The sequence below is a fragment of the Melitaea cinxia genome, chromosome 1 (assembly GCF_905220565.1).
Source record: "Melitaea cinxia chromosome 1, ilMelCinx1.1, whole genome shotgun sequence".
NCBI lineage: Eukaryota > Metazoa > Arthropoda > Insecta > Lepidoptera > Nymphalidae > Melitaea > Melitaea cinxia.
The window spans coordinates 16,089,634-16,359,828 of NC_059394.1; the positions used below are offsets into that span (position 1 = coordinate 16,089,634).

The 270,195-nt window shown below is 34.0% G+C and overlaps 7 protein-coding genes across 10 annotated transcripts; 2 read left to right on the plus strand and 5 right to left on the minus strand.

The window, feature by feature from the left end:
* Window positions 1-684: 684 nt before the first annotated feature.
* LOC123654360 (kinesin-like protein KIF13B) lies at window positions 685-175,512 on the minus strand. The gene is made up of 39 exons (XM_045590272.1): window positions 175,290-175,512; window positions 171,227-171,314; window positions 90,406-90,569; window positions 50,910-51,037; window positions 50,410-50,559; window positions 36,352-36,599; window positions 35,758-35,905; window positions 35,170-35,349; window positions 33,111-33,210; window positions 32,193-32,341; window positions 31,298-31,535; window positions 30,635-30,793; window positions 30,081-30,191; window positions 27,244-27,467; window positions 26,461-26,619; window positions 25,119-25,280; window positions 24,900-25,016; window positions 24,259-24,496; window positions 23,216-23,412; window positions 22,017-22,177; window positions 21,580-21,694; window positions 21,391-21,492; window positions 20,929-21,034; window positions 20,130-20,321; window positions 19,902-20,046; window positions 18,950-19,098; window positions 18,488-18,742; window positions 17,677-17,765; window positions 16,178-16,219; window positions 14,699-14,876; window positions 12,413-12,478; window positions 11,724-11,851; window positions 10,609-10,732; window positions 9,675-10,118; window positions 9,178-9,311; window positions 8,852-8,999; window positions 8,106-8,264; window positions 7,192-7,344; window positions 685-2,628 (listed from the first exon to the last, which is right to left on the minus strand). Exons 1-39 carry the CDS (start codon window positions 175,342-175,344, stop codon window positions 2,546-2,548), a joined length of 5,988 nt encoding a protein of 1,995 aa, XP_045446228.1. The 5' UTR covers window positions 175,345-175,512; the 3' UTR covers window positions 685-2,545.
* A 1,230-nt stretch (window positions 175,513-176,742) lies between these two features.
* LOC123657768 (proteasome inhibitor PI31 subunit) lies at window positions 176,743-180,826 on the plus strand. 2 transcript variants are annotated; one of them, XM_045593282.1, is made up of 7 exons: window positions 176,748-176,862; window positions 177,029-177,206; window positions 177,380-177,529; window positions 179,079-179,265; window positions 179,862-179,952; window positions 180,206-180,352; window positions 180,638-180,826. In XM_045593282.1, the coding sequence occupies exons 2-7, from the start codon at window positions 177,063-177,065 to the stop codon at window positions 180,771-180,773; spliced, it is 855 nt and encodes a 284-aa protein (XP_045449238.1). In that variant the 5' UTR covers window positions 176,748-176,862; window positions 177,029-177,062; the 3' UTR covers window positions 180,774-180,826. The 2 variants fall into 2 exon arrangements, with proteins under 2 accessions (XP_045449246.1, XP_045449238.1); XM_045593290.1 differs by lacking the exon at window positions 180,206-180,352 and having other exon boundaries at window positions 176,743-176,862.
* A 5,065-nt stretch (window positions 180,827-185,891) lies between these two features.
* Window positions 185,892-224,463, plus strand: LOC123657784 (protein tyrosine phosphatase type IVA 3). 3 transcript variants are annotated; one of them, XM_045593299.1, is made up of 6 exons: window positions 185,892-186,020; window positions 206,941-207,129; window positions 207,872-208,336; window positions 211,597-211,763; window positions 221,057-221,188; window positions 223,474-224,463. In XM_045593299.1, the coding sequence occupies exons 3-6, from the start codon at window positions 208,229-208,231 to the stop codon at window positions 223,580-223,582; spliced, it is 516 nt and encodes a 171-aa protein (XP_045449255.1). In that variant the 5' UTR covers window positions 185,892-186,020; window positions 206,941-207,129; window positions 207,872-208,228; the 3' UTR covers window positions 223,583-224,463. The 3 variants fall into 3 exon arrangements, with proteins under 3 accessions (XP_045449255.1, XP_045449259.1, XP_045449264.1); XM_045593303.1 differs by lacking the exon at window positions 185,892-186,020 and adding an exon at window positions 199,637-199,896; XM_045593308.1 differs by lacking the exon at window positions 185,892-186,020 and adding an exon at window positions 206,453-206,530.
* A 1,506-nt stretch (window positions 224,464-225,969) lies between these two features.
* Window positions 225,970-232,214, minus strand: LOC123657805 (deoxyribodipyrimidine photo-lyase). The gene is made up of 8 exons (XM_045593319.1): window positions 231,605-232,214; window positions 231,270-231,472; window positions 230,643-230,801; window positions 230,246-230,444; window positions 229,515-229,707; window positions 228,431-228,672; window positions 227,275-227,412; window positions 225,970-226,344 (listed from the first exon to the last, which is right to left on the minus strand). The coding sequence occupies exons 1-8, from the start codon at window positions 232,077-232,079 to the stop codon at window positions 226,280-226,282; spliced, it is 1,674 nt and encodes a 557-aa protein (XP_045449275.1). The 5' UTR covers window positions 232,080-232,214; the 3' UTR covers window positions 225,970-226,279.
* A 4,050-nt stretch (window positions 232,215-236,264) lies between these two features.
* On the minus strand, window positions 236,265-247,277 carry LOC123654369 (ankyrin repeat and MYND domain-containing protein 1-like). Its single transcript, XM_045590284.1, has 16 exons — window positions 247,137-247,277; window positions 246,536-246,709; window positions 245,308-245,521; window positions 244,909-245,105; window positions 244,420-244,601; window positions 244,170-244,290; window positions 243,466-243,649; window positions 242,785-243,295; window positions 242,543-242,711; window positions 241,977-242,198; window positions 241,626-241,865; window positions 241,175-241,316; window positions 240,854-240,862; window positions 240,510-240,702; window positions 238,838-239,201; window positions 236,265-236,333 (listed from the first exon to the last, which is right to left on the minus strand). The coding sequence occupies exons 1-16, from the start codon at window positions 247,275-247,277 to the stop codon at window positions 236,265-236,267; spliced, it is 3,132 nt and encodes a 1,043-aa protein (XP_045446240.1).
* Window positions 247,278-247,556: 279 nt separating this feature from the next.
* Window positions 247,557-254,820, minus strand: LOC123670223 (phospholipid scramblase 2-like). The gene is made up of 7 exons (XM_045603735.1): window positions 254,696-254,820; window positions 254,203-254,259; window positions 253,660-253,806; window positions 253,036-253,253; window positions 250,057-250,224; window positions 248,758-248,907; window positions 247,557-247,719 (listed from the first exon to the last, which is right to left on the minus strand). The coding sequence occupies exons 1-7, from the start codon at window positions 254,748-254,750 to the stop codon at window positions 247,663-247,665; spliced, it is 852 nt and encodes a 283-aa protein (XP_045459691.1). The 5' UTR covers window positions 254,751-254,820; the 3' UTR covers window positions 247,557-247,662.
* A 1,601-nt stretch (window positions 254,821-256,421) lies between these two features.
* Window positions 256,422-262,932, minus strand: LOC123670234 (putative uncharacterized protein DDB_G0282499). The gene is made up of 5 exons (XM_045603745.1): window positions 262,747-262,932; window positions 259,785-259,978; window positions 257,100-258,950; window positions 256,887-257,017; window positions 256,422-256,808 (listed from the first exon to the last, which is right to left on the minus strand). The coding sequence occupies exons 2-5, from the start codon at window positions 259,966-259,968 to the stop codon at window positions 256,584-256,586; spliced, it is 2,391 nt and encodes a 796-aa protein (XP_045459701.1). The 5' UTR covers window positions 259,969-259,978; window positions 262,747-262,932; the 3' UTR covers window positions 256,422-256,583.
* Between the last annotated feature and the right edge of the window lie 7,263 nt (window positions 262,933-270,195).

Sequence of the window (270,195 nt, forward strand, 5' to 3'; positions counted from 1 at the left end):
TACGAACTTACGAAACTGTACTATTTACCGAAAGATATTTAAAAATGCATAATTTACTGAAAAGTCTCGTCTATAAAATCTAACTTAAACCCTACTTCCGGTTGACAGATAATGCACGAATGGAATGTATTAAGTACGACAGTCTAAAAAGCATTCGATATCGAACGGGAGACAAAAGATGATGTCAGTCGAGGCTTACGCTACGAGTTGGCGTTTAATTCACCGAGTGCATAGTTAAAAACGGCTGAATATATTTTTTGATAAATTTTATATTTAATATTCACTTACAGTTAAATATTTTATTATACAACACTGTGTACAGGAATGGAGGCAAGTGACGGGCTATGACGTAGCGAAAGTGAATACTTACAAACTCTAGTAAATAACGAGGCGCCTTTAACTTCTATTTGTGTACTCGTTAAGTGTACTTAAACATTACTTCACTAAGAGGATGGAATATACATTAGGTGAGCTACAGACTATGCCGGTTCGACGCGAATCGAAACGGTTGAATGTGGACATACCCTAACACGATAGGTTACACGCGAACTACACCGCTAATTGCATATCACGATATAGTTCACCGACGGGGCGATAGCTACCACTCTTCAATCATAATATTAACGGAGAGAACATATACAGTTAACCGATTATTGTTCGAATGTGGATGGAGATAATAATTTGAGGACAATATATTTTTTTTTATTATGATATTTGATCAATATACATCAGGCCAAAAATTCACTACAAATACTTATTTTTTTTTTTTTATATTACATCTCAAAATTTACCTACACAACCTAATCGATATAAGACAGCGGCGCAAGAGCCGAGCGAGGCGAACTAAAGTTCGTTAATAGTATTTTTAGCGTAATATTAGATAAACGAGATGTGGTAAATAGCAAACTATTATACAAAACTTTTATGAAAAATAGCCTTGTCGTATAGACGCTACGGTAAGTCGCTCGTCGCTTGCGCCGAAAAGGTGTAAAAGATGTCAGTGTTATTGGCCATCTTTTGTCCGTCGCATGGCTTTCTGTGTACTAAGTACAAGTCTTATTAAGGACGAAGATGTAGCATTGGACGATTTCGTAAATACGTTTCAAAATAATAAGGGCCAAATTATATCTCTGTGACAATGATTATAAAAAAATAAGTCATTTACTGACTCTAGTACCAGTGGCAAGAAACTATCACAACGCACTGGCAACTGTGCCGATAACACAAGGGCGCTCAGCGGTAGAGTGCTCCAATCCTCAGAAACGTAGTAAATAAACGAAATTACGTTTTTTTATATGTGTATGTCAGTTATCGAAAATTGAGACTTTACAGTACATGAAAATTACATTTTAATATTCTCTGAAACACTCGTAAGAGCACAAGCATGTAAGAGAGAAGATTTTCATTTTTTGTTGATTCAATGTTACATCACGTTGCATTTTTAATTACACTGATGCATTAAAGTGCAGTATGTAAACACTTATTTTAGTGCTAGATATTTTTTTTTATATCGAGCTAACGAAAAAACTCTGGGTTTCCAAGGAACTATAAAAAATTACTGAATATGTAATTTGAATGAGATATTGACATTTCTGTGGATTGGACTAATTTACCTCTGAACGTTTCGCACGACCCTGAGCAATTTTGAGGCAAATGTAAATGCATATAAAATATAAGTAAAAACTTCCTACACTTGTAAAACTGCGTCTCAATCGACCGCTCTCTATAAATCATATACACGCCGGGGATATAAAATGCTTATAGGAACTCAATTTGCTAAAAATCGATGTTTATCGCAACATCGCACTAAGTGTCATTGCAATTCGCCAAATATAACCTTTAACCTGATGTTAATGGCAGTCGAAACTGGTCCTGATATATAAGGAAGATTATATTTATAGTGATATCGTTTGGAAAAAGTTCGTTGCGAACGGATATCATACGTGAAATACACGAAAACGTTATAAGCTTAAATAATATCTACAACAATACATAAATAATCCATCGTAACGTATACACCGCAAACTATACAGTAAAAAATAATTCTATACAAGCAATTAATCGATTATCACCAAGCACAAATAATTCATTGGCTCTAAAACATTAAATTATCGTCATAACACGCAAAGATTCACATATTTACATTTGAACATAACAATAAAATTAAATCACATGATTGAAATAAATCACTCAATCTATTTACAAATTTTGTGGTCAATGGATAAAATAAAAATAAAAACAATGATAATAATAATACGCGTTACAAAAAACGCTGTCATACATCTAAGTCGAAGGGAATCGAATGATTTTCCATCGTCAATTTATTGATCGAGTCAACAAATGCGAGGAGAATTGATTTTCCCACAGTTTTTATAACAAAACGAATTAAATAAATAAACGTATTTTCGCTTAGAAATTAAAGGGGCGAAGAAAATTACTAAAATATAAAGCACCATTTGCGTTACAGGACTGCAACTAAAACAGAACTGGACTGAGATATGAGTGGACGTAATCATAAATTCGATCCGTGAGCGGCGTCAGAACTTTATTTGCCCCTCGTCTTCGTCCCGACCGTGTTTATACTGTCCCCGCGACTCCTCGACCTGTGCAAGTTGTGTAGGCCTTCTCCTGTAATTTAGTAATTCGAAATTATAATTTTATTGAAAACAAAATAATTATAAAATTCGGATATTGCAATAACAACGATATTAAATATGAATACAGAGTTCGAATGATCCGGTAATTGCAACAGCTATTACAAGATGTACAACACTATCACTTAATGAGAAATTAAAGATTCGTGTATGTGACTCGACACTAAAAAAAATATTTTCACGTCTATTGTAAATAATGAATAAGTAATTATGATATGCATAGGAATGCCCGTGTTATGTTAAATATGCACATGCACCAGCTTGTCAAGTGTGTGTGTTCGTGTGGTAACGTGTCGCTGTGTGGTCACGGTCGCGTGCCAGTGTGTGCGCACCCTTGCTGGCGGCGCGGCGCAGCTCGGCGTCGCGGAAGGCGCGCGCGCTGCGGCCGCGCCGGTCCTGCACCAGCTTGTCAAGTGTGTGTGTTCGTGTGGTAACGTGTCACCGTGTGGTCACGGTCGCGTGCCAGTGTGTGCGCACCCTTGCTGGCGGCGCGGCGCAGCTCGGCGTCGCGGAAGGCGCGCGCGCTGCGGCCGCGCCGGTCCTGCACCAGCTTGTCAAGTGTGTGTGTTCGTGTGGTAACGTGTCACCGTGTGGTCACGGTCGCGTGCCAGTGTGTGCGCACCCTTGCTGGCGGCGCGGCGCAGCTCGGCGTCGCGGAAGGCGCGCGCGCTGCGGCCGCGCCGGTCCTGCACCAGCTTGTCAAGTGTGTGTGTTCGTGTGGTAACGTGTCACCGTGTGGTCACGGTCGCGTGCCAGTGTGTGCGCACCCTTGCTGGCGGCGCGGCGCAGCTCGGCGTCGCGGAAGGCGCGCGCGCTGCGGCCGCGCCGGTCCTGCACCAGCTTGTCAAGTGTGTGTGTTCGTGTGGTAACGTGTCACCGTGTGGTCACGGTCGCGTGCCAGTGTGTGCGCACCCTTGCTGGCGGCGCGGCGCAGCTCGGCGTCGCGGAAGGCGCGCGCGCTGCGGCCGCGCCGGTCCTGCACCAGCTTGTCAAGTGTGTGTGTTCGTGTGGTAACGTGTCACCGTGTGGTCACGGTCGCGTGCCAGTGTGTGCGCACCCTTGCTGGCGGCGCGGCGCAGCTCGGCGTCGCGGAAGGCGCGCGCGCTGCGGCCGCGCCGGTCCTGCACCAGCTTGTCAAGTGTGTGTGTTCGTGTGGTAACGTGTCACCGTGTGGTCACGGTCGCGTGCCAGTGTGTGCGCACCCTTGCTGGCGGCGCGGCGCAGCTCGGCGTCGCGGAAGGCGCGCGCGCTGCGGCCGCGCCGGTCCTGCACCAGCTTGTCAAGTGTGTGTGTTCGTGTGGTAACGTGTCACCGTGTGGTCACGGTCGCGTGCCAGTGTGTGCGCACCCTTGCTGGCGGCGCGGCGCAGCTCGGCGTCGCGGAAGGCGCGCGCGCTGCGGCCGCGCCGGTCCTGCACCAGCTTGTCAAGTGTGTGTGTTCGTGTGGTAACGTGTCACCGTGTGGTCACGGTCGCGTGCCAGTGTGTGCGCACCCTTGCTGGCGGCGCGGCGCAGCTCGGCGTCGCGGAAGGCGCGCGCGCTGCGGCCGCGCCGGTCCTGCACCAGCTTGTCAAGTGTGTGTGTTCGTGTGGTAACGTGTCACCGTGTGGTCACGGTCGCGTGCCAGTGTGTGCGCACCCTTGCTGGCGGCGCGGCGCAGCTCGGCGTCGCGGAAGGCGCGCGCGCTGCGGCCGCGCCGGTCCTGCACCAGCTTGTCAAGTGTGTGTGTTCGTGTGGTAACGTGTCACCGTGTGGTCACGGTCGCGTGCCAGTGTGTGCGCACCCTTGCTGGCGGCGCGGCGCAGCTCGGCGTCGCGGAAGGCGCGCGCGCTGCGGCCGCGCCGGTCCTGCACCAGCTTGTCAAGTGTGTGTGTTCGTGTGGTAACGTGTCACCGTGTGGTCACGGTCGCGTGCCAGTGTGTGCGCACCCTTGCTGGCGGCGCGGCGCAGCTCGGCGTCGCGGAAGGCGCGCGCGCTGCGGCCGCGCCGGTCCTGCACCAGCTTGTCAAGTGTGTGTGTTCGTGTGGTAACGTGTCACCGTGTGGTCACGGTCGCGTGCCAGTGTGTGCGCACCCTTGCTGGCGGCGCGGCGCAGCTCGGCGTCGCGGAAGGCGCGCGCGCTGCGGCCGCGCCGGTCCTGCACCAGCTTGTCAAGTGTGTGTGTTCGTGTGGTAACGTGTCACCGTGTGGTCACGGTCGCGTGCCAGTGTGTGCGCACCCTTGCTGGCGGCGCGGCGCAGCTCGGCGTCGCGGAAGGCGCGCGCGCTGCGGCCGCGCCGGTCCTGCACCAGCTTGTCAAGTGTGTGTGTTCGTGTGGTAACGTGTCACCGTGTGGTCACGGTCGCGTGCCAGTGTGTGCGCACCCTTGCTGGCGGCGCGGCGCAGCTCGGCGTCGCGGAAGGCGCGCGCGCTGCGGCCGCGCCGGTCCTGCACCAGCTTGTCAAGTGTGTGTGTTCGTGTGGTAACGTGTCACCGTGTGGTCACGGTCGCGTGCCAGTGTGTGCGCACCCTTGCTGGCGGCGCGGCGCAGCTCGGCGTCGCGGAAGGCGCGCGCGCTGCGGCCGCGCCGGTCCTGCACCAGCTTGTCAAGTGTGTGTGTTCGTGTGGTAACGTGTCACCGTGTGGTCACGGTCGCGTGCCAGTGTGTGCGCACCCTTGCTGGCGGCGCGGCGCAGCTCGGCGTCGCGGAAGGCGCGCGCGCTGCGGCCGCGCCGGTCCTGCACCAGCTTGTCAAGTGTGTGTGTTCGTGTGGTAACGTGTCACCGTGTGGTCACGGTCGCGTGCCAGTGTGTGCGCACCCTTGCTGGCGGCGCGGCGCAGCTCGGCGTCGCGGAAGGCGCGCGCGCTGCGGCCGCGCCGGTCCTGCACCAGCTTGTCAAGTGTGTGTGTTCGTGTGGTAACGTGTCACCGTGTGGTCACGGTCGCGTGCCAGTGTGTGCGCACCCTTGCTGGCGGCGCGGCGCAGCTCGGCGTCGCGGAAGGCGCGCGCGCTGCGGCCGCGCCGGTCCTGCACCAGCTTGTCAAGTGTGTGTGTTCGTGTGGTAACGTGTCACCGTGTGGTCACGGTCGCGTGCCAGTGTGTGCGCACCCTTGCTGGCGGCGCGGCGCAGCTCGGCGTCGCGGAAGGCGCGCGCGCTGCGGCCGCGCCGGTCCTGCACCAGCTTGTCAAGTGTGTGTGTTCGTGTGGTAACGTGTCACCGTGTGGTCACGGTCGCGTGCCAGTGTGTGCGCACCCTTGCTGGCGGCGCGGCGCAGCTCGGCGTCGCGGAAGGCGCGCGCGCTGCGGCCGCGCCGGTCCTGCACCAGCTTGTCAAGTGTGTGTGTTCGTGTGGTAACGTGTCACCGTGTGGTCACGGTCGCGTGCCAGTGTGTGCGCACCCTTGCTGGCGGCGCGGCGCAGCTCGGCGTCGCGGAAGGCGCGCGCGCTGCGGCCGCGCCGGTCCTGCACCAGCTTGTCAAGTGTGTGTGTTCGTGTGGTAACGTGTCACCGTGTGGTCACGGTCGCGTGCCAGTGTGTGCGCACCCTTGCTGGCGGCGCGGCGCAGCTCGGCGTCGCGGAAGGCGCGCGCGCTGCGGCCGCGCCGGTCCTGCACCAGCTTGTCAAGTGTGTGTGTTCGTGTGGTAACGTGTCACCGTGTGGTCACGGTCGCGTGCCAGTGTGTGCGCACCCTTGCTGGCGGCGCGGCGCAGCTCGGCGTCGCGGAAGGCGCGCGCGCTGCGGCCGCGCCGGTCCTGCACCAGCTTGTCAAGTGTGTGTGTTCGTGTGGTAACGTGTCACCGTGTGGTCACGGTCGCGTGCCAGTGTGTGCGCACCCTTGCTGGCGGCGCGGCGCAGCTCGGCGTCGCGGAAGGCGCGCGCGCTGCGGCCGCGCCGGTCCTGCACCAGCTTGTCAAGTGTGTGTGTTCGTGTGGTAACGTGTCACCGTGTGGTCACGGTCGCGTGCCAGTGTGTGCGCACCCTTGCTGGCGGCGCGGCGCAGCTCGGCGTCGCGGAAGGCGCGCGCGCTGCGGCCGCGCCGGTCCTGCACCAGCTTGTCAAGTGTGTGTGTTCGTGTGGTAACGTGTCACCGTGTGGTCACGGTCGCGTGCCAGTGTGTGCGCACCCTTGCTGGCGGCGCGGCGCAGCTCGGCGTCGCGGAAGGCGCGCGCGCTGCGGCCGCGCCGGTCCTGCACCAGCTTGTCAAGTGTGTGTGTTCGTGTGGTAACGTGTCACCGTGTGGTCACGGTCGCGTGCCAGTGTGTGCGCACCCTTGCTGGCGGCGCGGCGCAGCTCGGCGTCGCGGAAGGCGCGCGCGCTGCGGCCGCGCCGGTCCTGCACCAGCTTGTCAAGTGTGTGTGTTCGTGTGGTAACGTGTCACCGTGTGGTCACGGTCGCGTGCCAGTGTGTGCGCACCCTTGCTGGCGGCGCGGCGCAGCTCGGCGTCGCGGAAGGCGCGCGCGCTGCGGCCGCGCCGGTCCTGCACCAGCTTGTCAAGTGTGTGTGTTCGTGTGGTAACGTGTCACCGTGTGGTCACGGTCGCGTGCCAGTGTGTGCGCACCCTTGCTGGCGGCGCGGCGCAGCTCGGCGTCGCGGAAGGCGCGCGCGCTGCGGCCGCGCCGGTCCTGCACCAGCTTGTCGGGCCGCACGAATATGCCGTGCCGCGCGCGGCACGTGAAGTAGCGCGTGCCGCCCACCGCGCCGTCGTTCTTACCTGCGACCAGCAACGTATTGTTTCAGTTAACGAGCAACTTATAGTATTCAGCTTTGATTCGATTCATCCAAACTGTGGTACAATCTTCCTTAGATCTGAGGAATAACATTGGAACGCAACCTTTTTAGTTTCTTTTTTTGCCATATGTGGCGCACGTATCGTCATTCCTCTTACTTATTAATGTATCGTCTTTTGCACTGTTTCCCGCTCATTGTAAAACCACTAAATAAATATTTTTAATATAATTAGTGCTTTTATTACCACATCCACGCAATTTCGCTACATTAATATAAATACTCACATATATTATCAGACCTAGTCGATGCCGTTTACCTATTAATGTACCCGCATACAATATTTAACAACAGGCTTATTTCTAGTGATGTCCGCTCTGGTGTAATGACGCGTGTGCTGTGTTGGCGGCGCCTAAAGACCGACGGTCGTCGGTTCGATTCCCGATTAAAGTGAATATTTATATTTATACAAATATTTATTTCCGGTTTGGTTATTAGTCCTAGTGAGTCTCCCCATCGTGTCTCGGAGAGCACGTTCAGATGTCGGTCCCGGTTGTTATCATGTACACCTACCTGATAGCGATCTTTACTCATAGTAGTGTATATATCAGCCAACCCGCATCAGAGCAGCGTGGTGGATTTAGCTCTGATCGTTCTCCTACATGGGGAAAGAGGCCTATTCCCAGCAGTGTGTTTGTACTAAGGACACCGTCGTCCGTAAAGCGGTCTGTACAAGAGGCCAGTCACCGGTGGGCGCGTCCAGCTCGACGCCGACCCACAGGCCGGGCGCGAAGTGCGTGGGCCCGGCGTACGCCACGACGCCCGTGCTGCTGCTGAGCCGCAGCTGCACGCTCTCGCCCACGCACAGCCACTCGGGCGCCGCGTGCCGGCCCGACTCGCACTCCTCTGCGGACACGGACACGTCCATTTCTATTTAAATAATTTTTGATATTTTCAAACTACAAAACTTAAATAAATCGAGGTCACCAAATTTCGCGATATACTGCTGCATTTACGTCACTGCCGCATTTTATTGTATTAAAGAGAAAGTTTGTAGCAAGATCAATGTCATTTATTAATTGGAAGTCGTAACTTTTTATTAAAAACACAGCAGCGCTCTATACTTATATAACAAAGATTGTCGTTACAAAGCTCAAAACTTTCTTTAGTATTTTTATTCTTTTTATATACAACTAGGTCGGCAAAGAAGCATACGGCTCGCCTGATGGTAAGCGATTACCGTAACCTATAGACGTCTGCGACACTAGAGGCGTCGCTAACGCTTTGCCAACCCTACCCGCGATATTCCCCAGAAACATTGGTTATCTTATTCGCCACTTAAACATAAACCGCTTGCAAACAGTATTATTTAGCTGTGATCTTCTGTTAGGTCGCAGTACTTCTCCAGACGGGCTGTTCCAGATTTTGAACCGGCTACGTCGTAGCTCAGTGTCATCCTACAGCTACGCAAACACAGACGAAGCCTGTCTCACCGTCTCCGAGGCGCTCGGTGGAGGAGGCGGGCGTGTCCCTGAGCGCGGGCGCGTGCGCGTGCGGCTCGTGCGCGGAGCGGGGCCGCGCCGCGGGGAGGGACGCGCGCGCCGCGCTGCGGGCCGCGGTGCCGGCGCGCCGCCTCACGACCTGCACCGGGGGCGTTTATAGCAATGCAAGCATGCAAAGACGAATATTGCAACAACTTTGCGTATTTCACTAAATATTTCGTCTCGTTTACATTATAACTTGTTATGAATTAAGTACATAATTATGTGAACTACATAATAACACTAAAATATTACATTATTATAAAATTTCTAGTCACCTTTCCAGCGGGTAACGAGGTATTGACAATAGAGTCAGGTCCGGGCGAGTCGCTCTCTCCCATCGAAGAGGCTTCTCTGCTTCGCGCTTCGTGACTTGATTGCTCCGAACTAACTGACTCCACTTCCGCCTCACCTGTGAGTTATTATTTAGAAAATATTTAATTTTGAAGTAAAAGACACAATTGCAATAGTTCCAAAACCAGAACAAAATAAAAGTTCAACCATTGAAAACAGCTTCTAAAGGAAGAAACTTTAGTCAGACTTACGCCGAGTTGCACGAAAAGAAATTAAAATTTAAGTCGTGATTAAACTAATTTAATCGCAAGAATTGTATGAAATTCTTGTGATTAAATTAGTTTAATCTCTACTTAAATTTTAATTTTGTTTCGTGCAACTCGGCGTTAGACCTCAGAATTTCTTAAGCAATACGTCACTTGATAATTTAGCTTATTTTTTTTTTTACTTTTCACATTTTAATATAAAGTATTAAACATACCAAAGGAGGTATCGTGTCCCGTTTCACCATTAACTTGCACGGGCTCGACCTTATGTAGCTGACTAGACAACACGGCATTCTCGACTGGCAAGGCTCCCAGCGGATCGACCACCTGACCATCTTTTTCATTAGAGATCTCCTCACATTCTCGTAAAAACGGATTGATCCTATTACGGGATCCAGGTGTTAGAACGGGAGTTTTCGCTTTTTCGAATGAAGCTTCTTCCAGTTCATTCTTCGATTCGACGATTTCGTTCTTCAGTTCTGAAATATCGTTCCTTAGTTCTGTGATTTCGTTTCTGAGACCCGCCATCGATGTTTTTGTCCTGCTGAGGTGTGTGTAGTCCATCGTCTTGTCGAAGTCCGGCGTGTCGTCCACTGACATGCTTCTGATTGAGAGCGTGTCGTCGTTTGTGAGATTTGAAGATGATACTGCTTGTGAACCTATAAAAATTGACAGTTAATAATATATACTACTCAAGCTAAGTAAGTTTAGCTATTAGCTTCTTTTTCATCTCTTACGTTTAAGTAATCAGTACTATTGGTGTGACAATTGAACTTGATGGGGTAAAATAACAATTTAAGTTAAGACTTACTCTTTTTCGAAATGTGAGTAGTAAGCCCATACATCTCAAATCAGAGTACAAAAGAATATTATCAAGTTACTGGTAAAAAAGATCTTTTCAGTTTTTGAAATCTACCGAAGTGGTCCAAATGTGGTGGTTTTCAGAAGAAACAAAGGGATAGCAAAATTATTATTTCAGAAAGGCATGATGACAATTACAATCTCGAAGATCGAACAAATCTTAAATTGGAGGTACTTTTTAAGAAAATCTTATAAATAATAAAAATGACGAATAATTGAGTTAAACGGTTTATAGTTAAGTTTTACGAACGATTAAATAAACGACAGGGATCGTTGATCCATAATTACCGTATCCACTGGACGATATCGAGGGCGAGTTCTTGCTGGCCACGCGCTCGCAGGCCAGCTCGTGCAGCGAGTCGAGCGTCTTGGACGTGGGCAGGAAGCCGCGGCTCGTACGCGATCGCGTGCGCTGGTATATGACAAAATACAATATTTAAGTCGGAGTCACTATACGTAATGCTATATTATACTTTTTAATAAAATCTCCGGTTTTTCACACTTTAAATTCGACCTATTAGGAATCAAAAAGAAAGTAGATTTCTGTAATGGACGAATTTAGCATTCTATAGCCTTCTGTTCTACATTGATGCAATGCATTGAGAAATTTTCTACTTGGAGAAGAGGCTTTGAAGATTTACTGATCAGCCTATTTCACTACGGATTGGTATAGATACTTATAATTCTCAAAATTTGTTTAAATACATGTCACAATATTGTCTTTTATTAACCCGACTTCAAAAAGGAGGTTACTCAATTCAACCGTATATAACATATATATAATTTTTTTATGTATGTTCCGGGATAGCTTCGTCGCTTATGAACCGATTATGATCATTCTTTTTTTGTTGGAAAGGAGACATCCCAAGTGTGGTACCATGATAAGGAAACCAGGATCTGATGATGGGATCCCAGAGAAATCGAGGGAAACCCTCGAAAATCGTAGTGACGATCAGTGTTTTTGTTAAATTTTTTTCGTCTACTTACGTTGTATCACTTGTCGATGTAATTGAAGTCAACATTTTTTTTTTCGTTTGCGAGTAAACACAATTATTTATAATTTAAACGAAAGGTAAACGAAAAATGGCCTAATAACTGATTCAAATTCAGAAAAAGCAAAATGGTATAATTTCACCAATGTCACGTAAATTTACAAAGACTCGAAATCCTACTAATATTATAAATGCAAGTTTGTGGTTGTATGTATGTTTATTACCCTTTCACGCTAAAAGTACTGGACCGATTTTAATGAAACTTGGTACATAGATAGCTGGAGATCTAGATCTTTCCATCCCAACATTCGTACCATTTCCAATGAAAATTGACATGCTGACAATAAATTTTATTTCTGCTTAACTAATATTTTTTTATTAAATGTGATAATGTGACGTTTATAAACTTACATTTGAGCGTGGAGTGGATAGTTCGTCACTCGGAGCTGATTCCGGCTCAGAGTGAGAATCATCATCATTCCTGCGTTCCTCGTGTAACGTCGTCATACGCAAACCCAGTTTACCGCTTGCCGGAGACGCTATAAAAATCGAACTTAATTACTTTCAACATTCAAGTTTTTATCACAGGCAAAACTAACACAAACCCTTCTAAATAAATACAAAGTAATAAGCCTGAAAAGCATTTTACTTACGTAGCTAAAACTTAACAAATATACTTTATACGCCAAAAAACATAACCAAATAAACAGCCTAGCGTAAATTGCACCTTACAACAAAATATGTTCGAAGTGATACAAAATTTTAATGTTTTAACAATTTTGTAATTGCCAATATCATGCTCTTGTAAATGATTTTCATGCCAATATCAAATCAACAAACTCCTAATGAGTCGCAGCAAATAAAAATAAAAAACGACCAATGAAACTGCTTCAAATAAAAAAATCGATGAAACTTCAAATCCTACACTTAATTTGAAACTGACACGTACGATCACGTCAGCAAGTTCTAGTTTTGAGTGACGAACGTGTTAATAGAATAGACAAAATGAGCAGAACGAAAGTGTATGACACGAAACCAAAAAAAAATAATAATTTCGAAACAAGCCTCTAATGATTCTACGACTTAATATCTGCACGTACACTTATTTGGCGTCTGTAGTCGCAGTGAGTTCAGGTTCAAATTCAAGTTAAGGAACGTTGGTCGAGCTGCAATAGAAATATTAATTTTCTTATCAATTTACGAGCCTACATTTACATTCAACACGAAAATCCTTCTGATTTTTTTTTTACTATTTATTCATATGCATCAATTATTAATCAATTTATTCTCGAAATATGTAAATGAGAAGTAATAAAAAAAGGTGGTTAATACATCATTATAATAAACAGTTTGAAAATTCTGACAAAACATCCCTATTTCACGGGGCCTGATTTAAAATAAATATTTTTATATTTATGGTGATAAAAAATTTATTCTTAAAACTGTACAATTTAATTATTATTTTTTATTTTATTTTATTGAATTTTATTTAACTTATATCTGTTATATTTATTATATATCTATTCCATGCGCCGTTATAATTCATATTAGACCTTCAAAGTACTTTATACATCTCGCTATTTTCTACTTAGTACATGCACCAGTACCTAACACAAACACATACTTACAACCAATCATATCTCTTCTATTACTACTGCAGCTATCTACTTACATAGATACAAGACTGTCTCTCAAGTTTTTAATCAAACTCACAACGTTTATTATAAAATATTTATTTAGACGTTTATTTGGCTGTTTTATTTCATTTTTCAAAAATAGTTACATACAATGTTTTTATGATAAAATTTCCTTCGTGTCTTCTAAACTCGAAGCATTTTACCGCAAATCAACGTGAGGGAAGGAGAGGGGGTAATTACAGGTCATGCTCGTTTCATGCAAATGAAAGATACACGCAAACAAACGCAGGGTAACACAACAACAGAATTAAGCCAGCTGAATTCTCTAAGTCCGCTGATAGTCGACAGTATCAGCCTCTATTATCTATGCTTTTCGTTTGAATAAAATTACCAATCGAACCGACAAAATTTAGACAAATTGACATTTGAAAAAAATCTCAATCAATTTTACAGCCAATTAAATATCGACAAACGCGATTGCGTGTGTACGTTTTGAACACAACTATTCAATACCAATCTTACAAAAAATATACGACTAATAATTTTGCCATACAGTTGCCATTCAGAGTTAGTATCATTGATTGTCATCTGTTTACCTGATAGAAACGAGCCTGTAGGTAGCGAGGAATCAAGATACAAAAAAAAACAACGTTAGTTCAAGCTGGGTTTAAAATTTTGCCTCAATTTATTTCGGAAGTATTTTTTGAAAGAAATCAGACTTAAGTTTCTAAATAAACTTTGGTAAGTAATAATTCATTCAAATAAATACTCCACGAACGTTGAAATGATACGTTCTTTGTCGAAACTCTTGAGCAAATATAATCTCAACAAAGAAGTTACAAGAATATATGGAGAAAGAAGAGAATAGAGTGACAGATAGTGTATGGAGCACAGCATTGCCACGAAGCGAGTGGGACAAAATGTAAATCAAAGTGAAACCGGAAGGGTATGTGGTTGTTGTGGACTAACACAGTGACATAAATAAGTGACGGTGTCGTATTTGTTGTATGTCTGATTATAAATATCTCTTCATGTTCACTTTCAAACTGTAACTATGCGATCTAAATTATTTATATTCTATTCCGTAATGTTTTACTAAATATAAGCTAAATATCCTTTTAAAATATATATTCAATCGTGCAATTTTTATCTCGTTTTTAAACAAATACTAATATATCTTAAATCCTAAACTAAGTGGTGCACTAGACGCATCAGAGCTAAATACTTTTAACATACAATATTAATACATATAAACACATAAGTCTCATAGGTATATTAAATATATTCGAGTGCATATGAACATTTAATGTTAAAGTTATAAAACGTGTGCCGGAAAATGATACATAGAATCGTATGAGTGATAGAAAATAGAACGTATAGAAATAGGAGTGTTTCGCTTTATTGTTTGTAGTTTAAGATGTACTGAAAAAGAAAAAATCACATTACACAAAAATTCCGAAATAAATACGAAAAGATTCCAATATTTTGCTCCTTAAAATCACATACTGAGTTTTATTTAGAAAGTCGGTTAAATTATCAGTACCTTATCAGAAGAACTCTATATATTATAACCATACAATATTTATCCAACAATTATCCAAAAAAAACAGACATTTAGAATGAAAGAAACACAGTTAATACAAAACATCACACATACATAATTGTATTATAAGACAAACACATTATATTATATATCGGTCTGGGTTCATGACATGACAAGAACGCGAGACAAGTCGGCACGAGACTCACCGAGACCGAAGGGCTTGGCGGGCGGCGCGCTGTCGGCGTCCGCGTGCGCGGGCGCGGCGTACGAGTGGCGGTGCGCGTGCGCGCGGCGCGGCGCCTCGTCCGCCAGGTCGGCCACGCTGCCCGAGCGCGCGCTGCCCAGCCCCGACAGAGACTCCAACGACGAGTCCAAGCGCATGATCTGGATATTATTTTTGTATTGTGTTTTATAGCTAAACTAACTATTTAGTAAGTTTCACTAGCATAACTTGATTTTATGGAGATTTCGCAATAAAAAGTAGCCTCTGGAGTTTATATGTATTTTTAGTGGTTATAACGTGTAAAACAAACACCATCTATTTATTCATCTACCCTCGAAAACAGTCTCGTTAAATATCCGAAGGGCATTCATTTTGGCAAGGCTTCACGTACACGATATTACGTAATAAAACAACGTTTAAATGAAAGAACTTATTAAATATTTTACACTAACAATTTACTCCCAACACCTCCATTATCGGTGTACAATACAATATTCAACAGTGATTTCCTTTATAAAATTCCCATCGAAATATAGTGCTCTGTTAGCTCAGAGAAATAGGAATTCATTGCAGTGAAATAGTATCGTGAATAGGTAAGAATTGTAAACACCCACATATGATGAATATTCAAATTCAAATTCAAATTGTAAAATAAGTTGTTTTACGTCAAAATAATCCATTTCAAAACTATACACATAAATATATGGCTATTACATATCATTTTTTTTTTTTATGATTCCATACCAATACAATTTTCTTTTACTATACAACAAAAGAATCAATGAAAAAATCAGAAGATTTGTAACGCAACGATGACATAACCAAAGCCACAATACGGTAAAAAAACATGACTAAATTAATCAATTCGACTCCATAGCTTATATTTAAACACAATACCGAAGATATCCTCTAGATCTATTCACTAAATGTATCTAAAAGAAAAGGAACATGAATCATGATATATGTATTATGTAACAGGGGCGGATTTAGGGGAGGACATCCAGGACTACAATCCCGTAGCCTCAACAAAAGAGGAGCCACTTCAACAAACTTTAAAAAAAAAAACAAATTTCGACGGGTAAACAGTGAACCAATTTTTTTTGACATTTTTTCGATTTTTTTTATACATTTTACCTGTAATAGTACTTTGTACATACAATATTATATTGTTCTTAAATATACAAAAAAAAACACGAATCTATTATTAAAAATCTCGAGTGAAATGAGTTGTTTATTATATTTGGAAAATAATTGGGGGGTGGGCTCCACTCCTTTGTTGCCCCAAGGCTTTCAGACCTCTAAATCTAGCCCTGATAATGTATATACAGTGGCTTCCGGCCACTGTATATACATTATCAGGGCTAGATATAGAGAGAAACACCATAGCTAGTACACCGAGTAAACAAAACATGAAATGCAACATAGGATAGCAAGGCAAAGTGCGGGGCCATGCTTGACTCACGTTCGTTCCGTTCTTAGCCGCGGTCTCGAGCGCCTGCGACAGCTGCGCCCGCGTGCGTGGCGACACCACAAACATTAGGTATACGAGCGAGTCATTCATATATACACATTTATTTATTATATTATATATTTATAGTAAAACATTTATTTGATATGTTTTATGTAGTTTTTAGGCGGGTTTGGGAAGTTTCGTGACGAATATGTAGTTTGGTTTTTTTTTTCAAATGGATTTTTAAGTCTAAGTATATAAAATTATTACAAACAATCGTGTTTGTAGGTGTAAGTAATAAGAAGATATTTGTAGTTTGTTAAGTATAACCAAATCGCTCACAGAAAGTTTTAATTGGGTTCAGAAATTTACATTAAGGTTTAATAATAATTAGAACAAAAAATCGTTATAAAGTAACGTTTAATTGCACCGTTTGATTTTAGAATAGATGATATAAGACCCAAATTAACACAACATAATCAGGATTTATTGTTTGAAGAAATGAATATCCAAAAATATTCTGCCAATAAGTTTAAAATTCCGAATCGAACCAATTTATATAAAAAGTTACAACAGATTTAGTTCCGATGGAAAATAATAAGGCTGGCAAATATGCAAATTATTAAATTAATTGATGAACTTACTCGGTAATTTATTGTGATATAAAAAAAAATTAAGTCGAATATTTTCAGTTTTGTAATCAACGGTAAAATAATTAATCTACACACAAAGGAGTATTTTTTTTTAACCGACTTCCAGAAAAGGAGGAGGTTTTCAATTCGACTGTATTTTTTTTTATGTATGTTACATCAGAACTTTTGACTGGGTGGAGCGATTTCGACAAATTTTCTTTTAATCGAAAGGTGGTGTGTGCCAGTTGGTCCCATTTAAATTTATTTGAGATCTAACAACTACTTTTCGAGCTATATCTAATAATGCGTTTTTACTTGACGCTTTTTTTTCGTCAACAATTTTTCTCAACCCATTTATTAATTTTATAATAATTAGTTTTTGTTTTTTTAAGCCGCTTTGTAATAGTAACATTTGCATGAATACATACATATATGAAATTTATTATGTTATGTTATGTACGAGGGTGCGTTTATAAGTTCGCGGAATGATAATATTAGTAGATAGTAGGCAGAGCTTGTTACAATTTTAAGTGTCAAGTGACTCATAATTAGTAGATATATATGTCGCCTACCTCGAAATAAAATAAATAAATAAATAAAAATAAAAATTGCATGTTTTTAGAATAAAAAAGGACATGGGTTCATAAGCCCGTGGATGTATAACACTTGTAAAAAAAAAAAGCATATATGTCAAGTGTTGTTGTAATTAGATCATTAGTCCTTGAATTATCGTTGATTAAGAAACTGAATCGCGAAAAAGGGCAAATATGGAAAAAATCGAATATCGCGCGATAATAAAATTCCCTACCAAGCAAGGAAAGTCTATTCAAACCAAACTGAATTGTCTTTGGTTTACGAGGACTCTTGCCCAGGAAAAACATTGGTTTTAGTTTTCAGTTTGTTTAAGCAGGGCATAGAGTCACATGAAGACGATCCATGGCCGGGTCGCTTCGATAAGTTGGCCAGAACTTATCGCAAAAATAGAAAAATTAGTATATACTGTAAATTAGAATATAACCCATCATTCCGCGAAATATAAAAACGCGCCCTACAAAATAAATCTACGATATGTTAATATGTTAGTCACAACATCGATAACCAGCGGAAGCAATTTTTAGTAATGTAAGCTCGCTCGTATGTATTACATCATCGTGTGAAGCTTCACAACATCGACTCAGCCGGTGTAAATAACGACATAATTATATCTAATAAATATCTGTGACAGAGTGCCGTATCGATAGCTTTATTTATATATTTTTTTCAAAGCAGACGCAACATAATTAGGGTATTTTCTCACCACGCTACGCGATGCAACGCTATCTTGCTCAATTTGTTCGGAATCCGATATATCTGCCTGGCCTTGCAATGTCGATACGAAACGTACAACATATTGCGTTGCGTTGCATAAAGTTTGTAACGCATCGCGTCGTGAGAAAGTTCCCTGAAAATACCATAATTACTAGTGACAAGTTGGGATTCTTTTTTTTTATCGTCTGCGTTTTTTTAAGTGATGATCTATTTTTTAAGCTGTGATATTGTGAGCAACAAAATAGTATTTATTTTTTTTTTTTTTTTTTGTTAATTAAATCCTATTGCTGGTTTTAATAATGAAAACTGGTGAAGAAAATATAATTGATAACATTTTTTTTACTAAGTTAGAATTATAGTTTTTTCATCAGTGGCTAAATACTTGTGAAGTGGTGTGACATCATCAATGAGCGTATCTCCATCGGACCTGAAGATGAGTCATTGTAGAGTGAGCCGTATCTCGTTATGCTAAGGTGCAATGTGGAGCTAACCTGTGAGAAGTTGGGCACGGAGGCGGTTTTCCGCATAGTAATGGGTTGTCCGCGAGCTTGTTCTAGCTCCTTAACTGCAACGCTCTGACGCAGGCGGTCCAGTGTGAGTATGCTCTCTACGGCGCTTACACCCCGCGTGTATTTTTCTACGACAAATTAATTAATTATACGAATTAAGTTAGTAAGATTGTTTTGTTATATATGAAAAGATATGGCGTATGTACTTTGTTGAAAACATTTAGCTCATTTTGGTGATATAACTACAATCAATTTAGTGGACAAACGTAAGTTGCGACCAAAAAATTACAAATTAGCTACTATTAAATGACACAACGTAAACTGATCAGAGCTACCGATATAAGTTTCTCCGTCAGCGGCGCTGGCCTCTTCCCCGGTCGCCGCGATCTGCGCCAAGCTCTCGCGCTCTTCCAGTTCCTCGGAGGCTTTGGGAATGTTTGAGACCACTTCGTACGTCACTCCGGTGGCCGTCAGCTGGTCCACCCTGAGGTATATTGCAGTTATTAATTGTTATCGAAGTAATTAATTCGGGTTATTGAATCTAGGTTAATCAAAAAAAAAAAAAAAAAACGGAAAAGAGGGAAGCACAGTAGAAAATCTGTATTTTAATAAAAGTATATAAGTAATATGTACAAGTAATTAGTTTTAACTTTTTTTACAAGTAATTAACTAACTTTCTGTCTTAAAACTACTACTTATCTATATTCATAACCAAACCACTCTGCTTCTTCGTCTTGGATTTCAGCTTGGAATTTGGGTGTGGACGTGTAAATTTTGGTTTCATTTTCAAAACACGATTCGTTGTGTTTACGAACCGATAAAATTCGAGCGTGTCTTTTTCAAGTCAACGATCCGTAAACTAAACGAATCGTTTTCGAATTAGACAGACTTTTATGCCTATATCAGACGTTACATTCATCTGAGATCTTTCATTTTCAATATAAATTACTTATATGCATTTTTTTTTGGATTTATATATTGTCTTTTTTGATATAATTTATTGTTATAAATATACCATATGATTTTTGAAGTCAAATTTATTTACGCACCCTTGACTTGAGGAGTTAAGATGGTGGATTCGTGACGAGAGCGTTACGAAAAGTGTATAAATAAATGAATAAGTTAGATGAAGCTAAAGAAATTTTACCAGTAGTGTGGTCTAATAAGCACAATCGTTTTTTTTTTCTTCTTCGAATGTTAAATATTTATGAATCAGTGTAAAGAACTGTTGCTTAACCTTAACTGTTGCTTAGATAAATTAAAATGCCTCGAGCAAATGGCGAGTACCTGACGATCCTCTTCCGTATCCGGTCGGTGAGGCTCTGCCGCTTGTAGATGTTGAGCGCGAGGCGCTTGCGCAGGATGAGGTCCATGGGCGCCGGGTGCGACAGGCGCACCGTCGTCTTGAGGATCAGGTACACGCGCTCGTTCGCTGCACATGAATTATTGTCGGTCGACTGATCTCTTGTTCCCTGTTTCCCTCCTAAGTAACAGCACTAGCGCCGCTACACTTACCTTCGGTGGCCCGGTTGAGGTACGGTGAGTCGTGTATGGAGGAGTCCCAGGAGGCGACCGCGGACACGTCCTTGTCGTGGTGATGCAATATCTGTAGTTCGTAGAACTTGTTCCCGTGCTCCTTAGGTAGGATCGAATTCAGGCCGGCGACTGATACCTCCTCGCCAGACGAGTTTGTCGTCAGGTCGTCCGCTGGCAAACATTGTTATTATTAGCTATTGGTTAATCACCTGAATATTATTCAAAATATGATTTATCGAATACAATCTAAGCGTTACTATTTATAGTATCAATAAACCACAGAATAAATGTTATAAGATAGCATAATACGCTGCCGAATGCTAATGTATTGAAAAGCTTGTTGGTGGAATTTGCAGTGATCTTGTTTACTGGTCGAGAGGCTATTTTATTTTATTTATTTTATTTTATTTTGATTTATTTGGAAAACAGACAGAGTACAGAGACTTAGTTTAAAACTAATTACATAAAAAAGAAAATAAAAATACACCATTTAAAAGTTTTCACATACCGTAGAGACACTATAGGTTAGATTTTCTCTTCGGATCTGGGTGTGTTATACATATATTTATTTGTGTACGCATTATATATATACAAAAAAATCTAAGTTTAACAGCCGACTTTCACTTACAACACAGTTATTAATTGCTTCTCTTACGGAAGACAAGCAATGCCTGGGTTATATTAAAAATGTCGTTATTGTACATTATTATATGTATACTTATATATTTGAAGTATTTAGACACGGAAAAACAGGAGATTTATAGCATAAGTTACATACCATTAAGGTCAAGGAACAGCACTGGTATGTGCTGTTCCATACCCGGTGGAGGGTCCCACGCAGCCGGCGCTCCGGGTATGGGGCTTCCGGGACTTGGGACCAGCACCTGTCGTTACCAATGTTTATCATTAACTAGCTGCCCGGACAGACTTCGTTCTGTCAAAAGTTAGTAGTAATTATATATATTTTCTAATTTATTTTTTAGTATTAAAACCTTCCGTAGGCCTTAAGAAACATACAAAAAAATAAATTAGCCGAACTGGTCGAGCCATTCTCGAATTTTACGCTTAACAACATTAATTTTTATTTATATAGATTAAACAAACATGGATACAATGAATTTGTCAGTTTTATTCTTCCCTGTAGTCCAAGCAACGCCAATTGTGAATTATATCTCTTAAAAGCGAAATGAAGTATTTTTGTATATATTAGGTACTCGTAAGGCTATTTTAATATACGCACTGCATTTCTCTCTTCAGTGAGCGACACCCATTGTTCAACAAGGCTCTGTTCCCGCTCCATGTCGCGTTCACTTTTCATTGATGGAGACATGTTGACCAATTTCTATAAAACAAAAATATATTAAAACATATCTATAATAATTACTTTTATGGGTTATACATAAGACGACAATCACAATGTTGAACATACTTGTAACTGAGCGTGCAAATGCTGTCTGCGTCGAGCGAGCGCGTCACTCCAGCGTTCTCGCAGTATCCCCAAATCCTCTTCTTGATAGGAATCCAAAGGCTTCTGTAGTCGTGACCTAAATTGTAACAATAAATATTAAAAAAAAATCACAAAACTTCTAATATGTATAAATAGTCAATTAATAAAAATTAAAATTTATTCATATACTAGTAGTGTTATATGTCTATATAAATAAAAATAATCGCTAAATGGGACCAATTCTAGTCAAAGCTTTACTTTGTAAAAGGTTTTTATGAAGTACCAATGTAAGAAAGTTAGGCAGAAAATTGTGAAATTTCAAAGAGCGTAACGATAACTTGAACATGGGGTGATATTCGACAGTACACGCGGGTCAGCTAGGTGTCCGCAGCGGTAAGGAGAAGCAGCTGGGGCGGCACCTGACGGAGACGGAGCCCAGCTCGACGCTGACGATGTGCTGGCAGATGATGGGCAGCGTGCCCGAGTTGGCGGCGGGGCGCACGCGCACGGCCACGCGGCGCTGCTGGCCCTGGCGCAGCTGGTGCACGCCGCCCGTCACCACGTCGCCGCGCGCCGCCACCTGCGCACGCTCGCCTCAGTACGCGCTCGTGCTGGCCGCGGAGCGTTACCACAACTGAGCGGGTCGTTTCGTATATCGAGACAGTGCAGGCAGTGCAATGCAGGCCTGTTGCTAAGGGACTTTTATTTCGGTCATGTGGGCTAAAGCACACTTATTTTTTTTATATGGAACTAGCGACCCGCCCCGGCTTCGCACGGGTGCAATGCTGATACTAGATATACTACAGAATGTCTTTATTTACAGTATGAAGCTAGCTTATAGGATGGTTATTAATATAATAACAACATTCAAAAATGCGTCGTTAGATTACACGTTGTTACAGAATGCGTTGAAGAAATAAAGGTTCACTGCTCGTTCCCCGTAGATGATAGTGTGATTAATATGTATCCTATATGTTAACCCGACTTCTTAGTAATATTTGTGCCAAATTTGAAGTAAATCCATGCAGTACTTTTTGAGTTTATCCCGGACATACATACAGACATACAGACAAACAGACAAAAATTCTAAAAACTATATTTTTGGCTTCGGTGTCGATTGTAGATCACACCCCAAGTATTCTTTTAAAAAAATATTCAACGTACAGGTTTTGACTTTCGTACCATTTCATTATATGTATAAACTACGTCGGCAAACAAGCATACGGCTCACTAAATGGTAAGCGATTACCGTAGCCTAAAGACGGCTGCGACACCAGAAGCATCGCAAGCGAGTAGCCGACCTTAACCCTGATCCTCTCCAGGAGCTCTAGTCACCCTACTCACTCAGGGACACTACTTGAGTGCAATGTTATTTAACTGCAATCTTCTGTAAGGTTGTGGTATTTTCTAGACAGGCTACTCCAGATTTTAAGCAGGATATACCACGCTGTGCCCTGCTTCAATAAAATAATATTAACACTTTACTGTATATAATTTACACATTAAGCATTTAATCTTGAATTCAAACTATTTCTCATTTTGACCATTCCGTTAAGTTTCCGCAACGACAGCAGCTGTGAGCGAGCGTTTAGAAACGAACGTTCGCAGCTGAATGTACCTCGACAGGCGCGTACTCCCCCTGGTCGTTCAGCTCGTGGATCTCGACCCACAGCTCGATCTTGCGCGTGAGCTCCGCCCAGCGGTCGGCCAGCGAGCGCGCTTTGGCCAGCTGTTGCTGCTCCACCTCCCAGTTGCCGCACGTGCGACTGAAGCCCGCCGACCGGTGTCCCCACACTTCGATCGACAATGCACCCTCTGTAAGAAAATATTGTATTAATCTCTACTAATATTATAAACGTGAATGTAATGTAACGTGAATGTAAGTTTGTTTGTTACGCTTTCACGCGAAAACTACTAAACCGATCATCATGAAACTTTGTACACATATTCTTGGAGGTATTAGAAGTAACATAGGATACTTTTTACTAAAAAAATTCAATGTCAGCGATGCCGCGGTTAAAAACTAGTAAATAATAAACAAACGCTTCACACACAAGGACCCTCAGTAAGATTTTCTATTTGTCCGTCCGTCCGGAAACACACACAAAACACGAGCACAAATGCCCAGGCCACCATAAACATCTATATGCCCAATACAAATGTTAATCATGGGGATTGAGCCCGCGACCGTTAGCGCAACATAATTACAGTGTTATGATCGCTGCGCCGACGGGTTGTCAAATTATATGAAATAAATAGTAAAAGAATGTACACTAGATTAGCACGGCAACTGAGCGGTTTTAGTCTTCATTTAATTTAAATATCTTTGACTTTAAATTTCATGGCAACACTATACTATGTTTATTCAAGAAATTCATCCATAGAAAGATTTTCTTTGGCCTTGTACGTTAAAATGTAAGCTTTTTGAAAATGAATAATTTTAATTCTGAGTGTGAAAGAAGTAATATCTTAGCTATAGCTTTTGATGTTGTTTCTATAAATGTAGAAATAAGCTGTGTTTAAAAAAAAAATATTTGTGATAATGTTTCATAAAAAATAAAGTTGTCTTTACAGAGCAACAACTTTAGTTATTTTATTTGTTTAAATAACCACCATATTTGACAGTGTGTATAATTAAAATAGAACGTGTAGACGAGTGACCGGCGCAGTGCTCCACGAACTCCTCGGTGAGCGGCACGACGTGGTCGCGGCGGTGGTCGAAGCGGAAGGACAGCAGCTGGCGGCGCGGCGCGGCGGGCGCGGGCGCGGGCTCGGCGCTCACGAGCGGCGCCACCACCACGGGCTCGCCGCCGCCCCACAGCGAGTACTGGCAGAACACGAAGTGCGACAGCGACGGCGGCAGCCCGCTCGCCTGCTTGATGGCCACGCGCACCGTCACCTGCGCCGCGGGGGAGGTGCTAATATATACCTACTAATACTTACACTAAATACATATTTATAAATTCATACCTACATACATAATATTAATTATTTGATATTTTCTATATGTGGTAGCTTGTTATTAGCTTCTTCGTTTATTCATATTCTGTATTAGTTATAGTTATAATAAGCTGTAAGCTATCCTAATAAAATAAATATAAATATAATACTGTGCGGGTGCATAGTTCTTCCGATATGTTTTTAATGACATGGAGAACCTTATAATTTTTTTTTAGAACTGCCTACATACAAAAATAGCCGTAAAAAAAGTATAAATCCCTTTAATGAAGTAATGATGTCTATTTAAATTATGTAATTATTACCATTAGCTTAGTATATGTTCGCTTAAATAAAGTACTCACTTGCTGGGACGCTGGATCTACAGGTTCGTCATCGTCTCGCATGTCACCAGAACTATCCGAAGCGGCTTCACATATTCGATCTTGTGGAAACTGTCCAGATACTCGACTTATTTCAACCTAAAAATAAAATATTTTTTTCACCATTTGTCATCAAAAACCACTAAAACAACAAAAATATACTTCTGTCTTTACCAAAAAAGAAATTAAAAATCAATTAACCTGCAACCTCCCAGCAACTTCTCCCTGCTGACTTATAATAGGAGTGTGGTAGTCCAAAGTGACGTCATGAAACAATGCCTCTAAAAATATATTTGCTACACCGATCAAATTATGATTCTCTTGCGACTCGTAGAATGGATCCAGGGCCTTTTCTCCTTGTTCCTAAGAAAAAATTAATATTACAAAAACTGAAACTTCTATAGTAAAATCAAATTAAACCAGGACTTGAAGTTTTACTACTCTAAATAAAACATAATATTTTGTGAATTTTTGTGTAAACCAAAAAAAACCCTCATATAAGTTAATCCACAGAAAAGAGAAATAAAAGTGTAAATAAATAGATGAAAAGAAGTCACAAAAGCGTTGTGAAGTGACAGCGCAAAAGAACACATCTAAGATCTATCGTCGTTGAATTAAAGAACAGGCCTTGGTGAAATCACGTGGAGATAGACGGTCGGTCAGGGCCATCGAGTTGAGCGAAGCTACTTTGCGTGGTTAGCTATATCTTGAAAACGAAACCGACGACCGAATTGAATTGGCACATAGTATTTTGGGGTTTGCTTAGTACCTATCCTCCCTACAACCACGCGAAGTGGCAAGCTCAACTCGATGGACCTGTCGGACCTTTTCCCCATAATTTTCTTTTTTAAATCGAATTCAAACACGGAAACTTGACAGTTTAGGAAGGTTTAGTGTCCAATTCATTATTTGCTATTGCTATTTTAGTAACTTACAAAACCCTTAACCATCTGAACATGTCTATAGCCAAACGTCCAAACTTTAGCCCATAATAAGACAGAGCATAAATGAAAAAGAATCTTGCTAAAATAACGTGGTTAAATGAGGTAGCTAGTATAAAATATGAAGAAATATGAAGAACTTAAACAAAAACGAATTGTTGACTTATGTGTGTCAACTACAATTTAAACGCACCGTTGGTGTTTCAGGGTCGATTGGTACTGGGTCCTGGAAACAAATTGGTATATATGTTCGGTGCTTTAGTTACTGTGTTGTTAAATGCTAAAAAAGCAATATTTTATTTAGTAAATGTGACGGTGCTCCTTGTTAGTTATTGTTAAAAATTACATTTTCAACTAATAATTGTTAATATTGTTAGTAATAAATAATCATTTCCAATTTTTATACCATTCGTGTATTCTGGAGCATATATAAATACTAGACTTTATACACATTTATCATTCGAATTAAACTAGACTTAAAACGCTATTGTTCAAATTTTGAGGGTAGTTGCAATATCCCCAACGATATATAAAATATACGGATATCCTAAACAATTTGCAAGTAATATAATGCCATGCATATTTTTTCTAGGAATGCTTACGTCTTCGATAATATCATCTCGCTGTTGTCGCCTTCTCCACTCGTCGTACATCTCCCGCATATCCACAAGTTTGTTCTCCAGCTTCTCCATGGACCAAACTTGGGCGCCTCGTGACGGACGCTTCACCATTATCGCTGGTTCCGATACGAATGCTCCACGCTGTTATAATGTACAAACACTAGATTAACATTATTTTACTTGTAACATGAAATTTACAACGTTACAGATAGAAAATATATTTCTGTGATTTATTTTAGACTATTTTGGAAAATAGAGTGAATTTCTTCTATGAGCGGCATAGTATTATTTTTATTTGACACAGATGACAATCAATATCACGACGTTGTCACGGCTTGACTGCAATTAATTTGCGAAATATATGTCATTTAACTCGACAATTTATAAAAGCTAGTTTCATTTATGTATCGTAAAACTTCAAAATTTGTACGAAAGTGGGTCGCATTAAAAATGTATATAAGAAAAATAGTGTTACACCGCTCCCGCTATATTTATTATGTACCAAAGAGCCGAAGTTTCAAACTATTTTCGTGGTCGCTTTGTACGTGAAATTGTTAAAAGTGTAGAACTTTAAAACATATCACTAAAAACTTAACTAAACTTTGTTACGCGAACAATTTTTATGAATTGTATTTTACAAGATCAGCGTTATCTAGGTATATTTTTTTTTTAAATGAAAGTAAAATAGATACGAGTACCGCTTTCAGCGTACACGTACCGACCCGACTTTCACTAAGCGCTAGCGTACGAGCGGCGCGGGCGTACCTTCCGGTTGGGGCTGAGGTTCTGCGGCGGGATCTGCAGCGTGACGCTGAAGCGCGTGTTGCGGCGCACCTCCTCGGCCAGGAAGTTGGCCTCCTGCACCAGCGCGTTGGCGCGCAGGATGTCGGCCTTGAGGCGGCCGAGCGAGCGCTTGAACGTGTCGTCGCGCTCCGCCGCCCAGCGCTCCACGCGCGCCGCCGTCGTGGGCGTGCACGCCGGCATCTTGCCTGCGGGCAGTACCGCCGTCACTACCGTCTAACTCTGTCTTGCGACCTACACTAGCTACTGCCTACTAACTCTATCTTACTAACTATCTAAGATCATTTTATCGTAACTTCTAGTGAACGATCCGACAGATAGTTCCGATAAATTTTACGACGACTAAAAGTAAACACTCTTGAATAAACATTCAATTCAATATACATTAATATCTATATATCTATAATATATGTAAACGCGAAAGGTCATTCATCACGAAATCTCCGAAACTATAACACCTACAAACTTGAAATTTGGCAAGTAGGCTCCTTATAGGACGTAGACATCCGCTAAGAAGGGATTTTACGAAACTCAACCCTTAAGGGGGTAAAATGGGGGTTGGAAGTTTGTATGAGAGTCCCACGTTTTTGACGTAAGAGACTTGAAATTTAAAATGTAAGCTCTATAGATAGATGGTGAAAAGGTGTCCAAATAATGTATCTTTAGAAATCAACCCCTTTTTGGGTTAAAACGGGGGATAGTAGGTCGGCTCACTGATCACGAAATCTCCGAAACTATAACAGTTACAAACTTGAAATTTGGCAGAAAGGCTCCTTATAGGGCCTAGACATCCGCTAAGAACGAATTTTACAAAATTCGACCCTTAAGGGGCAAAAAGGGGGTTGGAAGTTTGTACGAAAGTCCCATGTTTTTGAAGTAAGAGACTTGAAATCTAAAGATGAGAGGGTGTTCAAATAATGAATCTTTAGAAATCAACTCCCTTTTGGGGTTAAAACGGGGGATGGTAGGTTTACTCACTCATCACGAAATCTCCGAAACTATAACACCTACAAACTTGAAATTTGGCAGATAGGCTTCTTATAGGGCGTAGACATTCGCTAAGAACGGGTTTTACAAAACTCGACCCCTAAGGGGGTAAAACGGAGTTTGGAAGTTTGAATGAAAGTCCTATGTTTTTGAAGTAAGAGACTTGAAATTTAAAATGTATGCTCTATAGATGGTGAGAAGGTGTCCAAATAATGTATATTTAGAAATCAACTCCCTTTTGGGGTTAAAACGGGGAATGGTAGGTTGACTCTCTAATTACGAAATCTCCGAGACTATAATAGCTACAAACTTGAAATTTTGCAGATAAGTTCCTTATAAGGTGTAAACATCCGCTAAGAACGGATTTTACGAAACTCGACCCTTAAGGGGATAAAACGGGGTTCAAAGTTTGTATGAAAGTCCTATGTTTTTGGAGGAAGAGACTTGAAATTTAAAATGTATGCTCTATAAATGATGAAAAAGTGTTCAAATAATGTATCTTTAGAAATCAAGTCCCTTTTGGGGTAAAAACGGGGGATGGTAGGTTGACTCACTAATCACGAAATCTCCGAAACTATAACAGATACAAACTTGAAATTTTGCAGATATGTTTCTTATAGGGCGTAAACATCCGCTGAGAATAGATTTTACGAAATTCGACCCCTAAAGGGATAAAACGGGGGTTGGAAGTTTATATGAAAGTCCTATGTTTTTGAAGTAAGAGACTTGAAATTTAAAATGTATACTCTACATATAGTGAGAAGGTGTTCAAATAATGCATCTTTAGAAATCAACTACCTTTTAGGGTTATAACGGGGTATGGTAAGTTGACTCACTCATCACGAAATCTCCGAAGCTATAACAGCACAAACTTGAAATTTGGCAAGTATGTTTCTAATAGGGCGTCAACATCCGCTGAGAACGGATTTTACGAAACTCGACCCTTAAGGGGATAAAACGGAGGTTGGAAGTTTGTATGAAAGTCCTATGTCATTAAGGTAAGAGATTTGAAATTTAAAATGTATGCTCTATAGATGGCGAGGAAGTGTCCAAATAATACATCGTAATCTATATATATAAAAGAGAAAGGTCACTGACTCACTCATCACGAGAACTCAAAAACCGCTGGATGGTCCATCCATCCAAGATGGACAAAGATGAAATTTGGCAGGGAGGTAGATTATAGTTAGTAGACGTCCGCTAAGAACGGATTTTGCGATATTCCACCGCTAAAGGGGTTTAATTGGGGTTGACAGTTTGTATGAAACATATACAGCAGCTATAAGTTCGCCTGAAAGAGTATTTATACCGCAGCCTGAAAATAAAACTAAAAATGTGGTGTATAGAGAGGTTTTATAAAAATAACTATTAAATAATACTAAATTGTGCCTTTGAAAAAGTTACTCAGGGTGATAAGCATTTCAAGTGACTGAAATAAGAAAATAATTTGCGTTAAGCATCTTGATAGTAATATCTTCATAACAGGCATATAAATTCATAACGGGCAACAGTTAGTGTATTATAAAACAAAATTCCCAAAAGCGTATGTGATTGATTCCCTTTAAAATCTACTGAACGGATTTTCATGCGGTTTCCAACCAATGGAGAGAGGGCTTCAAGAGGAAGGTTTACGGAACGGCTAAACCGAATTTGATGAGAGTTTCACTGGAAGTTTGCCGGCAAAACTTTGTGACAAACTGATTTCAACGCGGGCGAAGCCGCGGGCACAGCTAGTTATTATATAAAATTGACATAATAACGGAAAGTGTCAAATTTATTTTAAAAAATATAAGCAAAATATGTAAGGTCCTTACCTAATTTGAGTGGATCGTACGAATACGGAGGATATGGAGTGGATGGCGACAATATATTTCTGAGCTGCTGAAATTGTCGTTCGTACTCTTGTCTTTGCTTTTCCAATGCAACTGTAAAAAATAACTGTATTTAATACCAGTTACTAGTTAAAGATGTATAATATTTTTTATTGTTTCAATATGTTAAGAAAATTTCCTGTTAAGATTTCCTGATAATTTATTCCTGTTATAACTATGTGTGGCTATTTATGTATATTTGTAATAAATAATTATTTTGTTGGTAACCTTTTCAACGTTACCAAGAAACCGTTCGTTTAATTTATCAATTGCGACATAAAATTTAAAACAACGCTGATTATTGGGATTTTTAATGTTTAGCGTTTAGAAATATATTTCAAGATGAATATTACGAAGCACGTAACGACGAATGAACTAAACTAGTCCAACCATAAGACGATGCTTGTGGGCGATAGCTATGTAAGTCAGCTCGACTGGAAGCAAGAGAGTATGTGGTGTAGAGAGCGAGCCCGCGCGGCCCCGAGGACGGCCGTTACCCTGCTTGTCCTCCTCGTGCTGGCGCTCGAGGCGCGAGATGGCGGTCTGGATGGGGTCGTTGCTGAGCTCGTTGAGCATGATCTCGTCGCGCGCGAAGTTGTAGTCGATGGGCTGCGCCGGCGTCTGCGGCTCGGATGTCGCCGCTGTGGACATATCGTCTATATTTATAGTTCGTTCTGCTCACGTACCGTTCAATTTGTCGTATGTGGTGTTGGAACTGTTAATAACGGTTTGTTACCAAAACGAATCGTTTATACATACAGTCTATGCCTTTCAATGTTTACTTTCATCATTTGTTTAATTTATCGAACAGCACTAAAGAAGACTCTTGAGTGTCTGGTTCAAAATGTCATTATATATATATATATATATATATATATATATATATATTCATACTCACACCAAATTAAAAAGCCAAGTATAAGAAAGATAAGTATAAATTGCATCTTCAAAATATGGTAACATCAGTACAATTTGAGCCTTCAAAAAGATTTGCTTTCTATCCTCCAAACGTAGCACATAAATAAAATCGATACATTTTAATTACAAATCTTATTTTAAAAAATAAATGAAACGTTTACATATGTTTATTACCAAAATACTACCATTTATACTACTTAATTTAATGGATGCGGTTCCAACAAAAAATCAGTAACACTCACTAATGTCCTTGGGGCAGTTGACGCGGAAGAAATGATGATTGCCCCACAAAATCCTATCCGCGTGTCCCAGTCTGACTCTTGAGACTACAGGGTTTCCATTGACAAAGCAGCGTGCCCCTCCGAGTGGTTCCATGTTTAACCAACCGCCATCCACCACCAGCAGACAGTGCTGGGGTTGGATACCGAGACCCGAGAGCTGGATGTCCGCTTCACTATCAGCCCCGACTAGTGTACGCTCCTGAATGACAATATTCGGAAATAAGAATTTGTCAAACATAAAAAGGCAATCCAAAAAAAAACTCTGAACTTTGTTTTGATGATAATAAGCACACACTAAAAAATTGGTTTAATGTAAAAAAAAAATATTGTGAAAATATTCAATGACTTACGACATCTTCACAACAAGTATAAGGTAACTTCACAAAACAATACAGAATAAGAACTTGGACGGTGTTACGGGCGTACTACGTAAAAAAAAGCTAACTTGAAAGTGACATTAAAAACTTGTAAATAACAATCAGAGCTCAGAAATTTTCATTGCATTGTGCATACATGTCTGCTTCAGCCTGTAATATCCCACTACTGGGCATAGGCCTCTTTCCCCATGTAGGAGAAAGATCAGAGCTTAATCCACCACACTGCTCCAATGCGGGTTGGAGGATATATTCCCTAATATGAGTAACGATCGTTATCAGGTGTACATGTATTGTATATGCCTACGATAGTATAATACTTGTAAGGTCCTGTAGTAGTAGATATCCTGTATCTCTTACCGCGATATAAATTACACGTTGTAAGTTCAAGGTTCAAATGAAGATGAGTTGACGTAAATATACATCAAACAACAAAGACAGACAAAAAAAGTAAATTCATATTATTTTTATAACTATTTTACCTTTAAGTAGTACACTAGCAGCTCGTTGAGCGAAGGGTCCGCGTTAAGATTGACAAGGTAGAACTTGTTCTTCTCGACCTTTATACCACTTGCTTGTACGCTGATACCCATCTTTTCGAGAGCGTGCTGTCTTTCGCTTTGTATTCGACCTGAAATTTAAGTGAAATTATTATTATATTATATTTTTATCACTTTTAAAGTTCACAACCTACACATGTAATCGTATCGTAATTGTAACAGACCTAAATCAGTTCATTGAAAAATAATTGTTGTTGTGTAATGTGAAAAAAAAATGTAAGTTTTGTTTTGTTCGCATATAACGTCGAAACTGCTAATTCATAAATAAATAGTAAAGTAAGAAACTAAATAATTGTGTTTGCAGGCAAACGAAGAAAATCCGACTTCAATTATATCGACAAGTAATACAACGTAGGTAGACGAAAAAATAGTCAAGTAAATACGCATTATCAAAGATTACTCCAAAAGTTGTAATCAGATCTCGATGAAATTTAAATGGGACCACATCGGCTTTCGATTAAATTAAAAGTCATTAAAATCGGTACACTCAGTAAAAAGTTATTCGGATCCCATTATCAGATCCTGGTTTCCTTATCATGGTACCAAACTATGGATATCTCCTTTCCAACAAAAAAAGAATTATCAAAATCGGTTCATAAACGACGGAGTTATCCCCGAACATACATAAAAATATATATATACGGTCTAATCGGGTAACCTCCTCCTTTTTTTGAAGTCGGTTAATAAGTTTGGAATGATTTGAGTTCATACGAGTTAGAAAACTTGACACTTCTCATCTCTTGGTTTGTTATAATATAAAGTTTAATAAAATGTGAAAATTAAGTGTAATGTTATATTATATTTAAAGTTTAATATTTTTTGATAGGTAAATATACTGACCAGTTTCGACAAGTTTTTCCTCCCACGTTCGGGACATTTCTTTCATCAGGTGCTCGCTCTGTGCCAATTGTTCATGGACATCTTCGCCAACTGGAGAACCCTAGATTTAATGAATAAAGTTAGTGATCACACTTAATATATATGATATAAGCTAAACTTTTAATGTTCTGCCTCATCATTACATAGTATAAAACAAAGTCGCTTCCCGCTGTCTGTATGCTGAGATCTTTAAAACTATGCAACGGATTTCGATGCGGTTTTCTTTAGTAAATAGAGTGATTCCAAGGTTTATATGTATAATACATGCATAGTAGAGGAACACTGATAGTTTTTGGAACCGTGCGAAGCCGAGCGGGCCGCTAGTAAATAAGGTCTACCAAACTAAAGCCAACTTAAATTATATCCTACTAGTTTGATGAAGAGGGTAACTGAAAACCCTAATATTATACCTTTTCGGCAAATTAATTCATATTTATTCGTTATAAAAATATTAAGAAAACGTAATTTCAGCGTTATGTTAATTGTTACTTATAAAGGTTAAATGTCTAAGGCGTTGAATCGGTCCAGAGCAATAAAGTACCACTTATGCGGCTGACGACGCAAATACTTTTATCTTATTAGCATTTTCTGAGCTCTTATAGCGCCTTTTACGGATTATCCACCCGCCGCAGCGGGATTGTTGCTTCAAAATATAATATTATCATCATACTTTACATCAATTTAACTGTATAGGCATGGAATATGCTTGAAGTTTTGTATCTCCTCTTTTATGGGGATAAAATTAAACAAAAAAACCTTGGAATAAAATCATAATATCACATATTCCAGAGACTATTTTCGTAAGCGTTTTTTGTAGAAAATCAAGGAATAACATACATTTCAGTAAAATCTAGATAATATTGTTCCCGAACCATCAAGATGTATGGCTTTGTAAAATCGAGGGTGACTTGCATAAATCTGGCTCTATTCACAGACACCCTTGTTGAGGCAATTGACAGAAATAAGGAAATTGATAGCCTGTATACTGATTTCAATTAGTCATTTGACAAATAAGGCATTTCAATAAGGCATTGAAATACTAAAGAATGTTATCATAGGAGATTCAAAGGAGAAACAATACAGTCGAATATGAGTATTATATTGGGGGGAATGTAATACAAAAGATATTCACACAAGTTCAAAATTACGCGACCTTGTATGTTTGCTCATGTGTTTTGCCCAAAGTCACCACGCTGAACAACAGGGTTGGTGACTTTGTCGCACCGAAGACGCTGCTGTCCGTCTTCGGCCTGTGTATTTCAAAATTCAAAGCCAGCAGTTGGATGGTTATCCCGCCATCGGTCGGCTTTTTAAGTTCCAAGGTGGTGGTGGAACTGTATTATCCCTTAGTCGCCTCTTACGACACGCACGGAAAGAGGGGGTGGCTATATTCTTTACTGCCGTAGCCACACAGCAGGTTTTTTTTTGACTCGTAAATAGAGGGTATTCGAAAATAATATTACAAGAATTTGTTCTCTACAAGAGTTTAGTCGGAAGTTTAGCTGAGTACTGTAGTGTGATGCAGAGGCCTCAGTTTGCAGTTCAGCCTTTGAATTTCGAACGCACACAAAAGCGATTTGTCTCGTACTTGGCATTTTGTAATATTTCGAGGAAAACGCTGTTTTACAAAAAAGAGATCACTTATTTTTTAAATGATCTCATTAGAAAAACTCAGAAATTTGCTTGTTTGATCTTTTCTTTTGAAAATTTAAAAAATTCCATAAATTGTCCACAACTGCTTGATAGGTCCCAATACCGTGTGCCAATAATTTATCCTTGAACTTCTATTACTCCGCTGTGACCCTTTCGCAAAACAACTCTGGGTACACACTATGGTACCGACGCTGTCCATACTCCTTAACATTACTAACATCGACGTCTTTGCTGATTCATTTTCCAAGCTCAAGTGGGAATTGTGGAAATCATGGACGAATTGTGTTTAATATCGCTACTTTTTATGTATACTTGTTCTAAAATAATATCTCCTTTTACATATAAATCATAGTAAAAAAGCACTTACGGTTGCATGCTTAAGCATCTCCTTAAGTGCTTCGACCTCCTGCCGCAGTTCTCGAATAATCCTAGCATTTGGATCTTCATTGACAACGGCGTGGTTGACGATACGTTTGGCGCGATCCGCGTATCTTAACGTCGATAAAGTTTCTTCGAAATTATCAGCTGCCGGCGATATTGTAGCTACCTGGATAGGACATAAAGGAACAACTTAAGCAAAATTTCAAGCTTCTTTAAAAGGGGATTAGAGAATAAAAAAAGAAGTATTTTTTATACTATGTGGGCGGCAAAAAAGCATTCGGTCCGTATGGATACCGTAGCCTAGGGACGCTTGCAACACCAGAAGCATTGCAAGCGTTTTGTTAACTCTACCCTCAACTCTCTCTAAGAGCTCTGGCCACCTCACTCACCACAGGAACATAACATTGAAACCAGTATTATTAAGCTGTGGCCTTTTGAAAGAAAATTAAGTACCTCACTTATTAATTCGAGCTGCTTTTAAGAAAGATATTTGAGATACCTATTTAACTGCTGTGAACGCTTATATAGCCTCTCACTAAAACCGTATCGATGTAGCCAAAAAATCGATTGTTACCATAACAGTTTTGCTGTTTCCTCCGAGATTATCCTTCAGCAACCACGTGAGCACTGAATCTCTGTAGGGCACGAATTTGTCTTTGTTGTTTTTGCCCGATGACTGATCTGCCAGCTTCGATATTACCAGACCTAATGTTGTTAAGGATCTGTGAAGAATTCATATAGATAAGCACCAAGAAACGCTTGATTCTAATAAAGTATGGTAACTATACAGGGTTACTTGTAAAACACCAGCATCCTTGCAGGACGAGATAGCTAACATCATCATCATCATAATAATTATAACTAGAATTATCGGGCAGAGAAAGTGTTATTTATTATTATTATTAGCAGTGCAAGCGCGCGCGAGCGTCGCGTCGTCCTTTCGATAACAAATGAATCAATGAAACATAGAGTTACAAATGTCAGGACAGTACCATGTAAAAACTTAAAAAATCATTTTAAATTAATGTATTGAATTATGTCAAAAGTCGTAGAACAAATGTTGTTGTACATAATGTTAGCTATCTTGTCCTGCGAGGATGCTGGTGTTTTACAAGTAACCCTGTATATGGGGCACGACAGGATATAAATTAAACATCATTTTTCTTACTTGTTAATATTTGATCCTTCTTTCAGTCTCTCTCCAACTGCACCTGTCTTCACCGCCCTTTCAGAACCTGCTAAATCGACTAATGATAGCCTTGCTACTTTCTCTCCGGAAACACCAGTAGCGGCATCGCAGAGAGTCTGCGTTAAGACGACACTGAAGACTGCATGTGAACGGGACGATTCGCTGTTCATGTTCGTAGCTGCCACCGTCCGAGATTTGTTACCTTCCGTCATCAGGTTGTCTATGTCCTGTGAAAATAACAACATTTATCATAATTATCCAACTTAAACTGTATTATTCTGCTGTCGTAAGAAACGAGCAATAACATCTTTGAGAAAAATCATTTTTAGTACATGTTTATTATGCGATACTCCAGACTATCTAATAGATTATTTACTAGATTGCTCATAAAAATGACCATACCATAAACTCTATCTAACAATACTAACAATTAAAAAGACAAATACATACATAAGATTCCTCATTAAACAGTAATAAAACATCTAACTATTAGACGTTGATACAAAAACATTAAAAGTTACAAAAAACAGAAGGTTTACTTATTAATAAATCTAACTTTTTATACACGGTCCAGTTTCAATATTCCATCTTTCTCGGAATTTGCATACTAAAGATAGAATTTTGACTTAAACTCCATACAATTGTGTCAAAGGTCCTATCACTAGCAGACAAAACCAGAGATGATATATTGTTGAAAGATGAGAAGGTGTATTGTTGAAAACGGTCGTAAATAAACAGTAAAACACATTGGAAATTTAATACTTTTGAATATATACTATTGAATATAATTAGTCGTCTCCGAAAAGGTTCTGTTATTGTAGTATATACGTATTTATATACGAAATAGTCACTTAAAAAACTCCAGACGTTTGCTCGTCTCTTATGTCTCGTTAACAAAGATAAATTCGTTTTTCGTTCGCGTTAATTTTTAATATTCTGCGAACACTACTCTTTTTATTTCAAGTAAACCCTATTTCCGTTGAAAATAATTAAAAGTAAATGTAAAGTAACTTTTAAGTCTCATTTAGACACGTATCGTTTTTCACTTATTTATAACATCAATTAGCTTAATTTGTGATGGCACTGAACCGAAATAAATTGAAGCGAGGTACTTGTGCCAATTTGTGATGAACACAATTACATAATATACTTCGGGAAGAGTGCTTTTAATTATTTTATAAAAAATATCGGATTATTAAAAATTAGGACACAAAAGCAAGATAACAACTTATATATAATATACATTTTCTCAACACATTTAGTTTACCATATTACATATCACAAAAACATAATAGACAGCGGATTATGTGAGTTCGTATATATGTAGAATAAAATTTCACAAAAAGTGTATGATTGTATTATTCTAAAAAAACACTATTGACATATAAAGGTCAAATAGTGCCAACCCCGTAAAAACCATGAAACGTCCCGTTTTCGTACGCATAAATAAATTATAAAGATATAAAAACTTACTACTAAACCAACTTTAATAACAGTAAATTCATGTCAGTTTTAAGGACGTTTGAATAAATCAAATCGTTTTGTCTTACAAATAAGATAGTTCTTGACATAATTCAAAGTTCTACTGAATTCACTATAAATTCAATCATGCTCTCAGAGTTCGCGGACTTAATGATCTCTAAAGTCCAACCTAGATTTACCTTCAGAGACTAAAACTTAGAAGTTCTCGATGTGAAATTAAATTATATGCACTAGGTGTGAACTTTGACTAAGAGGAAACTGCTGTCGTTAGGTGTTTTGTTTACTGTACTTTGTATAAGCACAAAATGTAAAACGCATATATACACTCGTATAGTGATAAAGCTAAAAAATACAAATAATGTTAATGATAAGGATGATAAATATGCTTAAATACAATGATTTTGACGCCGCGTTGGCGCAACGGTCACAGCCATGGATTGTGCCTGTGCGCTGGCGGTTGCGGGTTCGATCCCCGCACATGACAAACATTTGTATTGGCCATACAGGTGTTTGTCGTGGTCTGGCTGTTTGTGTAGTCCTTGTGGATCTCCCCACCGTGCCTCGGAGAGTACGTTAAGCCATCGCTTCTGGTTGTTATCATGTAGAACTGATAGCAATCGTTACTCATAGTAGGGAATATATCCGCCAACCCGCATTGGAGCAGCGTGGTGGATTAAGCTCTGATCCTCCTCCTGCATTGGGAAAGAGGCCTAAGCCCAGTAGTGGGATATTACCGGCTGAAGCGTAAGAAGTTAAGACAGCCTTCGAATTTACGTATTAGACAGTACTTTCTAATGTAAAAATAATTCTGAACTTTTGATACTCAATATCGTAACGTACCACAGGACAAAGATACATTTATGCACCGAGTTGAAGCAAAGATAAAAGCGATTTCAATAGAACCATAGCAAAACTATATTCAAATATTTATATAACGAATAAATTACTAATAGTGTTTTGATAAAAATCTTTAAAAATTATATTATTAACTGATTTATGTTAGAACTTAACAATAAGTAAAAAAGTTCAAAATCATCAATAAAACTTGAAATCTATTGACCAACCAAAACTATGCACAACAAAAACAGTAATTGAAGGTCTCACAATAAGGAAACGTAATAACTTCTTGTTGTTAACATAATGTAATACAAGATCCTTAAGACCGGCAGTTAAAACTTGTACTAGTTAAATAAGGGAAAAGGGTCAGGGTCGTTAGTACAGACGAGCGGTTCGCAGAGCCATCGCCTGTATAATCAATGTGATTAGATAGAACTTTCGCTGAGTTTGTACTTTAACTCCTATTGTGTTTACTAAGAGGACTTCTAGCGAACTTGAAATAAAAAACTGATTGAAAAGTTCATAAAATTGTTGTTTAAATGACTTAGAACCTTAGATCAACGTATTGAACCGTTGACTAGAGTGTTTTGTTATGCGCCAAAGTTACTCTTTGTGTTTTTATTTTTTAACCGACTTCAAAAAAAGGAGGAGGTTACTCAATTCGACCGTATATATTTTTTTTTTATGTATGTTCGGAGATAACTTCTTCGTTTATGAACCGATTTTGATAATTCTTTTTTTGTTGGAAAGGAGATATTCATAGTTTGGTACCATGATAAGGAAACCAGGATCTGATGATGGGATCCCAGAGAAATCGAGGGAAACTTTCAAAAATCGTAAGGGTGACTAGTAAATTTAATCATGTTTTCATTAAGTACTATAAAGCACTACTATGTAATAAAGGTGTGGAGTCGATCTGATGATGGAGAAGAAAGATAGTCGAGAGAAGTCTTCAACGACTTATAGCAATTACCTGCTGTTTGAACTTAATTCGTTTCTATTAATGAGAACTTTGCACCTATATGAGTTACAAGTGCCATTAAAGTCTGATGATGGAGACGAAAGATAGTCGACGGAACTTTTTAACGATTTATAGCAATTACCTGCTGTTTGAACTGAATTCATTTCTATTGATGAGAACTTTGCATATATATGAGTTATAAGTGCCATTTCAGTCTGATGATGGAGACGAAAGATAGTCGAGGGTACTCTTCAACGACTTATAGCAATTACCTGCTGTTTGAACTTAATTCGTTTCTATTCATGAGAACTTTGCACCTATATGAGTTACAAGTGCCATTAAAGTCTGATGATGGAGACGAAAGATAGTCGACGGAACTCTTTAACGATTTATAGCAATTACCTGCTGTTTGAACTTAATTCGTTTCTATTGATGAGAACTTTGCACCTATATGAGTTACAAGTGCCATTAAAGTCTGATGATGGAGACAAAAGATAGTCGAGGGAACTTTTCAACGATTTATAGCAATTACCTGCTGTGTGATCATCTGTGTCGCAGGATCAGGTTTGATGATGGAGCCCATAAACACTCGAGGGAATTTCTCAACAATTTACAGCAGTTACCTTTTGCTGTTTGACGACCGCTTTGATATAATGGTGCATGTGCCGTGTCGGCGACGCCTAAACACCGACGGTCGCGGGTTCTATTCCCGCTCGGAGTGGATATTTATGTTTATACAAATATTTATTTTCGGTCTAGTTGTTAATCCTTGTGGTTCTCCCAACCTAGCCTCGGAGAACACGCTAGGCTATCAGTCAAGGTTGTTATTACGTACACCTGATAGCGAACTTTACTAATAGTATGTCGATGCGTTAGCGCAGCGGTTACAGCACCGGCTGTTGCGCTGGCGTTAGTGGGTTCAATCCCCGCGCACGACAGATATTTGTATTGGCCATATAGATGTTTGTCATGATCTGGGTGTTTGTGCTTGTGTATTGTGTATGTTTCCGAACCCCCGACATAAGAGAAAAAGCATCCTTGTCTACCCATCACTAAAAATTGTAAAATAAAATAATTTTTAACAAAAAAAAAACCGACTTCAAAAAGGAAACTAAAAAGTGAAAAATAAATTTACTTAGTACAAAGTAATTCGTATTTTGATTTAGTTAATCAGAAATGATTAAATAAATATTTTATAATTTTGAAGTTGGTGCCAAGTAAATACTACAACAACCTGGCTACAATAACAAATACAAACAACACACACACAACAAACAAGTACAAAAAATATTATTAGATATGTCAAAACAATAACAGAATAATAACAGTATTCAACCTAATAGTCAATGAAACAAATTATCAAAGAAAACTGAATACAACTTACGAGTAGATACTAGAGTAGTTATTGTTTTACTTGGCACCGACTTCAAAATTATAAAATATTTATTTAATCATTTCTGATTAACTAAATCAAAATACGAATTACTTTGTACTAAGTAAATTTATTTTTCACTTTTTAGTTTCCTTTTTGAAGTCGGTTTTTTTTTGTTAAAAATTATAAATAACACTTCTTTGAAGCTTTATGAAAATATAATCCTATTCACGTGTTAGCATTCACTTTCAATTTAAAATTTTAAGCCTGGAGTAATAAATACAACTTAAAAGCTAACTACAAAACTTAACTGATATGATCTGACTGATATAAGCTAGGAATAAGCAATAAAATCAAAAATTTACTCCTTTTCTACTTCTGAAAGACTTAAATAAGAATTTATAATCGACAGATTTGTTCTTAAAAAGTTTTATTCCAATAGAAATATACCAAAAAAGTCAGAAAAATCAGAAGAAAAAAGAAATAATACTTTATTTTTTAAAGATGCTATGTTTCTTCTTTACGTTATATTTTTAAGGTACAACTATTAAAATTTATATTTAAAATAATTATATCATTTAATAATAATTAATATAAAAATGTCATTATCCGCCAACCCGCATTGGAGCAGCGTGGTGGATTAAGCTCTTGATCCTTCTCCTGCATAGGGAAAGTGGCCTATGCCCAGCAATGGGATATTAGCTGATACATTACAGCAGCTAAGCATCAAAAAAGTTAAACATCTCCTAAAAACTGTTTCAAAATCGTATTATTATTATTTTTTCAAGTTATTAACTATATGTCGCTCCTTCACATCAATATGTATTTAATGAAATCAAATCGATATGTTTCGCGTTTGCTGTTCTGTCCTGCTTTAGTTACAAAATCAAATTATATAAACAAATAAAATATAACGTAAGCTGTAATAAACGACATTTGTGTTATGCAAAAAGGAATAGATAAACGACCTAATCAAAAAGTTTGCTAAAAATAATTTAAATCAAACTTCTGTTTATTTTATTATTGTAAATATACAAAACATTTTACGTGTAAAAAATATATTTATTGTCATAACATTATTGATATACTTAAAGCAGAGCGTAAAAAGACTTGCGTAATTACAATTTTTTTTTTTTTTGTAAATGTAAAAACAATATTTCGATATTTTTTGTCGAAAAAAAATAATAAAATATTTCGATTAATTTTAAAAAAGAACGTCCCTCAGAACTAAAATAAAATGTATAAAACAATTACAATAGTATATTATTAATTTTGGTCACCCGCTAAGTTGACTCGCTTGCCAATTGTATATCCCGCGTTCGTTACCGTCACAGCTCCGTATTTACGTTTACCTTTAAACGATTTTACCTGTTTTCTGCGAAAGACATAATGGTAGCAATTTGACGTTCGAACCCGTCCCGCTGGAAACGTTTATTCGATTTGTGAGTGATTAAACACCAAACGAGACTTGTAAAAACAAAGCGAATATTTCACGTTTCTACGGAAAACGAATCCTATTTTTTACTATTTCTCATTCGATGCTTCATTTTCTATGTATTTTATTTGCTATCATGTACTAAGCTCATAAAATTGAAGATTTAATCAATGAACTAATGGAAAAAGTGAATGCTATACAAAAAAATATTTTGAATTTTTTACTATATTTAAAACGAAATATTTGCTATGTTTGTTGTTCATAATTTTGAGTACTTGATATTTCACTACTATAGAAGCATAGGAAACCAACCAACTTCAAACAAAACATCGAGTATCACTATAATTTGTATGTAAACATACAAATCATGGTATTTGTGAAACATACAAATCATGGTGTTTGTGAAACATACAAATCATGGTGTTTGTGAAACATACAAATCATGGTGTTTGTGACCAAGTTTAAAACCTTATGTTATCAACTTTATTTGTGGATTGTAAAATTTCGTTAATCTGACAACTCATAAAATATTATTTTTCTAGCAACGAAAACTAAATCCTTGACTGTTATATTATTATTATATTGTACATTGTTTATATTCTTGGGTAAATCGAAGCATACAAGGGCAGTATCAAGTACAGAAGCTAGGACTAAGCTGAGAAAACCCATCTCATTACTTAACGCACTCAGACGTAGTATCGACCAAAGCAATTTAACCGTCGTAAACGCAGACCAACCTGTATTATGCCGTTGAATTAGAATAATTTATCTTCCGACCGTTGGCAGATGTTTGCGATTACATCCAGAGGCTGACAGCTCGACGTGACCTATGGGACACGATGGTTAAACACAAATAGACGATAGCCAGACCAACATAAGTTATCTTTAAGACCAACACAAATATTTGTCGAATCGAAACCGCTTTCATCTTGTTTACGAACGCCTGTTTGATGTACTATATTTTCACTTTTTTTTTTAAACTTTTTAACAGACTTCCTAAAAAGGAGGAGGTTCGCAATTGTTTTTTATATGTATGTTACCTCAAAATTTATGGACTAGGATTTCAATGATTTTTTTTAATCGAAAGCTGATGTTTGGCACGTCATCACATTTAAATTTGATCGAGATTTCATGAGTGCTTTGTGAGTATTTTGATATCGCGTATTTACTTGCCTATTTTTTCAACTACCTAAGTTGTATTACTTGTCGATGTAACTCGACTTTTTTTACGTTTTGCGAGCAAAAACAATTATCCATCGGAAAATCTACAGGAGTAGGAAAGTAATATTTAAAAAAAATAGATTTGATGATGATGTGTTAACATAGTAAACAGTTTATATATATATTCATAATCTCACATCTCCGAAATCGATTGAGATTGCGTTATAGTCGTTAAGAAATATTATGTTTCAATATATAGCACAACAATTTATTAGAACAGAAGCATTTTTTAGAAAGCTTAACAGTGATTAGTCATTCAAAGTATAATTTTTAGTGGTTTTTATAACCGCATTATATCTGTAATACCATTACAATTTGCTATAAAATAGATCAACACAAGAGCGTCAAAATTAAATTTAAAATGTATAAACATACGATTTCCTCATAGTTTTTTTTTTACCTTTACTGCAGGCACGATAGAAGACAAAAACACTTAAAAAACTACCCGGTGCCAAAATTCGAACAAGCGAAATTCGTGAATTCCTTGTTATACCTATTGTGTCTCTTAGACTCAAAAAATTTGTACCTTCATGAATACTATAGCGATTCCAATAAGCAACCCTCTACTAACACGTGGGTACATCGTTTGTAGGGTTTACATTTAATATGCGGCTACACAATCATCGATTCGATCAAATGAGCCTACTTCAAATATCCATCACGGAGACACATCAAACATTCGCTCTATTCCTTCGCTCCCTCGACGTAGATAAAGGTGAACATAAGATAACTACTCGTAGATCTTTCTGAACGTCCATGTGTTAAATTCGAGTTTCTCATAAATCGAATTCCTTATAATAACTTCTTTTTTATTGTTACAGTAAATGATTTTAGCGCCAGTAGTCACGGCTTCAATGTCCGCTCACGTTTAATGTTACAGATCATATAGATGTTTTTCGCAGTCTTGTATATCAACGTGATGTATATTTCCGAAACCCCTAACACAGTATTCGTTCTACTGAAGGCTGTGAGGGAAACAAGTTACTATAATTATGTACATGTTTTTAGTGATATAAAAAGTACAAACTATTTTATTGTTAGAATATTCTCAAACTTTAAGATAAATAAATTATCTTAGGAAAGATGCATGACAAAGTATGATTTATGTGGTGATTCGTTGTTGACAAGATCAAAAGGTGACATGCGACGGTTTTGTAACATAATCTGATGTTTATTATTTATGGATACAAATAAATAAACCCTTTTCCGGAATGAAAACCTAAACGATTTGATTCGATTTTTATAATAGGTCTCGGCTATTTATGCAAAGTTAAGATAAAAAAATATATCGGTATAACCGAAACGTGATAGAAAACAAAGCAACATTGCATTGCAAATTATTGTAGCCACATCGAGCTGTGTTTAATTTTACAACGATGATGCAGCATTCTAATGTAACAATAGCGACCACAATTCAGCATAAAACTTTATAATAGATACACGATAACATGATAAGTCTTCCTTAAAATAAAAATAAAAATAAAAATTGTCTTACGCATTTTATCATTATTAAAATTTCATAGACAAATTCGAAATAGGTATAGTAGACTGAACCTATACTATTTGATTGGTTGTACCACGGTTGGTTTTGGTTTGGGTAAAAATTATAAAAAATATGGGTCAAGTAGAAATGGTATCTACGTTCCCTAGGTAAGGAAATAGAGGGCCTCAATATATATACTAGAGATGCCACGAATAGTAATTTTGCCGAATACCGAATACCGAATGTTAGGCGAGGCTCTTGGCCGAAGCGCCGAACATTCGGCAGCCGAATATTCGGCCACACTTAGTATTTTTCGCGGGCGACAAGACACAACTCGTCACGGTACGAGTTTAAACTTGCATCGCTGAAGTACCTAATACGTTTGGTAGGTGCGGGCGGTTTTGTTTCATATTTTCATTTGTGATTGTGATTAGGCCACGGTCGTGTCACAACCTGCTTTATGTGTTGATCGTTAGTGCATCGTACGTACTGTATACTAAAATAATAACATTTAACGTGATTGATTACCATAAGAAATATCATCGTTTGTTCGAAAAAGGCAAAATGAATCAATTTAATAAGAAATTGCCTATTTGGAACTATTATAAAATTTACAGTGAAGACAATAAACTGGCAGTTTGTTTGTTGTGTTTGTTTCTTACCACTGGTAGATTTTAAATATTAATTTGTTAGTTCTTTTTTGGTTAAATAAATATCTTTGTGAGTAATATTTTGAGTTTTTTCATAATTTATTTGGTAATCCTTACAGTATTTTATCATAAATAAGGAAGTAAATCTGTTTATCATGATTTCACGCCCAAACTGCTGAACCGATTTAAATGAAATTTGGTACACAGATACTTTAGAGCCTTAGAAAGGACATGGGCTATAATTTACGCGAAGTCGCGGAAAAACAGTTAGTAAGCAATAAAAAAATTGCTATTCGGTATTCGGCCAAATGGTTAACCATATTCGGCCGAATACCGAATAGCGAAAAAAAGAGGCCGAATAGCCGAATACCGAATAATTGCCGAATATTCGTGGCATCTCTAATATATACCAATATTTTCTATACTATAATCATATATATGTGTAGTATTTATTATATTAGTACATATGTAAAATGAAATTGTCCTTGAATTTGTGCCTATACTATTTTTTTTTGTTTTTTTTTTAATTATCACTCGATATCTTTCCCTCCATGAACCATCACGTCATCATCGGCGTTCATTGTTAGAATTTATAGCTAAATTATAAATTTCATTCAATATACCATGATGTACAAGAAAGGTAATAACTTAATTTTCAACGAAAACGTGGCATAAAATAATATATTTTAACAGTACATATAAATTTTTATCTATATTTAATTACGTATGTCAATCGACTAAAAAAAAGGGTAGTTTCAATTTCACTTTATTTAGTTTCTTCATGGCCTACGGTTTAAAAAAATTAAGAATAAATAAGTAAATATTCATTGTTACTTTGCTACATATCATTGTTACTACCTTTACACTTCACTTTCGCAATCCACTGATGAACATAGGCCTGTTCCAGTCCACTGCTGAACATAGGCCTGTTCCAGTCCACTGCTCAAAATAGGACAAGTTCGCGCCAAAAATGACGCGAAATCTTGTGTGTTGCCCATAGTCACCACACTGGGCAGGCAGGTTGTTGGCCGCAGGGCTGGCTTTGTCGCACCGAAGACGCTGCTGCCCTTTGGCCTATGTATTTCAAAGCCGGCAGTAGGATGGTTATCCTGCCATCGGTCGGCTTTTTAAGTTCTAAGGTGGTAGTAGAACTGTGTCATCCCTTAGTCGTCTCTTACGACACGAGCGGTTATATTCTTTACTGCCGTAACCACACAGCAGTTACTACTTTCATGATCACCAAAACTTGTGTTCTCTAGTTCGGAATATTATTATTAACGACAAACAGTCAGCATCCCGTTTTACGTCCCAATAATAGTACTATTTAAAAGTAATATTACTAACGTAAAATAATGACAAGATATAAAAGGAGCTGAAGCAAAAATTTTAAACAAGGGTACGTCTTGAGACCATCCAAATGGGAATAGAAGACAAAGGATCTGATATGCCCAATTAAACAAAATGCTAAGGAGTAAATAAAACGGAATACGAGACGGCGCTGTCGCTTAGACGCTGCGCTCAAAATAATGAACATGAAAAACAGACTTGAATCTTATATAATATTTTGTTATCACTAGAAACAAAATCACAAGAAATCATTTAATTGGTCCTCAACGTAACGTTTCTACAATGTTTGCATTGATCGCTAGCCGCTCTGTCGAGGTGTTCCACTTTTCGCTTAAATACATTCCATCCAAACTTGATCCAATTAAACCGAACAATTATTCAAATTTATTCACATTCACGAGACCAAAATATCTAAATTCAGTTTTTTAAACAACCATCGACCATTTCAATTATGTTAGGAATAAAAGACGTTGCACATAGCAACACTATGCAAAGAATGAATCCGCCTAAATATTAGTTTTAAAAAAAACTCGATTTAAACACACACATTTTGAAATATAAGTAAAATAATAATATATATAAATCTTCTGTTTTTATGGTATTATTAGATTTTTTATTGGTTATGTGTCATTTAGGTAATATAAAAATATGCAAATACTATTTTCTCTGTCGATATCCTTACATGTGTTACCGTACTAGTAGAAAGTGTAATTAAACCACGAGAACAAAGCAGCTTATATATGGTGCAGCTTTATTTACAAGGAAAATACACAATTGAAATGAACGATACAAAAATTACTGCTCGGTAAGCTGATTAAATCAATTTGTAATGTAATCCGGGACCGGGCAAATGAGAGTTTATTATCCGATTAAATTTAATTAAAGATAACAAAGAATCGGTATCAAACACCGCAACCGAAGAATCGGTTTTAAGTGGCAGTAGAGGCGAAATTAAACATTTTCAAAGTAAAACAAATGGCCAGAAGCGAATCGAAATAAAAAATAGATAGGTTAAGCCCTCGAGCTTTAACTAAGCGTAATGAAGCTGTCAGAACGACCAATCTGCGAGAAGCCGACGAGCATCCTCTTCCCTCGGAGATATTACTCAAATAAAACGACTCTTGTCTACATAATTAGCTTCATGTTGGACTTAAATCGTCCTAAACAGATCGTTGTCATCTATTCTCTGCTGTTTTCTTTGGTAGAATTGTCTTATTATTTTTTTACTAAATTTCGTATTACATTAATTTTTTTACTGTTCCCTTTTATTCAAACGGGTATGTTAAATTGATCTTTATCCTAATATGATGATTGTAACAACAATATCTTCACAATATAGCCTTATTGACAGCGAACAAATGATAAAACGCACAGCACTGACGTGACGCCAACGCAATAACTTGAGGGCTTTCAAATTATAAGCCAATGTGGGCGTTGCGTGTACGCAATTTCTACGATAATATCTGCATATTTAAATTTATATTTAATGCGTCTAACCCAAGTGGGGTTGTGCGAGACATGTTAGAATTAAATAAAGTCAAATTGTTCGAAGTTATGTTTTGGAATCTTTTCATATTCTATGCACCTTTACTAATGTGTGTATATATATATATCAAGGTTGTTTGGAAGAAATCGCTTAACTAGCGATAAGACCGCCTTTGTGCATATTTTTATTTTGTAAGTTTTTATTTTTTTTTAAGATTCCTATGTACTTTAACTTTTATGCACAATAAAGTATATTTCTACTTCTTCTTCTTCTTCTTCTATATAAAAAGTACTTTTTGTGTTTGTAATAAATTTAATTATTACGCTATACATATTCTTTATTTTGAATAGATATTAATCTTTTTTTTAAACATTCATTTTTGTAACCGAGCAAAAAAATAGTAAACATTTTTTGCACTATTAAATTATATTACTTTCATACAAAAAAATGTAATAGTTCAAATAATAACAATTATTGTAATTCAGATGATACTATTTTCTTCAACCTAAAGAAGAATTTTATAAATAATTAACAGATTGCTAAGAACTTGTTTTATCGGATCCCAAGCCTACCTAATGTACCTAATGTTATGAAGAAACCTTAACTTAGTCACAATATTTAAGGAACACTAAATCCTAGTGTCTTGTTAATACACATTACCTTCCTATTAAATCTTCAGCTTTACACATTACCTTCCTATTAAATCTCCAGCTTTATTAAATGTTACAATAAATAAAATTGAAATAATGTCCCTTGTTGGCTGAGAGAAAAAAAAACGAAGTAAAAAAACTCTCGGTAATCTTTTTAATTTTAAAGTCATATACAAACAACAGAGTTAAATAATTTGTGAAAATTTCAACTGTCTAGCTATCGCGGTTCTTGAGATACAGTCTGGTGACAGACAGACATACGGTAATAGGTCTCGTTTTTACCCTTTTCGTAAGGAACCCTAAAAATAAAAATCGCAACAGTATCGCCACGAAATGATCAGAAAAACACGGGACAGCCAAACTAACAATATTTGTAACTACATTTGTCTCTATTGACAGAGCGGGTCATAGACACAGCCAGAACAACTAGCCTGATACAAGCCAGTATATTTAAGAAGTGATTTACGATAAAAAGTTAACAATACCGGTAACGTTGTGTCTCTAAATAATTTTCCTTTCGGTTAATAAACACAAATGATCGTGACCTTAAACGCTTTCAAGTTTAATTTTCACGACGTAACCGCAGGCGCGGTCTAATGAGTGACAAAGTAGATTTATCAGTGTCCCACAGACTTCGTGACCTCTCCACCAGCAAGATGTTAGATTATCGCGGCCTACGTTATGTCTGCTTGGGATGACTTCAAAGGGACTTCGTTAAGTTACAGCCATTCAGTTGATGGTTATGGTATTTTACTCGAGTAAAGCCTTTTGTTGTTCGTATAAAATGAGTTTTTTGTGTTAAATATATGAACTATTAAATCTATAATAACGATTTTTACATAAGTAATACCTATGTACATACATATATGTTATTTTCTATGCTCATATAATTATAAGGCCTGCAGTACCTACATCAAAATAGCTAACGTATAATAAGCTAATTAATAATAGTGCAAATAGTAGTTACATATGAAATTTATCAATTGAACAACTTTTCATTTAGAAACAAAGATATATGCTCCATAATACGTTTTACACTATACACGAGTAATTTGATGTAATTATTTTACGTGAGATAATCGTAGTTTCCTTTCGTACTTATGAACTACTGACCTGGAATGACGTAACAGCGAGCTGTGATAGTCCATCGACATAGGGTCCCAAGACCGCATGTTCGCGCACGCGTAGAGAACGACGCGTCGTCTCCGGATCCAAGAGATCGTGCACGCGTTCGTTGTAGATCTCCATGTATGAAACCTCCACCTGAGTAAATAGACACGCACTTAGAAAATTATTACAGATATCTATAATATCTACGAACTTTCCTTTTCCTATTCATAAATTTTCAATATTTCTATTTTCCTAATCTTCAAAATAAATAATATAGTGAGTTGAAGTTAGTGAATAAATAATTAAAATTTTAAACATCTTTAATATTATATTGTTAGATACTAATTTAAAAGTGTATAATAAAAGTATGGTACAAAAAAATCTTAGAAAGAAAAAAATTAGAGCCAAATTGTTTCTATACTTTTTTTTTTTAAATATGTTTAAAAAATAATGACTATGTTTTCTCCTAAGCTACTTTTTATTACTACACATGTTTATGACACCTTGTATGTAAGAGCGGGAGGTGATTGCTGGCGTGCAATTCTCTCAAATAACGCATCACAAAGGCGAGGTATGATACCGCCTTCGTCGGGTCCAGGTGCGCCCATCATCGTGTAGGACTTTCCTGAACCTAGAAAATATAACAATATTATAAATAAAAATTCAAAATTAGTAATACATTCTTATTGTTAAAATATTTTTAAACAAGCGCAAATTTTCATAAAACCAACTAGCCCGTTGACGCGGTTTGTAATGGCCTGCTTTCTGTTCCGATGGGTGCGAGTTCGATTTCCGCCTGTGTTTGGGTGTAATATTTGTATTTATTATTTATTTATGTATTATTTCTATGTATATATGTACAAAAAATATTTAGCTATAAGTTGTTTAATTTAGAAACAGACGACCGTATGTGTCTGCGTGTTAAAGATATATATATATAAAGACGCAATCTTAAACAAGCTGAGGTTGATTGATTATTTAACTCATATTCGACTTTTTGTAGACTAGACCTCCTGATATGACTCTCCTGATATGTGCCTCATAATACAACAATACTTAAAATACAACCATAGTTTATCTTAATATTACACAGATAAACGTAACATGTGCTGTCGGAGTTAATATAGACGTCGGTGAACCTCTATCGAACTAGCTCCCTTCCCTCTCTTAAATTTATCGATTATATAAAAAATACTCGTAGATGCAATCAAAATACTTTCGGTACAGACATGAGAATAATATCATTGTCGAAGTGAAGTAATTACAGTGGAAATTTTATTTTATATTTTACGTCTCTGTAGCTTTTAACTGTATAGCAATTTTATAACATATACACGCGGTCGTCTGTTCCTATGATACGAAACTTAATGCTTGTGTTACAGGTAACATCCGACTGTTAGAACTATTTTTATACATAGATAATACATATATACATATATAAATACATAAATATATAAATATATAAATACATAAATATATAAATACAAATATTACGCCCAGAATCAGGCGGGAATCGCACCCGCAACCCGCAGAACAGAAAGGAGAGCCACTACAAACTGCGCCAACGGGCTAGTCAAACTAACAATCGAATAGAACTTTTATCTGTACTGTAGTACTGTGTAATATTAATTTTTCAATTGAATTATTTCACTTTAAAATAGCTAATAATTAATTATTTTAAGTACACCAATAAATTAAACCACATAAAAGTTGTTATCTGATCAGTAATCATTAAGAAAAATGTTATGAGGTTAGCAAACATGAATATCAAAATTGTTTAACTTAAATTTCGTATAAAAAGAGCACGTCTACGTTCAACTTTCTCGTCATCTTTTATACATCAAAGAAATAACAGCCATCCCCGCGTCATCCCGTCGTTCGGATCCACCTATTACCCACCGTATCTCACAAATGTATGCATTCAATATTCCGTTTTTGGAGTACGACGGACTAGTTATTTCGAATTTCAAATTGATAAAAACTTTATACGGCATAAAAGTAAAAATTTGATGGCAGGTACAACGTATAACATTCACAAAAAAAAAGTATAAACTATTTTAATTCTATACTTTTCTAGCATCAAAAATTTTAGCAGATACATTTGATTCAACTGTGATATCTATAGTGATTAAAGATCATCAGTAACGTTTAACGTTCAATTAAAAACAAACTGGCTTAGCACACGTTACGAGTTACTCGCACGCGGCGTAGTTAGTCGAGTATAACAAGCTTAATCTTACGCTAAGGCCCTCGTGAAACTCGAGGCGAGAGTAGCGAGGCGCTTTAAGAAAAGTGCTTAGTATGAAAATGTAGTTTAAGCCGCACCAACCTCCCATACATTTTGCTCTTAAATTAACGTTGATGAGAACGCCTGCTAAAACTTAAAAATATGAGAACGGTGAGCACGAAGTATTAAAATTTAAACTCGTCTAAAAATCATAAAATAGGTATGATTACGGCAAGATCTGACGATTCAGCCGCTACGCTTGTTATGGATAGCTAGTTGATGGTAGCTAAGGAGACGAATCCTACGACGAAATGTACTGTGTGGCTACGGTACTAAAGAATTTAGCCACCCCCTCTCTTCCCGTGGGTGTCGTAAGAGGCGACTAAGGGACATCACAGTTTCACTACCACCTTGGAACTTAAAAAGCCGACCGGTGGCGGGATAACCATCAAACTGCTGGCTTTGAAATACACAGGCCGAAGACGAGCAGCAGCGTCTTCGGTGCGACAAAGCCAGTACTGCGGTCACCAACCCGCCTGCCCAGCGTGGTGACTATGGGCAAAACACATGAGTTCACGTTATTTTTGGCGTAAACTTGTGGAGGCCTGTGTCCAGCAGTGGACTGTATAGGTTGTTATGATGAAGGAGACGAATCCAATTATAAAAGTGAATATGTGTACAATTGAATGAATGTGCAACTTTTTATTTTACAAACATTTTCATCATCATATTCAGCAATATATTCGATAATTTATAAGACGGTCGAAGGGTATAAACAAGATATATTCCATATATTATATTGGTATTAAAATGACCTACTATTCGTTTGCATTTAGACGTAAAAATTTATAGTTATAGTGACAATAAAATACGATATGTGATTGCTTTCATGTTGTCGCGTTGCTGGAAGCGAGGTTTATTCCATAAATCAAGAATAAAAAGCTTTGACATGCTACGACGGCGGTGGAAAACCAGCTATTCGTCTTCTGTGCCCTAGGAAGACGACTTATCACACGCAACAACTACGACGAAAATATTTTACAATAAAAACATGATTTATAACTTTGAACTAACCATGTACTTTTATATAAAACAATAAAAATGTTTAATGATTTTAAGGACTTGTATTTTTAATTAAAAAAGCAACTTTGTATAAATCATTTTTATTTTTTGGACTCCACCTGCATTGTAAAGATACATTTTTGATTTGTATTCGAAATTTCGAACCGAATTTAAACTTTATTTTGAGTGAAGACATTTAAGTAATTTACGACGCTGTAATTTATCTGACGCAGAATCTAGAATATATTTATTAATATGAAAAAAGTTTTTGTTAAAAAAAAAATCAGATAAAATAAATAAAAAAACAGGCAAATGACTGCAGCCTCTTACCACTGTATCTTCCTAAGATATACAAAAAGGCACTAATTTTAAAAATTTAGCATGCTTCGGAGCTGCGGCGAGACACCGGCGCTGGCAACCGGCCAGCTTACCTAGGATTCATCACAGGCGCATTGTTGGAAAATATCGCTATCAGGCTGCCACAATACCCAGGTAGAAACAATAGACCGCTCGCACTGTTTCTACAGTGGTATTGTAGAAAATTTGATATAAATACATTTTTTTAGAAATGTATATTATGTAAAATTGTATTTAATATAATATTAGGGAATAAAAATAAAATATACCGTATTCATTTTATGATACTGATTAGAAAAATTAAATAATTAAGAAATAATGATTTGATATACATTAATTGATCTTTATAAAATATCAATTGAATACATCTTACGAAAAATTTAACGGATTTTGCACCGATAATTCCAAATTGAAAAAAAAAATTAACTTGTTTTTATTTTTTTCTCCCTTATTATTCTACCTACTATATCTTGAATTGTTCAAAATCAAAATCAAAAACAGCTTTATTCAAATAGGCTCCAAGAGCACTTTCGAACCTTCATTTTACAAATTAAAACTTTAAAAATAAATTATTATATTTGTAGAACTAAAGCTAACACCGATTCGGAATGTAAATTCTGCCGAGAAGAATCTGCAAGGAACTCCGCAGTTACTCAGTTACAGTTCATTTTGATTCATCAAACAATTGTCAAAAATCAAAGTAATCCTAAAGCAAGTAATAATTATTATAATCAGGATCACGATTCAACCTGTAATATCCATATATGGCCTATAGAAAAGGCCTATGCCTTTTACATCATGTAGGAGAAGGATTGGATTTTAATCCACCACGCCGGATATATTTTCTATAATATGAGTAACGATCGCTACCACCTGGTAGCGATCGTTGGTCCTCCACCATCCACCTGGTGTATATGATAACAACCGAGATCCACCTGGTGTATATGATAACAACCGAGACCGACATTTTAACGTGCTCTCCAAGGCACAGTGAGGAGACCCACAAGGGCATAAGCATCCGAAACGGAAAGAAATATTTATAATATAAATACAAATATCCACCCCGAGCGAACCCACCGGTGTTTACGCACGTATACATGACACGTGCACCAGTACACCAGAGAGGTTAATCAGGAACTGCACACTATATTACTCAGCTCATTGTATATAATTGTTCGATAGCAAAACACACACATTTCAAAGAGTTAAACATCCATAAACTTTGCAACAAAGTACAAATTCCATATCGCATATTCGGACACTGATCGTCACGGTCTGCCGAGCGTATTATAACCCAATAACAACTTGTCATTTGCATATGACTAAGTATTAATTCACATGGAAATGACAAATTACGTTAACGTAATCGGTCTGTACTGCGTTTGCGAATCGTATTATTGTATGGACGTCCGCAAAGTAAACAAACGTCTGAAAGAAGTTTATTTGATATACTACTACGTACAAACATTATTAATGTAAGAAAAACTAAGCCGTAAAATATCTGTGTTCCTTGGTCGCCAGTTTAGTAGCTTACTTAATAATATCAAAAGATAATTAACTTTTACTGTATATTTTTCATAGACCGTATTATTTATTTTTTAAATATATATGAAAAACCCCAAAGCAATATAGTGTACGAATATACGGAACATTCATAGCGCAAAACAATGTTGACTAAACATCGGAACCGTCAACAGCTATACTGTTCAAGCCTTTTTGTTACAAAAATATCTTTTATACAGAAGTTGAGCACTGCCCCTCGACAATTAACGAATGCAAACACCAGGTAGTTGAAACTGAGTTTACTCTCCAATTTAAAAGAGGTAGCGACAAATACTGCTTTGAAAATGAATCGCAATTTCGAAATTTAATAACAATAATTATATTACTGTAAATTTAATACTAAAAGTACATACAATTCCATAATGTGTGTAATTTACTTTCATTACCTATCAAATGTAAATAAGAAATCATATCTACGATGATAACTTACTAAAGGGCAACGACACTTAAAACTGTTACTCTAATAAAATGTAAATAAATTCGAGTCTAATTTTTAATAAATAAATAAATAAATAAATAAATAAATATCTACACAATACACACACGGTAAGCAACTTAAATGCTTGTGTCATAGGTAACAGCCGACTGGTATTTAGCTACATTTTTTTTCGATAAACATACTTGTAAATAATACATATATAAATAAATATTTATATTACACCCAGACTCGGGGTGGGAATCGAACCCACAACCCTCGGAGCCGAAAGCAGGGTCACTACAACTGCGCCAACGGGCTAGTCGATAGTACACATGAAAAACATTAGCAACTCCCTAACTTAACCTTGGTAAAAAAAAAATATATTAGTAAATCCGTTCAGAAAACTCCGTACGCTATCACCCCATGTATATCGTCACATGCCTCTTGAACCCCGTTCGTAAGTGACATAAGCTGGCACCTGCATTTTAGGTCACCCGGACGCCACCTGCTTTCGAGTCGCTTTGTTCTCGTTTCACGACGGCGGGTGCTTTACTTGTACTCATAATCTATACCAACCTTTACATTTTTAAAATAAACATACTAACTCTACTACGAGGGCGAACTAAAATTTTAAACACTGACCTCGTTTTCGAGTGTTAAATTAACTCTTAAAGTTTTAGTCACATGTGATTGTAATGTGTGAATTATGTTATTTTTTAAAAAATGTATGAAGATATTTGAGAGCGTTTCTTATTTTTCTCATAAATAGAAATATTATTTATTTTTATATAAAATATTTAGCGACACGCACAGAAGACTAAATAAGCAACAAATTCTTAGTGTAGTTATTTTTCTTAGTGCAGTGTATTTAGCTATATTGGTCCCTATTTAGACCCGCCTTTTTTTAATTTTTTGCGATTTCTGTTATGGTTAAACCGTATTTGTGTGAAAAGATTGTATGGGGCTATAGAATTTTTAAGGTGACACTCGGAGATGAATATATTATCTTTCATTTGAAACTAAGATATCCTCGCAGTGTGACTCCTAATTAATTAAAATGGTACCTAAAAAAACACTGATATTTGTGGAAAAATGTGATAGCGTCCTTAATATAAATACGATTTATTGGCAGAATTATTATATCACAATAGCATGTTATAAGCCTACCTTATCCATCGGGGATTTTTTGTAGACCTATAGGTAAAAAAGAAATAAATCCACCATATATGTTTTGTTATACCTCAAAAGTGATTCGGCAGCGTTTTCGATGGAAACTCTCAGGCGGCTTGATTTATCCCGACTTAATATATTCCACAATTGTCGATATATTTCAACCAATGAACAAGAAATTTTCTCTCAAATCAGACCATTTATTTCTGAGCTTTAAATAGTACAGTTTTCTAAATATCCTTTGTCTTCCGCCTTTCTAAAGAATTAACATTGTTCAAAAGGATCAAAAATTTTACTGTTACAAAAAAAAAAAAACTTAAAGAGAGATCTCTTACCTCTAAAATAAATCTTTATAAAGTAACGATGTACGTACAGTTATATGTTATGTAAAAACTTGTACGAATCATAGCTCAGTCTTTAATTTAAAGATGTAGGAATGGAAGAGAAGCTGAAAATAAGTTAAACTTGGCATCTTGCATTCGTTCTAGGGTTTGTTTGTAGTTGAAGTGGAAAAGTTAGCGTGAGCAGATGCTAGAGCATCTGTAAAGTCTCAAGTTTATAAATATCATATTTATATAGTGATGTAGGGCACAGCAAAAACTATCCTGCTCAAAATCTGGAGCAGCCCGACTGGGAAAGTACCTGGACCTTACAGATGATCACAGCCAATTAACACTGCTTTCAAGCAGTGTTGTGTTCCTGTGGTGAAACCAGGAATCCTGGGCTGGAATCCTAGGCTCGGTTGCTTATGATGCTTTTTCCGATCAGATGAGCCGTATATAACAGATGTTTGCATCAGTAAAATATACATATATTTGGAGTATTTATTTTACTAAAACGTACAAACGATCTGTATAGTTCTATAATTTAACTACATTTCTACTTATTGCATCAGCTATCTGCCAGTGAAAGTCCCGTCAAAATCGGTCTAGCCGTTTCAGAGATTAGCCGAAACAAACAGACAGACAAAAATATCAATATGCATTTAGTAAAAAGCCGTTATTTTAATATTACAAACAGACACTCTAACTTTACTTATTTGTATAGATAGTACCAGTCACAGTTAACTTATATAACAAATATCAAAAACTAAGACAGACAGATCCATCAACAGATCTATTTAATGAGACGGATTTGTTGCTTTTAAAGTTAATAATTACAATGAAATAATAATCTCATTCGTAAAATTGTATGAATCAATACGTTATTAGTTGTATATCTGAATAGTTGTATATCTGAATACTCATATATTTCGAAGCACACCTGTGTATAAATACAGATCATATAAACATTATAAACGTTACACATCTTATACATACATATGGTATATATAATCCATTTAGTTATTAGCCACTTCGTAGCCATATATCAATGTGTCAAAGGAACTCATTCAGGGCAATTACTTTAAGCGAATTGTCCGTTAGCCGGTTTCATCTCGTAATTTCACTTGAATTTAGGCAGGATTCATCCCCGGGGAGACATTCCGGCGCTACGGTGTTGGTTGCAAAAATTCTTAAAAATAAATATGTTTTTAACCCAAAATTATATGATTAGGCTACTATCTGAGTAATAAAATAAATTATTTACAAAGAGTTTTTCAATTGAGTTCTTTGTATTTTTTAAATTTTATTATTATGGTACAACTTCAAAACCAAATAGTTTTCTCTAACTTTTGGCGATATGAAGTTACGAAGTTTAATCATAATTAACCTACGACTAGGTTTATATTTGTACATCAATATTTTGCGGATTGAAACTTGGGCAGCGTAAATATTTTAAAAAGTAGCTATTTTAATTGTAACTACATTTAAACAATTTTTAACGCAACTGTCGCAGGACCGATGGCGGTAGGAGCAGACGTGTCCTGGAGTGGAGACCGCGTCTTTGAAAACACAGTGTGGGACGTCGTCCGGCCCGTTGGACCGACGATCTCAGTAAGATTGCCGGTGTAGGCTGGATGAGGATTGTGGAAAACCGGGATGTCTGGTGCGAACTTGGGAAGGCCTATATCCAGCAGTGGACTGCAATAGGCTAAAGTAAGTGAGTGAGATATTACAGGCTGCAACGAAATTAGAAAGTTCATCTAGGTAAAGATTTGTTTCTTAAAGCAAAATTTAAAAGTACATAATCTTAATTTTAAAAACGAATCTGAAATTAAGAGAAAAGAAGAACCAAAGAAAAGAAAAGACCAACTGCATAATAATTAGATTTTTTCAATCATCACTATAATTTATCACAAACAAATATTATAAATGCATAAGATATTTTCTTCAAAACCTCATTGAGACATTGCCGGAATTCTTTAAAAATAAGATTGGGAGCACGTGGTTGGAGTTTGGCCAACATTGGTCCAAGAAATACAACGAGGGTTGCAAGAGTGCGAACGGAGGGTCCAGGAAGTAATAAGAGCGATTTGTCACATTATGCATGGCAGCATTCCAGCTGCGTGACCGTGCACATGCATAGACGTTTGGCGCAACTCTTTTGGACTAAAAACATAACCGACTCAATTGGCCTTAAAGATTGATGTACCTAAATACATACATTGACTATCTCGGTTCATCTATTGCATGTCACAGCGCAAGAAACTCACAATATATCTCTTGTCTAGTGAAGTGAATTTATCAAAGTGGTAAATATAAAGAACATTTAAAACCTCAATTTCTCATTCGTTCTCTTCGGCGTTGCGTCACATTCGCAATAAGACAATGATTTCACAGTTCACGAAAATCATATTTTTGAATTGATCATATTTGTATAACCTTATTACATCGATTTATTAAGGTAGATAGTCAATACATATTCTATTACTCATACATAAAGATGACGCTTTCCAATCTTCATCAGTTATAACACTCGGCATACTCCAGTAGCATATTGGATTAATATAATTTACGTTCTTGTGTTAAATTTATTACGTATTCAACTTAGATTTATTTTTGACATGTGTCGGAATAATTATTTTTTAACGGTGCCACGTTGTTTTCTTAAATGCTGACTACGAAGCAATTATACACAAAAAAATGATCTCTCATTTACCGTTTATTAAAAAGTAAAGTAACTGTTTTTCGTCCTAACGTTACCGTAGCTATAAGGTGATCTATAATCTTATACTATTAAACGAGCAATTCTTGTATATATATATATATAGAATCTGAATCTCGGAAACGGCTCCAACGATTTTCATAAAATTTAGTATTTAGGGGGTTTCGGGGGAGATAAATCTATCTAGCTAGGATTCATTTTCAGGAAATGTCGTTTTATCCCTGTTTTTAGGAATTGAAAAAAATATCGTTAGAATACGAAGGTAAATTTCGCATAAGTCAATATAGTTGCAATAGCTCGGTGGGAAATCTGCCGCTCGGGATCAACCGAGAAGATCATGGTTCAAATCCCCATGTCCGTGATCAATTATTTTTTCTTTTTCTTTTTCTAATTGCGTTCGTTATTTTTTATTTAAATAGACTGTTCTTATTTTTTATTATTATGTCGGTAAAATCGAAAAATATTATTCATATTTTATCAATATGTAATTCGTATTTATACTTTATGATTTCCAAAAAACACGATTTACTAAAAATACCGAGCTTAGCTCGGTCACCCGGGTACTTCTATATGTGTTACTAGAACTAAGTTGCCATTACGTCTGTCAGTTACAATTATATATATTTGAATATATAGTAAGAAAATGCTACATAAGTTATACAAGAAAATGTTATTAAAGTTCGATTTTTAACACAGTCATAACAGTGTTGTGCATTCAACAATAATTTCGTTTAAATTGAAAGCTTACATAAGAATAAAAAGAAATATTCAACTACAAGTATTTTGTAATGAGACAATCGAACAGGCACATAAGCAATGTAATCGTATATCATTACATCGCGAGCCAAGTTGAACGGACACGGAATGGCTCAATAAATGACGCAGGATATCGACATTAGGTCACGCCCACAGGACAATCAGACAGTTATTAGAAGAAAAAAAATATGCAGCAATGTATTGTTTAAAAAGGTGTGCATGTGTATTTATTGCTTTACGATCGTGATCGAAGCCCAAAACAGAATATTACATATTTAGATCATACGGTACGTACCTACTGTATTTTTATGTAACCAAAGCAAAAAAATTTGCTTATTCGCTGTTTGAACATTTGTTCCAAATTAAACTTTAGCAGGCATTTTTTTCGTATTATAATAAATCAAAGTAAAATAAAGTAAAAAACAACAACTCTTTTAAAATCTAAGGAAATCTCACCGAAAAGTAATAAAGACAATTACATTTTTTTTATTTTTCTTAAATACGAAACTCTTTTTATAAAAATTTTATTTGTATTTTAGTACAGCCTGAAAGGATCAAATAAATACCAATCCTATCGACGTACAAAGAAAGGAATTATCTAGAATGTGCTAGGGTACCGTGATAAATAGGCAGCCGGGCTTAGCATTGCCTTATCTAATATGTTTATCGCCTCGATGCTTCACGATGTCGGCTCTTGCTTTACGAACAATTTTACAATTTATCCCCTGACTTGATGTATTTGATGAAGGTATAATCGGGTAAAAACCTTTATCTGAAGTAAGTATTCCACTCTTAATAAAATCACATCATTGAACAGGGTATCGCAAATTCATAATTATCTTAAAAAGGAAATACATAAAGAAAACAACTCTATTTTATGAATAATTATAATTATCAATTTAAGATGTAACAGAAGCGGGCAAACAATCAGGCAGCTCCACCCGACATTGCGTGCTTATTGCAGTCTATTAACAATGTTAAGTTCTTGTTAGGTTCTATAATTTAAAACCAGGAAATACCCCAATCTATTATTTGATGATTGTAAATTTCATATTTAAACTATGCTTATGTCGAAGACAAAGGCAACAATATCAAACAATTTGTTATCAAAACTATCGACTTTGATACATTTAATATTAAAGGCAAACGCGATCTTAATTTTCAGAAATCATCTTTAAGTTCCGAACGATACAGTTCAGTTTCGAGTAGTAATATTGCCGACTCTCAAGACCACAACCCTAGACGGTTGTTCAACCTCGCTTTAGAGGTTTGTTCGAGAAAATAGGTGAAGAGCCTATTCATTCACAGGTTCACAAGGCTGAGGAGTTACTGGGTAACAATGTACGTCGTGTATGTTTGTTATATTTAGGTAAGTGCTGTTAAGCTACATGTATCGAGTGCAACAGATTGTTATGTTTTACTAGCTGTACACGTGTCTTTGTTTGCTATTTATTAAATATTTAATCACATTTTCCTTACGACCATTATATATTTTCGAGTCAAAAACCATCAGCGTCCTAGCACGTAGCACAGTTTCAGTTTCATTAAATTTAGCGTAATGCACACTATACGTTTCGTGTGGATTCGTTTTCTTTTAACGACAATACTTTTCAAATTTGAAGTTAAGTCATACCTATATGTGAGTTACAGTGACATTCGTTAAATTCTACGACCTTCGTCGATAGTCTGTAACAATTTTTTAAGCATACCGGCGTGGCTTTTACTAAATAGATAAAGCGTACTTAAATAGATTGCCCGATTGAGACAGCACTGTCGCTCACTCGGTTTTCTCTATACAAATTTGACCGTCCGCATATTTTTCGTGATCGTTTGCTGATTGTATGTAACGTAATAGACCCGTCGGTGACGCAAAAATTATCGCATTTAAGTATTACATTAAAACTGACACACAACTATTATTATACTTCAATAGTTTCTCGGATTAAGTTTCACAACAAACCCATTGTATTCAAATCACAATATTTATTGTATTGAGTATTTATTGTTTGTAAAAGCAATCACAACATTTAATTTGTTTTCAAATACCAATTCAATAAATTGATGGTGTACTATGAAAATACGTATCGAAATAATGACATTATTTGATATTCGTACGTACTCAAAAACTACCAAACGTATTATAATTTAGGTTCTTTGTTCATTATATGAAAAAAGTAACCGAAAACATATAATTTTAATTCTTTCAGCACTAGAAAGCCAAAGTACCCAAAAGTAACATAGGTGATAAAGCATTGCGATACAATTGCGAATGGAGGCGCTAAATGTCATCATGAATAAAGTCAAGAGCGCTCATTTCAATTCATTAGTTTTCATTTTTTTTTTTTACTCGTAATAAAAGTAGGTATACTTACAAATTGTACTTATAAATTACTACTTGATATGTTCACGTGTAAGTTACAATACCTATAATAATCAATAACCAATTTGGATTACGTGGTAAATTACTGCTTAGTTTGAGGAATAATCAAATTACCATCCTAAGGAAACATTTGCTCAAACTATGAGATTCTTCCCGTAATTGGACCAGTAATTGCTAGGTTTAGAACACAATCGGCGCTTTTATATGACAATCGAATTGTTTGACGGTTTAACTTTAACTATAGCATTAAGAATTCTTAACTATAATGGTACTTACAATAATACTCATGACAGAATAGTACTAAAATGTAAGACTGAAGATTAAGCCCGAGTAGAAAAAAGGTCAGGCTCAACCAGATCATGTATCTAGACCGGATCAGGATAGAATAAGGCATGCCTGATCCGGCAAGCTCTATCAGGACCAGGTCCGGTCCAGACAAGGATAGCCTGATATAAAATATAATCAAGTATGGTAAGGCTACTGGATCAGGACCAGGTCCGGTCCAGACAAGGATAGCCTGATGTAAAATATAATCAAGTATGGTAAGGCATACTGAATCAGGACCAGGTCCGGTCCAGACAAGGATAGTCTGATGTAAAATATAACCAAGTATGGTAAGGCATACTGGATCAGGACCCGGTCCGGTCCAGATCAGGATAGCCTGAAAGAAATTACGCGAACTGAGCCTGAATCGCGCTATTAATGTTTTTAAGCGCACTTAGTATATATACAGTTATTAGGACAGTCTAGCAGGGAGTCCATTTCTACACAGCGGAGCAGTCGTAAGTAGTAGGAAGTAGTTAATTAGTAGTTAAGTTAATAAATAAAATTTAATTAATAATAATAATTAATTAATAACATAAAAATAAATAAAAATAATTAATATTTAAAGTAAAAACATAAATAAATAATACATTGGAAAAAATAAACGAAAATAAATATTATAATAATTATGTTAAGTAGCATATTTATATCAATTCGCTTCTTTTTTTGTTAAACAATTTTTTCAAGAATATACATTCGTGTTTTTTAAAAGGACCGAACCGAACCAGCTGATCAGGATGAGATGAGATTTCCTGATCTGGACCTGATCAGGAAATCTCATCTCATCCTGATCAGGTCCAGACCAATCATCTGCGTTACATGCCTTATCTAGTCCTGATCAGGCATGCCTGGTCCGGTCCTTCTAAGGAAGACGCAAAAATTTCTACTCGGGAATAACGTTAACAAAAATATTACTGTTAAAAGTCGTCACCTTTTACACGATAAATGTTAGTCACTTTGGTACGATGTAATTTTATTGATTAAAATTTCTGAATTTTTATCGTTTTCTTTTAAACGTAATAATTATTAGAACCTTCTACAAAGCATTTATTAATTAAGAAGGTTGATTGAATATTTGTAATCGTTTTTCCTCAAATTATTACTTTTTAGTGTTCTTTTGGCGGGGGACATAAACGAAACTCTATGGCGGTAATTATGAAATACAAATTTATTGTAATGTAAAATTAAATTACAGTTACTATTAGTGACCGTAATACTGTGATAAAAAGTATTCGATCATCAATATAAAACCACAGACTTATAGTTTTCTTGGAATAACTGTTTGTAATAAACACTCAATAACTATAGTTCTGTGGTGTTTATAATCCGAAAGATTGGACACGGGATTAATAATTGAACGAAAAAAAAAAACAAACGAAACAAAACAAACAACTGTTTAATTTAATATATATTCAAGCTTATTAAAATTTCTAAGAAAAATTTTTTAGTTGCTCACCTACTCCAAATATTCCAAAAGAAATATAACAGCTAGAAATTTATCTATGGCATGCATTGCCTTACTATCTAAACAATAATATATACAGCGTGAAACGAAAAAAACTAACGATAAATAATAATAATTAAAACGGCTGGCATTTGAATAAACTCGATAATGAAACGAGAATTCTCTAATATATTAGCGCATTACGCTGAATAACAGCCAGTCGTCAAATCGTCGAACGTAATCGAATGGCGCATTACGACATAACACGTAGTAAACGGTCGGTAATTTTAACTTATAGAATGACATAAATTCCCGTCGTGGTGTGTGACCTGAACGATCGTTCGGCGGCTCAGTGCCGCGAGGCTCCATTTCACGTTACGCGCTGTAACATCCAACTCCGTAACAAATCAGTTGTCTGCGCTGCGGTGTGGGATATGTTACACGTCCACCCCCAGAAGTTGCTCATATTTAAACGAACATTACTCACAATTAATCTGGTTTTAACAATAGTGACTATAATGTTTTATGTTTATTTATTCAACGAATAATGAATAAGTAAGCCTTACGTATAGACAGTTCACAACGTATACCTATCCTACTAATATTATAAACGCGAAAGTTTGTATGTCTGGATGTTTGTTCCTCTTTCGAGCAAAAACTACCGAATGGATTTTAATGAAAGTTTACAATAATATAGTTTATACATTAGAATAACACATAGGATCTAATTTTTAAATATAGTGTGTAAATTGTCCAAAATATAACGATAATTGTCAAGTAAGCCGAAAAAAAATCTGCCATCTGCGAGCTATTCTGGCGTACGCTGCAAAAACTGTAGAATTTAAACGTATATAATGTATAAGAGAAATGTTTAACTTAATTAGTTCTACAAAAAAGTCCGCGACAGCATATATCTTATATGAGTAAGCCATTATCGCCAAAACAGTGAAACATAAATGCAATAAAAATTGATAATATATTTCTAATGCTTATTTGGTAGTAACAAATTGATTTTTATGTCGCAGAACCAATTTTGATGACTTTTGGTATAAAGATCGATATTGAGAAGATAATAAGCTACTCGAAGTACTTCTACTAATCCTGCGCAGACGAGGTTGCGGGTAACAGCTAGTATTCTTATAATTTTACTTACCTAGAAAGTGAATAGACAGGAGTATAAGGGATAATGGGGTTTTGACGTGATATCGTGTATCCCTTTCCTATCCCCTGTACAATGTGTGTCAAAATTCCTCATAAAAGACGTCTTTACTTTTAGTTTAGACTCTTTCCAATATTTTTTGGACTTACTCGTATTTCGATTACGACATTCAGCATACAAAATTATAAAATAATATTAAATATATATCATCAATTGTATTTTCTCGCAAACGAAAAAAAAACTAACTTTAATTACATCGACAAGTAATACAAGGTAGGTAGTCGAAAGAGTAGTCAAATAAATACGCGCTATCAGAGATTACTCAAAAACTAGTCATCAGATCTCGATTAAATTTAAATGGAATCACATGACACGCACCACCTTTCGTTTAAAAAAAAATCATCGAAATCGGTTCACCCAATCAAGTTTTGAGGTGACATACACATAATTGTGTTTGCTCGCAAACGAAAAAAAAACCGACTTCAATTACATCGAAGAGTAATACAACGTAGATGGACGAAAAAATAGTAATACTTTGTTCGTATTCCATATAACGCGACATTATAAAATTGTAGAATTATATAATGTTCTACTGTTATTTCTAACATTTTGTTAGCGATTGTAGGCAGAAATTTCATAAAAGGCCCGTCGTCGATTCGCGCGAAGCGCTGACATCGCTTATTACGGCGGGTTTTTTAGTTGAAGCGGATTTATATTGAATTACGGTTTATGTCTTTTTTATTAAAAATATGTAATGTTCATGTTTTCACACAGCTTCGATGCACGACTGGAGTTTACCCCTTCAGATCAACTGTCTAAATAGGCACAAAAAGGCTTACTAGTCTAAGAAATATATTATTACTATATCAAATTGTAAATAAATGAATGCAATAACGCCATCTATCGGAACCTAATTGCGTTATTAGAAAACGTCTGAACGCCATCTCTAACAAGGTCATTCGTTCAGTAGATTTTACTGTTCAATTTTTTCATTCCGGGGCCTTAAATGAAAATCGATTCTTAAGGAGAAAACTCCAAAAACAGTCAAGTAAATACGCCATATCAGATATAGCTCAAAAAGTTCGAGTCAAATCTCAATTATATTTAAATGGGACCACATGACAAGCACCACCTATCGATTAAAAAAAGAATCATCGATATCGGTCCACCCAGTAAAATAGTAATGAGGTTAATATAACGTTAGTCGACGTAAAATAGCCAAGTAAATACCCAGTATTAGCGATAACTCAAAAATTAAAAGCTCAAATATATTTATAACGAATAAACTGCTACTCTCTACTCTAGTGGAATATTGTAATTTGATCGATAGTGAACGAAGTAATTTCATTACATTTTGATAGATGGCGTTGTGGCAAAGTATCAAACATGACCACAGTCGTCTTAACATCGTCATGTAAATACGTGTCATCAAAGATTACTCAAAAATTGCTCATTATATCTCAATCATATTTAAAACGGACGACATGACAAGTATTAGCTTTTGATTTATACAAAAAAGATCAAAATCAGTGCACCCAGTAAAAAGATATAACGTATAATACAACGTAGGGTGACGAAAAAACCGTCAAGTAAATACGCAATATTAGATATAACTCACAAATTACGAATCAAATCTCAATTAAATTTGAATGGGACCACGTGACGAATAGTAGCTTTTAATTTATATAAAAAACGTCAAAATCGGTGCACCCAGTAAAAAATTATGAGGTATAATACAACGTAAGGTGACGAAAATAATGTCAAGTAAATACGCGTTATCAAAGATTAATCAAAAAGTAGTTATCAGATCTCGATAAAATTTATATGTGACCACATGATAAACATCAGCTTTCGATTAAAGTAAAAATTATCAAAATCGATACACCCAGTAAAAAGTTATTGCGGATTTTCAAGAGTTTCTTTCGATTTCTCTGGGATCCCATCATCAGATCCTGGTTTCCTTATCATGGTACCAAACTAGGGATATCCCCTTTCCAACAAAAAAAGAATTATCAAAATCGGTACACCCAGTAGAAAGTTATGTGGTATAATACAACGTAGGTCGACAAAAAAAGCGTCAAGTAAAAACGCATTATTAGATATAATTCGAAAAGTAGTTGTTAGATCTCAAATAAATTTAAATGGGACCAATCGGCACACACCACCTTTCGATTAAAACAAAATTTGTCGAAATCGGTCTACCTGGTCAAAAGTTCTGATGTAACATACATAAAAAAAAAAAAAAAAAAAATACAGTCGAATTGAGAACCTCCTCCTTTTTTGGAAGTCGGTTAAAAAAAATACAATCGAATTGAGAACCTCCTCCTTTTTTGGAAGTCAGTTAAAAAGTAATTTCCTATACTAATTTAAATCAAATAACTATTTTGTGAATTAATTGACGTTCAAATAAATGTAACCTAAAAAAAATACTTTATAGAATAATAAAATCAACAAGCTAAAGATCAATTATTTCTGTAATAGTTTTAAGCTCATTAAGTCTGCATAGCGTCGCAGATGGGGCGTGAAACAAAGGCCGTTAGCGGGTTAGCGATGCACGGTAGTCGCTTTGTTCCTTGACCTAGAGCCGATCCGAACCCGGACGGACTACGACCGCCGCTGAGCGCTAATTGCTCTTTAATAAACGAAACGGATGGAGCGGTTTTCGCTTTCGTACAAAACCTTCAGAAACAATAAATAGTAATAAGCACGGGTAAAGAGTATAAATAGTAATAAGTCATATGATGTCTTGCATATTGTTTTAATAATAACCGAAAACGAGTTCTCAAAAGAAACGTTTTAGTCACGTTTCTATGATTAATAAATTTATGATAATTATGATGTTTGATAGTAATTTAACGTTCAAAAATAAATTCAAAATGAACGTTACGTTCAAGTGAGCTCTATTTTTATTGAAAGTTAACATTTACGTTAACACAAAAAGTTAGTCTATTAATTAAACTTAATACGGCTACTCGTTTTTTAATAAGCATGAATCAGGTACCTTTACCCTTCGCGGAGGATTAAATTCAAATAAAATATAAAAATTCTACCATAACATTCAATGAATGCTAAATGGTACTACTGCATCCTACTTGACGTAATTTATCGATTTTTGGGTTGATCTGCACTATAATACCGCTTATGGTATATGGTCCCCTCTCGGTCATCATCATCAGCCTAGAAAAATATTATAATCAAAGTATCACTTACAATACATGTATACGATCAATAAATGTGAAATCCAGTCGAATGAACATAAATGGGTCGGACAGAGAACGAACTATGAACAAAATTGTCGTTTGGATCTTTCGAAATCAACAAATTTAAACTCCAATATGTCCAAAGATTTATCAATATTTCGGAGTAAGCCCTGTTTATATTCAAAAGCATTTTGTATAATGTGTTCACTTTGTTTAAGTTCATCACTCATCATCATCATCATCACTACAGCCTATCGCAGTCCACTACTGGACATAGGCCTCCACAAGTTCGCGCCAAAAATGGCGTGAACTCATGCGTATTGCCCATAGTCGACACGCTGGGCAGGCGGGTTGGTGACCGCAGGGCTGGCTTTGTCGCACCGAAGACGCCACTGCCCGTCTTCGGCCTGTGTATTTGAAAGCCAGCAGGTGGATGGTTATCCCGCCATCGGTCGGCTTTTTAAGTTCCAAGGTAGTAGTGGAACTGTATTATTCCTTAGTCGCCTCTTACGACACCCACAGGAAAAGAGGGGGTGGCTACATTCTTTACTGCAGTAGCCACACAGCTGTTTAAGTTCAGTTATCTATAAATGAAATTTTCTCGTAAATATATAATATTGACAATCGGTCGAAACAAATGAAAAATTTGTTATAAATTTATGCATAATAAGTTTTTAAATTGAAACAAACGAACTAGAATCGAAAACATATTTCAATATCCAACAAACATATAAAACACAAACACGTATTGCAATTTAACCTTAAGTGCACGCAAGTCGTTCGACTCGTGTGCGCGATATTGATTCAATGTTTTCATAAATATAATTTACTATGTTGCACATTTTTTATTTTGTTACACTTACATAGCTAAGTAGCAATAGTATATCATAAAATATTAAAGCACGATAAATTCAATTTGAATTCGTTTTGTCAGTGACATAATTAAAATTGCAACATCAAATTAAATTTTACTTACAAGAATTTTTTGACGATTCTTTGGTAATATTTAAAGACACTTCTTTAATGTATTTTACCATTTATTCTTTTTTATTATTTTTGTTTCAGTACAGTTTTGTCAGCTTGTACTTTCTACTAAATAAAAGTAAATCATTTGAAACTATTCAAATTATTAATTTGAATATGACTTATTTAGATTTCCTTCATATTAGTCCTACATCTAAAAAAATCCCTTTTTAGCGAGTCTCTACAAAAAGTAAAAGCACAAATATTTCATGACAAAAGCCAAAGTATTAGAGATATCTGTCATAAAGTGATTGATATCTCGCTGATGTCATTACTCTTCATTTATATATGCCGATAACAATAACGTGACAGGTTTCTTAAACGAAAATTCAAGCGGTTATAAAGTAAGAACAAAGGCTGGAATAGCTCTTGGAATTCTACAATATGCACGATATCTCCTATCTCCGCTATTATTCGGTGGCACAGTTATTTTTCATTATATTCATAGTGTCGCTAAGACAAAGGCCTTTTTTATTTTTCTCACACAGCCTGTATATTTTTTACCCCTTGACACGTCAAGGAAAAACAAAGCCTTGCGATCACACTTATTTTTACTTTGTAGCTTTTTTATAATAGTAATAACTTTTTGTTCATCTAAATATCAGAAATTTTTAAACATTAAATATTACAGTATCACTAAACCAAAATCGTCTTTCGCTAAGAACATTTTCATTAATAAAGACTATTTTAATAAGTATTAATTAGTTATTATAGTATTTTTTTTAATTATTTTTAAAATACTTGTCTCTGAGGGGTTTCTCCCTTAGGGGAGCACACAAAGCCGTCGGTCCTGATTGTTACTATAAGCACCTGATAATATGAACATCTCACTAGGATCATAAATCTACGAACTTGCAGTTGAACAACGTTGCTCTTAATCTTAAGCTGTGTAAGTATGGACGGCTTTGCGCCACAGTAAGAAATTTAGATGCTGTTATAGTTACCGTATTATAAGTTAACAGAAAATAAATGAAACAAGCTTTTATTAACCTTGTTTAACACAAAATATATATCTTTTATAATTACTTTATATAATTAGAAGCATAAAATATGTTTATGTAGTTTAATTATTTTATATCTGTTATCATATTATGTTGTGTGGTTACGCCAGTAAAGAATATAACCACCATGTCCAGCAGTGGACTGCGATATGCTGAAGTGACGATTATATTAAAGAATTGCATCCATAACAATTTTATAACGGCACCGTTAATTGTATTCATTATGCAAAATAGCTGTCAGCCACGTTGAAAATTAAAATGAAAAATTAAACACGAACTCGAGTAAAATGAAAAAATATGTGAAAGCCGTCAAGCCTGTCCACTTTCAGCGTCTGAAGAGACAATTGTCATTTAAACGTCTCGCTATTATAAAGCAATTCATTACACGAAAAATAAATTTTATAAAACAAATAATTTTTTAAGCAAAAATATATTTTTTTATTTTATGTAATAAACATTGCATTGTGTGAAACAAATAGAGAATTGATAGTATACTATTGAAATATTTGAAATTTTTACTTTACACGTAGACTTAACTTACACTTTAATTGTACGAGTACATAAATATTATACGCAATAGTTTCCAACACTTCAAAGCCTCAACAGTGCACTGTATTGAATAAATAATTAATCAATAATATTTATTTCAGTTCATAATTAAATATTTATCACTAATGGAGGGATGAATATATTATGTGGTAGGCAAACGTTCATGGAGGTTTCATCCGTTTGATGCTTTTGAATAATGTCCCTCTATAATTAATTAATTTTATTAGTCGGTACTTTGTTAAAAATAATTTGATAAATTATTATTATTTTTAATTTCCTCTTCTTTATCATAGTATAAAAACCTAAATATTTGCGTTTAAGTATATTTTCTTAAGTTTAGATAATGAGTTCATTCTCAAACATAAACAAATCTCAAAGTAATAAATCAAAAAGTAACCGATAAAACCTAAAAAGGTTTTTAGCTGAGAGGAGCTTCCAGTTTACTTCGTAATAGTGATATATCGAATGGACCATTACCTACATCCCACAGTACAGGAGCAATTGAATCCTACTAATGAAGTTTATAGTGGAGTACACTAATGTAATTTTAAATTCTATATAACCCTAAAAGTACATCGCAATACTGGAACGAGGACGCAATTTGAACAAATTGATATTCAGCTGACGGGCGGAGGGTGAGATCGGAGACAACGAACACGAATATGCACTCAGCGTGGAAAACTGTTACTCTTTACAAACGTCCTTAATATTCAACTGTTCTGGAATATTGTTTGATCTGTCTAGGGGGGGTTGGTGGTTATCGTGCCCGCTTCAAAGACAAACTTTATTAGTACTTAGGTAGCATGAAATAATAACTGATGTACTCAGCGTCATCATTACAGCCTATACAGTCCACTGCTGGACATAGGCCTCCACAAGTTGACGCCAAAAATAACGTGAACTCATGTGTTTTGCCCATAGTCACCACGTTGGGCAGGCGGGTTGGTGACCGCAGTACTGGCTTTGTCGCACCGAAGACGCTGCTGCCCGTCTTCGGCCTGTGTATTTCAAAGCCAGCAGTTGGATGGTTATCCCGCCATCGCTCGGCTTCTTAAGTTCCAAGGTGGTAGCGGAACCTTGTTATCCCTTAGTCGCCTCTTACGACACCCACGGGAAGAGAGGGGGTGGCTAAATTCTTTAGTGCCGTAGCCACACAGTACTCAGCGTAGGTACTTTAAAATATAAAGTATTTATTTATTCGCCATCGAGCGTTTACAAGTTATATTATACAGTTTTCACACACACATCCTAATAAAAACTGAAGTTTACCATGCGCTATTACTTTCTGTTGGCTTTTTATAGATCACCTTCTGTAAATGCTTTTCGTAATAATAATCACACAAAGTTCTTGTACTGAATGTTTTGAGAACATTGTTATAAGCAAACGTTAGACTTTATTCTACACTTGCTACGCTTCTACGGTTTTATCGGGAGCTCCGAATCTAAAAGTTGCCAACGGAACGCTTGAGACTAATGTCGTAGGGACACCTAAATACATTCTTTCCACCAAATGTTATCGTGTTACGCCTTTGTAATTAATAAGTAACAAACAGGCACACATTTTTAAATAGGTATTATTACTATGGAAACTATTACGATAAATAACATTACAATTAGGTAATATGGTCCTCACAAAAAAAACTTATTAGCATTTAAAATTCGCATTTTAGCATCTTAAAATGTGGAACCGTGGTACGTAGCCCTTTGGATGCGATTTATGAATAAAAGCAGTAGCTGGCGATTGCCGTAAGACCTTGCAGCCTTTACGGCAAATCAGATGTAAATTTGTGTTCAACGTGATTAGTTTAAGTGCCTGCTGATAGAGTTTAAGCACAAACAACGTATGTTAAGATTGTAGGCTTCTACGTAGCGAGAAACTACGTACAATATCAATATCGATGTTAAGAACTCTACGATATTAAAATACGTCGTGAAATATGCTATTATTTTAAAATGCGAAAAAAATCATTTCTTTAACGTTAAGCATAACATTCCTGTTAGATATACATTAAAATTTAAAAAAAAATCTTCTATTTTCTCCAACTAATTAACGAAAAATGCAGGACTAATTTAATTTTACCGACCACTATTAACGCAAAGCAAAGGTCACCATGAATTTCCTTGCGTAATTAAACTTGTAAATGAAAGGCAAGCTATTTACGTCTAACCATTAAGCTGCGGATATATCAGCCGACCTAAATAAGAATGTTCTGTAAAGAAATTACAGCGTCTCGTGCATTTTCAAGACACGTAAACTTGATAATTTACGTTGACATGTTCACACGACGAAATGAACTTTAGCGGTTAAAGTTTTATTACTTACAAGATTAATAGTTGTATTTAATTTCAGACAAATTTTACACACACGACTTATAAATATAAACAACTAACTTTCCGCCCGCGTGGACTTATGGCTGAACCTTTTCCTCCCGATAGCTTATGTTACAGTGATAACGTAGCATAAGTGAAAAAAATGATTAAAAGCGATCCAGTAGTTTTTGAATTTATCCACTACAAACAAACAAAAAATCAAATCTTTATATTTATAACTATATATATATATACTAATGTATAGATAGCATAGATAAAAAATATTTTAAAAAAAAAACTTCCTGTAGAATACTGTAATTATAAAGATTTATACACCATTATTAAGCACATTAATTATGGATATTCAAAAATTTTAACGAAAATAATGTCAAAATTACTGTCATTTAACTGTTAGATAAATTAAGTGCAAACTATGAACTATAACTGCATAGTTTATGTTGTTCATATAAAATATTGAAAAACGAAGTCATTGAAATTTTAATCCGCAATAATAAAAGCGGGTATTACAGAAATTCGACCGGCAATACACATAGCTACGTCCTAAATCTTAGTCTCTCAAACTAATGACGTTATCTATAAATCTCGCGTAAGCTTCTATACATATCAACTCTTGTTCAATTAAATCAATAGTTTCGATATTCAGGTACGTCATAACCAAAACTTGGAAGACATAGGTATACAACATTACTGCTACCACGACGACACGGGTTCACGTGCTTTTATTATTTATTATTATTCCCAAGTAGACAAAACTTTCTTGAAACGGGCTTTTCTTAAGGAAAATAGTACATGATGCGTTATCTTTACTTTAGCGTGAAAAATAATTTAAATTAGTATAAATAAAATCATTCATCAAACAGGCAGCGGGTAATATATAGTATATAAGCAAACTTAATACCTACACGTAATTTTACACTCGGATTTTATCTCGGATTTTGCTTACTAGAGACAAAATTTTGACGTAAGCTGAATACAAATTGTGTCAAAAATCTATCGCTAGTAGGCAAAATCACAGATGATCGATTACTGAAACCGGCCGTAGCAGATAGTAACATATGAAGTGATTTATATATTACAAAACTACACGACTCTCGGAACATTATACATAGAGAAAATTTTCAATTTCAAAATTGACCACCATACAAAGTAGGTATACATAGATAAACTTTGTAGAAAGGTGGTTTTGTGCGATATTTCATGCTCCTAGATAGGCCAAAGTTGAGACAGTGGAATACTTTAAATAATTTTCATGATTATGTTCTTAAATAAGGTCTTTTGAGCGGGATTAATTTATTTATAATACTTAAAATTATTTTCTAAAAATAAATATGGAACGGAGCGAACTTTAGATCCAAATTATTTTTCATTAACCGGTTTTATAAGTTGAATGATACAGAATATGGACCATAATATTTATATTTAACCTTGGTTACAGCTTAATAAGCCACGTTACTTAAATGTTTTCATTATATTCGCTACACAGCACGACCGCCGATTCAACCTCTGAATTTAAACTTATTAAGTACAATATAATATGAGAATAATATTTACAATTAATTCCAACCATATCAAAGGCCTCCTTTAGAAATAATTTACTTAGTTATAAATGTCTTAATGAAATCGCATTAGAAACGATTCAACATTAATTAATAAACCTGTGTTACTTTAAATTATTTCGTAGATCTAGTTGTTAATTAGAATGAACAGTTTAAATTTTATTAATTTATCTTCCGTCCGTAGGTATATTGCTTTGATACGATAAATTTATAGAAGCTAATGAAGCGATAGATAGTATATCATTATAGATAGATAATATATCGATTATTAAAAAAAAAAAAAAAACTAGCGACCTCTGTCAGTCCATTTTTTTTACACGATAAGTGATCACAAGCATATATATACTTAAACCTTCTCCAAAGCACGCTGCATCTTATGGTAAAAGTATTATTAAAAAAAAACGGCTTTCCATTTATTAGTATATATAGACATATTATATAGGATTAATACACATGTTTAACATATATACGCGGTTGTTTGTTATTAAGGTAGACAACTGAATGCCTGTTTCAGATAACAGCCAATTATATATACATAAAAATTTATACATGTAATAAATACAGATTCGGAGAAGAAATCAAACACACGACCGTTTCAGCAGAAAGCTAGGTCATTGTAAACTGGGCTAACGGGTCTAGTCTACGTAAGCAACGTGTTTTCACTTGCTAAGCCAATGTTAGTTTAGGATAAGCTAAAACAATTCTTAATTTCCTTAAATCCATTAGAAATGTTAAAACATTAAGGGGCTACACTACCTCAGCTCGAATTCAGATTTCACCCGCACACACATGAGAATTGAGAGCGCATGAATGAATTGAGATTTTCTCCCCACAAACATTATCAATAGTTATTTTTTTAAAAACGCAACATATAAAATGTTCTTCATACTTATTTCAATCACCATGCTTAATCTCAAGTCCATAACTTCTATATTTACTGAGATATTAAGGTTTTAATACAAAAATAGAGGTAACTTTGCGTTTTTTTTTTTTTTTGTATCGAGAAAATTTAATGGAATCGTGTTTTCGAAACATATGAAAGATATTTTATGTCCTGAACTTTACCATACATAAATTTCAAACTTAATTATTCAGTAGTTTGGAAGATATGGACATCCTGCCGAGTGGAAAATAAGCAATTTGAGGTAGCATACACTCTTAACAAGTTAGAGACATAACAATAACATAACATATTTAGTTTGACCTAATTTGGAACTGTAATTTATATTAGGCTTAAGAATTTAATTTCGATTTAGCCTCTAAACGACTTCACGAAAAACAAATTCTAATGTTAATGGGATCTTACGCATAGTCATAAGACGTGTGATCAGTTCTTTCTTTCTTTCTTCGAACGAACTAGCCCATTTTCCAAATATAACATCACAGTCAATTTCAACGATATGAATAAAAGAACGGTTCAATTCATAAATCACAAAAGCTTTGAGTTTTTCGAATCAATTTCCCACGTAGAACCTACCTCGCCTGTGAATAGAGTCTCAGAAAGAAATTTTACAGTTCCGTCTAACTGCGGATGAATCAAGGGCTTTCAAATGAAACATTTTTTTATTGAAATTACTTATTTGGTGAAATTTACTCAACGGAAAACTATACTTCATTTGCTATCGACTATTATTATCTGTTACATTCATCATGTAATTCGTGTATTATTATACAAGTAGAGAAAACTTAGAACCGATTATACAACACATTCTATAGGAACGAACTCATTAAGAAAAGACTATAGGTATATCATAATTCAAGACGTAAAGCGCTAAACGCGTACAATATCGCCGCACTTAACGCCTCACAAATTATTCTCAAAGCATACTCCGCCATAATTTCTCGAGTAAAGCCTTGGAGATCCCAATACCTCCTCGGCTTACATTTAGGGCGCTATTTTTGATACATGAAACGTAAATTCAGTATATTTTCGTGAAGATTGCCTTGCTTCATCGCCGCTTTAATAATCAAAGCATTTTAAAAAACCCGTGGGCAAAGAGAAAAAAACTAACTGTTGCGTTGCGACTCGTTATTCCGCCTGAGTGAGTGAGTGTCGAATGAAGAATGAATGGAGCAGACGAACCGTTGGAAAATCACTTTCGATTTCTCCACTGTATTACGGGCTAAAAACTGCTAACTGAGAGTAAAGTCTGCACAAAAAGTGTCGCTACCTCTTATTAATTCCAAACAGATTCTTAGCTTGTATTTAAAATTATTAACATAATTTAGGGATCTACTATCTTTTGTTTCTTACTTAAGCTATCCTTGATCTACTTAATCCTAGTTAATTTAATCATAAATTTAACAACCTATCATTTTGTCTCACTTATTAAGGCTTAAATTAAATTACCTTATTTAAGTGTAACTGTGTATCATACGTATTATAAGAATTAATATAAATATTATATAATATTATTCACTTTTTTTTATAAGTACACCTATGTCTGTCTATATTCGCTGGTCATAATATCCTCCACAACACGGCTCCCTGGTAGAGATGGCTTTTTAGCGATAAGGCGGCCAATTATACAAAGCTAAGACTATGTTTTGAATCTAAATATATTGTATTTGTATTTGGTGTACAATAAAAAATATTTATTATTATTATTATCTTATAGATGGTAAAAGCCTAACACGGGATTTTAGACACTTTATTCTCTTTTAAATCCTTATGGGTAGTAATTTAAGATGCACATAAGCCCGTCAGTCCCAGTTTTAATTACAAAACCTGATAATTATTGTTATAGTTAAGAGAAGAGATTTTTTCCAGTGACAGGAGATTTACATACTAATATAATCCTTTACAGGTTAGATTATTTGAAATGTATTTTTCTCTAAGGCAAAGACTGGAGCAGCAAGTAATTCAGATAAAAGAATCACCTAATATAGTGACAGACTCATCACGAAATCAAAACTACTGAAGGTTCTAACTCTCTTCGAAGTGAATTTACGAAATCCGGGGAGGACTTAGGAACGTTAAGAGGAAAGGGTACCGGCTCTTTCTCCATACAAACGTAGTCGACTGTTTTCTCCCTGGATAATGGCACTAGATTAAATATTTTTGTGACATAGAACTCTTTGCTGCCATGACCATGCCCCTATGTTTTGATTTTTTTCATATTCTTATTATCATAGGAATTAAGAGCCTTCAAAAACTCGAAATATTGCATAATTTTTTGTACATTTTCAGACACTCATTAAAAAAAATATATGCATATTTTCAAAAAACCGAAAACATAGGGGCATAGCCGAAGGCTTCTTCTTTTTTGTAAAAAAAAAATTAAAAAAAAATTGCCATGTTTTGAGGAGAAAACAGTCGACTACGAAACACTGTTTTGGTCAAAAATTATATACCTAAAACGGTCTGAGCTGCAGTTGTCCCTTTCTTGCTTTTCGGGGGATAGGTCTGGGGGAGGGAAGGGTCAAAGCAATACGTATATACGCCAGCGAAGTGACGCCTCATAGTCGATAATTATATCGATACACTAGTGATGTAATTTTTAGTCGATATTTTCTAAAATTCGTATTGACAAAATTAAATAATTTCTTTTTTCATAACTATAATAAAACCGTATTCGTATACGCGGTTTTTATTGTAACACTGTGCAAACCTGGGCTAACGAAGGGTTTCGCTAACAATTAACAATGATAATTGTGGTAAATAACTGTTGTTTTATTTTTGGTATCAAATTAAAGGGCTCAATACAAGGATTTCAAAAAAGTATATTATGATTATTATTACCGTAATACTAATAAAAAATACAATAAGAAAGTTTAAAAAATTAGGACACTGCTCTTTCCCATGCCTATGCCAAGCAAGCTGCGAGCCGCGCTTCTTCATCGCCTCGTAGGCGAAAAACAACTTCGGGGTTTACTCTTTCAAATATATTTTTTTTATCAATTTCGGAATACTCCGTAAAAAGTTATGCATGGTCAAACATAAATAAATATAGGTACGTGGCGACTTTAGAACCTCCTCTGTTTTTTTTTCATCGGTAAAAAATTGCTTAGTTGTTTTCTTGACATTACTGAGGAGAAGATTATTAAATTTGGTCGAATCTATGTACCTATGCGATTCGTATTTGGACTTCGCAAATAGAATCATATTTCTGAATTGCGTAAAAAACTCAAGTGGCACCACTGGCGTAGCATTCCTTGGAACCCCGGGAACCCTTCGGGCCCTGTATCAAAATTAGTGGGTGGGCAGGCAAATGATGGGTAAAGATTTCTAACAAAAAAAAGCTTGCATTGAATTAAAATAAATATTTATTGATTATAAGTTATTACTTCCTCCTAGAATAGACAATAGTGAGTGTAGTCTGCTGTAGCTGTTCCTGTTCCATCGAAATCCTTAGGTAACTTTTTATCAGTTTTAGTTTTGAAAAACATCAAGTTAATACCTCCGGAAAACTGGATGAAAGGCTATTGAATTTTATCAGTAATAATTCCATGAGTTCTTTAATGGAATGAATGTTTTGAATTTCGGATTTTAAGGTAATTTAAAGAGCTTGTAGTTCCAAGCAGGAGAGTTATTAGCCTTGACCTGCAGCAATAGATGCGGGGGATCGTTCGCTTCAGCCTGTGAGGCCAATACTATTAGTGAATTCCTATGAATCTTCCGCATCTATATGGGGGAGGCCAGGTCTTACAGGTAGTAAATCGCTAGGGCAAAGTTCAAACACAGCAGAATTGGCGAGAGACTATTGGGCTTTCCAAATGGAACCCGTACCTTTTGTTTCTTACAAAAGCTGTCGAAGGTAACTTTTTTTAGTCTACACTTCCATCATTGCGCGAACCTGAAGGCTCTCTGGCACATTATGCGAAAAAGTAAGCGAAAATTCTTTGCACTCTTTTTGCGTCGAATTCAACTCTTGTCGATGAGGGAAAAGCACCATCGAGCATTCCACGGTGCGAGCACGCGATGCGTAATGTGCACTATGAGCAGTGTCGTTTGTCATGTTCTGCATTCTTTCGATGTCAAGAAGTCTAGTGGTGCTAATTGTATCCACCAGTAGTTTGCAACCAATGTGCGAGCTTCGTGCGCATTCCTTCCGCGTACATTCAAAGTGTGGAATGACCTTGCTAAAATTTGGGGGTTTTCAAGCGTCTAGTGTCTACATCTTTTCTCTAAAGGCCATGGGCGACGGTAGCCGTTATAAATCAGATGGCTTCGTCTGCTTGTGTGCCCCATTCTTATATAAAAAAGATTAATTCATTGTTCATAATGATTAACTGAATCCCGAAATAAACGATACAGAATGTTATCAACAATTGGGCGCACGCTTGACTCGGATAAAAGGGGATTGCTTTTCAGACTTCAGTCATTTCTGAAGTGAAAACTCTATAGGTAGTTATGACAGTTTTTTTATTCTTTTTTCCAGAAAGCACAAGATTAAGTGACATTGTGGATAACATTTTACTAATTTTTGCTTACACACCCAATTCCCTACTGCGGGAATACGTATATTCTCAACTTACTTTATTCTTTTTAACCCTGTTGTACCTGCTTATCTAAAACGACGATTTAAATTTCTTAGTGATTCCAATAAACGTAGTCTTCGTTCTGAGGAAAGCTTACTTCTTGAATTTCCCTCTCACTCCTCTTTCTTTTATACTAAATCTTTCGCTGTTCAAGCTTGTCGACTTAGGAATTCTATAGACGTGTAAAATCGGTTTCTATTTTTAACCGACTTCCAAAAAAGGAGGAAGCTCTCAATTTAACTGTATTTTTTATGTATGTTACTTCAGAACTTTTGACTGAGTGGACCGATTTCAACATTTTTTTTTTTAATCGAAAGGTGGTGTGTGTCATTTGGTCTCACTTAAGTTTATTTGAGATATACCGCATAACTTTTTACTGGGTGTACCGATTTTGATGATTTTTAATTTAATCGAAAGCTGATGTTTATCGTGTAGTCCATATTTAAATTTCATCGAGATCTGATAACAACTTTTTGAGTAATCTTTAATAACGCGTATTTACTTGACTATATTTTCGTCTACCTTTGTTGTATTACATGTCGATGTAATTAAAGTCGGCTTTTTTTCCTTTGCGTACAAGTCGAACTCGGTCCACCCAGTCAAAAGTTCTGAAGTAACATACACACAGTACAGTCGAATTAAGAACCTCCTCCTTTTTTGGAAGTCGGCTAAAAATCAATCTGATACGTATTATTATTTTCTGTTGGTGTACAATAAAGTGTATTGTTATGTTATGTCATGTTAATCAACCACTCTTTAAAAAAATTCAACCGATTACGTAATTTGCCTAACTAAAAAAACATAAATAAAATAATAATTGAAAAAGTCGCCTTCATGATTTTTGTAAGTGTACAGTACATAATGTGTGAAATCGGTGTGATTTATTTAGCTATCTTTGTGTAATTATTGAATTTTTATCTTGTTCCAGCCTTTTCAATTGACTTTCTAATAGGTAGTTGTTCTTCACGCAGGCGGCTTTTCTTGTTTTTTTTTTAAATTATAATATTATTTTTAATCATTGTTATATCGCCGCAATTATATGTTAATTAATACATATAACCTATACCTATGTATTAATAACTGCGACAAACATGAGACATTACAAATTATATAGGTACTAAGACAAACATTTTATACTATGTATGTACTACATTACATATATATACTATACTTACACTTATACTATGTACTACATGTATACACTATAATTATGTATGTATTTCATTACCCATTCTTACACACACCTCAACCATGTAATTACATACCTAATTCATAAATAAAGTACCTAAGTATTTCGATAATTACCCACAAAAATATAGACATGTATCAAGTCACAAAGAGTATCCAAGTCAAAATAACAAAACATAATAATAAGTAGTTTAAGAAATCCAATAATAGTAAGCCGAGTCACAGCAATACGATGCAGAACAAATTCAATAAAACAAGCCAAATTCAGAAAAATAGCACTATGCGCTAAATGTACTCATACAAACGAAAGATGCGAATACTAAAATATCGTCAACAATTAATAGCTGAATAGCCGGCGCACGCACACTAACAACACGACAGTCACACATAGAAAAAACGGAACGGAGATGGCGCGGGGCGCGGTAGCGGCATGCAGCGCGACAGAAACATTTTATTCAAATACCTATTTTTGAAAAGTCTCTTCGGTACCCTTTCCTCTTAATATTTAGAATATAAGCTTTAAAAACAATGAAACACATATTTAGGTCTCTGAAAATATATCTACTATGTATGTAAAATTATTACAACAGGTAAATCAACAAAAAGTGTATAAGGAGAGGGTGTAAATACAGGGATGTATAAAACATTAAGTCTACTCTAAGGAACAGAAGATCAAATATAAAGGCAGGTGACGAGGCACGTGTAATCTAGTCTTGCATTAACTTAACATTGGCAAATAACATTACTTTTTATGGACAGAACATTGTGATAAAATATTCAAGCGAATATAATATTTATGATACGATAAAAATGTGTGTTACACAGAAACGTCTTGCCTGTCGCGTTTCTGAAATATGAAGCACTAGGTGATATAGGTACACAGAACGAGCTACGAGTATTATAAAATATGAAAATAGTAATATTTTTCATGAACCTACACACTGTTAGAGAAAATGTAAGTGTAATTTTAATAAAGTATTATTTTGTACAGTTGCTATATAAGAGAGAAAATAAAAGAGCTGAAAATGTTCTCAGTAAGATACCACGGCCTTTCCCTCGTCTGTAAATAATTTCTCACCTCTGGCTGTACAAATTATTTACGAGTTTTAGCAACGGCAAAAGAGAAACGGCAATTTCCCGTCATGTGAGCTTTATGAAACAAAATTTCTTACAATTAACTCGAGTTAATTTTGCGTTGAAAGGGACATACGCTACAGTCTGCGCCTGCGGTGTAACATACAAAATTTGCATAGCCTGTATAGATAGAGTACATACTGTTTTAAGGCGTCTGTAACATTTATCTCAAGCTTATGAAGTACAAAAATAAACTAAAGTAAGTTTTGTATATGATGCAAAATCTGTCCAATTTCGCTAAGCGTTAAAACTATAAGTTGTAAAAAGGAAAACATAAACACTGGAAATTTAAAGGATATTCTTAATAGTTCTTATTTTATATTCTTAGTTTAATACTTTCTTACTCGTATTTTTCTATAACGTTTAATTATGTAAAAAAACGAATTTCTATTTTTAATATAAGACGAAAATTCTAAATGTAAAAATAAACAAAATATACGTTCTATTATTTAAAAAAGTACGCCAACTCATATCTAGCGCTTAACATTAAATATAAATAATATTTTATACGAAGAGATTTTCGTCGGTACTTTATTTAATGTATATATACAACAATATACAAATAATAATTACATGGAGCAAATTTATTTAATAAAAATAAAGAATATTTTATACGAAGAGATTTTCGTCGGTACTTTATTTAATGTATATATACAACAATATACAAATAATAATTACATGGAGCAAATTTATTTAATAAAGTATATTAAGGATCCGTGAGAGACGTTCCAAATAAAATACGGTGAAACGAAGCGAGATGAAACTGTCGAAGAAAACAATTAGATACGTAGGCGGCCGAAGTAATTAAGGCTTCGAATAAGTTGTGTGTTCGATTTGTGACTAAAATACTGCCTGAACAAAGCTTACAAGTATTATATAATAGTTCATTAATACATACTTCGTAATTTATCTAGAATTTGATGATTTTTTGTTTAAGTACAATGAGTGAATTGGTTTTTTTTAGTAAATTTAAGGTATATTATGTAATATATATTAAATTACGTAGATTACGTACGTATTTTCTGAGGTATTATTTTAGCACTTTCCGATGAATGAAAGGTAGTTTGTCTTTTATACTCCTTAGCCAGTTCATGACATATAAAATATTTTAATGATTATTAAGAAATTACGGTGATGTCAAATCTTAAAAGAAATATAAATGAAACAAATCTTGAAAACGCTCTTATATTGAAAAATCATGACGAAAACAAAAAAAAAAACACAACTATTATAATTAAAAAATAATAATATAGATGTACATAATCGTCTCTTTAGGTTTAGAGCATCAACAAACGTTACTTAACATTCATTAAAATAATGACATCATCACAAAAGCACTACAGAAAGAACAAAAACGAATACAAATTTAGATAGTTAAATAAAAATTATATTTCATGAAACACTTGAACCGGTATTGTAGAAGTAATTTCTACAATTATTTGCACTCGTGCAGAAAAATTCAACAGAAACGAAAGAATTATTTTTGAGAAAAAAACGTGTATAAAACCAGCATTTTATAAAATAGGGCTAAATCTAAATTTTAAAACGTAACTTTTACGATTTAAGTAAATGAATAACGCGCATAACTTTCGCTTTATATATATATAATGATTTATTATTTCAGTTGATTGAATTAAAAATTTGTTTCCAAGTATTATTGTAAATATTATGACTTAGTTTTTCATCAACTCTCTACGGACCTATGAACCGATTGTAAAAATGAAAAAATTCAATTATAAACAGCCTAAACCCTTAAGTTTATATCTACATGATTTAATATGATTAATGCTTCGCAAAGATTACATAACATTTAATTTCAAAACTCCTACTCTATCTTGTTCTTCTGAAACCAACCTACGCAGATGATGCCGTGCCCTTTATATTAATCTACGCCTAAATTTTAGAAAGTCAAACGCATTACCAAAACTTATGACGAATATTAAAAAGTCATTGGGATAAGTCGTTATCACGAGACATCTATAAAACGTTAAAGCGCTATAAAAGCGAGATAGGGTTTAACGAACATCACAAGTACGATATAAAGCAGACGCTGAGATCGTACGACTTCGACGCTCTTTCATACCGTTCTCACAGGCGAGTTTAGTGCATAATTGAGACTGCTTCAAAGGAATCACATCACATATATGTCAAGTGAAGGAGCATCGCTTGTTTACGGATGCGTAAATATTCGTTTGATCAATACTTAGTATAACATCGTAAAATATTCGAAATAAATATGTTAAACAGACGAAATCGTTCCATTAAACATATGTCAGAAATTATGCTATGAATATTTTTTAAATGAAAACTATAATAATGAATTAATTACTCACAAATTTTGTGTGAATAAACAGAATGGCGTCTCGGAGAAAGTATAATGAAAACAGCGATGTCGAAACAAACAAATTTAATCAACATAAATTTAAAGTTTTTACTAAAAAAGATATAAATAAGATAAAGCTTATCATTCCGTGCAAGATTACATAGTTGAAAAAGATGTGTGGACTTAGTGACGCTGTATTTCATGTAAGATATTACTAATTTTGTACTAAAACACAGTTTATATATTATTTTCAAAAGAGTTTACTGCGGAGCTGATTCTTCTCTGCAGAATCTACATTCCGGATCGGTGGTAGTTTTACTTCTACAGAAATAAAAAACACTTTAAAATTTTAATTTGTAAAATGACGATTCAAAGGTGCTCTTGGGGCCTATTTGAATAAAGTTATTTTTGATTTTGATTTTAAAACATCTACGTTGAAATCTGAAAGCGCGATTTTTTTCTTGATTATTCAGAATACTCAGCGCAATGATTTTATTTATCGAATGAGGAAACTCAAATAGAGCATTTTGTAGTGGCGTGTACGTGATGAATTCCAGCAGCTTACAGTTTTAGAAATCAATTGTATACCCTTCAACGCCTACCCCTCTTATCATCCCTTCGCACTTTTTATTTACGTGAGGGAATTTTTAATAACGCCCGCTTACTTGACGGGACTTTGACGGTTACACATAAAAAGGCCCGGGTGAGGGCAACGTTTGTGGCTTTGTTTCGTCGAAAACAACGCCAAATAATTTCAAGAACACAAAATACACAAAAACCTTTATAAAATTTCACCGTCAACTCTTTATTCATAAAATTCTTTCGACGAGTTGCGTAAAAAGTTGTGTTAAGAATCACAGAGCAAAACAAAAAGGTGAGAAATATAAAATAAAAAAAACTTTTCTTGGGTGGTATTTTTCAGGGATCTACTTGTATCTATTCAGGTTAACTGGCTTAAGTAAACGAAAGCGCGCGTAAAATGTGAAGGCTCTTATGCAGAATACTAACAGCATATATTTTTTAAATGGGTTACATTTATAACTGTTTTTTTTTTTCATAACGTATCCCTAGTTTCTTCGAAATACCTAAACCCGACCAACAAAAATGGTAATATTTTCTGAACCGGACGATAAACATAATTAAAACAACAGAACGGTGAGCACCCGTGCCGGCAAATAAATCTCTTAACGCAGAAATGTTTGGTCAGTTATAACATAACATAACATAACACAAATTATCCAAACTGCTACTAATTGAGGTGGTAAAAATATTGATATGTTTTGTTAATGAAGTATTTAAAATAATTTTGCTATTACAATTTACATAACATAAATAAACTATTTATGTTAACATATTCATACTTAGAACTTATTATTATTATATCTTTAAAAAGTGTATATATAAAGAGCACCTGGCTTTTACACTAACTATCACAGGTTGGACTCTGCTCATGACACACGTCGATATGGCCCACAGTGTTATTATGTATCAGTATGATACATAATAACACAAACATATAGGTAGCGTAGGGTCATTCAAATTCTCTAAAAAAAATGTCATAGTATTCAAATGTGTCCTTTTTCGGTTTGTGCCTATACCCGAATGGCAAAAAAAGTAACATAGTTTATATAAGTAACAAAATAATTACTTTGGCATAGCACGTGATACCCAAGTATGGTCATAATACCCTCAAATGCGGTTATTGCTCCCTTGAGTAACACGAGTATTAAATAGGTGCAAACTAGACGACGTTTATAGGTTAATGATCGACTTGAATTTATCATACGAAGTGTTCTATGAATACACTTAGCGCTCTCGTACCATTAATCTCATAGAGATTTGGTACATAGCAAACATTCATAACTCTCGCGTTTAACGATGATAGTATATCGACTCGATTAAAACTTAGATAAAGCTACTGGATGTGAATATAATTCACATGAACCTCAGGCTCTAAAGGGCAATAGTAACACAAGTATTACATGACTGTGTTATAAATGTACCATAACATTGTATATCTACACTAATTATATAAAGAAAAGTTTTGATTTTCCTTTTGTTTGTAATGAATTAAATCAAAAACTACTGGGCGAATTTTAAAAAACTGTTACACCAGTGTTACTGAGTGACAGACTATATTTAAACGGGAGAAAATGGAACAGATAATAGTGTAGTGAGTGCGTGCGTGCGTGCGTGCGTGCGTGCGTGCGTGCGTGCGTGCGTGCTTGCGTGCGTGTGTGTGTGTGTGTGTGTGTGTGTTGCTGTAAATAATAAATCCATTAGTTTTTGTTTGATTGAGTGAGTTAACTAAATTAAACAAAAACCTTGATATTTGTATTTACGCGAAGTAAATTAAGCAGCATTAAGCTTAGCAGGTGAACAAAATAAACAACTGTAACGAATAGGCTTGTTGTTTGAATAACAAGTATCGCAAGATAAAACACACAATTTAGAACTCTAGTATAACCTTAATATACACATATGTAAATTGAACAAAAACGCAATACATACAATCTATTTTTACAAGAAAGCAGCTCATGATTCAGTTATACACATCCAATTACAGAAACTGGCAGCATCAACACCTATAAGTTATAGGCTAAACGTGTACTGCTGCATACAGATAATAGAAAATATGTGCATAATTGCATATGTAACTAACGTTTACATTTACATAGATCTATTTGATTATTATCGATTTAAAAAAAATGAGGAGTGTCTCATTCGACCGTATTTTCTTGTATCCTCATAACTAATCGGAAGCTGGTGCTTTTCATGTGTTCCTATTTAAAGATCGAAATTTCACGAATAATTTTTAAGTTACACCAAGTAACCAGACTTCGACTAAGTTCATATTCTCATTTTAATATGTGTGGAAGAAAATTAAAGGCGGTTTTCTTTTTTGTTTGTGAAACAACCTAATTGTTTTATATCTGTCAGCTTCTCTAACCTGATTATTCTACACTAGCTGTACTTTGTCGAATCACAATAAAATATAGCCTATGTCACTCCTGAATAGTGTAGCTTTTCATCGGATCAGTATTTGCGAAGATTATCCCCTACAAACAAACAAAGTTAGAAACTTTACCTCTTTATAAGATTAGTATAGATTTCGCTGCAAGAAACTAAATATACGGGCATTTTATATACCTCAAAGATAGAACTAGGTTTCAACCGTCGACATGCGTCACAATCTCGGCGAGAAAACGATAAAGCGACGTCTCGTTACAGGAATAAAATATAGTCTGATTGAATTGGCTCGATACGTACTCGCTCCGTTCCTTTCGGGGCTGCTTTACAGCAAAATTCGTTCAGCCACGAGGCTATCCATCAGTTTTGTAGAATAAATTCATATCATTCCTTTTTATTTCTATAAACAACTGATTTTTTCTACAGTGAATTGAATAACTTTTCCATTCTATTGTAAAGCGAATTTCGTTTTAATTGGTTTCGTATTTCATTAATTAAGTACAACGGCAAAAGTTAAACAAAAGGATTGAAAATTAACTATTCACAGAAAAAATACAAACACTCGTAATACATTATTACAGTATAAGTCAATTGTGTAACATTCATTTAGTAATCGAAGCCATATAAGAGATTATCTCCTTTAGGTCATGCTTTATTTCTGTTTTAACCACCTAATAGTAAAAATAATGTAACGCAATAGTAGATAAATAATATTCCCATTGTATTCCTATAAACCTTATAATCATACAATGTATGCAAATTAATCTAGCCAAACGTAGTGTATTAAGCTCATTAGAATAACATTTTTATCACAAATGTTATGCAAACAATCTGCTGTCCGTGTGTAAATTGTTAATAAATTCGTTACTATGACTGACTGCAGCCGTATGCTTATCCCAAGAAAAGGATTGCTATGTTCCGCAATGTTAACCATAATTATATTGTCATCGCAATCGACGAGCTCATTCTCTCGAGCAAATTAATATTAGTTGTACTATTTCACCATTTGTGGATAATTCTTTTGACGGATGACATATCGTCATACTACAGATAGAAGTTTTTGATGTATTCATCTATTTCACAATCGAATTTCCCTATATTTAGGAGATACTTCTATTCGCAAATATGAATTTTAAACTTGCAGTTTTTTAATTGAGATGAAAGAGGTCCTAATGCCCATTATACTTCGACTTTAACAGTAGTTAACGTCTAATCGTAACTTATTTGCAGAATAAACTTTATCCACTGGCAAAACCGGCCCCAAAACTAAGTAAACTACTAAAATATCGTTACATAAGAAATATGATAGATATTATTAATATTATAATTACAACAAACCTGTCTGTCCATATGCGAAGATACAGGCGTTGTACCCTTCGAAGGCATTGTCCAGAATGTCTCGACCTAGACATTCGAAGACCGTCTTCTGTGAGGCGAAGTTCGGCAGCGTGGGTTCCAGCGAGTAGAAACAGTGATCGAATGCAAATGTCTTTGGTTGTTTCCTAGAAAACAAACAAAAAGTTTTAAATACTGCGTAGAACACATGGTTTTAAAGTTAATGGCGATTACGCCAGTGACAGCAAATTTGGATCCATATTGTGAAAACTGTTTGCATAGGTCATACAGATCTCTATAGAGATATCTACCGTTGAGCGAGTACAGTTATATAATAATTTACCAAATCATGTTCGAGGTTAGAATAGCATGAATATTTTTAAAACAAAATTAAAAGAACATGTATATACAATGTAATTGTAAATATTTCGATAAGGCGCTCCAGAGGTAAAAATTGTTCCATCCTACATTATATTGATTGTATCTCATTATAAGTGGACGTTATGGTTTTATGAGAAATAAATTCTTTAAACCTAAATAACATATTTTGATTGTGTAAACGTGCGACACATTTGTATTTACTTTGACCAAATTTAAGCGAAAGTCTACAAATGATCGTCATTGACATTAAGATAGTAATTTTGTTAATTAATTAGATAGATCTTATGACAGCCACTTAGCAAAAACCATTTCAAAATTGAATTTTGAGACTACCAAAAATAATTAATTTTAAACTGATGAATGATTCTTTTAAGTTAATAAATTCGTTATGACGATACAGATCAATTAACCTTTCAGACATGCTTAATTAATTTATAACTTAAGAGATAATTAGAAAATATAATTTATTTTGGTATTTTGAAAGCAAATTAAGATTAAACCTGTCAATGTTCATATTAACTTATTCAAAATCTATAATTATTGCACAAGTTAGGCTTCAAGAGAACTTTTGAATCGTCATTTTACAAATTAAAATATTAGTTTAATTTAATTAATCATAGAACTGCAGAGAAGAATCGGCAAGAAACTCCGCAACTCCGCACTCTTTAGTAAATATATATGTATTTTCGTATAAAATAACTAAAATTCTGCATGAAATACAGAATAAATAGTAGAAAAATAGGCATGTTCTAGTTCATGAATTAAATTAATTAACGGAAATAAATGTTATTCTATTTATTGTTCACGTATCGTGGTTCTTATCTCCGAACTTTCGCACGAACGTCCACGTTTCGATTAAATTAAGCTAATGGTTGTTGGATACATGACTGGCGTGTGTAAACGCTTTGAATAAACGTGTAAATTAAAATAAATGAACCCTTGACTACTCTTTATTATCAATTTTATAGCACAATATAATGATTTTACTTTTATATAATTTACTATCATATTTTGTTTGCAAAAATTTTAATGTGAGTTTTTGTTACATACTATTTAGTTTCATTTACTATAATCTTAGACACAAGGTTGTATTAGATATGATATAATAAATCTGTTTTCCCCCACATAGGGCCAAGAAAAATATCCTTAACTGTGCATGTGCAAGAATTAATATTATGACTATTTTCTTTAAAAGTATCTTTTTCATACAATACAAGGTCGGCAAACAAGCGTACGGCTCACCTGATGGTAACCAATTATCGTAGCTTATAGACGTCTGCAACACCAGAAGCATCACAAGCGCGTTACCGACTCTACCAATTCCCCCCCAGGAGTATCTCTGAATCTGACATGACATTAGCGAAGTATTAGTATTATATTACTGTCTAAGATCCGAACTAGACATGATCTTCACCCATCTGCTTAATGGATGAAAATTATTTTATATCTACTTTTTCTAATATAGTAAATATTAGAACAATAATCGCGATAGGGTTGGCTGAAAAATTAGGCTATAGGAAATTCAAAATTGAAAAAAAATATTTTTATGTAAATATTCATATATTCGTATAATTGTAACATACTAAAATAGATATAGAATAATTTTTATCCATTAAGCAGATAGGTTAAGTCAATCTCTAGTTCGGTTCTCCTACTATTATATTTATTTGCACAACAAAAAACTATTAAAATAAAAGAGGATGAAGTTAGGAGAATTTTAACGTATTTGTGTGTAAATTACCAAAAAATTTAGATAATTTTAAACTTAGAAATAAAGGGAAACAATCAATCATATGCTCTTATTCTCGTACAACGTTATTGCGAGACAAATAAAACAACAATTGAAAGACAGGCGACGAAGATAGGATGGTTTGAAATTTATAAACATTATATTTCTATGAAATATTTCGAGCCTTTCTTTGTTGCCACAACGTTGTATTATAAAAATGGAATATTTTCAAAACATTTACATAATGTTAACCTGCCACTTTAATCCTGCAAGTAATTATAGTCATGCAAAGGTGAAAATCAATTGCTGTTGCGAGTGTAAAGCGCATTTCTCACACATTACACAGTCAAAACGAAGTTATTCGAGTACACTAGCAACACCTATATGTTTTTTAGGATTGAATTCACAGCACTCAAAAACAAAAAGGCCTCAGGGTATAAAGATGCAACTGAACCCACACATAGGCGGTGCGAAATTCAGGTACACGCACAAGTGGGTGCCTAGTGTATATGAGGTAGGGCACAACAGTAATGATAGAGCACAATATCATTTGACATTCCCCCTATACGCACTAAGCGATTCGCTAGTACATTCTTAATCCGTACGGCAAAGAATGGAACTCTCTACCAGCGTCTATGTTTCCCGAAAGCTATTACCCGGGGATCTTTAAGTCGCGAGTGAATAGCAGGTTACTGCTAGGTAAGCGTGCTCCATCTTAGACCGCATTTTCACTTATCATCAGGTGAAATAGCGGTCAAACGCCAGCCTATCTATGTATAAATAAATAAATAACCATAACTTTACAGAAGACCACAAAAAGTTATGTTGTGTTCCTGTGTTGTGTTGTGTAAAGTAGCCAGAACTCTTGGGAGTGCGCAACACACTATCGACGCACAATGCGCTTTTGATGCTCTTGTTGTTGAAAGCGTTCATAGGTCATACCTTACTTGTTTGTGTGTGTGTGTGTGTGTGTGTGTATGTGTGTGTGTATGTGTGTGTGTGTATGTGTGTGTGTGTGTGTGTGTGTGTGTGTGTGTGTGTGTGTGTGTGTGTGTGTGTATGTGTGTGTGTGTGTGTTATTATTATAAACTTTATAAGTAATCATATCTTGACGAGCCTTATTTAAATATATTTATAAAAGTAAGAATTACTACCTATTATATGATATTTATTCTTCTTTTTCTTTATGGTTAATGGCTTTCAATATGAAATTTATTTAAGTAAAACCTTACAAATTTCAATAGCGATTGTTTTGACAAAGGTTTTCCGTTTATTCATGATTGTGAAATTGTACGTGTAGGTACCGACGCTACTGCATCATGTGCAACAACGTTGTTCGCGATTAGGCCAAGGTCGCAAGTTACAATACGTTTAATTCATCACAAGGCGATTGATGAATGAAATGAAATACAAACTGTCTCCAAAAATTTATATATATGATTGGTTTGAAATCTCTAATCCCACAATGTTCGATTCTATTATTAAAATATTTTTTTTTAATTTGAAAATTATATTTATAAGTAAAAGGTTAAATTTAAAACGTTAAAATAATACAAGGCACCTGGAAAGAAGACTCGTAGAGGTTGACAGGATCCTTAATTACCGGTGATGCCGCGCGTGTCATAAAGTACGTAGTAAAGCCGTATCATTAACTAGAATCAATTACAGTAACGATACCTCTGTTATGCAAAAGAAAATATCGTATTGAATAACGTAAACACTTACTTGTTATTATGTATCATTGCGATAATGTTTCTAATAATAAAATCTAGTTAATTGCAAGCAAGCGAAGTCGGGAGATTTTACTACATGCCTATATACAGGTAACAATTCAAAACAAACTAATCTACATAAGTAATAATAAGCCCCTAAACGTATTGCTAAGAGCAAAATTCGTGAACAGCTAGACCGATTCGACAATTTTTTCGTGTAAAGCACTCTGATACTTTGTAGAAGTTTCTAACGGAATAGTCTAAAAAAATTACAAAAAATTGAAAGAAAAATTACAGACTATTTCATCTTCATACGTTTGATATTTCACTAAATAGGACGAGTCCGTTACAAATTTTGTTAGTTTAAACACTAATTTAACACACAATTAAACAGTTGTTACAAAATTGTACATATCTACCTAACGTACCGTCAATACGTTACATACATATGTACATATATATGTACAATTTCCTTGCCTTATCGACTGCAAGCGAACGTTTTTGTATGCAAATTGTAATAAATACTTTATTTACATTAGAATAAAACATATTTTATACACTCTGTTAAACAAAAAAAAATATTATGAAATCATACATTTAAAAATATATAACTATTAGATTATTTTTAATGATATTATAATATATAATACGAATCAGTGGCTAAAGCCTTATTCTCAAATGTAATTTCGGAGAAAAACTATAGTTCTAAAATTTTTTTCTTCAGATATTATATTTATTTACTTTTTTATAAATAAATAAATATAATATCGGAAGTAAATAAATATTAACAAATATTTTTCTTTTTAATACATATTAATAATTACTTTTCAAATATTTCAGCACATATATATTTTTATTTTAACCTAATTTATATCAAAACAAATCGGCTTTCAAAACTTTATTCTGGAAAGTTTTAATATGTAAATTAATATGCGAGTAGTGGACGAGATAAAGCCACCAATTATGCTAATGTGAAAATATTTTATGCATATGGAACGTATACTATCAAAGATACTGAAAGAATGTTATGCCTTTGAAAATAACGTGTTATTTTTTTTTTAATTAAGAACACATTTTTTTTTAATTTTCATCTTATTTATTTGTACGAAGTTAATTAAAACTAAAGATGTTATAACGACGGTAGTTATAAATAGCCTCTGATATATGACAACATTTAAAAACCAAAGCAAACGCAGACCAAACCACAAACGTAAGGTAGTTAATTAGTAAAACTGCCATAACATAATTCTGAAATTGCTGTACAAAGTCGGTCAAATCGATCTATCGGTTGTAATGTATATAACATGTAATCACTTACGCTGCAGTTTGGGGAATCTCATACATGACTCAGTGACTGTCCGAAATGTCTAGACTGAGTAATTGATTGAGGGTTGCTGTGTTCATCCTTCTTTCACGGGAAACGGATAAGCGATTATGTCGAATATATAAATAGTTCAGATTAAAACCTTCTCCTTTTACCGCTATCGTGTAAAATACTTTTGCTATACTTTTATTTTTATACACACATCATATAAGAAATCAGAAAAATTCTAATAATACATTAAATAATTTATTTTATTTTGGTTACGCTATAATCTTGAAAATGACTACCGATTCCATTTTTTTTAAGTTACCGATACTTTGTGAAACGTTCTTACAGAATGAAAAATTAAGAAATCTAAAGAGAACATAATTATGACCATTTTAAAAAAAGAGGAACATCTTTCGCCTCTAGTAGTACTAAAATAAAATTAATTATTTATTTAATTCCGATATCATATTAGTCATTACCAATCAACTTCATAATCTTATTCTACCATCCTCAATCTCTTACCATTATGATTTATAGTAATGTAAAAATAATGCCAAAAAAGTTATTTGAGCGATCACCTGCTGTGTTCCGTAAAGGCCAAACAACATTATAACTTGGTAACAGCATATCTCACTTTATCGAGAGAAGTTTATCGAATTCGGATTTTATCGCAAAAGCAGTTTTAAGTTTGTTGCGAACCTTATCAGTATAGCAAAGTACGTAGAGCTTTTTCTTCAAAATTTTATAGCTACATTTAAAAAAATAACACTATCTTTTATAATTATTTTATTAATATAATTTAAGTTACAACATACATGTTATCGCTTTACTACTAAAAGGCTAATGAGGTCGTGTTCGGATCAAAATTAAATTAATATTTAATTATTTACTAGCGACCCACCCCGGCTTCGCACGGTTCCAAAAACTATCAGTGTTCCTCTACTATATTATGCATGTAGTATACACGTATACTTTCATTTGGAACAGTGTTTCCCAAAGTGAGCGATAACGCCCCCTTGTGGTCGCTGCAGTACTAAAGGGGTAAGAGGGGCGATAAGAGACCTAGAAAAAAAATGGTGCCGTTATGTAGAGGCTTGGGTGGCGATTTGTCATCATTACATCATTACAGCCTATACAGTCCACTGCTGGACATAGGCCTCCACAAGTTTACGCCACAAATAACGTGAACTCATGTGTTTTGCCCATAGTCACCACGCTAGGCAGGCGGGTTGGTGACCGCAGTACTGGCTTTGTCGCACCGAAGACGCTGTTGCCCGTCTTCGGCCTGTGTATTTCAAAGCCAGCAGTTGGATGGTTATCCCACCATCGGTCGGCTTCTTAAGTTCCAAAGTGGTTGTGGAACCTTGTTATCCCTTAGTCACCTCTTACGACACCCACGGGAAGAGAGGGGGTGGCTAAATTCTTTAGTGCCGTAGCCACACAGCACATTGGGTGGCGATTTGTCATTCAATCTATAAGGACTGTCGACTACAACTTGTGAACATCAACTAATATTCATTAAAAGATTGCTCAAAGGGGGCACTATAAAATATTTTTTTCTCTTAGTGGGCAGTAAACAAAATAAGTTTGGGAACCCCTGCTTTGAAATCACTCTATTTACTAAAGAAAACCGTATCAAAATCCATTGCATAGTTCTAAATATCTAAGCATACAGACAGCGGGAAGCGACTTTGTTATATACTATGTAATGCTATACTTAGAATATACATAATAATATTTCTTAGATAATCTGTAAATTTTGAGATTGCGCTTAATAATAATACTTGAGTTAATCATGACTCGTTCTATGATCACGTTCATAATCACCAGATTCCCGAAAGCCCCAAAAGCTCATTTCTGTCAACAATCGTCATAATGACGCCCACCATACTTCATATTACTACGTAAGGAAACATGTCTTCGAATTTTTACCCCGAGTAAGAAACGAAAAAAAAAAGTTAGCGGTTTTTTCGGATTCACCGTCTATTATCCATTAACGCATTCCAACTACTGGTCTATTTCTGCTCGTCAAACGTCATTAACCTAAAAACAAGAAAGTTATTGACTATAAAATAGTAAGAGCAAAAGTATAATCAAATAATATTTTTATGACTTACTCGACATTAATTAACTAATGCAAAATTAAATTACCATCGTTAAATTTTAATATTGCCGTGTACAAGCGTAATATCTGCATTAAACTATACCTAGATATATATACCTAGATATATGAAGCAAGGACGACGGAAGTGCTCTATGCAGGTTTTCTTTACCTTGTAAGTACTCTTTAGTGTCTCGACTGTGAAACGAATGGCTGGAAATAAAGTAACAATTTCAAGAATAAAAGCTGCATTCTCATTTTTTCTAATAATATACAAAATTATATTTCTACTAATCCCAGTATATTAAAGTAATCATCTAGTGACAGTTACGTATTTCAAAATGTATTAATTTTTCATTAGTCAAAATATTAGAAATGTTATAATAGTTGTTGATGGTGGCAACGAAAATCACAAATTAAAGATGAGTGTAATTTAGTAGAGAAATTTCCTCATGGGGACTTTAACTGGCAAGTATTATGAGCCTTCAGCACATATCACTCATATATTATATCTTGAAGTTTATATATTTAAATTAAATATAAAATACAGAGCTAACAATTGTTGTTATGTATTGTGCAGCTACCCGCCGATAAGTAATGAAAGTACAGTTAGTCCAGACAAAAGTTTTAACTGTATGCATATATGCATGTTCCACAATAATAGTAGCCTAAACTCGTAAAGCTAATCATATGAAGTGTCGTTATAAAATGATATTTTTAACCAAATTTGCAATACATTAAAAATTTACTTCACATTTTAATACAACAGTTTTGAATAATCAAGGTGTGCCTAAAATTTTAATTGTTCAATACTTTAATTAAAATAAACGTTGGAAAGCCGTTACGCGAATAAATGTTACAAACCGTAAGCAGATTCATACCCGAGACCGTAGTTTAAGCAAGGTCAAACGCCCACCCGCCTTTGTATTTTAATCCCCTGAAATGGAACATTTAATCCTCTAAATGGTTATTCGATTACAATACGACTACTACTACAATTTCCAATTTTAACGAAACTTTGTATTGCGGGAAAATATAACTTAGAGCATTACGAGTGAAATGAATAAGTTTGCGTTTTATCGACGATTCGTCTTCCTTAGAAACTTTAAACTCTATATAAAACATCTCTATGTCTAACATCGTTAAATCTAACGTTGAATGCAATGTTGTTTACGGCTATTGTGAGTGAACACACAATAGTCATAGCTGCGTAGAGGAATACTACGCTGCGACAGGACGCCGGAAGAGTCCGCATGTTCGCCTTTGAATAAATACAAGTTGGCGTTTAGCCAGATACTTATTCATCAAAATTGCAATGCAATGACAACAAAATACCCAGTTTTACAAACGATACACCCTGCGCCAGGATGTTTTATGACGCCAATTTAAAAAAGTCATAAGATATTCGATGAGACAAAACGGAATTTTAATACGAACGATGCAGTCGTACGGCGTCCCCATTTCAGAAATATACATTTTTATAGTACGATAAATGAGTAGTTTCAATTTGAATGAGGATTTAATAAGGCTCGGTAAACCGGAAAATTGCTGTTCCACCAAGTAAACTACAGAATCATTAGGATATACGATACCGCTAAGATCGTCCCCAATTGCTACTACATTTCCATTAGCTCAAAGGCTACGTCATTCAGGCACTGTGAAAAATGAATTACAATTTAAGCTTCCTATTACTTTTACAATTCTGAAAAAAAGCACATTTTCATTTAAAAAAAAAGAAATATATTTATGATATCTACACTTTCCCAATAGGTATAATGAATTTTTATAAATCGCATATACCTATGTATTATGTACCTACATATATAATACATACAGTTTGGTTATAAATACTGTCGCAATTAAATAATAACCAAATTATTACATTTGAATTTGGAATCTGTCATTTTTGTATGTTCGTTCATTGTTACTCATTTTGTGATATTTAAATGGGGTGGGGTGATAAAGAGAACCGAATGGCTGTGATTGCATTACACAAAGTAGGTATCGAGCCAAATACAGTTTTTCAAACTCTCCATACGCTTGGCATTAGTCAAATGTTTGTGTTACGGGCTATTGGTAGGTACAATAAAACCTTCTCTGTTTGAAACAGAAAAAGAACTGGCCGTCCACGTAGTGTTCGTACGAAACGGGCGATAATAGCAGTAAAAGAAAGAATTAGAAGAAATCCTGTCCGAAAGCAAAAGATTTTGTCTCGGGAGATGAAGATATCACTTAGAACCATGTCGCGTATTTTAAAAGATGATTTGGGACTTGCAGCCTATAAGAGACGCACTGGTCGTTTTTTAACTGATAATATAAAAAAAAGAATACGTTGGTAAAATCGAAACAACTACTTAAGCGGTACACAAAGGGAGGCCAAAGAAAAAATTGTTTACGGATGATAAAATTTATACAATTGAGCAGTATTGTGACAAACAGTCACCGTATTTATGGTCAAAGCTCCAAGGGAGCTTCCCAATTAGTCAACAGAGTACAACGTGGGCATTATCCGACTTCAGTGATGGTTTGGTGGGATGTTTGCTATGAATGAGTGATTAAGCCATATTTTTGTGAAAAAGGTATCAAAACATCGAAACAAGTGTATCAAGATACCATTCTTAAGAAGGTAATTCAGCACCTTAACAACACATGTTCAATAACCAAGAATGGTCCTTTGAGCAAAAGGCGCCGGGTCATAAAGCTCGATCCACCCAATCTTGGTTAGAAACCAACGTCCCGAACTTCATCAGAGCTGAAGACTGGCTATCTTCTAGTTCCGATCTTACTGGATTATGATTTATGGTCAGTTTTAGAGAGTATGGCTTGCTCTAAGTGCCATAATAATTTGGTGTCCCTAAAAAAATCCATACGATTGGCAGTGAAGAATTTTCCCATTGGAAAAAGTGCGTGCTTCTATTGATAACTGGCCTCAACTGACAGGACTGTATTGCGGCCAATAGAGATCACTTCGAATAAGTCTTATATACTTTTATCTACACTAATGTTGTAACATTCTACTTATGTTTCCAATACTTGACTTATAATTACTACTGTTATAGCGCAGACAACAAAACACTCAATTTAAGCAATTTCACATGATGGTATAATATCCACATCGATATCGTAAAATCTCATTATAACATCGCGCGCATGCGCGCAGCTGCGCTCTCATTGGTTAGATTTTAATGGCGGCAAAATCACTGTGACAATACACGTACGCGTGAATTTAATTTCATAAATTAAAAGTTAAAAATGGATAGCGACGATGATATTTGTACGCCTCCGGATATTCTAGAATTGGCAACAAAATTAACTCACAATCTTTTGCCAGAAAAATCTAGAAAATTATATGAAAAAGAATATAATAACTTATTCCGACTCCTTCTACGAGCTCTACTGCTTGCCCCGCGACCGCTACAGCTGCTGGATCAATAATTAACATTAACTTTCAAAATTGTACCATCCAAAATTTGAACAATTATTATAAATAAACTATTGTCAGCTTTTACTCTTGTTGTTTGATTAATTGCATTAGTGAAGATAAAGTAGTGTATGCAACTGCATATAACACGGGTATTAAAACACTCGTTACTATTATGAAACTCGCTGCGCTCGTTTCATAAACTCACACTCGTGTTTTAATACCCTTCATTATATGACAGTTGCATAAACTACTATTAATGGTTTTATATTAATGTATAAAACTATTATAATATTAATAATAAATTTTACGTGCAATAGAAAAAATTGTTTTTTCTTTGTAACAATATTCAGGGCAACACTATGTATGTACATATATGCACATAAACTCTCGGTAGATGTTCTTATTTTACTACTACTGCTGGACGTAGGTCTCCCCAAATTTGCGCCAAACTTCCCGGTTTTTCGCAATCCACATTATCCTCCACCGGCAATCTTACGTAGAAATTTAAATGGAACCATATGACATGCGCCACTTTTCAATTAAAAAAAGAATAATCGAAATCGGTACACCCAGTCAAAAGTTCTAAGGTAACATACTTAAAAAAATACAGCCGAATAGATAACCTCCTTCTTTTTTTGAAGTCGGTTAAAAATGTCACTAGTATTTATTCATTGTACAACAATGTGATAAAAACATTTATAGCTCTAACCGACGACGTATGAAACTTCCACAGAAGCGGGATCTGACTAAACTGTAATTTAAAGGCAAAACTTTGACAGACATCGTGTAAATTCTACATAAAGCTCGGTGAGCGGTGGGATGTACGGGCACACACATATATACATACAATATATATGGAAATTTTGTTTTACAGAGTTGAAGGTCAGATCCTTTATTTATATTTGCTTTTATTGGCTCTTTTAAAACGATCACGTTAAAATTAAATAGATAAGAGCTTAACTATCTACTCCGATAAAACATTTTGATGTCTACTGAAAATCATTTACAGAAGTGATTTTTTATCCCAATACGGCACTCACGTTGATATTACATTCCTAGATATTAAATTTTATATTATACTCATAGTTCTATAAATAATGACAATTTTTTTTTATCCTTCTACTACTTTACATAATAGATATTTAAGTATATATCCATATTTCTTGGACCAAGGCTCTTGTTTATATTCTTTTATAACGTAACAAACGCCAATCCTGGTATCAAAGGTTATTCAGGGCCTATTTACCAAAAAAAAAAAAATGCATGATGAAGGTTTAACAAATTCTGTATATCCGCTGAAAGTAATTTTTGAAGCTTGCGTAAGTAACGAAAGGGTTAAAAATGACAATTAAGAAAAAAAAACGTACGGATGGGCGTAGGTTTTGATTCATTGGTTGATTCGCCTGCAATATTCTACTAGTAGGCATAACGTCTTTCTCCACGTAGGAAAATGTATTCATTCAAATAATTTTAATATGTTAATTTCTGTGGCTTTAGCCGGACCCAAACGTAAAATTTACACACATTTCAATTACACAATTTTTTTTTTTTGGATTTCTAGAAATTTCTAGTGAACAATTTTCTGTAAGCAGCATTTATTGTTTAAAATGGCAAATTAAAATAACCTATTTGTATGCAAATTACATTCAGGTACAGATTGATAAAGGTTGGCAGATCAAGGCATGAATTAGATTTAACTGAGCACAAAAGTGAAAAAATATAGGGCGAGTTTATCCGTCGAGAGTCTATTTCACATTATATCATAAATTCAATTTGCATTTTGTAAAGGACCTTTAGAAATATTGTTTGGAAGACGTTTTTTTGGGATTTCATTTTTAGGAGTTATTTTATGTTGTTTAATATAGCACAAATTTTTACGTTTCTACAACTTCTTCTTCTTTCATTATAAAACGAATAAATTATTAGCCGTCTGGTTGAAATAGCGTAATTAAAAAACAGCTTAATAGATTTGGCTATTTTTTTGTGTAATAATCGTAGATGTATCGAGTAATGATCGTAGTTTGCATGAAAGAAAATTGTTGAAAGAATGTACTAGAGAAAATGGAAAAAAAACAATATCTAAATAAAAACACGTATCAACAACAAATTCGAAATAATTATCTTCCAACATAGTCTAACATTACCTGGATTATTTGATATTTTAAAACAAACATACTTATTTTTCTAAATGTACATGATTGCCTTCGCTAGGTAGATTACTATTAGCTAGGTAAAGTGGTTTATAAAGATAAATATTAGTATGCTACAAGACTCATGCGATTTATCGTATTTCATTAAACTCATAGTTACAAATAACTACAAGTAGAATCAACTTAGTTTTATAAACTACCAAATAAATATTTTACGCTAGAACTACTACATCAATAGTAAATAATATAGTCAATTCATAAGGAGTCATAATAACGAAAAGCAATAATCGATCGCCATTCCCAAGTATTAGAGTAGCACAGGAGTAAAGCACTCAATATCCTGCCCCAGCAGATTACCGCGTCTCCGAACGAATATATAGGGTGACATTGAGAGTACTCACACTACTGTAACTTTGTATGTGTAGTTATTATTACGACGGTATAACAATTTACGTGAACACGTTCATTAAAGACAGTATAGATCTAATTCTCTATTGTAAGGAACTCACACCGCGTCCGTTAAAGGTTTTTGTCTTTAAAGTATCTCTTAGATATTTAAAGTTACACAGCTATTTACTCCAATTCAGTATTAATTACTTTTTATTAAGTAATCTAGATAAATACGGAAAATATATGGGACATTAAACGTAGATTACATTTGCACCTTACACGTTCACATATAAGTTCTTACTTATATTGGTTTCATATAATAGCGACAATTATTAGATAATTAGAAAGAGAAAACAGGACTTTATTATAAATGAAAGCTGTTACCAAAAATATTTAGATAATCATTTTCAATTCAACATTTACAAATATTTCATTGCCATTCTTTTTACTGCGACGGAGTTTAAAAAGAACATGTTAAAGATACATACAAACATTTTTAGTTTCAACACACTATGATTGTTCAGAGTACTCCAGAGGAAGCTCTTTTAATGGCTTGAAGTAAGAGTAAGTGTCCTCAGTAAGGACTACGGTGGGAAAATGTATCCTAGCTAGTTTTCAAGTGTCCTATCATAGTTCACGGAGACAATATCAACTTAGGGTACATTCAAGTTAACACTGCTCGTTACGCAAAAAGGGAAAGCGAAAGAAAACATTAATTACAACTGACTTACATTGTAATTTAAGCTAATTATTTAAATGCACATTATAATTATCTAAATGAGCGTCTTTATATAATTAAAGTATTATAATACAAGTGCTAACAAAATAATTTTAAACGTGAAAAGTTTGACGCGAGATTTTCTAAATACAAGAAAGCCTAGAAATTATTATTAGTAAATTATAGACCGAACCCATAGCTGTTGCCTGTTGTATATATTTTATATACATAAAAGTATTATAATAGTAAAAATAAAATGATTTCTTTAAAATATGATTAAAGTTCAGAAACCCAATCACGACATAAACCAGCTGTTCTCACTTTCGCTCATGATGTCCTCGTAGACATTATTATCATTGCGGACGCGACCAGAATAGTAAACAATTGGTGTCAAAGACCTTTACCAAGCGATTAGATAACTGTTATTACTAATTCATTTTTTTATATTAATAAAAAATATACACAATATACAATCGAATAATTTAGTAACATGCGTCCCTTTATAATCCACTATCAGTTGTATATTTTGATTAAGTATTAAATGTCTAAAATAATATGTAGGTAGGTACCTACTATCTGTAACTCTTATGCTATAAATAGTTTGCGTGTAAGAAAATATTGAAGACGTTAAGATAATGACTGCATTATAAAATAGTCACAAATGTCAAACAATCGAATAATTCTGTTAATATAATCATCTGGCGACTGAAGGTCAGTGGTTGATCAAAAAAATTCCCCATTCCATCTCCACAGTTTTTAAAGTTTATAATATTTGTTTTTAAAAGTACGTTGATACATTAAAAAAAATAACACGTTATCATCGTACAGTAAAGTCTTGGAAAAACATATTATGCCTTATTACGAAAAATAATTAAAAAATTAATTAAAAATATTGTCTGAGTTGTGTAAAAATAACTCACTTGCCGTGTTTCTCTACTTTTCCCAACAGCTCCAACTTTTCATACTACACTACTACTGATTTTTCCCTGGCGATGTTACCCTATACTTGATGTCATAATTAATTCTATAAGAAGATAGCGGGGATTCGTATCTATTCACGTTAGAATATCATATTTTAATTTATGATGATTAATTTTCAATTAAATTCAAATCCAGACTTTGTGTTACAATCTTTAATAAATAGGTTTTTTTTTTTTATTCGTTATACATATACTTTTATGATAGGTTGTTACTTTCAACGTATATACCTAAAATTTTATGATATTCTAAATACTTTTAAAAAGCGTTTAAGTTAAGCGTTAAAAGTGACTCAAGGCTAGAGCACCTATTAAAATATTTTTTTCTCACTAAGTTTTATACACTATCCAAAGACATGAAAAAAAGCATACTTTCAGCAATCGTTTATATCACAATAAATAGAAACAAGACACAATTTCTTAATCGGCTAAAAGCACGAAAGTTTTCTTCTTACTGAGTTAATATATAAAGCAATATTATAACTACTATTTTCAAAAATTGCCTTTAAAAATTCCTAACTTGTAATCTCACCAACTAATTAGTAACAAATTAATAGATTGAAAGATTGTATTATTTGTCACGGCTACCATGGCATGACTTATAAAATTTATACCATAATCTTCTTTCATTTAAGCTTATTATTCTTGTTCCCATTTTTTTTTTTCTGTTTGATGGACGGCTTGCATATTTATTTTTAGAATTCTTTTCAAGATCGGACAGTTCATTAGTTTTTACTGAAGCTTTTCTTCGTTAAAATTGTGAAAATGTTTGAGTCACAAGAATAAATTGTTTTAAGAAAAAAATTATGGTTAAAATAAGAAATATGTTATGTTGATAAATTACTTAAATGAAAAAGAACAATGGCAATAAATTTTTGTAAGTGTTCTAAAATAGGTGTACAATATCGCCAGTTTATAAATGATTAGGTGAGGGTTGTTTAGACTTAAAAGCTCAAACTTTAAAGGCCTCATTCATTAATAATGTAGTAGCGCCAAAAATAAAGTTAATAGTTATGTCAAAAACTTTACACATTCATGGATTTATTTATTTTTTACACATTCATTCTATCTTGATACATACAGAAAGGAACTTAATGAAATCAGACCAATTTATTATACCGTCATAAATTGAGTATTCTTGTCACATAAATGGTAGCCAAAATAAAATATAACTACACCTATAAATATAATATGCTGTATGTTCAAATTTAAGAAATAATAATTTTATTAGGTTGAATAGTCAAATTATGATATTCGATACTTATAAGGTAAACATCAGCTCGATATTTTCGATTCGAATAAATAAATTAAAATGTGGGCGAGCAATCGCAAAGGCAAGCGGCCTCAAAGCTTGCCTTCCTCAGCATCGTCCGTCTAAAACTGGACATAATATTCGTCTGTCACCTACGCCATGACGTCATCGAGGAGAAAGGATAAACACAAAACGAAAAAGGAACGAATAGGATACGATGTTATAACGAAGGGAGTCGAGGGGGACACAACCGAGCTAAAGTTAAGGGCACAAGAGGTAAACAAGGCGCTGGAGTCGTGTTTATCTCCGTTGGGGAAAGGCACGGGGCGGTGACGTCACGGGCGCCAGAGTGACTCGGGGCGTATCAACTGTGCTCGTGAAGATACGCTCTCGGTATGACGATAATTACACGTGCTACCTACGTTTATAATAATAATACAATCAAACTTAACGTATTTAAGCATAATCACTTGTTATTACTATTATTTAAAACTCACTTCATGTCGCAAAATAAATTGTAATTGTGATTATACATATTTTTGATATGATCGGCGGAATAACATTTTCTAAGTCATTAATTGCTTGCCGTCTACAGATACAATATTTACTTCTACGATATTTCATAGTTTCGGTCATAAACAGAGCGGTTAGTGGGTTACCTGCTCAATATTTTCAGGTACTCAAACTTATCGTTGCTCTAATGAAATTCCAGTAGCGCGGAGCAGCCGACGAGCGTCGACTTGGAAAATTAATATAAATTTCTCATCAAGCAGTATTTACCGCTAAACTTGGGAGTGCCCTGTCGCCATTAGACTTAACTAAGATAGATTCGGTCATTAGCCGCTACAATTAAGACAAATTCAGAGAACCACAGGCGCTAGTTACACGGACGCGACACTTATAGAACTGGCTGAAAGCATTGGATTGGCATAAAAAAGTTAGCGAGTAACGGCGTCTTGAGAGAATGAATTTTCGCAATTATTCAAGCATATTTTTTCACATGTATTATTTTATTCTTATATTAGGAGAAATAAAAATCATAACAGCTAAAAAAACTAACTACGTTTATTCTTCTTCATTAATCATTGCCTTAAAATCTTATTATTAAATTTATACAACAAAAAAAAAAACTATCGATGAAAATTTCAGACTGTAAAGTTTTAAATCTCTTAAAAACAGTCCATTATCATCAGTCATTAACAGTCTACGAGGGGAGGTCAAAAAGTTCGCGGAATGACAGGGAACGATAATGAAATGTAACATTAAACTATTTTTCTTTTTCAATGTATTCTCCCTTAACCCTAATACATTTATTAGATCTGTCAAATAACTTATTAATACCGTCGAAAAAGAATGTTTTGTCTAGGACGTCAAAATAGGCCGAAATTGCCGGCTTCACTTCATCATCGTCACTAAATTTTTTTCCACGTAGTTCTTTCTTCAATTTTGGAAACAAATAATAGTCGCTTGGGGCCAGGTCTAGGCTGTAGGGTGAGTGGCGCAGTTGTTCAAAACCGCACTGGTGAATGGCAGCCTTCGCAACCTGGCTTGTGTGCATGGGCGCATTGTCGTGCAAAAGGAGCACGCCTTTTGTAAGCTTTCCTGGGCTTTTTTCTTTAATAGCTTCTTTTCTTTTGATCTAGTAAAGAAGCGTAGTATTCTTCCGTTATGGAAATACCACGTTCCTTATAATCAATCAAAAAGATACATTCTGTATCCCAAAAGATCGTAGCCATGATCTTTCCGGCCGATTGAGACACCTTAAACTTCTTAGGAGGGGGTGTGCCTTTTTTATGCCGACTCTTGCTTTGACTCAGGTTCATTACCCAAGTTTCATCGTCAGTTACAAATCGGGCCATAACTTCCTCCCTTTGCTCTCCACAGCGGTCCAAAAACTCGCAACAACTTTCGACGTGCTCGCGTTTTTGATGCGCAGAAAGCATTCTCGGAATCCATCTTGACTTGACATCATAGACTTTAGTCATGTATGTGTGTAGCGTGTTAGCCTCAATCGGGCGTCCAGGTCGGGGCTCGTCTTCGATGAAGTCCCTCCCTTGTTTTATAAGGGTGTGCCATTTATAAATCATGGCTTTCCCAAGAGCGGAGTCCCCATAAACAGCTGACATCTCTTGAAAAACGATTTGAGGTGTCTTTCCTTGTTTGGTGAAAAACTTAATGACGGCACGATATTCAGTTTTCTCCATAGTGGCTAGTTTCTTCCCGATTGACTTGTTTACTCGTTGATAACACAAAAGCTAATGACCCGATTAGGCTGAAACTTAGTGTAGATACTAACAATGAGTCACACAATTAGCGCCTACCTGGATGATAAACTCACCCTCGCTAACCCCGCCATTCTGCGAACTTTTTGACCTCCCCTCATATGACTAGCCCGTTGGCGCAGTTTGTAGTGGCCCTGCTTTTTGGTCCGCGGGTTGTGGGTTCGATTCCTGCCAAAGTCTGGGTGTAATATTTATATTTAAATATTTATATATATTATTTGTATGTATATTAAAAAAAAACTGTTCTAACAGTCGAATGATACCTGTAACCGAAGCATTAAATTACTTATCATAGGAACAGACGACCGTGTGTGTATAAAATATTTATTTATTATTATCTAAACAACTTTCTCTGTAAAATGTAATGGTTCTTTAAACGACAATTTACGATTTTTTCTTTTATTTCGTTTAAAAAAATATATATATTATAGGTACCTAAATTGGAATGAGAAAGCAATATTTTAGTATTCTTTTACATCATTAAATATTCAGTTACCTTTGGTATTATTCTAAAGATATATCGTTGCTGAGACCACTTTATCTCATATGCTTTAAAAACATTATATTCTCTTCGCTGGAAATTCGGCCTTTTAATAAGAAAATGGCTATCTGATCTAACATGGCTGAGCTTGTACTATTGACGAGAAGCACGCAAAGCTCGCACGCACGCACGCGCGCGCTGGAGCACGCACACACGCACGCACGCACGCACGCACGCACGCACGCACGCACGCACGCACGCACGCACGCACGCACGCACGCACGCACGCAGGTCCGCCCGCCCGCCCGAGCACGCACGCACGCACGCACGCACGCACGCACGCACGCACGCAGGTCCGCCCGCCCGCCCGAGCACGCACGCGTATACATCCATATGCATTTCGTAAAAAGCGGGTATTTTAATATTACAAACAGACACTCTAATTTTATTTATTTGTATAGATTAATATACTAATTTGTACAGTATTATACCTACTAAGTTCTTTAAATTAAAACATGGATGTATTTGATAATTTTCTTGTGATTTGTGAAAAAAAATCAGCAATTATAAAGAATGAGTATAAGTATTATTATTTCAAAAGTAGTGAACAAAGAATTTTATAAAAGGTTGAAAAACTTACTATATTTTTTGTAATTTCTAAAAATTAAATATCCTATTGCCATTCATTAAACTAAAAATACTTAACCCTCCGAACAATTCTTTTGAAGTATTTATCCGAATCACCCTTTCAGCGTACCTGTAACAAAAAAAGGGAAATAATTGTTAAAACATGCTCTTAAAGGTCACATTATTCGAATCCTCTTTAAATAGAAAATATTTATTCAGGATTTTACAAATAATAAAATTTAGCTTTCATTCGTAGCTTTAAATTTTATTTACTACAATATTACATACAGTTAGTATTGGTTTGACATTTCTATTACATACATATATAGAAAGGCATGGTAAGAAGTATAAATCTTCAAAATTATCATTTGAATATTCTATAATATATTCCGAATTTCAATAGCAATAGCAATATCATCATCATCATCATCATCATCATCATCATCATCATCATCATCATCATCACTTCAGTCTATCGCAGTCCACTGATGGACATAGGCCTCCACAAGTTCGCGCCAAAAATGGCGTGAACTCATGCGTGTTGCCCATAGTCACCACGCTGAGCAGGCGGGTTGATAACCGCAGGGCTGGCTTTGTCGCATCGAAGACGCTGCTGCCCGTCTTCGACCTGTGTATCTCAGAGCCAGCATTTGGATGGTTATCCTGCCATCGGTAGGCTTTTAAAGTTCCAAGGTGGTAATGGAACTGTGTTATGCCTTAGTCGCCTCTTACGACACCCACGGGAAGATTGGGAGTGGCTATATTCTTTACTGCCGTAACAACACAGCAAGCCTGCCAATAACATTAGTAAAAACAAAAGCCACTTTTATAAATTCATAAGCACATTCCGCTACATATAAATTCTAAGAAAACCCATTTTCTATGGGCTTGAGATACTGCATAGGAAATCAGTAATGAATGCCTACGCCTAGTTCATCCTGCGAAAAACAATATACCATACAAATAAAAATATTTGCCATAAACGAGACAAACTTATCAGTATCGTAAAACTCGTCCTAAAAATTTAAGAACTAAATACAACGCACGTATCAATAATACGCATACAGACAGCTCGTTTATTACATTGAGCGAAATGTATTCAGTCATATTTTATTCGAAGCCCACAACACGTAAGGTATGAAATTGTAAGCGTGAAAATTATGCTATGTAAGAGAAGAAATGGAAAACACGTAAACCATTGTTGAATTGAATTAAATACAGAAAATGTGTTACAACGTATTGTTTTACTTTTTACGATTAAATTAATTGAAATGAATTTAAGCTGCGATTCAATTAAGAGATAAAAGTGATTTCGATTGAAAAGGGATACATCATACAACACTCTTTTACAGATAACCGATTAAAAGAAAAATATATTGCAAAAAAGACTGTAAGGATTTAAATTTGTAGGAAAGTAAGTAATATATTCGAATAATGAAAAGTAAATAAATGAAAAACGTTCTTTAATTAATAAACACATTTAGCAGATGTCGACGCGTGATACTATGTCATCAGCAGCCTTGACAATACGACAGTAACACGATGACGGTGTTATTCGACATATACTTATGTACGTGTAAAGTCTTACGCTGTGAAATAGTTTTTATATAAATGTAAATTTATTTGTTATACATTTCATTTACTCTGAAATCATCTAAATCATATATGTTTTCCGCACGCACATAATACTAATGTTTCTTATTTAGTAACAGTTTACAATTCATACAATCATTTACGGATTTAAATAAAATTATTACATACAACATCAACATTTTATAAACAACGTTTTAATCAAAATTTTAAGGGCACTTGAAGAGCAGAAACCGCGATAATAAGTTTCATCCATTAAGCAGATGGGTGAAATCATGTCTAGTTCGGATCTTAGACTAATAAAACTCCATTAAAGAATGATACAATTATAAATAGCAAATGAATGTATCAACTCCTCAAATCTACTTAATATAGCGTCTTTCTCGGGAATTACGATGTATAATGCATTATTCACTCGGATATGCAACCGAAGTCACTTCCGATGGTCACTCGCTTTAAAAGAGGCAATCGTACACACAAAGTATACTGTTCATTGTTTTATTTCCTTAGAAAAGCTGAGCTGAATTTCAAATTCAAGTTTTAACGTCTAGCCAATACGTATAGAACCAGACTAGACGTCTGAGTCAGCGCTCAAGAGAAATTGAGAACTGACTTTTCTTTCAGTCGGTGCAATATCCCTGCAAGCATTTTTTATTAAGTCGAAAACAATTTAAATCTAAATATAAGTATTATAATAAATTCTGAATTTATATAATAATTAAAACATTTCACACATTTAATTTTACAGATATTCATTCAATGATGAGAGAAGTATTCTCCAACATTTTACTACCGAAAGACGGCCATGACTCATAAATTTGTCTTTTATAGAAGACGAATGGCTGCTTAAGAGCTGCAACTTTATTTACATGCCCATAAAAGCGATTTTTATACCGCAAATACATTATTAAACAAAGTAACTGTAATTTCAACGAACTGGGAGAATGAAGTCCATAATTTTCTCCCTTAATGAAAAATTAATATTTTTTGGTTTTGTAAAAATACGTATTTTTACGGCGTTTCATTTCACACGGCGAATGACGTCGAAAGAAAGACAATATTTTCAGGTAGTTATTTATCCACCAAATCCCATTATTCCCCCAGTAATCCAATCAAACCGGTCTCCGTGGCGACTGCTATGCAAACACTAGTGACGTAAACTCAGGTTAACCTGATATCGATTGTCGGCACAGCGACCTTAAAGACGTCACTGACTCCAACAACATCATCGCTCATAACTGAAATATAATACCAGAAAATAACGTCTTCGAATTTGTCGACGTTTATTTACAAACAAGATAAATTAAAAAATAAAATAATCTATGTCATATTTAACGTAATCTCTATAAGCTTTCTTTCATTTAGATAATCTAAATATTATACAGAATTACAACTTCCAGTAAAAGTAATACACAATATGTAATTCAGATGTTATAAGATATTATTATTAAATCATTAACACATGTTTATGATGTAGGAAATGTGAGATTAATCTTAGAGACAGATTTATATTAACTTAAACATACTTCAAACTGTTTCTACTAGATAATTATGTAGATATTCATTACTAATGATTTTAAAATCTAATATATTTTTTAAGTATTAATTGCAGCTTCTAAGAAAGGATCACTGATTATTTTATGTATATCTTTAGTTTCTCTGAACGTGCGGGTGTTATGTTTCTCAAGACAAAAAAGGTATACGTAACAATATTTCAAACGCCCACAATTTACGGAAAGCTCGAAAGAAAACTCTTAAAAATATTTAAAATTGCGAATTTTAAAAGTGCTTTATTTTAAAGCTTCGCCATCAACGGCCCCCAGTAGGATTTTCTCCTGTGTCGGAAGAGGTCCGGAAGCTCACAATCTAAAAGCACAAATTCCCTGACATCATGACACGACAAACCCGCGATCGAACCCGCGACCACTAGCGTAACATACAGTGCTGTGATCGCTGCGCGAACGCGTCGTCACAACAAAGTGTTTTATTATTTTATTTACAATAAGCCATTGTTTAAAATTGGTTCATGATAATTAACTCGAACACAAGGTCGAACTCCATTTACGATCAAAATAATTTTACGAGGAGTCTATGAGGCCGCACGTTAAATCAATTACAAATGAATCATTCCTTCTTTAAATATCAAGCTTACACTTGAATAATGGCGATTCTAAAAATAGTTCGATTTTCCTTGGCGTGACACTTTCGTAATTTATTTTTAAGCTTGAAAATGTTAAGGTTCGTGTTATTCATTTCGTTTTGATCCAAGAACTTAGAAAACCATATTATTTTATTATTACATAAATTCAATAATTTATTTTTTGCATATGTTAAGTCGAGAATTCTATGTCATATTTATATCTCTTTAGATTTAGATCTTAGAATTTAGGCACCTTTCTTTCCTTTGCCCTCTTACGAGAAAAAATGCACCTTGCAAAAATTTAACACATATGAGCGGTGTTCAAAAAGTAATGAGAATAATATATTTATGGTAGGTATTTTAACAATATATTGAGTGCTTCGTATAGATTAGACTTATGTCAAAATACTCAAAAAAAAATAATTCTATACCAGTTGTCAGTTGTGATACGCATTTGTTTGTGACTTGTACATACATTTCGAAAAAAAAAAAATGGATAAAATGGAAATTCGTGCTTTGGATAAGTAATTTTTGTTTGAAATGTTTTAGTACGGAACAAGTTTTTAACGAATTACGAGAGACATTAGGAGAGATCGCTCCGCCCTATTCTATAATGGCTCGGTTGTGTACCGAGTTTAAACGTGGAAGAACAACGGTTAAAGACAATCCGCGTTCGGGCCGCCCTTCACGTCAGTCACTCAAAGAATGGTCGCTAAAGTTGAAAAAGTTGTTTCTGGAAGATCACCGAGTAACATTGCGTTTTATTACTAAAGAGGTAAGATTTGGTTTCAGTTGGGAGTGCCCATAGCATTTTGCAAGATCACTTCGGAATGAAAAATATATCCCCGCGTTGGGTACCAATAATGCTAAATTGCTAACGGACGCACAAAAACTAACGCGACTCAAGGTTTCAAAGAGCCTATTAAAATTATTTTAACAATATCCTGATCATTTTTGGGCACGATTCATAGCAATGGATAAACCACGATTATGACCCAGAGACAAAACAGCGTTCCATTACATGGAAAAGACCATCATCTCTAACCCCGAAAAAATTCATGAAATGGCTTGGGCCTGTTTTTTTGGAACAGACGGGTGTATAATGGTTTAATACCTTGGTCAAGGTAACACTATAACACGATATGCGTACGCAAAACCAATTAAAAATGACGTCTGGAAATATGTGAAAAATGACGAGGAAAGCTCACGAAAAAAGAACCTTCAGGATCTATCAGGGCAACGCAACGGCACATATGTCTGTAGTTTCCATTGCAGCAATCAAATATGCTGGCTTTGAGATTCTCGAGCTTTCACTATATTCACCGAACTTGGCTTTAGTGATTTTTACTTATTTCAGTGATTGAAAATTCATTTGAGAGGTACAAAATTTGAAGTTGATGAAGATGTGAAAACCAGCGCAAACTATATTTTACGCCCCTAAAATGAAGAATTTTATTCAAAGGGAATTTTAGCTCTAGAAAAAAAATATATTAAATGACCTAATAATTTCTAACCTAACAATTCTCATAACCTTTGGAACATCCCTCGTATCTATTTATTATAACTTTCATAAATTTAAATAATTTAATTTACGTGAGACTAATACAGCAACGTAAATAGTCAATAAAACTTGATCATATGTATTGTATGTTACACCTGACTTGGTGCTGCTGATTATGGTAGATAAAAGATATAAAAATAAATGTTAAAATGTAAATATATTTAATGCAATAAACATATATTGATGGAAATTTTAGAACGCTTTTCGCCTAAGAATAAGAAACTAGTGGTCTAGTGGCCTAGTGCATTGTAGGTGGTCTAGTGGTAGTAGTGAGGGTTTTATGGAACCTCGGTCGAAACGAAGTACCTTTCGCTTTTCGGTAGACGAATTCTAATTTCTAATAAAATATATTTAGTTCTATATAATGAAAAAATCACAAAGCTTAACATAGAATAAATATATAAAATGAAAAAAACAATGATGAATTAAGCACTGAATGATGGAGGATTACTCTGGCCTGCTAGGCTGGCTAGGATTACTCTTTTTTTGTAGACCTGCGTAATTAAGTTAATAACAAATAAAATTTTAGGAACTGTATAAATTTTATTTTATTACCTAAATATAATTTTCTTAATTTGATAACCAAATAAACATTATTTATTAATTATTATAAAAATAAACTAAAGTTAGGATATATTTTAATCATCATTTTAATTCACAGTAATAATAATTGAATTGTGGTAGCTAAAATATGAGACATGTTTAAATAAAGTCTTGTTACGCTTTAATTGATCTAGCTCCAATTCCGATCAGTGCGTGTACCGCGCGATAAGGAACTTCGTGCCAAAAACTCGATCGTATTAGTCCCCTGAGTGAAACGTGTCCTAAAATCGAATCGTGCCCTTAAGTTTCCTGTTCGATCGTACGCACGAATTCGATGGAAAGTTCGAGAAATTGGAATTTATAGCGGTAAAGTTCCTATAAAAACTAAAGTGGTATATTTACTGTAACAAATTCAGTGATCAGTGTCCTCTATACTTTCGACGACAAGTTGTCTACACTGCATTAAGCTATTAGAACAATACTTCTTATAAAAAATAGCACTATTATTTAAGTAACGTATTGTGGAAACTCGAAATTTATTTACCGGAAATTAGTAGAATTGTGACGACGCGAAGCGCAACGGTCACAGCACTGGTTTGTGGCTGTCTCGCTGGAGGTTGTGGGTTCGATCCCCGCACATGACAAACATTTGTATTGGCCATACAGATGTTTGCAGTGGTCTGGGTGTTTGTGTAGTCAATGTGGGTCTCCCCACCGTGCCTCGAAGAGCACGTTAAACCGTCGGTCCCGGTTGTTATCATGTACACCTATTAGCAATCGTTACTCATAGTAGGGAATATATCCGCCTAGCCGCTTTTAAGCAGCGTGGTAAAAACAGTTCGGTTGTTTGCTTTAAGATACAAGGCATATTTATTTACAGGATTTAAATTTTTTTTTATAATATTGTTTTCAAAATACTTTAAATATGCAAACTCTTACTTCATTCTATATAATCGTACCTAACAAAAGTAATAAAGCTACTACAGTTCTATGTCGAATTAAATTATTTCTAATTAATTGCAACGGTAACCTAACGAAGTTCCTTTGCGATTGGCAATAAAGAAAACAAATCTGCGAAAATCAATGCTATATTAAAAGTCTAGAATTAGTATAAAAATGTTTATCTTTAGTTCAGAAACCTTTTATTTAAAACAAAAAAAAAAAAACTAAGAAAATAGTGTTGTTTTGTTAGAGACAGAATAATAATTTATATTGATGTTTTGTTTATGCATCGCGAAAGCTATTCTCAAGTCCCGATGTTCCAAAAGTAGCGAAAACAAAGTATTGGATTAGACTGTCTCTATTACAATAGTTAGTGCCCATTATTGCTGTAGTTTCTCTGCCAATAGAGTGCACGATACAACATCACGATACTGTTTCTTTCCAATTTCATGATTCCGTTCCAACGAGCAACAAACTTACTTAAAGACGTAATTGACATAACGAATTAATAGGTACTTAAGTTACACAAGGAAAAATCTTTATTTTAAACTAATTATTGCATAACATGAAAATTAAAAAAAAAATCACCATAATTTATTTGAAGTAAAATAAGTAAATGTAGCAACTATTAAAGGACGTACGCTAACGACAGTTTCGATATAATCTTTCATATTATTTTTAGTTTCTTTGCATCCATAATTATATTCGAATATATAAAAATACATGCCGTTACGTTTTTTATTATTTTTAATGGAAGGTCGGTGTACTTTGTACAACCTAAAAGCTGACAAATCTAATCTTATAGGTATACTAGCTGACCCCGCAAACGTTGTTTTGCCATATATGTTATTAACCCCCCTTATCCCCCCCCCCTATAACTTAGAAGTATGAAAAATAGATGTTGTTCGATTCTCAGACCTACCCAATATACACACAAAATTTCATCAGAAATGGTCAAGGCGTTTCGGAAGAGTTCAACTACAAACACCGCGACACGAGGACTTTATATAAGTAGATATTTTTTTTTCTCTTGTCACAATTTTAATTACCATGCTCCTCCGAAACCGCTGGACCGATTTTTATGAAATTTTGTGTGCATATCGGGTAGGTCTGAGAATCAGCCAACATTTTTTCATACCCCTAAATTACAGGGGGGGGGGGATTAAGGAGGGTTAATAATATATATGGCAAAGCAACGTTTGCTCGGTCACCTAGTTTACTATAAATTATTATTGTTCACGAGTAACTATAAACAACAATCCATTAAATTCCAGTCATTTTTGACAGTTATTGGGAGATTACCGTACGACCATTGGTCGCTTCTATGTAATATAAGAATATACTTTTTACGAACAATGAACTTACAAAAAATCTCAAATATTCGTAACAGTAGGTATACAAAAAATCGAAATATTATTAAAACTTATACGGAAAAAAACACTATTAAAATTTCAATACTTTTGAAATATTTTTTGAGACAGTACTACTAATATTATTACTGTTTTATTTAGTGTACTAGCTGCGCCCGCGACTTCGTTCGCGTGGAATTTAACAAAAAAGTTATTGTTCAGTTCCCAGAGTTATAAAATAAATAAATTTCTGAAATAAAAGTAACCTAAGGTAATCGTTACTATATGATCGTTACTGTCTGTCTGCCAGTGAAAATTCCGTCAAAATCGGTCCAACCGTTTTAGAGATTAGCCGGAACAAAGATACAGACAGACAAAATTTTTATAATATGTTATTTTGGTATATTTATTGTGTGTACATCCATATGCATTTCGTAAAAAGCGGTTATTTTAATATTATAAACAGACACTCCACTTTTATTTATTTGATAACTGTATTTCTGGTACCCTAGACACGCGTATACATACATAGGTAAATAACCTTAAAATGAATTAGAATTTAGTCATTATGATGTATTAATACTTCGCAGCATTAAATTCTTTTTTGTATACTTCTAAAAATATTTCCAGTAAAAGTAAAATAAGCAGTAATTTTAGAACTCGCCTGTGGGGAGACCGGGGTGTGTCTCCATGTACCTTTCGGAACGTGGGCGTCACGCACTTATAATTTTAATAAAAAGGTCATATCCACATTTATATACGAATTCCATTAGTGGATTAAAATGCTTATCTTCATTATTATAGATTATATTAATGGAATAAAGTAAAAGGGTTCAGTTGTTTCAGTATTAGGAACATAGACATGATTATTGCGGTGGAAAACTATTGTTAGAAAGATTTAAAGGTTAAATAAAGGCTTTAAGATGATATGACTCATAGAAGAGGATCAGTAAGTATAAGCAAAACGTAAGGGTAACGTAACGTGTAAATCGCCTAGTTAGTCCGTATGAATGTAAAAATATAAGTATAAAATAATTCATCCATCAATAGAGATGTAAAAAAAAGTATACAAGTATGTTTAGTTATTCTATAAACCAATATGTAACATGCCTTTCTATTCGCAGTGTACCTTTACGTTCACATAACTAGCGACCGAAACGATGAGTAACTTATGCAAAATATGCATATTATGCATAACTTATTAAACATATCAAATCATATTTCCATATTCAACCAACGAATACATCACCATACAGTTATAACTTATCTTGTTATTATCAGTAGACAAAGGGGATGATTTGAACCCTGCGTTGTTTTTGTTTAACTATATAAATAGCAAACATTAAAATAAATGCACAGCCTTAGGAGTTTGTCTTAAAAATAACTTTTATAGAAAAATAAACAATAGTCCTATCATATATATATTATAATCAAACTAAGAATATAAACATACATAATATAACAACTACAAGAGGGTAATACAGATCAAATTAAAAAAATTATGTATCATTAACTTTTACGATAATAATGAACGTAAAATAGTGATAAACTAACTACATCTCATCGTCATATACTAAATGGCTCATAAAGACACCGGACAATTCACATCACTAGCGTCCGAAACGATGAGTCATTAGACGCCCGCGGATTCGATGCCGGGTCGATGGAATATGACAAGGTATGTTTGTGAAGGCGTGGACTCCCTAATGAAAGTCAAACACGCAATCCCCCGCCCTGAACCACCCGCCGATGTTATTAATATCAATATTCAACGTTCCTGTTTTTAAACTCTTTGTTATTCCTTAGAAAATCTTTTCTAGTAAGAAATAAGGAAATATATGAGAATAATGTTCGCACGTTAGAAAAAAAAAAATTTAAACCTTATTTGACATTTTTTTTTTGTACTAACTAATCGATCTATTATTAGAGACTAGGCCTGACAATAAAATTATAGGTCACAAATTTAAAATATTAATTTATAAGGCAGCGAAACCGAAAGACAAGTCTAATATTTATGCGGTCTTAATATTTTTTAAGCCGTTATTTACTTGGCAGTCTTAAAACTTAAGATGAAAAGTAAATGAACTCCCGTTATAGATAAGGAAAATTAATAGTCCGTAAGCAAACAGTACCTATATAAAATTTAATTTACTTATTCAATTATAGTTAAGCTTATGTACTACGAAATCTCCGCTTCCTCGAAAGTTACACATTTATAATTTAACCGACTTCAAAAAAGGAGGAGGTTACTCAATTGGACCGTATATACCCCGATATATATATTCGGTATAGTTCGGGAAGAGCTTCGTCGTTTATGAACCGATTTTGATAATTCTTTTTTTGTTGGAAATCAGATATCCTTGGTGTGGTACCATGATAAGGAAACCAGGATCTGATGATGGGATCCCAGAGAAATCGATGGAAACTCGAAAATCCGCATAACTTTTTACTGGGTGTACCGATTTTGATAATTTTTAATTTAACCGAAAGCCGATGTTTATCACGTGGTCACATTTAAATTTGATCGAGATCTGATCACAACTTTATTTGGAGTAATCTTTGATAATGCGTATTTACTTGACTAATTTTTCGACTACCTACGTTGTATTACTTGTCGATATAATTGAAGTCGGTTTTTTTTCGTTTGCCTGCAAACCCAATTTTTTTTTTTAATCATTTTTAATCATCGCAAAATATTAACATTTTTTACTAAAAATTATAAAGATAACATGGCATATGAATTCTCATAGTCATTGGTTACTAATACTGTTAGCTTGTAAGTGTAGTCGACGTAAAGTCTCGCTCGTCAGTAGAAACATCACATGATTCACAAAACAAAACGTACCCAAACTCGTAAAACATTCACCGAGACGTTGATATGCATGACTATGTAATAGTAAATAAATGAATACGTATTCTGTCTAACCTAAATAGTCGTCGTTTTTCTCCCTTCGCGAAACCTCGACTCGTTGTGTGGGCTCCTTTAAATAAATAAGTAGCGTGCTGTACCAGCTATGACCTTCGCCATCTGCGTCCGCTCTAAAAATAAACAGTCTGCTTTCACACGCATCTATGCTTGTTTAAAGAAACATCCTTGGATTCATTAGATTATATAAGGTTTTCGACTCCTAACTACGCTTCTTTAAATGGAGGGTTCAAAATTCCTAGCTCTTTTTTTAATTTGACTTTGTTTAAATAGACGAGCTACTTTGATAGACTCGTACCACATGATACCTTTCGTGAGCGCGTTAGCACAGCTATAATTAATAATTATTAATGAACCATGAAAAACATTATACGTGAAAATAAATACGTTTCCATATTATTTAGTTGTACGCGGCAGTTAGTATTAATATTTCACTTTATTGATATTTTTAGGGCTAAGAAAAATAGTATTGGACGGTTATACAGTACGTTGCCAGAGTAGCTCTTATATTGAGACAAAGTAAATATTAATAAGGGGCTAAGAATTTTTTTTTTCGTACGTAATCTATAAACCTACAGAGACCCCATTCGAAGGAACGCAGTTAGGAGTCGAACCCCCCTTATAAAGAATCCTTTGCAGAAAAACGTTTTTCAAAAGAAATTTATATTATAAGATTTGCACACGCGAGTAGTTTTTAGTTTATGTAGTTTATAAATTTACTATCGGTAAATCAACCTTCAAGAAAACTTAATAAAGGTTGCAGTAATAACGCTCACTCTGTTACGAGTAGATTGAACACACAAAAAGCAATTTCTTTAACCCTAACCTAATTCACGAAATGGTCTAAACGTTATATGACCTAGTAAACATTTTTTTTTTCACGTTTAATCGGCGAACGACCGTTTAAACTCGAAAATATAAATATTATTATGTGTCAACTTATTATACAACATAAAAGCTGCTCGCTTCAGCCTGTAATATCCCACTACTGGGCATAGGCCTCTTTCCCCATGTAGGAGAAGGATCAGAGCTTAATCCACCATGCTGCTCCAATGCGGGTTGGCGAATATATTCCCTACCATGAGTAACGATGGCTATCAGGTGTACATGATAACAACCGGGACCGACGGCTTAACGTACTCTCCGAGGCACGGTGGGGAGAACCACAAGGACTGCACAAACACCCAGATCACAGCAAACACCTGTATGGCCCATACAAATGTTTGTCATGTGCGGGGATCGAACCCGCAACCGCCAGCGCGTCAGGTACATGGTTGTAACCGTTGCGCCAACGCGGCGTCACAACTCAATCTCAAAAATATAAATATTAATATGTGTCGACTTATTATACAACATAAAAGCTGAATACTCGCAAATAAAATATTTTCATATAATATGTGTATTATTCAATACGTAGGAGATAGATATTCATTGCGGCCTTTCAGTTGAATCCAGCCTTTATATGGCAAAATGAAAAATTTATTTACACGATTTAGGTATCACTGTGTTATTTTTAAGTAGCCTTATAAAACGTCAACCTTAAAAAAAATCTTAAATAAGATTTCTATATTGTTATATTAAGAGCGAATTTGGAACAACAATAATTCGCAGAAATGGCCATGTAAACGAAAGTAAACCATGAAATAGTAAATGCCTGTTAAGGCACTGTAAATTTGAAGGTCCAGCATTTAATACCCATTTTTTACTTCTCTGTAAGTAAAAAGCAAATTTGTGAAACCATTCATAAGCTGTATGAAGTACAAACGAACGTACGAAGTACGAAGGCCAAGATTGGGCTCTTTTCCTTTCTTAGAAGGGTAAGCAAGTCACAAATTTTATTTTGAGATTGTACGTGAAAACGAAACGAAATGAGATCTTTTTTATTGAATCCTTCGTGAAATGCTACAAAACAAAAACCCAACAATAGGTGTAGGTCGTTTTATCCAAATTGAAATTAGGCCTGTTTCTCGTTCGCTGCGCTGGATAAATAGAAATAGTTACAGAGTTCAATCACGACAAAACCCTTCGAAATCAAAAGCGAATGGATTCTGTGACCAATTCGAAGAAAAACACATCTAACAGTTTGTGTTTCCTTGCTGATTTTGATTACACAAGGTCTTACTTCACCGAAAACAAAAGATCGATTGTGGTAAGAGAAGGTTCGCCTTCAATTAGTGGTTAAAACGTAACAGCCTTCAAAGGGAAAATCAGCACACGTGGCATAGTTCCGTCAGAGAGAACAATAACTTTATTGCCTTTGTAGTTAAACGAGCTATAAATTCGCTAAACATATGCGTCATTGTAGTACTCGTACTACCTCGGAGTCTGTAATGTTTACACATAACGAGGTCAACTAGAAAATTGTTGCTTACAATCAGAAGCGTTCAATGCGAATGCACAATGATACATTAAAATGCTAGATTTGAAAGGCCTAGCTAACTTAATGTACAGAGTGGGCAGAAATTAACACTATTTAGTTACTAGCGCAGGGTAACACGAAAAGGAAGTCAATAGCTACCCTTTATGGTAATGAACAAAACAGTTGACTATAGCGCTTTGCAACAAACTATGTAAATGTAATTTAGAGAAAATTTGCGATAGTTTACATAAATAAATATTCAGCAAACCTACAAGTGGATACAGAGCAAGTAAACAAATATATGTTTATTGAAGGCATATATTAAATAGAATATCAGACATTCAATCGGAAAACAATGTTTAGATATATTTTTTTCAATTACGTTTCGTAAACATAGTGTGAACTGTTAAAATATTTAAACACACAAGATATATTATAAGGACAGAAATACCAGCTGATCCAATTTTGTAATACTACAAAGAAATCCAATACCCTGTAGAGTCTCCGCTAAGTTCTATTGGACATCTAGACAGCGCGCTTATTGGACTCGATATCAAAGTAATATTGACATTTCAGAATTTCTCCAGCAAAGAGATAATATTTAGTCTCGTGTCCATATTTACGCTCGACTAGTCGACTGGTTGATTCGAGCAAACTAAAACTAATACAAGTAATAAAAAAGTATTTCGTTGTATCGATGGCAACTGTAAATAGCTAGTCGATTTTCTCGTTGCTTACTGAGACATTTATTTACTAGCGATTTCGTATCGTTCTTAGTCAGGTGGGAGTTCGTGTGACTGTTTTACGAGTTTCGCTAACTTCCTGGCGTGCACAAGCCTGGTCCGCCCACGTGGACACGTGCTTATTTTGAAGGTACCTTCTGTTTGGATTGGTCTTACTAATCAATAGAAATTACTTTGTCAGCTTTATAACGGGCTTTGGATTCTTAGGCAAAATTAGGAAGTAATTGAAGATGCCTTTAACCTAAAATGAAATTTAGAATAGGTACAGACTGAAACATTCAATGTGTGAGTACATGATTATCTTTTGAGATTAATAATAACGTACGAGCGTGTATAAACAGAATTGTATATTGTTAAGTTGCAAATTGCTTTGTTTAGTCTTGCTTGATAATATGTTGCAAATCGTTTAGAAGTATCTTTATTTAATTGTTTCTTATCTTCTATTAATTTTAAACATAATGTAAGTAGATATTTCATATTATAGGCAAGAAAAATCCATGTTTAGTTATTTCAAACCGAATTTCCCTAGGAACACTGACACATAAATGTTAAAACAGCCTGTTGTCCCGTGATCAGGGAGAAGCATAAAGCATTGTTAGAGATTAAACGTGTAGTTTTCAAAGCATTCCATCACGGCCCACTGCGCTTCCGAGCGAAATGGCCTATTTAACCCACATGCTGCTCACCACGTTAACTTCATTTTAAGGTAATAATTTACTTAGGGCTTTTGATATTATGGTTCTTAATCGAATAGCAAGATAAAGTTATACAATATATATACTAAAGGAAGGTTATGGACAGGATAAAAAAGGGATACAAAAATAAAATATATATGTATATTAAGCTAGGTTTTATTGTTATTTGGACAGAGATAGCCTCAAGTTATAAATCCATTAACGATCAACAAGCAAACTCTTTATACTCGTACACCAGACGTATGTTTAGATTACAAGCCGATAGAATAACAAAACTGGTGTTGTTGCTAGGACAGACAGACGCACTTGACTCCTTTTCTACACACAAGCGAACTCACTATGTATTTTGAAATAATAAATTGACATCTCTAGTAAATAGATGCAGAGGAATCCAATGCGAATGACTAATTGAATACATTATTAATTTATAAGTAACTAACGAAAGTCCTATTTCAAGCAATTGTACAAAGAAATGAAACAATTGTAACAAGAAAGTAATATTCGATGTTGGGGCGGTGCAAAGTATTCTATCGGATCCTTTATCAAAATCTGCTTGAATGATATTTGATTTTTATAAATTAGCACTTATTGATTTATTTGATTAGATTTTAGTAATCGAAGTTTTTTTTTGTTTAAGTTTTTTTGTACGTGTTCCAAATATTTTGTAAATTAACAATCGGACTGGCGTGTCCTAGTAAGACAAGTCCCTAAATTTAATAAAAGAATACAAAAGAAGGTAATAATGTATGAATGTAAGACACATTATAAATACATTTAACTATAATTGAATAGCTAGTTATGTGAAATATAGTTTACGTAATATGCAGCGATAGTATATGTAGAAATCAATAAGTATGTAGACACAACAATTTCAGCTAAACATGACCGAAGTATTGTTGCACGAGAAGGGTGATAACAGGTGCTATAATATTAGTAACATGTATTAACATATGGAACGGCACTCCCTTCCTCGAGTCAATGTTTAACAAAAGGCAAACACAATTCTGCTATAAATTAGAAACTGTGTTTCAAGAAATGAATGTGGTTAAATAAATAGGTAAATAAATATTAAAATAAAGATATATGCTTCCCATACACTACAATACTAGCTAATTCTCGTGAAGCTGTTTTAACCAATATAAAAGCGACTTAATCCAGCCGGATTTTGAAGCGGTTTGAATTATATCCTGCAAACTAATAGTATAAAAAATATTAAAAATAAAGGTATATGAGAGCGTTAATTGCGGTTAATACTGTCTATTTTATTATAAAACTGAAAAGTTTATTTACACGCGCTAATCTCAGGAACTACTGGTAGTGAGTAGGTGAGGCAATAGGCTACTTTTTTCCTCAAATTAATTCATATGAAACCGCCAGCAACAGCTAGTTTCATAAAACTATTATAATAAAAAGAGAATACTAACCTCCTACACTACTGTACTGTACTGTGTACTGTGTGGCTACGGTACCTACTAAAGAATATAGCCACCCCCTCTCTTCCCGTGGGTGTCGTAAGAGGCGACTAAGGGATAACACAGTTCCGCTATCACCTTGGAACTTAAAAAGCCGACCGGTGGCGGGATAACCATCCAACTGCTGGCTTTGAAATACACAGGCCGAAGACGGGCAGCAGCGTCTTCGGTGCGACAAAGCCAGTACTGCGGTCACCAACCCGCCTGCCTAGCGTGGTGACTATGGGCAAAACACATGAGTTCACGTTATTTTTGGCATAAACTTGTAGAGGCCTATGTCCAGCAGTGGACTGTATAGGCTGTAATGATGTAATGATGAATCTCCTACATTGTAATAAACTAAAGCTTTTAACGTTCATACCTTAATGCCCGATCGAATTTGTGTGAGTATTAATTTCGTATGAATGATTAAATCTTTCAGGTGAATGCTCCTCATTTCCATAAAACATTTTCTCTTCAATATCTGTATTTTAACGCATTTAGAGACAAATAGCTCTTTGACAAAAAGCAGTGTTTTTATACATTTAACATTGTCATAATTTCATGGGCGATACAGGGCTCTTTGATAAAAATGATAATTGAAATTCTTTTTACGGATTCAATATTGTCAATGCTGCTAAGATTAGAAATCTGTTAAAATCCGCCAAGTGTAAATTGAATTCACACAAAGGGGTAAAAAAGGGTCTGGGCTATGGGGTACCAGCGTTAAATTCGAATGTGCCTATAGTTTTTTAATACACACTTTTACTTTATCATTTTTCTTTTATATTATATTTTCCCCATTCATATTTCTTTATTAAACAGTATATATTTGTATTTAAAATCAATATAAGAAACTAATTGAATAATAAAATATTTCAATTTAATTAAAAACAATAATATATTTATAGACTCTAAATTTAATTAATATCAACTGTGATAATTCATGCGCTTTTTTATAATTGTATTAACACGTTGAACGCCATGACGGACACCATATGTCCGACAGCATACTTTCGCCTGGGGCCACACCAATAAATCGAGAATCGTCAAAAAATTGTTAAGGTGTTTTTCTGCAAATATTGTCAGCGAAAACCTCAAAAACAATGGGCGACTGACGGAAACAGTTATTTACCCATTATTTTCCAAGATCTCAAGTGGCAGACACCAGCTATAACATTTTTGGAAACAATTTGTTAAAAAGCCTATAAATTCAAAGTGTTTTCGATTTTTTTTTTTTGTGCTATGTGGCCTTATTGCACTGTGAGGCCGCGCGGGTCACTTGCCTTAGTAAAAACAGTCGAAACACTGTCTGTCGGCTCCCTAGAGGCTTCTGAAGTGATTGAGGGCATGCGGACACATGGTGTCCGACACGGCCTCTTGGACCCAATATAATGGCAGTCACATGGTGTCCGTCGCGGCCCACTGGACTAAACATGGTTTTTGGTCTGGCGTTCAACGTGTTAATAAAACTTGGCTCCCTCCCAATATAAAAGAGATATTAATTAATTATTCCAATAAACTAGCGCTTAATAGTCCCAAGAGACTAGTGGCGCATTTGTATCGAGACTAATTAGTGTGTTGATCAACATAACAAATTGACGAAAATATCGTTCAAGCAGGTAATGGGCGTAATATTTTTAATGGTAAATTGAATACATCTCATCTGAAATATCGAACTCATTTAACATTTATTGAAATTTATCGACTAACAATTATTGCAAATAAGATTACGTCATGGTATATTTCTTATCGTTATCGTAATTTGTCTGTTAATATATTATAAAATACTCAACCGGATAATACACATATATGTAAAACTGCAGTTTCTGTTTCGTGTCCTATACCCAAAGGTTGTCTGGAAGAGATTGCTCTTTCAGCGATAAGACCGCCTTTGTACATCTTTCATTTTATGTTATTATTATTATTATTATTATTATTATTTTTGTTGATGTAGAATAAAGAGTATTATTATTATTCTGTACAATATTGTTCCTTTTAAGTAACTTATATAAATTTTTAAACTATTTTAATGGGTGTGTAATCTAGTAAACTTTTTATTTTATCAGAATCTTCACCTCTGACAACAATAATGATACCTATTTATGATAATTGACAACCATTCTCTCTTAGCCACATACAATTATATGAAGTTAATGACAGTACGAAATATTTTTTTATTAAACTAGTAGACAGAACTGGCAGGTATGTATGTATGTCTCCTAAAACACCAAGACTAATAGTTCTGAAAATAACCTGATATGTAGAGAATATAGATAAGCATAAGGAATATAACCCAAGCTCTTCAATTTTCGATATTGTATCTACCATTACTTGCAAACACGACGAAATCCAATTAGTAAACCTTAAGACTCTTACTGATTCAGACTTCTCAGTTAAATTACGCGATTGTAAACAGACGTAACGTCAGTAGTAAGTGGATACATCTCTAACCCTATCCGGAGATTAATCCCCTACAGTTGGTATGCGAGGACAGGGAAAATAATGATATTAAAAGCTTAACTTACTGAATTTAATCCTTCTACTTGAATTATACAGATTCAACCGAACAAAATATTTTAACATATTTTATGAAATATGTTTAGTTTTGTATAAAAATTAAATGACATAAAAGGACTTGCACTAACTCAAATTCCTTTCATTGAGATCTAATTCATCGTTATTGACTTAGATAAGTTGTAAACTTCAAAAAAATATAACTGTAACAGAAATAAAAAAAAAAAATGGTGACAAAAAATAAACTATGTACCGTGTATATACATAACTAGCTGCTGCCCGCGACGTCGTCTGCGTGAACGCTATACAGCACCAAAAATACCTACGATTATACCTTTTAAAATAACATTCATTTACCCGTTTCTTCTTTACATTTCATATCTACAGAAAAATCTCATAGATGGCGCTGCTTTAAAATTGTCTTGTCTACTTATATTCATTTAATTATGTTTATCGGCTTAGTTACTTATATTGCGTGATTTTTAAAGTGTGAAGCTAGCTTATATAGCATGGTTATTAACATAATAACAACAACATTCAAATATGCGTCGTTAGATTACACGTTGTTACAGAATGCGTTGAGGAAATAAAGGTTCACTGCTCGTTCCCGGTAGGTGATAGCATGATAATATGTAGCCTATATGTTGACCCGACTTCTTAATAATATTCGTGCCAAATTTGAAGTAAATCCATGCGGTACTTTTTGAGTTTATCCCGGACATACATACAGACAAACAGACAAAAAGACAAAAATTCTAAAAACTATATTTTTGGCTTCGGTATCGATTGTAGATTACACCCCAAGTATTCTTTTAAAAAAATATTCAATGTACAGTTTTGACTTTCCTACCATATTATGTATAGATGATAATAGTAATTGATACAAATATTTACACTAGTTTATTTACATTAATCAATCAAACCAAATATGTCGTTTCACGAGTGTGTACTGCAATATGAAAACAATAATTTAATTGAAACCTAATAAACGCAAACGTCAATTAATTAATATTGTACAAATAGTAGACATTAAATATTTAAATATAATCTCAAATTCATTAACAAACCAATGTATAATTCTATAGACAGCCGATACCCATTATAGTTAACTAGTCTTTCGCTTTTTTTCGCTTCAATCTGTAACATCTCAGTTCTAAGTTCTAAAGTTAACTAGTCTAAAGTCGAGAAAAGAGGAAAATAAAATTAACAAACAAAGAAAAACAGAATTCTATTACAGTTAGTACAAGCCGTGTGCATCTATGATTAAACAGATACACGTGTACAAAACTAAAAGTAGTTAAAAATTTACTACGAGTTAAGTTTTCTCATTCATCCCAGTTTCAAGCTTCTTAAACTGGACTGAAACGAGTCCCGGCATCCGAGTCGTTTCCAATACTCCTAACGAAGGAAACTTTGACAGTTAGCTAATTAAAACGTCCATAACTCGTGGTAAGGATGTTGTGTAACAAAATTTACATCTATTAATACATCATACGTTGGTAGGCAGTTTTTACAAAGAAATTAATAAACTTGTAAAGATTGATTTCTAACGTATATATGTTAACGTTGTATGCCCGTTGATGCAGTTTGAAGTGGTCCTGCTTTCTGCTCCGCATGGTTCGATCCCCGCCTGAGTCTGGATGTAATATTTGCATTTATTTAGGTATGTATTATTTCTATGTATATATTAAAAAAACATTTAGCTAAGAAATGTGGCTGTTAACTATAACACAAACAGTAAGTTGCTTACCATAGGAATAGACGACCATGTGTTTTATAAATGTATAACATCCATTGCATTGGGTCGTATGAATCGCTATATCAGCTGAATCAATTATACAGAGCCCTTGAGATATAACCATCAATCGCCGCAAGCGGTTCTCGATTTTAAATCAACCGAAATTCAGTAAAGCTAACGTTGTTGATATGAAAGTGAATCGCTGCTAAAACCAAACATTGTGTTACTTGACTGCATTGCAATTAGTTGTTATCAATCCAATTAATATATTAATTTATAAAGTTTTTGTATGTGACTTACAGTGATATCGAGGGGAATACCCCAATTCCAAGTATGATACAGACTCGTCACAGGTGGTCACGTCACAGTACAGTTCATTCAATGACGATACCACATATTTTTATGACACAACAAAAATATGTCGCGCTATGTAATGTATAATTATGTACTAAAGGACAATATGTAAATAAAATAATATAACATAAATCTGTATGAACCTATTAACCATATCCAGTTTCAAATGTTTTAACTGATGAAATTTTATCAACGATAGGCTTTTTTAGCTTTGTATAAATGTCACATTTAATTGAAATATCCAATGTTCACAAAATCTCATTTGATTTCATTCAACTAACGAACCGTCCATGAAAATGTTTGTATTTTTGTTTTAAATTTACTTTTATTTATGGAAAACGAATCAAAAGTACGTATACGATTTTGCAAACCTCAAATTAAAGAACGAGTGAGTTCATTTAGGTCATGGTGAAAAATTGTATGTCGGTTTCGATCAATATTTTATACGCAGAAAAAATCAATAGTTTTTATTGAATACTTCATTCTTTGTTGCTTATCGTCACTTTACAGGTATGCCTGTTAACGCAACCGTATTCAAAATCTTAAATTTAATATCTTTGTAGCGTCATTTTGTAGGATCTCCTTTACAATGTGCTTGAACAATCGTTTGTTCAAGCACCGGGGAGTGTGAGATTTGACACAGTTAATGTTTACAAGAGGACTGTAAAATGTTAGGTTAAAGAAATACAATAAATTTTATAAATTACAGTGGAATTTTGATTTGTTTTTTAAATGTCCAATTAATATAAAATTTAACATCAGATGTGAGACGTGACACTTATATACAAATTTTGTGTGACCAGAGATCGTCAGGCAATGTCGTTTGGTTGTCATTTAATATAAGCATAAGCATACAATATTTTTTATTAGTTTATGGCATAAACACTTTAAATCTAGCAACTCGTTTAAAATAATTATTTAAATGCAGAAATAAAAATTGTAAGTAATTTAGTCAAATGGTACCAAAAGCGAATAAAATTTTCTTCATCTTGAAATTTTCCATCATATATACCTGAAACAAACAAAATGTAAGAATTAAAAAAATATATGTGCTGTTTACAAATAATAACAAACACAAAAATAGAACTACAAATAACGAATTCCTTAATAATAAATATCGTACAGTACATTTAGTGTCGTTGCCATTTATATACATCGTAGTAAAGAACAAACATCATATGAAATATCAAAAATTGTTTTGTGTTCTTATATGACGCCTTGTGCAAATTTAGCGAATACAAAATCAGCAAGCATCCTAGACAATGCTGCTGTTTCATTAAAATACGTTCCACAGTGTTCACGTGATTTACTAGGTAAACACGGGAGGATTTTAACATTGTGGTTCGGTCTCTTCCATAGCTAGAAGATAAAACTAAACAATCAACATTATCAAATTATGTAGGTAAAAGATAATTAACTACAACAGTTATTTTACAAAGATTGTTCATGTTCTATCTCAATAACTGACTGGAAATTATAACCTTTTCTTTAAAGAAAATTGTGCAAAAATTTTTCTTAGAAAATAACGTCAACGTACGGCTTTATTAATACTACTCGTTTTTTTGGTCTCATTTGTATTAAGTTTGGTAAAGTGTCCCGATGTATTGTCAGTTATGTCTAAATTATGTTAAGTTTACGGACTATGTTAATTCTAGCAAATAAAAAATAATAATTGCTTTCTAATGATAGTTTTTTTTTAATCAGTTCAATGAAACAAAAACATATTCGCTCTCTTTACAATATACATGTAAACAAATTTAGCTTAATAACATGCGAATAGTATACATTTTTAATAAAAATATTGTACTCCTTGTAACCACGCACGTAGAAGGCCCGATGTAAGGTCGTTTAGCTATGTATAAAAATGATTTTTCTATCGTTCACATATAATAAATGTTTTTTTTTTCTTTACGTTTAAAACTTCTTGAATAAAGTAGATAATCACTGAACGAGATAAACGTTTTCGACTAAAAACATTATTTCTTTGTGTAATACCGTTACTATCTTTGTATCTCCATGTACCTATATCTGAAGGTTCGAGAAGAAAAGGATTAAATTTTCTGCATCGTCCTCGGGTGAAGAGGATCCGAGTTAAGACTTCAGTGTATCTTTTCTAAAGTTAAACGTAAAATAAAAATATCTTCTATGATTTTGTCTGTGTTTTAACGATAAAAAGAAAAACGGTTATATTTTCATTAAAATAAAACCGTTTTGAAATTTTTAGAAAATAAATTAACCGCATTATATATATTCTATTACTTTTATTTTGATTACATATGGAAGCAAGAATTAAACTTCCACTAAAATATAGCAAACCAAAAAGTTATTTTTGAGCTTAAACGAGTTTTGTGACATATATTTTAGTGTTAAACTTCTCCAACATTTATGACACCATTACTGGTATTACGAAAGATAGTTTAAAATATCTCTTATTCCACTGTTAACATATCAGGTACGGTAACAATAATTGAATTGCAAATGCTATTTCTGTTCGACAGCCTGTCTACGGCTTCCCATTCTGATAGCACACATGGTCACTAATATGCGCTTAATTCAATACGATATCTGCATAAAGACAAGAGCAATTATGTATCGGATATATTAAAATTATATGTACAAATTATCATTTATTATTATAGAACTTTAAAAAAGATTTTAATCTTATTAATACCCTTATAAACAACTAAAAATATTCTTCATATCATCAAACTAGAAAATATAATCATATAAACACGAAGTCAGGCAGAACATTAATCATAATTATGCAGACTCAAACATATTTCACTTTGTGAGTTATGTCCGTTGTACGCGCGGCGTATTCATTGCTATCAACAATGCAAGTCTCGCTACGAAAAACAGCCTTGAAATTAGCAATGTCATGCATTTATGGTGTCGGGGACGTGTGCCGGTTGCTATGACGTGACATGTTGCGATACACTTCCGTAATACCTATATTTGAATAAATCTTAGTGGATATTATTTGAATTAGGGCACAGCAGGGAATCTAGGGAAATACCTCAGGGTTCCAGAAGATCACAGCTAAATAATACTGCTTTCAAGTAATGTTGTGTTCCTGTGGTAAGGAGACCAGGCCTCCTGGACGCGCTTACGATGCTCCGGTGATCAAGGCGTATATAAGCTACGGTAGCCTTTTACTTGGGCTCACCGTTTGGTTACCGACCTATTTGTACAAAAAATACTATACACAATACAATATCACAACAATACTCATGTACTTTATTTACATTATTTATTTTCATACGAATTAAATTAGAACAAAAATCAACGCTGCTACACCCACGCATATCATAATCATTGATACAGCTTGTACCGTATAAGTTCAAAGTTTAAATTTTTAATGTGCTTTAACTCTACTAATTACTAAACAAATTTGGAGATTATGTTTTTTTAAAGAAATCTTTGAACTAGGAAGGAAACAAACTTAGCGTAGTCGAAAATTTTGCAACAAGTCTATCGTTCCATATCTTGTCACTAATTCCTTCCAAATAATCTGTATTGTGGATGTACCTGATATTATTGTAAATGTATTGTGAATTTTGAGGCAATCGTAAGTATTTTTATTATATTACAAACATGTCTCGAAGAAAAGTTCTTTTTTTCGAGCGTGTCTTAAGGTCATTGCATACGTTACGTGTTTTTGTCTAGACGGAACGGGACGTGCAGTTCTGAAAATATCGTTTCATAGAAATTGTAAGCGAAAGAGCATACGTCACGTAAGCACGGACGGGACGGGAACGTAAAGCGCACGGGGAGGAAAAAATATCGTCGGCGACGATGTTTAATGTTTTGCACGTCTTACCTCGCACGTGCCCCGTTCCGTCCGTGATTCCACTGAGTATTCACATTTGCACCATTCAGCTCCAGAGAGCTAAAGTTGGGAAGCACATGCATTTACCTACTTTTGCCGAGTTACTGTCACGACGCGAATGCATTAAAAATCCCCGTCAGTTTTTACTAACTACGTTCTAACGCCGTCCCGTGCACGTTGCAGCGGCCTTTGAAGTACATAAAACGATTTCCATCCTATATCAATCAATATTACTACAAGGTCTTTTTACTTATTAATCATGATATCAAGCAAACTGTTTGATAAATAAATAAAACTTTTATATGCCTCAATAAAATTAGTATACCTACATATATAAAACAGTAAAAAATCAAAAATAACATTAAATTAATGAAAACAAACGTTTAATATCATTTTATTGTTTTAATTTTGCTTTCTAATAGATTTAATTTTACAAATAAAATTTATGAAATCGTAAAACAAAGTTGAATAAATAACGTTTAGAAAATCTCGCTATATAATCGTCATCATCAAAGTTAGTGCTACTTAATAAACTGTTTTTTAACACGTCTCTCTTAAACAAAGGCGTACATAAATCCGCTTATACATAATAAAAACCTATATACTGAAAAATTCTAGCGATATATATATAATCATTAATTTAAATTAAAAAAAGTGCAATAGTTGCACGCTAAAAGCTATTTCCATAATTTAATGCCTATTGTGACTGCAAATGCAGGTACAAAAGCGCTTAGTTGTTTTTTCGCTATTTCGTAAAAAAAATCCTATTTCATTTTAATATATTCTTTTATTAATTCAAGAACATAATTTATTCCAAAACATTACAACGGCACGCAGATGTCTTTGTAATTATGCCAATATCATGTGTTTAATAATAAAATTTGAACCAAGTATATGACAATAAAATCAAAAGACAAAAGCGGATGAAACCACGTAGAACTCTTAGTAAAAAAAGAATCGAGTACCACATATAAGAGTAACAAAATGACAAAAAGTTAGGCACCTAATTAAGTTACATGGTAATCTTAGATTCGATTTAAATTAGTGGTTGTGAAAATAAATAGGTTTTCACACTTTAAGGAGTGTTGGTATTCCCTCAAGAAATGTAGTAACAATCCGTTATAATACAGTGAAGCTATTAGAGGCGTATTGATTAGTTATAAGCTCTACGCTGCTAGTTAACACCATAGGTCTAACAAATAAATGCTATACCTATAAGGACTTTATGTTTATCATAGTTATAATAGATTATTAAGTATTATTATTAGTTTATTAATAGATGCTGTGTGGTTCGGCATTAAAGAATATAGCCACCCCCTCTCTTCCCGTGGGTGTCGTAAGAGGCGACTAAGGGGGACCTTGGAACTTAAAGCCGACCGATGGCGGGATAACCATCCAACTGCTGGCTTTGAAATACACAGGCCGAAGACGGGCAGCAGCGTCTTCGGTGCGACAAAGCCAGCACCGCGGTCACCAACCCACCTGCCCGGCGTGGTGACTATGGGCAAAACAAATGAGTTCACGCCATTCTTGGCGACTAACTAACTCAAACTCGTTAATTTTTTATATGAAACCTTAAACTTATTTACATAAATTGATTTTTCGAAATACTGGTACATATTTTTTGTAATAAACCTACATGATCAAAATTATGACATTAAAAACAACGTAAAAGAAACAACAAACATCAACACAGTACTCTTAATTAACACTGGGAAAAAGAAATATTTGCAAATTCTCATGTTATTTCTCTGCAAAATATTGCTAAACACTGAAACAGTAAGTTAACAAGTAGAGCGTGGAATGGAAAGCCAAAATTTAATGGAGATTTCGCGAGTTAATAATATCTGACCCATGTTTATGCAGCTAAGAGTGTGCTTTGTTTGTTGTGACGTACAATTTACCTTGTTACGGTACTAATTGATGACTCGGTTCCGTTTCATGCGAGCAAACACGCGTTAGCATACGAGCTAGATCGTATCGATTGACGCTATATATTATTTCAAGTTTATTATTGCATTTTATATATTGCGATAAATATGATTGATAAAATTTCGATAAAATATGAATCACTAGCGGACCGAACGAACTTCGTAGCTCCATATATTTGTTCATTGTGAATACATCCATGTTTTCTTTAATTTTCTTTTATATAACTCTTTTGTTTCAATTATAAAATTGGAGTAATTTTTTGGAAGTTATGCAAGTACATGCATACATTAAGGCGATTCATTTTTATTTATAAACAGAATAAAAAATTTGAATTATCTATATATATATACTAGCTGACCTGGCGAACTTCGTATCACCTTATTTTTTTCTGAAATATAATAATAACATAATATATCAAAATAAAATATAGCCTATCTTTTAAGTTGGATCAAACTGCACACGGTGTGCAAATTTGACTAAAATCGTTTAAGTAGTTTAGGAGTCCATTGAGGACAAACATTGTGACACGAGATTTATATATATCTAATATATATATATAAATTAATGTTTGTCTGTATGTCCTTTATAGAATCTTAAACTATGCATTTGATCATGTCATGATCTTCAGCAAAGTGTTGTGCATAAGCCCACAAAGGTTTCTGAGTTGGTACGACCAAAATAAAAAATAAATAAAAATAAAATTTAAAAAAAAAAAGCGTAGCAACGCGCACAGGGTGCAACTAGTTCAGTATAAAAATTACAAACGATATCAAAAATTACTAAAAGTTTCAAATACCTACGTAACTATTGAAAGTAGTAATTATTTATGTAAATAGGTAGTTAGTATAAAGGACCTAAGCCTTCGTTTTAAATACACTCACCTTTCAAACGGCATTTAATAATGAGAGTACTATTCCATGTACTATGGTAATCAAGCCACGTCGACACACTACGGAACAAAAAATACCTACATCCAACCGTGACCTACATTCCGTTTTAAGAAGAAACTAGGTGTACGGTTTGAAGAGTTTTTTTTTCACATGGCTACATGGGCACACAGAACCATTCTGTAAAGACAGGTAATACTCACACAAAGACAAGACTTTCATGTTTGATAAAAGTACCTAGCGACTTAGCGAGACTATTCAACTCTTACAAAATTAGGGAGCGCTTGTGAGTCTCAAAATCAGGTCTAAAATTTTTATTCTCATAAGAATTTACATAATTCTCTTAAATGAGAAATATGTTAGAAAAAAACCTTTTTTAAATATAATTACATTATATATTACAAAATATACAATAAGTTCAACACAATGTACGATATCGTCTCAAAAAAGTAAAAAAGTGAGGGTAGAAAAGTGTTACATTGATGGTAACATGACGTATATTTTTATGTTACTTATTAAATTTTAGAAATTTCTTTTTCTTGTGCTTATCAAAAAAAATATTAATTTACCTTCTTTAAAAATTTAAATGGCAGAGTTTTAATTTCTTATTTTTATACTTAGTAACATTAAACATTATACATTGCTGTGTGGTTACGGTAGTAAGAATGTAGCCACCCCCTCTCTTCTCGTTGGTGTCGTAAGAGGCGACTAAGGGATAACACACTTCTACTACCACCTTAGAACTTAAAAACCCGACTGATAGCAGGATAACCATCCAACTGCTGGCTTTGAAATCCACAGACCGGAGACGGGCAGCAGCGTCTTCGGTGCGACAAAGCCAGCACTGCGGTCACCAACCCACCTGCCCGGCGTGGTGACTGTGGCCAAAACACGAGTTCACGCCATTTTTGACGCGAATTTGTGGAGGCCTATGTCCAGCAGTGGACTGTATTAGGCTGAACTGATGAAACATTTACAAAAACAATTGTAAATTATAATTATAATTTATGTACATAATAAAATACGCATTGAAACAGTACAAAATGAAAAGCGATTATAAATTCAATAATAATTTAATTACGACGGTCAACTAGAATCATAATTATGACGACCACCGGAAAATTCATCCATATCAGCAATTTACATATCAATATGAGGCATGTCGTTATTGATTTGTGCAACCAGTAAATACGCATCACTACATAGTATAAAACAAAGTCGCTTTCTCTGTCCCTGCACATGTATGTAAGCTTAAATCTGTAAAACTACGCAACGGATTTTAATGCGGTTCTTTTTAATAGATAGATTGATTCAAGAGGAAGGTTTATATGTATAATAACATCCATTAAATAGTGGAGAAATACTGTTATTTTTCAGTTTTCTAATGTTATGTCGTAAATAATTTTTATTTTTTCGCTTAAATTGCAAACGCAGGCTGAACCCTACGAGATTTATCAAAATAATGTACTAAGTATTGTACACATTGAAAAGGTCTACAGAAAACTCCGCGATGGTATATACCTATCTCTTATGGATATCCCACATAACACTTTTTAACATTTTTTTGTCATTTACTTTTTACGACAAATAATGGCTAATTTTCGAAGCGATTTTAACCAATACAGTATTAATCCTTATCCAATTGAAATAGAAAAAAAATAAAAATAAAAATTTGCATGTATTAGAGTAAAAAAGGACATGGGTTCATAAGCCCGTGGATGTATAAGACTTGTTAAAAAAAAAAAAAAAATCCTTATCCAATTAAATACCTTAAATATATTTTTTATTTAATATAGGTCTATATGGCCCTTTACAGCATATGATTTAAATGAATATTTTCGAAGATATTACAGATTTAAAAATCGCGGTACGTAGCGTTTGCGGCGGTTCCGGCCGGCTTTTACTCTAAGTTAACGCGTGCCGGCCACGGGCAGTAATTAATAAATCAAAACTACTGGATCGATTTTAATCATTTTTTCAGTGAATGACATAGGCTATAATTATATTTTATACCCGTGCGAAGCCGGAGCGGGTCGCTAGTTGTTATATAAATTTTGCTTACAAATGGTTACAACTGTAATTTTTGAAGCAAAACTTCTTTACGTACGCTTGACTTGGGGAGTAAGTTGGTGAATGCGAGACGAGAATATTACGAAAAGTGTGATCAGGCGAAGCAAATGTAAGTTGAGAGGGAGATATAAGCTAGTGAAGGTAAAAAGTTTTACTTCAGTCGTGTGGTCTGAAGCACACTCGTTTTTATTTTATTTCATTTTTACAGTAAATTTTCTACGAATTAATTTTCAGTGAACATATGCAGAGTTATTCGAAACGGTTTTGTTTGTCTATTTGTATTCGCGCCTTGTGACATTAACCATCATTTTGCGTAGTTTACATTTTTTTCTACTAAACTGTTTCAAAATTCCAACATCATATTTATATTATAAAAAATATTTACTCAAAATATTAAGTATTGTATATCTATGACTTAAATTGAAAATGTATTTTTAAATTAAATGTTATTTTTAAGATTAGAACGAAACTAAGTATAAAACATTTTTCCATTACGATACGAATATTATATTTATGAAAAAAAAATATATATAATTACATGAATTTTTGCTTGTTTAAATTGAACCTTAAGTTTTCGTAATGATGACAAAAAAATCGTTGCAAGTTTACACAGAGTACTTACAGTTTTAATTTCACAAATACCAATATTACTTCAATTCATTACAATAATATGAATGACAAATAAATGAATTTTAGGTACATTAATAAATATTGCCAAAATATTCGACTTTTTGAAAAATAATTAATGATAATGTAATAGGTACTTATTTATTTTTTATTTTCTTCTTTTACTGTCCTCACGTGAAAAAGTCCATTAATAAGATTGTACATTGCATTTTATATGTACGTATATACGTACCTTCTACTAATAACTTTTTGGATTTATACTTATCGTAATCTTTAATATGATACGAATCACAAATTCTTTAATACCATTTAATAAAACACTTTTTTCCGGATTTTATCGCGGTTTATTGTTAACTTTTGATTCCCGACGTTTCGGATACTTTACAGCAACCATGGTCACGGGAGGACTGAGGTGTCAGACGTCCCAACGTTAAAAAGTTATTCGAAACTACCCGACATACATCAATATCTTATATAGTCCTATCTACGCAGAATGTGCTAATTGAGTCTTTAATCTGTGGTGAATTATGCTTGGTTTTTGATTTAATTATATTAATAATGGGGTCCCAAGCAGGTGGTAATTGCCAGCCATCTTCTCTATTGAAATTTGGATGTTTTTTAATTTCAATAGCCTCACGGATCATCCTTGGTTGGAATCGGTGTTCTTTTGCGAGGATCTGTGGTTTATCGAATCTAATATAATGGCTAGCTGTGTCTAGACTGTGTTCACAGATTGCAGACTTAGTATAGCGACGATGTTTTAAGTCAGCTATATGTTCCTTAACGCGAGTTTTGATCGATCGTTCTTTAATACCACCTTAAAACCAAACTCCTCAATTCACGGCTACATATACACACACTACAGTTACACAGTTTTACACAGTCTACGTTTACAGTATATTACTGATTTTAAAACAAAACCGCTTTCAGTAGTTATTCAATTATACGATTGTGCCAAGTCAGTGGAATATCACTTGAATATTATACCCTCGATCTGAAAACTTACACCTAAATCTAGCTGAACAGTTTACAGTGACTTTGCTATCTGCTCCGAGGTTTGTGGGTGCGAATCCCGCCTTGATATAAATATTTATTACAAAAAAGTAATACGTATCTATATCAGTCGATGGTTATCTAAAAGACAGGCATTAAGTTGTCTACCTAGTAGGTGCCAGGTAGACGATAGTTTGTGTGTACAGTAAGTACATAACAATTGTGTTTGCTCGCAAACGAAAAAAAAAAAAACGACTTTAATTACATCGACAAGTAATACGACGTAAGTAGACGAAAAAAATTAACAAACGCACTAGTCGTCACTACGATTTTCGAGAGATCCTATCATCAGATCCTGATTTCCTTATCATGGTACTACACTTGTGATATCTCCTTTCCAACCAATAAAGAATTATCAAAATCGTTTCATAAACGACGGAGTTATCCCCAAACATACATTAAAAAAAACTACGGTCGAATTGAGTAACCCCCTCCTTTTTTGACGTCGGTTAAAAAACGATCACACGTTCCTGTTTGAATCTCCTAAAGCTGTAAGTTTCTAAACAACTTTACACGAGATTCGTTTAACTTGACCTCGGTCGTGTAAAGGTTAAATATAGAGTAATGTTGTGCAGTATTCTGCAAGTACAACGACCTGACGTGACTGAACGAAATTACTGGCAACGCTGCACTGCACCAACTAACGGTAGCGCTTTAATTACGAATTAACCGTCAATTTAGAATTAAGATTATGCATCGAAAGAGTACTACTTTTGTTCGTGTGTCTATAATTACATAAGGCGTTCACTATAAATATATCTTCATTTGCAGATCAAATTAAAGGTAGGGTAGTAGCCTTAAAAGCACATATAAATCGTTACTTACAAAGCACGCAACGTTATTAAAGCAATTTATTATAACTATTACGCAGATTATTAATCGATTGATCGAATAATAAAAAATAAATATTATTTTGGCTAAATTTATCAACAAATGGATTTTTTTTTTATAGAAGAGGGGGCAAACGTGCAGTTGACTCACCTACTGATGGTGAGTGAAAGCAACATCCATAGATACCCGCTACATCAGAGGATTAGCATACGCGTTGCCGGCCTTTGAAATAGGAGTAGGCTCTTTTTTTGAGGGTCACTAAGTCTTATCGTTTTGGAAATACCGCAGGTGGCAGCTGGTTCCATACAGTGGTCGTGCGAGGCAGGAAATGGCGAAAAATAGAGTTGTCGTAGATTTCCGGAAATCGAAAATCTATATTATGTATTTCTGTATGCATGTACTCAATAAAATTTCGTTAAGTATATGTCAATAAGTATCTTAAGAAATAAATTAATAAATAGTTATAACATTTCTAAAGGCTCAATTACAAATCACCTACAATAAATGTATTTGCAATGGTGTATTTACTATATAAAAAACTTGAAACGATGCTGTTGAAGTCGGATACATTTTACGTTCCAGCCAGAATAATATGATCCATACATTTAATTTGTTGAACAAAAAAAATATATATTTAGAAGTTTATTCAATAATCTTTCGCTGATCTAATGATTGATATATGTGGGTACTAGAAATTCTTAAAATAATATAAAACAAATGACATTTAAATAATATACAGACAATGACATTTATATACAGACGCAATATTGATATATTACAATAGTAAATACAAATTTATTATTTGACGTCAGAGACATCTAAAAACTTGTCCTTTATGACAAGTTTTCTAAATAGAACAAGAATTAAATAACAAATAAATAAACCTAATAGCGTAAAAACGACTTCAAATTAATACAATGAAAAACCCGTAACCTGGTGGTCAACGGAGTCAAAATAGAAAAACTAATAAAAACTTTTATGTTACTGCGGCTTGTGGTTAGGGCGAACGCTGAAATGTCAGGTAGCTGTCACGCCGACATATGAAATAGGTCGACGTGTATCTTTCAAAGATTGCGATCTGTATTAAATTTCTCACTGTATACACCCACGTGTGTCAATATTTATATATGTATCAATAAAAAAAAACGAATGTGCTTAAGACGACACGGTTGAAGTAAAACTTCTTTGGCTCCTACACTACGAAACGTAACTCTCTCTTTCTATCTTCAGTAACTTATACCTTCCTCTCAACTTCCGTTCACCGTCACGCATTCACCAACTTACTTCCAAAGTCAAGCGTACGTAAAGAAGAAGTTTTACTTCAAAAAAATCAATAATTCTTTAAAACTTAAGTTTTATAGTCGACGCGTTAGCGTAGTGATAGTCATAGCAACGGGGTAACAGACTACTGGATAACTGGTTTCGATCTATTATTACTATTACCTATTTATTTTAAGTTAGACGGTCGGTTACGGTCACTAACCCACCTGCCCAGCGTGGTGACTATCACAACTAGCAAGCACACGTAAGTTCACGCTATTTTTGGCGCGAAATTGTGGAGGCCTATATCCAGCAGTGGACTGCGATAGGCTGAGGTGATGAAGTGATGATACATTAGACCAACAGGCCATATGTGTGTTTATCGTAGTCTGGGCGTTTGTGATACTGTTCTACTCAGAATTCGCTTCCTAGAGGCAGTTGAGTGTGATGCGTTTGTTTAGTTATAGTTTTTATTATGGAAATGTGTTAATAAAATAAAAACCTAAATAATTTAATAATAGTCAATGTCAATAACTATGCTAATTAGAGTTCGATTGTAAAAATTATAAATATGAATTTGAATTACCAATTTTGTTAAAAAATATATTCTTATAAATTATTATTAAATTATAATATATATTATTAATATTACCAATTATATATATACCTATTGAAAGTACTGAGACAGTTAATATGAAATAATGACAATACGGAGCAACTAATTATCCTTATTTTTGTTCAATGTATTTATCGAACAACCTTTAATCGGTTGAATTGACCGACCAACATTTTTTTGTTTGGTTATTAACAAAAAATTGTGCTCGTTACTTTGCAAATACCTAATCATTTTTTTTTTCTATTTACAAGGTAGAGGCGAGTGACCTCGAGTCCGGAGATACACAATATATAGTCCTACTTACTTTAAAAAAATGAATTTATTGGATAACTTGGTAAGATATTGTGTTCTTCAGAGAATCTGACGCTGAGACTATCTGTACACAAACCAACCAAACACTGACTTGTGCTATATGTATATTTATATCGATGTATGTATGTGGGTACGTATGTTTGTATATATGTAGATTTGTATGTCTGTATATTCTATTTTTTTGGAATAGTCCTAAATAGTAAACAAATATGGCGTACTTCCGACCACAGACAATAGAGTAATATTGTAAGTATAGTAAAGTGACACAAAGAGCAAATGAATGAACAATATTAATAAGCCATAGACAAATATAAAATTCATTTTATGTTCAAATATTAACGCTAACATATTGCTAAAATTATTTCAAAACCTAATAATATATTGAATATTTTTGCCAAGAATTAGTAGAGGTTACAGAATTCCAAAAAAAAATAAAAAATAATCGAGCATCGAGCATAAAAGGCAACAAATTTATATTTCGTTTATGTGAAATGGTCGGTAAAAAAGCCGCTAAAAATAAAATTTACAACAAAATAGGGCCGCCTGTGTCTATAAAAAAAGTCGACCCTATTAATATTATTGTCACATTATTTGTATTCACTATGAATAAAAAACCTTGCGCCGGCGGCACACTCTCTATAACATCTAAAAAAAGGCCTAATAACATTGTACTCCACGAAGCTCTTATTGGGTAATCCTAGGTCTCATCCTAAAGTCTCAAAATTTTTTCCTGTGAACTACAGTAAACGTTTATGCCGTCGCTATGTGGTATTAAAAAATGTATGTACATTTATTATTTATACACACATATTACACATAAATGTGTGTATGTGGTACGTTAAAAATGTTCAGGATGAAATTGATATTCAGATATATTAATAATATATAATAAAACCTTTACAATGAACACTTTACCATAAATGATTGACATTTGCAATATTTTGTAAGCATTTTTTTGCGCTCAACATAAAAAAAAAAACAAAAAAAAAAACAATTAATGACAAAATACAAATTAATAACAAATCGCTTTACGGTAATATTATTTAACAAGTTATAATTTGTAAAAATTTAAAATATAGTTAAAGAGCATAGCCTATTTTATCGCTCATGCTGTTCATTCACTTATACTCATTCACCTCTAAAAATATTCTGACCACATCCCTATTTGCCTTATAAAAAAGATATTGAAATGTCATATTCGAAAATATTAGTTATCTGTACTCTCGGAATTCGTATTTTAGTAGTTTTTATGTGTTTAAAATGATAAATTGATATTTGTTTTTAGTGAAATAAATAGTAAATGTAGTTTTACAAATGTCCGTAAGCGAATGTGTTATGAAAGTGGTTGATAAATAATAAATAAATGCGGAAAAAACGTGAATTACGATTGACAGCGGTTTGTTTACCAAATAAGACTCTTCCAAAAAAACGGAATATATATATGTTTATTCTGCTTCGTTGTGTTATATAAGTTTTTGTAATACACCACCTATCTATACTTTTGTTATAGTTATGCTATATAATTATACTTATATATGATGGTGTTCAATAAAGTGTTAAATAAATAAATAAATAAATATATATTTTCTCCAAATAGTATTTTATGCGTTCAAGTTCTAATATTTAAGTGTTTAAATAATTCTGTTTGGTGTTATTTATTGATTATGGAATATTTGAGAGCAACAGCCACATAAAAATTGAGGTGTGAGGTACGGGGAGATACAGTAAAAGGCGCACAAGTGTTCCGGACAACGTTCTGATTTATTCTGCCTACATATAATGAAAATACATGTCTTATAAACTAAATGTTACTACACTACACCACCGGGGCAAAATAAAAAAAATAAAAATTAATTACATAATTAAGTTTTTTTTTTTGTATAAGTATATAATGTAAATATGAAAAGTTTTAATAAGTAAAAGTAATAGTAATAAAACAATTAGTATGTATCTAAATATAGTATACAATAATTTGAAATGATTTAGAAATAAACATTAATTATTTATCTTTTACAAAAAGTTTTGTTCTATTTTTATGAATAATTTCAATTTTATTATTTCTCAAAATTTTTACATTCGGTTCCTGCTCTTCAATAACTAAATACGGGCCATTATACAAGGTATCTAATTTTCCTCCTGTTTCATTTTTTACTAATAACATATCATTTGGTTTGTATTTTATTTTATTTACCTTTTTATCATATTTCTGTTTTCTTTTCTCTTTAGACTTTAACAAATTTTCTCTCGCATCCCTATTAGCTGTCTGTAACCTGTACTTTAATTCTAAACTGTAATTGTCTGGATTGTATAAAGGTTCAATGTCAGAAGAAATTCTACTAGGTATTTCACATGATTTTCCAAAAACTAACTCGTATGGTGCATATCTTGTACTTGAGTGAATTGTATTATTATATGTAAAACACCAAAATGGTAGCCATTGGCTCCATGTCTCTGGATGGTTATCACATTGTATGCGCAAAAATGAACCTAAATGTTTATGTGCATTTTCAAGAGAACCAATAGTTTGATGATGGTATGCAGTAGAACTTAGTTTTTCTATATTTAGTAACTTACAAACCTGTTCCATTGTATCCGATATAAATTCAGTTCCACGATCCGTAGTGATGACCTTTGGGATTCCGAACCTTAAAATGAAATTATTCACAAAATTCTTAGCTATACTTACCGTTTCCTTATTTCTAAGAGGATATGCCTCTACAAATTTACTTAATTCACATTGTATTGTTAATATATATTTATTATCTTCTAAATCTCTATCTAATGGACCTATTATGTCTAGAAAAACTTTTTCCAAAGCAGAACTAGCTGTGGTTGTAATAACTAGGGGTTCCTTAATATGCCTAGAATGTTTACTTTTTTGACATTTTTCACACTTTCTAACGTAACTCTTAACATCATTTTCTATTCCTGGCCAGTAGAATTTACGTTTTATGTTATTTACCATTCTGCGAATCCCAGCATGTCCGCTTGTGGGTAGCAGATGATAGTCGTTCATAATAAATTGTTTTTCCTCGTCACTATCTATTCTTTTTATACCTTTCAAAATACAAATCCTTGGACCGTTATATTTATTTTTACTTTTTATTTCTTCTATAAGACTCCTTATAAATAACGCGTTATCTTCTTTCTTTATAATGCATATTTCTCTAATTTCTAACTTTTCACATATTTTCCTCAATTTTTCCACAAAAACGTCTCGCGTATAATGTGCTTTAAAATCAAGGTTAACATATAATATATTTTTATTTTTATTAAATGCGAAACATTCAGATTCGACATCCATATATTTTTTCTCTTTCATTTTTCTTAGTTCTTTTCCTTGTATTAAACTTAACTCAACTGATCCACTCGGTATTCTAAGTATTTCCACAACACTTGGTTGATCAGGCCAATTGTTCGGGTCAATACTTGGAATATCGCTTATCATTCTATCATCTCCACTTTCATTCTTTCTTTCTGCCTCTTTTACTTTCTTAGCCTGTGCTCTTGTTGTTACTGCTAATAACCTTTCATTCATAGCTTTCAAATCTTGGGAAGTCATACTTATTCGCGATAAAGCGTCCGCTATTACATTTTCTTTACCTTTCACGTATACTACTTTAAAATCATACTCTTCTAGTGCTAACCGAAATTTTAAAAGTCTACTTGAAGGGTCTTTTAGTCCAAATAGGTATATAAGGGGTTTATGATCCGTCATAATAGTAAAAGTACGTCCAAATAAATATGGTCGAAAATATTTTACACTCCAAACTATGGCAAGTAGTTCTTTCTGTATAGTTGGGTAATTTAATTCAGCTTTATTCAAAGGTCTACTAGCATATGCTACAGCTCTCATGTTATTATTACAAAGTACTGCACCTATTGCTGTCCCTGAAGCATCAGTTTGTAATATAAATTCTTTTGAAAAATCAGGGTATTGTAGAATGGGTGGATTTATTAAAGCATTTTTCAAAATATTAAATGATATCTCACATTGTTCAGTCCACTCATATTTGACATTCCTCCTACAAAGTTTATTTAAACAATTAGTTAATTCAGCAAAATTTTTAATAAACTTTCTATAGTAATTACACATTGCCACAAAACGTCTCAACTCATCGACGTTCGTCGGTATTGGGTAATTTTGAATAGTCTTAATTTTGTCTTGGTCTGGTTGAATTCCTTTAGAGGATATCGTATGGCCTAAATATAATAGTTCTGTTTTTAAGAATTGACATTTACTCGGATTTAGTTTGAGATTGACTTTACGTAAGCGTTCGAAAATTTCTATTAAGTTTTTATTATGTGATTCTAAATTTCTTCCGAAGCAAACACAATCGTCTAAATAAATAAAACAATTTATATAGTTAAGACCTGACATAGCTACTGACATGACTCTAGAGAAAGCGCTGGGACTGATCTTTAGCCCCATAGGTAGACGTTTCATTTGAAACTGACCTGTACTAGTTGTAAATGATGTGATTGGTCTAGATTCGGGTTTTAATGAACATTGATAATATGATTGACTTAGGTCTAAATGAGAGAAATAAATTGCGCCTGATAACGAATCCAATATCTCTGTTATTTTTGGTAATGGAAATTTATCATCCTGTATTACTTCATTTAACTTTCGATAGTCTATAACTAATCTCCACTTTTTATTATTTTTGTCATCTGATTTTTTGGGTACTAACAATATCGGACTGGACCATTCACTTTGTGATGGTTCTATTATGTCATCAGCTAACATTTGTTTAATTTGTTTATCTACTTCAGGTTTTAAACTATGTGGTAATCTATATGGTTTTATATAAACTGGATTTACATTTCGTTTCAAATTAATTGATTGTTCACACAAGTTAGTAGTCGTAAGCTTATCACCGGGTAAATAAAATATGTCAGCATACTTTGAACAAATACTCTCTATACTGTTACGTTCACTTGTACCTAAGTGATCAAGTTTCAAAGATTGCAACAATGTTTTTGCACGTGTAGAGTTCGAAGTACACTTATCAAAAGAACAAACATTATACTCTTTTAATGGTAATAGCTGAGGTTGGAAAATTGGAATAATAATTTCTTTGTCACTAGTATTCATTAATCTAATAGGTATTATGTTATTTTTTGGTTTTACTATTAAACTAGCTAAAAATAAATTTTCTTGTAATTCTTCCTGTACAATCACACTATCTTCTTTCACATCTGAATTTAACTTTATATAATGAATAGTTTCGCATCGTGCTGGTATCGTTATATAGTCTGTACATAATTTAGGTGAAGTATATAATGGTATCTGGCTTTGTTTTTCATTTGTTAACATTAATATATTTTTCTCTAAATCGATAATCGAATAAAAATTGTTTAGAAAATCTAACCCAATTATTCCATCTGATTTACAAGGTAATTCCTCAAACAAATAAAATTTGTGTTCATAATTAGTTCCATCTAACGCCTGTAAAGTTAAATAAACATAACCCTCTGAATATGTCTTGCCACCTATACCGTTAATGACTATAGGGTCTTTATGTATCGGTGTATGTTTCGATAATATACTACTACGAATAGCCGATAAAGATGCACCGGTATCTAGTAACCACGAACATTTTTTACTATAGATATTTAAGAATATGTATTTTACATTGTTTTCGTAATTTAAAATATAATTTTTAGTCCCGAAAAAACTGTTTCGGTTCAGTAGTTTTTTCTTCTTCAAGTTGTACCGAACAAATATTTTGCTTACTACGGTTACCGCTACTATTGTAAATTCGACGGGGACCTCGAGTCGGGGTCGAGTGGTTTTTGTTAGAATAATATCCTGAATTATTATAATTATTTTTAACATACATACCTGTACGAGGGGTATTATTGAGATTGTTGTTCCGTCCACGATGTGAGTAAAAATTAGTTTTATTGGTTCGTCCGCCTCTGCCTCTTTGGGAAGACCTATAGTAGGGGATTCGATTACCTCTTCTTTGCGCGTTGAATATATTGTTAGACGATGAGGGTTGTCCCAACTCCTCGTCTTCAGCAGCACGGACTGCATCCTTCAACTCGGAGTAGTCTCGAGCTGATATAATTGTGCTGAGTCGCCTATTACGTAATCCATCTGCAAATCTTTTAATCGCTAATTTTTCATTAATAGGTCTCAATATCTCACAAGCCTTCGGGTTTCCGTTGCTCTGTGCTATAGTGAGGCCTACAAATAACTCAGATAATTTATCTCCATACTCATGAATTGACATATTATTTTGAGATAAGTTATTTAATTGGCTAAGTATCGCATTTGCTGATTTTTTTGTTAATAAAGAATTTCTAATATCATGGATTAAGCTTTTTACATCACTATATTCGCTTTTTAATTTTAATTTAGCACATTTAGTTAACCTGGTTTTTAATACAAATGAAATTAATAATTTTTTCTGTGTGAAATCTACAAGATATTCATCATACATTTCAATTCCGTCAATAATTTTTTCAGTAGTTTCTTCCGTATTATCCATTACGGGAATTAAAGAAGTAGCAGTTTTTAAGTCGAACCTATCCATTTTTGTTATTTCCGATTTTTCCATTATACTATCCACACAATTAATTTTGTAACTTAAAATTTTATTATATACTAATTCAATGCGTTCTAATATTCCATAAACATAATCTTTTAATTCAACTTTACATTTTTGTTCGTTAAAAATATTAATAATATCTTTATATTCACGAAATAGTTTTTCAGCTTTTACAATTTTTTTATTCACATTATCTGTATATTGTAATCTTCTAGTGGGACCTAATTTCCTTAAATCAATTTGAATTTCACTTAACTTATTTAAAATAATTTCTAATTCTTTTTCCATATAGTTTTAAACTTACAGTCAATATTACACATAGTTCTTACATATTTTACGTAAATATGGTATGAAATCTATACACAGAAATTAACAATAGAGGGGAGGGAAAGGTTTTCACTTCACATATTTTCACTTTTCATTTATATTATTATTACTTTTTAACTTTTACTTTCACTATTCACTTTTCACTATACCGTATCTCCTCCGTCAGCGTTTGTAGGGTTGAATCTGCCAGAAAACCTCTGCCGAATTCTCGTAAAAAATTCAGACTGCATTCTTTTTTCTATCCATTTCCTTTCTTTATTTCTCCAGCTTTTCCATGCCAAGTAAACCATAGTACAAATAAAAATTATTAGGGCCACGGTGATTAAAATATTACTCGTTTTTATGTTACTTTCGATTTCTGTAATTCCTCCAGTGTTACTCCCTGCAGCGGCATTCTGCGTTATTAATATTTCCTTATCTTCGTTTTTCGAGTAATTTTTCCCCATATTATTTATTAATTAGATATAGTTTTAATGAAAGTCTCACTTTATTCACTGCTCGTTATAAATTATAAATTCTTTAAAAGTTGCACCGAGGCACACTGGAATCCGTCGCGTTTGCGTTTTGCGTCGGTCACCCGACACTCGCAACCGCCACGACATGGCAGGGTCGCCATGAGGTGTGAGGTACGGGGAGATACAGTAAAAGGCGCACAAGTGTTCCGGACAACGTTCTGATTTATTCTGCCTACATATAATGAAAATACATGTCTTATAAACTAAATGTTACTACACTACAAAATAATTTATCATTGCATGTTACATTAGCTGTAATGTAATGTGTACATGTACCTTGTAACACACTTTTCACGCATAAAGTAAACATATCAAGTAAAAAGTATTCGTAGGTAGTATATAACGTAGACTTCACAGTAAATAAGAAAAACTACGTTAAAATAAAATATAGGTAATATTTTATACTCATACCAATTACAAGTATATTACGTAAAAAAATAGAATAGGTATTAATTAAAAATAATGCAAGATACTACTTTAGTAGATTTTCTAATACCTATAAATTAAAACTCTGCTAAAACGGAGCGACGTGCTTTCCAAAAATCCAACACAAAACTTGTACTTTCTGAGCAGTCGTATAAACGAACGTCATCACACAAGCTCCAGTATTGAGGCAGGACTATGAGCACTCAGCTTGATGAGAACACACATCCGTAGCTACAGCTAACGACAGATTCACCTCACAATTTTAAACTTGTAATAAAACTTGATTCAATTATGCTATTTGGTTTAATATGAATTAAATATATATAGAAAAACTGTAACAGTATTGTATCTGGACGTATAGGTTACTTTTATATAATTGTGAATGTAATGTTTTGAAAAAGTTAACAGCCAACATCTATGGTTTATTATAATCTTTAAACGATTAACGTTACGAGATATAAAGCCTCACATACTTAAATTAATATTATATCAAGGCTCTCGTTTATCTTTGAAATTAAATTAATGTTGATGTCTCTCTTTCTTTACAACTGAACTGAAACGAAGGAGCACAAAGGGATAAAACAAAGAAAAAAGGTCTGTTACGACTCGTTATAAATAATTCTGAAACAAAGTTTTATAGCTGAATGAAAGACTAAAGCATTGTGTGCTAACAGATGAATGGAAATGAACTTTTGATTGTAATTAATCTGTTGACTGCAATGCTGTGTTCTTTAATACGCCTATTTATTAACCGACTTCAAAACGAGGAGGTTACTAAATTCGAAGTTATATATATTTTTTATGTATGTTCGGGGATAACTTCGTCGCTTATGAACCGATTTTGATAATTCTTTTTAATTTGGAAAGGGGGTATCCTAAGGGTCCCATGATAAGGAAACCAGGACCTGATGATGGAGTTCCAGAGAAATCGAGGGAAATTCTCGAAAATCGTAGTGACGACTAGTGCGTTTGGTAATTTTTTTTCGTCTACTTACGTTGTATTACTTGTCGATGTAATTAAAGTCGGTTTTTTTTTTTCGTTTGCGAGCAAACACAATTATTACTTAACGGAATTACGCTTGAACGTAACATATATATTCTTACTATAGATACGACAAGGTTTTTCCTATTACCCGTTTTCGCACGGAGGTCGAATTACCGGAGCCTTCTTGTATTACTGATGAAACCTCTAAGCCAGCATTTAATCAAGTTAACGACTTTCGTTTTTACTTAGAGCCAGGTCGAAAGACTATTTTCCTTTCGACTTCATTTTGCTTGAAACATATACGTAAACGAAGAAACAGCCTAACAGTAAACATAGCTTATTATAGGTATTTTAGTAACTCTTTGTTATATATTCTTTTATCCTTCATCTTATCTCGTGTATAAACTTGCTGAATGTTTTCGAAAACTAATATTATTAGTTTGTAGTTTCTGTGTAATATATACTCAGATACGAAGACAAACATTGTGAAAATACATATATAAAAAGATCATAGACTTTTACATCTCAACCTTACAATTATCAAATGAAGGTCGCGTTAAACAATATTTTAGTAGCATTAATTTTAAAATAAAAGTATTATATAATAATAATAGTTTAATTTTATAATCTTATTAATCGAGTTGAATATGAATGTATAATCGTAAAGTTCACTTGTATTTTATTCAACGCCGAACTAAATACGATATAATCATGTATTAACGATAATTTGTAATTAACTTGATTATATACAGCTTAATTTAAACAATTATACCAATTGTTTTTATTAAACAGTGTATTTTAATCCAAACTAATGTATAATATAAATATATTGATATTTTATTTAAGTGTATAATATTTAACGTATTTTTGCCAGAACAAACTGATTTTGATAAGAAATTAATGTTTATACGAGAAAGCGAGAAGCTTTATCTTTTGACACAACAAAGAAAACAATTATTCTGAAATATATTTAAGACGCTGAAGTTACTACTATAATAACTTCACACGCCGTCTCTGATCCGGAAACGCAGACTCCACGACAAAAACCATTTACATATACAATACAAAAAAAAATCATGTACGGAGATCGAACACGAGATCTGCTTGTCAGCCGTTGTTGTAATCTTAAATTAACCTTAGGGAGTCAGCCAGAATGTGATTTTCAATGAATGAAAGACGCAAGGGGCATACAAGGACAGTTTCGCAAAAACTTACTTCTATAAGTAAAAATATTTTTATACAATAGTTACAATTATATACAATTCTTATTATACAATGGTATAAAACCTTCATGAAATGATGTTATTTAAAAAAAAATGATAAGTGGTTACAAACCATAATAAAAAACAGACGTTAATTTATGTTAGTTTCAAAAATAAATGCAAAAAAAATCTAATAGGTATATTCGAAACAAATAAAGTATAGCTGCTATTGATAACAATATAAACATTTTCATCTTATCAGCATATCAGTGTTACTTTTATCTTATCGACCGGGCTGACCCACGTTATATCTTTCACCTCACTCATTCGACTTGTGTACATCGTTTTAAAGCCTTGAAAATTAATTTTATATAATTAAATTACACAAATATTCGTATAACCTCGCATAAATTTAATATTATTAAACTTAAGTTGATTCGCGTCTGTGGTTAGTTATACCTACTTAATATACAAACAAACTTGACTTTTCAACTAGGCCAGGGACCGATGAAAACTATGGACGTGTTTAATTTCGCAACAGATTGTTTTAACGATAACAACTATCCGTTTCAAACTTAACAAACTTCGACTTGTTATAGCGAACAACAATTTAAACAAACATTCGTCAATCGCGTAAATTGTTGTTATTTTATAACTGAAGATAATGTTTGTAGAAGTTGGTACTCACATCTATATTTCAATTGACAAAGTATTACAGCTATGTAGGAGTTTTAAGGACTGAATTAAAATATGGGTAGAGCTAGTGTCTGGAAACTAGTTAGCGAAACTACCGACCTATCTAATCGTAAACAATATGAGATTGCACGTAGACATAGATTTCATTGTACCTCTATATACATGACAACAATATTACTCGCACGTATAGCTACTAAGTAAGAAACCATTTTGGGCATACTAGAAAGATAAAGAAAAATAAATTAAGTACCAGAAAAAATCAATTATAACCAGGCGGTAACGCTTAATAGCGAGTTCTCCCAAACAATTACAGGGTTAGAAATAAGTGAAGATGATATAATGTACAGCCAAAGTATTCACAGGCTATCGAATATCAAATGTCATTTTGATAAACTATTACTTATTTATTTTTTGTCAATTTTGATGACAAAATAAACACGAAACTTTTATAAAAGATAAAAAGTAACAACACAGCAACAGTAAATTATTTCATTTTCGATGGCTTGCCTCATCCAGTCCAAATTTCGTCCAGGTACGCTTGACTGCCGTGTAAGCATAATTAATTTAAGTTACGGTTTCTCACCTGTAAATATTCACTCCGAGTATTAAATTATGCACGCGCAACAATTATTTATAATTTTGTAAAAATACCGGCAAGGCTTTACATTTCATTTTATCCTGTAATATCCGACGCAGTATGCAAAATATTCTTCAATTACGTGACATATTCATATTTTAACTTTTTATATATATTTTATTTTTATTTTTGGAGGCCGGATGGGACAATTTTACAGCTATTGTTAGAAAAAGCATCGCGACCCTATTGAACCGTGCCCGGGCACCTAAGCCTGTTACAGACAAAAGCAATAAGACTGGACACGAACTGTGCTGTAATGCACCACTGGATCTGTTGCCAGCTCGAAAAAGATACTAAAATTTAATGCGATTCTTTTATTTAAATTTGTTACTAATTTATTTTTAAATCTTTTTACTAACACCTATGGATCATAATGAGTTCGAAATAAAGAGTTTTTATTTTTTATATGATTAATAAAATATTCATAGACACGACAAGACAGAGACACAACAAGACATCAATATTTATAAAAATGTAGATTTTCTATATATTTATGAGTCATATGTTAGTTATGTTACCACAAAGAGCAACGTGATGTCATTTACTTCGTATTCGTGGAAATATATTTACTATAAAAAACACATTTTTTTATCATCAGTAGTGTACAATAAACTTGTTCTTGTAAGCTTAGAAAAAAAAAAAAAAAAAAATATATATATATATATATATATATCTTATATATTCTTACGGAACATATAATGTTGAGAATGAAAATTGTTATACAAAAATAATTAAATCAAAATAACTTTAAATAGGCTTTAAAAACACCTTCAAATCGTCATCTTACAAATTAAAATGTTACATACATACATATAATAACGCCTCTTTCCCGTAGGGGTAGGCAGAGACCACTTCTTTTCACTTGATACGATCCTTAAATACTTCTTTCGCTTCGTCCACTTTCATTATTCCCTTCATACACGCTCTTCGGTTTAAGGTACTCTCGACCTGCCCTTTTTTCAAGACTCCCTTATTTGGTCTCGGAACGTTCGCCTAGGTTTACCCCTTCCAACCCTTCCATTCACACTCGCCTCATACACTGTTTTCGTCAATCGTTCTTCACTCATTCTCTCGACATGACCAAACCATCTGAGCATACTTTTCTCAATTTTTGTCACTACATCTTCTTTCAGACCACAACGTTTCCGTATCTCACTATTTCTTATCCTGTCACTCAGTTTAACTCCAATCACACTTCTTAACACTCTCATCTCAACTGCATTTATTCTGCTTTCATGTTTCTTCTGCCATACCCAACTTTCAAGTCGGAACCAACACCCTCTCATGCACAGACAAAGGAGACTTGTTAGACACCTTCCGACTGCTCATAAAGGAGTGCAAAGCTCCATTCACCCTGTTTGCAGTCTGTCACTGCCTCATCTCTTTCAAACATCATCACTTTCGTCTTCTTTACATTCATCTTCATTCCCTTTCTTACAAAAGCTCCACTCATAACAGTTACCATCTCCTGCAACTCGGCCGAAGACGCAAGAAGTACTGTGTCATCTGCGTAACTCATTCATTCTCAACCCATTTTCATTCTCTTTTAAATCTGTCAAACAATTGTCCATGAACAGATTAAACAGCCACGGTGACGCTACACATCCCTGTCTAACACATTTTTCGATATTAAACCATTCAGTGTATGGCCCGTTTATCCTCGCACAAGCACTAGAATCCCTATAAAAAGATTGCAAAGCTCGTATGAGGATACTGCTCACACCATTCACGGTCAATGCTGACCACAATTCATTCCTCATCACTATATCATAGGCCTTTTCTAAATCTACGAACACGCAATAGATTTTTTTGTTTTTAGCCAAACACTTTTCGGCTATGCATCGCAAAGAAAAGACCTGATCCGTGCATCCCATTCCCTTTCTAAATCCCGCTTGTGCATCCCATACTTTTTCGTCTGTTTCATTCACAACCCTTTCAATCAACACTTTTGCATACAATTTACCGACGTAAAATGTTACTAATAGATAATAATTTATTAAAACCAAAAACGCTTGATTTTCGAGTAAGAAACAAAATTTATATCAAAGGAATAGATATTAAATATTATTTTTACTTTATGTTTCAAAAAAGTATTTTCTCTCAACCGTGAACGTAAAAAATGCTAAAACCAATCACAATAATGTCAGCTACCTATATTAGTTCGTTCATCTGCACCCTCCGTGCAGATGAAATCATTTTTTTCATATCCGCCACCGGTTCGGTAGGTCATAGGAGAGAATCTTGGATGTAATGAAACTCTAAATCGACGATCGGCCACGTTAAAACATGTTGAGAACAACCCCGTTGAGAGTTTCTTCTTGCTAATAACCGTAATGTATAAATCAAAGGATTAAAGGCACATTGTGTTGAAAGTTGATAAGAAAGTGTGTGACATAATATAATTATGATACTGTTATACTACTTTGCTTAAAAACATTTATTTCTTTATTTTTATTTATTTATACTTTATTGTACACCACAACTACATTTTAAACATTAAACACATTAAAAAAAACATTTACAGACTGAGAAGTACCTACAATGGGCGGACTTATGGCTATTTAGCCATTTCTTCCAGGCAACCCAAAAATAATAGTTACTAAAAAAAACTTTAGTAAAAGAAAAATGGCTTATAATTTACTATTCAAGTAACCATTTAATTGAGTAACCTTCAGTGTATTTTTAGATGTATTATATACGTATATCCATACATACATGTTCATGTAATACATGTTCATTAAAACTAACTCTAACTGAACTCATTTCCTAAGGAATTAAAAAAATTAATAAACCATTTTGTGAGCTCAATAAATAAATAGTGTCATTTTATAGGTATTTTTCACATTACACATGTATTAACCGTGTGAAAAGAATGTAAAGACGAAGCTATTGAATCAAACAATGGGGGTCAAGTTTTTTATAAATTGAGAGTTTCAAATCGAACCGCTCTGGTATAGTGGCGCGTGTAGGCGCCTATAACACCGATAGTAAAGGAGTTCGATTCCCACTCGGGGTGGACATTGTGGTATATGTACCTTGTGGGTCTCCATACCGTGCCTCGGAGAGCACGCTAAGCTGTTTTTCTCAGTTGTTTTTATAATACCTAATAGCAATCGTTACCAATAGCAGGTAATATATCCGTTAACTCGCAGTGGAGCAGCGTGGTGGATTGAGCTCCAACCTTATTTAACCATATTACTACATGTAAAAAGAGGCCTATACCCAGCATTGGGACGTTATAGGTTGAATCGTTCAAATCAAAACACTTAACAATTTGCTAGTTTATTAGGCACTCGTTTTACACTATTTAAAATCAATTGCGATTTGCGAATCGTCATAAAAACTCTACCAAGTGTAATATCTTACAGACGTAACAGCTTGTGTTGTAAGATTTTGAAGCCCGCGTTAAATTTAATCATAAATGAAAAAAACAGAGTTCAAAGCGAGAATGCATGATTAATTTATGAGATCATATGAAGCTTTATGATTTTTAATGTAAATAACGGGAAATATATAAAAATGTAAGTTTATGAAAATTATTGTAGGTATATATATATATATATATATATATATATATATATATATATATATATATATATATATATATATATATATATATATATATATATGTGTGTGTATATATATAACGGCGCGTGATATATTTTAAAGGAAATAATTAAATTTTGATTTGATTAATACTGTTGCCTGTGAAATTATTTACGTTAATAACGAATTATGTGCTTTATTACGATTATTGTATTTTGGAGCAGGTAAACACCGGATGGAGTTGTCAGTCAGGTGTCAGTTCGGTCGCTGGTCACTTTTTGGATTGACAGCGGACGTGTGACATGTACTCGCAAACCCATCAGCTCCAAATCAGTTTGTTTCTTTGTAATCTTTTCAAATTCAGTTTCTTAAATTATTTTGCCAATTAAAATTAGTTCGATAATATTTCGTGGTGGTATAATTATTTGTTTTAAAACCTTTGTAAACAACATCCATGATGGACGATTCTGAGAGAGCACCCGCTAAGAATAACCATGATGAAGAGAGTCCGGACTATCCTGAGAATTCGCTCGGCGCTGCTTCATCAGAAGTGGGATGTACCGAAACGTCCTAGGAGCAAGCAGGTCACATTTTTCATGATATTAGTGATAATAATCATTGGAAAATTTTGTTCGAAGCGTAGCAACGCTAAATGTAGGAATTAATTCGTGCCTTAAAACAACCTGTTACTTTACTGATTCAAAGATAACATTCCCTTAATATAATCCAGATGCACAAGATAGTGATGCACGCACTTGGTGCAATACAGTAGATTACAAATAGCCATTGCGGTTACAATTTAGCTACCTTGCCTAGTGATACAAAAAAAAAACCACGTTTAGGCCGAGCAAGGCGATGCTATATGTGTAGAGAAATTGAGTACATGTCTCAAGAGCGTTTTCGAAACACTAATGCTATTTCGCGTTCCGAGGTTTCAGGTGAAAAGGTGACAATGCCAAAAAAGGATGGTGGAACCGCAAAGAAGCCATCACCTACCTACTATTTTTGTTATACAAAGGACCACATTGCAATGCGCAGCCCGAAAAAGTAAGTTACTACAAATGAAGGACGTATCAAGCGTTGCGTTGATGTTTGCGCCATCAAGCCAGCTACGGATTATTTTTCTACGGAGACGGGTGAGAAGTTTTCAGTTTGTTTCAATCCTGGTTCTGAATGCTCTTTACTTAAGGAAAGTAAAGTGAATAGATTCCTGAGCAAAATGCAAAATACTATAGTTACTTTGATAGTTATCGATAGTACGAATATTGAGACTAGTCTCCAAATTTCCACTACTGTAGTAATGCAGGGTTATCCGATTTGTTTATTATTTTACGTTGTGCCTGACTACTGTATTTCGATTGACACAATGATTAGTAGGGCTTTGCTTTACTTAGGGCTTTCTGTTGAAGTGTGTGAGACACGATTTGTACTAAAGAAGGTGACTGTTGTGTCAGTTTGTAATGTAGGTATGAAGTAGGTAAATTTAATAAAATTGATACTGACATACCGATAGAACACAAACAATCATTAATTTCTTAGCTTAAGAAAAATTCTGATTATTTTGTTGTCGATCTATAAGGCTAATCGATCTTTATGTTATGGTTCCACGACGACCGTACATACTTAGTTCCGGGAAGCATCAGGAAGTCAGAAATAAAATTAAAGAACTTCTGTACACTGGTGTTATTCCCGAGAGCTGTTCGCCTTTTTTTAGTCCAATCCTACTGATAAAGAAAACGGATGGAACTGAACGCTTGTGTGTGGACTATCGGGAGTTAAACAGTAACACTGTGCCTGATCGTTACCCACTACCATTGATATCGGATCAATTTCAGAGATTGGTGGCAGCTCACTATTTTACGTCATTAGATATGGCAAGCGGTTTCCATCAGATACCTGTTAACGAGGACTCGATCGAGCGTACCGCTTTTGTTACTCCCGACGGACAGTTTGAATAACTCTCCATGCCCTTTGGTCTCCGTAATACACCTTCAGTGTATCAACGTGCTATAAATAAAGCTATTTTGCCCCCTAATGAGACCTTTGCTGCGACATACATCGATGACGTCCTTATTCCATCCCGCACAGTAGATTAAGGTATTATAAACTACGCAAAGCTCTTAAGGCTTTAACAAAGTGTGGCTTTGCAATAAATTAAAAAAAAAAATGCTCTTTTTTGAAAACTACGGTTGAATTTTTGGAGTTTGAAGTGTTTACTGGTGAAGTTCGACCAAACTCGCGTAAAATAAAGGCTTTGACTGAACTACCGCCTCCCCAAACCGTTACTCAACTCCGACAATTTATAGGCTTGGCTTCGTATTTTCGACAGTTTGTGCCTGATTTCTCTCAAGAAATCGCTCCTTTGTACATGCTTACTTCAGGTAAGGGTAAAATCACCTAGACGCCGCCTTTTGAGAAAATTAGAAAAGATATTATAAGCGTACTGACTGATAGACCAGTTCTTACCATATTTGACCCCGAAAAACCTAATGGAGTCCACACTGATGCCAGCGTTGATGGATATGGGGCGATACTGATACAGAAATTCGCAGGCAAGACTCATGTGGTCGAATATCACAGCCGTCGTACAAAACTCCGCTGAGTCTAGGTTTCATATGAGTTGGAAACTCTCGCGGTAGTTAACGCCTACAAAACACCTATTGATGCAGAGTCAGGACGTGCCGATAACGGCGATGGTAGGTATGTGATTTCTTGTGATAAACCACAGTTTATGTGATAGTAGCCTGTGTGGCATAGTAGCCTGTGTGGCATAGTAGCCTGTGTGGCATAGTAGCCTGTGTGGCATAGTAGCCTGTGTGGCATAGTAGCCTGTGTGGCATAGTAGCCTGTGTGGCATAGTAGCCTGTGTGGCATAGTAGCCTGTGTGGCATAGTAGCCTGTGTGGCTTAATAGCCTGTGTCGCATAATAGCCTCTGTGGCATAATAGCTTGTGTGACATAGTAACCTGTGTGACAAAATAGCCTGTGTGGCATTATAGCTTGTGTGGTATAGTAACCTGTGTGGCATAATAGCTGGTGTGGTATAGTAGCCTGTGTGGCATAATAGCTGGTGTGGTATAGTAGCCTGTGTGGCAAAATATGCTGTATAGCCTGTGTGGTAAAGTAGCCTGTGTGGCAAAATATGCTGTATGGCATAGCAGCCTAAGTGCGTTATGTGCCTGTGCAGCATAACGTGACTTTATTTAGTTGGTCAGTATGACCGAGCATACAAGTATTAACAACATGTTTGGCTTTGTTTTCAAAAACTTTCGAGGATACACACGAGGACGTGTGAAGATGCAGGACGGCCGTAACGGCGCGTGATATATTTTAAAGGAAATAATTAAATTTTGATTTGATTAATACTGTTGCCTGTGAAATTATTTACGTTAATAACGAATTATGTGCTTTATTACGATTATTGTATTTTGGAGCAGGTAAACACCGGATGGAGTTGTCAGTCAGGTGTCAGTTCGGTCGCTGGTCACTTTTTGGATTGACAGCGGACGTGTGACATGTACTCGCAAACCCATCAGCTCCAAATCAGTTTGTTTCTTTGTAATCTTTTCAAATTCAGTTTCTTAAATTATTTTGCCAATTAAAATTAGTTCGATAATATTTCGTGGTGGTATAATTATTTGTTTTAAAACCTTTGTAAACAACATCCATGATGGACGATTCTGAGAGAGCACCCGCTAAGAATAACCATGATGAAGAGAGTCCGGACTATCCTGAGAATTCGCTCGGCGCTCCTTCATATATATATATATATATGATCACCTAACTAAAATCATAAATTATCCTTCATCAACCCTCCTATAAGCTAACGAATAGTCAACTAAAATATTATTCGACATATTCACTTGCTGGTACAAAATTTTACAAAATAATCATCGAAAGCAAACACCAGCGCAGTATCGATGTTTACGAAAGTTTGATTTCCTCATCGCGAAAAGTTGTTACCGAATCTACAATTGAAATCAAACGCCGACAACGATATTAATCGACGACGACAAATAAAAAAAAACCATCTACATAAGCGCATTTGGGTCAATCAATAAGACACGACATCGCTTTCAATTGCCCGACACGCGACTCGGACTACTTCGACTTACAACTTTTTATCGTTAATTTTATTAATTCCGTTGGCATTGAAGGCGAAGCGAATTCGCTTCCATCCAATAAAAGTCAGAATACGAACTAAAAACAAATAAAGCAGATAAAACAGGGTAATCCTATTCCGACGTTCACATCGTTGATCTCTCGCGCACCACTATAGTCTATTGTTTTAACTGAATAATAATATTTTTATTGCATATAAATTATTTTTGAAATATAATTAGAACCATTTGACATATATACATTTATAATATATTGTATAATATATATATCGTTCGTTTTTATAACATCTAGTAGCAAATTGTAGCATAATAAAGATAACGTTATCTAATATATAAAATTCTTTTCGTGTTTGTCGTTAAAATCCTCCGAAACGGCTTGACCGATGCTCATGAAATTTTGTGTGCATATTGAGTAGGTCTTAGAATCGAACAACGTCTATTTTTCATCCCCCTAAATGTTAAGGGTAGTCCACCCCTATTTTTTTTTAATTTTTAGATAAATTATTTACTTTTTATTTTTTTATGATACAACATTAAAAAATACATACAACCCTAAATTTTCAACCCTTTACGATCAACCCCTATATTTTATTTGTTAATTATAAACTTAATAAATTTGGCAAGATTGTTATTTTTATTTTGTCATGACTTAGAATAAAAAAAATATATTACTCTTAATCTTCCACCTCTCTACGATCAACCCCTATTTCTACATCGCAATTTTTATTTTTTATTACTTTTAATAATTTCCTTTAATTATGATATTTTTCTCAATTCAATTTGAACTCCTGCCTTCACCGGTCAATAACTGATCAACTATCAATCGATCAGTTATCCCCGCTAGATGTCTACCGTTGTCACCTCTCATCCAGCAAACATCACGGAGTAGGGATGAGAATGATACTTTCATTGTCTACAACGCTTTCGATTATAAGTAAATCCCTTATGTTATATATATGATAATTATATATGATAGTTATATATGATAGTTTATTGGCAAAACAAAGTTTGCCGGGTCAGCTAGTACAAATATAAAATTTGTTCATTAATTTTTATTGAATTTTATTTTATTAAACATCACAGTAATGCTTCGAGGGAGCCCAACAACAACGGAATAGAACAAGGGTGAAACGGCAGGGAATTAGTTATACGTATTTAATTTTCATAAATCTCTCCTACTTTTATTAATATAATCTTCAATGGAAATTTGAAATAACGTAAAATACGTGCTTAATTTTCTGTATAAATCCGACAAAGAAATGTTGTACAACTAGGCGTTGCCTACAACCAAGGAAAAGTAATTTATTGCGCGACACCGCAGCGCAGCGGAGCGGCGGAAAACAGAATATTCAGAGTGAGCAAACTTCAACGTACCTCCGAAATAAAACCACAGATTATTCAACGTTTAAAAATAATGCCCGTAAGCCAATATTAGAATTCATTTCGTTCGAAATATAAAAAGTTCAAAATTATTTCACAAATAAGGGAAAAAAATTTTAATACAACTTTTATCCAATTTTTTAAACAAATTAAATAATTAAGGTTCAAAGAAATTTACTTACTTGCGAACAATATTACACAGTTGAGAAATATACATTTACATTCGTCAGTCCGCATACACTTAAGCCTCAGTTATAGCCAAACACAACAATTACTTACAAAACTAATTTTATCACAAACATCTAACTACAGTATCAACCACTTAACACATTCATTTAGATAAACGAGACTGATTAGCAATTGGATATTTAACAAGTAGTGGCTTACATTGAGTGAGTGTAAACCTTTTATTGTAGAGGGTATTTTGTTATACATCTATGCTCCTTCAAAGACTAACGTTTTTATGCCATATTGTGTGAGTGACTTCGGCACAACCAGATAATTAGCGCGACAGAAATTTCGTTACAATAAGTTAATTTTAAATCAGTGCGAAATATGTTGTTCAATATTTTGGTTTCACTACAAATCTTTTTAGTTGAAGTTAAATATAGATAATTAAATAAAGTTTTATTGTTTTGTTTCACTACCCCATATTTCAATTAAGAACAAAAGATACTTCAAATAAGCCCAAAAGCGACGATAATTTAGTTTTAATGTGTTCAATGTGTTTATGGCAAGGTATCCCTACCTATCTCTAACTATCCATAGGCCAAGATATTTTTCATACAAGACATTTACATAAGACATTTAATATTCGAATACCATCAATTGTAAGTTGCTGGTGGTGTACATGATGATACCCGGACTTGTCACCCGGACTTGAAAATGAAAAAAGTTCTCCGGAAAAATCCATCAAGATCGAAGAGACTAAACTCTTGGCTCAAGACAATTATGCCATTGCACATGCTGTCATTTAGAGTAAAGGCGACAAAACTAAGTGGTAGACGAACTATTTTGCGTGAGTGACAAGGGTAGACGAATACTTTTGCGTTATCTTTTTTAGAATACTTTTTTTAATTTTTTTATGTTATGTAGTCATGAATGAATTTCAGTTATGTTAAAATAAACTTTAAAATGTTCCTCAAATTGTGGTTTACTTTTTACTAAACGTTCTTAATTATTTTACCAATTTTACTTTCTATATTTTACGCTTTGCACTACTTTCCATGCTTGACGAACTATTTTGCATCGGGGTTCGTAGTATTGTAGACGGAAATATTGGTCGTTGACCTATCTCAAATATGCATTGAATTTGTGAAAGATAAAAGATAGCGACAGTTTTTCAACTAACGATACGATAAACGATAAAATTGCACTGCAATAAAATCTAAGAATATCTGGTAAATTGGACTGGTTTAGATAAGTAGGTATCTATTACAAAACGTTTTACGCAACATCGTAAATCTCCTTTCTCCTAATAAATACAAGAACATCTAACGCCTATTATTTCAGGGCAGTTATAATATTAAACTGTTACATATAAATTTCGACTATTTAATAATAAGTACAAATAAATGTGAAACCCGTTATCAATTTTACAATGAATGCGAATGTGATGAAACTTTACTAGTATGAGTGCTATATCAACAGGTATACTAGTATTAACTCATGAAACATTACAATGATTATTTCGGTAAAATGTCCAACTATAAATACACATTACGATATTATCATTACTTACGTGTATAGCTCGTTTATTGAACTGATAAGAATTAAAAGTACATAGAGAATAGAAGTGTACAGAGAACGAATGATTTTATACAAATGTATTTAAATAATCTTTAGTACGTGTTAAGAGTGCCTCATAAAAATTTTATTCATATTGTTTTATATTTCGGTAAACTGCTGTTCATAATGAATGCGCACGCGTCGCTTGCGTAAAACGCGGTGGCGTGCCAATCAGAGCGTTTCGGCTATCTGGATGATTTTGAGCACCTTATTTTACAAAGAGTTATTTAATTTATAAATAAACCGTGTTTTAAGGTATAATTGTTCGTTAATAGTAACATAAGCTGTACAATTATAAGGATTTAGATTAACTTTTTAATAGGTTTACCATTAACTTGGTAAGGGTACATTAGTATCAGCCAGCGTCGTAGCCCATAATTTATACATATTTATCAAAACTAAAATGACCATTCACACTTGACTTGAATTAAAATCCTATAAATAAATATAGATGCAGGCGAAATGACACCATAGCGATGATCTAATATTCACTTTACACGTAATTGGCTATTTCCTGCGGAAGGTTTTAGTATACAATAGATCAATAAAATGAAGCACACGAACTGGCCCAAGCTGCCCACTGATTCAATATTTAATAGGTTTATATACCTACTTGTTTGTAGGGTAACTTGCTATCGGTTTCTCTGGTGCATTTTCTAAATTGTGTTCTAATCATACTTCATTCTCTTACATGTAATAACACACAATTTTTAATTATGCATACTTATTGATATATTTGGGTAATGACTTTTTAAGGAAACATCTGCCGCGTGCTACAATACAATCCGTCGTAAACATAACTCGCACCACTACGATTGTCGTTTTAATACACAGTAAGAACTTCTCCGTAAAATTTCACGTACCCGCATACGATGGAAAGGACACGGATGACCTCGGTCTTATTCATAAAACATAAATGATTTATTTACAAGAAATATAGTTTTACAGATGGTACAATATACAGTTACAGAGCATTTCAGACTTTTCACCTGTAATATGGAAGCAAAAATTGTACCTTGGTTGGATATGAGATACTAAAAAATCAAAATCAACAAAAATTATTGCATTGCAGTAGGCTTTAAAAGCACTGGAGAATCGTTATGTTACAAATTAAAATAAAATCTGTTTTAATTGATTATTTATAGTTAAAAGTGAAGGTACCATCGTTTCGAAATGTAAACTCTGTAGAGAAGAATCAGTAATGAAACTTCCCAGTTACCTTCTTTATAAAAAAATGTTTATTACAAAATTTGTAAAATCCTGCATGAAATACAGCTCCACTGTATCCACACAATCTTTCTTATCATCAAAAATTCAACTCTATCATTATATGTCTACGATTTAACGTAACCTTTGAAAAATCATTAAAGTCCGTTTACCAAAAGATTTAACAAAGAAACGGACACGAGTTAGGAAACTCGTAGACGGCGCCAGAAGTGGACCGGACGTTTGTGTACATGAATAATAACACCACCGGAATAGGCTCGCAGCTGTACGTGGAAACTGCTCTGCATAGTGTCATTCCGTTCTAATAACATCATTTATCACATTTATTAAATCAACTTAAAATTATCTATTGTTTACGTTTCGTAGATTTGAATGGAGACTACCTTTTAGTTTTAATCTATAGATATCATTTGTATTCCACGTTATCTTTTTTTACATCATTAAATGTAGCTCATGCATCTTTGAAAATAGAAAACGTTTTTATTCATTATATAAAACTACACAATGAAGTTATCTTGTAATACATTTTTTGTTCTATTTCATTTTGTGTGTGTAAATACACAAAATAGATAAAATAAAAATAAAAAACGCACTTATTAATTATATATTATAGCTTTCGTGCACTGTGATTTCTAGTTTATTATCAAACGTTAAATCTATAGCACCGCGTTTATATGCGTACACTTTATAGAGTAGATAAGTAGTAGATTTGCGAGGTTTACTCCGCTTATCGGTATCCATCCGATCCGGCGACTTTGCCGTCCCGTCTACAGGCATAGTCAATGAAGTATACTCCTTAATTAACCGACTTTAACAAAAAAAAGAAGATATTATCTCAGACCTTTTTACAGGTGTATCGATTTCGATGATTCTTTTTTTATTCGAAAGTTGGTGCTTGTCATGTGGTTTCATTTAAATTAGATCGAGGTCTGACAAGCACTTTTTGAGTTATCCCTAATAACTCATATTTACTAGAATATTATTTCGTCTACCTAGTTGGTTTTTTTTTCGTTTGCGAGCAAACACAATTATTTATTTGTTATTATAACGAAGGACTAACACATGTAAACTATTACATTTTAAAATGAATGCCGCTAATACAGTTGGTACCTACATAATTCTATGTAAGCGGAAATAAGAATGTTCCAGTTAGGCGATATCAGCCTTGTCGTGTTGGATACCGCATCTTCCTCTATTCTTTATTTATCGTATATTTTTATCTAGGACAAGGATCCAGTGAGGTCAGCTTTATAATTGATCACGGGCTAGATAATCACAGACTAATTGTTTCAAACTAGAAATAGAATCGTGTTATATTTAATACTACTTTCTATTAGTGTGAGTTTATGTGTACACACATAAGCATATGATTTTAGCATATTTATATAGACATATCGATAATTACCCGATTCTTTTCAGTTCAATACATTTAATTTAACAAAGATAGAATTAAGATTGCATAAACATAAACTCTCAACGATTTTAAGCAAAATTACACATAGATTGTAGAAACCGACCGTAAACCATTTCGCCTAGCCTAGGGCCGACTACACATTGAGTTTAGATCAAATTATATCATAAACTAGACGACTCGCTTAGTCTTATCCACGTATATTATTATTACTCGAGCCATATACAAACATGTAGATGTAATAAGCCTTACATATTTTGAATATATCTGATAGATTCTTAAACTAAAGCATTAGCTAGAAATTCAGTAAATCCAAAGAGTTTCCTGATCAACTGCGCTCGGATTGTTTGCTATTCCACAATATTTACTTTCTATCAATTATAGCAACGTATTATTTAGTATTATTTACGCGAAATCTGAACCGATATATATATATATATATATATATATTATTAAACCAATAAGCTACATTATATACCTATTACGGACATAACCCATAACAGGATTCTGTCTACTTGAATGACTACGTGACGTATTTTATTTTTAGAGTTTGATCGGACTTCAAAAAGGTGTACAAAATTATAAATAACTTAGGTAATACAGATTACGCTTATTTATTGAAAAGACCACGTTAGTATGAGTCATTTAAATTTGAAGTAGAAAATCTCTACCATTTAGCAAAACTAACAATTAAATATTGATACAAAATTACTTTTCAGCATATACGTATACAGAGAGTACATAAACAAGAAATAGGTATTTCAATTACTTAACTAAAGTCAACAGTGTAACCTTATATACTTTACATTGTACCCATATCTGATAAAAACCAGCAAAGATGTAAGTCTGTCACGAAATTCTTCACGTGTCGCAGACTAAGATTTGTATTGGTGAACAAATGTTTGCATGAACCCTTGCACGGATATTATTAATATTTGATACCGCGCTCAACAGGACGCCACACAAGTTTGGAAGAAGAACGGCTACATCTACTCGTATATTATATTACCTTACGCAGTATTTCAAATATTCACGTTCAGGTTTGTAAAATTCAAATACAAATATAGTAAAACTTTTCACTAGTATTTTAAGTTCTTATTTTTAGGTTTATCGTATAGTTTTAACTTAAAGATAAAACAGTTGATAAGTGGTATAATTACAATGTTATTGGGTCCTAGTAATCTAAAAATATTATTTACTTATTTATATTTAAAATATATAATCCATCTAAACGGCTAAAATAATTTTGACTATTTTTTGTGTATTATTTCTGTATGGTTCAGATTCACAAAGAGTGAATCCCTAATCGGTTGGTGGTGATTTCCTGGCATGGCGTGAGAAAGTTCAGGTAGCGTTCTAATCTACGTAAATTTATTCTTCAACAGAACAACATCTAATGGTTCCGTTAATCTTGACTATAATCTATAAAAAATATGTAGCTATAGGTAATTTATAACTATTAGGTGTTATATAGTTGTATATACTTATAAAATATATTCAAACGCATATTAATCACGCATAATTTAATATTTCCTTTAAAACATCCAGTATGAAAAGATTTTACAAAATTACTGAAATAATTGTTGACGCCGCAGTATAAGAGATAATACCATAGTCCAGAACGGTTAAACGACTATAGTATATAAGTACTTATACATACACTAATATTTAACGTAGTAAAACAAATCGAAACGTAAATTTTTAAAAAGTGCAATGGTAACAAAAATGTCTTGCGAAACGTAAGGTCGACGAACTATGATCAGATCTCGATAAAAAATATCATATCAAAATATCTGTAAGTCCGGTTTTATTTAATACGATTGTGTTCATATTGCAACTGTATCTTGACCCAGCTAGCTAGATAACATCTAATGTGATAAAAAATGTAATTAAACTCGTGTATTTTAACAATTAGAAAAAAAAGTTTCGTACTTACATTTTTTTTAAACGAAATGTCTTTTATGTGTTTTTTTTTTTTTTTTTGAACATATATTGTGTCTATAAATTCATTCATATCTTTACTACCGATAATTTTAGTATAAGTTTTCATTAAATATGTATCCTCAAGACAATTCAAAATAGGTAACTATCTTCGTAAGATTTCCTGACATTTTAATATAAGTAGCTTTACAACAAAACATACCTTTCTTTGTCGTGAGCCAACTGCGGATTCTGGAGGATAGTCTGCTGTCCTTCCATTTCCACCACACATTGTGTCCCTAGTTCTATTTCTGAAACAAACACATATTTTATACTAAAATATTATGAAAACAACAAAAGTATTATTCAAATATTCGTCCAAAAAGCCTCTAATCATATAATAACAAGCCTAAAATATCCATTGTTTCTTTCATAAGAACATAAGAATTACTGAATTTTTAAAATAACATTTTAGCAATAGACCAATTTTTTCGAGAATAACCTAAATAGCATTGCTTGAATATAAACTGAACTTCGTCCGCAACACCTGAATATTTTACCAAGAAAAATAAAAGAAAACTAAGTTTTAAAAATATATTCCCGTAAGAAAAGAATTCGAAAGTAAACTCGAGCACCGCTTCTATTACAGCATAAAATAGTTTTTAAATGTACGTACATAATTATTTTACTTAAATAAGGCTTATATATAATCTTAATAATTATGATAAATACGGATTAAAGCTACATGTGGGGAGTTGAGCCTCATTCGTTCAGAAGACTTCAGAACATAATCCAGAGTCCCGTAATGGTTTAGGGGGAATATATTTAAGTTTACAATTGATACGGATACGCTCAAAACTTTATATATGCTGGAGTAACGTGTTGAACAGGTTTGTGCACTGTAGTGACAGGTGTAAGTGACTTTATATTGCTCAAACAACTACGTTTTTAACTGGGTACCTCAGCAATACTCGTATTTGGATTGTCACACAGCCTTTTAGACACATTCCTTCCTTTATTCTAAAATGCAGTGCATGCAGCTGCTATCAAACGGTGTGTAGTTAAGGTCAGGTGTTGCTATCCAGTCGTAAATGGTGAATTAATCTTTTTAACCCTTTACAAGACGATATGTAACCTTAGCTTAAATTACGTGTTTTTCTAAAAACGTAACTGTCACTGTTGGCCTATATAATTAACATTACACGTTTTCCATTCGCTGAGTTTTGTCAACATTGGATGATGTAATGCTCAAGGAAGTACATTATTTTTATATTCCACGTACCTATTTTTAAAGGAACTTACATAACTCATTTTACGATCTCTATAAAAAAGAGTCGCTACAAATCTTTTTTTTTTTTCACAAATTCAAACAGTACGATCTTTATCATCAGCGTCATACTTCGAAAATGCGCGCCCTATCAAGATAGATACGAATATCGTAACTAAAATATTTATAGAATAATGTTCAAACGTTCAACGCTATAAATTCTCTAGTGAAAAAAAATTGTCTGAGGGTTTAAGCTATTAATATTGAATACATAGTTTTTTTGCATAAGTATTTACGAAGATATTTTATCTATTTTACCTATAATAATCTATATTACACACGATTCTCACACTTTACTATACGATTAAATTCACATGAGTTTAGCTCCAATAACTTTAATAACAAATTAATCAACATTATATAAACAGTATTATCGTTTTACACGTAAAATACATAACGACATTATCAATCACGTCGTCATGTCGGTCAGATAAGGAGAAACAAACAAATAAACTAAAGAGTAGGGTGTCCGTTCACAGGGTCCACAATGACTCAATGCTGATCGCACGGACGCGACGATTCTTTCAAATCCGGTTTTAGCTGTACTAGAACCATTATGTTGGCTTAGCTTTAGGCAAATTGAGTAACGGAACAGAACTCTTTCATTCAGATCATTGGCTAACAATAAACCGATAGATGTATAACTGTTTTAAAACAAATACAAGCTTCTGATCCATTTTTTCGTTTTTCTATAAAATTTAACTTTTTTGTTAGACATTTTTTAATATCATATCAAAAATCAACCGTTCCAGCGGGGATCGAACCTGCATCTTCAATTGACCGTGTCGGTGCTCTAGCCAATTAAACTAGATTTTATACTAAAAAATGTTTAGAATTTCCTAATGTGTGGGTAACACAAAAATAATATCATAGAAATTTTTTGTTAGACATTTCTAATTTCTTTCATGAAAGTATTTTTTATTTATTTTTTTATTTATTAAGCTTCATTGCACACAAAAAAAGAAGATATATTTTAGAACAATTTGATACAAAAACAAATAATGTATACAAAGGCGGCCTTATCGCTTATAGTGATCTCTTCCAGGCAACCTTTAAAAGTACGTTACTAACCATTGACAAAATCTTTGAGTGTCTATCAATAACTTATGTGTGAGATAAATTTTATTAGCACACATTAAATAAGCCCTAATACTTTCACAGTAATTCAGATTTTTAATTAAAATAAATAACTCATTGTGAAAAAAAGGCGATGTGTTAATAAAAAATAAATTACAGTTATTTTCTACTGACAGCAAAAGATTCATAAATTTAAGAGAAACACTATTGAGCATCTACTCTGATACTGGCAATTCCGCAAGGGTGCTAAAGCCAAAGAAGAAGAAGAAGAAGAAACACTATTGATTTTGTTTACTGACGTACTAACATTTCCTACTTAGTTTTTAATAGTATCTACAAAGTTCAATTTTAATTTCTGGTTATTATATTACGACAATTTGATGTTAATTGCTACCAATTATTCAAATGGCAATTGAAATTAAATTGTAAGATTCATCAAATTTGAGTTATTGTTACAAAGTTAATTTTTTTTTTTTTTAATATTTGTATGATAAGAAGCTGTAATATAAACACTGAATACCTTTTCAATATTTTACTCAATATCATCAATAACATATTTAATCTTTAATTAATAAATAACTAAAACTGAATTGGTAGTAGATGAAATAACAAATCTTTTATGAGAAGTAATTTTTAATAACTTAAATCATTGATATTCTAACAATAGAACATTTAAAAAAAAACTATTTATATAAATTAGTTAAAACAATTTTTTGAATACCGATTTTTTGTTTTTGATATTTAAGATTGATTAAGATTTATAGAGTATATCAATAACCTTGATAAGGAAGACTTATCGATATTTTAATTAAACAGGTGTAAATTAAAGTCAAATGTCTGAGCTATAAATATATTATTTACATACAGTGATCTGATATGATTATATATATATTTTTTTTTTTTATATTCTCTGTATTCTTACTACATTTGTAATTTATAAAAATTATTACAGTTAATATCAATTAATATAAATTATAGAAACACTTTCTCATGGATATTTAAGTTAAAAGAGTCTTGCTTTAGAATGATTACAGAAGAGCACTGATGAAAAAAAAGTATTGTGAACTATTACTATTATTATAATTATTTTTAAGCATTAAACAGGTATCTTCTTAAGATTAATAACAATGAGTCATAAATATAACAAGAAAAAATCAGAACTAAATTATGTTTAAAATACATTTGCCAAAATGAAATATTACTTTTTAAAATAAATGTTTCGTTATGTAGTCAGTCATATTGTGTCTTGTTATCTGTATAAAAATATAAAACCTTGTCTGACATAAATAAATAATTAAATTGATGCACCTGTCCGCTATTCTCAATTAGTACTCAGTGTTTAACACATATTTGATAAACTGATTTTCAAGATATTATTCAAGTACACATTTAAATATAACATCAATTTTCAATTTCTATTTTTGTAGATCTTGTAGAGCAACCTTATTCTTTTTCATGTAACTGTTACATAAAACAAAATAGTCTGTTGAAACAAGTTTTATATTTGCGCATGGTGTTTACATTCTATAAAAAAAAATTTAAGCTTAAAACAATTCGTGCGTGTAAACAATTATCTATTTATAAAAGCTATGTATCTGAAATTCAATGTCATTTTATTTAAATGTTTACTTCGATCGCTTAAATCTATGTTTCTAAGTTTCGGGAAATGTTTTCTATTAAAATAAATACTTTAAGCAAATGATTATAATTTATGACGATAACGCTACAGAAATTAAATTAAATCGGCTGTATCGTCACATTATACTATTTAATATAATCATTTTATCTTCTGGTCATTCGGTATGCAGATAAACTGAAGCACACGCAGTCACCTGTGAGATTGCGAATTTCTTTATTTATTACCAATGTAAAACCAGCTTACCTCGCCTGTTAAAGGGACGAACCCGAACAGCTACTTTGATCTTATCCGAGGCCATTTTCACACTCAAATTACACAAATATATTTAAAACACAACACTTTTCACTAATAAGTATACTAAATTATTGCACATATTCACCCATATTCTAAAACAACAAAATTCATTATTTCACGTTATATTCACTACGTTCCCCAGATGACACTGCCCGCCATATTGTTTTTACACTGCGATAGTGTTGTCCAACTAGATCGTAAAATCAAATTCCGAAAACGAAAGTACCGATTGAAATTTATTAAATTTCATACAAAATCTTTCCTGATTATTATTGAAATGAAGTAAATTAACCAACAATTTTTGAGATTTTCCTAAAAAAAAAACAACAAATAATCTTTTATAATAAAGGCAATGTTGCTAGAGTAAAAAATGGCTTTATCATTATTTAATAAAAACGTAACGGATCACTGTCTGTACATAGAAGATGAATGAGAAAAATATTAATGGAACCTTTATGGTGTGCAAATAGCACCCAAAACAAAGATCGTGAGAATTTTCGTTGGTTTCTCTGTGAGTTTGTACAAGCTAATCTCAGAAACGGCTTATCCGATTTAGACGTGTGTAATGTGGTGAGATTCACTTAACATAAAGTGTTTGTTTCATGTTAATCGGTTCATAAAAAAAAGTTGTGCCATTTTAAAGAATCACATTGAACATGTACATACCAAAACCGCGGACGAAGTTGCAGGCACAGCTGCTACTGCTACTGTACTGAGCTGTTATATTTAATATAAATATATTTTAAACATCATTTTGTCTTTTAATTTTTTTTTTCTACTATGTGCTGATTTGAATAACAAAACAAAAATAAATAATTTGTAAGGTAATTTGCATTGCGTTTATTACAAAAAATAATATATAAAACTTTGTTCATATATGTATGCTGTGTGGTTACGGCAGTAAAGAATATATAGCCACCCCTTCTCTTCCCGTGGGTGTCGTAAAAGGCGACTAAGGCATAACACAGTTCCACTACCAACTTGGAACTTAAAAAGTCGACCGATGGCAGGATAACCATCCACTGGCTTTCAAATATACAGGCCGAAGACGGGCAGCAACGTTTTCGCTGTGACAAAGCCAGCCCTGCGATCACCAACCCGCCTGCCCAGCGTGGTGACTATGGGCAAAACACATGAGTTCGCGCCATTTTTAGCGCGAACTTGTGGAGGCCTATCTTTAGGAGAGGATTGTGATAGGCTGATAAGTGATACTTTTTTCATAAGGTTGAGAATCTTACCTTGTATTGTTGTTTCAGTTATTCTTTTTATCATACTAAAAATTCATATTAAAAAGTAAATTAATAACTTAGCTCGTCAAAATCGTCATTAAAATATTTCAAAATAAGTAAAAAAAATTGCGATAGAATTTTTAATGTCAATGTCAGATTATGGATTGTCATTCACGATACGTCACATATATCAGCCATCAGTCAGCCGTCATTAACAAAAACAGTAAAGTGCGTCGTTACTTTTTGTGTAAATAAAGATATATAACTTTTATTCATAAATCACTTTTTAGAGGGTAAGCGTAACTGTTATCTCGCAAACAATATGTTAAAATTGATTTGTCATAACTATATAAATAATTAAAAAAAATTAACATCATTATGCCTAATTAATAATTTTTAAAAATTCAATAACAGTCCATATATCAATATAGTTAATATAAAAGTAATACTTGTCCACAGACATTTTGTTTATCTAAATCAAAGGATTTAAAATATGGCATCAGACCCGCTATTTGGATGGGACTTAACATTTAAAACAGTTGAAAAGGATGTAAAACGAAAATCTGATATTATAGTAGCTTTTATCCATTGGAACTTAATAAAAAGAGGTTTCCGGAATATTGGAATCGGTGATGAGGTGTCGTCTTGTTTTTTATTTATTTTTATCTGAATTAATATGTGTTTATCTAATATTGAATATTCTAGTTTTATACTTATTAGCCTCTACAAGAAACTTGTATTAAAACATACTTTAATCTTTTTTTTTTCTACCTAACTTATGCTTGTTTTATCTTACCTTACAATGCTCAGCGTAAACTGTCTGGTAATGAGGAGAGAACTGAACTGCTACCTACAGGTTGGAATGATAAGGAAAATTACACAATGCGGTACATTTTTGAAGATAAACTCTATATATTACATGGACTGAATACTGATGGGAACCTAATTGTGAATCTGATGGTAAGTATATAGTAATAAATATTATATATCTATACATCTATACAAATAAATAAAATTGGGGTGTCTGTTTGTAATATTAAAATAACCGCTTTTTACTAAGAACATTTGGATTATTGATGGATGGTTATTTTGGTATACATGGTACATATACCAAAATAATATTGGTAAAGCTTTAGATTAGGTAAAACCGAATTTCGGGACCGTGGGGGGATGGGGGGGGGGAGAGGGTGGGGAACGCTACCCCTGGTACCACTGTCACACCTCGGAACCCCATGGTTATGGAGATATCCATGGTTAAAGTTTTGAGGTTAGAAGAAGAATTTCGAAAATTAGAGGAACGCTTGGCTCCGGCGCTGCGGGAAGTGCAGCCCTTCCGCCCTTGCGTGCGAAAGCACGCTCACTCATGCTCCGTTCCGCAGTGGAGGCTGGTCGCCTTCGGCGACCAGCCTCAGCCGCTCCTCTACGCATTCGTTCGCGCGCTTTCGCACGGCGGGCGAGGGCTGCCCTCCCTCCGCGCCTCCGCGGCACAAAAAAAACACTCTAGGGGTAGGACAGACCAAGACCACGTGGACAGTGGGGTGCTCCGATTCGGTTTTGGGTATTTTTCGAATTTCTAAACCTATATTCTAGCACGCAATGTTACTAATTTTATTAGAATATTATGTCTGACGCGTTATTTTGTTTAAAAATGTCGATTTGTCAGTCGTTAAGCGTCAGTTCGTATCGTTTGTTGATCTTGCAATCGAGATCGTTTTTACGTAAATTTTTTCGAAAATAAAATGTGAAAGTTGGTGAATGGAGCATATGAGTGCACTTCCCGCTGCACCGGAGTTAAGGTGGAGTCAGACACGGAGCTCTAAGGTATTGTAATATCTCTGAATCACGAAAAGTTAACCCCAAAACTTCAAACACGATATCTTCGAAACCACGGGGTTTACGCGAAACGCACACTACGGGGGGCTAAAAAACCCACCCTCCCCACCACCCTTTACCCTCCCACCCCCATTTCACCCCATAAATTGGAGGCCACTTAACTAACGCATGACCAATTCTTCTTCTAACCTCAAAACTTTAACCATTGATATCTCCATAACCATGGGGTTCCGAGGTGTGATAGTGGTACCAGGGGTAGTGTTCCTCACCCTCCCCTCCCCCATCCCCCCACGGTCCCGAAATTCGGTTTTACCTAATCTAGATCTTAGCCATAATATTTTTTACAATTTTTGTCTGTCTGTCTGTTTGTTCCTGCTAAGCTCTGAAACGACTGGACCAATTTTGAGGGGACTTTTACTGGCAAATAGCTGATGTAATAGGGAGTAACTTAGGCTACTTGTATTTAAGAAATTTAATACAAGTAGCCTAAGTTACTCCCTATTTAACTAATTTATTTATTTTAAACTCTGAACTGAACAATAACTTTTTTTTTAAATTTTTACAAGGACAAAGTTGCGGGCACAGCTAGTTAACCTTAGAAAGTAGTAGATAGAACTTTAAAACACTGCATAATACCTTTCTTCTAATTACTAAACAATACTATTCGTTCACTTAGAGGTCAGAAGACTTGGCGGTCTCCAACATCGCAACAAATATAGAAGAAACTGTGCAGGAAACAAGTGGCTCAATTGACAAAATGTTGCCAAATCACAAAGATCTTATGCACAATATCAAGAGAGATTTGATTAATTCGATTACTGATAGTCTCACAAGCTCGGCACAGACCCAAACTATGGAAAGAGGTAACTTCTTGGTTGTATATTATTTTTAATTATCTTTTGTAGCTTTTTAATATCTTCTAATATTTTTAAATCTGTAGTAGGATATAACCAACCTTATACTTTAAAACTATTAACCGTTTTGACAAATTGCAAAAATACACACACGCACACACGCACGCACGCACGCAAGCACGCACGCACGCACGCACGCACGCACAAGCACACTCACGCACACACATAATCACAAACGCGCGCGCGCGCGCACACTCGCATACACACACACACACGGTCGCGCGCACACACAAAAAACACACGCACATGCACACACACACACACATGCACACACACACACACATGCACACACACACACACACATGCACACACACACATGAACACACACACATGAACACACACACATGAACACACACACACACACACACATGCACACACACACACTCACACACGCACACACACACACGCACACGTACGCATCAGCCTATCGAAACCAAATTGCATTGCAAAAATAGTCTTATTTTAATAATTTCTAAATATTAGTTTGTTTCTGTAAAATATTTCTATTGCTTCTGTACTTGAAATATATTTTTACTTATTTGCAGACAATTCGCGCATCAATAACAATAGGGATAATCCAGTTAGAATTCCGCCACAACCACGACCTCAAGCAGGGCCTGAAAATTCCAATTTATGGTAAGTTTAATTTGGATTCGGTCACCAACCTGCCTGCCCAGCGTGGTAACTATGGGCAAAACACATGAGTTCACGCCATTTTTGGCGCGAGCTTGTGGGGGCCTATGTCCAGCAGTGGACTATATTAAGCTTAAGTGATGAATTTGGATTTTTAAACAACTACAAAATAATTTGTGTAAATGTCATTATAATAAATAATATCCATATTATACAATAACGTAATTTTGTAAAAAAAATTGTATGAATGTTACAGGGAGCCACCTCCATCAAACATAAGAAATGTTGGGCGTTCTGATCTTGATCCATTTGCACCACCTGGTGGTGGAATGCTCTTTAATCCTTTCAGTCCAGGCAGAGACATAGAAAATCCAGGACTTGGCATTCCTGGTGGCCTACCAAGGTTCAAATTTCTAATGATTTTATATTACATCCATATTATTTCAGAAACATTTCATAAATTTGTAAAAAGTAACTCTTTAAATTAAAGCTTATTTTTGCAATTCTTACATTATATTTAAAAACGTCAATTAAAGATGATATTTTATGTTAAATTGCATGTCTTCAAAAGTCCTTATACTGGGTTTTGTCCAAAACAGTAACACATTTGCAAATTAACATCTAGATAAAAATATATTAGTAGAAAATGTTTAATTTTATTAAAATTTTGAATTTTTTGTAATTGCAGGGGTGCAGTACCTCCTGGAGCTCGTTTTGATCCATTTGGACCTCCAGGCTTTGCCCCCAGGCCCGGTCGGCGACAACCACCACCAGATTCTGATCACCTTCCACCACCCGGCTTCAATGACAACATGTTCCTTTAATGTCTTTGTATAATATCATATATACATTCATTATTAAATTTATATATCCTGGAGTAGTTTGATAATCTTATTTAAATCACATTTGATAACATAAAATACTGCAAAAATTTTAAATATCCCACATGCAACTAATACGCTGTGTGGTGTCGTAAGACCGACTAAGGCATAACACAGTTCCACTGCCACCTCGGAACTTATAAAGCCGACTGATGGCAGGATAATCATCCAATTGCTGGCTTTGAAATACACAGGCCGAAGACGGGCAGTAGCGTCTTCGGTGCGACAAAGCCAGCACTGCGGTCACCAACCTGCCTGCCCAATGTGGTGATTATGGGCATAGGCTGAAAGTGATGATGATGATGATGATGAACTTATACGCCTGAATTTCGTCGCATTGCCATTCCGATAACGTGATTCCAAACCAAAATATAATAATTATAATAAATATAACATAATATGGTACTAACTAATTAATTTAAACATTTTTTTTTTCTAATTCTTATAACATGTGTGGTGTATAATTTTTTTTTCAATTAATTACAATATATCATTTTATGAGCTATTTATAAAAGTATAGTTCGCGTCATGTAAAAAGAACGCTGAAAGAAACTGGGGGGGGGGGGTGCGTTTGCGCATGGGTATACTCGCGCACAAAAGTACTACTGTTTTATTTTTTAATTAGGCTTTCACTCGCGGCTTCGTATAATGGTTATTGGTAGGTAAATTAAAAAATACTAGAAATACCAGTGCGAATAATTCGGACTAAATAAGTATAATAATTATCACTATACAAAATTACATTTTTTTTTCAAACAAAAGCAATAACAAATTTTTTAGTTATTGAAATGTCGTATTCAAAAATATTAATTATCTGTACTCTCGATATTCGTATCTTAATAGTTTTGATGTATTTAAAATGATAAATTGATATTTTTTTTTTAGTTAAATAAATAGTAAATGGAGTTTTACAAGTGTCCGTATGCTAATTTGTTGTGAAAGTAAGTGATAAATGCGGTGGTTTGTTTACCAAATAAGACTATTCCAAAAAATGACCAGTACGAAAAAGTTTTTTCAAGAGTTGGCAACACTGTAAATCGCCTTTTGCGCATTTTGACAAACAGCGTTCTTTTTACATGACGCGAATTATATATTATAAATAGTTTTTCTCACTTCTCTATGTAAAACTATTTCGTAATTTAAAACTTTTGTGCGCGATAATATTTTGAGTCGACGTCGAACTGTCAACCAATAGCACACCGGCAAGCATGCGACACGTGATAAATACGCCCGCCCGCTTCCCCATACCACCAAATAGACCGATAAATCGCTTCTGCGCAGCTTCAAGGCCAGCGTTCTTTTTACATGACGCGAATAATACCAACTACAATAAAAAGCTATTGACGATTATGTTCACAATTGTGGTCGATCATATAGGTAGTTCTACTTGTGCAGAAAATACTTTTGGATCTCTTTGTAGGTAGCAAGTGTAGCACAACAGACGATAGGTAATAACATCGTATAATAATTGGTCATTTACACTTTGCCGTCGTCCATGAATCAGGCGATGATTTTAGTAACTTTTTTACCCCCTACCCCTCCTTGGTGATATGTGGTGATGTTTCAGACTGCCCCTCCCATAGCAAAAAAATCACGTATCTTTGGGAGGGATAACATACACATGATATCTCAATATAGCACCACCCATTCCTTGTGATATTTTTCCATACCCCCCCCCCTCTCCAGAGCCTCACGTGGTTAATGGTCGACCCTTTTTGCTCAAAACTGCCACTTGTGCGTCTTTCGTGATTCGTTCTTCTTCCTGCTTCAGGGCCAGTTCCCTACTGTTACAATGTACTCTGTGGCACCAGTGTTACTAAGCTTTTTGGTACTAATTAGTGCCTCCATTCAAAGTCCAATATTTTATTAACTTATGTCAAGATGGCTACCACAAAATAGAAATAGCATTCGTAATTTTATGGACGTAATTATTTCATGACTACTAAATACTTACTTTTTAATTAAAATTATTGTTATATTAACAAAAGTATTTTTTTCCATTATCTTGTTTATTATTTTAATATTACTAAAAGAAATTTTTTTCATACATAAAATAACCGGCCAAGAACGAGTTGAATCGCGCACCGAGGGTTTCGTACAAACAAAATTATTAAAAATAAAAATATTATATGATGTAACTAAAAATTTATGCTTTTCGCAATTTTTCCTTTATTTGTGCTATAAGATGTTGCTCAATACCAAATTTTAAGATTCTGAGTTCACGAGAAGTACCCTGTAGGTTTTGATTCTCTTGCGAGTGTCGAAAATTTGCAGTATAAACGGCTGTATCTTTTAATTGCGTTGTATATTTTATTTTTTTTACATCTCCAAGCGGCAGTAAACCTGAGTATTTGATATGAATTTCAGCTTGATACTTCCACGCGTTCCTGAGAAAAAGGGTCTTGACAGGCAGACAGACAACAATGTGATCCTATAAGGATTCCGTTTTTTCCTTTTGAGATACGGAACCCTAAATATATTAGTAGGAACACGAAAAAAGTGTATGTACTTGTGTACGCACGTAAGAAGTTATACTTCTTTGGCTATTAAGCCGAAATAATTACGAAGAATTTCTTACAACGACCCCTTTTGTCTTTGTCGTTCGCGTATTAAACATATTGCCGTTACGCTCACACAGGTGCAGTGACCGCCGTATTCACAGATTGTCAATCTTTTTAACCGACTTCAAAAAAGGAGGAGGTTACTAAATTCGACCGTATATATATATATATATATATATATATATATATTTCACCTAGACTCGGGGTGGGAATCTAACCCACTACCTCCGGGTAAGAAAGCAGGGGCACTACAAACTGCGCCAACGGGCTAGTCAAACTAAGGAAACTGATTAGCCGCTTTATTAAGTTTTCTCTCTTTCATTTTACAAACGAGTGAGAGAGACAAAAACATTGTAACTTACAATTTGTAAGATTCTTGTAAATAACGTAACTTGAAAATGTAAATTTTTGTTTATAGGGATATCATTTTGACATTAGTCTTAAAAGAAAGGTCTTGACTCAAAACTAGTTTTACAAAATTTGAGATTTATATATATATATATATATATATATATATATATATATATATATATATATATATATATATATATATATATATATATATATATGTATATATATATATGCTACTGCTGTGTGGCTACGGCACTAAAGAATTTAGCCACCCCCTCTCTTCCCGTGGGTGTCGTAAGAGGCGACTAAGGGATAACAAGGTTCCACTACCACCTTGGAACTTAAGAAGCCGACCGATGGCGGGATAACCATCCAACTGCTGGCTTTGAAATACACAGGCCGAAGACGGGCAGCAGCGTCTTTGGTGCGACAAAGCCAGTACTGCGGTCACCAACCCGCCTGCCCAGCGTGGTGACTATGGGCAAAACACATGAGTTCACGTTATTTTTGGCGTAAACTTGTGGAGGCCTATGTCCAGCAGTGGACTGTATAGGCTGTAATGATGATATATATATATATATATATATATATATATATATATATATATATATATATTAAATACGAATGTGTGTTTATTGATGTCTTTATATAAAAATGTTGAGAACTCCGCAACCGGACTATAGCTGACTTCATGTTGTTAAATTCTTCTTCTTTGACTAGCTAACTTCGTGGCGTCGGTTATTTGTGACGGTGTGTGCGCGCATCGTAATAATTTACACTCATCATTTTTCCCTAAGGCGCCAAAAGAGGTATAACTTCAAAAAAAAAACATTCGAAATAGTAGCAAATTAGTAGTATATATATATTATAGTCATAGATCAAGTAAAAAAAGGTAGATAACGCACCTAGAACAGAAAACTGAAGCCACTTTTTTAAAGATGTGTGAGTGAGTGAAGTGTTGACACCTTTTAAAAAAAGTCCCTAAAATTTTTATTAAACGATTAATTTAATATAGGTAAAATGGGTATGTGAAAATAAAAACCTGTTTATAGTTTTAAATAAATTTAATAAAAATAAAACAAAAAATCGGTAGAATAATAAAAAAATATATTCGTAAGATAATCGTATGAATGGACACTTCCTATCCCCTCTGTTTATCTCTTTTCAGTTTGCAGTCGGTTTTTTTTTAACTATTTTTCTTAAACCTAGAATCCTTTATGTTGTATAAGTTTTTTAAATTTTTGTCGCTTAGAACTCAGAGTCATCGTCATCGTCATTGTTTGCATTTTACTAATATAATGTAGTCTTATGTTCAAATAATTTTCAATCACTAATCGTATTAAATTGACTTTATGCGCATGACCAGCATAATCGTGGTCATTTTCTCAGTCTTACAGCCGCTACCCATTCACCTCTTATTAAAATATTCGTTGAAAACCTAAAACCATGAAATTTGATACTAAAATATGGGTACCTAGTTTACTCAAAAATTGTAAAAAGTTAAAACATAAAACAAACGAGTTAATAATTCATAAATATATTTTGATTTTTTTATTTTCAATTTATGTAACATAAAATAACACGTGAAAAAAAAACAATAACTATGTCTACTTTTTACTTAATTATTTTTCTGATTGCGTACAATTTACTTACCCACATTTTGGGGTATTGAAAAAAAGAACTACTGGCAACACTCCCGTGGTACGTCATTTCGTGACATTGAAATTATAAGTTCCGAATAACCTCAATATTATTTTGGAATAACAATAAATTTAAAGTTTTATATGTACTTACGTGTGAAACGATATTCCTTCAGATTTTTTGTTTACTTTGGTATTGTTTTTGCACCATTTAATCACACAAGACGGCATTTTATAAGCAAAGTTACTGTATGAAGCCTCGTGACATACTAATGAAAATGAGCGTAGTTTGATGCATATGTGTGCGTGAGCGCGTGTATTTACTTGAAGGAGCCGAGTTTTGTGGCTTCACTAACAACAAAGGCCGCGCATTATCTACTTTTTTTTACTATATCTATGATTATAGTAAGTTAGCAACTACTACTACTAGTGATTTTTAAAATTCTTCTAGTAGAAACTAGTAGAATTCTTGGTCTTAAGCACTAGCAACTCGGTGAAATTTTGTAGTGGGCAATGTTAAAGCTCAGTTTCACAATTTTCTTTTGTGCAGTGCACACGTTTTTCGCGTGTGTGGTCATTTTATTAGCTGTTCACGGCTGAATCCGTTCAACTTTAATTCAATGTGTATGGCTGTGGAGGTAAGTGTTATCATAACTGATATTTAATGCGTCCTCCTACCTAAATATAGTACTTACTTAGGTCATGCCCTCTCGACTAAGGACGTCATCATATAGGCGTCGTGTAACAATTATCGTTTTCCTTTTTATGCTAACGTAGGTGGAGTTTTCCATACTTAGTTATTTCCATAACTGGCCAAAGTAGTGTTTAATTTTGTATACAGTACTGTAAAATCGAGCTATTTTACACCCAAGATAAATTGGAACTTTTCCTAAATAAAATAATTATCAGTATGATCTTTCGTACTTACTAGAAACAGTTAAAATTAAATGTTAGTAACTGCATCATATTACTTTAACATTATTAAGTTTTTTGAAGTTTGAGCGACTAGGGTTTGTTTGCTATACCTACAACGTCATTCTTTTTTTAACCATTACAGACAACATACAAACTTCTGCAGTATGGTTTTTACTACTAAAATAATGACGCTAATTTTACGTTCTTGTGAAATAAATTTCCTTAAATTTTCAAAATACCCTCCTAAATATGCAATGCATGCCTACCAATATATTATATATATTAAGAAATATTTAACTTTTTATTTATATGTAGTTTTTTCTGTTTTACCAATAAAAATTGTTTAAAACAAATATTTAGTACACAAAATTGGCCTTGCTATGATTTCATAATATGCAATTTTTTAATTTCATGTTATGCAATATGTGTTATTATAATTAAAATACAACAAACATTAACATTGTAACTATACTGATAGATTAAAAAAAATTCAAAGCAATTTTTGTGACTTATAATTATTTATTCATAATGAGTAATTAGAGGTTATTAAGGATGTGCTAATAATAATACTATATAGCACTAAGGCTTTGTACCTGTGCCATAAACGTAGTTAAGACTTTGATGGTAAAAAAGAATAATATATCAAAAAACATTATCTGTTTGATACTTTCATCCGTTAAATAGTATCCAAAACAAATAATTCATTCACAACAAATTCAGACTAGGCTGTATGGATTATAGTTTTTTGCCTTTCCTTATTGGGGATAGATTTTAAAACAACAAAATATCCACAAACTCTAGTATAAGTAATATGCCACAAGCCCCAAGACTAACTTTTAGAAGAAAACAAAACAAATGATATAAAATCCAATGAAAACTTACCAAGTGTTTGTAATTCAAAATTGCATAATATTGTGATGGATTGCATAAGAAGTAATAACAATAAATAAAGGTGAATTATGTTGATCTGCATTGTAGTATCAGCTTGACTTAAAAAAATAATGTTTGCAACTGAAGTTCCTGCTGTTAAAGTCTAATAGTAACTTATTTGCAGAATAAACTTTACCAAAATTGATGAAACCGGCCCTAAATGTTACGAAAATAATAATTATTATAATTTCTATTCATACAAACACATTCATTAAAATGTTTATTTTTAAACTCTAGTGAATGTTTTATAAATCAATGTTCATTTTAAAAAAAGTTTTCCAAGAATAAATCTTTACTTTATGTACGTAGTGCTGTATTCAGCGGTTTTACCAGTGCTAATTTTCGCATAGGTACAGAGGTTTTTAAAAATAATCACTTTAAGATTTTAATTTTTTAATTAAAGACGATTCGAAAGTGCTTTTGAAGCCTATTTGAACAGTGATTATGATTTTTAAGCTATTTTTAGTTAATTACCAAATTTCCTCTACATTGATCTCTAATATACGAACTTACAGACTTTCATTGAATTTCTTTTTCTTTAGAGTTTAGTGTGACTTCCGACGGCCAAGTATACAGCGATTTAAATTTATCAATGGTGTTATATTATGTACACCCAGTAAAAAGTTATGAGATAACTTGCATAAAAATAATTGAGAACCTTCTCTCTTTTTTTTCAAATACATTAGGCACAATGGCAACGTGAGTTTCGGTTTTGGTTTCGGTTTTGGCTGAAATACCAGTTTCGTTCGAAAACTTACTATGTAGCTCGTTATGATAGTTGATAATGTTGGTACTGTTTTGTACATAAGGATATCCTGTAAAATTACAATTAAGTATTTGCATTGTTTTTGTTAGAATTTTATTTCTTAGTGTCCTAATAATCAAAATATACATCTCGTTGACGATTTATATTCTAAAATAATCACAAAACTGTAATCACGTATCAATCTTTCACCGTGAAATTGATTATTTGTGCAAAAATAAGTATGAGTTCACATTTTAATCAGTTGTGTTGACGTCAAACTAGAAGCGTAATTTCAATACGCATTTCTTAAATTAAACTGCATTTTATGCATAGAACGGGCATTTATGACGTCATTACTTCAGGCATTCGAAATACGTGATATTGTGACATAGAAATTTTAATTCTCCAGTTATTTTGCGCGGCTTCTTCGACGTAAAAAATAAGTTCTTCTTCTTTTACTTTCTTCCGTAATAAATAAAAAAACTAGTTGTAGGGTATCCACAAGTAAAAACTATTTGTATAAGAAAAATCAAACATCATTTTGTGTTCTTCTATAATTTTTAAAAATATTTTTGGATGGATGTGAAGAATGTATTATTTGAATTCTTCTTTATAATTTATATTTTACATTGTATTCATTCTATTATATATTTTTGCTACGTGACATTGTTTTTGATTTAATTATTTTTAAAAAAAAGTCGGTTAAGATATCGCAGATTTTATCATTACTTCATTCGTTAAATAGCTCATTCGCTAACATACTCTTCCTGTTATTCCTGTTCCTGTTAAATTAGTTAGTTTTAGTGTAATTGACTAGCAAACACACAAAAAAATGTCTGTGATTTGTGAAATGTGCCAAAAAACGTGTTACTTTCTTTCTATCTATTCAATCTTTTGCATTTTAAGTATGTAGTAATGTTCTTTATGTCTAAACGTAGCCTTATTTTCCAGCTCCAAAAAATACAAGTTACGCTTTGTTTTAGGTTTCTTCTTATTATTTTATTTATACGCTTGTTCCGCTAATGTAGCGTTAGATTGTGAAAAATATTTCAATGTTTTTCATGGGTAGCCTTAACAATATGTGATCTAAAACAGTAAATAAGTCAACAAAACCTGACATTCTGTTTATTGTACGAGTATACGAATAATGGAAACGTAATATCATTACGTAGTATAAAACAAAGTCGATTCCCGCTATCTGTATGCTTAGATTATTAAAACTACACAACGGATTTTAATGCGGTTTTCTTTAGTAAATTGAGTGATTCCAGAGGAAGGTATGTATGTATAATACATGCATAATATAATGGAGGAACATTGATAGTTTTAAAGGTTTCTAATGTGATATCGTAAATAAATACATTTTTTTGCGCTTACATTGCAAATTTTTTCTCAAAAAAAAATTCATAGTTAAACACTTCTTTTAGTGTTCGTCTTTGTTCTTAGATCAATCAAGATCTTAGTTTTCAATTTAAACAAATTTTATACTATATATAGATTTATAATTTCAATAGAATTCTGGATCGTCGATAGGGGTATAGGACATCGACCCGACCTTGGCAAGCATGTTGACCCGGCGCAGGCGTTGACGTAAAGCCGTTAGTTTGATCTCACACTATTTTTGCGATTATTCATCATGGATAGCGATCATCGCCACAAAATTACAAAAATATTACACTTAATATGAAAGCAATATGTTTGCAGTTTTTAGATCATAGCCAAATAATAGTTTTCAAGCAGTTGGTATTGTGTTCCTGTTGGCGAGTAAGGTGATCAGAGCTTCTGGGGGGATTGGAGATTGGGTCGGCAACGCGCTTGCGATGCTTCTGGTGTTGCAGGCGTCTATAAGCTACGGTAATCTCTAACCATCAGGTGAGCCGTACGCTTTTTTGCCGACCTAGTAATATAAAAAAAAAAAAAAATAGATATTTCTAGAACACTAATACTTAGTAACAAGTTAACTGGGTTGGATAAATTCGATGGCGTCATTCGTCTTTAAATAGCATTGTAGTAATAGATACAACAATTTTAATTTGTTAGTTGGTGAAACAGCTTTTTTAAACTTGTTATAATAATTGTTGCTTTTTAAATGGGCTGGCTTTAATTATTGACGACGCGTTGGCGCAGCGGTTACAGCATTGGCTAAAAAAGCGCTCGCGTGTTCTGTTGTGGGGGACCACATGACAAACATTTGTATTGGCCATATAGATATTTGTCTCGGTCTAGGTGTTTTTGTTTGTGTATGTTTCCGGACCCACGATACAGGTGAAAATCCTCCTGGAGGCCGTGGAGTGTGAAGCGTTTATTTGTTTAAAAAATTACATTTTTGTATGATTTGTTGTTATTGTGATGAAATCTTTTGAATTCAACGGAACATAATCAGAATATAAGATAAATTGTGAGTGGTATTTTAATTACAATAAACTGACTCAAATACAACAAAAAACGAACATGGAAAATTCTGTTTACAATTAGAGTTAAAGAGATACTAAAAATATTTAAAAAATGATTTTAATAATTTAACAATTTTTATTTAACCAAATGCTAATTAATCGAACCAGGAAACTCACGTGTGTTTTCAAGTCCTTGCAACATGTTATGTCCAATAAACTTAAGAATAAAATTTACATAGCCCTGGCACAGTCAATACTCACCTACTGCATCTCGATTTCGGGAGGTGCCAACAAAACTTATTTTCCAACTGAATCCCTTTATAGAATTAGTTGTCTTCTATCAGTGAGGAAACTCTATATTCTTAATATCGTTTTGCAGCGCCACAAATCTCTAACTTATGTCAAACCAATCATTCGAAGAAGAAAGGATATAATAGTTCCCTCATGCAAAATTCGTATAGCCTTTGCTAGAAGACAATATATTGCCCAGTCCACTTACGTGTATAACAAAGTCAACAAAATACTTAATATATACCCTATGCAAAGTTATAAATGCAAAGGAAGATTAACTGGATGGTTGGAATCTCTCACATTTGTTGAGGTTGAAAACCTTATTGTTAAAATAAGTTTATAATAAATGTTTCATTACCGCTGCTGTTGGTCACAACTCATACGACGTACAATTATTCCCTACTTAAGCTTTACTTAAAAATTATAGATAAACTCTCAAGCAATTACATGTATATTCACACACACACACACACACACACAAACACACAAACACATACACACATACAGTCACACAAACACACATACACACTTACACTTAGTTTTAATTTTAAAGTTTAAAATGTAGTCTTAGTCATCCGTAAGGGAGGTAGCGAGTCATTCCCAATACAAGTGTCTTTGACTACTTACTGGAAAGACTCTGTGATGAATTGTACCAGAGATTATAGAAATAAATGATTTTTATCTTTTTTAAATGAATATACGTTAAAAACACGTTAGTAAAAATATTTGTTTTCTATTATCTTATTTTTTTGCGTGGCTTAACAAAAAACAGCGTGGGTTTGTTTTAAACGTTTATTAAAATAAATAATACCTACGTTAAGTACAGTAAATAACTGTTCGTCATAACAGAAGTTTCTTAATGAGTTATTATTCCCATAGGATGCACTTAAATGACATGACACAAGTATTTACTTTTTTTTACAACAATAGTTACACTGTGGAAGATATTTTCGTCACCTTCTTACAGTATTTGATTCTTAAGACACTAGCAAGTGCCTCGTAATATCATCTGTGTCTAACGGACGTTGAGCTTTTTATAGTATTTGATCTACTTATATGAGGCGAAGCTGGTATTTCTTAACACTATCTACAAGGAAAAGATTTTAATTTAATCTGACTGCTACTTCCTGCGATAAATACAAACTTGTTTGTTTGTTTTTCTTTGTGTAACATCAGCGTAAATAAATAAAAAGTTAATATTAAAACGGCAGAGGTAAAACAAACACTTAAAGCACTTTATACAATTATTACTTTATTAAAAATCACTTATACAATCTGGCAGCGTTTCTACTTATTTGAATGCTAACACAAGAATAATCACATAAATCAACAATCGGCTCATTTATACCCTCTTTATTTGGCGGTGGAACGTAATGTCACTCACAACCGGAAGATCGTTATCGAACCGTATGGCTTTGGCTTTGGCTTGGCTTCGCTTGGCTATGGCGTGGCGTCATAAGGCTCGGCTAGGCAATATGGTGTGGCGTTACAATATATATATCACTTATACTCACTTCAGCCTGTCGCAGTCCACTCCTAGGCATCCCCAAGTTCGCGTCAAAGATTTATATCTTAACAAAAAAAATGTCAATTTTTGGGTGTTTGCTTTGTTTGTCAGAGAAGTTTGCCAAAATTCACATAGAGTGAAATTCGAACCCTCCAACATTGTTTAATCGACGATTAGGTAGACAGAGGGAGGGCCAGTCGGCTGGCTATATATAAAGAGCACCGGTTTGTACCGCAGCCCGTAAGGGCTCTAGGGTCGTTGCACGGAGTCCCCGAATGGCGGGCTTTCGAACTCAAAGGGCGTCGCTCTCACCTCGCCCTTTCTTTATCACTGTTCTAAGAAATATTGACGAACTTAGTGTTTATTGGCGTACTATACTTTTTTTGTATAAGTGTGACATGTTACAAAAAGAATTACTTATACAAACTGTTACAATTTGGTTGCTTTCCTAGTTACACAGCCATTTCTGAAATATTTATACTCGATATCGGTAATCGTGGTTTCACCTGTTTTTTTTTTTTTGTTGTCAGAATAATTGACGTGGGTATATTTTAACAGCCCAACTTTATAACACCTAATGGTTCATGGTTATAAATTTTAATTAAAACAAATTTTGTAAAAACAAATTTTGTAGTGCAAGAAAGTTAATAATAATCGATCTCCTGAATGCTATTCGTATTAAATTGGTATAGATTAATGCAATATGTGTAAAAATGATGAAAAAAAACAATCTTAAAATGTAATGCTTTAGAGACTTACAGATAATAAGAACAATAATGTTTATTTAAAAAGTATAAATTATTTAAATGATTGTTTATGAATTATAGTAAACTGTACTATTATTAATATTTACATTAACATATGAAGACTAATCAGTTTATAAAATACCACAATTTATTTTAGTTGCGACGAAAAATGACTCAAGATTTATTAAAGCATATTATTTATCAACGAAAACAGTTTATTTTTAAACATAGAATACGCAAAACGAGTATACTTCAGATAAAGTTCAAGTGTGAATTTAGTAGAATGTGATAAAACTTGTAAATGATAATAAAACTTTTTTAAAAATTACATCTGATTAATTAAACTAGAAAAAGGAACAGATTGAAACGAACAAAAATTAGAAGATACATTGTTGGTTCACGTGATATGCGTTAAGTTGGAGCTGTTTTTATTTGCATATCCTTATTATTAGAATAAATAAATTACGTTGTCATTTTTGTCGTTAATCTAAATAAATAGAGTTTTTAACACACGTGTGCATACATTTTAAACCGACTTCAAAACAGGAGGAGGTTATCAATTCGACTGTATTTTATTAACATATTCATAACTTTTACTGGATGTTGATGATGGCAACACGTGCAACACCAGAAGCATTGCAAGCTCGTTGCCAACCCTATCCCCAATCCCACCTTCCAGGAGCTCTGATCACCTTACTCACCAAAGGGACACAACACTGCTGCTGAAAGCAGTATTATTTTGCTGTGATCTTCTGTTTGGTCGATGTGGGAACTGGGGAAGTCTACTTCCGCAGTTGGGTTACACACAAATATTTTTAATAATTTTTGTACGAAACACTCGGTGTGCGAGTCCGACTCGCACTTGGCCGGGTTTTTTTTTTATTTGCAAGCAAACAATTATCTTCGCGTCTCTATTCTACGCCTCCGCTTTCCGACAGTGCTTTCCAGATCAAAGTCGATATTCTAATATATTCGATACCTACCCGATGACCATCAGTTTTATATGTAACCGCTGAGGTTCTATATTTATCAGTCGTTTAGATAACCGCTTAACATCAGATTGCCGTACGCTTGTTTCGTGACTGAGTCATATTAAAAAAAAAAAATAATATATATATCTTGAATATAAATTGCGTCAGGTCCCATTGATACGTCCCGACTTCTCGAGTGTATGGTCGCTTGGTCTGCACACCCCGCATAATTGCCCTGTCTAGACTTGTTTGGCGACTGTATGAAGGATTTCTTTAGATTATAGCGTTAATACAATCAGTGTTACAATCAATCAGTGTGTGTGTAGTAGTTACGCAGACCAATAATAACTAATTTATAGGTTTGCTTATTTGTCGACACATCTGTTGAAGTACCATTTCTCAGTTATGCTATAACAAACTAAAAATCAGACAGATGTAATTTTTAGGTCTTGAATTTTTATATATAGTTTCTATATATCGGGGGGCTTTCTAACCGCATTTTTATTGGTACAACATAGATTCACAGAATCGATGGAATATATGAAATACGCAAATTCAAAAGTACAAATTTACTTTTATTAAACTTTCGACATTTACAAAAAATGAGAGGTACGTAAAACTATCTTTAAACTTTTCATCCATTATCGCAAACATAATCGCTCTTCCAAAAAAGTTCTAGAGAATAAATTTACATACATTCCATATTTGTTAATTGGGCGAATATAATTTTGCTATAGATTAAGAGGAGGTTTAAAGCTCTCGTGTCTGCGATCCGGGTCACTGAGCTAGGTCACGTTTCGCGCCACGGTCAGGATGTTAAAGATTTTTCGTATCAAAACGAATGACTGTACAATTAATTTTTGATAATAAGTCAGTTTCCTCGAGACAGTTATATTATTAATGTACTGTATACATTTGTAATAAATTTAATAATTGATCAAAATAGCTGAATCAGATGGAGTTAGAAATAATCAATGAAAAACATATAACTGTACGATAGTAAACGTAAACTTTAGTGCGTACTTCAGTCCAATTTTTCCGTCCGCCTCGACATCGCATATGATTTATATTTTACTTTATATTTGACGTCACAGTTCACCGTTCCGTCTCAACATAACAAAGATATCTGTGTCATTTACGTCTTTCGTTTTTAAAGTGGGCGTTTGGCTAACAATTTTTAAATACGTTTTTGCCGGTAAAATCAACTTATTATCTTAAGAACGTTAATATTGCTATATCTTTATCTAATTGGTACATAAAATCCTACATATTTTTAATTATGCATTATATAAGTAGCTTTAAAGATAATATTGTTTTTCCACATAGAACGTACATTGAGGATTAATTTAAAGAGGTATTCTGTACGTCGTTTTTTAAGTATTTTTATATTGCAAATGTTCCATATCCATCCATCTATTGTATTATGATTCAACACAAAATTGTATCGTACACGCACTAGTATGTTGTAAAAGGAATAATTATAAAACAATTCTAGAAAACGTCTAAGTTTTAATACGACCCAATTTAGGAAGACGTTCCAAAGCGAAAGGTCACTGTTTATTCATTCTGACATTGAGCTAGCTGTACGTTATTTTTAGCATCATATCTAGAAGGTCGTGAATCCTACGTCGTGATTATATACGGTATTGTAGGAGCAGGCGAGTGTACGAGGCGCAGGCGGAGTCGATGACCGAGTATTGATCCGACGAATTGGGTCGCGACCCGTTTCCCATTGCAATACAAACGGGTAGGGCTGCACCGTTTGTCTCGTCAGACGAGATTATCCGACATGAACATCCACAACCATAACAGTCAGTAAAGTTCAGTGCTTCAAAATTTTCATACTAAACTACATTGTAAGTTCTGATCGCGGTCTCAAGAAGGTTCTAGGTTCCTACTTTAAACAAGCTGATTCATATTAATTTACCAAATGATAACGGATAATAAACTGGTTATTTGATCTACATTACTAATCGTAACTGTCCTCTGGAACGAACAAACAAGTCAAGTCACGTAAATCCGCGATAACCCGTAACCGGTACGAATTTATTGCCTGATATCGAATGTTTGTCTGTAATCTTTATATAGGGACTTCATTAAATAGCGTCAAACTCTCATAAACTCTGTATAGTTTAAAAACTATATGTCAGTCCGTAAATACTAAATTACATTTGTTACATTTTTTACATTGTAATCCATTATTAATCGACAATGATTGTCAGACATTTTACATACTTTCGAAATATACAGAGTTCAGGAGCTTCATTTATGCATCGTTGCAGTTTGTGTTTATTGTCAATATATTTGCATCGGTTTTGTGAAAGTCGATTTGCACTTATCCCCTCTCAATATGAAGTACAAAACGTTCGTTACCTTCACTTTCCATTGTCTGTATATTAATCCCAACGGAGGAGACAGTCTAGGATTTTCATTGTCTATTTAAATAACCTTGATGAGTACATGTAGTATAAATACAAATAAAAGTACATTCGTTTGTAATAATCAATATTTTTACGAACCGTGATAAAAGAACGTTCTCGATATCGAATCCACATTTTAAATAAGATAATAACTTTTATCTTTTGGTGATTTTTTTAGTATCTATGATATAAAATTTTGATAAAAAGACCTTTTTCGAATGGGTTTTAATTTTTCCGTTGTTGCTTAGAAGCTTTAATTGAAAAGCTGTCCTTCTGGCTCTGTTATTAGCGCAACGTGATTGCGGTGGTGCCTGTCCTATTTATATTTTGTTCCGAATCAATAACTCACTTAATTTTCTCAGCATTGCTTGTTTTTCTTCTGTGAATTCTGTGAATGTGTTTCTTGTGTGAAGCCAAAGCCTTTCTTCTAAGTTCCAGTTTCTAATACAAAATAAAAAGTTCTAGAATAAACACACAAGCGTTTCAACTTTATTTTAATGCTAGTTATATATTCTTTAATAAAGAAACAAATAATAAAAATTCAAGTGAAAGGTATTTTCTAGAAAATTAAAAATTGTTTATATTTTTAATTAAAAGTAAAGGTTGTTATTATTTAAAAAACAAGACGATTTAGAATCATAGAAGTTGAAAAATGCAGGCACCACTCACTGTGATCGACCTTAGCTACTTGTTTTATTCTTTTTGTACCTGTGTTTAAGTAAATGTCAAATATATACATGTTACTATCGAAAGTTCGTTTCGACTTGATGTTTGGAATACAGCGGCACGTTGATGTAGGAGTTCGAAACAATATTACTTAGTTATTGTTTGAGTAGGAAAAGCACGTTGCAGTAGGTTGCCTCGTGTTTTGGTCACGTGGCATATAAAGTGAAAGAAGGTTCAGACCGGCTGCCAAGAACATAAAGCACCTTTGGCAGATGTCGTTCTCTAGATTTGGGTTCTTCTAAAATAATACTATAGTATTCCTGCTTAAAAGTTTACAACGTTTAAAAATACAACACGCAAATACAATTAATTAAACTAATTGAATCTTGTTAGTTTTGGAAAATACAAACAAGTAAACACTATTAGTCGTTATTTTAGTCATAGTTTAGTCGTTTTAACTGATTTTAAGAATATTTTATCGGGTATTCATAAAATTTAGAATAAAATGAACTTGAAAAAGGGTAAAAAAAACTGTTTCAAACACTTTGTTATGTTTTCAAAATATGGAGCAGCCCAACTGGGGTAGTACCTTGACTTTACAGAAGATCACGTCTAAATAATTCTCCTTTCAAGCAGTGTTGTGTTCCTGTTGGTGAGTAAATTGACCAGAGCCTCCTGGGAGGTATTGGGGATGGGGTCGGCAATGCGCTTGCGATACTTATGGTGTTCCAGATGTCTATAAGCTACGGTAATCGCTTAAAATCAGGTGAGCCGTACGCTTGTTGGCCGACTTAGATATATACATATATAAATGTAATAGATAGGTTTTATTTGGCTATGTTTATTTCACTTCTAAATTTGAATACTATTATTTTGTTTTACTGTACTCTATACTTTATGTCTAAAACTAAACAGGAAATTCTATAGAAGTACTTGTATGCACTACTACCAACTACGGATAGTTTTCAATGACAACGGTGTGTGATCATGCGCTGATAAAACGTACGAGATATTTATTCATGCGTTAAGCAGATAAGGATGGAATAGGTCAGGTTTCATGTTTGTTATGTAATAAGGGACATTGGTAAATATAGATATATTACTATAATAAAGCTGTTTATTGCTCTAATATATACAATGTATATCGTTTGATTGCGCTGATTTCATGATCTACCATTTCGATTTTAAAAATATTTTGATTTAAGGATAGCCTGTTTTGATTATATAGTGTGAAGTGCTATTATTGAGAAGTAGATACAGTTGGAAAGAAGGTCAACGACGATTAAATGATTATTAGATTGGTACACTTTGGGCACACAAACTTAAAAAAGTCAAATCGGAACAAATGTTTTCAAGTGTTGCATTTATCATCGAGTTTCTGTAGTCTATTAAATATTTTAGTTTACTTACCTTCGGGTAGTAATTGATGAGTAATGAAAAGCGTCTGCTGACCGTGACCTTTTCTATGATAATGTTTACAAGTATATTGTAGAGGACATAGTCAAAATATATTTCCGCGCTTCATATTTTATTTTATAGAAAAGACGCACGTTGTACATATGTATAAACATGAGTTTCAAAAGTGGAAAATTTGATCAAGAATAAGATAATGTAACTATAATATCTAGATAAGCTACTTAAATAATCTGATGTATTCATGTACCTATCTTAATAAAAATTAGAAGATAGACCGAATGGACATCAGAATAAAATTTAAAAAGGGAATTGCAAATTTTCGCAATTCGAGTTTGGAGCGAAATTACCTGCTATATTTAGTATGGTCGCGTGAACCCAAACCATAGAGTTTCAGGTCATATTTATCATAAATTCATGTTGCGAAGAGTTTTCAACGTAAATTGAAATACGTTTTAAATTCTTGCGCAGTTCGGTATTTATCATCGTAATTACCCGATTGATTCAAATGAGTCATTGTTATTGTCTGCGTGAACATTTTTAATACTAGGATCGTACTACTAATCTCGTTGCGAAGGATAAATTTTACAGAATCTCTTTAGATAATTGAATAGTCAACAATCTAAATTTATTACTGGCTTGAATGGGTAGGCGGAAACTAGTAAAACCTCTGCTATTAATTTATACTACAGTACAACTGAAAGTACAAACATAACTGTCAGATAGATGTAGAGAATAATTGTGCGATTAAAAGTATCTACTACATATTTAAATTCTACGTCTATAAAATTTTATCAAAATAAATATAAATGAACTTTAGTCTTGTTAAATGGCATTTACAATAGTATATTTTTATTCGCAAATCTGCGACTGACAGTTGTTCGTTGCAACTGCGTAGGAAGTTAAGTCCGTTTCTTTCTCGAATTTCTATTATTAGAAAACGAGTACAGATGTCGACTACTAAAATCCTGAAATAAAATTGTCCGAACGATCAATTCAAGGCACAGCAACGCGCAATTCAATGATGTGATTTGTTAAACGACGAATATGATTACGCATTGTTCTCTGATTTTAGTCTAAACTTCATTACAAAACTGCTTCACTCGATCATTTTCATCAGATCGTTTCATTCATATTTTCGTAATGACAGCGTCGATGGTTTGTTATGTCTTGCCAATCTCGTCTGAAACATTAAATATTTTTAATGTTTAGTAATAAATTAGAATTTTACAAGTAATATTGAACGCGATACGTGGGGGACATATTGTGTGCGTGTGTCAGTCTGGTGACGTTGCGTCCGCGGTCGCCGCCGCCGGTGGCCCGCTCCCGCCAGCGCCAGTCTCTGCTCGAACGCGGCACGGACCGTGTGTATCCGCTGCGATGTGAACGTCTAAACCTTACCACTGTCTACGACGACAGCCCCCGTTGCGTGTGCATCGACTATAACTTTACTTTTGTGATATTTATTAACTTTTTGATATTTCGCAATCATATTTTCTTCCGTAGCGTGGAAATATGTAAGTGAAGTTTTGTGTCATCATTAACCTCGGTGTTCTGTATTACTGACACGTTTTAGGACCGTAGTTTCGAGTGCCTTGTGACGAAAGTAGCATACCGGGATTAAAAATTACTCATTACCCATCTCGTTTTTTGGATATGGTCAAAATAGACGGTCAGGTAATGCACCCGGTAAAGAATCATTCTAATTGCTTTCTGCTTTGGATTAATTTTTTTTTTGCCTTATTGTTGTTCGGCATTCAACAGGTGGCATGATTTTTTAAGTTTGTTTTATTAATAAGTTTATTTTTATTTTTTAGATCGTCAACAATAGATTTTATATCTTGTTCAGCGTTGCATAAGATTGTTGTTTTCTATAATTCCCCTTCATGCTTAAAATAGAAAGTGGCTTGTTGTTTATAGTCTTTCGTATTTATTGATATCGACACTATTTCTATAATAGGTACTTAATTTGCAAATTTTGTACGACATAGCTCTCAACAGTGAAAACTTTTTATTTTTTAACCGACTTCCAAAAAAGGAGGAGGTTCTCAATTCGACTGTATTTTTTTTTTTTTTTTTTTTTTTTTTTTTTTTTTATGTATGTTACATCAGAACTTTTGACTGGGTGGAGTGATTTCGACAAATTTTCTTTTAATCGAAAGGTGGTGTGTGCCAATTGGTCCCATTTAAATTTATTTGAGATCTAACAACTACTTTTCGAGCTATATCTAATAATGCGTTTTTACTTGACGCTTTTTTCGTCGACCTACGTTGTATTATACCGCATAACTTTCTACTAGATGTACTGATTTTGATAATTCTTTTTTTGTTGGAAAGGAGATATCCCAAGTTTATTACCATCATAAGGAAACCAGGATCTGATGATGGAATCCTAGAGAAATCGAGGGAAACTCCTGAAAATCCGCAATAACTTTTTACTAGGTGTACCGATTTTGATAATTCTTTTTTTGTTGGAAAGAAGATATCCCTAGTTTAGTACCATGATAAAGAAACCAGGATCTGATGATGGGATCCCAGAGAAGTCGAGGGAACTTCTTGAAAATCCGCAATAACTTTTTATTAGGTGTACCGATTTTAAAGATTTTTAATTTAATCGAAAGCCGATGTTTATCATGTGGTCACATTTAAATTTCATCGAGATCTGATAACTACTTTTTGAGTAATCTTTGATAATGCGTTGTTACTTGAATATTTTTTCGTCGATCTTCGTTGTATTACTCGTCGATGTAATTGAAGTCGGTTTTTTTTTCGTTTGCGAGCAAACATAATTATTGATAAACTTTTTAACAATTCGTAGCTTAGACTTAAAAGAAAAATATTCACGCTGTAGTTACACTTGTGTTTGTGCACTTATTTTATTAATGTTACCGCCCACTTGTGGTTCTTGGGTGTGTCTTAAGCGCAATTCTCGATAAAATGTTTACAACTATTATAATATTTTTTGTAAACAATCCCACTTGGTTATCAAAGGCTACTCTGAATAAAATTACCGTCGCTCATTTATATAATTTTTATTTATAATTTGACTTAACTTTTAAATCTTTCATAAACATATAGTACAGTATCCGCCTATTTTGTATACACCAACCTGCACTGGAACAGCATGACGAACTAAATTCCAAATAGTCTTTTATAGGAGAAACCTATGCCTAGTTATAGAACGTTTTCACGCTATTACAGTACATTACATACAGTACTGAGCAACCGGTTTTTACGTACCGATATAATCGCTTTTTTGATATCATTATAATAACATTTTGTCGTCCGATTGTTATAAATTAACGTACGCTTATCTTATAAAACTTTTATACAATGTTATAACTACAGTTGTGTTCAACACACGTAGTGTATTTAACCGTAATATTACATATTATACCACTCTCACAGCTTCAATATTGGGAACATCACTTTGTCCTTGCGGCATACCTATTATTATTTGTTGACACTTTATTGTTTATAATACGTACTTTAAATACACATATATACAACATTACGTCACAAACCAAGCATTGTGCTTTCTCAGGTAGCATAGTAGGTAGTAACTTTCTGAAAATCAGTCGATCTTTCCTAGGATTGATCTTTTAGCACTGTGTTACATACCATTTTGCAATTTTGCAGCACACATACACTGTTTTTGAGTGTGATATTATCAATGCTATTAAGATATTTTATTTGTTACTGTTATTTTTATTCTTTCAGTTGTGTATTTGCAATGTGGAATTGTGAATAAAGTTCTTATCTATCTATCATATTGGTGATATTGCCAGTATAGGGTGCCTTTGGCTAGTAATTAACCCTTTTGCTGGTCTGTGTCTTTTAGAACATCCAGAAAGTTACTGTATTCTTGGGTATATTTTTAGGTTCTTTAGGATCAACTTATTTAAAACAAAAAAATAATATCATATTTTTTTTTTTTGTACAAGGTTACCTATTTTTATATTGAAAAGTGATAACAGATGCTAACCATTTTTGTCTAACCAAGTCACGATTTTTTTCATGTAATGTTACTTATGAAGCTTCGTGATGAATAGTTTTAAGTATATAAATATAGAATGGCATGTTTAGTACTTTGCGTCGTCTAGAGGGTTAGGTACGTTTAATGCTAACACGGTCTCTCGCTTGGAGAGTTGCTATTACATTCATTTATATGGATTACAATGTCGTTGATAATGTGTAAAGTCAAGCGAACTATATACCTAATGCTTAATTTATCTTGTATTCTCAAAAAGAATATATTAATACTATACCAAATGTTCACTTTAGTGTAGTTACTTATCTTTTAATTAATACATTTATGCTATTTAGTACATCAATATTCTTGCTTCTGACTGAATATAAAACCGTCTCGGGTGGCTACGTGACTTAGTCACGAGTGATGAGAATATTGTTGTTCCGTTCTGTCTCGTAAGATAAGTCACGATTTTATTATAATGTTTTGTAAGCAGGATATAGAATGACTGTTCAGCTAGTCGAGTCTTTAAACGTTGATTGCCATTACGATACGCTGAACTATGTTTTTTTTACGTATATAAAACAAATGTGTTCAGGTTATCATGTCGTTTCTAACAAGTTCGAGAATTTTCTAGACAAGGGACGTTGTTACAGCAAATTAGTATTAGTTAAAATTGTGGCGTATAACGTATTTATTGCAGTTATTACTTCGAAGAAAAACTAACGCATTAAAAGTTTGTAATAATGAATGGCAAGGCTGGGTTGATTTCCTAGAATTGCGGGTAATAAAACTGAAGCAACTAGCGAGAGTTAAGTGCATAGCGCGTAGTACCTAGTTGTGGTCGGATGACCTCGCTGAAATGTTTCCGCTATCGACGATACTTTACTTGTTTTCCAATGACATTTTAAATGTTAGCAATTATATTTTCGAATGATTTTTATACGAGTATATAAGAAATCGTGCGTTCGTTGTGTTAATAATTTAACAGTTTCTTATAATCTTGTTCACGTTTCATTACGTATAGTAGCAATTAGATGCAAATGTTCAGTGCAAACATATCGCTCTTGTTGTGGTTGAGTTTGCCCTTTGTGGTGTTCTTGTCCCCCACGTGTTTGCACTCAGACTGTAAACATGGCGACGTGTGGTCGCTGAACGTCATGAGAAGTTGTAAACTGAATATATTCTTCATCAACTTATAAAGTGATAATTTTTAGTATAAATGTATGTAACATTTGTGCAAGTAAGTCACACGTCGATCATATTGAATATATCAAACAAAAGTGTTTTTAACCGACGTCCAAAAAAGGAGGAGGTTTTTAATTCGACTGAATTTTTTTTTATGTATGTTACATCAGAACTTTTGACCGTGTGGACAATTTTCGACAATTTTTTTTTAATCGAAAGGTGGTGTGTGTCAATTGGTCCTATTTAAATTTATTTGAGATCTAACAACTACTTTTCAAGTTATATCTAATAATGCGTTTTTTCGTCGACCTACGTTGTATTATACCGCAATAACTTTTTACTGGGTGTACCGATTTTGATAATTCTTTTTTTGTTGGAAAGAAGATATCCCTAGTTTAGTACCATGATCAGGAAACCAGGATCTGATAATGGGATCCCAGAGACATCGAGGGAAACTCTTGAAAATCCGCAATAAATATTTACTGGGTGTACCGATTTTAATAATTTTTAATTTAATCAAAAGCTGATGTTTGTCGTGTGGTCACATATAAATTTTATTGAGATCTGATAACTACTTTTTGCGTAATCTTTGATAATGCGTAGTTACTTGACTATTTTTTCGTCGATCTACGTTGTATTACTCGTCGATGTAATTGAAGTCAGTTTTTTTTCGTTTGCGAGCAAACACAATTATTGTGTTCAATCCTCGACAGTTATTTTTTTATATAATTCGTATTGAATTAAGAGAGACAGTCTTGAAGGGGCGGACGTTAAAATGCTAAAATAAATCGTCTGCATTATTGCATATGGGTGTAGGTGGTCTGGAGGTTATCGACCGTCGCGTCTACTCGCATTTTGGACAATCTTCCACCCTCTGCGCGAGCTAATGTACTATTATTGGTGCTAATTTTAATAGCTATTTCTCGAAAGTGTTACATATTTTATATACTTCTATTAAACCCGTCATTTCAACATAGCACATTAAACAATGCTATCTATAGCAATTATCAATATATTATTGAAAAATCACGATAATTACGTTATGTTATTACTATAAATCTATATACTAACATCTTAATATAGGTATTATAATTAAATAAATTAGGCGTCACGTTGTTTGTCTGCGACTCCTAAAATAACCGATTTTAATCAAATTTGCACACCGTGTGCAGTTTATATGCATTTAATTTGCAACTTGAAACATAGGCTATATTTTATTTCGATATAAATATGTAATAATTATTATATTAACAATAGACGCCGCGTTGGCGCAACGGTTACAGCCATGGATTGTACCTGTTGCGTCGGCGGTTGCGGGTTCGATCCCCGCACATGACAAACATGAGCACGAGAGGACGACTAGATGCTCGCTCGAAACAAATGTAACAATAAACCGAGAACTACAATAGTAACAATATACATATAAATTAACCTCATATAAAACATTCCCAAATAAAACACAAACTAAAAGAATTTCTTTAGACTAAAATAATCTTTTAATTTTCGTGCCTCTTGAGTAGAAATACAACTTAATGCATAAAACAAGTAAAAGTTCATCATTAAGAATTATAAAAAAAATTTAAACATAAAAAACAAAAATCGCACATCAATTTCTTACTGTTATAATTATTAATATCGTAAATATTAAAATTACATTTAAAAATTATAGCAGTATTACTTGCTCAGATGCTCAATTATTCATATCAGGATAGTAATAATATTTTTTTTAACACTGATCTACCCTAGAGAAAATTTTGAAAAAAATATATTTTATAGAGCGTAGTAAGGGCTATTTATACAAAAAAATTCGTGATAGTGTCTCTTAAAATACGTGAGATTTAAAATTTTAAAATTTTGAATTTGTGATATTCCGATATATCAATTGCTGCGAAGACTTCAAAAGTACCTTATTTAATGCTTCTTTAGTGTATCTAGCGATTGGTAGAAAAATTACAAATAAATATTATATCGCAAAGGAAAAAAAATTTTTTTTTCAAAATTTGAAAAAAAATTTTTTTTGAAAAACTAGCGCATTCAGAGGTGTGGTAACCTAGGGAAATGTTCCTCTTAACACGGTGATTTCGTCATCAAAATTTTGACATAAATTCCCCCAGGGGCATCTGACCCGTGCTTATACTGCTACACTCTTTATAAATGAGTTTAAGAATTTGTTTTTAGTTATCTTAGTAACTATCGTATCGATATTTTATGATCTCGCGTTAATGAGAGTGGTTACTAGTTATGGGTTATGTGTGTTTATATATTTTTATTCGATGATGACACATACCTACTACGATTCGTTATTTTTAATTAAGAGATCACCTCGTTCAATTAAAATTTCAGTTATAAAAATTTATTATAATTTTTAAAATTATAATTGGCTTTAGTAAAATTTTATTATATGTAGTGCATCTTAATGTTCTAAATTGCTTGGGTAAATAATTTCTGTAACTTTATTATATTACGTGTATGCTTTAAAACGGACGATGAATATGTCGAGATACACAGAGCTGTCTAAATTCTCCAAGTAAAATACGCTTGTCGGCTATCACCTCCTGCGTTCTGTTTGGCTTCATCCCAAGTCTGGCCGGTTCCCCTTGAATGAGTCTTTAGGAAAATATATTATACTTAAATATTTTGTAATTTCGTCGGTCATGTAGAGGCCTGTCCACGGCGTATTTTTAAACGTTTTGTTTTATATCAAATGAATATTAAATTTTCTAAGTTCGACATGTTGTGAATTAGTCGCCTCAATATTTTGCCAAAAACACATGCGACGTATATGTTAATTAGGTGCGTAGAAGTCCAGGAAGCGCTATTTTTATCTGTACGATTAAAACAAACAAATATTTTATTTTGTGGATGCCACATATAATTGTTGGCAAAAAAATATACACTATTTATAGCCTCCTTCACTTGTTAATGTTTCAAGCAACATCGCCAATTATTTGCAAGAAAAACCGTTTTATCAGTTTATTTATTCACAAATGTAGGTTAGTTTTAAATAACGCGTATTCCGTTCTTATCATCAACATCAGAATTTATTACTTTCGATTTGTAACCTTACTGCTTAATAAATGCTAAATGAATGGATAATAATATGCAATCTAAAGTTTTTCTTTATTTACTAAGTACCATTATTAATTACATAAAATATAATTAGGAATCATATATAATTGTTTTCAAATGTTTATGAGAATTTCACTTATTATAATGTAACAACTTTGTCGCATTTTATCGCGGTTTATCATCAGTCCTCTCGTGACCAATGACCATGGTTGCTATAAAGTATTCGAAACGTCGGGCGTCTAAAAAACTTAATAAACCGCTATAAAATTCGAAAAAATGTTTCATTATAATCATAAGCAAAGCGTTCTAACATCGTTTGTAATTTTACTTTCAGCTGGGCAACTGTTCTGTGGCGACATTGATGGAGTTCCGCTTGGACAGCGCGGAGTACTGCCAGGCCCAACACAAATAAATTCGCGGGCGTCCCGTGAAGGCGAGGTAGCGGGCGAGCGATAGGACCCATGCTGCCGGGAGCGCGCGTCTCTTACACCCCAAGCACTTTGCGATATACACCCATCCATTTGTAAGTTTTTATCTCTACTACATATATTCGTATATCTTAATAGCATATGATTGTAAAGATTTATACTGTAGTTTGAGGAAAAAACGTACTATCATTACAGCCTATACAGTCCACTGCTGGACATAGGCCTCCCTCCATAAGTTTACGCCAAAAATACCGTGAACTCATGTGCTTTGCCCATAGTCACCACGCTAGGCAGGCGGGTTGGTGACCGAAATGTACGAAAAACGTACTAAAATATAGTATATTATATCCTATAGCTTTCCTCGGTATAGTTATATCACCCAAAACAAAAAGTATTTTTCAATTCGAAACAGTAGATCCTGAGATTAATAGGTTCAAACAAACAAATTTTTCAGCTTTATAATATTAATATAGATATTGGATACGTGTTATTGGTTTACTGCAACGTAATGGATCTACGTTGCTAACGTGAGCTAAAGGTAGTCATCAAAACACACAACGAGTATACTGTTGCCTAGTGTTTACAATAACGTTATCATCTATATACACACTCGAGATGCGATGTGCGCGCACTAACAAGTGATGCGCTATTGGCACCGGATCAGCAGTTCGCGAATACCGACGGACGAATTCACTCACATGACCCAAACTTTACTGTGAAATTTGTGCTCTCTTCATTTGCCATTTGAGAATTGACGCAAACATAGCGTTAGTGATAAGCCATAATTCACCCGCTTTAAATCAGTGATGTTAAAAAATATTTCTGTCTTTGTTTCAGTTACCATAAAATCGGATCCCACTGTTAATCGGAGCATATCATTTGCCGAAATAAACGACTTATGTTTTGTCGAATAATTTCTTATTAATTTCGCTCCCCAATTCGTAATTTTTGTTTGATAGTCTTCGAATGTGCTCAAGTGGTTGAAAGCGACATCCATGTGGGTGGTTCTAATTATATAATTGGACCCTTTTTTAAAAAAAGTCACGAAACTGAAGTGTGTTGTGTGGAAATAGAGTGACAATTTGTCTATTAGACTCTGACGGATCGCTACAACTTGACGCGTGTGATTAAATCAGCCACCGGTGCGAGAGTGGTTGTAATCTCCTCTGACTGTCGGAACGTAAATTAGTCATCATGAAGCAGAAGGACATCAGGCCGGCGCCGTCTCTCATCGAGTACAAGAACATGCGCTTCCTCATCACCGACCGACCATCGGATGTCACCATCCAAAGCTACCTACAGGTAAGCGTTAACTGTATTACGTGAAAACAACTCAATTCAATCGATTTTTCATAAAGTAACCAATCAATCACGAAAATAAATCATGTTACGATTGAATCATATTGCTATACTCGTGCTAATTGTATCGCTAATATAAAGCACACGCACATAATTTCAAGATACTTCTCATATCAATACGGTTTTGGTAAGTCTCTAAATTAAGTAGTATGAGAAAACGGGTCATCTCGAAATTCCTTATCTCTCGCTAAATGTCGAGAAAACCGTCATCTCAGTGAATGGTTTATGCTCTTGTTTGCTCGGCCTCTCGTTTCTGACATAATAGATCCTTTGAATCTCCTTCAAGTGACATCGCCGTTGTCGAACGTAAGGAAAAATGTTTATTAAATTTATCTTTTTAAGTGTTGTTATTAGTTGTTGAATGAAACTGATATCTGTTTTTAAATAAATACTATCGCTTTCATAAGAATAAAGTTAACATTTGTACTTTTTTATTGAGTTGTTGTAGGCTTTATTTTGATCGGGTTAAGAAACGGCCTTGGAGGCATTAGGTTCGTAATTCATTTTTTTTTTTAACAAAACTGGTTTTTTTTTAAAATACGTAATGTGTAACATCTAAATCAGTAGTCAAGCAATAACTTTATAATGATTACCACTAAACATACCGAAACAAAGAAACTCATTATAAGAATATATTACGAAACAGCATTAGATACTTCTATTCTCTCTTTACTCTTTGTATTTATATTAATAGTTTGAAATAAACACATTGAAACATTATTTCGGAAAGCACAGGGTTAGGGTTAATTTTTAAAGAAATACCTAAAAAATTACAAAATCACTAAACGAAATAGGAAAATTGGTGATAAACTGTACGATAGAACTTGAAGAAAATTGTGCCCCCATTACAAATAAAAATTAAGCTTGAGTAACTTGACAAGACTTGTCGATTGGGCCGGGAAGTGGTCCTATTGTCTGAGCTACGACCGACGCAATTTTGAAAATAAATCTCCCCCCATTGTTAGAATACCTTGCGCTGATACATATCTTATGTCGAATAAGGCCCGGGTTATTTTAATTATTCGACTTTAAAACTTTTCCAGTTTTCACGATAATATAATTTATAATTGAAAAGAATGCGATCTCATTAAAAATAATAAGACTCAAGTGTTATGAATATCATAAAAATGTACCTAAAATAAGATTCAAATTTGAATAAACCTCACCTATTTGTATATACCTAGTATTTTAATAAACTTAAGCTATGGAAGACAAAGTAATAAATTCAATGCAGGTTTTAAAAAAAAGTTTCATTGTATTGTATTATCGTTAGCCTCGAATGACGTTCGTGTCATGAAACATAAAGGAATTTTGATTGATTCGAAGATAATCACAACAAGATAAGTTATGACGTCAATACAGTCGATATCAAATAGACCACCACAATTTGGAAGAATCGTGAAATGAATGTATTATTTATTTTAAATATCATTGTTATTTATATAAACAATATAATATGTTGTAAACTTTATATAAATATATGCAACACGTTAAAAATTACCGACATATTCATGCTTCAGCCTGTAATATTCCACTACTGGGCATAGGCCTCTTTCCCCATGTAGGAGAAGGATTAGAGCTTAATCCACCACGCTGCTCCAATGCGGGTTGGCGGATATATATTCCTTACTATTAGAAACGATCGCTATCAGGTAGGTGTACATGATAACAACCGGGACCGGCGGCTTAACGTGCTCTCCGAGGCACGGTGAGGAGACCCACAAGGACTGCACAAACACAGGACATTTATATTATTTAGTTTAAATTATGCCTGGAACTAAACAAATTATGATATTCATGATACGGACAATCAATAAAATCATTGACAACTTCAAGAAAATAAATGTTAAATATCATACACACACGGTCGTCTGTTCCTACTTAATGCTTGTTACAGGCAACAGGCGACTGTTATAGCTAAATACATTTTTTTTTTGATAAGTAGACATAGAAATAATACATATATTATAAATACACATAGTAACACCCAGGCTCAGGCGGGAATCGAACTCGCAATCCGCGGAACAGAAAGCAGGGTCACTACAAACTGTGCCAACGGGCTAGTCGAACTATATGTGAACTATATATGAAATAACTATATGTGAACTTTTTAATACTATTTATATGAACGATTGTTCAATATTATTATTTGTGCGTGTCTAATTATTCAACCCATTTGCTTATTAAATTTTTTTAAATAAAGTTTTCGGTAATAAATTAGTTACTGATTTTGCATAGTCCCGCTGATGTTATTTGATTTAAAAAGTCATCTGGGTTTTTAAATTATTTATTGTAAGTTTGGCTATAGCTATCAGTTGCTATGCGCACCACAGTCAATTGTTGTAAGTGTGGTATCAAGGACTGTATGTACCTATGTGTAGTATTTTTTACTCTCTTAAACATCGATATCAAAATATTGTGTAAATATTTAAAGAAATTTTATTTTTCTTAACTCATCGAGTGTCTGATAACAGCCTATTGTTTCATTCAACCGTTGCTAATGTTTTAGTTTATAATTTATAATCTTTATTACTTTGTTTTAAATTAGCGTAGTATCAAGAGTAAGTTAATTTATCAAGAATAGGTATATAATTTCAGTAATAATTGCTGTTGCGTGTCAGTAAACTGGCACCAAAGATGGTTCTTAAAGATCAACTTTAATCGTTATGTAAAATCAAGTTATCACATTAATGACTTAGGTTTTTGAAATACAGAGAGGTCACAAACATAAGAGTAATCTTTCGGATATAGAAAAAGTCTAAACAAAATTTCTGTATTTAAGCCAAAAACACCATCCCTAGATATATTAATTTATTTGTCTTTTGAGGATTTAATCTACTATTATATTACATTTCTAATGTCCTCTATATAATATTAACGTGGTATAAAATGGTTATAAATTAAAGTGGTAAAAATGCAAAAAAAAAATCCAAATCAGTTACATCTTGAGAGCAATGCCAAACAAATTTGCGTTTATACCCTATTATTAGTACCCGGCAGTCGTCTGCCAGGAAATTTGATTGCTGATAAACTGACAGCAGAGCCACCTATCTAGTCTAATTGTGTTTTCAAACCATCTATAATTCCATTAAAATGTACCCACGAAATTTCTACCAAATCGGTTCAGCCGTTTAGAACTTTAGTGACAAACACACGTACAGAAGAACTATATTAGGATGATGAACAATGATATCTGCCTGCAGGAGCTGAGGAAGCATAACGTTTGCACCGTGGTCCGCGTGTGCGAGCCCAGTTACGACACGGCGCCGCTGAAGGCGGAGGGCATCGAGGTACGCGACCTCGCATACGACGACGGCACCTTCCCGCCCGCCAACGTTGTCGACGACTGGTTCGAGATCCTGCGCGATAAGTGAGTACTATTCCTTATTACAACTGATGTGTCATTCACTCGATTTCCTAAGTCGAGTTGACTCGAGTCGGGCTTAGCTAGAATTGAGTCGAGTTGAATTCGCTCTGACTCGAATCAGAATTGTAACGGATTATCAGTTCCTTTAGAGCCGAAGTTTTGTGTAATGATAGACGAAATTCTTTGCAAAAAAAAAACATGAATTTGAAATTTTAAATTACATTGGATTTAAATTTTATCGGGGTGCGGCCCAGTAGGATATATCCTGCTCAAAAACTAGAGCAGCCTGTCTGGGAAATTACCTCGAACTTAGAGAAGATCACAGTTAAATAATACTGCCCTCAAGTAGTGTCGTGTTCTATAGCGCCTTACCATACTTGATTATATTTTACATCAGGCTATCCTTGTCTAGACCAGACTTGGTCCTGATAGAGCTTGCCTGATATGACATGCCTCATTATATCCTGATCCGGTCCAGATACATGATGTGGTGAGCCTGACTTTTTTCTAGTCGGGTATATCTTTGGTTCGGTTCCCTTCACATGTCTCGTGTTTGTATGCCACACAAAGATACAGGATTCACATCCAACTGAAGGCCATTGAGTTTGTAGCGTTTACTCTTTAATCTCTCTATTTTTATTACAATGCATCAATCAATATGCTATAAAATAGACACTTATTACAGAATTCACATCAAACTATAAATAAAACAGCATTAAAAGTCTTTTTTAAATACAATTATTGTAAAAAGAATCGATTTTAATAAATATTATGTTGGACGTGAACCTTTTGGATGTACGGATGATAGCAAAATAACGCGAGAACCACTTGACGAAACAAGCTGTTTTTTTATTAGGAAACTTAAGAGGAAAGGGTACCGAAGAGACTTTTCAAAAATAGGTATTTGAATAAAATGTTTCTGTCGCGCTGCATGCCGCTACCGCGCCCCGCGCCATCTCCGCCCCGTTTTTTCTATGTGTGACTGTCGTTTTGTTAGTGTGCGTGCGCCGGCTATTCAGCTATTAATTGTTGACGATATTTTAGTATTCGCATCTTTCGTTTGTGATTGACTACGAGTACATATAGCGCATAGTGCTATTTTTCTGAATTTGGCTTGTTTTATTGAATTTGTTCTGCATCGTATTGCTGTGACTCGGCTTACTATTATTGAATTTCGTAAACTACTTATTATTTATGTTTTATTATTTTGAATTGGATACTCTTTGTGACTTGATACATGTCTATATTTTTGTGGGTAATTATCGAAATACTTAGGTACTTTATTTATGAATTAGGTATGTAATTACATGGTTGAGGTGTGTGTAAGAATGGGTAATGAAATACATACATAATTATAGTGTATACATGTAGTACATAGTATAAGTGTAAGTATAGTATATATATGTAATATAGTACATACACAGTATAAAATGTTTGCCCAAGTACCTATATAATTTGTAATGTCTCATGTTTGTCGCAGTTATTATACATGGGTATAGGTTATATGTATTAATTAACATATAATTGCGGCGATATAACTATCTCGATAACAATGGTTAAAAATAATATTATAAATAAAAAAAAAAACAAGAAAAGCCGCCTGCGTGAAGAACAACTATTAGAAAGTCAATTGAAAAAGCTGGAACAAGATAAAAATTCAATAATTACACAAAGATAGCTAAATAAATTACACCAATTTCAAACATTATGTACTGTACACTTACAAAAATCATGAAGGCGATTTTTTCAATTATTATTTTATTTATGTTTTTTTAGTTAGGCAAATTACGTAATCGATTGAATTTTTTTAAAGAGTGGTTGATTAACATGACATAACATAACAATACACTTTATTGTACACCAACAGAAAATAATAATACGTATCAGATTGATTTTTAACCGACTTCCAAAAAAGGAGGAGGTTCTTAATTCGACTGTATTTTTCTTTTTTTTTGTATATATGTTACTTCAGAACTTTTGACTGGGTGGACCGAGTTCGACTTGTACGCAAAGGAAAAAAAGCCGACTTCAACTACATCGACATGTAGATAATACAACAAAGGTAGACGAAAATATAGTCAAGTAAATACGCGTTATTAAAGATTACTCAAAAATTTGTTATCAGATCTCGATGAAATTTAAATATGACTACACGATAAACATCAGCTTTCGATTAAATTAAAAATCATCAAAATCGGTACACCTAGTAAAAAGTTATGCGGTATAATACAACGTAGGTCGACGAAAATAGTCAAGTAAAAACGTATTATTTATATTACTCGAAAAGTTGTTGTTAGATCTCAAATAAACTCAAGTGAGACCAAATGACACACACCACCTTTCGATTAAAAAAAATTTTGTAGAAATCGGTCCACTCAGTCAAAAGTTCTGAAGTAACATACATAAAAAATACAGTTAAATTGAGAGCTTCCTCCTTTTTTGGAAGTGGGTTAAAAATAGAAACCGATTTTACACGTCTATAGAATTCCTAAGTCGACAAGTTTGAACAGTGAAAGATTTAGTATAAATGAAAGAGGAGTGAGAGGGAAATTCAAGAAGTAAGCTTTCCTCAGAACGAAAACTGCGTTCATTGGAATCACTAAGAAACTTAAATCGTCGTTTTAGATAAGCAGGTACAACAGGATTAAAAAGAATAGAGTAAAGTAAGTTGAGAATATACGTATTCCCGAAGTAGGGAATTGGGTGCCACTCAGGGCGTAACTACTGCCGTATCAGCCGTATCAATGATACGGGGCCCCCTATTTACAGGGCCCCTAAGGTGTGTAAGCAAAAATTAGTAAAATGCTATCCACAATGTCACTTAATCTTGTGCTTCCTGGAAAAAAGAATAAAAAAACTGTCATACATACCTATAGAGTTTTAACTTCAGAAATGACTGAAGTCTGAAAAGCAGTCCCCTTTTATCCGAGTCAAGCGTGCGCCCAATTGTTGATAACATTCTGTATCGTTTATTTCGGGATTCAGTTAATCATTATGAACAATGAATTAATCTTTTTTATATAAGAATGGGGCACACAAGCAGACGAAGCCATCTGATTTATAACGGCTACCGTCGCCCATGGCCTTTATAGAAAAGATGTAGACACTAGACGCTTTAAAACCCCCAAATTTTAGCAAGGTCATTCCACACTTTGAATGTACGCGGAAACATTGCGCACGAAGCTCGCACATTGGTTGCAAACCACTGGTGGATACAATTAGCACCACTAGACTTCTTGACATCGAAATAATGCAGAACACGACAAACGACACTGCTCATAGTGCACATTACGCATCGCGTGTTCGCACCGTGGAATTTTCGGTGGTGCTTTTCCCTCATCGTCAAGAGTTGAATTCGACGCAAAAAGAGTGCAAAGAATTTCGCTTACTTTTTCGCATAATATGCCAGAGAGCCTTCAGGTTCGCGCAATGATGGAAGTGTAGACTAAAGAAAGTTACCTTCGACAGCTTTTGTAAGAAACAAAAGGCATGGGTTCCATTTGGAAAGCCCAATAGTCTCTCGCCAATTCTGCTGTGTTTGAACTTTGCCCTAGCGATTTACTACCTGTAAGACCTGGAGGCAGCGTTGAATCTCTTCTTCAGGTTATGCGCCTGTGAATCCCCCATATAGATGCGGAAGATTCATAGGAATTCACTAATAGTATTGGCCTCACAGGCTGAAGCGAACGATCCCCCGCATCTATTGCTGCAGGTCAAGGCTAATAACTCTCCAGCTTGGAACTACAAGCTCTTTAAATTAGCTTAAAATCCGAAATTCAAAACATTCATTCCATTAAAGAACTCATGGAATTATTACTGATAAAATTCAATAGCCTTGCATCCAATTTTCCGGAGGTATTAACTTGACGTTTTTCAAAACTAAAACTGATAAAAAATTACCTAAGGATTTCGATGGAACAGGAACAGCTACAGCAGACTACACTCACTATTGTCTATTCTAGGAGGAAGTTATAACTTATAATCAATAAACATTTATTTTAATTCAATGCAAGCTTTTTTTGTGAGAAATCTTTACCCATCATTTGCCTGCCCCCCCACTAATTTTGATACAGGGTCCCAAGGTTCCCGGGGTTCCAAGGAATGCTACGCTAGTGGGGCCACTTGAGTTTTTTACGCAATTCAGAAATATGATTCTATTTGCGAAGTCCAAATACGAATCGCATAGGTACATAGATTCGACCAAATTTAATAATCTGCTCCGCAGTAATGTCAAGAAAACAACTAAGCAATTTTTTACCGATGAAAAAAAACAGAGGAGGTTCTAAAGTCGCTACGTACCTATATTCCGAAATTGATAAAAAAATATATTGGAAAGAGTAAACCCCGAAGTTGTTTTTCGCCTAGGAGGCGAGGAAGAAGCGCGGCTCGCAGCTTGCTTGGCATAGGCATGGGAAAGAGCAGTCCTAATTTTTTAAACTTTCTTATTGTATTTTTTATTAGTATTACGGTAATAATAATTATAATATACTTTTTGAAATCCTTGTATTGAGCCCTTTTGATACCAAAAACAAACAACACAGTTATTTACCATAATTATCATTGTTATTTGTTAGCGAAACCCTTCGTTAGCCCAGGTTTGCACAGTGTTACAATAAAAACCGCATATACAAATACGGTTTTATTGTAGTTATGAAAAGAGAAATTATTTAATTTTGTTAATACGAATTTTAGAAAATATCGACTAAAAATAACATCACTAGTGTATCGATATAATTGTCGACTATGAGGCATCACTTTGCTGGCGTATATACGTATTGCTTTGACCCTTCCCTCCCCCAGACCTATCCCCCAAAAAGCAAGAAAGGGACAACTGCAGCTCAGACCGTTTTAGGTATATAATTTTTGACCAAAACAGTGTTTCGTAGTCGACTGTTTTCTCCTCAGAACATGGCAATTTTTTAAAAATTATTTTTTTTGAAAATAAAAGAAGACTTCGGCTATGCCCCTATGTTTTCATTTTTTTGAAAATATGCATATATTTTTTTTAATGAGTGTCTGAAAATGTACAAAAAATTATGCAATATTTCGAGTTTTTGAAGTCTCCTAATTCCTATGATAATAAGAATATGAAAAAAATCAAAACATAGGGGCATGGTCATGGCAGCAAAGAGTTCTATGTCACAAAAATATTTGATCTAGTGTCATTATCCAGGGAGAAAACAGTCGACTACGTTTGTATGGAGAAAGACCCGGTACCCTTTCCTCTTAACTAAGAAGCAAAGGACAAGGCACTTCTACGGAACCGACCAATGAGCGCGTAAGGACGACTATAATTTACAATAAATAACACTACGAGGAAAATAAATTCTTTCCAATACGCAGTTCTTTGTTGTTTTCGTCGGTTAGTAATAATTTTCCTTTTAAAGGCGTGTTTACGTGCTCACAAAAGGTATCAATCACGCTGTACGAACCTATCAAAGTAACTCGTTTGTTTAGACAAAGTCAAAATTAAAATGGGCTAGGAATTTTGTGCCACGCAGAGAACGTGACCTATTACACCTACACCCCCCCCCCCCATTTGAAGGAACATAGTTATATTAGTATTTGGGTTGAGTAGCTTTTTAGTTCTAAGAAATAGGTTTATCATTTTCAAAGTTTAGCATTAAATCATTGTTCGACTTTTTTGTCGGCTATAAATAAAACTATTTTCAATATTGCGATACTTGAGATATTGAGTTCAATATTGTAATGACGACGTTCTATAAAGTCTTATCGAAAACAAAATCGGTACATAACGACTAACGATAAAACAGTGAAAAATAGAAAGTGCAAACGGTCAGAAATTAAATTTTTAAACGCACCTTAGACAAAACGCAGAATAAAAGCAACGTGCGATGACACACATTAGCGCATTTAGAGCGACAAAATGTCAACGCGGTGTAATTGACTCAAATACGTCGACTTCAAAAATTGCATGACTAATCTGTATATAATAGAATAGTACAAAAAAACAAACATTCAGCGGCAGAATACATCGTTTGAATCGTAAACGTTATCATAAACTTGCCAACCAATTAATGTTTAAAGACTCATTAAAAAATTCCAGTAAAATCTTTAATTACCTCAGTAACTATTTACCCAACGGCACACATACTTGTTGTGTTTTCAGATTAAACATAATCATTTATTACGTTGTTTACGTAACATTTGTTGTAACTTGTGATTGCAAGCTTAGTTTGTTTGTTGTCTCTACTTAAAGTTAATTGATAGATATTGCTTTCTTAGCAATAAATTGCCTCTTGTACATATTTCTTGTAAACAATTTTACTCTGTATTGGTAAGTTTTAATGGTGTGTCAACTGTTTTATTGCACATTAAAAAAAGTACCTGGTTGACCGAGCTTAGCTCGGTATTTTTGGTTTTAGTAAATCGTTTTTGTTGGGTAGTGTGTATTTTAGAAATCATATTTAAATGCGAATTACATATTGATAAAATATGAATAATATTTTCCGATTTTACCGACAATAATAAAAAATATGAACTCGTATTTAATAAAAAATCATGAGTGCAATTAGAAAAAAAAAAGAAAAAAAAATCGATCTCGAGACATGGGCATTTCAACCGTGGTCTTCTCGGTCGATTTCGACCGGTCGATTTTCCACCTGGACCAGTAGAAAAGTGGCGTAAGCGCTAAACAAATAGAATAGAATTCTCAATGTATGGGAATGACACTAGCGCGATCGAAAGCTAGTGTCATTCCCATACATTGAGAATTCTACTCTATTCTAATTTGCTTAGCGTTTATGCCACTTGCCTAAGCAGGCTGAACTATTACAACTGTATTGACAATTGCGAAATTTACCTTCGATATTTAACGATATTGTAGCCATTTTTTCACTGCCTAAAAAGAGGGATAAAACGAGATTTTATAAAAATGTATATATAGCTAATATCGATTTATCACCCCCGAAATCCCCTGCATACTAAATTTTATGAAAATCGTTGGAGCCGTTTCCGAAATTCAGATTATATATATATACATATATATATCAAGGAATTGCTCGTTTAATAGTATTAGATCTGCAGTTTACCGGCGTACTAAATATGTCTACCCACGTAACCTCTCATTGTTTTCCTTTCGCGTACTAGCTTACAGTTCGTCGATTGATGGGTCAACACATATTTAAGTACAGTCTGCTGACGTCGAGTAACTTTTTAAATTGATTGATAGTCCGCCATCATACAAAAAAACTCGGCTTTATATAGATTACTTAAAAAAACGTGCCTCGTGGTATATCTGCAAAAAAATCGTACGATAACCTTTACTGCTCCATTTTTATGAATCATACCAGTGTTTATTCGTAGCTTTAGTCAACACATGAGTTACGCAGCGGAAATATTGTTTTATAAATGGGATTAATTTAGAAGTTTCGAGAACTGAGTGTTTTATAATATTAGCGCCTAAGTAGGTAGAATAATAAATACTTTAAAAAAAATAAAGGACTCAATTATTATTATTTTTCTAGTACTAGTTGACCTGGCAAACGTCAAAAAACCTCAGAAAAACAAGACAGCCATCTAACGAATTGTCAAACGCGAGAAATTTCTTATAAATAAAATTGAAGTGTCTGTCTGTGATTTCAAAATAATTGTTTTCAAGTTCAATACAGTACGATTTTAAAATTTTTGTCTGTCTGTCTTTCTGTTTTAATCGATTTTTATGGGGCTTTCACTCGAAGATAAATTTATCTTAGGACGTTGTAGAGCAACACAGGCTATTTTTTATCCCAGAGTTCCAGCGAAATCGGGATTTACGCGAGAAAACCGCGTTTACCGCGCCCGAGTGCCTACCGCTCAGATAGATAACGAAACGTTTTCTATTAAATACTAGCTGTGCCCGCGACTTCGTCCGCGTGGAATTTAAAAAAGTAGTTATTGTTCAGTTCGCAGAGTTATACAATAAAAGAAAATTATAAAATAAAAGTAGCCTAAGTTACTCCTTATTACATCAGCTATGTGCCAGTGAAAGTTCCGTCAAAATCAACTGTTTCAGAGATTGGCGGAACAAACAGAGACAGACAGACAGACAAAAATGATAAAAAATGTTATTTTGGTATATGTACCGTATATACATACATATGCATTTAGTTGTAAGCGGTTATTTTAAATTTACAAACGGACACTCCAATTTTACTTATTTGTATAGATGACAATTTTTGTGAGAAATTCTATACATCTAATATTATAAAGCTGAAAAGTTTCTCTTGTTTAAACGTGGTAATCTCAGGCACTATGATTCGAATTTAAAAAAATATTTTTGTGTTGGATAGCTCATTTACCGAGGAAGGCTATAGGCTATTTTTTTCTCAAATTAACACGAGTGAAACCGCGTGGCACAACAAGTGATAAAAATCATTTCGTTGTCTGCCATATACAATTTATAGTCTTAATTTGTCATACCATAAGAATCTTGCACAGTTTTAGAAAATTAAAAAAAAGGAGCTCAAAGCATTCGGTCTCAAGTTTTGGACTTAGCAACACATTATTCGCTTTTATTTGTATAGATAAGTCAGTAACTTGTACATTCTTATAGCTGCGGTTTTTGCCCAGCTACTTATAATAGAAAAAACCCGCGATATATAATGGCAAAGTTGTAGGGTTCTTAGGGAACCCTCAAGTAGATCTCATATTATCGTGTTTATCCATCAGCCACCCCCACACACAACGTCAATGGTGTCGCGCGGTTCTAAGAATCAATTAAATACACAATAATAATATTAATTCACTAACTTTGCTCGACGTAAAAGTTACAATGAAATTTATAAAATTATATATTGACACGCGAATACTGAACTTGAGTCATTTACGAAATTAAAAACAGTGTTACAGAGGTCATCAAACTCGAGTTAGTTCTTTCATTATAATGGACATTAAATTATCATTAAATTTATTTCGAAATTAGCGCTACAATAAAAATATTTATTTGATTTTCATTAATTTATATACATGACGTTAAATATGACCGTAGGTAGTTTTAGTATTCCCTAAAGAATTAACCAATTCGGGCATTAATTTACAGCTTGTGTGAAATTCGACGAAGAATGAAACAAATTAATAAATCGATTTTATTTTATTTGAGTGTAATATTAATGACTTAATGATAAGTTAATTAAGTCATTACTATCACTTCACTTCATCATCACTACACTCAAATAAAATTTCCATTTTCCTCCTTTTGACACTCTTTACATTTTGGTAATCACCCGAAAGAAATATTGTAAAATTGATTTATATAATGTAATTTAATTTAATAAACTCGAATATTAAAATTCTAGAGCGGCGAATAAGCCCGAGGCGGCCGTAGCGGTTCACTGCGTGGCCGGTCTGGGCCGCGCCCCCGTCATGGTGGCCATCGCGCTTATCGAACTCGGGATGAAGTACGAGGAGGCCGTCGAGACCATCCGGGAGTGAGTACAAACTTGTTATTAACCTTTGCCTTTAAAGAAAAGAAGTAGCCACGAAATTGCCATGTATTAAGATACATGTCTATTTCTGCATTCCAAATGTCTTCGATCGATTTTTTTTTTCGAGCAGTGATGAGTTGAAAAATGTCTAGTAAAATTTTATAACTAAACTCCTTGTTAGCTGCAACAAAGTTTTAAATAATAATTCCATATATAATCTTGATGTATTTGATCGACAGTAGCGTTACAGATGTCTGAAGACTGTGTGATGTGTGATGGACTGATATTTTGACGGATAGATCTGAGAATCGGCCAACATCTATTTTTCATACCCCTAAGGTATAAGAGACGGGGATTAAGGGGGTTAATAACATATATGGCAAAATAACGTTTTCGGGTTAGCTAGTATTTTATAAATTCTCAGAAAGTAGCAGTGTCATGTCGTGTGTGTACTAAGTAATGACTGGTGCGGCAAGTTATAAACTGCATAATTACTTATTGATCATTATATTCCCAAAATACACATGCACAAGCAAGCTAGGGTACAACTCACGAGTATACAAGAGACACATTTAAGAAACAGTTGATGTCACAATTCTACTGTCTGTTGTTGTTATTAATTCTCTATTTGAACTAAGAGAAAGTATATTTTCAAGTATGTCACTAATTATTCAAATTTGAATTACTTTTTTTTAAAATTTGTATTTATCTATCTATATATATGATGAAATGACATTTCATTAAATTGAAATTCGCTTCACGCGTGTATTAGGTTGTCCGTGGAAGTGAGTAGAGGCCGCATTGGAGTGACACGCATTTCAATGGCGGATGATGTGCAGATTATTTTGTGATTTTATTGATAAAATAAACTTGTAGAAAGATAAATGAAAGAATATAATTGAGGAGGCGATATGTGAATATGTTGTTTAGAATTTTCGCTCTTGGATGGAATGATTGATCTGATGATTGGATTGGATATATAAGATATGTGACTGATCACGATATCTTTGGAACCATAAGGCGTAGATACTTGAAATTGTGTAGGAATATTCTAGTCTAGAACTAAGATTTATAATTTAATGTATTGATATAAATATGTACCTACTAAAACAGCAAAAATCTCACAATAATACGATGCTTTGAAACAAATTCAAGAAAAATTGGTGCAAATTTAAATTGAATACACTGCCTATCTTTCTTCTTATATATAAAAATGAATCGCAAAATGTGTTGCTAAGCGCAAAACTCGAGAACGGTTGGACCGATTTCGCTAATTCTTTTTTTAAAATGTTCCTTGAAGTACGAGGATGGTTCTTACGGAGAGAAAAATTCGAAAAAAAAAAAATTTAAATTTCCTGAAAAAGTCTAAAAACAACACTTTTCCATACTCCCATACAAAAGATTTGTGATAATACTTAAAAGTCACTGTTAGGCGATACGAAGTTCGCCGGGTCAGCTAGTAGCTATATATTTATACATTTGCCACATGTGTGACATAAGTCGTGGTGTAGCCTTTGTTGATTGGTAATCTCAGTTTATATATACTCTTTTGATGTCAACTCTGATCTGTTTGGTTTTAAATGTAATAAATTTGATTTACTTTAAAGTTTTGGTTTGAAAGTGATCCCATTTGCCACATTACCATTCAAGAGCCTTTAAAATCAATACAATAAATTGTTTTAGAGAGCAACGTAACCTGATTAATAATCGCTTTCTATTCTTGTTGTACAAAAAGAAGTGTGAATATTATAATACACTAAGGGGTTAGTAAAACAATAAAATTGTTCACCTGGCCCTTATGTGTTGTTTTACTTCCATTCATTACGTTCAATTTTATTAATTGAACAACTAAAATTCTCGTTAATATCGATAACAGCATCGCTAGGATTTTCTTTGAAATTAATTTTTAATGAAACGCAAGATGCAGGGCCAGATTTCGCAAATGCAATAGTGCCGTGCTTAGGTAAAAGACAGTATTAGTTTTTTTTTTACGGTTATTGTAAAATTTTGATGCAATTACATTTCTTTTATGATTACAATTATTGTAGAATAATTAGCCTTGTGGCGTTTATTAATTTTATAATGCAATTTATTATTTCAAAACAAATTTTGTGCTCTTAAATAAATGTATATTAGACAAAATAATGACATATCGAATGATCGCCTTTTCGTGCTATTTTCTAGTCCTTAACAAACAATTTAGATGACGTTACCATAGGTATCCACTATACTATATTTTGTTGGGTGACTGATATAACGTTTTTAATTTTAATTACTCCTATTTACAGCCAGCGACGTGGTGCAATCAACGCAAAGCAGCTCTCGTACTTGGAGAAGTACCGGCCAAAGTCGCGCCTCAAGAAGAACGGGCACAAGAACTCGTGTTGCGTGCAGTAGCGCGCGGCGAATGTAGCTCTGCTTTCACACACACACTGACACACGGAAAACTAGACAACTAGGTGTAACTTTAATCCCCTATCCGTCGCCTCTTTTGACCCTTTTTTAATTTTCCCAGAAGTTGCGACTCAATTCTCAGACACCTGAGCTTGATCTTAATACCTAAATATATTGAGCCAGAATTGGGTCTCAACCTCGCATATTTAACTCGGCATAGTTTTTGAAGTAATTTTACTTAAATTGATTTGTGATCGTATGCTGGTGTTCGTATGTTCAAAGTAAAGGTGTATATCCCACGTGCTGTGCCCGTCATAGCAAAACGTTAATAGACCCGAGCCACGACTTGTGTTCATAATTGAAACAGTTACTTGGGTATTTACATACTTGATCATAATAAAATTCAATGTCCATAATAACTACAGAGTCGCAGTCGTGCTTACTCTTTGGCTATTTACGTTTCATTTTATTACTTTGTGTGTTGAAATCATGATGTTTTCCTAAATATTATTTTCTTTTAGACTTATTATTGTCGATGAGAAAACTTGAGACATAATAGGAAAGAAAAATCTTGGTTTTTGTGTTTCTAAGATAATAATTGTTCTTATTTTATTTTAATACGCGAACATAACTTATATAAAGACACAGTTTTTATGAATTTCACAAATATTTTACAACCTTGACTTAAGTAAATAAAATTTTGTTATAAATGGTAATCTGACAGAAAAGATTAATACTTGACTCACTGAATGTTCCAATGAAAAAAATAGCTCTTTGATATTATTTTTCTATTTCTAATTTTATGAAAATACTAATCAAAATATATGATTGTGTAACCACGAAACAGTCACACTCATAAATAAAAATATTTATAAGCAAATAAATTGATGTTTAATTGTACAACCTCCCTAACAAAAAAAAAAAATCATATTTATTTAATAAAGAATATCTAAATATATACATATATATTTTGTTTGAGGAATATTTCGCAAGAATCATTATGCTAAAGTTTACACAAAGAAAAATTATAGGTGTTAAGTGATTTAACTGTTCAAGTATCACATCACATAATTTAAGCATTTAATAATTGTGAAAAATGATAAAACTTAAGTTTTTTTTTTTTGTAAACTACCTTTAAAATTAAATGTTTACCAAAGAAACTGAAATGTATATTGAAAAATAATGTTTTACTATACAAAAGAAGATACTCCAATCGACCCTAGGGCATACCTATTTCACAAACAAGAATTTTTAGAAACCTTGTTTTTGCTCTGCTGTAAAATGATGATTTTCGACTTGTATCACTTGTTACAGGAAGCAAGTAATTATATTTACTATACAAAATAAAAGCGAAGCTTTTTCAATTTCAGAATTAAAATTTTTTTTACGTGGACTTTTATGAGATTCTTTCCGTTTTTCGAAACTTTTTGACCCACTACCTACCTTTGACCTCTTGGTGATTGATGTTTGGTGTGTTTTTAGACTAACCCCATACCCAAAAATCACGTGAATTTTTTCTGCTAAGTAAATTGAAAAGTTACAGAATATTATCTTTAAAGACAGATAAAATATTATTAAAATTTGAAAAATTAAGCATCGTGATACAAATTTCTTGACAACGCATCCATGTTTGTTTTTTATTTTATTTTTTATTTAGAAATCGCGCGTTCGACGAGAAAATAAAGGTGATATCTTAATATAGTATCCTCTCCTTGTGATACTTCGTGATGTTTCTTCCCGCCCCTCCTTTGAGCCTCACGTGATTAATTGATTTTGAGTATATTTGAATAAAAAACATAACATTCATCAAAATAATTGTGTTTGCAGGCAAACGAAGAAAAACCGACTTTAATTATATCGACAAGTAATACAACGTAGGTAGACGAAAAAATAGTCAAGTAAATACGCATTTTCAAAGATTACTCCAAAAGTTGTAATCAGATATCGATGAAATTGAAATGTGACAACGTGATTAAATCAGCTTTCGACTAAATTAAAATAATCAAAATCGATAGGCCCAGTAAAAAGTTATGCGGATTTTCGAGTTTCCCTCGATTTCTCTGGGATCCCATCATCAGATCCTGGTTTCCTTATCATGGTACCAAACTAGGGATATCTCCTTTCCAACAAAAAAAGAATTATCAAAATCGGTTCATAAACGACGGAGTTATCCCCGAACATACATAATATACCGTATGTATGTATATATATACATATATACATACATACGGTCGAATTGAGTAACCTCCTCCTTTTTTTGAAGTCGGTTAAAAAATATTAAAATAATTTGTAAGAGTAGTAGATTTGACATTAGGGCAGAATTATAAGTGAAATACTGTACGTTGATGGTGGTTTCATTTGGAGAGTATTGTATAAAAATACTAAAAATCAATTGAGGTAATAATATATTTTGTACTCGACGTTTTGTAAAACATTATCGACTAAGTAAAATTTAAAAAAAAAAGTAAAAAATAAACAGAAGTAGGTTAACAGATCTAACAGTAGAATGCGTGGAATAACATTTAGACGTGATTGGAATTTACAAAAACTTACCATAGTAAATGTTATTTTGTATAAAAATCTTACACAAGTTATATTAACAATTTAAAATTTTAAACACTTTAAAGCTTAAAATATTCGATTTTTCACTCTTAATATTAAATTTAAAAAGAATATTTCTAAGTAAGTTGTGTTTCATCTTCACTGTGGACGGTCTGGTTGCTTACTCTTTTTCGCTCCATTGAACAAAGAATTGACCTTTCCAGCTGAAAAGTTAAATATGTTTTGTTATAACATAAATGAAAAATGACTCATTACTTCAGCCTATCGCAGTCCACTGCTGGACATTGACCTCCTCAAGTTGCGCCAAAAATAGCGTGAACTCGTGTGTTTTGGCCATAGTCACCACGGTGGGTAGGCGGGTTGGTGAACGCAGAGCTGGCTTTGTCGCACCGAAGACGTTGCTGCCCGTCTTCAGTCTGTTTATTTCAAAGCCAACAGTTGGAAGGGTATCCCGCCATCGGTCGGCTTTTTAAGTTCGTCGCCTCTTACGACAGCTGATAAATACAACATGTATTCTATAAATAAAATGTTGTCTGTGGCATTTATTACGGTATGCTAACTCACATTGATAATACAGTCATCATACTGATACAGAAAATTATAATAAATTCTTAAGTTCGTTATAACCTTCCAGTATCCACATATAAATATCCATAATATTATAGCGCAAATTGCTGCGTTTTTACTTTGTTCGTTTTCACAACAAAATGTAGTTTAATAACTCTACGCCAATGTAAAAACTAAGGATTAATTGACATTAATACTACATATTACAAATAAGATTTATGGTTATTTACAAGGCACAAGTGAATACGTTTTGTTTTATATTATTTACCTCAATAAACAGCTATATGCGGAAACAATTTTCAAACAAGCTTAGTACTTCCTACATATAATTATGAGTAGCGCGATTTATTTTTAAAGGCGATTCATCCGCCTCCAAATTCGAAAATCCGAAATAAAACTTACAAAAAGAATGACGTAACAAAACAACCGCTGACTGTTAAACCCTAAGAAAAACTTTTACTTTCAAGAAGTCAAATAATTAACAAACAAAACCAATACTAAGGGAAATTATAAATACACAATTCTACCTTCATACCCGCTCGACGTACTACAAAGTTGATACTCACAGCGGCCGTAGCGCGCCACGAAGGCGGGAACGTCGAACTTGCGCTTGCAGCCGTCATAGTTCATATAGCGCACCTTGCCGAAGACGGCTCGCTCCGCCCAGCCCTGGTCGTGGATACCGCATATCGACCACATACAACCTGATAATACAAAGGATTTAAGATTTATTTAAGCTCACATGGGTAGGGGACGATGTGTAATGGTGCGTGGCCCGTGTCGACGGCGCCTAAACACCGACGATCACAGTTTCGATTCCCGCTCGGGATGGATATTTTTATTTGTACAAATATTTCTTTCCGGTTTGGATATCTGTCCTTGTTGGTCTCCCCACCGTGCCTCAGAGAGTACGCTAAGCTCGGTCGGTCCCGGTTGCTATCATGTACACCTGATAGCGATTGTTACTCATAGTAGGGGAATTTATCCATCAACCCGCATTGAAGCAACGTGGTGGATTAAGCTCTGATCCTTCTCTTACATGAGGAAACAGGTCTATGGCCAGCACTGGGATATTACAGACTGAAGCAGGTAGGGCTTGGCCAATTTAGAAAGCCAGATCAAAACTTTTCAAATTTCAAACATAGTAGTAAAATATTATAGTTATATTTCTGCAAGAACATAGAAAAAAAAAATGTTTTACAGCATGAAAATCATAAATAAATTATATATTTAACATTTTAACTAAACCAATTTTGTCCACATTTTGCTTGCCAGTTAGAAACAGCAATGTAGCAGCTCGACTGGGGAAGTACCTCGACCTTGCAGAATATCAAAGCTAAATAATACTGTTTTCAAGCAGTATTGTTTTCCTGGTAGTTAGTAAGGTAGTAAATAACCAGAGCTCCTGGTACCCCCCTATACAAGGAGATCTGGTTATTTATGTGATTGGGGAGGTAGGATTGGGGCTAGGGTCGGCATTACGTTTGCTATGCTTCTGGTGTTGCATGTGTCTAAGGGCTATGGTAATCGCTTACCATAAGGTGTGCCATACGCTTGTTTACCAACCTAGTTGTATAAAAAAATTGAAAATTTAGAAACAAAACAGCTTAAATATTTGTTTCCAATGTTTGAAGATTTTCTAATGTTACATATAAATACTATCTAAATGACAATGTTTACTACTTTACACACTAATTGATTACAGTAAAATTAAATACACACCAACATAGCCATTAGGGTCTCTTCCATCGACACTATAATGATCATTTAAGTATATAGCATATTTTAGTGCATCTTCAGGGGACGGTGTCCATTCAAGAATTTTCTTACACCAGTACATCCGCAAGAATCCATGCATTTTCCCTTCCTGTACCAATTGTAATTGAGCTGCATTCCATAAGTCGTCATGGGTCTTGGCGTTTGAGAGTTGTTCTAAACTGTATATATATGTCCTTTTGTCCTTTCTATGAAAAAAAAAAATAATGTAATTTTATATACTTTTAATTAAATATTATTTTGCTGTCTATTTTGAATAGTCCGTTGGTGCAGTTGGGAGGGACCCTGCTTCCTGTTCCGAGGGGTTGTGGGTTTGATTCTCACCTCGAGTCTAGGTGATAGGTGGTAGGATATATATATATAATTGAAATAAGTCATATTATGATTTACTAAAAAAAATTAAAAAGTAAACTATAGTATTACTAGCTGACCCCACAAACGTTGTTTTTCCATATATGTTATTAACCCCCTTAATCCTCACCCCCTCTTATAGAGCTTAGGGGTATGAAAAATAGATGTTGGTCGATTCTCAGACATACCCGATAAGCTCACAAAATTTCATAAAAATCGGTCCAACCGTTTCGGAGGAGTATATTAACAAGCATTGTGACACGAGAATTTTATATAAAATTACCTTAAATGTTTTATGACTATATGATCAACTAAATTCAAGCCTTGTGTGCAATAAGGAATAATAATTCTTCCTTACAAAAATTGTGTTACAAGATTGATTTCATCACTAAAATGAAAATATAACAAAAAAGCAAAAACTTTTAGAAACTGGCTCTTAGGTAATGTCTTTTTTGCTTTAATTAAACTTGGTGAGTAAGGTTGCCAGAGCTCCTGGGGGATAGGGCATAGGGTCGGCAACGCGCTTGCGATGCTTCTGGTGTTGCAGGCGTCTATAAGCTACGGCAATTACTTACCATCAGGTGAGCCGTATGCTTGTTTATCGACTTCATTGTATTAAAAAAAAAAATAGGATTTTAATGCCACATACAGAAGACATTTATGGAAGATAAATAGTAACCTGTGGTCGTCTAGTGTTTTCTGTGCCCATGCACTAGCTCCCTTGATACTGTCGTAGTGTTCACAGTAGAAACAATAGTTATCAGCCAGTTCACGACGTACAATTGCCTCTTCTAAAAACGAATTCACACTTTCGGTGTATTTTGACTTGTATGGCTGTATGCAGAGTGCCACTCGCTGTACTGATATTTGACCTGAAGTTAAGTGAACAAATTATATAAAAACAAATAGATTTTGAATACTAAAATAATATTTAGCTAAATATATATTAGTAGTGATTTTACATAGTATTAATAAAAACTTTTCTGTTAGGAAACTATTGTCGAATTACATACATTATCATCATTATCATTACAGCCTATACAGTCCACTGCTGGACATAGGCCTCCACAAGTTTACGCCAAAAATAACGTGAACTCATGTGTTTTGCCCATAGTCACCACGCTGGGCAGGCGGGTTGGTGACCGCAGTACTGGCTTTGTCGCACCGAAGACGCTGCTGCCCGTCTTCGGCCTGTGTATTTCAAAGCCAGCAGTTGGATGGTTATCCCGCCATCGGTCGGCTTCTTAAGTTCCAAGATGGTTGTGGAACCTTGTTATCCCTTAGTCGCCTCTTACGACACCCACGAGAAGAGAGGGGGTGGCTAAATTCTTTAGTGCCGTAGCCACACAGCACATACATTATACTCACTTATTATTTGAAACCAAAAATGGTACTTAAATTAATACCTACCAAAATGAAACCACGGCGATAGATTACTGAGTGCATCAACTGTTGGATCATTCCTTTTTGTAGCAAAGATTTTGAGACGTTTATCAATGAAACTTTTTAGAATCTCTAGTGCACTGTCATAGCCAGGCGAGGCCCATTCTATAGGCTTCACCGATTCATCTGCCTCCCTAGTTGTTATAGCTTCATCCCAATCTATTGGCTAAAAAAAAAAATTACCTATGTTTTGTATAAACAGAAAGAATATATTTATTTAAAAAAAATTAAATTATTTCTAACTTAATATCTCTGAAAAATGTTACACTATTACTAACAATGTGTTAAGTTCTATAAGAATTAACTACCATACAAAAAACTCTGTTAACAAACATTTGAGATAATAACAAATATCACATGATACCTCTGGTTCAAATTTGCTTGTATAAGGATGTTTGATAACTGGTGGGAATTCAGTCAGGTATTCATCCAGCTTAGAATTAATTTTGTTCCTTATAGTCCTTGCAGAATACTCCTGTTTATCTGATGCCACCCAGCATGGAACTATATTGTGTGCATCCACCTTAAAAATAATTTATACAATTTTTATTGCCTTAAATTACCTGCAATTGTTAAATAATAGGTTATAATAACTAATTATTTTAATAGAAATACTCTTAATAATTGAGTTTAAGACTATTTATGTATATATACGTATGTGTATGTGTGGTAATCATTATAAACTATTTTTCAAACCAAAATTCAAATAACAATTACACATTATTTTCTGTAAATGTGTAATTTCAACCTTATTTACGTAAAAAAAAACATCAAGTATTTGTGTACACAAAAAGGAATATAAGCATGAAAATATTATTTTACTAAAAAAACGTGAAAAGTCAATAAATTACAAGCAAACTTTTGCAGCTATCTTATCTTTATTTGAAGAAGTTCATTGCATCTTTATACATTGAATAGTTGTTATTGCATAAATAATAATATTTATTTTAGGAGGATAAAATATTTCTATTTAATATATATTTTCTTATACCTGTATTAATGGTACATCTTTTTTCAGTTTCTTTTTGGCCACTTCGAGCCAGCCCAAAGGCACCCTGAGTGGGTTGAAATCACATACAACAGCTCCTATTTTATGATCTATCACCCACTGAGGTAACACATCACCACCATGGCCTTCTAGCAAGTGGAATGATATGTTTAGTTTCTTGCACTCTTCTGCCACTTTTTCAAGTCCTAAAATTTTTAAAGATATTAATCAAAACTTAAGAAACTGAAGAGGAAGATTTGAATTAGTTTTGAAATGTTTTTGAGACAAATTTCTCTTTAATGTAAAAAACATTTTTTGACGATAATATTCTGTTTTACCTTTTATTAAAAAATGAAACTGCCTCACTGATGCATCTAAGTATTTGGCTATCAAACAAAAGCAAACATGAAGGGGAACTTCATTTTTGAGGGCTAAATATTGTGCGTACAAAAAGGCCCAATTGTCCTGTACTCTGCTGTCACGCGACATCCAATACACAATACCTTCGCAATCTTCTGGTACCATCTGCTCTTGTGAAATTATTCTCAATCTCTTTTTATTAAACTTATAATCTAAAATAGAATCGGCGGTATCTTCCCTCTTCTTTTGTATTTCTTTAGCAAAATCATTTGTCAAGGTACTTGCATCAAAATTTTTTGATTTTTTCGCCGGCGTTGATAATTTTGTAGCACTACTCGCTGTTCTTTTGCTACCCGAAAGCATGTTTCTCTTATTAACACAAAGACAATCAATTGGGGATTTACCTAATTGTGCACAATTTAATGTTTTAAAGTTGAATACGCGTTGAAACATACAAAAGTTTTATTTTTAAATCATAGGTCCATAAAATAGTCACGCTACACTGCGCTCTATCTACTTGACCAAAGAGTATAGAAAGGTATACTTGACAACAAAGAGTTTGACAAAAAATGTTAACTAGACGAATAGATAAAAGATTCATGCTAGGATCAAGTAGGATTCATGATACCCGTCATTTCTATAGATTAATAAATTATAGTTTAAAAAAAAACTAAAAAAAAGACGCTTTTATAGCTATTCGAACTAAAAAGTAGAAAATAATTTTTAATTACAAAGAGTTTATATTACAGTAGTACAAGATCGAACAATCAATCATAATTAATTACTTCAAAATAAAATTTAAGTCATTATGAAAATAATTCAATTCAGAGTAAAAGCGTGGGGTGCATTTTACTATATTTTCATTACTTTTTACTGTTTTTATAACTCTTCGCACATAGATAGTTGCAAGTAGAATAATTGTTACATTTAATATACCAGCTTTTTACTCTGAATTGAATTATTCTCTTTATTATGACTTAAATTTTATTATAATTTTATTTTGAAGTAATAATTTATGATCGGTCGTTCGATATTCTACTACTGTAGTATAAACTCTTTGTAATTTAAAATTATTTGCTACCTTTTAGTTCGATTAAATATAAAAGCGTGTTTTTTTGTTTTTTTTAAACTATAATTTATTTTTTATTTTTTAGTTCGTTTTTTTTCAATTAATTATTTGCGGACATGTGATAGTATTGAAATGCCTTACGAACTATTTCGTAATCTAGTCATTTCCTCTAAAGCTTCACTGTTGCATGAGGTTTTACCTGTTAACTCCGCGCGGAGCGAAGCCACGAATTTACGCCACGCAAAGCGGGCGGGAAACAGCAAGTAAGGGATAAAAAAGGTAAAATGCAACTAGCCTGAAAAAGTATTTGCCTCTGTTGTGCAGTGCTGAGTGCCCGAGCGAAAGAGTAACTCCGAAACTGCAGGCATGCGCAGATCGCGCACTAGCTTTATCTTTCTTACCTACAGAGGATCCACGAAAGAATTTATTAATCCTGGTGGTCCTCATAAGGATATTGGGAAACTGTTATTAAATTATTGCATTGTCATCGGTCCTCGATACGTGTGCAAAGTTTCAAATTAATCAAACTTCTGGAAGTTGGTGAAAATTATGCTCAAAGATTCCATTACACACATACATACATATATACATACATATATACATACATACAACCCAAGCTAATAATAGCGTGGTAAAAATATCTACAAAATAAGATAAAATGTACGAGATTTGTATTTATTTTGTAATCAGCAGTGACTACATCGAGATCTGATTCTTAGGTTTCAAGGTATCAACAGGTTTGAAAAATCCGCCCGGTAATATAATTTATGTAGGAAATATAGTAGAGCAGTTTATTATACACGTATCTGCAGAAAGTTCATAAAGAGGAAGTGATGACGATGGTTTTTAAGATTACTAGAAAGAATTATGTAATAATTATTTTATTATCTATACAAATAAATAAAATTGGAGTGTCCGTTTGTAATGTTAAAATTACCGTTTTTGAGTGAATGCATATGGATATACATATACACCTAATACACGATACACGATACATATACCGAAATATCATTTTTACAATTTTTGTCTGTCTGTCTGTCTGTTTGTTCCGGCGAATGTCTGAAACGGCTGGACCAATTTTGATGGGACTTTCACTGGCAGACATAGTAACCTAAGGAGTAACTTGGGCTACTTTTATTTTAGAAATTTGTTTATTTTGTAACTACGAACTGAACAATTTTTTTTTTGGTATTTTGGACGCGGGCGAAGTCGCGGTTGCAGCTAGTTTTGTTTATAAGTTCTTATGCACAATATTTTTATACTATCTCTATTTTTTTATTGTTATTTATTTATAAAATTATTTCTATATAAGTATAATTTAAGTTTTTCTTCAGTAAATTTTAGAAGTATTCACTATGAACGGCCCTTTACAGTTTCAAAACAAGAATAAAGGCGTTGACCCCACCTCTAACAATGACCTATCTCACTCTGTCAATATTGAAAATGTGTGAGAGACATACTCTATGTTGGATACTGAATTTACCAAGGCAGGCTTTATAGTGTAATGTTTCCTCATATTAACGCGTATGAAACCGCAGAGCACAGCTAGTACGTATTTCAGAAGATGAACATAAAGTGAAGTATCGTTTAAAATAGATATTTTTGTAAGTTTCTTATCTATAATATTTTCATGTATTAAAACAATTGTGAGTACTTATATTTTTATTCCAACATATTTTTAGTTTACATTGATTTTCACTTTAATAAAATTGACAAAAAAAATCCCCTGGCTTTATATCAAGACTAGCTGTGCCCGCGGCTTCGCCCGCGTTGAAATCAGTGTGTCACAAAGTTTTCCCGACAAACTTCCAGTGAAACTCTCATCAAAATTGGCTTAGCCGTTCTGTAAACGCGACTACGTCCGCGTGGTTATGAAGATATGCATTACTATTAAGATGCTTAACGCAAATTATTTTTTTATTTCAGTCACTTGAAATGTTTATCACACTGAGAAACTTTTTAAAAGGCACAATTTATTATAATTTAATAGTTATTTTTATAAAACCTCTCTATACACCACATTTTTAGTTTTATTTTCAGGCTGCAGTATAAATAACCTACCAGGCGAACTTATAGCTGCTGTATATGTTTCATACAAACTATCAACCCCAATTAAACCCCCTTAGCGGTGGAATATCGCAAAATCCGCCCTAAGCGGACGTCTACTAACTATTATCTACTTCCCTGCTAAATTTCATCTTTATCCATCCTGGAGGGATGGACTATCCAGCGGTCTTTGAGTTCTCGTGATGAGTGAATCAGTGACCTTTCTCTTTTATATCTATATATTTAGATAGATAGATAGATTACAATGCATTATTTGGACATCTCACTATCTACAGAGCATACATTTCAAATTTCAAGTCTCTTATTTCAAAAATATAGGACTTTCATACAAACTGCCAACCCCCGTTTTATCCCTTTAGAGGTCGAGTTTCATAAAATCCTTTCTTAGCGGATGTCTACACCCTTTCAAAAACATAGGACTTTCATACAAACTTCCAACCCCTATTTTACCCCCTTAGGGGTCGAGTTTCGTAAAATCCGTTCTTAGCGGATGTCTACGTCCTATAACGAGCCTACCTGCCAAATTTCAAGTTCGTAGGTGTTATAGTTTCGGAGGTTTCGTGATGAGTGACCTTTCGCTTTTATATATGTATGTATATGTATATATATATAGATAGATTACGTTAGTACGATTAATACATATGTTATATATAGCTTTAGATAACATAAATACAAATCTGAAATTTATTTATCCAAGCACCGTAATCTTAAAAAGTGTTGTAAAACTGATAAGATAGCGCAGTTATTATTAAGTAGCTTATTATTTAGGCTGTAAACTTGATGTAATTTATGCGAGTAAAACATCAACATTCACCTGAAATTTAACTGAAAATAAAAGCTGAAGCCTTCTTTAGCAAACCGGAAAATTAGTTACCAAGGTACCGTAAAACGGGGTTAATAAGAATTGTGATATCAATAGAAACGAAGCCGGAAATGAAATTCGGCAATAATTTTCATTAAATGAAAAACTCCGAAATTAATATGATGAACTTAGTCGCATAATAGAATATCTTATCTTGACTTTAGTAAAGCTAAACCAGTAAAAAATTTGCAATAAATTGGTGTAATGAACATATAAATACACACACACACACACACGCACACGCACACGCACACGCACGCGCACGCGTGTGTCTGTGTCTTTTGTTTATTGTTAAAGTCTGTGCTTAAATTATGGTCGAATTTCGACCGTTACTTTAAAAATAAAATAAAAAATAACTTTATAAGAATTTTAAAACAATTTATATTCCAAAATATATGTGTAAACAAGTAAAATTTGACATAATCTGTGTAATTTTTTTTACAATAAATCAATGTAAGAATTTAATTTCACATTTTCACTTCATAATCTCAATATTCTCAGATTTAAATGGATCCCTTTTAACGTCGTCTTCGGAACTTGAAAAATATATTGACCTTAAAAAGTCACTACAAGGGTGACAATCTCCTCTGTTTATGTTGATTTTTATACATTCAAGAGAACAGAATGAAATTAGCCCACACTAGTCACATACAGTCTTGTTTTCACTTAATGGTTGGATACACTCGAAACAAACATTAAACTTTTTACCCTAGAATTATATAAAAATAGTATATTAAATTGCCAATTTGGACTTTAAATTTTGAACAAAATACTTTATCTATTCTAGATATTCTAAGTACCTAATAGAATATTGCTTGGAGCAGGGGTGAGCAACCTTTTTAATCAATAGGCCAATATAATTTTTTTTTGGCGGGCCGTACATAGATTAAATCTTATTAATAATTTTCGAAACTTTATTTCTAACAAATATTAGAATGAAAAAAAATATAAAATTAAAAAAAGTAAATATTTCATATAGAAATTTTAATGCAAGATAAAAACAAACAAGAAAAGAACAGAAAAACAAATTTGCTTGAAATTTTTTATGAGAAATTTGACACTGTTTTGCTGCATAAGCATGTTTAGCATCATTGACACAAAGGGTATTTAAGCCCAAGAGATGCAGACGTCACACACTTTACTCGTTAAAATATTGATTATACATACATACATACATATAATCACGCCTCTTTCCCGTAGGGGTAGGCAGAGACCACTTCTTTCCACTTGCTACGATCCTTACATACTTGTTTCGCTTCATCCACTTTCATTATTCCCTTCATACATGCTCGTCGGTTTAGGGTACTCTTGACCTGGCCTTTTTTCAAGATGTCCCCGATTTGGTCTTGAAATGTCCGCCTAGGTCTACCCCTTCCAACACTTCCACTCACACTCGCCTTATACACTTTTTTCGTCAGTCGTTCTTCATTCATTCTCTCGACATGACCAAACCATCTCAGCATACCTTTCTCAATTTTTGTCACTACATCTTCTTTCAGACCACACCGTTTCTTTATCTCACTATTTCTCATCCTGTCACTCAGTTTAACTCCTATCATACTTCTTAACGCTCTCATCTCAACTGCATTTATTCTGCTTTCATGTCTCTTCTGCCATACCCAACTTTCACTTCCGTACATGAGTGTCGGAAGCAACACCCCCTCATGCACAGCCAAACGAGCCTTTTTAGACACCTTCCGACTGCCCATAAAGGAGTTTAAAGCTCCGTTCACCATGTTTCCTGCATTCACTCTTCTTTCAATATCACTCTCACACTTTCCATCTCTTGTAAACTTCGAACCCAGATACACAAACTCATTCACCTGTTCAATTTGTTCATCTCCAATCACGATATTACAGTCTGTCACTACCTCATCTCTTTCAAACACCATCACTTTCGTCTTCTTTACATTCATCTTCATTCCCTTTCTAACAAAAGCCCCACTCATAGCAGTTACCATCTCCTGCAACTCCTCGGCCGAGGACGCAAGTAATACTTGGTCATCAGCATAGAGAAGACATTTGACGAGTAACTCACCCATTCTCAACCCACTTTCATTCTCTTTTAACTCTGTCAAGCAATTGTCCATGAACAAGTTAAACAGCCACGGTGACGCTACACATCCCTGTCTAACACCTTTTTCGATATTAAACCATTCAGTGTATGCCCCGTTTATCCTCACACAAGCACTAGAATCCCTATAAAGAGATTGTAGTGCTCGCATGAGTGCGCCGCTCACACCGTACACGGACAATGCTGACCACAATTCATTCCTCACCACTCTATCATAGGCCTTTTCCAGATCCACGAACGCGCAATAGACCTTTTTGTTTTTTGCTAAAAACTTTTCGGCTATGCACCGCAAGGAAAAGACCTGATCCGTACATCCCATTCCCTTTCTAAATCCCGCTTGTGCATCCCATACTTTTTCATCTGTTTCATTCACAACCCTTTCAATCAACACTTTCGCATACAATTTACCGACGACGCTGAGAAGGCTTATACCGCGGTAATTTATGCAGTCCTGCCGTGACCCTTTTCCCTTATACAACGGCACGATTACGGCTTTGCACCAGTCTTCCGGTACTTGCCCATTTCGCCAGCACAAATTGAAAAGGCAGTACAGCTGGCTAGCCACTATACCCTGTCCAGCCCTCAGCATCTCGACGGTGATCCTGTCATACCCTGCAGCCTTACCTAATCTCATACTTTTCAGCGCTTTCACTATTTCATCCATGCTTATCTCACTTTCATCGACATTTATACTACTCTCAATGGAGGGTGCCGGATGTTGTACCTGCACTTCCTCTCTTTCAAACATACTTAAATATTGATTATCCAAATAAGATTACGATTATAATCAACTTTTGATTTAGGCAAAATGGGTGTACTTAATGGTCAATAGTATCGGTTATATATTATGACCAAATACTTAGGTAAAAAAAGAAAAGTATGCACTAGCTCGTCCTTATGAGTAGATAAACATGTACTTAAGTAAACATAAAAAACGTATAATAAATGCTTTATACTCAAATACCCCAGTAGGTTTTTCTCCTGTGTCGGGAGTCCGAAAACACACAGACATAGACAGACCATGACAAACATTTATATAGCCAGTACATTCATATTTGTCGTGAGTGTGATCGAACTCGCGACAGCAAGCACAACAGCCGGTGCTGTGACCGATGCTTCAACGCGTAATATAAACTTACATCAGTAACTAGCTCTGGCTTTATGTAAGAAAAATTAAATGACTTGATATCGAATTCAGACGTCTGTTTTCTTCTAAAATTATGTCTTAAAATACGAGTAACATCATTTTCTATCATATTTTTTAAAGAACTCGTAAGAATTTGAGCTGACTGTTTACTTATATTCTTCTGTCCATAATTCTTCCAGGACATAAATATGACTATACAGAGTAAATGTCTCAATACTCCTTTGTCATTGTACAACTTCTTTTTAGAAATGGATAAGACGTCCAATATTTCAAGGCATCGCAAAGGAGTTAGCCACATACCATAGACGTCACTATGCAAATCTTTTATTATAATATTCCAATTGCGATGTCTATATCTTAAACAAAATATAAAAATAAATCAAATGAAAGTAATAAACAAACAGAGTCTCCAGCTCTATTGTCGATTACAAGCAAAATATCGAATGTAAGTAAAGTACCGAATCATCGAGTCCATTATTTATCTTATAGTGTTATGTAGAAGAAATTATCTACATACATAAATATGCTCCATAAAAGCTATGGTATGCTATAAGTTTTATATGGAAGTTCCTATGAAATCTATAAAATTATAATAAAATTGTATATTAAACGTGTCCGATATGATCTATGAAAATGGCACAAAATGTGCTCTCTATATCGCATTTGATTAGGTCTTCTATCACTCGCACGAAAAGCTACACATTCAAATAAAATTTATGTCCATTGTTCATTTCACAGCTAATCCAATAGAATATATTAGAAGTAATAAAGTATTTGCTAATACTCAGTGACGTAGCGAGCTCAACACGCGCCCCGGGGCACAATATCTTTTTAGCCCCCCACCCCCCATTAGAAAACCATATATGTCCAATTTTGCGGACTATTTAGCGCCCCTTTGTGAGTAACACCCGGGTCATGATGCCAACCCTTGCCCCTACTCACTAAGCCACGCTAGTACTCTACTGATATTGAAGCTAAATTGTCGTTTCTAAACAACTTTTTATCGATGTCAAAGTATCGATGTCTGCATACAAAAATTGAGTATTTCTCCTATTCATACGATCCCAGTGGTCCAAGATATAGTGTTTTAAAATGGAACATGCTACAATTTAAATTACAGAAAATATATCTGAAACACAATTTCGGCAATTTGAAATTGAGTTTCGATTCAAATTTAGAGATGCCAGGCGCAATTGCTTTAGTTAGTTAGCTATTATGCGATCTACTAACGTAATTTAATTAATTAACGCTTTGATTACGAAGCGTAATATTTTGCGAAACACCTGAATATGACGTTAAAGATGTTATTATACGTAGAACATTATAAATGTTTTGTGATGGTAAAATTTGTTGATTGTGTTTGTTGTAGTAAAGTGAGCTTGGTTTGGAAAAACAAGTTTTTGTCAGGTCATACAATTAATGTTTAGAATTTGTACTATTTAATAAATAACCATTTATAAATAATTTTTTGTTGTCTAGAGATGTAACATTGAAATTTAGAACCATCGTTTGTTTTTTGACACCAAGTTAAGCATTTCTATTTGTTTAAGCAAGAAAAAAGTTTAAGTTTAGTTAAAACTTACTACTACTTACTTAGAGACTTTGTAAACTGTGTCAGTGTGTTAAGACATTTGATTTAGTAATAAAATATTTTATAAACTTACTTATAAATAACTTCCACCAATTTTTTTAGTAATTTTGTTTGCAGCCATCTTATATGAATAAGTCTCGCGCAGTCAGTCATAAGATCTATCGCCTGCTTGTAATCTTCTACTTCATCGGCTGTCATTTTTCCCATTGACTTATTTGATAATTTCTCATCTTTTTTCGGTTTATGTGACTTCTTACCTTTTAAATCTGGTTTTGCTGCTAAACATTTACAAATACAAATAATTATGCGGAAGCCAATAATTTAATTAATTTCGTTTCACGGTTTCAGACTGTAATATCCCACTGCTGGGCATAGGCCTATTTCCCCATGTAGGAGAAGGTTTAAAGCTTAATCCACCATGCTGCTCTACTGCGGCTTGGTGGATATATTCCCTGCTATGAGTGAGAGAACCGGGACTGACAGCTTAGCGTGCTCTCCGAGGCACTGTGTGGAGATCCACAAGGTCTAACAACCTGACCGGAAATAAATATTTATATAAACACTAATATCCGCGCGGGTATCGAACCCGCGACCGTGTTACCGGTGTTTGGGCGCCGCCGACACGGCACACGCACTATTTACACCAGGGCGGTAAACAGCTCAAATAATATATTATTTTACAGAGAGTAAATGAATGTAGTAGGTTATAATAGAAATTAAGTTCAAACGTGTACTTACTCGGTTGATTTGTCGGTTTATAATTAGTATTATCCATTTCATTTAATGTTTGTTTCGTAAAAACGAATATATTCTGGTACGATTCTTCACCGTTTTGACATTTAATTAATGGATCAGCACCAAAAAGTAGCAAATTTGTTAACTACGGAAAGTTATAGCAAGGATTACTTAGATATTTATTAAAGTATGTTGAAGTATATTCGAGCTTTATTTTTAAATATTACTAATATAATATACTTAATATTTAAGTGTTTGCTAATCTTAAAATTTAAACCTTTTTTATTTTGGAGACAGACTTTTTTGAATAAAAAAGTGCAAATTTAATTTAGACTCGCGTTGGTTTTTTGCAAAAAAATACATAAAAACTGTACAGATTCAACGCTCATAGTTACATTTTATATATTTACTTAAATAAAAACTTAATACAATAGGTACTTAATTATTACGTTACCGTTGATAATCGCTCCGCGACTGCATAGCTTCTGAAGTAAGAAATACTAAAAAACTTGACTAAAATACTTTGATTCGAGTCATTTATAATTGCGTTGAGATCTGTTTTTCGATTTTCAATAAAAATATTAAAGAGTTCCATGCTTTTGTTCATTGCTATATCAATTGCCGATCGACCTTTGAACAATTCAGCTGGATTGCAATTATGTTCAAGTAACAATCCTACCAATTGACAGCGTATCTAATTGTTGAAAAAAAAAAAAACACATTAAATTAATTATCATCATATTTTAACTCAATAAGTCACGTAAAAACTGTTTTATTCCACATAGTTTAAAACTCATATACTTACATTTTCTTCATTACAGTTTTCAATTTTTTTCCCTAACGCAATATGTAATAGCGTAGGACCTGGTATCGATATGTAAGGATTTGTTGCATCTTTTGTTTCTTGTTTGTAAAGAAGTCTGTGACTTACGTCTGCATCATTTTCTAATAGAGCTTTGACAATTTCAAGATTAGCTTGGGTGAAAGGACGAGACACGATCACGTCTAAACAGGAATAGTCGAAAAACTAAAAAAATATAATAATAATAATAATAACATTAATACACTTAAATATTGTACACCAAAAACAGAAATGATACATATCAAAGAAAGAAAAAATATTGACAATATATTCATTAGGTACAAAGGGCGGCCTTATCGCTAAAAAACGATCTCTTCCAGGCAACCTTAGGGCAAAGGAAATGGTCTAGCGTCAGCATAGGTGTACAAGTTACAACAAATTTATTATAAATATTCAAATAATTAAACATATACATACATACATACATACATACATAAATAGATACATAATATATTTGTTATTAAAATTTTGTCAAGGGTTTTAGTAAGAGTTGACTGAATAAAATTTACTTGTGGGTAACTTTCATGGACATTTGCACCACTATATACTAAATGTCGTACTAAAGTAGGACAATTTGAGATTACTGCCATAAATAATGCTGAGTGGGGACAACGAACAGACTTCGGATCAGCACCATCTGACAGTAATTGTAAAATAGTTGACATCATTTTCGACAACCTGTAAAAAATAATCCACTATAGCTCCTTTCGTAATAGTATATAAAACAAAACTGAAATACCACCGTACATACAGAGTTACTTTCGGTTTGTCTTCACTATCGATAGATTGCTTTTCTTTCTCATTATTGTCGTAAATAATTTCCTTGCTTGTCTTAATCGTTTCTTTAATTACTTTAGATAATACTTTTTTCGGATTCTTTTCAGATTGTTTCTTTTGATTTTCTTCATTTGCTTCAATTTCTTTAATCATATCAACGACATCAAATAAATAGGGCGGAGTACTAGTAGTAATATTTGGAGGTGTAAAATAATCTGTTACACTTATACAATATTCACGTGTTATATCATTGTATAATTCCTGTTCTTCTGAAAATGATTTATGATCTGGATCTGCTATTTGAAATAAGGATTCAGCTTTTCTTTTTGATGACGACTGATCTTTCAACGACACTAACGACTTTATTTTCTTCGAACTCATATTCCGTGCTGTTTTGCTTGGAGTCCTCATAACAGTACCACCCGTACTCGCAGATAATTGACTGCGTATTAAATTCCATTCAAGAACGTTATGCTCACTTAGTGCTGCAAAATATTAACAACTTATTATTAAAACATGAAAAAAAAAAAGTTTTGATTGTATATACGATTATTAATACTCAAATTGTACATTATATATTTATTACTGTGTATAATTTTTAGAGGTTTTGTTGAAAGCAAAAATATTTAATAGAAGTATTTTTTCTTAATGTTACGTGGAACAGACGTTACGGGCGGTGGGAGCATAGCGTACAGCATCTCGTTAGGAGCAATGTCATTTTGAGCACAAGTGTATCGCATTAAAGCAACAGCAAGCGGTGTGCAGCAACTGTCGTTACAATAGTCAATATTTGCACCAGCTTCCACTAGAAAATGAATTATTTCAGGCTGATCTCCACACTATAAAATACAACATTTATAAAATCATTCCACTTGTCAATTAAGTTAATCTCTAATACTTAAAACTGTATATCTTTGGTACATACTTCAATTAAAATGATTGTTGTTCCAAAAATCAAACAATTTTAAATCCAATATATTAAAAAGAAAACACTTGACTTCAGGGAATAATTTATGTAATTGTAATTAACTATGTATATTTATGGCAACAAATAAATCTATACTAATAATATAAATAAGTAAAGTTCCTAACTTTGTTTGGTTGTAGGGGGTAATCTTAGTGAATACTGATCCGATCATGAAAATTATTTCACTAACAGAAAGCTACACTATTCAGGAGTGACATAGGCTATATTTTATTGTTATTGAATAAAAAATTCAGTTAAAAATAATAGTATATATAAATCAAGTCGGAGAAATGCGAGTGAGATGAAAACTTTACCATATATTTGCATCACAAAAATAATAATTAACGCCCAACGAAATGGACACGGGTCAGCTAGTAAATAAATAAACTTACTACTGCGTACGTTAAAGCAGAATTTCCTTTACCGTCACATATATCAGGGTGGATGTTGTTCTCATTAATGAGTTTAGTGACTTCATTGATATAACCCAAGTAACAAGCCATCAGCAGTGTCCTAAGGTAACAATGAAATTTGACAAGACTAAACGACTTGCTAGACGTTATTTTTCTTTTAACAATAGCGAATCAAAGTACTGTAGGAATGAAATTTAAAGAAATTTCTATTTTTTTAATAACATTCTACCTGCATTGCAATTCATGCGGTCCAGCTGATTTAAATTGCGTCCTGGGTCCAGATAATATCGATTTAAGGTCTAATATTGGTGTGTTTCTTTGTTTCTCATGCTTGTAGCAATGTTTCATCATATCAATTATTACGCTGTTGTTATTCCAAGCATAATAAGTACCAATCTCATCGTTGTTAATCTGTTAAAGAACGTTATTGAGATTAAGCCTATTTAACTTTGAATGATCAAGAATCTTGGATGTATTTAATTTAAATTTCAACCAAGCTTCCGTCTAAATATCTAATTATCTCATCTGAGCGGTATAATTTGAGATTCATCTGTAAGACTTATTTAAAATTTCTGGCTAAATTAGAACGGTTTGATAATGATATTACATATAAGTACACCTATGTTACAATAGGTATTAAAATCAAACGCTAGGAAATCTGTGAAGACCTAGACTTCTCACGCATGATTGAGATGAACAGATAAAAACAATTGAACACCTCCTGTGAAATATTTTCAGTTTCATGAAGAGTGTAAATTTTTCCTTCATAATATTCGTGATTGAAAAAATCAATATGACAAAGTGGACTATGGACATCTGTGCAGTACTTTGGGTATATTTTACTGCATCTATTAACGGCTACTACGGGGACAGCACCACATTGTTTAAGCAGTTCCAACGCGTTGTTTATTTCACCTACCTGCAAACGATTTGAGTAATAACGATTGGTATTCAATACATTAATATACATATTCATACCAAAACAACAAAATAATTTTAAACAAGGAAAAAATCACCAATACTTATTAAGAATAAATCCGAAAAGTACGTTTTTTTTTGTAAATATTATTTTGATTGATTATAACTTGTTGACTAAGCATATGTTAAAACAAAATACTTACAATCTCGACTTTTTTAGTTAATATAATTCTATGCGACTCTACTATACTTCGACCACTGTTGATGGAAGTTAAATCTGGTACAATATTAGGAGCTGAAGGTTGCCAAACTAGCCTCACCAGTTGATGACCTCGCCACAGACCTACATTATCACGCAGGTTAGCGTAGCACTCAACGCCGGGGCCCCATCGAACATTATTGAAGAACAAACCCTGTAGAAAAAGTATTTTTCTTTTTCATAAAACTGTTTCATGATTTGCAATATTCTACAAATATATTCAATAAAATATACTCTTTTAAATATAAACATATATAGCTATCTTAATCATTATTTGCCAAGGCTAACTAGATGTTTACAAATGTATTTCACTCGAATTGGCAACGAAAGTGGAACACACTTCAGCCTATCGCAGTCCACTGCTGGACATAGGCCTCCACAAGTTTGCGCCAAAAATGTCGTGAACTCATGTGTTTTGCCTATAGTCACCACGCTGGGTAGACGGGTTGGTGATCGCAAGGCTAGCTTTGTCGCACCGAAGACGCTACTGCCCGTCTTCGGCTTGTGTATTTCAAAGTCAGCAGTTGGATAGCTATCCCCCCATCGCCCAGCTTTTTAACCGACTTCATAAAAGGAGGAGGTTACTCAATTCGACCGTATATATGTTTTTTTATGTATGTTCGGGCATAACTCCATCGTTTATGGACCGATTTCGATAATTATTTTTTTGTTGGAAAGGAGATATCCCTAGTTTTAGTACCATGATAAGGAAACCAGGATCTGATGATAGGATCCCAGAGAAATCGAGGGAAACTCTCGAAAATCCGCATAACTTTTTACTGGGTGTACCGATTTTGATGATTTTTAATTTAATCGAAAGCCGATGTTTATCATGTGGTCATATTCAAATTTCATTGAGATCTGATTACAACTTTTGGAGTAATCGTTGATAATGCGTATTTACTTGACAATTTTTTTGTCTACCTACGTTGTATTACTTTTCGATATAATTGAAGTCGGTTTTTCTTCGTTTGCCTGCAAACACAATTATTAAGTTCAAAGGTGGTAGTGGAACTGTGTTATCTCTTAGTCGCCTCTTACGACACCCACGGGAAGAGAGGGGGTGGCTATATTATTTACAGCCGCAACCACACAGCAGAAAAAAAACAAACGAAAAATACTTTGTTACCATAAATATATTACGGTAAATACAAATTTATTTACGTACATTAAAAGTTTTTCCATTTGGATAGGACATGGTTCCATAACCATGGATTTGATTGCAGTAAAAGTGTCCTTCGTAGGTTATACTCGCGTTTTCAGGTCCTCGAAACCTCCAAAAATAATCGCCAAGGCCATGCATTGTGTTTCGTAAAAAACGCCCTTCATACGATTCTATCGACTACAAAATATAAGAGAAAATATATCTAGCTTATTATAAAAATATGCTGTTTGAAACATTCAATTACAAAAGCGCCAGTACTTGTCTCTTGTTCAAATGAGACATCAAATAAACATCGAGATCAAATAAAGATAAAATAACATCGACATCGAACATGTAACCAAATGATAAAAAGCTATACATTTTCTGAATAGATTTTTTTTCCGCCTTACATCGAGTTTTTCAAGATTTTATTAACAAAATTAAACCAAAAGTCTTGTTTTTACTACCATAATTTAAAAGAATGTGGTTTTAATTGAATAAAAACAATAACCAAACATTTGAAATATAATTTTGCTAATGTATTTTAGTGAGTAAAAAATTAAAATATTCTTTTTAGAGAGTTTTACAATTTGCTTTACGTTTACCCAAAGTAACGTCAACTTACTTTAGCACCAGCCCAGTGACTGCTTCCACTACCACTTTTTCTCTTTTCTTCATCCCTATCCCCTATATAATATTGTTCATACTCTCGGCTGAGTTTTCTTAGATTAATTAGATGTCGACACGATGTACTTGAATTAATCATTTTTAATGCCCAAAAAATATACCCAAGTGTCGTAAGTGTTACTTTTTGTATATGCAAATATATGGAATTGTTTCAATTATTCGTTAAGAGTAAAATAAAAATAATGTTTCAACGGTAAAGTGTTGAAATCGAATTTTATTGTAGAGTCACTACTGTCAATGTAAGGAAAGTAATAGAGAACAGAACAAAGAGGTTCTATATCTGTAACTATAATATTTCCTTCGTATTTTAGTTTGTTAATAACCAGAGTTTCCTAGGTCAGATGAAAATAAAAACAAATTTAAAAACAATATGAAATTTATTTTAAACGAATCTGTAAAATTTCAGACCTAAATGATTAATTATAGTTTAAATATTTATTACCATTTTAATAGCAATAACCAACTTAACAGCAATTAAATCGCCAACAGCTAGTCTTTGCTTTTTCGAAATACGTATATTCCTGAAACAAAAATTGAATAATGAAAAAAAAGTATTATATTCAATTGATGTAAGGCACAGCAGGAAATATCTTGCTTAAAATTTGGAGCAGCCCGACTGGGGAAGTACCTCGACCTTACAGAAGATCACAGTGAAATAATACTGCTTTAAGTGTTCTGATTGTTATCACCTTGTGCTGAGCAAGGTAAACAGAGCTCCTGCGAGGATTTAGGGCTAAAGATGGCAACGCACTCGCAGTGTTTCTGGCGTTGCCGGCGTTTATAAGCTACGGTAAGCGCTTACCATCAGTTGAGCCGTACACCGACCTAGTTGTAAAAAAACAATACAAGAATATATTCAATCATGTCTCAAACATAAATCTGCTTTGGACAGACAATCTACAGGACAGAGTATCTTAGCGGCTTTTAGTAAAATTAAATTTGAACGGAGGATGGGATTATCGAGTATCTACACTATAAGCAAGATACAAAGGCAGGAGAAGAGAAAACCTCAAGAGAACTATTTGAATAAATCTTTAATACTATAAAGCTAAAGAATACATTATTTTTAAGATAACAATGTAAGGTAATACTACTCTGGTTGGAAATATTATTTTGGTCATAGGTAAGTTAAAAAAAATGAATTAGCCATAGACGATATACGAGTACTGACAACCGCTTTGGTGTAATGGTGCATGTGCCGTATCAGCGGTGCCTAAACACCGACTGTTATCATGTAAACGTAGCGATTGTTACTCATAGTAGGAAATATATCCGCCAATCTGCAGTAGAGCAGCGTTTTGGATTGAGGTCTGATCCTTCTCCTACATGCGGAAATAAACCTATGCCCAGGAGTAGGATATTACAGGCTGAAGCGATATACGAGTAAAATGACGTCACAATTCTAGAAGAAAATATCAAGCAGTTCCCAAAATATCAAATTACCAATTATTATTATATCAATTGGTGTGAAACCACGTTCGACGACTAATAAATAATTTATCAATATTTATCGAACGCACTTCTTAAAGGCTGTTAGTAAAATAAATAATCAACTATACCAGTAAAAACGCCGCCGCCAATAAAAGAGCTTTATGTTTAGGTTGCACCGTTATATTTGGATACACGACGTTTGTGGTAAAACTAACGAGTTCACGATCCCAACCGTGAGTTATTTTTCCGACTTCTCGCAGCGAGTCACCAGTCAAAATCTGAAAATATAAAATTTCATGCCGTTTAACTTGCATTATTTATTGCACAGCGGTTAGGATTCTTGCAATAACGCTAATTATGTATTTTCTCAAACACAGAAAGATTAGATTACTTAGGTTACGTTTCTATTTGTTTTCTACACACGAAAAGAACGCGTAAAAAATCGTGCTAAAAATGGGCAGCTGACGCCAGAATAAAATAGAGCACAATTAATGTCAGATTTGTTTTGCCTTCCTTTCAAACATGTTGTGGTTTCGACCGTAACACATTCGAAAGAAAATCTTTTCGAGGCAGAACTCACAACACAGATTTCAGGCTTTTTATAAAAGTCATTTTGCGATACGGTCTTTCACATAATCACAGTTTTGGGAGCAGTTTAATTCTTTATTTGGTCCAAAAAAGAATTTATTTAAAGAATTTATTGTTATAGCCACAGAGGTTTGTAAGCAGTTTCGTTTTCATTTTTATCATTGACTAGCTTATGCGCGCGACTTCGTCTGCGTGGAACAGAGGTGCGCGTAATACTTGATCATTATTTTGATGCGTGTTATATTCTAAAAACCGCGATATCTCCTGAGATACTTATTGAAATCGAAATCGAATTATGTAAAAGGCTATCTTGTTTTAAATTAAATACTTGTGATAAATAACGTATTTATTTAGATAAGGATTAATATCATATTTATAAAAACATCTTCGTCAATACTGCATTATTTTAGAACAAACTTGGGTAGCATAGAAAATGTTATAGTGAGCCAAAAGATAGAGCCTTAAAAGAAGCCTTAAAAGATATATATGCTATCGAAGACTTTTTTTAGAACTTTTAGAGGATCATGATTATATATAGCCTTTAACCTTCCTCGATAAATGGGCTATCTAACACTAAAAGAATTTTTCAAATCGGACCAGTAGTTTCTGAGATCAGCGCGTTCAAACAAACAAATAAACAAACTCTTCAGCTTTATAATATTAGTATAGATTTAGTTCCTTGACTATAACACATATTTATTTTTAGCCGAGTTACATTATATATTACTGGTTCATGCCGGAGTAAAATAAATTATCAGAACTTTCTGTTACAATAATTCTTACTTAATTTTGTAAATAATGAAACATGTAAAAAACACCAAGAATACCAGATATTTTACCTTAAATTCAGACAGTTGTAAGGCGCTACGTCTAACACTTGCAGGTCCCTCAACTACGTACAACACGTCATCAGTCGCGTTTCTCACGAGATAGAACGGCACCATCCAGGTCCACTGCTGTTGTATTCGACCGATATAGTCTCCTGGAGGTGTTATAACTGTCATCTCCTAGTTTATGAAAACAATTTCTTCATAAGAAACAAATAAAGACCGAGATTAAAATGTTAAAATGATATTGTCGAGGTCGCAAAGTTTCTTGAAATTAAACTCCGATTGTTCCCTCGTTTATTTTTTTCTTGGTTTCTTTGCTCTTGTTGTGAGGAGAAGAGGAGTTCGTTAGAGAGTGATTGACTGTTTTTTTCTTTCGAAGTGAGTATTACTGTTGGCCTTATTGGCCTTGGCAGCGTCACCGGGTGGGGTGACTGGGTACTGAGACCCAACCGTGAAGGAAGAAGGGAAGCTCTTTAGGAGGGCTTAGGATGTCCGTCCATCCTAAGGGTGTCTCCTAGCGAGATCGCACCTCGGCTTAGAACGAAGTCAGTACGGAGAACCGCGCTGTGCGGAGCGCTGTATCAAGCTACTGGAGGCCGGCTACGTGCTAGGCGCGAGCGATCCGTCGGAACAACGCCTATTTATACGACATATATAGATGTTTCAAATATTCTCGCTTCTTACTATTTGCAGACGATAAGAAAATCTATAAGGCTATAAGTAAAATTTCGGACTGTGTGGAATTGCAGCATGACCTAAATAATCTTTCCAATTTCAATAAAGAAAATAAAATATTCGTTAACATTAAAAAAACAGTAAATATAACATTTTCAAGGAAAGCAAAAAATATTGAATTTGTCTACTACATTGATAATAATCCTATTGAAAAGATAAATTCTGTGAGAGATCTTGGAATTCAGTTAGATCATAAATTACTGATGTCAGAACATATAGAAATTATAACTGACAAAGCTTATAAACAATTAGGCTATATTAAACGTGTATGCAAAACATTTACTGATGTTCATTCCATAAAAATGTTATATTTTTCATACGTTCGAAGTGTTTTGGAGTCCTGCTGTAGCATATGGTCACCAAATTATGCAAAGTATAAAGATAAACTAGAAGCGATGCAAAAACATTTTCTAAAATTTCTGTGTTTTGTAGATTTTAGAGAATATAAAAATTATACAGAAACCTGTAAATATTATAAAATGGAAGCTTTAGAAATCAGGCGTCGGCAATGTGATGTGTTTATGTTATACGATATACTGGCTGGACATATTGATTGTAACGACTTAGTCAGTGCTTTATATTTTAAAGTGCCCAATCGTCGTACCCGTCACACAGAACTATTTTATGCACCTATAGTACATACAAACTATGCACGTAATTCTATCCTCAGCCGTATAGTCATCACATATAATGAGTTTTATTCGGAAATAGATTTGTTCAATATGACAAAAACAATTTTAAGAAAAGCACTCAAAAGTAAAGATGTAATTAATTAAAACACACGCACGCACACACATACACACACACACACACACACACACGCGCGCGCACGCACGCACACACACACGCACGCACACACACACACACACATACAAACACACACAAATACTCAATTAGATTCATAATTTAATTTTTATAAACGATCATAATACGAGATGTCTTCTAATTTGTTAAATAATATATTTAAACAAACTGTGTAATCCTATTTTGGTTCTAGTAATTGTTATATTATACTTTAACTAAAATAAGCTATGTATCAACTGTTGGATTATCCAATAAATAAATAAATAAATAAATAAACGCTGGGACCTCGCCTCCGCCTACGGAGACGGTGAGTGTGTGATTCGTGTGTGCTAGTGTACGGAGCATTTAAGTTCGTAAGGCGTCCTATCGCCGGGATCGGTTAAGATGTGCTTGGGATGTCTCAGTCGAGTCTATAGTTTTCCTCTACTTACGTATTGGCAAGCCTCGACTACAATAGGATTAGAGTAAAGGCGCGCTTTCTCAATATACGCCGTAACGAGTATTTTGAGATGCTTCGCGATCGAATCGATCCGAAGGTTACGAACGTACCACGGCGACTGCGTGGCGGTACGTAGAAATTTGTTTTTGATCGTCTGAAGTCGGTATCGATGTTTAATATTGCTTGACGTGAGCGAAGACAGGGCAAGCATGGGTCATTATAGGACGTACTCAGCCCTTGTATAACGTCGTCTTATTTCTAAGAGACTTTGTATATTTACCTCTCGGTACAGAAATGTCATTCGTGTATAACGAGTAGAAAAGCGGTGAGAGCACCGAGCCTTGGGGGACTCCGGCGCGGATTAGACGGGAAGAGGACAGTGTGCCGTTACCCGAAATCGGAAAGTACGGTTTGACAAGAAGTTTCAGTTCAGGCAGTTCCTAGCTGGTAGAGCTTGTCTATCAAACCGTTATGCCAGATTTTGTCGAATGCCTTGACGACATCGAAAATATAAGAGCCACTGTTGTGAGGGTTCGGAACGTAGCGAATCCCGCTAGAATGTGCTCCGTGATGCGGTGCACCTGGTAGACGGATGAGTGCTGGGCTCGGATCCAAATTGCCCTTTGATGAGCGGAAGTCGCATTCGCTCACGCTAACGTATTGTTGGTAATTCGATAAGGTCCCGGAGTTTCTTCACGTGGAGTTCTTTAAGGATCGATTCTACTTCTTCCACCGACGTCGATGGAAGTGTTTCGTCAGATGGCGGTGAAGCCACCCTGAATGACTGACCGTTGCCGAGCGGTGCGTTATATACGGGTCCTCAACCGTGTACAAGAGAGGTGGCAAGTTTTGTTGCCACAATTTGGCCCAATCCGTAAGTATTTGTAAATTGAGAAGCACACATACATTGATATATGTACCTAATATATTTTATACTTTAATATTTATGTAATTAAAAAAAATTGTATTTAAAATAAGTAAATAAAATCATATCTTTCAGAATGACTGACCTGTAATCTACATGGGAACAAGCAAGAAGTTGCTGCCAGTCGCCTCTTCAGCACTAAAGCTTCCTGTCGCGTGCTATCGTACAGGTGCATTACGAAAGATCTTCCCATCCCGCATAAACTTCTTTGTGTTTTAGAAGACACTTCACTTGCAATGTACAATGACTCACCGTGAGGAACCCTCACTACATATCTATTTTCAGAATCTATCTTTGATGTCACTACAAAAGAGTAATGTAAGTTGTAATATTTTTATGCTATAAATTACATTAATAATAACTTTCGTAGTTTAATATTTTAAGTAACAGTCGTATCGTTGTGAGCTATAGAGACAATGCAATTAATCAATAGAGAGATCCTACTCTTGTTAGCCAACATAGGAGTGGTATAAGAAACTTATAGCTTTTAACTCCACATATGCACGTATAAAAGTAGATATGTAAAGGGTATATGTTCTTTCTTATATTATCTCATAAATTCAAAACGGATAAGCAAATTTCAATTATCTTTTATCTGCTGGCAAGTAATAACCGCTAAACTTAGTCAACAAGTCATTATTATCAAGGCTTGAATGAACTTAATTTACTAATTATAATACAGCTAAAAATACAATTTAAAATAACTAACAGTCATTAAGTTCAACGGTTTGTTGTATTAGGAGACTAGAAGCACCGATGAGAAAGTCTAAGCCATGTATCGGGATAAACTGCCCTCGACCGCCTCGGCTAGACCGCCAATCTGTCGTTGATACAGGAAGCTCGGCTCGGTTACCCTCTGCACAGAGACAAGTAAATTAAACAATACCAATTATGGTTTCGGTAGCTGGTATTAATAACTAGTAGTTGAATGCATACCCTACTAATATTACAGAAGCGGAAGTTTGTAAGGATGAATATATGTTTGATACTCTTTCATGCAAAAACTATTTAACTGATTGTAATAAAATTTGATAAATAGATAGATGGAATTCCAGAATAACCCATGTGCTACTTTTTACCGTAGACATTTCCATAGAAACGGAAAATACGCAGGTGAAATCTTGTAGGTAGCTCAATATGTATACCTACTTGACCAAATCGCGAACAAAGGATCGTCACTATCGGAGTGCTGAAGAATATAATGCGTATATATGTATCAAGCATAATTTTTGTTTCCAAAAAAAAATCTTACCTTGTGCCGGCGGTTGGATGCTTATAACCAAATCTGATTTCAACGTTGTTCCATCATCTTTAAAATATAATATATTGTGTTAATATAGTATTTAAAAAATCCGCAATTTTGTACTTCTACATATATATTAACTAATTTTTAAAATGTATTTCAAATTAATTTATCATAATCAAATAATAAACACGATCATGATTTGTTCTTTTATAATAAAAAAAAAATCAGCAATTGATGAAGTTTTTATTATTTTTGTGCATTTAAATTCGGTACCGGTTTTACATTGTTAAAAATTGTTCATTTATAACGCTCCTAAAAAATCCTATATGTTTTTTTTCTTAATAGAATGTTGAAATTTGTGTACATTGATGTACTATAAATTATCTAATATAATAGCTGAATGATTCCTAATCAGTACTGTAGACTCATGTCTAAAAATAAAAATAAATTGTGTTCTAATTAACAAACCTAATCTGAACGAGTAATGTAGTAGTTTTACCTTCAGTTGCTGCCGGGTTATCCACACCCCTCTCGTTCCCACTGTCACTTGCCATATTGCAACTACTTTATGTACGATCAGGTATACAGTAAAAAATTAATGATGATTCTGTTTGTTATTTGTACTCCAATGCACTGAGGTATCGACACAATTCAATCGTTCGTTCGGCTCGTTATCAATAGATAAATCTCTATCATTATCAACAACGTACATAGCTTGTCGAACATCACTTTTTTAAACTATCTTTTTAGGTATAAACTATATTGTTAAGTATTTCTGTATTCATTAATAGCCTAATTATTTTTTTTAATGTAGATACATGTTTAGGATACGATTCAATTCGAAATAAAACAACGATTGTAAACCATTTATATTAATGTGTTATCATGAACTCGAACATATTTAATATAGAGTAAGATTCGAATAACATTCTAGTTTTTGTTTTGGCAATATTCAGATCTTCGTTTGATTAAAATAAATTTTCAAAGTCACTACTCACAACATATACATATTAGGGATGACATTATAGATATGAGCTGATATTTTAAGTCCATTGCTATGTTAAAGTTAACATCAATGATGCCAAAATTTATCTCGGAAGACGTAGAAAATGAGACAGCACAGAATTTATAGGTCAAATATGCAGGACCTTATGCTGTTTTGTCGAATTACGTGCTAATTAAATTTCATTTCAAAATTTAGATCTGTTGATCTATTTTTAAGGTAGCTTAGAGGGTATTTTTCTGTCTATGTTGATAATAATACTTTTAGACAGACAAATAGTCTTGACTAAACAACAATTACTTTATTGTCCTAGTATAGTCTAGAGTGGTGCACTAGTGCTAATTGTGCAGTACGTAGTCTTCGTTCCACAGCAATGGCAATAATCACGACACAATTGTACCAGAACTTTGTTACTGTTTTCTTTATTATTATGTCGTTCTCTTTGAAGACAAGTCTATAGACACTTAAGAAAACTCCTAAAAGCAGGTTTTGTTTTCTTTTAGTAGCAGTATTTAATTATTTCTATACTTCTATGAAATAAAAGACATTTATAATTTAAACAACAATGCATACATGTATAAATATATTATGTAAATTTAGTCGAAATATTCATTGTTTAGTGTGATTGTTTTAAAATTTTCCATTTATAATTATTTATATGTTTTGTCGTTTTTACTTCTATATATAGTTTTGATTAGATATTAATTTAAAATTTAAGTCAATAATATATATTAAGTAATTATTAACTAACGTAATACTTAGTTAACGTTGACACACTTAAACAAATAGTGTACATGTAAGTAAACATTTAACAACGATAGACATAGTTTTTTCAAAATATCCATAATATTAACGTCACCTACATACTCTTTAAAACTTCCTATACCCATATACATACATAGATCTAACCGTCTTGACCACTGAACACTGACGTTAAACAATCAGAAATGGAATACTTAATTTAATTTAATTCTTACAACTTTCAACATTCAAATGAAAAATATTTAACAGTAAAAGCTTACGATTTTTGCATACTTAAAATTTAGCGAATAGTAAAATATAACGACGGATATTAATAATTATTGGAACATTTCTCTTCATACGAGCCTACGGCTGGTTAAGCCCGTATGATTAAATTCAAAATAATAATGCATCTAAGTATAATCTATAGTGATTATATGTGGACACTAAGATTAGGTGACATTTAGAAAAAATACGTCTATTAAAATGTTTATAAATTATTTACGACATTAATATTTTAATGAATACAATCGTAAAATAGAAGCACGATAGAGTTTCACTACTCATATTCGTTGAGCTTCGTTACAAGTTGATGCGATATCTGCACATAGCGGCTCATTTGCAAGGTCGGTTTCAAATTCTTTTATCGGTGAAGGGCTCTTTGCCATCCGAGGTTGAGTTTCAAAGTAGCTGGAAGGCAAGGGCTCGCTTCACATTCGCCATCTAATTCATCGACTAAATTTTCATGTAATTCTCTCAAAGCCATGAGGGCAGAACGTGCAGCTCGCTGGCAACTCATATCGCCATCACACGCAGAGTCCGCTTCGGAGAGAAATACTAAGTCGCACGTTGTTGGAGGTGCTTCACCCTACACGAAAGAAAAAAACAATTTATTGATATATTTTCAGTTATTCAACACCCTAAAAAATCAATAGATATTACTTACGCAAAGATAACAAATTTGGTGTAAGCTACAAAGAGGGAGAAATAGTTGACCTCGATCTCCAGCTAATAAATCCACCCCTCGGCATCTTTGTACGATCTTTGCTAAAACTGGACAGGAACCCATAGAGCTAACTGTAAAAAATACATAAAATAGCGTAAATAATTCATGAATTATTAAAAATTAATGTGACTTTACTAATTTAAGATTCTTTACCGGTTGACATTACAGGGCTATGGTGACTTCCACTACCTCCCATGTATCCTTCAGAAAGCTGTTCCTCCATTTTTCCATTTAAATAATGGCCTGCCCCTTGCTCGTCTTCAAAGTCCTCAATCTTTTCAGATTGTGTCGGGATATCATTAGTCATCAGTGCCTTTTCCTTCTTAATAACAACTCTTTTGTCAGGAGAAGAACGAGCAGAAGATGTTTTTTGCATTTGTAAACTTTGTTTAAATTCCTTTAATGCTTTTCGCATTTTTTCTAAGCTGTATGCCGCAGCCAATTGGGTTAGCAATTTTTCTTTCATTTCCTGTTCTTCTTTAGAGTCAATCTCTTCGATATTTGAGTAGCGTAATGCTTCATCAACTATCAAACCTTCCATATTTTTTAATTTTTTATCAATATTATCCAATTTTGATTCATTGTCAGTCTCAGAGTTTCTTTTTTCCGCTTGAGCGTGCGATTGATCATTTACCTGAATGTCTGTTTCCATATTAGGTTTAGGCTGAACATAACTTCTTTTTGCATAATTATTTTTTCTAAAAGAGTTTAAGGGATAAATGACCTCCTTGTTGAAAGTGTCAAAGTATTGTTTCTTCAAACGATCCTCATTCAAGTTGTTAACAAAAGAAACTGACTTTTTAAACCTTTTGTCGATGCCAAAGTAATCCGACCAGTCGATAGATTTCTTTTTTATTTTAATTGGTTTTTCATTTTGTTTATCGTCATCGTGTGGGAGTTGATCTTGATCATGATTATGTCTATGGTCTGGGTTATGGTCTAATCCATGGTCGTTACGAGCGTGATCCTCTTTCCCGAAAACACCTGGAGGATGAATATTGCTCCCATGATCATCAGTGCTGTGATCATCATGTACAGTCGTATTTTGATTGTTTTCTGTATAGTTTTGATGTACAATCAAGATAGGTGGTTTTGTATCATGTGTGCCTTCAACACTGTCCGTATTACGTTTTACGGGGGATTTAATAAAGTCACTTTCAGAATTTCCAAATATTTTAGACAAGTCTCCTATTATTTTTGGATCCGTTCCTGCACTGTTTCTGAATGTCTTAGTATTGTGTTTATTTTGATTTGGGGCGAACCTTTTCCTTTGACTGTTATAATTATTATAAGATCCACTGCTTCGTTTAGTTACAGGAAAACGTTTTTCAATGTTTTCATATGCATATTGATCCTCATCGGCTAAATCAGAAAGACTGTCATCATCAAGAGGTTGGAAGGCTATAGCATATTCTTCTCGCATATCATCTTTGTCATTGTCATCATCATTATTGGAAATATCATATGAATTATAGTTCGTATTAAAAAATCCTTGATCTTCTCTCATGCTCTCGTTATCAGGTACTGCTTGATTCATATTGGATGCTGGACTTCGCTTCCTTTTAAAAGCTACAGGACCCCAATTATTAGGATATCGCTTTTTCACAATTTTATCTTTATACAATTTGACTACTCCTTCAGAATGGTTATCATCTCTTTTGAGGTGACCTTGATTATTTTTATATTTTGACCAAAGTTGATCTAAAAGGACAGCATATTCGATGTCATTTTCTCCGTCGTTTTCTAAAATGTGTCCATTCTCTTCTTCTTCTTCCTCCCTATTTCTGTCCGTAAATAAGTCTCTCAATCTATTGTTATCTGAATGTTGACTTCTTTCACGAAACGGAGATAGCTGTCTTGTATTAGGTTTACTATATGCGGAATTTTTCTTGATTATTTTGTATTCATAAGCTTCGGAGGGTCTTTCATTACCTAGCAATCGAACAATATACTTTGGAGTCGTTTCTTCGTCAACATTTTCAGCGTCTACTGTGTAATCAGGCTCTGTAAATAATAATTCATAAATGTGACATAAATTTTATACAGACATGTAAATATCAGATTTACTCATGTGTCGGGGTCTAGAAACACAAACAATAGAAAAACACAAACGCCCAGACCACGGCAGATATCTGTATGGCCATAAAAATGTATCCCATGTGCGGGGATCGAACCTGCGACCACCAGCGTAACCACAAGCCAGCGCTGTGACCGCTGCGGTAACGCGTCGAAATGAAATATGAATGAAAATAATTTTATAAATGTTAAAAAAGCATCAAAAGGCCATTGTTTTTTATGCATAGTTTCAATTTAGTTAGATAAAAAAAATTATAGGCCACACCCATTTATAAAAATTTGATAAACATAGCTATAGACGTCTCATCAGGTATTTACAAAGGCGTGGGCATACAATCCATTTTGAACCCAAAAAAGCTGAGTGATGTCATACACAAAGTTATTTTAAGTTTAATTTATATCTAAACATTACAGTCTGTCTAAACTGACATTTTAAGTACAATCTTTCTTAAATTACAAATTTATTAATATCAGCTGTCTTGGCCGCAATGCTCTATTTTTTTTATACAACTAGGTCGGCAAACAAGTGTACGGCTCACCTGATGGTAAGCAATTACCGTAGCTTTTAGACCTAGCCTAGCCGCCTAGTAGCCTGCAACACTAGAAACATCACAAGCGCATTGCCGACCCTATCCCCTATTCCCCCCAGGAGCTCTGATCACCTTTCTCACCATTAGAAACACAACACTGCTTTAAAAACAGTATGATTTAGCTGTGATCTAAATCTTTATTAGTACAGTATGAATTCTAAGAGCATAATACCAGGATAGGCTTGTGGTGGAACAAAATCGTAGAGTGTGTCATAGTCCGGTTGTTCAATTGGTACATGTATTCGGCCCCGTTGTCGCCGCTGCAACGCCTCCAGTGCGCCGCGCAACGAACCACCACGCTCCGCCATGCATACTACCATGTACGCGGCTGCCACGCACAGCCATAATACCCTCATACCGCCGTTCCTGTATTGATGGTTTGTATTTTATTACAGTCACATTATTCACCAATACAAATAAATGCTTAGAACCGATATGCATGTACATATGTAAAAAAGCAGATACCGACCGATACGTCCTTAAATAAAAACAGAAGTCGAGTAGGTATAGGGAAGTTCTTTCAAATTTTCTCAATGCCTAATTTTTTTCTCGAAGTACCTACTTGATTACGGTAATATTTAGAGCTCAGGGTTACTTTGTCTAACGAAATGAGGTTTTTATAACTAATAAAAACGAATTTGGTCTAGTCTAGACTTTTAGATTAAAGTCGTAATAACAGCATTTTTATCGTCCCATTACAGGGTTGGTCCATATATATCCGTTACTTGATATCTTTTGCTACAAAATTTATGTGTATAATTTTTTATTATTAAAAAAGAGTCGGTATATATAATTCGATGCATTTGTTGTGTCGTGAAGTGTCGTGCTACTAAAAAACTTGCAGACACTTATGTTTAAATACGTTTTGTATTTAATGAAGTTAAACTTGGTTTTGTATTCTTCTTATCGCACAAACAACAAAATGTACGCTATGTAATATATAATTAATATTATATAATAGATATAATTGACTTTATTTAATATCAATAATAGAAATTACTATGTGTAATAAAAATCTATTTATTAAGTGACTGTTATTAAACCGCTTTATATTGATTTCTTTATTGTATGGTCTATTTTTAACCAACTTCCAAAAAAGGAGGATGTTCTCAATTCGACTGTATTTTTTTTTAATGTCTGTTACATCAGAACTTTTGACCGTGTGGACCGATTTCGACAATTTTTTTTTTTAATCCAAAGGTGGTGTGTGTCAATTGGTCCCATTTAAATTTATTTGAGATCTAAAAATTACTTTTCGAGCTATATCTAATAATGCGTTTTACTTGACGCTTTTTTCGTCGACCTACGTTGTATTATACCGCAATAACTTTTTACTGGGTGTACCGATTTTGATAATTCTTTTTTTGTTGGAAAGGAGATATCCCTAGTTTAGTACCATGATAAGAAAACCATGATCTGATGATGGGATCTCAGAGAAATCGAAGGAAGCTCTCGAAAATCCGCAATAACTTTTTACTGGGTGTACCGATTTTGATAATTCTTTTTTTGTTGGAAAGAAGATATCCCTAGTTTATTACCATGATAAGGAAACCAGGATCTGATGATGGAATCTCAGAGAAATCGAGGGAACTGCTTGAAAATCCGCAATAACTTTTTACTGGGTGTACCGATTTTAATAATTTTTATTTAATCGAAAGCTGGTGTTTGTCATGTGGTCACATATAAATTTTATTGAGATCTGATAACTACTTTTTGAGTAATCTTTGATAACGCGTAGTCACTTGACTATTTTTTCGTCGATCTACGTTGTATTACTCGTCGATGTAATTGAAGTCGGTCTTTTTTCGTTTGCGAGCAAACACAATTATATTATATTTCTTTTAAACGATATATCGCCAATGTCAGGTCTCATACTTTGTAATACTTGGCTATCGGAAACCTTAACAATGTCAAGTTCACACAAATGTCACAGCTTCGATGTACATATATTCAATATTTATAAATAACGTATCGACTATACAGATAATTTTAAAATTAGACGTATAAATAAACTCCCTTTCTCAAAACATTTTAAACAATTTGGAACTTTAAGTCCAATACTTTCTTATTTTAAGTATAGAACCTGGGTGACCGAGCTATTTTTTTTTCCGACAATAATAAAAATATAAATAAACATAAAAAATCAAAAATTTAAAACTAATTAAAAAATAATATTGATATAATATGAATAATATTTTCTGATTTTACCAATATAATAATAAAAAATATGAACTGGTTACTTAAATATAAAATCATGAGTGCAATTAGAAAAAAAAGGGAAAAAATAATCCGATCTCAGACATGGGGATTTGAACCGTTGCTTTCTCGGTCGATCTCGACCGGCTGATCTCCCACCCGAGCTATTACAACTTTATTGACAAATGCGAAATTTACCTTTCATGTCCTTGTCATTTTTTCATTGTCAAAAACTGGGATAAAAGAACATTGTCTAAAACTGAATCCTAGCTAGATTTATTTACCTCCCCCGAAATCCCCTGCATACTAAATTTCATTAAAATCGTTGGAGCCGTTTCCGAGATTCAGATTCTATATATAATATATATACAAGAATTGCTCGTTTAATAGTATTAGATAATATACACCCTTATTGACGTCGCTATTACATGTTAATGATAGGAACATATCGTTATTTCAAGTGTCTAAAGTCTAATTTTAACGGCTCAACTGCGCCGTAACAAGACAAATTGTTGTTGTTGCTTGGCGATAGAATGTCAGCTGACGAAAGATTGTGGGAAAATCAGTCATTAATGTTTTTTACCAAAAACAATATAAAATAGAATTTAAATAAAGTTTAACTCTTGTTAGAATTGTAGTTCATGGAAAATTTGGTTTTGATTTCAACCAATATACAATATATTGACTGCTTCGAGATACTTATGCGATTTCACATCAGGTATTTAAAAATTAAACGGGCTAAAATTTGTGAAAAAAGTGGTATCGGGTCAGTGATATAGGTCACCATTTTCCTTCATAGATACACAATTTAATTGGCCATTAAACATAGAACGCTTAACGAAGCAAACATCAATTTTACAGTCGGTCTAATCGCTAAAACTTTAGTGATTTAAACAGACAGAGCTAATGATCGTGTTTGCAGGCATATAAGTACTTACCTTAAAGCATTTATCGCGACACAACAAAACACCGGGAAGATTTTTCAGCTTGTACGAACACTAGGGCGGCTGAAAAACAACTGGGATACTGAAAGTTGGCACTGTGCGCCCTACATCGTGCGCAGTGGACACGTCGGGTTTCCACAGGCTTCAGGGGCCACGGAACCTGCAATGAATGTTATAGCTGAAAAGATATCAACGGGGCGGCGCCAGGAGGGGAGGAGTTATATAATGCGATCGATAGAGGGAGCGAAGCCGGGCTTAGGCGCAGTACACAGTGTTGTAAAGTGTTTATTTATTTTTATTTGAATCAAGTCCACTTTAGTTTATTGCTTGCAGTATTAGCCGTGTGACCTGCATTTGTTTCGTTCTGTTTATTCCCTACAGCTACAGTGTATTGCGGTCAGTCGTGCAAAATTACCTTTTATAGGGCCAATAGGGATATATTATGACACTTGCATTTTATAAATATTTTTCTTACTTGTGAAATTTTAAATTGCTATTGCAATTGCAAAAAATGTATGACTATATATTTCTATATAAATTTTTGAAATTTAAAAATAAATGTAATAAAATATTTTATCTACACTAATGTTGTAACATTCTTCTTATGTTTCCAATACTTGACTTATAATTACTACTGTTATAGCGCAGACAACAAAACACTCAATTTAAGCAATTTCACATGATGGTATAATATCCACATCGATATCGTAAAATCTCATTATAACATCGCGCGCATGCGTGCAGCTGCGCTCTCATTGGTTAGATTTTAATGGCGGCAAAATCACTGTGACAATACACGTACGCGTGAATTTAATTTAATAAATTAAAAGTTAAAAATGGATAGCGACGATGATATTTGTACGCCTCCGGATATTCTAGAATTGGCAACAAAATTAACTCACAATCTTTTGCCAGAAAAATCTAGAAAATTATATGAAAAAGAATATAATAACTTATTCCGACTCCGTCTACGAGCTCTACTGCTTGCCCCGCGACCGCTACAGCTGCTGGATCAATAATTAACATTAACTTTCAAAATTTGAACAATTATTATAAATAAACTATTGTCAGCTTTTACTCTTGTTGTTTGATTAATTGCATTAGTGAAGATAAAGTAGTGTATGCAACTGCATATAACACGGGTATTAAAACACTCGTTACTATTATGAAACTCGCTGCGCTCGTTTCATAAACTCACACTCGTGTTTTAATACCCTTCATTATATGACAGTTGCATAAACTACTATAACAACACAACATAAAACACAACAAAAATACTTTTTTAATTTAGATTTGAAAAGTTGAGAAATAAACAAAAAAAGACTTATAAAATTTGCTTTAGATAAAAAGTTAGTACCTGCTTATTTCTACTTGACTAAAATTCGTTGAAATTTTGAATATTTAAAGCAAACTGTATAACTATGTTTTGAATCAAGCTTTCACTTTATTTCTACAAATTTATAAATTTATTTTTTGTATACTTAAATTTTTAAAAAGAATTTCCGAAGTTAGAAAAACATCTAATTACTTTAAAAAACTTAGAAAGAATAATTAAAGATAATGTTGTAAAAAATATATAAAGTTAATTCTTTTTATTGGTATACGTAAATCGTGCAGGCCAAAATAAGAGTCACAAAATTATTATTGTTTTGATATTATAGAAACTTTATTATATAATTTAAAATAAGCTATGAAAATATAAATAAAGAATTTGAGATACAATATATTTAATTACTTGTTTGATATATTCAGGCTCGTTACTGATATGTCCTGAAAGCAATAAAGTAAAGTGGGCTCCGGTTGGACGACGCAACTTCGCTAAAACTAATTTAACTGCAACATTCAAAGAGGTACTCGTATGTCATATATGGTAATATCGATACTTCAAAGTGTGTTCCAATAAAATGTATGTATGTAAATGTATTAACCCAATAAAATGTTTACTTCATGCAATTTTAAATGCATAGATTAATTAATATGTTTATCTATAAAAGTAATTACTGCACATGTCATCTGAACTAGTTAGATAACTGCATCGCAGAATAACAGGGAGAACATATTGGCATCGACTTTAATATAACGCTACAAACTAATTTTTAGCTCGCTTAGTCAATTCATACAACACCATCGTAACCATATTCATCATCATCGTCATTACAGCCTATCACAGACCACTGCTGGACATAGGCTTCCACAAGTTCACGCCAAAAATGGCGTGAAATCATGTGGTTTGCCCATAGTCACCACGCTGGGCAAGCGGGTTGGAACCACATTATAAGTTCTTTATCACACCACTTTAGTTAACTCTACAGTGCTCTTAGTAAAGCTTGACTAAAAATACATTCATACTTTCTACAATTAAAAGGAGTTAATCAGAATTCAATATATAAACAAAGTACAAAAATTAAACCGGGTATATAGGCACTTTAAAGCAAATTTTCGATTTTCATCTCGCTAAATGAGTGAACAACGGCTAAAAAAACTTTCATCGGCTGACAGATTAACTAACTTAAAAAATTGGTAATAAATAATTATCATCTATTTCAGCGCCTACCAAATATGATCCACCAAGCTTTCGTCAACCTGGACGCGTATTTTGCGTCACGCTATGACGTCATAACTTCAAGTTATTAATAACCACACTTAGGTCCGTTTCACATAATACAAGAAACTAGAATCGTATGTATGCGCGATGTTAAAACAAGCTTATTGTTAGTCTGACCATGACCTAACTATGCAATAACATCAAGTCGGTCAACTACTTTAAAAGCTTTTATTTAGCAAACTGATAATTAATAATCTAATTAATTGCCAATGCATCAAATTACTAAATTATTTTGTTATAAATCTATGATCGGTTTACTCGCATTGCCGTTTATTACTATTGTAGATACTGTGGTGCAGCTTGTCGTTTTATGATAGCTTAGGTATATATAACTTTAAAGGAATTAGACTTAATAACGTCACATTTTTTTTTCTACAGGTAAAGTCTTAGCATCAGCACGTTCAATAAAATAGTATTATTATAGATAAAATAATATTTACGTGCAATATTTTTTAAAGTATATTTCATCTAAACATGCAAATCTAACATCACTTTATATATAGGTATATCACTAGCTGGTACTCGCGTTTTCGTCTGCATAGGATTAGTAAGTACTTCGAGTAGCTTATTATCTTCTCAATATCTATCTTTATACCAAAATTCATCAAAATTGGTTCTGCGATATAAAAATATTTTTTTTACTACACGTTCACTGTTTTGGCGATAATGGCTTACTCATAAAAGATAGATATATGCTGTCGCAGACTTTTTGTAGGACGAATTAAGATCAATATATATACTATGTGTTATTCTAATGTATAAGCTATATTACTGTAACTTTCATTAACATCCATTCGGTAGTTTTTGCGTGAAAAAGGAACAAACATCCATACATCCATAACATCTATACATCCATACAAACTTTCGCGTTTATAATATTAGTAGGATATCATATATCATAAATTGGATTATGCTACGTAACGCCGCCTAGATCAGGTTAATCATCATCATCATCATTTCAGCCTATCGCAGTCCACTATTGGACATAGGCCTCCAGGACAAGTTCGTGCCAAAAATGGCGTGAACTCATGTGTGTTGCCCAGTCACCAGCAGCTGGCGGGTTGGTTGACCATGTTGGTGACCAGGTTAATAATTTTGGATAATGTTGTAAAGAATATCGTATGTGAACGCGGTTTAACGATCAACGTTCTGAGGCTTCTCATTCTTCTATACCGGCATTTAATTGAAGATGAAAGGAGCCTTTGTCGCCGCAATTATTTTTATTTGCACTCTGTAACCCTCTATGATGCGCTGTTTCTTACTATGATTGAGATGAGCGTGTTTTAGTTGCACAGAGTTGGTTTAACTATAGAAAAAATACATTATGATTTATGTAGATAATTTGAATGTTAACACTGAACAAATGACAATCACTGAAGTCTACGTATTAACACTGTGGTCAGTTCTACTGAGCTTTGTAATACTCACGATCACTATCACAATTCAGCCTGTAACATCCATAGGCCTCTTTCTTCATATTTCTATAAATACTGTAAATGTTTGTCTTGGTCAAAGGGAGTGTTTCCCGACCTGATTACCATAAGATCTTATCGTACTAGAGACCGTTGGGTGTGACGGGCTTAGTATATTAAAGTTATCATTTACTTTGCCCTAAGAGCCTTTTTTAAATCTACAGCTAGGTCGAAAAACAAGCCTACGGTCTGACTTTCTCATGGTGGTAAGTGGTTATCGTAGCCTATAGATGCCTCTCCAACACTAGAATCATTGCAAACGCGTAGCCCCAACCCTGCACAGGAGTTCTGGCCTACCTTCCTAACCATTAGATCACGACATCATATAAGAACAGTGTTATTTCGCTGTGATCTTCTGTAAGGTTGAGGTACTTCCTAAGACGTGCTGCTCCAGATTTTAAGCAGGATATATCCTGCCGTGCCCCACCTCAATAAGCTGAAGGGAATTGACACTATCGGACTATTGTCCGGGAATTGACAGTATCTTTTTCGATGTTATTACATCGAAAAAGGTATACTTTTTTCCAAACTATTTTTATTTATTACATCCTGTCTTGCTTTTTCACTTATATTTATTCTTAGAGAAATTAGTGTAGTATAAAATACAACAGATTTTTATGAAGAATAAATATATTTAGCAGCTCAACACAACTCATCTCAGCACAACTTCTATTCAACACATCTCGGCTCAACATCTCAATAGCACTGCTAATTGACAGCCACCCGCAACTTCGGTGTGTCCCTATTTGTATTACCTACCCTCTACTGCGCCAGATGTCAGTTACACAACTATATTATTTTGTCTTCCACTACAGTAAAATTACTAATTCTATAAAAATACTAATGTAGGAATATTATTTGGTTTTCCATCTTCCTTGAATATAGATGATAATTACTGTTGTTAAACTCTGTGTACTTAAACAAATATCACATAACTTAATATTAGAGTTTTTAATTAGGTGTTAGTAATCCAAAGAACATAACTGTCAAAATTTCCCTGGTCAGACCTGTAAAGAAACTGTGGATTTTTTAAACCTGATTAATACTGCTTGTATCAAAGCCAATATTAATTTATTCATCATCATCATCATCATTTCAGCCTGCTGCAGTTCACTGCTAGACATAGGCCTCCACAAGTTCGCGCCAAGCATGGCGTGAACTCATGTGTGTTGCCCGCTGTGCAGGCGGGTTGGTGACCGATTATCTAATTTATATTAATTTATTACATAGGTACATTTACATTGTTATACAAAATGTCGTAACCACTTAATAATTGGTATTTACGCAAAGAAGCCTTAGTTAGTTTTAAAAAAAAGAAACAAAAAAAAAGATATTGTTAAATTGACGTAATTGGTGAAAAGGTCAAAAATATTATTTTACGTTATCCCAAGATCTCTATACAAATAAATAAAATTGGAATGTCTGTTTGTAATTTTAAAATAACCAATTTTTACTAAATACATATGTATGTGTGTATACACGGTACATAATTATACCAAAATAATTTTTTTTTTACAATTTTTGTCGGTCTGTCTGACTGTCTCTCTCTTTGTTAACCGACTTCCAAAAAAGGAGGAGGTTCTCAATTCGACTGTATTTTTTGTTAATGTACCTATGTTACATCAGAACTTTTGACCGGGTGGACCGATTTCGATAAATTTTTTTTTAATCGAAAGGTGGTGTGTGTTAACTGGTCACATTTAAATTTATTTGAGATCTAACAACTACTTTTCGAGTTATATCTAATAATGCGTTTTTACTTGACGCTTTTTTCGTCGACCTACGTTGTATTATACCGCATAACTTTCTACTGAATGTACCGATTTTGATAATTCTTTTTTTGTTGGAAAGGAGATATCCCTAGTTTGGTACCATGATAAGGAAACCAGGATCTGATGATGGGATCCCAGAGAAATCGAGGGAAACTCTCGAAAATCCGCAATAACTTTTTACTGGGTGTACCGATTTTGATAATTTTTAATTTAATCGAAAGCTGATGTTTATCATGTGGTCACATATAAGTTTTGTCGAGATCTGATAACTAATTTTTGAGTAATCTTTGATAACGCGTAGTTACTTGACTATTTTTTCGCCGATCTACGTTGTATTACTCTTCGATGTAATTGAAGTCGGTTTTTTTTTCGTTTGCGAGCAAACACAATTATTTCGGCTAATCTCTAAAACAGCTGGGCCGATTTTCACAGCACTTTCGCTGGCAGGTAGATGATCTTATAAGGAGTAATTTAGGCTACTTTTATTTTAGAAATTTATTTATTTGCTGCTAACTGAACAATATTTTTTTTTGTATTTCACGCGGATGAAGTCGCGGGCATAGCTAGTACTATTATATAAAGTCATTACTTATCTATATTATTTTGCTTTGATTCCGTGTAATTACTTAGCACCATCTTAGATACTGACGACAAAATGAGATTAATATTGATCGTCTACTTTAATGGATCGACGTGTCTTAGGGCTTTTGTTATAAAACAATTTGCTTTAACTTATTAATGAATACAAAATATATACTTAAAACAAAACTTCGAAAATATAATTCGAACAATTCTCAGTATTTCAAGTATTCGTTTCGTGTTTATTATTAATTTCGTGCGGCGGAGAAAAACATTCTGACGTATTTTATTATTTCTTAAGAAGTTCGGAGACAATCTATTCGCAGAGGCAACGTGACTGTATAAGGGTCGAACACATATTTTAAGACTATAAAGATCAATTAGACATACACAGATTACTAATTACTGTATAATATGTAGTACCTGGGTGACCGAACTTAGCTCGGTATTTTTAGTAAATCGTGTTTTTTGGAAATCATATTTAAATAAGAATTACATATTGATAAAATATGAATAATATTTTCTGATTTTACCGATACAATAATATATGTATATATACAAGAATTGCTCGTTTAATAGTATTAGATATTAATATGCGAATCATCTTCTTCTGCTTGGCATAATCCCGGCTTTTATTGCCAGGATCTGTCTACCATAATACGCGAATTTCGAAAATTATACTGCCAGCCCCATAATAAAAATTTAATATTAAAATCAGGTTTCTCAAAATACCTGAACAAACCCACCAGAAAAGCTAGCTGTATAGATTCGCCTCTAAATGTTAGAAAAAGGATTCTCATTTTAGAAATTTGCCTCATAACACATTTGTGGAGCAAAGGTTTAAATCTTATCTTGAGAGAGCTAATCGCCTACTATTACAATATGCGGTCGAGCTAAATAAAGCTTTGAATCGAAATACGTATCGATTACTGTAAACGACAATTTGCCTACACAAAGACTTCGATTGCGTCCTTAACCTTATTTGTATAAATATGTGGCGACATCTATCGCGCGA

Excerpts from the sequence above, each read along its gene's own strand:
- LOC123654360 (XM_045590272.1), bottom strand. The coding sequence starts at position 175,344 with ATGGCCTCGGATAAGATCAAAGTAGCTGTTCGGGTTCGTCCCTTTAAC. Across the intron at positions 7,345-8,105 it reads CGAGCTGGACGCGCCCACCG|GTAAGAACGACGGCGCGGTG; the intron begins GTGACTGGCCTC and ends TGCTGGTCGCAG. Across the intron at positions 2,629-7,191 it reads GCGCCGCGCCGCCAGCAAGG|GAGAAGGCCTACACAACTTG; the intron begins GTGCGCACACAC and ends ACTAAATTACAG.
- LOC123670234 (XM_045603745.1), bottom strand. The coding sequence starts at position 259,968 with ATGAGGGTATTATGGCTGTGCGTGGCAGCCGCGTACATGGTAGTATGC. Across the intron at positions 257,018-257,099 it reads TAGCCCTGTAATGTCAACCG|TTAGCTCTATGGGTTCCTGT; the intron begins GTAAAGAATCTT and ends TATTTTTTACAG. Across the intron at positions 256,809-256,886 it reads ACCAAATTTGTTATCTTTGC|GGTGAAGCACCTCCAACAAC; the intron begins GTAAGTAATATC and ends TCTTTCGTGTAG.
- LOC123654369 (XM_045590284.1), bottom strand. The coding sequence starts at position 247,277 with ATGATTAATTCAAGTACATCGTGTCGACATCTAATTAATCTAAGAAAA. Across the intron at positions 244,291-244,419 it reads CCGCATGAATTGCAATGCAG|GACACTGCTGATGGCTTGTT; the intron begins GTAGAATGTTAT and ends TTGTTACCTTAG. Across the intron at positions 243,650-244,169 it reads CTGCTTTAACGTACGCAGTA|TGTGGAGATCAGCCTGAAAT; the intron begins GTAAGTTTATTT and ends TGTATTTTATAG.
- LOC123657784 (XM_045593299.1), top strand. The coding sequence starts at position 208,229 with ATGAAGCAGAAGGACATCAGGCCGGCGCCGTCTCTCATCGAGTACAAG. Across the intron at positions 208,337-211,596 it reads CCATCCAAAGCTACCTACAG|GAGCTGAGGAAGCATAACGT; the intron begins GTAAGCGTTAAC and ends ATCTGCCTGCAG. Across the intron at positions 221,189-223,473 it reads GCCGTCGAGACCATCCGGGA|CCAGCGACGTGGTGCAATCA; the intron begins GTGAGTACAAAC and ends TCCTATTTACAG.
- LOC123670223 (XM_045603735.1), bottom strand. The coding sequence starts at position 254,750 with ATGGCAAGTGACAGTGGGAACGAGAGGGGTGTGGATAACCCGGCAGCA. Across the intron at positions 253,254-253,659 it reads AACCGTTGAACTTAATGACT|TGACATCAAAGATAGATTCT; the intron begins GTTAGTTATTTT and ends ACTCTTTTGTAG. Across the intron at positions 248,908-250,056 it reads TACAACTGTCTGAATTTAAG|ATTTTGACTGGTGACTCGCT; the intron begins GTAAAATATCTG and ends TTATATTTTCAG.
- LOC123657768 (XM_045593282.1), top strand. The coding sequence starts at position 177,063 with ATGGCATCAGACCCGCTATTTGGATGGGACTTAACATTTAAAACAGTT. Across the intron at positions 177,207-177,379 it reads ATATTGGAATCGGTGATGAG|CGTAAACTGTCTGGTAATGA; the intron begins GTGTCGTCTTGT and ends TACAATGCTCAG. Across the intron at positions 179,953-180,205 it reads CCTGAAAATTCCAATTTATG|GGAGCCACCTCCATCAAACA; the intron begins GTAAGTTTAATT and ends TGAATGTTACAG.
- LOC123657805 (XM_045593319.1), bottom strand. The coding sequence starts at position 232,079 with ATGTTTCAACGCGTATTCAACTTTAAAACATTAAATTGTGCACAATTA. Across the intron at positions 231,473-231,604 it reads GTTTCATTTTTTAATAAAAG|GACTTGAAAAAGTGGCAGAA; the intron begins GTAAAACAGAAT and ends TAAAAATTTTAG. Across the intron at positions 226,345-227,274 it reads CGTGGCGCGCTACGGCCGCT|CTGGAAAGGTCAATTCTTTG; the intron begins GTGAGTATCAAC and ends TTAACTTTTCAG.